We start from the raw sequence: 242666 nt of genomic DNA, 5'->3' as shown, positions 1-242666 counted from the left end.
CTCCCCTGTTTTTTCCCCCAAAAGCTCAAAGTAATTTAATTTGGCATTTGTGTAAGCTCTAACACATTTTATATTAAATCTAAAAGCATGATTTACTCAGATGCTTTGATAAAATTTGTTGCTAAATATTATGGATTTTTATAATCAAATGTATTATCAGCTGTTGAGCTATGAAAGCTGAGCATACGGCTTTTACCATTTTGAGTATGCAGAAACATTCAGAAGGATTGTAAGAACTGAATCTCTAGCCAGGTGGTGGTGGCTGTGGCAGTGGTGGCGAATGCCTTTTATCCCAGCACTCAGGAGGCAGAGGCAGGCGGATCTTGTAGTTTGAGGCCAGCCTGGTCTACAGAGCAAGCTCCAGGACAGCCAATGCTACACCAAGAAACCCTGTCTTGAAAAACAAACAGAATCTCTGGAACTCTTCTCTCTCTCTCTCTCTCTCTCTCTCTCTCTCTCTCTCTCTCTCTCTCTCTCTCTCTCCCTCTCTCTCCCTCTCTCTCCCTCCCTCCCTCCCTCCCTCCCTCCCTTTAAAGATTTATTTATTATGTGTTGTGTCTGTGTGTATCCCTGCAGGCTAGAAGAGGGCACCAGATCTCTTTACAGATGGTTGTAAGCCACCATGTGGATACTGGGAATTGAACTCAGGACCTCTGGAAGAGCAGCCAGTGCTCTAAACCTCTGAGCCATCTCTCCAGCCCCTCTTTCTTGTCCTAGAATCCCTTTTCCCAGCCTGTTGCTAACCTACTGAGGCCAAAGTGGTGAAAGGCCACTGAACTGGGGTTTCCAGGGACCCAGGGCATCCTTGGCCCTGCTCTGCTGGAGGAAACATGAGTACCTGGCCATAGTTCAGGAATGATGTAAGCCCTGGCCAGTATTCTGAGCTCTCTTTCTTCCCTTCTCAAGTTCAAGGTCACCTGCTGGTGATGTCAAGACCATTTTAATCTTGAGAGTGTACTCATATTAAGGCAGAGCATTTCCCCAGGCTTGATGACCTCTGAGATGACCAACCTTGAAGGCAGCTTCAAAACTGCTAAGGTCGGAGCCAACTTGGGCTGTGGTGGAGGTTTGATCAGCTTTGGATAGGCCCAAGTTGTGTCAAGGGAGGGAGTGCCATGCCAAGATGGAGAAAAGGGAGACGACTGGTGACATGCAGACTGAAGAAGAGTCACCAAGGCCTAGTACCTGACTTAGGAAGAATAGAGTGGGGGAAGATGTGATGGGCAAGTTCTTGATGGCCAGAATTAGCTGAAAGGGCTACTAGGAAGCTGATGTAGGTGAACTTCAAGTTTGTATTTGTGAGCAACCTCCACAGTTCCAGGTTTTCACTGTAAGGGATGACTCCAAGGATCTGAGTCCTCCTTAGTGGCTCCTTCTGGATTCTGGAACAGGATGCCCTTTGGAATAACCCAGGTGTTCCAAACTGGAGGCTTGGGATCCTGTTCATCTTCATTGTAAGGTTATGTGTCCATTTCTGCCAAGAATTCAAAGATATATCTGAGGTGCCTTTCCAGGGTGCTCTCATGGGGTGGGGTGGATATGGTCTGTTCAGCCTGGGGCTGGATGCAGAGCCTTGAGCTGACGTTTCAGCTGAGCTTGGGGTAAGGCATCCGTGAGAATGGCCAGGATGACCAGTCATAGCCAGGTGATAAAGTACTCTCACCTTGCAGGAATTGGATACAAGTGTTTGTGGGGTGTGGGCAGTGCCCCAGGAGCAGAGCCTGGGCAGCTCTATGTGTTGAGAAGGAAGGCTGTCCCTGCTCTTCAGGCCTGGTCTCACAGCTTCAGTTCTCTGTCAGTCTGTCTCAAGTCCAGGCCAGGAGGACATGTCAGGTGAGAAGGGACCCAACCTAGCACTGTGTCACCAACTCAGTGGACAGTGTTCCCTGCCCTCTCTGTTAGAGACTGCTGGATATGTCTTGAGATTTGGGTTCCTGTGTATGTGTGTAGATGAATGTTTATGCTTTGGACAATGCCAGATACATGGTGAGTGATGTCCTGAAGGTGCTGAAAGTTTGGGGTCAAGGGAGTGTGCCTTCTTCTGAACTCCTCCCCATTTCCTGCAGATTCTAGACCAGGGGAGGTAATTCTGCAGATTCTAGACCAGGGGAGGTAAGTAAGAGAGGGAGGCCATCACTGGAATGGCAGACATGGTGAATGGATGGAGCCTGGCCCGAGATCCTGAGGGTGACAGCTGTGCACTGCCTTCTCCACGTTTTATGAATGGCTAAAAATAAACTTCTGTTTTAAGCCAGTGGTCTGTAATTTCTGATACTTGTAACCATGATGTGTAGGATGGGGACAGTTCCTCCTGTTTATGATCTATTATCTGTTTTAGACAGGCTCTTACTATGTAGCCCTTGCTGTTGTGACATTCACCATGTAGCCAAGGCTGGCTTCAGATTTCTGGGAATCCCCCTGCCTCTGCTTCCCCAGTGGTGCGATTCCAGGTGTGTGTCACCATACCTAGCAGCCCTTTCCCTTCAAACCCAGAAAAGCAGTGAGGGGCTTGGCTGCAGTCTTGCCCACATTGGGGCTTCCTCTCCTCTTACATCTTACCCAACACGTCCTACATGCAGCGACAGCTGAGCCACCCTGTTGGGCATAGGGGACTAAATGAGGAAACATGGCGGCCGTCCCACAGGACCTGCTCTTGGACGGGGGACCCTGAGTCAGGCCATGGGGAGCAGAGGAAACAGCCTTGTCTCCTGGGTCCCCAGGAAGAGCTAGGCAGCCAAGTACAGCAGCCACCTGAAAACAGCTTGGGCCTTACTGGTCTGGGAGGAAATGGACGTGAAAGGGACAGGCTAGACCCCTGTCTGCGACCTCCACAGCTCCATTCTTTGCTATTCCTCACAACTGCATAGCTCAAAACAAGCCAATGGAGACAGGTTCCTGAGGCCTGCTCTAGGCGCTGCTGTTGAGAACCCAGCCCTGTCCCCAGTGGGGTCATGCAAACCCTTCCTGCTGCTCTTAGTCTTGCTTTCTCCTGGCTGTCCTGAAACCCACTGTTTAGGCCAGGCTGGTCTTGAACTCACAGAGATCCACTTGCCGGAGGTGGGACTAAAGGCACCACCACCTGGCTCACCTAAGGTCTTTTTTTTTTTTTTTAGGCTGGCCTCAAACTCACAGAGATCCTCCTGCCCCGTCTCCTGAGTGCTGGGATTAAAGGTGTGCACCTGGTTTACACATACCTTCTTTACATAGCTGTGGATCATCTTTATCTGGTTAACCTTAATTGTCAACTTGACACAGTCTAGAGTTATCTGAGAAGCCTCAGTTGAGTTATTGCCTAGATCAGGCTGATCTGTGGACATGTTGGTGAGGGATTGTCTTGTTACAGGAGGGCCCAGTCTGCTGTGGGCAGCACCATTCCTCAGGTAGGTCATCCTGGGCTGTGTTAAAAATCTAGCTAAGTACTGGGCAGTGATGGTGCCCACCTTTAGTCCCAGCACTTGGGAGGCAGAGGCAAGTGAATCTCTGAGTTTGAGGCCAGCCTGGTCTACAGAGTGAGTTCTAGAATAGCCAGGGCTACACAGAGAAACCCTGGGGGGGAAATATAAGCATGAGCCGATGAGTAAACTGTAAAGTAAGCCAACAAGCAATCCTCTATGGTTTCTAGAGTTCCTGCTCTCACTCCCTTAATGATGGGTTGTGACTTTGAAGTGTAAAGCCAGAGAAATCCCATCTCTTAAATGATTTTTAGTCAGAGTATTTTATCAGCAATGGAAAAGAAACTAGGTTCACAAAAGCATTGTGGTTGCTACAGTCCTCACATAAGCCCTCTGCTGGAAGCTTTACCCTGTCTTTGAGAGGACAGATGTCTCCATGTGTATTGAAGCAGGCCTATTTCACAGGTGGACATATATATAGTATCTTCATCCAGGCCTATCTAGGCCTAAACACCTTTCTGCATACTTTAAAAAATGGGGGGGGGGCGTGGAGATGAAAGAGAAAGAAAATCACTAAAACACTTCCTTTTTAAACTGACAGCACATGCCTTTAATCCCAGCACTTGGGAGGCAGAGGCAGGGTGATCTCTGTGAGTTCGAAGACAGCCTGGACTACAAAGCAAGTTCTAGACAGTTAAGACTACACAGAGAAACTCTGTCTTGAAAAACCAAAAAAGAAAAAAAAAAAAGATTTGCCATGGTCATGGTGTCTCTTGACAGCATTAGAAACCCTAACTAAGACACTCTCAGTTGTCAACTGGTGATGAGTACATCACCTGGGAGATGGACTTCTGGGCATAACTACAGAGGGTTTTCTTAATTAGGTTAGCTGAGGTGGGGAAGGCCTACCCAGGTGGGTGCACCATTACCTACGGCTGGATCCTGGACTAATTTTAAAAAACACAAAGGGGCGGCAGTGGCATATGCCTTTAATCCAAGCACTCGGGAGGCAGAGACAGGCAGATCTCTGTGAATTCGAGGCCAGCCTGGTCTACAGAGCGAGATCCAGGACAGCCAGGACTACACAGAGAAACCCTGTCTCAAAAAACCAAAAAATCCAAAACGACAACAACAAAACACAAAGGTGAGCTGAGCACAAGCAGTGGCCGCTCTCTGCGTTTCCTTTCCGACTGCAGAGGCAACGAGACCAACTCCTAGCTCCTGGGCCGTGACCTCCTTGACCTGAGGGATTGGAGCCTGGAGCTGTGAGCTGACAGGAGCTGTTCCTCCTTTTGTAGCTTTTGTCAGCATGGTTTACCACAGCAATGAGAAACGTAATGAAGACAGACAGCGATCAAGCTCCACGGCTCCCCACTGCCTGTGGCACTCAGACTGGCCGTCCGTCCGTCCATGTCCCCGCAGTTCTTTTCTGGATAGCCATGATGTTTACCCAAGAGATGGCCATTCAGTGCTACAGTGGTTCCCGACTGTCCTGCGGCCATGACTTCGGAAAAGCACAGTCTTTCTAAAACATTCCAGAAGGATGTAAAATGCAGAAGTGTTGACTCAATATTTTAGAAAACTGTAAGAAGCAATAGCACATAAATAAAAAGGGACTTGTGTTGAAGAAACTTCTGGAATTTTTCTTTTTGATGTTGGAACTGGAGATGTCTTACACCAGCCCATATTGTTTTCTTGGATGTAGATGGGACCCACTTTTCTTTTTTCTTTTTCTTTTTTTTTTTTTTTTTTGGTTTTTTTCGAGACAGGGTTTCTCTGTGTAGCTTTGCGCCTTTCCTGGAACTTAGTCCAGGCTGGCCTCGAACTCACAGAGATCTGCCTGGCTCTGCCTCCCAAGTGCTGGGATTAAAGGCGTGCGCCACCACCGCCGGCTTGGGACCCACTTTTTATTTGCCTTTGTCCATTGTGATGGCTGATGATTACCAAGTTGATGGGATTTAGAATGACCACAGTAACAAGTGTTTGGGCATGTGAGGGAGTTTCTAGATTGTGTTAATTGAGGTGGAAAGACTGACCTCGCCTGCAGTTTACCTTTCTCATCTACCCCCGTTGCCTGCCCATGCCTTGGCAGACTGAGCTACAAGAAATGTGGGTGGTGGCATTCCATGGGCTAGGGTCCTGGACTGAAGAGTGGCGAGCACCAACCAGCTTTCCTGCCTGCAGATATGGCATGGCCTGCCATCACTCCAAGCCCAGCACCACGACTTCCTCCCTGTGATCCTGTACCCTTGAGCCAGGAGCCAGAATACACCCTCCTCAAACTGCTTTTGCCAAGTGTTTTATCCCAAGGCAAGTCAGTGATGCATGCCTCTCCCTTTACCTCAGAGCAGCGGATCCTGTAGGCTTCCTCTCTGTCAGGAAAAGCTAAGTCCTGCTCTTGTTTGAAACTTGATATGAGAGCCACATTTGAATATGGGATCCTGGTGTAGTGATCTAGTCCCATGACCCCTCCTTATACCATATTTATGACTCAAAGACTGATCATGTCCCCTTAGCCTTTATTTTCTATAGAATCACAATATGCTTAAGTGTATCCTCAAGAGATGACACCACTCAGCCCTGTAGTGGTCCCTGACTGTCCTGTGGCGGGTAACTTCTGTTGAAGGCACAGAGCTGGGAACAAAGAACTGTGCTTCAAGTCTGGCCACACCTCTTGTGCTGCAGATGCTCTGTGGGATGACATCTGGTTCAGGATCAGTTCAGCCTGGTGCAGTGTCCATACCCCAAGGAACATTGACACCCAAGGGTGCCTCCACAGCTGCGCTGGGAGCCAAGGTCTCAGCACCTGGTCACAGCCAGCATCTTCCCTTCATGAAGTTATCTGCAACGATTCTGCTCATTCACAGCAGCCTGGAAGTCCTTGTTGCTGCTCAAACCTGTTGGCTTTCTTTTTCCTCCCTGGGGAGCTTACAGTCATATGTAAACATGGACAGGTCCCTGGGGGCTTTCTGGACAAGCACTGGGAAGAAGTCCCGCCCCCAGGTTAGCTGCAGCGCCACCTGGGACGGCTCTCCACACATAGACCAAGGCCTAGCTGTGTGCACTGTGGAGTGGGCTCTGGGTCTGGGACTGTGCGGTCCAGAGTCTGCCTTCAGGAGTGGAAATCTGCGTGCTGATTCCTGCCTGCAGGTCCTGACAGACACACTCGGTCTGTTTTGTGCATATCGCCTTGATTTTTTTCATGTCCATCATAGAAAAGAGTGATTAAAAATTAAAGAAAAGAGAAACTAGGAGGGAGAGGATGCACAGCTGAGCACTGACTCGCCCCTCCATGCCTGGTGCTCTGAAGGCAGCAGCAAGCTCCTCATCGCCCATCCTCAGTGGTGGGGGGCTGCAGGTGGGCAAAGCTCAGAAAGACTTGCTCCAGTGAGATCTGGCTCACAGAGTAATCGTCCACTCCATACTTCTCCTTGGCTTTCTCCAGGATACCAAACACCTTTTGAAACAGAAAAGCTACTGGTAAGAGAGCCCAGGGCCCTGATAGTGAGTCCTCTGGTAATGGGAGGTAATGGGAGGTTAGACTTCACCCCACCATTCCCCAGTGTTGTCCTAGAGCCCCTGGAGAGGTCACTCCCACAAGGTCAGCAATGCTGGGGAGACAACGATGGCTGTGCAGGGCAACGAGGTGGGAGCCAAGGCTTCGCTGTCATCTCAGAGCATGGCCTTGGGCAAACTGTGTCCCATCTCTGGGGCCAGTTTCCTTTCATGCAAACACTTCTTTCTTCAACCCCAAGTATTTTACATATAAAAACTGAAGCCCATCAGATGTAAAGGTGAGTGGTAGAAGAAAATTAGACAGTGACTCTACCCAGGAAAGAGCCTGGAATTACCATAGAGCGGGGAGTCCTACAAGGTCCCCCTTAGTCGCTATTAGCACCCTGTAGGATTCTAGGGCCTGCACTCACCTTGGCCCAGCTGAGGTCACAGCCAGGCAAATGATAGTGGACCATGTCTTGGTGCTCATCTTCTAGGATGCTGCCTGTACAGAAGAGAGCATATTCTCATGTAGGTCAGGCTAGAGAGGATGGCCTGGGGTCCTTGTCAAGGGGTCAGGCATGTAGGATAAATTCTGTGCAGCAGCTAACATGCCCAGACGGGCCCAGGCCCCATCCTGCACCTGAATCACACACCTGGGAAGGTCAGGTCCACAAATGCCTTGAACTCCTCTAGTACTTCTTGCTTCCCTTCACTCCGGACCTTGGCCTGCAGGGAGTAGCCACTGCCAAACTTGCTCTTGAGGTGTTGTGGGCTGCCCAGGCACTTGAACTGGCCCTGAACCATGATGGCCAGCCGGGTACATAAGGCTTCACACTCCTCCATACTGGGGAAAAGGAGAAAGCCTGAGACGGTGCTGGAGGAGGCTGATGCTCACCCTGAATGTCAAAGGCTTGTGCAGACAGGAGGGTACCTATGCCCAGACCAGGCCATTCCTGATTCCCCATGCTGGATGCACCCACAGGCAGAGCCTGGGAAATGTCCTGGCTGACCTTGCACTAGCTGCTGCCATATCTTCTACTCACCTGGTCCCACCCCAGCCACCTCTTCCAGCTCTGCCCCTGACCCACAGATGCCCAAGCTCTACCTGTGGGAGGTGATGACAATGGCCTTGCCAGACTCCCGGGCCCGGGCCACAGTGTCCCACAGCAGGCGCCGGGCCACAGGGTCCATGCCAGTGGATGGTTCATCTAAGAAGATGACTGCAGGCTCTCCGATGAGGGCAATGCCGGTGCTCAGCTTGCGTTTGTTACCGCCACTGGAGGTGGATGGGTGACAGGTGGGAGGCAAGATCAGTAATTAACATGAATACTCTGGCTTCCAGCAAAGGCCCACACTCAGTGACTCTAGAGCATCCTAGGTGAGAGGAAAGGGGTGAGTAGTACTAGAAAGCCCACTGCATAGGGGAGACCCTGGAGGGAACTGTGCCCAGGGGTCCTTGACATGGCCAGTCAGCTTGTCTCGGCAGGAAAGGACAGGAAAGTCCTCTCATATGGTAAGGTCTAAGTCGTGCTATCAAATCCAGTCTGATTCTGAAGTCATTGGCCTTGAGCTCTATGATAAGGAGACCCTAAACTACTTTGAAAAGAGCCAGGGCTGATCTCATAGGAACAGAGACTAAGTTTAGGTCGTACCTGTAAGTCTTGACTAGTTTGTTGGCATGCGGCTCTAGGAGCAGACCCCGCAGAGTATTCTCCACACAGGCACTGATGAGGCGCTCTGGGATGCCTCGGAGCCGTGCATACATGACCAGCATCTCCCTGCCAGTCATGTGATCTAGCAGTGCATCAAACTGGGGGCAGTAGCCCATCCGCTGCCGTACCTAGATTGGAATATGGTGTGGGAGGGAAAGGTTAGAGAGGTCCTCTCCTCTGCCTTGGTGCCTGCTTCTATGCCTGGTCTTCGTCTACTGCCCAACTGAGTCTGTCCAGGGTTGTCCAAGGAGTAGTGATTAGGCCCTGGTGGCTGACTACAGCTGAAGCTCTCCAGGAAGGGCTGGCTGTCATAGGGAGGCTCCCAAAGGACCCAGACAGGCCAGCAAGTGGTCTAGCTGGGAGCCCAGTGACAGACAACTGTGGGGGCAGTTAGCTAAGAATGGTTTGATTAGCTGGGCATGGTAGCACATGCCTTTAAAACCAGCACTCAGGAAACAGAGACAGGTGTTTCTCTGTGAGTTCAAGGCCAGCCTGGTCTACAAAGTGGGTTCCAGGACAGCCAGGGTAACAGAGAAACACTGTCTCGAAAAACCAAAAAAGAAAAAAAAAAGAGGAGGAGGGAGAATGGTTTCATTATTATACAAATGGTCACCACATAAAACTTTATAGACAATTGTGATCACATACTCCCTCATTCATCAGGTAGTAACAAGCATCTAATGTTCTAGAGTCTTTCTTCTCCTAATAAGAAGTGCTCATTGGTAATACTCTTGTAGTGGGGATCACTTCTCAGAGGTGTCTCAGCAAGTGCCCCGATGCAGAAAAGCCAGGATGCAACAGGTCTCTCCAGGCTCTGGTGTGAGTGAGCTGGGTGCCATTTGTGTCCCCCCCCCCACCTTCCACTGGCTGGGGCCGGTGTGCCTAGACTTGAAGACTCCAGAGAGTCTCCTCCTTGGAAGTCCAGTCTGCTTTTACTGGATTTGGAACAACTCTTAGCTTTTGGCTTAGCCCCTCCACACTGCTCCTTTCCTGCTGGACCTCGGGTGTTTCTAGCACCACCTCTCATCCTTCCCTTTATTTTCAGATCAGATGTGGATCACCGCAAGATCACTCGTGTATACATTTCTAATCCATTTTTTAAATTTTTTGATTTTTTTGAGACGGTCTCTCTATGTAGCTGTGATTGTCCTGGAACTCACTATGTAGACCAGGCTGGTCTCAAATTCACAGAGATCCACCTGCCTCTGTCTCCTGAGTGCTGGGATCGAAGGTATGCGCCACTGTGTCCAGCAATTTCTAATCCTTAAAATATTAAGTTATTATTATAATCTTGGCCAGGTAACTGAAAATCTTAAATCTGAGTTTGGGTGCTGGAGAGAGAGCCTAGTGGTTAAGAACACTTGTTGCCCTTCTAGAGTGGTGGATTTGGTTCCCAGCACCCACACAGTGGTTAATAAACATCTGTGACTCCAGTTCCAGAGGGTCCAACACCCTTTTCTGACCTCCATGGGGCCTGGCATATGCACATAGTATACACAAATACAGGCAAAACACTCATACACATAAAATAAATAAATCTAGGGGAAAAAAAGAAATCTGAATTTGTTCATTCCTTGAGTGCTGTGCCTGCAAATTCTGGTCATGCCTGGTTGCTTGCTCTGCTCGTACACCTGGACACAGTATTCAGCTCTCAGAATCCTGGGATGAGCCCTTCTTCCAGTCCAGCATTCCCTGCCAGCAGCTCAGAAGAGGAGTCCACCACCAGGCTTACATCAGCCCTTTTCTGTCTTCTGCTCTGCTTGACACACAGGGCCTTTTATACTATCTCCAGGCATTAGGGAACATGTGGGCTGTACCTGGTCCAGCCTCACTGTGGCTTCAGCCTGATGAGTAAGAAGCTGGATGGGCCCTGGGCCTTCCCGGCCTCCTTCCATTTCTCTGGACTTTCAAACCATATGTCTGTGTCCTAGACACAGACGTGTTGGGTGGACAGACAGCTGAGTTACGTTCCTTTGACCAGCATTTCTTTCCTCTGTCACCTGTTTAAGCCTGGTCCTGATGTCCACAAATACTGCCCTGCCTACTGTGAGCCAGAGACAAGTCTATCCAGCCTCTTGGGTAGTCCTTGTCTTGCCTGCTTCAGACCAGTAGGGCATCCCTGCTGCACCCACCTTCCCGATATCGGAACTGATGCTGTAACCCCCAACAAAGGCATCCCCTGAGGTGATGGTCTCCTCCCCAGTCAGCATTTTGAACGTTGTGGTTTTTCCAGCTCCATTGAAACCTAACAGGCCAAAGCACTCCCCTTTCTGGACCGCAAGGGAGATCCTGTCCACGGCAAGGAGCGGTGCTCGCTGGTCATACACCTGCAAGATGCCAGCAAGAAAGCCCCGGGTGAGGAGCTGAAGATAAGCCAGGTCCCTGGCCTCTAGCCCCTGCTAGCGTCTGGGGCACTGGGGCCAGCTGGGTGGAGGGCAGAGCTTGTGTTACCTTGGAGAGCTCATTGATGATGAGTGGTGTGTCAAGCATGGAGTCCAAGCTGGGGACCAGGACGCGGCTCCTCTCGTCAGCTACATCTTGGTCCTCAGGAAGCACTGATGTCCGGTTCTGCAATTCTGCCTGATTATTTAAGATGAATACTACACATGTGAATTCCAGCCCCATGGAAGGAAGGATGGGAGCCAATGTCCACATGGGAAATGAGGGGACTTTTCACCTCTGCCCTCACATAGACATTCTTTCACAAGAGGCAGGAGGGCTTAGAGGCTCAGATCTACACAAGAACTGTGTGGAACTCAGGGAGAAAACCATAATCAGAGTGATGTGAAGAAGAGGGTTTTTTTTTTTTTTTTTCCAATTTACTTTTATTATGTGTATGGTTGTTTGTCTGCATGTGTGTCTGTGTACCTCACGCATGCCTAGTGTCTGTGGAGGCCAGAAGAGGGCACCGAATCCCATGGAACTGGAGTTACAGCTATTTTTTTTTTTTGAAACAATTTTTTTTTTTCGAGACAGGGTTTCTCTGTGTAGTTTTGGAACCTGTCCTGGATCTCGCTCTGTAGACCAGACTGGGCTTGAACTCACAGAGATCTGCCTGGCTCTGCCTCCCAAGTGTTGGGATTAAAGGTGTACGCCACCACCGCCTGGCCTAAACAATTTTTAAAAATGTATTTTACATGTATGGTTCTGTTTTGCTCGCATGTATATCCCTGCACCACATGACAGCAGTGCCTGCGTCAGCGCTGCGGTTCTTGGGAATGAAGTGACAGCTGCGGGCCACCACACAGATGCTGCTAACTGAAGCTGGGTCCTCCAGGAGAGCAGCAAGTGCTCAGCGCCACTGAGCCATCCCCAGCCCTTTTCTGTTTTAAAATTACAATTGTAATTGTGTGTGTGTGTGTGTGTGTGTGTGTGTGTGTGTGTGTGTGTGTGTGCGCACACGAGTGAAGTGCCCCAGAGGTCTGAGGTGTCAGATACCCTGGAGCTACAGTTCTGGGTAGCTGATTGTTAGACATCTAACTAACGTGGGTGCCAGAAATGAACTGGGGTTCGTTGCAAGGGCAGTCAGTATGTTTGTTTTTTTTTGTTTTTTTTTTTTTTTTAAGATTTATTTATTTATTATGTATACAGCATGTATGACTGCAGGCCAGAAGAGGGCACCAGATGTCATTACAGATGGTTGTGAGCCACCATGTGGTTGCTGGAAATTGAACTCAGGACCTCTGGAAGATCAGTCAGTGCTCTTAACCACTGAGCCATCTCTCCAGCCCGCAGTATGTGTTCTTAATTGCTAAGCCATTTTCCAGCCCAAAGGACTTGGTTCTCTCTTCTAGCATGAGTTCCAGGGGTCAAATTCAAGCTGTCAGGCTTATGTGGCAAGCACTCTTACCCTCTGAAACACCTTGTCAGCTGGTTGTTTCATTTTCTTTAAAGAGATGTGTGTTGCTATGTTGTCCATGCTAGCCTCAACCACTGAGCTCAAGTAATCCTCTTGCTCTGCCTTCCTGAGTAGCCAAGACTATGGGCATGCACCACTGCATCTGTCTGGGAAGACTGGAACCTGTGGGGAGAACTCATTGGGGAGAAGTTGTAATGTTTCTGAGAAGTCAGTTCAATTCAGGTTCATCTGGATGCCCAATGAGATCTGAATAGACTTTGTTCTTGTTCATGTGAGGGAGGGAATGAAGCCTTGGAGTCCATCTAAAACACTGACTGTAGGGTCATCTGAGACACTGACTGTAGGGTCCATCTGAGACACTGACTGTAGGGTCATCTGAGACACTGACTGTAGGGTCATCTGAAACACTGACTGTAGGGTCATCTGAAACACTGACTGTAGGGTCATCTGAGACACTGACTGTAGGGTCATCTGAGACACTGACTGTAGGGTCCATCATCTGAAACACTGACTGTAGGGACCATCTGAAACACTGACTGTAGGGTCATCTGAAACACTGACTGTAGGGTCATCTGAAACACTGACTGTAGGGTCATCTGAAACACTGACTGTAGGGTCATCTGAGACACTGACTGTAGGGTCCATCATCTGAAACACTGACTGTAGGGACCATCTGAAACACTGACTGTGGAGGGTCTGTGAGGTCGCTCAGTGGGTAGAGACGCCTGCTGTTAAGCCTGACAGCCAAGTTCCAGCCCTGGGAGCCACATGGCAGAAGGACAGAATCAATTCCCACAAGCTGTCTTCTAATCTCCACACTCACACACCTACATACTGATTAATTAATTAATTAATTAATTAATTAATGAAAAATGAATATTTGAGCTGGGCGGCGGTGGTGCACGCCTTTAATCCCAGCACTCGGGAGGCAGAGTCAGGCAGATCTCTGAGTTTGAGGCCAGCTTAGTCTACAGAGTGAGTTCCAGGACATCCAGGGCTACACAGAGAAACCCTGTTTCAAAAGTGTATGTGTGTGTGTGTGTGTGTGTGTGTGTGTGTGTGTGTGTGATAACAAGTGGAGCAGACGCCGTCCAGCTGGGCACCTCAAATGGCTCAGGTACTGATTCTGCTAGGCTGCCACAGCATCAGGATCCCAGGTTTTACGGCAGACCTTGAATAATGAGTGCTGAGTCCCCTCCCCGAGCTGTGACCGTGTACGTGGATCTGGCCTCGCCAGGCAGCCAACACTGTGTTGGCCAGGAGGCAGTGTGACAAATGGGAGGGATGTTCAAGGCACATAAGCTCCAAGGTTGGGCTCACAGGGCGGTCCTTCACTGTCTTGGGTCCATGGCAGATGTGGGGCTCATCTATCAGCATTCCTGAGCTTCCAGGAGCCACTCACCAGAGTCCACCTCCTCTGGAAGGCACAGATGAAGGTCCTCAGTCTCCACAGCAGGTTGGTCTCAATGAGGAAGAGCAGGGTGAGGTAGATGCACCCTGAGGCAGCCATGGAGGTCACAAACTTGCCAACTCCTGGGGTGCTCCAGGCATAGAAGTTCTCCTGGTACTGGATGTCTGTGCAGGGCAAGGAGCAAGGCTGGGCCACCTGCTGAGTACCCTCTCCTTTCCCAGACCCTGGCCCTGTCCTTAGCCCCCCAAGCCACACAGATGCCCACACCCTCTATCAAGGCTCTATGCTCCAATTCTTGAGGGCATGCCTTGTGTTTGTCAATGTCAAACAAGAGTCTAGGTACTTTCTGGGTAAAATTTCTGGAAGAATTTTGCCATGTGAGGTGTCCCTTGCACACCTGTGACAAGGGCCCAATCGCAAATTACAACTTTGTCTGCTAATCACATTACCTTGAGTTGAGACTGGGCAGAGATGTTAAGATGCCCTAATCATATCCAGGCATTCAAGTTTAGAGATGGGGCAGGCATTCACAAGCCCTGTCCTAGGGTAATGCTCAGCAAGGGAGGGAAGAGACCGCACTTTTGCCTGAGGGTGTGTAGGGCTCTGTCCATATGACTGCTGAGCATAAGGAGATGATGTATAATGGAGACCGGTCCAGGTACAAAAGCCTCTACCCCGAATAGGTCTAACTCTTAATCTGTAAATGTGACTTTGTTAAGAAATGATACATTTGAAGAGATCACTAGTTAAGACCTAAGGGGGAGATGCTGGATTTAGGGTTAGCCCACATCCAGTGACATGTCCTTGTAAGAGAAAGACAGGGAATGTGAAACCCAGAGACACAGGGAGGAGGCTGGGCATAGACAGAGATGAAAGCCACAGCCCAGGAACCTGTGGGATCATGGAGAGCGGACAGAGAAGGATAGATCCTCCTCAGCCTCTGGAGGGGCATGGCATTGCCTGCACCTTAACTATGGACTTATGGCTTCCAGCCTCATGAGAAGACATGCGTCTATTGATCACACTATAGGCTGTGGTGCTCTGTTCTAGAAGCTGCAAGGCACCAGGACACGTGGGAAAATCGATGCCCAGAGTCAGGCCCAGAACATGTAAGCAGGAGTAAGGGGCAGGCAATGTGGATAGAGTCTGATGACTCAGAATATGGAGCCCTGTTATGGCTGGAATGCAATCCCTCTTGGGAGGTATTGGGAAGGAGGAAATCTGGGGCTGGAGAGACAGTGTAGCAGGTAAGAGCACTGGCTTCTCCTCCAGAAGAGGATTCAATCCCAGGTTCAATTCCCAGTACCAACATGGTGGTTCATAACCAACTTTTCTGCCTCTGGGTACCAAGCATGAAAGTGGTACACAGGCAATGCATGTGGGCAGAACACTCATACATATAATTTTTTTAAAGGTGGAAATATAATCCAACTGTGGCATTCAAAAGTGGGGCCTCTGAAAGGTGATTAGCATTAAATAAATTCTACAGGGCAAAGCCTCATAACTGAACCCTGGTGGCTTTCTAAGAGACCAGAGGACACATAAGAGCCAACTCATCTCAGGTCACGTTTGGGATTCTGTGAGCAAGATGACCATTGCCAGAAGTGGGCCTTTGTCCTTGGAGGGTCGCAGGACAGTAAGAACCTCTTTGATCTATAACTTACTCGGCCTCTGATACGGTGTTAGTGGGAGCAGAAAAAGGGTTACGACAAGCCCCTTAGCTGGGCGAGTCCCGGGGAAGCTCTGGCTGTACAGGGTGAGACTGGAAGGAGGACCCATCTGGACACTCACTGTACTTCTTGCAGTATTGGCTAGCAACCCTCGAGGAAGTGCAGTACCGATGAGTCTCATAGTTCTCGTAGAAGCTACTGACTGCCATGCCCAGGCAGTGGTTTGGCAGCACCAAGAACACATGATCCAAGGTTCTGGAAAGTTCTACTAATTTCACAGCTGTGAAGAGGTAGAGACAAGTTAGTGGTGGCGGACACAATACACTTGCCTGAGGACAGCGCCAGGAAAGGAAGGTCAGGCCTCAGCTATCCCTGGATCAGGCACTGGCAGATAGCATTTAGCCTAGGCTGGGCCAAGGAAAGTGGTCCCTCCTTGTGTGGCCCTGGGAGAATGCTCCAGACACCCTCCCACCACTGTGGCTGGCTAAGCAGGGTCTCCTGGTACAGAGTGGTTAAGTGGGGGGCCTGTGGCTTAGGGTGCCATTCGGTCTCCCACCTGGGATGCGCATGATAGTGACGATGATGAAGGTGGCAATGCCCGACAGGATGTTGAATATGGTCAGCCTGGCGTAAGCCGTGGACGCAGCCGAGAAGAAGAAGCTCATGAGGTACATGAGGGGGATGATGGCCCAGCCGTACAGCATGAGCAGCAGCAGCAAGTCACCCAGGTGGCCGTCCCTCGTGAAGGCGTGCACGTCGAAGGCTTGGAACACCACCTGCAGCAGCAGAGAGGAGGCAGGCCAGTGAACAGGCCAGTGGGAAGCTCCCCCGGGTCAGGGAAAGGGATGATGGGATCATGCAGTGGTCCTGAGGCTCTGACTGGCTATGCCAGACCTAATGGCTCCACTGTGGCTGTCACCCTGGGACCTCTGCAAGAAGTAGTTTCCTGGTTACCGGAGCTAGAACCAGGATAGCTAGCCCAGTCCCTGCCTATCAAAGGGTAGGGAAGAAAACACCTGGTATTTCCAACTGTCCTCTGGATCAGAACTCAGCTGCTAGATGGCCTTCTCTGCTGGTCCTGGCTTTGTAAGGGGACCCCAGGTGTGCTCCCTGGGTGTGCAGGGCAGGGTGTGCAGGGCAGGGTGTGGCACACCCAGCACTCACCAGAAGTAGTAGACTGGGAATGAAGAAGGAGATGAGGTCCCACAGCAGAGCAGAAAGCCAGAAAGTAGCCACGCGGACACCGCTCACAAACTGAACGTGCTTGGCTCGGACAGCTCTCTCACTGACTGCCAGGATAGAAAACGTGCTGGCCAGAAATGCCATGGCGATGAGCAAATTCAGGGCGATGTCAAATCCCTTCCGGCCCCTGGGGAGGGCAGAGCACAGTGCGTCTGGGTAGTGGGAAAGATCGAGCCCTTGGTCATGACCATCCAAATCCATGGACAGTGGCCAAACCACTCAAGGGGGATAGGAAGAACCCCACTCCCTGAGGACGGCTCCTCCTGGTGTCCTGAATGAGCAAGGACAGCATTCTCTCCCAGGCTTCTTCTGTAAGTTTCTAAAGCACTGTCTCTGTGCACTCAGGGACACTTGCACTTGCGTTTGTCATTTTGTCTGCTGGGAACTCCTGCCCTGCTCTCTGGTCACCTCTAGCCAGACCTCACTGTTAAGTTCCTGGGCGTCCGTGGTAGATACATTCCCCTTCCTATTACATCCTGTGTTTTACAGCCAGTTGGCAGCAATATCTTCTAGAAACAAACTCTGAAAGCTTTCCTTCAGGGCTTAAAATCTTCAGATCATCTCAACAAATGGCATTGGGATAAAGAGTAGTATTAAGCTGGGTGTGATAGCGCACACTTTTAATCCCCACACTGGGGAGGCAGAAGCAGCAGATCTCTGAGTTTGAGGCCAGCCTGGGCTACATAGTGAGTTTCAGGACAGCCAGAACTACATAGTGACACCCTGTCTCAAAAAAACAAAAACCTGCCAGGCGTGTTGGCACTAGCCTTTAATTCCAGCATTTGGGAGGCAAAGGCGGGTGGATGTCTGTGAGTTCAAGGCCAGCCTGGTCTACAGAGTGAGTTCCAAGACAGCTAGGGCTGATGTATAGAGAAACCCTGCCTTGAAAAAACAAAACAAAACAAAAAACAAACAAACAAACAAAACCCAAACCAAAAGTGTTTGACAAGGAAAAGAAAGGAAGGGCAGGGGAAGAGGGAACAGAAAGGCCAGACCATGGACAGACCCTAGACACACGTGCTGACAGGTCATGTGCCATACACGTCTATTTCATGACAACCACAACAGGAAGCTCTATGGAGACAGCAGCTGAGCAGTTTTACGGGCTGAGAGTCAGGAGAAAGAGTGACAGCCGGAGAGTTCAGGACTGCTCTGAGGACAAGGAGGGTTAACAAAATGACACTGAGGTGAAGGGGCCACCTCTGGCCACACAAACCAGCATCTGACTGTATGGTGTGTGCTGTGGGTGACATTTCCATGAACAACTGGTATCCTCATAATAGTCTGTGCCCCTTAGCCTGCTCTTTGGGCCTTCCAGCCTGTAGCCCAATGGGTACGATTGCCTTTCTTGAGCTCTAAGCGCAGCCCCTGCCCTACTGCCAAGGACCCTGCCAGGAAGAGAAGCAAAAATGCCCACCAGCTCTGCAGACCACAGCCCCTGTTGGACAGGTGTTTGGGTTCTGATTTGCTGACATGGGAAAGACTGAGGGGCTGAGGTGACCTTGACCAAGAGACACCAGCACCTAAGAGTAAATACACCACCACTCTGCCATCTACAAAGCCTTAGTTCTGCCACTGTCCCAATGGCAGTCCTGGTGAGGTACACCTGAATGGTGTGTGAGCTGCACACGTACTCGTTGAACTGGTCCTTGGCAACTTGCAGGGTGCTCCGGGGCTGGGGATAGTTGGAGATCTCAATGGAGGCCCGAGGGCCACACAGCAGCTTGAACAGAAGATTGTCCACGATGGCCAGGGCGGTGGCTGGGGAGTGGTAGGCCTGGTTGTTGAACAAGGCGGTGACCACTGTCCGCTCTCCCGTATCTTTGAAGGATGTTGCTACCAGGCACCTCTCATTAAAGCCGCCCCCTTCCACTGAGGCCCTAAAAACCAGGAACTCCTCTAGGTCACCTGTGGAGTAATGCAGTGTCAGGGTACTGGGTGGGACAAACAGGAGCATCATCATCATCCCAATGACCCTCAGGGATTCAGCACAGGCACAGTTGAGATGGGACCCTGGGCTCCTGGGACCTCCACTGGGCCAGCAGTGTCCACCATGGTGCTGACAGCTTCCCAACTGCTGATATAATCACCCATTTACCAAGAAGAAACTCGGTCATTTTTGTCATCAATCTGTTCACAGAACCTCAGCGTTGCTGGTCACAATGTGGGAGGGAGCAATAAAGGGAGAAAACCTTCCAGGACACTCCATTTAACCAGAACACAGCAGTTCTAAGCCTGGGGCAATACTGATCTATGGCTACCAGAGACTCAAGGCAGTTTTAAATTTCAAGGTGTTGGATGGAAGCACCCCATGACATGAAGGCCACTATCAGCAGCCTAGCCTATAAACAAAGACAAGTTATACGAAGATCACTGGGCTTCCGCATTTTGTTTTGTCTGCATGTGTGCCTGTGTGAGGGTGTCAGATCCCCTGGAACTGGAGTTATAGACAGGTGTGAGCTGCCATGTGGGTGCTGGGAATTGAACCCGGGTCCTCTAGAAGAGCAGCCAGTGCTCTTAACTGCTGAGCCATCTCTCCAGCCCCTGCATTTTGTTTATAAAAGGTCCTGAAGAATGGGTGTGTCCGAGCCTTAACCATGTAATGTGCCTATGCCTCTGGTGTCCCGGGAATATTTCCCCCGACTTAGTATCATGACCAAAGGCAAATTTGGTTGTCATGATACGAGGTGGGCCACACCAGGGATGCTGCTAATGTGTTACGAAGGCAAAGGACAGTACAGGACGATCCACCCGAGAGACAGCATTGCCACTGTCAGCGCCACTGGGCCCCGGGCCCCAGCCCCTGCTTACCCAGCACTTCCCGATGCTCCTGCCCCTCAGCCTGCAGCATGTCTGTTAGATGCTCGGACAACTGACGATCCAGCTGAGAGGTGCCTGAGACTGAGAAGGGCACCACTGTTCTACCATACTCATTGAGGCTTAGCTTCAGGAGAGGGTCATCGAGGATCTCTGAGGTGTAGTTGATGGCCAGGAGAGCCAGGGTGATGCAGGTCACGGGGACCAGGACCTGAGCCGCTACCATCTTCCATTCCCGCCAGCTGTATGCAGCCTTCTTCAGGAACATGGCCCAGAACTGCTGGCAGTGGAGGGCGAGCTGCGGCAGAGGTGAGGCAGAGGAGAGGCTGTCCGTGGGGGCTGGCAGCAGACCAAGTGCTGACCCAAGGAACACCCCTCGGGGGACTCTGGCTGACATTCAGGCAGCCATACCAAGAACAATTTGTGGTGACGTGGGGCCACGGGTGGAGTTCAAGAACCTACATGGGTTTGTGAGGTCTCACTATAGCCACAGAAGCTTGGCAGACACTTTTATCAGAGTAGAGTTTCTGGCTGGGCCCCTGCCTCTCTTCACTTCATAGAGAAGGCTCTGGCCTAGTTCATGCACAGCAGACTCCCTAGACTCCTCTGCGCTATATCTCTCCTTCTTGACCTACTAAGTGCAGAGTCTCAGGACCTAGGGACCAAGCTCTCAGACCCAGGCTGCGCACATGTTGGCATTTTGAATTTGGGGTACACCTTGGTATTCTGGCTATAAAATGGGAGCCGGGTCCTCCCTGCTGCCCTCTTACCTCCTTAGGTGGCTATCAGGGCAGGCTAGCACAGGCAGCCCCCAGGGGCAATTTCATTGTTAAAAGCAAACACAGTTTTCTGTAAGTGCCCAAGTTAGGACATCAAGACATTTCAGGCGGGTGTGGCAGAGCACACCTGTAATCCCAGCACTTGGAAGCAGAGCCAGGATGATCACAAGTTTGAGGCCAGCCTGGCCTACATACCGAGTTCTAGGTAAGCCTGCACAACAGAGTGAGAGCTCTTTTCTCAAAGATATCAAATAAAAAAGCCATGTGAATTCTTTCTCCCCCTCTGGCCCATGCAGCACAAGCTGCGGTCTGCCCTCAGTCTTCTCCTGAGATTCTTGCTGTGTGGACTGCCCCCCCCCCTGCCTCCCCTAAGATGAGGGCTTCAGAGGACGATAACCTTCCCAAGCCAGCCTTGTGTGGTCCCAGCTTGAGGTGCTCACCCCTGTGTTGAGCTTGAGTATAGCTTCTTCTTCCTCTATGAGGGCTCCAATGCCATTCGTGGGGTCCATCACCCCACACAAGTTACCATCCAAAGCCCAGTCACTTGCCCGCCTCTCATGCTGGTACTGCAGAGCAGGAAGCTGGATGGCTTGAATGTCCATGCTGGTGTCCACCAGCTTACCAACCCTGCACCAGAATACAGTCACCAGTCACACTCAGCTCGTTGTAGGTGAGGGAAGTTATTGTTCCACCAAGCAACAGACACGGAAAGAGGACTTTTAAAGAGGCTCTGAAGCAGAAAATGCCGTCAGCTTGTGCACTCACTCACTCACTCACTCACTCACTCACTCATCAATACATAGCTCCAGAACATCATCTCTGTGTAGCCAGATGTAATGCCCACAGGAAAGAGACAACCAGCTGGGGCTCCAGTGCATAAGGCTCTATTCCCAAAGGGAACTGCCAGAGCCAGCATTTATAACCAGGGTGGTCAAGGAGGAAAGAAGAGAAGTACAGCACCAGGGCTTCACCATGTGTGAAGAAGGCTCATCACATAAGCTGTGCTGGGTCCCAGGAAGACAAAGGCCAGGGGTACTGCCTGACAAAGCCAAGCCTGGGAGGCGGCAACCATGCTTCAGGAGGGCAGGGCAGGACAGACACAGCAGAGGGGGGAGGTGGAGGGCTGGCAAGTCCTGCAGCAGGTGCCTGGGCTCAGGATGGTTCTGGCTGCACTGTAACCTGCTCCAGGCGGCCACAATTGCTGGAGTTAATATTTTCCCAGGCACCATTCTCTTCAGGCTCTGGTCAGGAATAGGAACTTTACTCAGTCTCCCTGCACACCTGGGAAGTTCTCAGAGGCAGTGCCCTCCCTGGTTCTTTCTCTGCTGGCATTTGCTTGGCTGTGCCCATGGTGTCCCTAGCTAGTCACTGAGTAGAGAGATGACAGGAGAAATGAATGAGTAAAAAAGTGAGTGAACGTGAACAAATGAACAAACAAGCAAGCAAGGAAGCCAACGACATTCTTTTCTGTTGGAGTGCTTCTGACAGAGACCTCTGAATGACAGGTAGGTGTCACTAATGGATGACAAGAGTTGCTGTATGATCCACGCCTGGGCATTTATTTATCCAAGAGGAATAAATGCCTGTAACCACACAGAAACGTGTATATAAACTGTTCACAGAAACATGATCTATAAAAGTGAAAAAGAAAAAAGTAAGAAGAGAAGCAGCATCCGTGTCCTTCCACTGAAATGAATAAACCAAATGAGGTCTCTCCAAATGAGGCAATGCTGTTCGGCCATGGCACGGAAGGAATGTTGTTCAGACACACGTTACAGCCTGGGTGGACCTCAAAGGCCTCGGGCTAAGCCGAAGATGAGACAAAGTACCACATGTTGTACTATTAAATGTCTGTCAAATGTTCATGACAGGAAAGCGTTAGTGACAGAAGCAGGTATATGGCTGCAATTGGAGGTGAGAGGAAGGACAGTGACTGCTAGTGTGTGGGGTTTTGGAGGGCTGGTGCGGAGAATGATTACAACACCTTAAATTTAGTATGGCGAAGACTGAAAAACTGTGAGTACACCAAAACCACCGAACTGTACACATCAAAAAGGTGACTCTTAAACGTTATATAAATCATAGTTTAGCAAAGCCGCGCCGCTATTTAAAAACAAATGCAGCACTGGGGTGTAGCTTACTGCACAGCGGCAGGCTAGCATGTGCCGGTGCCTGGGTGGGACTCTCAACCCTGCAAGAACCCAACCCACGCCAACCCTCCAAGCAGTCCTTGATCAGGAAACACAGCCGGAGCCACAGAGCAGCCACGGGGCTTTCTGATCCAGCCCAAGCAAGCTCCTCTCGGCCTGGCCGGAAGACTGTCCACCTGCCCCACCTGCTCTGCTCTCTGAAGCTGGCTTCAGGCCTTGCTCTGCTGGCTCCTTCCCAGGCCCCTCCTTCACGGATTTTCCCAAGCCCATTTATCTTTTTTCATTTTGATACAAGATGTTACTATGTAGCCCTAGCTGGCCTGGTAGACAAGGCTGGCCTTGAACTCTGTTCCTTTAGTGCTAGGAATAAAGGTGTGCACCACAATGCCTGACCTTTTTGAAAATGTGTGTGTGTGTGTATGTGTCTGTGTGTGTGTGTGTGTGTCTGTGTGTGTGTGTGTGGGCACACACCATGCATGTGTGAAAGTCAGAGCACAACTCTGGGGAGTTGTTTCTCCTCTTCCGCCATTATGTGGGCCTTAGGGGCCAAGCTCAGGCTGACAGACTTGTGCTGAGCCATCCCGGGTCCCAGACCCATTTATCTTTCAGAGTCAAATCACAGATTCAAGTCAGAGACACCAAGTGTCACCATCTCACCAGTATTTCTTTGGATTAAAAACCAGCTACCCGCCATCGGAGTGTCTGCCATGGTGCCTGTCCTTACTGCTGACAGGATCCTTGGCAGGCTGCAGAGACTCCTGAGATCAGTTACTTATATAAACCACTGGCCTGGAGCTGAGGTAAAAGGACAAGGTCAGAGGCTGGTGGGGCCGTGTGCTGAATGTAGATGGGGCAACCAAGTGGACCAGGGGCTAGACAGGCCCTAAATCCCAGGACACACAGGGGTGCAGAGGCTCACAGCTTCTGAGAGCAATCTAGAATTGAGCCCTCAGGTGCAGCTGACAGCAGGTTGGCATGCAGCTTTTTTATTCAACTAAGATGCACAAAAGCCACTCTGGGCCAGCTTTGGTAAGCATTAACATAAGCCTAGGAACTGCAGCCAGGCTTTTGGATTCTCCAGAAGAGCTGCCAGCCTAAGTCGTGCTGGGATCAAGAAAAATGGGCCTTGGTGGTTCGTGTTCTTGAAGTTGTATCCATGCCAGTGGATGTCCATACGCTCCAGAAGAGAATTTGACATTGCTGCTGCCGTTTTTTGCTGTTATAGCAGTGGCGGCCACTGCTGCTACTGTTTCTGGGATTACTGTTTCATAATTGTTTACTACAGCTAGCACAGTGGAGACCCTGGCAACAAAAGTAGCTACCACAGTTAGTTAATCTTTCATTCTATTGGGCATGATAAATTTAATTCAAACATCTCGACTGGCTTTGAAAATTATAAATTTATAAACTCAAGTTCCATTTGCCTTTGGGATACCATCTTTCAAGGACTCCAATTTGCAGTAAGGCTTGTAAAGGAAGGGAATAATTCAGTTGCCTTTAGCCTACTGGCTATGGGTGTGATAGGACCTCTGTTGGTTTTTTCTGTGTTGAACACACAGATTGCAAGCCCAGTGCCACTTTGAGATCTTAGGCAGCAGTTAACTCTGCAGCTCACACACCATTGAGCCTGTATGATGAGTATTCAGAGATGGGTAATGCCCGGGAGGCGCTCACCAACCTAAGACAGAGCGCCTGTGTGGCCTGGGCAGGCATCTCCATGATGGGTAAGGTGACCTGCTGACGTCCCATGCAACCTAAGTCAGAAACTCATTTATTAGTAAAAGGGGGACCTGTAGGGACCTGGCCCCCCAATCCCCATATGGGTAACTGTTGCCTTGCTTGTTAACTTGACCTTAATATCCTCCCTATGCTAATTCCCTGCCGGGTTCCACCCTCCTAAATGCTTAAGGGAAGTTCCTTGTCTGTGTATCCTGCATAATGGGCATTAACAGCTTAGATGCAAGATTGTAAAACATCGGTAGCGAACTTCTGCCCTCCGGGGTTCTCCCATTGTGCTGTAAGCCTGTATTTAAGACCTCTTCCCTCCTTCAATAAACAGCAGTCAGCATTAAATAAATAAATAAATAAATAAATAAATAAATAAATAAATAAATAAATAAATAGAAGTACATTATAAGATGGCAGCCACAACTTGAAAAAAAATCTTATATTAAATGATTGTATCACCTCAAAAAAAAAAAAAAAAAGCCACTCTGATTTTCCCTTCCTCCCTCCCCTGGCTGTTCTGCTTCAAGATGCACAGACTCTCTCTGTGCCAGCTGTACCCACTGGTCTCCCTGCAGTAGTGCTGGCCTTCCCTGTTGGTCCCCACAGCCCCTGAGGTAGATGCCTTTGAGCACATAGCACAAGATCTTATAATTTACGGTCAGTTATGCTGCCTCCTCTGACCATGCTTTCCTCAAGAAGAAACATTATTTCATAATATAGCAATGGTCTGGCACTCTAAGGATCTGAGAGCTAACCTTCACCCTTCTGATGTAGAAGCACAAACCCTGTGGAGTGACCCATGCCTGAGAGAACTTACTAACTTCGTGCTGTTGTGGAATAATCTTTTTGTACACCATGAAGATGTGTCACTCTGAATGGTTTAATAAAAAGCTGAACAGCCAATAGCTAGGCAGGATTTTTGGAGCAGAGAGTATTCTGGGAAGAAGGCAGAGTCACCAGCCAGACATGGAGGAAGCAGGAAAGCAGCATGGGCAGTACAAAGTAAAGGTAATAAAGCCATGAGGCAGAAAGTAAATTGATAGAAATGGGTTAATTTAAGTTATAAGAGCTAGTCAGAAACAAGCCTGAGCTATACACTGAGATTTCATACTTAATAAGAAGTCTCTGTGTCATTTATTTGGGAGCTGGCTGGTGGAGCTGAGAAAGACTCACTGTGGTGCTGACCTGTGGGTGAGGGGGTTGTCTCAGCAAGGATCTTGGGTTGCTCAGGCACATTCCCCCACAGAGGCTGGGGTTTCATGAGTATGCAGGTATCTGTGAACTCACATCTGAGCTCTGGCTCGGAGCACCTGCCCTGTCCTGCTAGATCTCCACCATCACCAGTGCCCCAGGGCATAACCCTTTAACAAAGCCATCCCCAGGAAGGTCTGGGACAGAGGGAAGCCCACACCTACTGACCGAAGGAAGACTTCCTCCATGGTGGTGACAGAGGCTCCGAAGCTGGCAATGCCCAATTCCTTCTGCTTCTTTTCCAGTTTAGCAAACAGACTTTCAAACCTGAAAAAGGTACAAGGTTTTGACAGACACTTTCTAAATAGTTTATTTCTAGATAATTGCCCCTATAGACAATGAGGAAGAGACAGGGTGGAATCATATCCTGCAACGACATTTTTCCTTCTTTAAAAATGAATTAGCCGCTGGCCGGGCGGTGGTGGCCCACGCCTTTAATCCCAGCACTCGGGAGGCAGAGGCAGGTGGATCTCTGTGAGTTCGAGGCCAGCCTGGGCTATCAAGTGAGTCCCAGGAAAGGCGCAAAGCTACACAGAGAAACCCTGTCTCGAAAAACCAAAAAAAAAAAAAAAAAAAAAAAAAAAAGAATTAGCCGGGCGGTGGTGATGAAGGCCTTTAATCCCAGCACTCGGGAGGCAGAGGCAGGAGGATCTCTGTGAGTTCGAAGCCAGCTTGGTCTACAGAGCAAGTTTCAGGACAGCCAGGGCTCACAAAGAAACCCTGTCTTGAAAAACAAACAAAGAATTAAAAACGTATTTGGTGGTTAAAACTGAGGCCTTCCCTGTGCTATGCAAGTGTTCTACACTTCCCAGGCCAAGTTCTTATTTTTCTTAGAGTAGTTTTAGGTTCCTTGAAAATTTAGAGGAGGGGATAGAGATTTATTATGTCATCCTACTCATTTTTTTTCTTCTGAGCGCTTGGACTTGGGCCCTGAGACCACAAAGTAACCACAAAACAACCTGAAAAACAAACAAATGGATCCCTTTTGATGGCTAGTACTTGGTTGTAGGGCAGGGGAACACTTTGAGAATAAATTTGGAAGAATCACAACAGAACAGATGTGATGCACAAACAGAATCTTATGAAAAACAAAATCCCACAAAATCAAACATACACATAAACCATGTAACCATATAAAAAGTTGCAACAAAATGGTTGCTATAATGGTTCGGGGGCTCAAATCCAGCTAGACATGAACATCTCAAAGTGACCCATAACAGACCTAAAGATACTACCCAGAGGTAACACTCCTAAAGCCAAAAGATGTGAAACCATGCTGATCCTGGCTGGCAGAATGGAGAAAGGTGATAATCAAGTATTTGTGCACTCTCCCCATTCAATAAATACTGAAAAAACAAACAAACAAATAAAACCTTACTCAAAGCAAGCAACCATGAAAAAGGTACATGCTCTCAGCTGGGTGTGATAGGCACACCCTTTAATCTCAGCACTTGGGAGGCCAGGTTGATCTACACAGTGAGTTCCAGGTCAGCCAGAGCTACACAGTAAGACCCTGTCTCACCCCCTGCCCCCCCCCACACTAAAAAATATGGTGCATGCTCTCTTATCCTGATGATGGAGAAGTGAAGCAAGCTCCTTTTTCCAGAAGGAGATCTGGTAATGACTGCTTTGCTATTGGGGATCTGTCCAGAGTCAGTCACTGATATCAGAGACAAGGAGTTTCCTAAAAAGATATTTATTAACACAGCTTTTGTAAAAATGTAAAATGAGTGCAGGATAGTAAAGTTTTTAAACTATGGTACACTTGAATCATGGAATATCATGTTACTATAAAACTGCATTACTAGGCTGGAGAGATGGCTCAGAAGAGCAATTATTGCTCTCGCAGAGGACCTGAGTTTAGTTCCCAGCACCCTCTTCTGGCCTTTGTGGGGAATGACGACATGGAATGCTTAGACACACATACAGGCAAATTACCCGCACACAAAATAAAAATAAACCCACATTACATGGGCTGTGGGTTATAGCTTAGTGGTAGAGCAGTTGTCTAGCATGCATTAGGCTCAGGGTTTGGACCCCTGTTACAAAAATGACCATTAGAAAGTCTCTTCAAAACCTTACATAATTATACCTGATGTCCTGGCTAGTTTTATGTCAACTTGACACAAGCTATAGACATCTGAGAGGAGGGAACCTCAATTAAGAAGAAGCCTCCATAAGATCAGGCTTCAGGCAAGCCTATAGGATATTTTCGTAATCAGGGATTGATGAGAGAGGGCCCAGTCATTGTGCCTGGCTGGTGGCCCTGGGTTCTATAAGAAAGCAGGCTGAGCAAGCCATGAGGAGCAAACCAGTAAGCAGCACCCCTCCATGGCCTCTGCATCAGCTCCTGCCTCCGGGTTCCTCCCCTGTTAAGAGTTCCCGTCCTGACTTCCTTCAGTGATGAACAGTGATCCGGAGGTGTAAGTCAATCAACCCTTTCCTCCCCAACTTGCTTTTGGCCACGGTGTTTCATCACAGCAATAGAAACCCTAAGTGAGACAGACATTGGCACCAGGACCGACTGTGGGGTATTGATGAGAGTGGCCTGACCATGTGCTTTTCTGAGGATTGTTGAAGGTCTTTGGAACTTTGGGTTGGAAAAGCCATTAAATGTTCAAATCTTAGTAAGCTGTTCTGTGGGAGCTGGAAGATAAGTGTTGGGAGAAATGTAGATGAAGGAGGTTTGATTTGTGAAGTTCCAGAGGGAAGTTTGAGTCACTAAAAGACTCTATTGAGGCCACTGCATATTTTGAATTCATCTGTGGTTCTGGTCACTGGGGATGAAGAATCATCCGTGATTAACAAGATACTAGAACCACTGACATGAACACTTTGCTTTGTTGGGACAATGGATGCTGGTCAGCTGGAGCTGAAAAATTAGCTATGAATAAGAAGTGACCATGCCGGGCAGTGGTGGTGCAAGCCTTTAATCCCAGTACTCGGGAGGGCAGAGGCAGGTGGATCTCTGTGAGTTCGAGGCCAGCCTGGGCTACAGAGTGAGTTCCAGGACAGGCTCCAAAGCTACACAGAGAAACCCTGTCTCGAAAAAAACCAAAAAGAGAAGAAGAAGAAGAAGAAGAAGAAGAAGAAGAAGAAGAAGAAGAAGAAGAAGAAGAAGAAGAAGAAGAAGAAGAAGAAGAAGAAGAAGAAGAAGTGACCATCGTCATTGAGGGGAAATCTTCTGGGAAGTGTTTCCTCAGAGTCAGCACATAGAAGCCATGTTCCAGAGGTGGCCAGAGTTGTACCTCAGGCTGACAGCCAAACTTGGACATGTGTAAGGTTTACCAAGTGGTACTGGTACTGAAGGCATAAGGGGTCATGGAGAGCAGCTGAGGCTTGGCACTGTGTGGCAGGGCTGGAATTCTTGAAGAGAGCCCAGGAGAAGCTGATGGTAAAAGTGCAGCCCACTTGCAGCAGAGACCCCAGCATTTTGGAGATGCCAGTACCAAGGGCAACCACCAAAGACAGCAGTAGCTATGGTGTGGAGGCAGCCTGACCCGGGAGACAACCTCTGTGTGCTGCAGAGGGTGGAGTCAGAGAAGTGGCCCAAGTCCTTTTGAGGAGTGAATTCCAGACTTTGGATATTGCCTTACTTACACAGTTGGGATTTGGATTTGACTGTGACTGTACCCTGGTTCTTCCTTCTTAAAGAAAGTATTAAACTTATTTTTATTTTACAAGAGGTTCTGGAATTTTATAGAGACTTTGGATTTTTTTTTTTTTTTTTTTTTTTTTTTTGAGACAGGGCTTCTTTGCATAGCCCTGGCTGCCTGGAACTCACTCTGTAGACCAGGCTGGCCTTGAACTCAGAGAGCCACCTGCCTCTGCCTCCTGAGTGCTGGGATTAAAGGTATGAGTCACCACTGCCAGCTGAGATTGAATTTTGAAAGCATTAGAGTTTTAAGCCTGTGGGACCTTTTTTTTTTTTTTTTTTTAAATTTATTTATTTATTATGTATACAGTGTTCTGTCTACATGTATGCCTGCAGGCCAGAAGAGGGCGCCAGATCTTACTACAGATGGTTGTGAGCCACCATGTAGGTGCTGAGAACTGAATTCAGGTCCTCTGGAAGAACAGCCAGTGCTCATAACCACTGAGCCATCTCTCCAGCCCCTCCCTGTGGGACTTTTTAAGTTTGTAAAATGTTTTATAATGTTGATGAATGAAAAAAAAAAAGAAAAAGGAAAGAAACATGAGCGACTGATCTCAGGTTTTGGCACCAAATGAATGAAAAATAAATAAATAAATAAATAAATAAAAGGAAAAGAACATGACAACTCCTAGATATGGTAGAGGAGGAAATTTACTGTAGATATGTGGGAGAGCACAACCAGAGGCAGGGACACCTGGGAGAGTCCAGAGTGGACGTGACCAGACTGAGCTGGGCCATGTGGGGAGGGGGAGGGACGACCAGGTGTAGCATCCAGGAGAGGCCCAAAGGTACAAAGAGAGTGGGTGACCAAAATGGCAGGATTATATAGGGAAGAGCAGCCAAGCCCCCTGGGCTGGAGAGTTCAGGGTGGGGGCTGGATATGACAGGCAGGAGGATCGTGTAACAGGTAGGGACTGAGAGATGCAGGGGAAGCCTGGAAGCCAGTGTCCGCTTTGTTAAACAGGCACCTCAGCCATTTGTCCCAGGTTTGAAACCTAACAACTGTTATGTCTATATTAATGTGTGATCTTGGGGATAAACAAGAAAGGAAAAGGTTGTGGCTTAACCGTGATGTGTCTGTGTCAAGTTGGCAAGGGGTCAATTGTTTATGTCAACTTGACACAAACTAGAGTCATCTGAGAGGAGGGAGCCTCAGTTGAGAGAATGCTTCCCTAAGATCAGGCTGCAGGCAAGCTTGTGAGGCATTTTCTCAATTAGTGTTTGATACGAGAGGGCCAAGTCCATTATTGGTGGAGCTACCCCTGGGCTAGTAGTCCTGGGTTCAATAAGAATGGAGGCTGAGCAAACCAGGAAGCCGCACTCCTACACGGCCTCTGCATCAGCTCCTGCCTCCAGATTCTTGCCTTGTTTGAATTCCTGTCCTGACTTCCTTCAGTGATGGACAACAATGTGGAAATGTAAACCAAATAAACCCTTTCCTACCCAACTTGCTTGTTTGGTCTTGGTGTTTCATCACAGCAATGATAACCCTAAGACACATGACTAAATGTACTGTAATTGTTTATTTCATTTGTCTGTTGATGTACGTGCATGTGTGTGATTATGTGTGACAGTCAGAGGACAACTGTGGGAGATGGTTCTCTTCCATGTGGGTCCTGGGATCACACTGAGGTCACGAGGCTTGGTAACAAGTGCCAAAGTGATCTGGAAGATGGGCAGCTAGTGCTCCACCTTTCCATCCCCTCAGCGACCTACACTTTGATATACACTTCAGGCAGGACAGACGGCTCAGCAGCTGAGAGTGTGTAGTGCTCTTGCAGAGGACCAGACTTCAGTGCCCAGCACCCATGGCGGGTGGCTCCCAACTGCCTGGAACTCCAGCTCTAGGGTGATCTGACACTGTTGGCCTCTGCCTGCACTCAAATGCACATACCCCCACACAGACACATACACACACACACACACATACATACATACATACATACAGACAGACAGACAGACAAACAGACAGACAGACACACACACACACACACTACGGTTTCCAAATATAATCAAGAGCTGTGTTTCTTGTGCCTTCCGGTGTAGGTAGCTCAGTGATGTGAGTGACTGAATTGACTATGTCTCTAGTTCTGAGAAGTTAAGAACACTCACAATCTGTCTGCAAATGCATGGCAGCTCCACAGATGATTGTGGGGGTTCCTGCTACATATGTTTATTTACTTATTTTTGGAGGGAGGTTGACACAGGGTCTCATGTAGCCTAGGCTGGCTTTGAACTCACTATGTAGTTGAGGGTACTCTTGAAATGAATCTCTTGCCTTTATCTCCCAAGTACTGGGGTTACAGGCATGCACCACCATGCTTGGCAATACTCTTATATGTGCAAGCTGGTGTTAGAAGAGTCCTGTGTGGGTATGGATGCAGACAAGAAGGGAACACGTTTTAACCTGACTGGTGTGTGTATGTCCTACTCAGGCAAAAGCATTCTCTCTCTCTCTCTCTCTCTCTCTCTCTCTCTCTGCAGAAATAAGTAGTGACAAGTAAGAAATACCAGATTAGTGGATGCTTCAGAACCTCCATCCCTGGCCCAAAGGATGAGAGATGCCCAAGCAGCCATAACAGAGGGCATAGAGCCTTCACAGCCACGGACTGTCCTGAGTCTGAATCTGTGCACTCTCTAGGACGCATACCTGTGTGTGCTTTCCTTGGGAAGAATGAAGGACAGCTCAGCCCCAGCATGGCTCTCCAGCATGGCATTGGGGACGTGATGGTGTACTAGCTGAGAGATACCTTCAGGATTGCAGTGTGGCTCTTTCACCAGGGTCATATGGTAGCCAGCTCCTGGAACATATGGACCAAGCGTTAGGCCCTTTGGTGGCCCCACTTCTGCCATGCCACGCCTCTGTGGCTCAAATCAGGCAGGATCATGGGAAAGCATCTGCACACTGGGTACAACTGGTCCAGAAGAGGTGCATCTCAGGCTCTGCATCAGTGCAGTGTCACCTCCCACACCTATCTACCGGGAGCCAGGGCCCTCCTGAGGATAAAGCACCAGCAATCATCTGGGCATGTGAGTGTGTCTGTACAGCAGGACGCATGCTGATCATGACTGCAAGGAAGAGGCACGCAGGAGCCGTGGGGCTACACTGTACACACTGAGCTCTCTCTGGTTTCCTGTCCAATAATGCTTTTCAGGAAATGGCCCTTTCTTGTTCCCTTCAGAGACAAGGATGCTGGACCCAGGACAATCAATGGCTTGGCTAACTGGGCAGACAGGCAGGAAGTAACAAGCAAAACTCTGGAGGCCTCAGTAGAGGTGGACAGAAGACACTCTTTCTTGGTAAAGGAACCTCAGGATCTTCACTAGGTACATGGCCACTTAGGATGGCAGGGCCCCTCTCTAGCCTACTCTGGCTATAATGGGGACTCTCTAGGGGTATGTGCTTGGCACAGGAAAGGTAAGGTGAGAACCTTGGGGCATTTTGTGGGGAGGAGCACTCTGGTATGAGGGTAGGAGACAGGTATATGATGTTAGATCAGGAGGTGACAATAGAAAGCCAGGCATTCAGCAAGGTGCCTGAATCCTGGCTTATGACTCCATTGGCTGGACTGGGTTGTGCAATGAATAGTGCTCTTAGGGAGAGCAACATGTAGAAAAGCACTGGGGACCACTCACAGGACTTGTGCCCACTCCCATAGATTCCTGATCTGGGTAGCCCTGCCACTCAAGATACTCTGCTTTACTATTCCCACCTCTGTCTGCATGGACAAGAGAAGAGAAAGTTTAAAGATGGCCTTGCCCAGCTACCATCTGGACCCTTCACAGAGGGGAGTAGCCTCTTATGAGATGGAGGCTGACTTGGACTCCTCCTCCACATTCTCACCATATTTCTGCTTGAGGAACAGTGATGACCCACAACACTGTAGCTCCCCCTTGGCCAGGATGGCGATGCGGTCTCCCAGTAGGTCAGCTTCATCCATGAAGTGGGTGGTCAGCAGAATAGTACGGTCATTCTTCTGCTGCTGGAGAAGGTCCCAAACGGCCCTCCTGGACACTGCATCCATGCCTGTGGTGGGCTCATCTAACATCAGTACCTGGAGGGCAGAGGTGAAGCCTTGTGACAATGGCAGAGCCATGTCCCAGGCTCAGGATGGCGGTGCTGTGTGGCCGTCTGCAGCTTGATTTGGGGGTTGTAAGATGTCCTCACCACCCCTGGGTTTGTCCTTGTGGGGAGCCTGACTTGGCTGCATCATGAGGCCAGGCCCCTGCCCTATACCTTGGACCCAGCTATGAGGGCGATGCCAATGGAGAGCTTGCGCTTCATCCCCCCACTCAGGAACTTGGACCGCAAGTCCCGCTTGTCCTCCAGGCCGAGGATGTGCAGCATCTGCTTGACTTCTTCAGGACACTTCTGGAGAGACAGGCCTTTCAACTGAAAGGCAGAGGATGAGGAGATATGAGGCAGGTGGTGCTATAGGAGCTGAACCTTCCAGCAAGTTCCCCGGCCTGAGATGTCTTCCTTGGCATTGCTGGACTCTGCTTATCCTTCCACAATTACCCTTGCTTTTATGAAATAGCTCCTCGGAACAGACTGCTGTGAGGCTAATGGAATGCTGGGATGGCTGCAGAATCCTTGTTATATTAGCAAGAGAACAGCCACCACCCACACGTCCCTGTCACCCAGACGCACCTGTGCATAGAAGTAAAGATGTTCCGCAACTGTCAGGTTGTCAAATAGGACATCATGCTGGGGACACAGGCCCAAACTCTTTCGGATTTGAACCATGTCTTGGGAGATTTCATACCCATGAATATATGCATGTCCACTTGTAGGGGGAAAGAGACCTGCAGCCAAATCAAAGACCCCCAAATTCATCACAAAAATCTTGTTCACTTGTGGAAGGTACAATGACCCTGACTCACTTAACCCATTGTCCTTATTTTACTGAGGCTCCTATCCATAAGAGCGCACCGGGACCCCCGCACTTTTCCACGTCAGGTTCTGTCCAGCAGAGCAGGAGGAGACAGAAGGAGGGGCCTCAGCTCTGTTACAGGGCACACCACTTTGTCATAAACAAAAAGCTCATCCTTGCTGGCTCCGTGTCTCTCTTTCACACGAGGGTGTGTCAATACTGAGTCCACTACTATCAGAAGCCACACTCTCAATGTCACGGTGTGTGCTACTGACAAGCACCTTAGTGTTTCAGGAAGTTTCAAGTGGGTGAGGCAGAGCAGGGACAAGGAGCCCCTCAGTTCCTCCTCTATCCCCCCTTCCGCTTTCCCATGGGTGCTGGGACTGAACACAGCACTCAATGAATGCCAGACTCCACCACTGATTCACAGCCCTAGCCCAGAACAGCTCTCCGCAGTGGGGTTGGGGTGGCTCTGTTCCTCTGTGGCTGGAGAATTAGCCCTATTTGTCCTGACTGATCCCACCAGGTTTGGGCATTCATAGACAGAGGCTGAAAGGGTGGGAGCCATTCAAAGGCTCCTCATATGTTCGCCTGAGCCGTGGGGCTAGAACTCCACTGGGTATAAACATCTCACTTCTCACAGGGAAGGACTGAAAGACACACGAAAAAATAAATCCACGGCAGATGTAAAGCAGCCAGAGGGGAAGGGCCTGTCAGTCAGACAGACATGGAGCTACCTCTCACCTGTCAGCATGGACATAGTCGTGGTCTTCCCAGCACCGTTGTGGCCCAGTAGGACTGTTATTTGCCCTTCATACAGGTTCAGGTTCAGGTCTCTGATGCCCACCTTGTCCTTATTGCCCACTTGGAATACCTGTAGATAAGGCAGAGGGTTGCCTGGACTTCCTGTGGCCCTCAGGGCCTTCCTTTTCCTTTGGAACATGACCCTAGCATCTCAGGACACTAAACCAGGCACCATGAATCAACCCAGAGCAGAATTGTGGGGCAGAGGCTACATCCCTCTGTTAGTCCCTACGTAACCTTTGTTACTGTGCATTCAGGGAAGCATGTACTGAGAAGCTAGTGAGAGGCGCGCCCAGGACTCACCTTGGACAGATGCTTGATTTTGATCCCAGCTACCAGGTCATCTGGCTCAGCTTCAAAGTACTCGGTTCTGAGAGCTTTTTCTGGGTCACTGTCTTCTTCCTTCTTCCCGACGACAGTTCTTGTGTTCCCACACCAGTAGGAGGGCTGGGATGGAGGCACACGGATACCAGGGTCGTCAGTGTCAGCTCATTTTATTTGTGATCAACAAAGTCACTACCACTGACACACTAAACATGTATAACAACATGGCCTGAGCCTTCACCACTGGGTGTATGACTGAGGAGACAGCATCGTCTTAGACTGAGTTCCACCGTGTTTCCTGATTTGATTATACCTAGGAAAGCTCTATTTCTTGCCTTCCTAATCTGGTAAATGGGCACAAGAGTGGACTGTTGTGAAATTCAGATTTAAAGGAGAAGAGCGAATTTGTCAATGTTATGAAGAGACATCACTGAACGCCCCCATCCAGAGCACTATCAGAGCCTAAGAGGAGAGGAAAGGGGTTGTATCTCTGCCCTTTCTGTTCGCCACAGTGACAGGCCCTGTGAATGGGTGGGGGTGGGGACCTGTTACTTCTGTCCTCAGTACTGATGGGCACACTGCGCTTGTATTATTGCACACATCTCACATTTAAAATGACTGTGAAGTCAGAATGGATTTCACATAACAAAAGGCCATAGTTTAATGGTGGCTTTTGCCCTCCATAGATATAGACAAGAGTAATGTCTGTCTTCTCTAACAATAGGTGTCACTTTGCATTTAATGAAATACAACAGCTGACACTTGACAAAAATTGCTGAATCAAAAAAAATTAAATAAAGTACTGGACCAATTATCAACTGGAAATTGCTAGTGTATGATGGAGAAACCTGACAAGAGGATGCTATATTGTCATTACAAGTGAAATTCACTCATAAAAAAAGCTATATATTTAAGTAGAAATACATTTCTAAATTAACAATACATTTATAAATATGGCTAGATAAAAGTCTAAAAAACTGTAAACAGACGCACAGGCATATGTACTTAAAATAACAGAAACACTATTAGAATAATAAAACAAGTTTCAGGTCTGGTTTATAGTGTAGTCCACTTTCACCAAGCAAACTGATAAAAGGCCAGGCAGGACGTGCACAGGACAAGTGTGAAAAGGCTATGAAGATCAGTGCTGTCAACCTGACGGACAGCATTGCTATGAAGATCAGTACTGTCAACCTGACGGACAGCATCTAGAGTCACAGAGCAGACAAACCTCTGGGGGTATCTGTGAGTGAGTTTCTAGGTTGGGTACTGGGGTGGGAAGACTCACATTCAATAAAGGTTGTATCATTCATTTCATGACTGAAGAAGAAGGAGAAAATGATTGAGCACCAGCACTCAGGATATCTCTGAATAGAGACGCTCTGCGACAGTACATTCCTGTCGCTATGCCTTCTCTGCCCTAACAGAGTGTATCCCTCCCGAACTGTGAGCCAGAAGTAAACGGTCTTTCCTTTTTTTTTTTTTGTTTTTTGTTTTTTGTTTTGGTTTTTCGAGACAGGGTTTCTCTGTGTAGCTTTGCGCCTTTCCTGGAGCTCACTTGGTAGCCCAGGCTGGCCTCGAACTCACAAAGATCCGCCTGGCTCTGCCTCCCGAGTGCTGGGATTAAAGGCGTGCGCCACCAACGCCCAGCAACGGTCTTTCCTTAAGACACTTTTGTGAGGTGTCTGTCAATGAGGAAAGTATTACAAAGGCACAACCAGGTGTCAACAGCGTTTCCTTCTGGCACTGGGAAGTGCTATCTATTTCAAAAGTGTGGTTCCTACCCCCGTAAGAAAAGGCTTCATTGCTCTGTAGGAAGAAAATCCAGTAAGCTATTTGTTTTTATGCTGGGGAATATAGCTTAGTGTTAGAGTGCTTGTCTAGTACATGCAATGCCCTGGGCTTAAACCTCGGTATTATTTTTAAAAATTAAAAGATTTTTCATGAACAAAGAAATGAGTTTGGGGACAGCAGAGGTTCTGTGCATCAATCTCTGTGTCCCTTCCTCTCAGACCCTGAGAATAAGGCAGGGACACACATGCACAGGTCAATTTCCAAAGCCACACCTAACACAGGTGTCATTCACCGGGACTTAAAGTGGTCCCATGTGAGTGCTGGGGACACCTCTGTCCCCCAAAGTAGTGGACTGCTTGAAGAACAGGGACATCAGCACTCACCATAAGGAAGAAGTACCAGGGCTGGGGCACGCCAAACTGGCCTGGGAAGACGGCCTCCACATACCAGGTCACCAGGCCGTAGAGTACCGAGTCCAGCAGCAGCATCCCCAGCACTTGTCCAAAGCAGAAGTCATCATCCACATTGACAGGGTTCAGGAGGTCACGCCACTGGATGCCAGTGCCTGAAGGATGTATCAGGAAAACAATCCGGAACTGTCTGGGCTGGGTAAGAGGGGCGAGACCCTGAAGCCCTAGATGACACGTGTATTCATACTTGTACATATATTTGCCCTGGGCTGTCACCATGAAGTCAGCATGACTGTTTTCTTTCTGGGCCTTGTAACAAAGTTGACAACTTTCAAGCCTTTTTTTCTGGAACAGGGTCGCATGTATTCCGGGCTGACCTCAAACTCCCTGAGTTGCTTAGAATGATCTTGATCTTCTAATCCTTTGGGCGCCACCTCCCACGTGCTGATACTACAAGCATGTACCGGCACACTCAGCTTTTGCTGAGTTAGGGATTGAGCCCCAGGTAAACACTACCAGTTGAACTACATCTCACCCCTAGCCAACTTTCTTCAAGCCTTGAAGACAACAGTAAGTTAAAAAAAAATAGTAAATTGCAGTTCTACCCAAAGCTCATGAACTAGAGCTGAGTGGTTGAGCAATGGCACTTCTTCCAGAGGACCTAGGTTTGATGCCTAGCACCATCGTGGTGACTAACAACCCTCTGTAACTCTAGTTCCAGGGAATCCGACTCCTTCTGGCCTTTGCAGGTAGTGCATGCATGTGGTACATAGAAACAAATGCAGGCAATACACACACACACACACACACACACACACACACACACACACACACACACATTCCTAAGTACATCTTTGTTGTAGAATATTATTTTAAGATGTGTTACGTTTGTTTATTCTGTGGAACATTGGTTAATGATGCAAAGATGTGTTGCTTTTGTTTATGTTGCATTTGTTTAACTCTGTGAAGCTGTGTTACTGTGCCCGTCTAAAACACCTGATGGTCTAATAATTAGCTGAATGGCCAATAGCAAGGCAAGAGAACAGATAGGCAGGTCTGGCAGGCAGAGAGAATAAATAGAAGGAGAAATCTGGAAGAAAAAGAAGGAACAAGAGAGATGGAGAGGAGGATGCAAGGGGCCTGCCCCCCAACCCCCTAGCCCCCCAGCCAGCCATGAAGTAAGAGTGAATGTAAGATATACAGAAGTAAGAAAAGGAAATAGCTCAGAGGCAAAAGGTAGAGGAGATAATTTAAAGTTAAGAAAAGCTGGCTAGCAATAAGCCAAGCTAAGGCCAGGTGTTCATAAGTAAGAAAAAGACTCCATGTGATTTATTTGGGAGCTGGGTGGTGCCTCCCTCAAAAGAGCAAAAACAACCAACAACACATCATTAATTTTGTTGTTGTTGTTGTTGTTTTGAGACAGGGTTTCTCTGTGTAGCTTTGTGCCTTTCCTGGAACTTACTTGGTAGGCCTCGAATTCAGAGAGATCCGCCTGGCTCTGCCTCCCGAGTGCTGGGATTAAAGGCATGCACCACCACCACCCGGCCACATCTTTAATTTTTTAAATTTATTTTATTTTATTTTTTTAGATTTTTTGAGACAGGGTTTCTCTGTGTAGCCCTGGCTGTCCTGGAACTCCCTCTGTAGATCAGGCTGGCCTTGAACTCAAGAGATTCACCTCTGCCTCTGGAATGCTGGGATTAAAGGCATGCATTGCTATCTTTAAATTTTTTAAAAGCTCATAAACTGACTAGATGGGCTTGCATTTCATTGGTTATAGTATACATACACATACATATATGCATATGTATATACATATGTACACAAATGCACACACACATGAGATTTGATGTTATGTCAATATGAATCGATAAAACTGAGAGAACTCAAAACCAATATGAAGTTCTACAAAAGTCATCAATGATGAGCCACAAAGGCACTGATAGCCCATGATCTAAGTATCTAACAGTCTTCTGTTGGCAGGAGACCCTGGAGGAAATGTCTGCTCTATAGCCTTGGCGAATACTTACCCTCAAACAGCTAGAGACTTGTCTACTTTAAGAAAAGTCACCTGTATGTATGCCACAGTTGTGTAGCTTGGTCTTCTTATGGGACTCCTAATAGTGGGAGCAGGGGCTGTCTCCAACCCTTTTACTGGTTTTTGGGACCTTTTTCCTCATACTGGGTCGCCTTGCTCAGCCTTAATACAGGGGAGGTGCTTAGTCTTACTGCAACTTGACATTGCCATGTTTTGTTGATATTCATGGGAGGCCTGCCCTTCCTGAATAGAAATGGAGGAGGAGTGGATGGGGTGGCAGAGGGGAGGTGGAGGAGAGGGACTGGGAGGAGATGAGGGAGGGGAAACTGCAACCAGGATGTAAAATAAATAAATCAATTAATTTTAAAAGTCACTATGCAACTTTGAAATAAAAGAGGTGTCATATATTGAGATTCCTCTTTGGAAATGGCCTTTTAGTTTTTAAAAAGATTTATTTTTTATTATTTTAAAATTATGTGTAAGTAGATATGTGTGTCTGCATGTGGGTGTGTGCATGTGAGTTCAGGTGCCCGAGGAGGCCAGAGGCTTCAGATCTCCCTGTAGTTGTGAGCTGCCTGATGTGGGTGCTAGGAACTGACTCAGGTCTTCTGAAAGACCAGCAAGTGATGAGCCATCTCTTCTACCCTGGAAAAGGCCTTTAGAAAGAGGCCTTGGAAGTGTCTGCTAGTTTACAAAGTCTACGCTCTACCAATAGGTTACTAATGCTATAAACATATAAACCTATCTTGACTTCTTGATCTGCCTGCCCCACCTCCTTGGTGCTGGGATTACAGACATAATTGCACCACGACGTCTGCTTTTATGCAGTGCTAGGCAACAAACCCAGGCCTTCATAAGTGTCAGCTGTTTTGCTGAAGCTTGTTTGCTTGTTTTTGTTATGTTTTATAAGACAGAGTTTCACTCTAGCCCAGGTGTGGACTCACTATGTGTCCTCCCAACAATCCTGCTTTGACTGTCTTAGTGCTAGGATCCTCCTCTGTGGTACAGTTTGAATGCATGGCCTTGAATTCATTTGTTCCCAGTTAGCAGTGTAGGAGATAGCCCTCATACCTGGACCAAGGCCGCTGAGCTGTGGTGGCTCTTGCCTTTACTCCCAGCACTCAGGAGGCAGAGGCAGAGGCAGGCAGATTTCTTTCTATGAGTTCAAGGCCAGCCTGGTCTAAAGAGTGAGTTCCAGGACAGCCAGGACTATACAGAGAAACCCTGTCTTGAAAAACAAAAACAAAAACACCCCCAAACAAAACAAAACCAAAACCAAAAGGACCAAAGCCACCATAAAAAAAGGTCCTACAGGAACAGTGTTTCTCTTCCAGTCTCTTGCTCTGTGAGGAACAACATTCACGATGGTATCTTGGAAGCAGCCACTGGGCTCTTACCAGGTATCACATCTTAAGACTTCCCAGCTTCCAGCACTGTGAGAAATAAAATCCCTTTCTTCCCCAATTTCCTAGTCTCAGGTACTTCTGTGATAGCAATACAGACAGACAAGACATCCGACTAGAAGGAACGCACGCAGAAAGGGAAGACTGACTCCCGCACTTGTCTGCTGACCACCCACGTGCTCTGTGGCACATGTGTGCTCCTGTGCGCATATCCATGTTCGCAAGAAAAAGTGTAATAAAGTCGTTTTTAAAGGGGATGTCGAGACGGGTTAAGAGCGTTTGCTGCCCTCCCAGAGGACTGGATTCTCAGCACCGACATCAGGTGATTCACAATCACTTGTAACTCTAGCTCTAGGGGATCTGATACCTTTCTCTTGACTCTGTGGCACCTTCACTCACATGTGCACACACCCTGAGCATGCCCGCGCCACACACATACACACACTGAGTTGAAAATACAAATACATTTAGAAAACTCTAAAACAGAAGTAGGAAGAAACTCAAGCCAATTGGTAAAATCTGGTCATTGGACAGAACAGTGAGGTGACCAACACCTCTGGGCATTTTAACACTTAGCTATGTTTGGCTCCTAGTGGCCATATCTGAGCTACTTCCCCATCAGGCTAGGGTCAAGCCAGCTCTCTTTACACACTCAGTGCTCATCTGCTGAGGAAGCTCTAGTTCAGGTGTTCCAATCAGCTTGCTTTCTACCTGAGGTGAGTCTAACTGCTGGAAACACTTTTGGCAAGATGCTCCCTAAGCTGCATGAATCAGCAAGTCATGATTTGAGGACTTACTGAGGATGAGACTCACCTTTGGCTTCAAATTTTCCTATGAGCTGGGCTCCCATTGCCATGGCAACATTAGATAGAAGACAAGATAGGAGCTTTTGGCTCAGTGTCATCCAGTTGTACCGAGGAGCCACGAAATAGTAGGGGCTGAAGGTGAAGTAGTACAGGAAGCCACCCACGGCGGCCGCTATGTTGGCTGTGGGGAGAAGGAACATGGTTGCTATGAGCTTGCCAGGAGACCTGCACGAGTTACAGTGGTTAGAGAGAAGCCCACCCCACCCAAACCCCAGCACTGGGGACTACAGCTTCTTCTGACATTATCAGGCCCCTCAAGCCGATCTTCTGCCCACCCGAAGCAGTACACACATAAATATGTGTACGTATAAAACGGGCTGGCAGCAGCTTGGATGTGAAATAGCAACTAAGCTACGATTGTGCATTTTAAAAAAACAATAAAATGACTTAGTAGGGAGCTTGGGAATTCAAAGTGTGGTATACTCATTTTTAGGAAAAAAATTAGGAGCATTTAAAACTAAGGATAATTACTAAGAGAAATGTAGTTTGTACAAGCCATCAGAAGTCCAAAACTATTATAAACTTTTTCTGACCAACAGAGGGCAGCGAGGAAGAAAACATAAGCACAAAATGACAATAAGCTGAATTCAGAGAGCAGAAACAACTTTGAAAAGAGAAGGGTCGAGGAAGAGGAAGATAGGAAGCTAGGAATGATATAGGAATAAGACAGGAATATGAGAAGAAAAAAAGCTATGAGCTTGAGAGATGGAAGCTGACAGCCACCAGCTCTGCCAGCAAATGGGAATTAGCCTTTAACTAGGCCTATCTCTGTTTTACCATGGACAGCTCTGTCAGCAACCCAAATGGTGTTTCTTTGCGATGCCTCTCTGCAGTTTGGGGTAGCCATTCTTGACAACCCCTACCACTTACAACTGCCTCAGACCAAAGTTAACTTTTTCTTTCTTTCTTTCTTTTCTTTTCTTTTTCTTTTTTTCTTTCTTTTTTTTTTTTTTTTTTTTTTTTTTGGTTTTTTGAGACAGGGTTTCTCTGTGTAGCCCTGGCTGTCCTGGATCTCGCTCTGTAGACCAGGCTGGCCTCAAACTCACAGAGATCCGCCTGGCTCTGCCTCCCGAGTTCTGGGATTAAAGGAGTGTGCTACCACCACCTGGCCCAAAGTTAACTTTTAATAGTTGTTTCTGCGTGACTCCCAGCATGCATCCCATGCCTGATGCTCACTTTTGCTATAAAAAGGGGCTTGAAACCCGGCCCCTTTGTCATAGTCACAGAAGCCCGAACCCTGGCTATGGCCTCAGTTAACTGGTAAGCTTCTTCTCCCCATGGTGATTTATTTTTTCTGGAATAAAGTTTGCTTCTGGTTTCATAGACTTTGGTGGTCTGTCCCCCATTTTTTGCCTGCCCTTGGCCCTAACAGTACCAGCAATCACAGCAGAGCAGGCAGGTAAAGCTTTTGTTTCTAGTATTCTTAGCAGTACACAGTTACACTTGCCTTCTGCCGACTCCCTTTCCCCTAAAACATCCTGCCTCTCCTCCTTGGCCTGCAGCATGTGCTCTCTGCCCTCTCCTCATCATCTAGCTCCTTCCTGGGGGAATTCTAAGAGGCTCTGTCATGGGCTTTACTGTATTCCTTTCTGCCTTCTCCTCAAACCAGTTACGTTAAGCCACGGCCTCTCCAGAGTCCTCCCTTCCAACAACTCAGCCTCTGGGTGATCAAAATGCATACCTTTTGACCCTGTAACCATGCACAAATCCCCTTCATTTCCCTAGACAAGTATCACCCCAGTCCTCTGGCTTGAGGGGAACAACAGGACTCACCTTTACTGAAGAAGGTGCTGACCATGAAGCTGAAGGAGATGGAGGAGATTGCAAAACACAGCAAGAAGGCCAGCACCAGGGAGGGGTCGCTGTTCGACAGGACCGCTACGTCCTTCTTCACCTGCAGGACAGGCCGCCCCAGGGGCAGGGTGAGGCAGGGAGGGCGGAGGAACAAGGCCAGGCCTAAAGGTCCCAGGGACACTGCTGGATGGGAAGGGATCCTTGCCTCAGCCAGAGGGAAGCCCTGCTTACTTTCTCCAGCAGGGGAAAGACTTGTCCTGAGGTCAGTGGCCACGAATGTTCTTTGGCCTAAGTGAGGGGATCTCCGCGCCCTCTCCTTGCCAACGCCCTTACGGAAGCGACACTTACTTTGACACAGAACAGCAGGGTCATGAAGGCGACCATGATGAGGAAGAACAGGAAAAACATGAGGAACCAAGCACTCCAGTGCAGCCAGCTACTGAGCCCCATCATGCGCATGTACTCCTATGACAGGGAGAAGGCATCCCACAGTCAGGCTGCTGTCCTGTCTGCAACACGCTGCTACCATGTGTGCCAGGTGCTTACAAAATACAGAGGCATCTCTAGCACAGGAGGGCACAGGCAGGAATTATCCAGCACACGTGAGGGGAAAGAGAAGGCTGTGGTCTGCCATGCTAGTTCTTGTCCAGCAGCTCTTAGCCCTGTGGTGTAAGAATCTAGCCCTTTCCCACCATTCATCGGTGTCCAAAGCTACCCTATCTGGGAGACTATCCCTGATGGTCAGTCAGCACTAATTGCCCTCTATTCCTAAGTCATGATGGTCTGCCTCACTCCGCCCGCAGCCCACTACTCAGCACGGCCTGGTCTGCTCTGTGTCTGAGAGCTGTCCACTGGAAGCTCTCATGCCAGGAAACCCCTTCTCTGCTTGTGCCTCATTCAGGCCTGCTACAGGAACCCAGTAGATGTTAAGCTGTGAATTCTCTGAGTCCTTCAGGGATGCCTTGTGTGCTGTGGAGCAATTCCAAACTCCCAAGGTACACTCCCAAGTCTTCACATTACTTGAGCTGATTCCGAGAGGCCAGGAGTGTCAGCTGGCATTAAAGTCCAGAGGCACCCAGCCTGGCCCCTCCTAAGGTTGGCAGGAAGACCTTGCAGGCTACCAACCACACTGACAGCAGCCTGCTGGGCTGTGAGCCTTCACCAGTGTGTGGTGGTGGACACACATTAAGAGACTTGGGCATCTGTTCATTTGCCTTCCCACTTTGAAGGAGAAGCCCAAAACCCTTTTAGGGAAAGGTCCAGCCTGTCTCTGTGGAAAAATAGAGTAAAGTGATCTGATCACACCTTCCTTTCTGGCTTGTTCACCAAGCGGCTAGGATCAGCTCCTCCAATGACCAATGCTGCCTATGGGTTCTGGGAATCTAAAGCTGCACAGCCAGTGGCGGAGTAAACTAAGAATCCAGTTCTTTGCTCGAAGTGTGGCTCAGTGATAGAGTGCTTACATTCTTGAGACCCTGAGTTCCACTTCTAACATTGAAAACAGAAACAAAATATCAGGGGAGGGGTAAAACAATCAAAATATATTATATGAAAAGAACTTTTTGAAAGAAAGAAACAAACAAAAAGTTATAAAGATAATATAAAAAAGAAAAGAGGAAAAACAAGTTGAGAGGTGGTGGCACACACCTTTAATCCCAGCACTCAGTAGGCAGAGGAAGGCGGGTCTCTGAGTTCGAGGCCAATCTTTTTGGTCTACAGAGTGAGTTCTAGCCTTTTTGGTCTATAGAATGAGTTCCAGGACAGCCAGAGAAACCCTACCTCAAAAACAAAAACAAAAACAAAACACCAAACCAAACCAAACCAACAAAAACTCAAAACAAACAAAAATAAAACAAAATTCAGGTCCTCAAGTGCTGCCTGGAGATCTCAGGTAGAGAACATGCTCATTATCACAATCTAGGCAAAGCAGACTGATTTCAAAGAGCCTGTGCCATGGTGGGTGTCTATACTACATCCTGGCTCTAATGGTTCCAGCACACAGGAAGGAGCCCTGGCTGATGGCAGCAGCCTAGAGACAGACCAGTTCTTTTGAGGAGTCCCAGGACCCACTACTGTGGCTAGGCCATTCCCACACTGACTTGCCAATATATTGCAAAGCCACACACAGAGGGTTACCTTTAGTTTTTTCTCTTTCTCCTGCACCACGGCCCGGATGATGCTGAGGGAGGTATAGGTGAAGCTTAGCATGAGCAGGAGAGGCAACTGGTACTGGATGGCAATGAGGAATGGATCTGAGATGTATGGTGGGAACGGGAACCTCTTGGTGATCACCACAAGCTTCTGGAACAGCTGGTGTGCAGAGGCGTTGGCATGGTAATGCATGATGGCTTTGTCTACAGCATGCTGCACTGCCAGGAAGCCTTCACGGATGTACCCTGAGTCCAAAAACAGAGGACAGCTGTGTCATGGTGCTGCTCACTAGAGAGGGATGTGCTTGGAACAGACAGGACTTTCCTGGGTCCACAGAGGCAGGGCCAGAGGAGGCAAAGGGTGACTTCATCTGACACCCCACTCTGTGGACCACTAATAGCATCTGACACCGTTCAGTGATTCCCAAGGAAAAAAGAATGCTTGCCACACACTGCCAGGTGATAATTGTACTTCATAATTAACACAACCCACATAAAACCACAAACATGGTCATATTTAAAAAATAGATTGAGATAGGACTGGGGGATAGTTCACTGGGTGAGAGTACTTGGGTTTGGATCCCCAGAACCTTCATAAAATCCTACCATGAGCATGCCTGTATACCCTAGCATTTCAGGGTGGAATCAGGCAGATCCTGGGAATTTACTGGATAGCCAGCTTAGCCAAAATGGTGAGCTACAGGTTCAGTGAGAGACATTGTATCAAAGGTGCCAAGTGACAAAGCAGGACATTCAACACTGGCCTACCCATGAGCATGGCTGTACACACACACACACACACACACACACACACACACACACACACACACACACACACACCACATTAAACACACCCAACGTGATATAAACTTGGTGGGAGAGAGACCCTTTATGCATGCCTCAAATGGACTGACTGAAAATTCTCAACAGATAAAACTTAGGCTAAACAGCTACCAGGAAAGAGAACATTAAGAGTGAAGACAGGAGAGGCAGGGATAACTGGAAGGTGTGAGGAACAGGAAAGCACTTTCTGTACTTGCTGAGAGGGCCAGGTCTTGAGCGATGTCCCAGTTGTCTAAGAGTCAAGAGAAAAGCTGGTGGCCCTGGTGCCTAATTGTGACTCTAGGTGGAAAGTGACTGAACAGAGATAGAAGCCGAGGCCTTTGCCCAAGTGGAGCGGAGAGAAGTTGGTGAGAGGCAGCCTGACACAGCAGCAGTCATCTTTGTGTGTTTTGAGCAGCTCTGATGGGTGGGAATCCGACACAGGCCTAACTAACTGAGAATTAGTGTCTACTGCCTGTGTCCTCCTGGGGGTCAGGGAAAATCTGCTCCTCCCCTTTTCCAGTTTGGAGTGATCATGGATCACTCCATTCCCTGGCTCATGGTCCCTTCCTCCATTTCAAGACCAGCAGGGCAGTTCCTCGAGTTAATCTTTGCAGACACTTGTGCAGCCTGTGTGTACTTTTCAGGGCCCGGCAATCACACAGGCTCCCGCAGAGTAACTGAAAACCATTTTGCTATCTTTTTTTTTTTTTTTTTTTTCTTCAAGACAGGGTTTCTCTGTGGAGCCCTGGCTGTCCTGGAACTCACTCTGTAGACCAGGCTGGCCTTGAACTCAGAGATCTGCCTTCCTCTGTCTCCCAAGTACCACCACATCCTGCTTAATTTTGCTATCTGGAATCAGCTGACTAGCAGATTTATTTCCCTTTGCCTCAAACAGGCAAAGGTTCTGAATGATTAGGAAGGGGAATTTAGGGATCATAATTTGATCTACTTTAGGTGGTTCTTCTGGACTCCCCAAAGGGGTCTGAAATAGAAAGCACAAAGGGAGAGGGGCCTGTGGGAGTAGCAAGCACAGCACCCTAAGGTATACAAGGTCCGAGAGAGATGAACCCAAGGAAGAAGTGGATTTAAGATTAGCAGATAAAAGGCAGCCTGAGGTTCCACGCTCTCAGCCTCAGGACAGACTGGGGAACAGGCCACTGGCATGAGTGATTAGAATACAAATATCCTGAGACACACAAGTGTCTGGCCACTTGTTCCAGCCTCTAGAACAGAGAAAAGCAGTCTGCTAGTCACACCCATTAACAAGCGCTGCCATTCTTTTGTCTCGGGTTTTATGACTGTAATGTCACTGATGTGTGCCAAGGCCAGTGCTGGTGGAGCAATAATTCTCATCTTTACAAGGTCACTTCACAGCAGCTAATGCTATCCTCATTGGACAGACAGACAGGCCCAAGGAGCCACATGGCTGGTGAGGGGTTCAGCTGAGCATGGAACACCAGAAACTTTGTCTTCGAAGTCATGCCTACTCACCACGACGACGACATCACTTTCCCCCCACACCTATCTGCCTGCTGCTGCTGCATACTGTCTTCTCAGGAGACTATGGAGTGGCATGGCGACTCTCATCATTGCAGCTTTGTGATGACCTGACAATCTGGGCAGTGGTCTTTTTTTTTTTTTTTTTTTTTTTTTGGTTCTTTTTGTTTGTTTGTTTGTTTTTTTTTTGTTTTTTTGTTTTTTGTTTTTTGTTTTTGTTTTTCGAGACAGGGTTTCTCCGTGTAGTTTTGGTGCCTGTCCTGGATCTCACTCTATACATCAGGCTGGCCTCAAACTCACAGAGATCCACCTGGTTCTTCCTCTCGAGTGCTGAGATTAAAGGCGTATACCACCACTGCCCAGCTAAGGCAGTGGTGCTTAACCGGTGGGTGGGTCACAACTCCTTTGGGGGTCGCATATCAGATATCTACATTATGATTCATAACAGTAACAAAAGTACAGTTAAGAAGTAGCAACAGAATAATTTTATGGTTGGGGGTCACAACCTGAGGAATTGTACTAAAGGGTTGCGGCATTAGGAAGGTTGAGAACCACTGGTCTAAAGCATAATGTCATCATCAATGTTTGTGATGATAAGTCAAACCATGGAAAATATTGCTGTTGTGGGTTATCTTGTTCTTTCAGAGTACTCTGTGGGATGTTCTTTTTAGAATTTTTTTTTATATGAATGGGTGTTTTGCGGCATATATGTCTATGTATCACGTATGTGCCTGGTCAACCGAAATAGGAGTTACATAAGGCTGTTAGCTGCCCGGTACTGGGAATCAAACCTGGGTCTTCTGGATGAGCAGTCAGTGCTCTTAACTTATCCATTTCATCATCCCTGGGGGTCATACTTATCAGGATATTGTTAGTAAGCCTGAGGCATGGGCGTCTCGTCTGGGACACAGGTGGGATGAGAACTGCCCCGCCACTGCTGGTGCTGTGGCCCCCATCTACTTCTGCAGGCTCTCACAGACTTCTAAACAACCTGGGGTTGTCTTTCACAGGTTTGGACAACCATGCCTGGTTTATGAAATCTTCCCTTTGTCAACTGCTGCAAATGTTTTTCCTAGTCTCCTCTATTGGTCATAGGGCTTTTCTTTTGGGGCAATTTTTTTTTTTTTTTTTTTTTTTTTTTTTTTTTTTTTTTTTTTTTTTTTGGTTTTTTCGAGACAGGGTTTCTCTGTGTAGCTTTGCGCCTTTCCTGGAGCTCACTTGGTAGCCCAGGCTGGCCTCGAACTCACAGAGATCCGCCTGGCTCTGCCTCCCGAGTGCTGGGATTAAAGGCGTGCGCCACCACGCCCGGCTTGGGGCAATTTTTTGAGTTTGCACATACTGGCCAGTATCTGCCAGTCTTTTCCTCTAAGATTTCATTTTTTTCTTAAAAATTACTTTATGTATGTGGGTGTTTTGCCTGCATGTATGTCTGTGCATCACATGATTGCTCAGTATCTGCAGAGGCCAGAGGACATTGAATCCCATGGAACTGGAGCTACAGATAGTTATCAGACACCATGTGGGTGCTGGGTATTTACCCCAGTCCTCCGGAAGACTAACCAGTGTTCTTCACCTCTGAGCCATCTCTCCAGCCCCAGGCTTTCTGTTTGTTTGTTTTTGAGACAGGATCTCTTTGCTGTCCTGGAACTTACTATGTCGAGCAGGCTGACCTCTGACTCAAATATCTGCCTGTTTCTGCCTCCCAAGTACGGGGATTCAAGGTATGTACCACCATTCCTGGCTTAGGAGATATTTTTCTATTGCTTTCAAGAAACAAGATGGCTTGAGGAACTGCATCGCAGCATCTGTCAGTCAGCACGTCCAGCTGGGTGACGTGGGTAACTGGTACAACAGCTGCTGCAGCTCTCCTGAGCTCCAGGTCTACTCACTTGTGTGGAGCCTCTCCTATCCCACACCTCTCCTTGTTCATTTTAGTTCTTTTTCCAGATTTAAAACCCCAACCTAGAGCATTAGCCTTAGGATGGGTCCTAGAACCAGTGGCAGGCATCTCCAAATGCTGCTGGTTAGAGCCTTCTGCCTGCCAGCTGTACATTCTGAGTCTTGCTCCACAGAGAGACTGTAGAAGACAGTGTTCTCCAGAACTTCTGGATTTCTACCAGTCTTAGTTGGACTAGGCTATATCTCACCCCGGATCACTGGCCCTAGCCACACCTTATCTCTCTTTAGCTTGTGTCCAAGATGTGCCCTTGCTTCAAAACAGACAGACATGAACTGCAGTGACAGCTACCATACAGACCATAGTATGCCTAGACAGGGAACTGGAATAGCAACAAAGACTTCTGTGCACGTTACTGAGTTCAATCAAGAATCTGCAGACTTTCAAAATGTGAGAAAACCAAGCACAGAGAAGGCCAGGGAAGGGAGCATAAAAACAAGCCTGAAAGGGTTGATCAGAATGAGGCTTTTGAAAACCTGAGTGATGAATGTTTCATTCAAGGGCACATGTCCTCTGAAGTACAGGGAGGGAAGCTAGTCTTTCTAAGGCTTACACCTACCCTTTAGGAGCCAGCTTTATTAAAGGGTGTTTGTTTTTTCCTTCACAATTGATAAATTTATAAAAAAGAATTTCTAGGCCAAGCAGTGGTAGTGCACACTTTTAATCCCAGCACTCAGGAGGCAGATGCAGGTGGATCTCTGTGAGTTTGAGGCCAGCCTGGTCTACAAAGTGAGCTCCAGGATAGGCAGGGCTACACAAGGAAACCCTGTCTCAACCACTTCCTCCCCCAACAATTTTTTTTCTATAGACAAAGCAAGGTGGTTTTGACTCCCACCATCACCAGAAGTTAGCAATCTGGGGCTAGGAATATGGCCCCTAAGAGTATTTCTCACCTGGCTCACCACCATCAGCTGATAAAGGCTCTCTTGGTCCTGGGCTTGGGAAAAGTGGAAAAAGAGAAGTGGTGTGCCAGCCTTCGGTCTCTCTTAGAAAAATATTTCCTGTTTGGGTCCACATGTAATTTCTTCGTGTGTAACTGAAGCGTAGGTGGTATTTCACCTGTGGAAACAGAAAAGAAAACCAATAGTTCTGAAGGGTTCAGACTGAAGAGTAGATGTCCGAGTGCCATGATGGGGCATTTCCTTACCAGGATGGTGTCACCAAACGCTTACCATGTCCTGCCCCGAAATTACCCCAGTGGCCTCAAAACATCAGAGGGAGACATTTTTTTTTTTTTTTTTTTTTGGTTTTTCGAGACAGGGTTTCTCTGTGTAGCTTTGTGCCTTTCCTGGAACTCACTTGTAGACCAGGCTGGCCTCGAACTCACAAGAGATCTGCCTGCCTCTGCCTCCGAGTGTGGGGATTAAAGGTGTGCGCTTCCACCACCCGGCTTTTTTTTTTTTAATGATTTATTCATTTTTATGTAATATGCATCGGTGTTTTGCGTGAATGTATGTCTGTGTGAGGGTGTCAGGTTCCCTGGAACTGTAGTTACAGACAGTTGTGAGCTGTCATGTGGGTGCTGGGAATTGAATCTGGGTGCTCCAGAAGAGCAGCCAGTGCTCTTAACTGCTGAGCCACCTCTCCAAACCCAGAGGGAGTTATTTCTCCCAGCAGCAACAGAGAGACACAAGGGGTACTTTTGGAATGTTTCAGCCACTTCTCTTTGTTACCTAGCAACATGAATACTTTTTTTTGAGACAGGGTCTCACTGTATATCTTTGGCTTGCCTAAAGCTTGCTATGTTGAACAGGATGGTCTTGAACTCACAGAGATCCATCTGCCTCTGTCTCTCAAGTGCTGGGATTAAAGGCACACACCACCATGCCCAGCAATATCATATTTTCAACGCCACATATGCAGGATCAATGGAAGGCAACCATCAACATGTGAGACAGTTGTGCAATCCCCCTCCTCCAGACAGGGTTTCTCTGTGTAGCTCTGGTTGTCCTAGAACCTGCTTGGTAGACCAGGCTGGCCTTGAACTCACAGAGATCCACCTGCCTCTGTCTCTCAAGTGCTGGGACTAAAGCTGTGCGCCACCACCGTCCCACCAGTTGCTCAGTTTTAAAACCATCTAGAAAGCAAAGAACTTCCTCTATTTATTTTTTAGACATATTTAAATCCCAAACACCTACTATTTTCTTCCTTATCCTAGTTGATTTTATCTAAAGAGGCCCAGAGAACTTATAAAATCCAGAAATTAAGTGATTGTTCATGGGTTGGTAGGTTTTTAAAAACTGTTCTGGACTGACAGGTTAACATCACCAAGCTCCCTCTGTAGGGACTGATTGGCATACTGGTCCCAAGGGACAGTTTAATGTTTACTCTTAGGCAGGTGGAGGTTAAGGACAAGCATCCATATTTGCAAGTGTATGGAGCTGTGAGGGACACTGAGGGCCAGCACAGTGTGCACGTGTGTGTAGGGGGCGGGGTCACCGTCTCACCGCCAGTGGCAGGGGGTCCTTGCTGTGGTTGAAGGTGTGCTCAAATACCACAGCTGCCAGCACGTTGGAGGAGCGGTTGTCATACCGAATGTAGTCCTCGAAGTCCTTCTCAGAGGAAAAGCCATGCACTGTGGACAAAGCAGCAAACCACACATTGCCCAATCGTCCCTGATCCTTGAAAAGCCTGGGGACGCCAGGACGCTTCCCGATAAAAGACAGCATACTGACAAGGCTGTTGAGAGCTCGGAAACCCTCAAGACTGGAGTGGGCCAACAGCAGAACTGCTCAGTCAGAGCTAAGCCCTGGATAGCACCTAGTCTTCCCGCTGCAATCTGAAGCAGGCTGAGATACCAGGCCAGCAGCAGGGCCAGGGGCTGCAGTCAGAGGCAGCGGGGCTCTGTTCTCCCCATCCCCACTCTCTCCCCTGATCGTGGCAAGTCTTACTTTTATTTTATTTATTTTTTAAAACAGGGTTTCTCTGTGTATCCCTGGCTGACCTGGAACTCACTCTGTAGACCAGGCTGGCCTCGAACTCACAGAGATTCACCTGCCTCTGCCTCCCAAGTGTTGGGATTAAAGGTGTGCGCCATCACTGCCCAGCATGGCAAGCTTTAAAAATTGGAGTTCCTCCAAGGACCTCTGTCCCCTGGCCTCCTTTTACATACAGGGCTTTACTGTAATCACTTGGTGGGGTAAAACAAGCTAGAGGAGTCTGTGCCATCAGCAAGAGGCAATAGTTTTATCTTGAAGCAAAGACATAGAAAAGAAGGCTAGCACACGCTGCCTCCTCCACAGGCCTCCTGTGGCTTTATTCAGAACTGCCCCTGAAACCCATCCCAGGAAGACTGTTTGTACTATGTACTCAAACTGTGCTCTGCTCCCAGAATTAAATGGCTTCCCTGGACTGAGTCCACCCAGCTGCCCCTGTTATCACTAGGTGTGACTGTGGAGCCTGCTATGACCAAGACTGCCACACGTTTCTTCATTGGTCCCCCAGCATTGGACAGATGGGCAGTCAGGCTCTTGAGCCTCATTTTGTACTGAGATAAGGCAGCCCAGAGGTTGATAAAGACATATAGCCAACATGATGGGTTGCTGAGTGTGGACCCAGCTTTCCCTGCGTCCTGGAGTCTGAATTCTCTGCACAACATTGTCCCGGAGAACTAAACCACAAGAACCCCGCTAACCCCTGGGTCTCTCACCTCTCATGTTGATCACTAGCTCCCTTTTCACCGTCTCTGTGATGGTCCTGGCAGCATCGCTGTGGGAAGGGATGTAGGCGAGCTCCCAGCTATCCCCAGGTGGCGGGAAGGAAAAGAACAGGGGCAGCTGCTGGATGGACTGGCCCTGGTAAACTGTGGCATTGGGCACATTCTCTGACTGGATCTTCAAGCGGAGCCAAATCAGGATCCCAGAAAACAGCAGGGGCAGGAGGAGTTCCAGGGCTGTCACTAAGACCTTCCGTTTCTACAAGAGAAACAACCACGCTGTTGACAGCGACAATGCACCCTCCTTGAGGGCTTTCCCTGGGCGTCGACTGGACGACGGCCGCCCTCCTTGGGCCTGGACTCACCTTCAGAGTGTAGTTCTTCCAGAGCAGGAGCGCCAGCTGCCGGAGCACTGCCATCTTCCTGTGGGCACAGTGCCAACACCACCCAGAGACCAGAGGATGGAAAACTAAAGTGCCCTGAAAACACAGACCACGGTTGCCTCGGGGACTGCTGCGAGCTCTTTCCCTCCGTATTTCCCACCTTCCTTTCGGCCACTCTAACCCTAAACACTCCCTTAGGGGAAGCATGCCACCCTGATGCTGCAGACACCACCATGTCCAGGGAGAATGCACACGCTTTGGGGCAGCTGCCATGTTCTTCAACAACACATCTTATTATTTATTTTTGTGTGTACGCATGTGTGCACATTTGAGTGCCCCTGTGCACGTGTGAGGTCAGAGGACAGCTTTTTGGAGTTTGTTTTCTCCTTTCCACCATGTGGGTTTGGAGGATCAAACTCCGGTCATGAGGCTTGGAGGCAAACGCCTTTACCCACTGAGCTCTCCTGCCGTCCCCACAGTAAGCTTTTTATGTGCTCTGCAACTGTTGTGGTGGTATTTATTATTATTCAGATGCTTTAGTTGTTATGCACGTCCCATTTAATCGCAAAACATTGCTTTTTACTTAACCAATACAGAACTAGTAAAAGAAAATTCAAGGCTGGAGAGGTAGTTTAGCAGGTAAAAGTGCTTGCAGCCAGCCAAGCTGGACACCAGAGTTTGCTTCCTGGGACACAGGTAAAGGTGAAAGGAGGGAACTGACTCCTGAAAATTACCCTGACTCCCACACATGACCATGACGTGTGTACACATACACTAAATTAACCAACCAAAAAAAAAAAAAAACCTCAACTTAGTGTCCTGGCTAGAGGTCATTTTAAGAGTTGAGAGGACTGTGGGGAGGAAGAGAAAAGCAGAGGCCTAGGACTGGGCCTTCGGTGGCCTTGCTGACCTGGGAGCCAGTGGGTCAGAAGCTGTGTAAGTCACCAGTCATTCTCTCTTGAATCTAAAGGCCACTTTTTCCTGTTGCTATACAAATACTGGAACCCAAGTCTTCCCTACACATGACCAGCCCCTCCTCTCTCCCTCACACCCCCCTTATTGAGACAAGGTCTTGCTATGGAGCTCAGGCTGGTCTCAAGCTCACTAGGTAGACCCAGGCTGCTCTTGACTCCTAGTGATCCTCTGCCTCAGCCTCCTGACAGAATTGTAGGCACATGCCATCATACTGGGCATAAGAACACACATCCTAAAAGTATCTCTCCTATAGTACACATAAATGTAACATTTAATTCTGGCATCCAAAACCAGAGGGAAAATCTGCAAAGAGTTTATCAAACACAAGGAATAGCAAAAACAACATTTATGAAGGCTGTCGATTTAGACAAATGTTACTGAATTTCAACTATTAGAAGCAGAAACATTGAGCTGCTAACCTGGAGAAGTAGGTGGTCAGAGGTAAAGCCGGCAACACCCAAGTCCGGAGGATCCCATTCAGCAAACTGAAGGCTTGGCGGTCCAGAGGTGAAGACCCACAAGTGAGGAAGGGAGAGAGCAGCAGGCTCCTGAGAGCTGCAGGCAGAGAGAAGCACTTCCCAGCTCAGAGACTCCAAGTGGGGAAAAGCCTTGGTGACTCACAGGGGGAGTTTAGCTCAGTTAATCAGCTCTATGTTCATGGCTAGTACTAATCAAACACCAATTCTTAGTCAGATGAAGGCAAAACAGGGTATATAGATAATTCCTGAATCACTCATTAATGAGCAAAAGCTAACATGCCTCTAACATGAGTAGCTGGAGATTAGAGTCTATGGGATAAAGAGGGTTTCTGTTTGTTTGTTTGTTCTAAAGGAACCCTAGCTGGGCAGTGGTGGCGCACGCTTTTAATCCCAGCACTCAGGAGGCAGAGGCAGGTGGATCTCTGAGTTCCAGGCCAGCCTAGTCTACAGAGCAAGTTCCAAAACTGCCAAGGCTACACAGAGAAATTCTGTCTTGAAACAAACAAACAAACAAACAAAAAACCAAACCCGCCGGGTGGTGGTGGCGCACGTCTTTAATCCCAGCACTCGGGAGGCAGAGGCAGGCGGATCTCTGTGAGTTCGAGGCCAGCCTGGGCTACCAAGTGAGTTCCAGGAAAGGCACAAAGCTACACGGAGAAACCCTGTCTCGAACAACAACAAAACAAAACAAAACAAAACAAAACAAAAAACCAAAAAAATCCCTGTTTTTACTTTTACAGTTAAAAGTAATTTCCATAAAGAATCTTTTTAGGGCTGGAGAGATGGCTTGGAGGTTAGGACTGCATACTGCTCTTGGAGAGGACTGAGGTCGATCCCCAGCATGTACATCAGGCAGCTTACAACTGCCTGGACTCCAGGTACAGGGGTCTAACACCTGGGGCCTCTGTGGGCGCTTGCACTCAAGTACGCACACTCTCACAGACACAGACGCACAATTTAAAGAAGAGAGAGAGAAATCTAAAAAAAAATTATTTTAAAAACTAAACATCTTGCTGGGCAGTGGTGGCACATGCCTTTAATCTCAGCACTCAGGAGGCAGAGACAGGTGGATCTCTGTGAGTTCGAGGCCAGCCTGGGCTACTGAGTGAGTTCTGGAAAAGGCGCAAAGCTACACAGAGAAACCCTGTCTTGAACACCCCCCCCCCGCCAAAATTAAAAACTAAACATCTTGCCTTCTTAAAACATAAACTCAAAATTTATGTAGTGAGGGTGGTAGAGAAATCTCACAAATTAACTTAAAATATGGATTGTTTTTGAGACAGAGTCTTGCATTTAGCTCAGGTTGGCCTCAAAATTGTGGTATCAGCCTTCTGAGTGAGGCATGAGCCATCACACCCACTTTTAAAATGTGACTTTTAATGACAGGAAGGACTAACAAGTGAAAAAAACTATGACAACACAAAGTGTCATTAATTGGCAACTTAATAAATCTGAAAACTTTTATAATTTTAATTTGTAAGGGCTGCAGGCAGCAGTTTGTCTGTGTAGCTTGTATGAGTTGGAGTTCTACCCACAAAAACAAATGGATGAATGAGTATACATGTATATATATATATATATATATATATATATATATATATATATATAATAAATTAATTTAGAATAAGTATATTTTTAAAACACCAAAGCCGAGCATAGTGGCACATACCTTTAACTCAGCACTTGGGAGGCAGAGGCAGGCGGATTTCTCTGAGTTTGGGGCCAGCCTGGTCTACAGAGTGAGTTCCAGGATGGCCAGGGCTACACAGAGAAATCCTTACTCAAAACACCAAAAATAAATAAATAAATAAATAAATAAATAAATAAATAAATAAATAAATACTCTACCAGGCCAGGGTTAGTAATGCATGCCTTTAATTTCAGCACTTAAGAGATTGAGACAGAAGCACATAGATCTCTGAATTCCAGGCCAGCCAGGGCTACATAGTGAGACCTTGTCTAAACAAACAAACAAACAAATAAAACAAAACAAAAACAAAAGAAACCTACCACTACCAACCACCAAAACCCAAACAACAGCAACTAAAAACGCCTACCAATAAAGTCTTAAAAACAATTATAGAAGATCGATAAAGGAGCAGTGATTTAATGGCATCTGTTAAGGCCGGTGGTTGTTTTTAAATTTTTTAATGTTAATACATTTTTAGCTATTTATTCTATGTGTGTGTTGCTTGTGTGTGTAGATCAAAGACAACTTAGGGAGTCGATCATTTCCTTCTATGCTGGATCCCGAGATCAAACTCAGGTCATCGTGTTTAACAGCAGTGCCTTTACCCACTGAGAGATTTCACCGTCCCAGGGCTCCACAAACAGTCCACTGAAAGGGGGACCAGGTGGCTCTGGTCAAAGCCAGTCCAGACTGGCAACTAGTTTGACTGAGAGGAACTTTCTCCCTCCACCAGAAAGGGATATGAAAAGGCTACAGTTCAGAAAGGCTTTGGGGCTCAGGATGTAGCTCGGCTAGCGAGCATGCAGAGCACTCAGGGCTTAACCCCAAGCACTGTATAAACTGAGCATGACGGCAAATGCCTGCAATCTCAAGTTCAACCTCCTCCACCACACTGTAATTTCAAAGCCAGCCTGAGCTACATAAGACCTCCTTTCAAAAAGGAAATAAAATCATCTGTTTAAAGAAGTAGATGGTTTTGGTTTTTGGCTATTGTCCAAGAATATAAACACTCTCTTGCTTATTTCCATTCCTCTCAGGCCCAGAGCAGTAAAGGACACACAGTTTACACAGCTCGGCCGACTGCAGAGGCAGCACCAGAAACTGACCTTAGTCCCCGACGGCAAGGTTGGCTGCAGGTGTTCCTCCAAGGTTCTGGGGGAAGTGGCCTGGCGGCAGCAGTACTACACAAATGACTTTGGGGTGGAGGCTGTGGGCCCCTGGAGAGAAGCAGCAGCCCTAGGGAGCAGGAATGCTGAAATCTCGAGGGACATCTGGAGGGACCTGGAGCTCACAGGCATGACTCTCTGGCACCTTTGGGTAGATGAAGGGTGCTTAAGCCTAATTTGAAAAATGACCACAAAACACTTTTTACCAAATTAGAAAGTAAGAGAGCAAAATGTGTTCCGAGTATGTCTCTTAGGGACTAGGGAATGTAGATCAGTGGTAGAGCACCTGCCCAATATTCACAGGAGCCTGGTGTAATCCCCCCAGCAACACACAAAAGAGGATACTACTAAAACAGAGCAGCTCTGACAATGGGGAGGCACAGATTTACAGTATGCATATTTACAGTGGTGCCTGGCACTTTATCATGATGGGCCCTAACATGGCTCAGGTTCCTAGTATTATCACCCTTGACAGATGGAGACCAAAAGGAGGTACCAGCCAAGACCCAACTGCAGGTAAGCTGCGTCAGCGCTCGAACCCTGGCCTGTCTTAGCCTCTAAATCTGAGCTCTGAGCCCCTGCATACCTTCATCTTTTATATACAGGATATATAGTATGTATACATTACATATTTATATACAAAGATATATCCATTTTTATATTCCAGACACCGTGAACAGCCTTCTAACACCTCCTGTATCACTCCTAGAAGGCAATGTTGGAGTCAGCCCCGCCACCTCTTCAGTAATTTGTTCCCGTCCCCCACTACCCTGCTTACTGCTTTGTCCTTGCTAAGCCTCATCTGAAGTCTCAGCGAAGGCTACAGTCGCACTTGTGCGTGCCGTGTTTGAGCAAAGCCATTTAAAGGAGGAGATCCTGGAATTACAAAATCTGGAACACTTTCTGGTTACGAAAGCCAGTGTACGCAAGGGCAGGAAGTTAGGTTCCTTCACACACTTAACACTTCAGTGGCACTGAAGAGTACTCAGGAGTGATGATGGCTGAGATCTGAGACTAACCTCAGGGGAGCTAACAACTGCCAGCTACTCTAAGGCAAATACCAGCACTTGGCCACTTTAGAACCCTCTGAGAATGTCCCACTGAAGAGGGCTCAGTTTGCTCCTGAGGAAACCATCAGAAAGAGAAGGCTGCCCCCCCACCCCCAAAGGCTTGTTTGCTTCCAGTTAAAATATCAAACATTGCACAAGGCAATAAGTATTTCAATGTTTGTATTCGAAGTGAACAATCAAATGGTTATGTATAAAGCAAGTGCTGGTTTCTGAGAACTTGTTGGCAGATCGCAGGAGTCCTGTCAAATGGTCTTTCTCACAACGGCTCTTAGCTGAGGGACTATGGGTTCTGCCAGTCCAGGAGCACTATGGTGCCTCTGCTCAGCAGCAAGCTAGAAGAGTCCCAATCAGTGCCAGGACTGAAACTAGTGCCTCATTCACACCAGGCGAGGACTCTGCCACCAAGCTACCATGGTAGCTACACTGAGCCCTGTCATGCGATTTCTTTGTGCCATATAAATATCTGCAAGTATGGAGCAAAGCAGTGTCAATGCTTTGGAGAGGGTGCTTTGGAGCCTTCAAAACTAGTAAAACTTGCTGGGCGGTGGTGGAAAAGGCTTTTAATCCCAGCATTCCGGAGGCAGAGGCAGGCGGATTTCTGTGAGTTCCAGGCCAGCCTGGACTACAGATAGAGTTCCAGGACAGGCACCGAAGCTACACAGAGAATCCCTGTCTTGGTGTGGGGGCGGGGGTGGGGGGAACTAGTAAAACTCAGCAGGGACCTGGTGTCGAGCAGAAAACCCTTTGTGCCATGTGTCTGTCATGTCCCTAGCACTGGTGCATCTCCCTCAGGGAGTCACAGGCCTGGAGAAGAAAGGAACCTTCATAAAGCCATCAATAGGCCTGCTGAGGTTGCTCAAAGAGAGCTGATGGTCACGGTGCTTCACATCCTATATAGGTGTGTGACACAAGGGTGTCCTGGTGGGCAGCGCTGGCCACACTTAGGGCTCTTCCTTCAGTTCCTACTGCTTTGTCCTACTTGAGATGCTTTTAGGAAAGCATTTTTTTTTTTTTTTTTTTTTTTTTTTTTTTTTTTTTTTTTACCAATCTGGAGAATTCTCAGCAGCTGGCCAGGACCAAAGGTCTACGTATGTGCATACTGAATGAACTTAATAAATATTTGCTGACAGAATCTGTGGCTTTTTAGGATACACAAACCAGAAAGCATTGATTCATTCAACAAACATTCCAAATGCTTACTGTGATGGGTATTTGTACAACATGCTAAGGATTTACTAATGGACACAATAATGCTCTTACAGCTTACAGTCTGTAAATGCTAATCTCTTTTATAACTTGGAAACTAAGCTAAGACAGTTTAGTCAGGGTTTCCATTGCTGTGAAGAGACACCATGACATGGCAACTCTTATAAAGGAAAACATTTAATTGGGACTGGCTTACGGTTCAGAGGTTTAGTCTATTATCTTCACGGTGGCACGCAGGCAGACATGGTGCCAGAGAAGGGGCCAAGAAGAGCTCTACATCTGCATCAGCAGGCAGTAGAAGACAGAGTGACCCACTGGACCTGGCTTGAGCTTCCAAAACCTCAGCGCCCACCCACTTCCTCCAACAAGGCCACACCCACTCCATTAAGGCTGTGCATCCTAATCCGTTCAAATAATGCCACTCCCTATGAACCTATGGGGCCGTTCTCATTCACATCACCACAGATAGTCTCCCCAAATCCTGGAGTAGACAGGGATTAACTGTATGTATGTAGACAGCCAGCACGTAAGACAGACAGAGGGCTGGGTGACCGTGGTGCTCAAGTTGCTTCATCGCTGAGGTGTTACTGGATGACCACCGGGAAATGAAAGCATGTTTGGGAAAAACAGCTACCCTGAAGTCTGAACACGGACACGAGCCTGGTAGCAGCAAACAACGTGACGGAGATGAAAGCAGACCCCAAGGCTTATTTTTTTTTTAATGTTTTTCAAAGACAGGGTCTGTCTAATATGTAGCCCTGGTTGGTAGAACTCACTATGTAGATAGACCAGGTTAGCCTCAAACTCACTGATGCCAGACCCCGAGGAATGAGAGCAGAATCCTAACATCCACCTGCCTCTGCCTTCCAAGCACCAGCATTAAATCATGTGCCACCATGCCCAGCCGACACAAGGCTTTGGACTCTGCCTAAGAGAGAGTTAAAGGGTACATTCCAGCTGCTGGAGCACATGTGGCTTACTTCTACTCTGATTTTGTTCATGGTCTTTTTCTGAGGCTATTTAAACACTGGAAAATGTCAAATGCAATGGCTTCTGCAGATGGAATACGTATTACGAAATAAAATGGAGAATAACAGGCACATTTTTAGGGTATGGCCCTCATCTGTGAACCTTACAAGTTGTTTTCAAGTGGGGTCAACAAGACAGTACATGACGGTAGAGGAATAGTGAGCAACTTTTTTGTATTCTCTAAAATAAGAAAATCTTCATGAATATTTAATACATTGTAGACTCTGGTTTTGCCAGTGGCTGTGGATCCTGATGAAGAGCTTATAACATGGGTGGTGGTGGGGCCTCTCTCAGGAGTTATTTAAGCATCTCAGACATAAAGTTCATATGTTTCAAGATATCATTTTTTAAAATTATTATCTATATGGTATTTTTGTCTGCATGTATGCCTGCATTGCAGAAGACGGTACCAGATCTCATTACAGATGGTTGTGAGCCACCATGTGGGTGTGGGAATTGAACTCAGAACCTCTGGAAGAACAGCCAGTGCTCTTAACCTCTCAGCCATCTTTCCAGTCCTCAAGGTATATATATATTAAAAAGGTAACATGAGGGCCAGGCAGCTATGGCACACATGCGTTTAATCTCAGCACTCGGGAGGCAGAGCCAGGTGGATCTCTGTGAGTTTGAGGCCAGCCTGGTCTACAGAGTGAGATCCAGGACAGGCACCAAAACTACACAGAGAAACCCTGTCTCGAAAAACCAAAAAGGAAAAAAACAAAAACAAAACAAAAAGGTATGGTGGATGTGGTTTTTAAAAAGAGACAGGACCAGTGAGATGGCACAGTATGTAAAGACACTTGCTGCCACCCCTGGTGACCTGCTCAATTCCTAGAAACCACAAGGTAGATGGAGAGAATCGACTCTCATAAGTTGTCCTTTGATCTCTCCCCACATATGTGCACAGGCACACACACACACACACACACACACACACACACACACACACACACGTGTGTACATACATATACACACAATAAACAAACAAGTATAATAAAAAGTTTAACAGAGACTAACCAAAGCTTTACAAAGTTTTGTAGTTATCTGGGAAGTGATGACAAGCACCTTCAGAGTTCACTGGTTAGCGCAGGAGTTACTGGGGGGATTTAAAGAGAACTATGGATTTCTTTCCTGAAATTTCCAATCCTAGGGATCTTTAAAAATTCTTAAATAGGCCGGGCGGTGGTGGCGCATGCCTTTAATCCCAGCACTCGGGAGGCAGAGCCAGGCGGATCGCTGTGAGTTCGAGGCCAGCCTGGGCTACCAAGTGAGCTCCAGGAAAGGCGCAAAACTACGCAGAGAAACCCTGTCTCGAAAAACCAAAAAAAAAAAAAAAAAAAAAAAAAAAAAAAAAAAAAAAAAAAAAAAAAAAAATCTTAAATAACAAATAACTGCGACAGCGTGTGAAATTGCCTTAAAAGAGGTGGGGGCAGTGAGATGGTTCAGCAGTTAAGAGTAGTGACTGCTGGTGCAGAGGACCAGGTTTGGTTCCTGGCACCCATGTGGCAGCTCACAATGTTCTGTGACTCTGGTTCTGGGGGGTCTGATGCCTGTTCCTGGCTTCCATGTGAAAAGCCAGGCATGGGAATGTGTGTCTGCAACCCCAGTGCTGGAGTGGGAGCCAGTGCAGAAGACAGGGTGCAGAGGCAGGAAACTGCTGGAGCTTGCTGGCCAGCCAACCCAGCCAAACTAATGTGCTCCAGGTTCCGTGAAAGAGCCTGTCTCAAAAACTAATGTGGAGAGCAAAAGAGGAAGCCACTAATGCTGACCTCTGGCCTACACACACACACACACACACACACACACACACACACACACACACACACACATCTATAGGTATACCCCCATTGAAAAAAACCCTCTGCCACACAAAACCCCCACACGTGAACCTGTCCTTTCAAGGAAAAGGCAACAAGGTACAAGAATTACAATTTTCAAGCAATTCATACAAAGAATAGAGTCCTAGTGAACATGTGTGTCTGAACATAGATGTGCTGTGGTTTGGACTCTGTGTCCCCGGAAGGCCCATATGTGAAAAGCAGAGTCCCTAGCTCAATACTATTGTCAGGAACTTTAATGGGTGGGGCCTGGTAGGAGGTCTCACACCACTGGGACACCTTTGAGAACTCTTTTGGGACCCAGTCATGTCTGCAGCTTTCATGTGTGCCACCTGCTCCCCACCTTACTATAGGCCTCGGAGCTACGGGCCAATTGATCATGGGCCAAAACCTCTAAAACCATGAGTCAAGATAAGCCTGTATAAAAACAGTTGCCTCAAGTATTTGTAAGAGCAATAAAAAGCTGACGAGCATAAGACAGTTAATTATTACATTATACTGCCACAGCTGCTATCTGAGTGCCACAAATAAAGATCCATGCCAAAAAACATCCAAGACCAGAATTTGCATCTTTTTTACCTGCAAACACACACCAACCCAAATCCATCCAGAACATTTGCAATGGCAGGTAAATGAGCTCAGACCCAGAAGCACAGCATCTGTGCCTACACAATGTGTATCATGTTTATTTGTAAGTTCTACTGAAATGAACAGACTGAGAACCGGCATGTCCACATGCCAGGACTTAGGTTTCACCTGAGCGACTTGAGCCTGATCTTGTGGCTTTCATTTTACAAGGCATGCTTATACTATAATTTTTGTTCTATTAATATGTTGGAAGTTTTTTCATCATATTAACTTTACCTCTTATCCTGTTTGTTTGTTTGTTTGTTTGAGATACAGTTTCTCTGTGTAACCCTGGCTGTCCTGGAACTCACTCTGTAGACCAGGCTGGCCTCAAACTCAAGAGATCCCCCTGCCTCTGCCTCCCAAGTGCTGAGATTAAAGGCATGCACAACCACCACCTGGCCTCACCTTGTATCTTTTTAAAAGGTCCATATTTATCTATATTTCTAGATTCATTTGTTGGGATTTATTATTCAATTATAGTCAATTATATATGGACACTCTCAAATTCTCTTCTATAGAGCAGCACACAAGGAAAGTGTATGTGGATGACTTGCTTACATAGTGGCCCTTATGTGGATGAGGTGATCAGGGCCTACAAGCCAGAGCCTCTGTCTTAGAGCCCTAGGAAGCCAAGTCTGAGATTGGGTGATTTGTTCTGTAGGCCCAGGTAGATAGAGAACTGTAGTTTCTGGAACATACACTCACGGTTACTTGCTCTATCTAGACTTGGTGGCAGTGGTCTCCCTAGAACAGGAAGCTCTTGGTGAGAATCTTGGCAGACTATATTTAGGCCAAATATGTGGCCCAAAGAATGCTCTATGAAGAGAATTCCACAAAACTTATGCTGCTGCTTACTTTCCTGACTAATTCCCATGCTACGGCCTTTGTCCCACCTGGATAACTAGCTTTTCTGCCTTCTTAGGCATGGGGAATGAGGTAATGAAGAAACACGAGTCCCCAGAGAGGTAACCATGGATCTTCCATAACAAGCAAAGCAGCAAGGAGTGCATTATGGCTTCTGCAAAGGTGACTACTGCCCTGTTGACTCCAGGCCTTGTGCCATTCAAGGGGAATGGGCATCAGTGCAGGCATGGCCCTCAGGCCCTTCTCTCCACACAGTATGGGCCTTCAGCACTCTAGGCTGCTTACTATCACCCAGCATATTGCTGTACCTGGTGAAACCCTACGTTTCCTGGCCTACTTTGCTGCCAGGCCCCTCTCTAATGCTGTCTCTGGTTAGCAGGAGTTCTTCCTTAGCTGTAAAGCAGAGTCTTCTAGGGGTGTTTTCTGACAGAGACTGATGTTGAGGCCTACCCATGAAGACTGTGGGCTTTGGTCTGGGCAATTCTAACACACAGCCTCAGTCTAGAGCTCCTGCTCCGAATGGAAACCACTCCTCGGGACACCTGTGGCAGATCTTCTGGAGGTGCCACCGGCCACTCATCTCATTCTTTAACGAAAACTACAGTGTTTAATTCTTTCTTTGTGCTGTGGCGGGGGCATGCTTACACCATGGTGTCTATACGGAGGGCAAGGGCAACCTGAAGGAGTTGGCGCTCTCCTTCTACCACATGGGCACAGGGCTCTAAGTCAACCTGTCCAGTTTTCTAGTCAAACACCTTCACCACCGACCCATTCTGCCAGTCCTGTTGCTGCGTTCTGCCAGCTTCGTGTGAGTAGTGCCATCCTAAGATCTCTAAGACCATCGCTAGTGACTGGGAACCACGCCTGGAGCCTTGCCCACTAGAAGAGTGACAGGCACACCTAAGAGCTCTAGGATGGAGCTCCCGACAGACTCCATAGCAAAGGAGCCTCCTGCCAACTGCCAGGAGCAAGGTTGGAGGAGAAACCACAAACTCCATAAGGCCAAGTTAAGCCTTCTCAGTTAAGACTAAGTCAAAACAGTTTCCATGAGACTACCTGGTCAAGATAATATGAGAAGTTAGTGGCTTGTTAAAACAGCTACAACTACCTTGTCATGCTCCAAAAGGCTGTCTGGCCAGATTGTTGGCACAGCACCTTAGAGGAAGATGTTAGCTGTTTTCAAGGGCTCAGTTCAAACCAATGTGGTGAGGGAGATTCCTATGGCATCCGCTTTTATCATCTTTCCCTCTCCCTACCCCCCTCTCTCATTTCCCATGAGGCAAGCTTCCTAAAATGGTCTCAGTCTTTCAAGCTTAATAACAGCAACACCAAAACTTTCTGCACGAAATAAGGCTGCTTAGAAGACAAGGGTGGAACTCATTTTCTTGAACTTTGCCTGGGTCTCCACAGTGTTACTACAGAGCCTCGCCCCTCATTCTGGGAGCATTTCCCGAGTGCTCCTGATGTGCAAACACCAAGTCCCTATCCATGATTCAAGAATCTGCCGGGTCTGGAGCAAAGGGGCAGACAGAAATACCTTCCGAGACAAGGCCCGGCTGGGCCACACACAGGGCAAGCAGGGGCTCTCAAGCATGCAGCACCAGGACCATCTGCCCTGGACCCAGACTTAGAAGGCGACGCTATCCCTCCGGGGCTGGCTGAAGTTCGGACACCTGACCCTGGGCACAGATGCTGCAGGACCATAGCCCACGCCGGTGGTTCCCCCTTCCCTGTCTTGTCCTGTCCTGCACACCAGGGGCTTTGCCAACTTCAACCCCTACCAAAGCACCCTTTGAACCCTACCCTGAAGTTCATGAGAATGAAGAGGGTGGAGCTGGAAGGACTCTGATGCTGGGAGGAATACCATCCCGCACCAACACCGACCCGGTGGTGCGCCGGGAGCACTCGGCCGGCCTGCTACCCCGCAGCCAGGAATGCGCCGGAGGGCGGCGGCTGTCTGTCCATCTGCCGGGCCCGCACAATGGACCCCCTCACGACCCTGGCTGTCTGAGCTGGTTCCTGCGCTCCCAGCGGCCCCGCTATAGCGGGGACACACCCAGGCTCGAGGACGCCGCGAAAGCAACACCTGCGGCAACACGCGCGGACGGTCCCGGTGCGAGGCCCCGGGCTGGGGCGCTGCCCGCTGGCAGAGTGGAGACACCGGCAAGGACTGCAAACCTCAGACCCCGGAGCTAGCGCGCGAGTGACGGGTCCTAGCGGCACTCACCGACCCTCAGCGCCAGGGCGGCGGCGGCCGGAGGAGCTGTCTCGCCAGGTTCCCTCCCTTAGATGCCCGGTTCCGCTCCAGCCTAGCAGGGGCGGCTGCGGCCGGCGCTGACAGCTGAGGCCGCCCTGCGGGGAGGAAGCACCGGAGACAGGCGCGGGTGGAAGCACGCACCAGGAAGCTCCGACTCCTACAGGGGGCGCGTCGGCCCGCGCGTGCGCAGTGGGCCGCCCCTGCAGGTGCCCTGGGTTTGCTCCCGGCCGGCTTGGCCTCGCCTAAGCTTTGGATTCGGCGCCTGCGCAGTGCCTGGCACATGTTGCCCAGCTCCGACAGAGGGCGCTCCACGTCGCGCTACGCCGGCTCCGAGTTCACCATTCCGGATCCTGCGTCTGCGCAGTACTCCCCGGAGGGCGCGCCTCCCGCAGGCGCGCGCGCGCGCGCGGGCGGGCGGGGAGGGGCGGGGCGGGGCCGCACGGCGCGTGCGTGATGGCTCGCCCCTGCGGGTTTGGGTCCGCACGCGCGCGCGCGCCTGAGCCTGCAGCGCGCCCCTGTCCGTGTCCAGCAGGGGGCTCTGTCCGGGGCTCTGCTTCCGAGACTGAGCGCGCGACGCCGGGAGATGGAGCCCCGGGGCTGTGGGCCTGAAGCTCGCGTCAGGACGACTGTGTTTCCAAGCCGTTGAGGCTGTAACATCAGGAATTTCACTTTCGCGGCGGGTTTTACTCTTTGAAGTTCCTCTTTCTCCTCGGGGCCCTCGCTCCACCGTGTCACCAAGGGAAGGTGCTACTTTCTGCTCCTGTCTGAGCAGAAGAAACCCAGGTCCTAGTGAGGTTAGGTTGAGGAACCTGGCCGGCGACAGCTGGCAGCGAGTAAAGCGGGAGTCCCGACCCAGCCCAGCAGCACCGCTAGGAGAACGGAATCGGAGTGGGGTGGGGCTGGGAGGAGGGTATTAGGGTTCAGGCTCCCCTCAGGCAGAAGGGTGGGGCGTTAGGGTTCCCTCAGGCAGGAGACTGGGGCGTTGGGACCTCGTCAGGCGGTAGACTGAGGCACGGAGGCAGTCTGAGGCGAGAGGGTCGGAGGTCGTGGTTCTTCAGACCGGAGGGTGCGAGCATCCGCGTGCCCTCTGGTCGGCTCAGGCCGGAGGGAATGGCGCTGGAATCAATCACAGGTTCCTGGATCCATGGCTGTGCAGCCGCGCGGCCGGCCCGGGAGAAGTGGGTCACCGGGTGGAGCGTGGGCGACGCCGTCGCGGGGCCAACAGTCGCAGTGGGTCCCTGAGCGCCCGCGGCCACCGGCTCGGTGCGGGCGGTGAGTGGGGCGCAGCCTTTCCCAGCTTCTGGGCTGCGGGGGCCGGCCGCGGCAGGTGCTGTAAGGTAACCCCGGGATCGTGACTTCCGAGTCAATGTCAGTTTCACTGTGGTCGGAACCCCTCACTCTCTGGGGTCCAATATGGTTAACCCAGAAGGTGGGCTCCCTGGCACATGGTCATCCCTGGGGTCCTAGAACACCTTGCACAGAGACCGCTCTAGCCCAGTTTGCTGAATAAAGCAGTCATAAAGACCTGGCTTCAGGTCTTGAGTCCTTCACTAGTGTATTCAAGTCATTTCACTTTTCAGAAACTTTATTTCCTATTCCTAAGATTGAAATGGTAACAATAGAAAATTCAAGAGTTGTTGTTCCCTCCCACCCACCGTCTTTTTTGAAAGTGAAATGAAAAAAAAATGCGTGTTTAAGGGATTATAATGCCTAGCACTTAAATGCCAATTAAATGGTAGCATGATGCATGTCTGTAATGAGCTGGGGGGGGGGCAATTGAAGAAAGGTAGGGATTTGGATTATTAGCGTGCTGCGAACATCTCCAAAGGACTTTCCATCATTCCTCCAAACAGAATGTTTTTCTCATTCTCTACCTCACGCTGGCTAACTAGTATAGTACTTTAGCCTGCGTCTTCCTTAATTGCTTTTCTTTCAAACCGGGACTTGTCCTTGCTAGCTTAAACTGATTAGAGCTGGCAACCCCGCAGTCCTTTCCAAACCGAATCCTTGTTCTGCAGAAGTAAATCTAGGAACAGAGCTGAGTGACTTAGAATTTCCCTTAAATATAAGATGGGACTGGGAGTTTGATGAAGAATGTTCCTCAGCATCTCACAAAATAGGTGCTTGTGTTAAATTCACATTTTTATTGTATATTGACTGTACAGATGAAACTTGAAATGTGAAATGTAAGTATTAAAACACCTGTTTAACACAATTCAGAGTCCTCAACAATGTATCGTTAGACTAGTGAAGATATTGTAATTTTAAAAGTATATAAACGCGGGCTGGAGAGATGGCTCAGAGGTTAAGAGCACTGACTGCTCTTCCAGAGGTCCTGAGTTCAATTCCCAGCAACCACATGGTGGCTCACAACCATCTGTAATGAGATCTAGTGCCCTCTTCTAGCCTGCAGTCACATATGCTGTATACATAATAAATAAATAAATAAATCTTTAAAAAAATTATATAAACAGAATTGCATGGAATGTGCATAAATTCATTGAATGTGTCAGTGAATTATTTAGACTTGTACTATTAAATATCCAAGTAGTGCAGAAACTATAATAACATTGCCACAGCTGTGCTTGAGTAAATCACTAAATGCTTAAAATATAATTTGCATAGCTTTTAATCATTTAAAAAATGTAGGTGATTCATATGGATGGATCAGTACATTCCCAAATTTAAAATTTAACAAGTATATTATATGAATATATTCTTGTTGAAAAATTAAAACACCTATTAATGGGGGTTCAGGTAAACCAGCCAGAGAATATGAGCATGGGAGATGCAGTTTGTGCCCAAAGGGGTAAGTGGTGATGTTGAGGTGATAGAGTCTTTATTTAAGTTGGGGCCTGGTGATTAAGCCTTAGGTCATTGGAAGACCCTTGAGAAAGAGTAACCTCAGCTGGTTTAGTCACTCTTTGGCGTCCTGCCTTATGATGTAAGTTTTCATTTCTATGTGTTTCTCACCCGTGTGGTACAATCTGCCCTGAGTTGATGAAGCCGCAAGGGCCACTACCAGAGCTTGGTGCTATGTTGCGCTTTCAGCCTTCAAAACTGTAAACCTCTTTTTTTTTCTTTCATAAATACTTATTCTCATGTAGTTCATTAAAGTAAGAGAAAATCAATATAATGATTTTTTAAAATTTTAGGTATAGCTGGTTATGGTGGCACCGAAGTACTGCATCATATTTTAAAATATTTTATTATTTATTGTGTATTTGTGTGTCTGTCTGTCTGTCTGTCTCTGTACCCTCTACGACACCCCCCCAGTGTGTGTGTGTGTGTGTGTGTGTGTGTGTGTGTGTGTGTGTGTGTGCCTGCCTGTGGAGGCCAGAAGAGCACATTAGATCTTCTGGAGCTGAAATTACAGGCAATTGTCAGCTGCCCCGTGTGGATGCAGGGAACTGAACTTGGATCCTCTGGATGGACTCTTAAGCCAGCTCTACAGTCCACGCACCTTAATTTTTAAGGCAGGGTCTGTCACTGAACTTGTTTCATCTAAACTATCTGGCTAGTGAGCCCCCAAGATCTGCCTGCCTCTGCTCAGCTAGTGCTGGGGTTATAGGCATGTGCTAACTTTCACATGGGTGTTGGGGACTGAACTCAGGTCCTGCAAGCATTTTGTGCAGCAAAGATTTTACCCACTGAGCCATTTCTTGAGCCATATCCCCAGTCCTGAAATAAAAAAACATTTCTCTGCTTAAATATGCTAAGAAGAAAAATAAACATGAAAAATAGATATGGATGTTTCAAGTGATTGAAATTTTATTTAGAATGGTCAATGAAAACCTCACTGAGATGGTAACTTCCGAAAAAAGAAACTGTAGAATTCTCCATATAAAGACATGAAGGAATTGTGTACTTGGCACGAGAACTCCAAATGTTGGTGCAGTGGTGTTTGTTGTGTTTTGGAACAGTAGCTAGGCCTGTGATGTCGTAGCAGGAACAGTAAAGTACCTGGGTGAAGGATGAAATAATAGAAACTGTATACTGCAGAACTTTGTAAGTCATTGTAAGGCAAGGCTTTTTCTTGGAGAGAGATGGGAGCCAGCAGAGTTTGTGGTGGAAGAGCAGAGGTGGTCTGACTTGAACTTTATTGTTCTTGTCATTGCATAGAAAATTAGTTGCAAGATGACTAGATCAGGTGCAGCGATTGCCCTCCTGGAGCTCCTGCAAGAACTCAGGCAAGGCAAGGGGTGATAAGAATCGGGTGGTGAAAGGCGCCAGTGAGTATTTCAAAGGCTGGACCAACAACAGTTTGTGACAATCTGCATTTAGGCTTCAAAAGAGATGGCAGTAACAACCGTTAATGGAAGAATAGAACTGATATGAATTTGTGGTGATATGTGCATGCTAATAATTGTGCCTGAGGATCAGAGGACAGAGCCAGCCACTAGATTAGACATAGAGGTCAGACAGTGATGGCTCACACCCTTAGCCCTGTCACTGGAGAGGCAAAGATCCACCTGGATCTCTGTGAGTTCAAGGCCACACTGAAAACAGAGCCAGGCAGTGGTGGCACACACCTTTAATCCTAGTACTGGGAAGTGTACACGCCTTTAATCCCAGGAAGTGATGGCTGGCCAGAAAAAGGTATGTAAGGCATGAGGAAACAGGAACTCACTCTCTTTAGGCTGAGAACTTAGTAGAGGTAAGAACTAGTGGCTGGCTGCTCCGCTTCTCTGATCTTTCAGCTTTCACCCCAATATCTGGCTCAGGGTTTTTTATTATTATTTTTATTATAAGACCATCTAGATTCGAACAACATGAACTGAGGTGAAGAAGACTGTGGGATGACTTGTTTTAGGGTGACCATGGTCAGGTCAGTTTTGAGATAAAACACAGTCGGGCAGGGACAGATATCCTACAGCTGACTATTTGGGAAAAGAGCTTGAGGCAAAGTCCAGGCTAGAGAAATCAAAGTAGACATTGTCTGAATGTACGTGGATACTATCATGGCTACGTGAGGTCACATGTTGGCATGAAAAGGAGTCCAGTGACTGAGCCCTGTAGCTCCTTAATGTTTACAGGCTTCGGAGAGGAGGAAGAATCAGCCCAAAAAGATGGAGAAGGATTAAGAATAGAAAAGAAGAAAAGTAATTTGAAAATGTTCTGAGTGCCCACAAGAACAAAGTTATCCAAGGATGCAAAGAATACTTCTTCTTCTTCTTTTTTTTTTTTTTCAGGACAGGGTCTCACTATGTAGCCCTAGCTGTCCTGCAACTCACTCTGTAGACCAGGCTGGCATTTAACTCACAGAGATCTGCCTGCCTCTGCCTCCTGAGTGCTGGAATCAAAGGTGTGCGCCACTATACCTGGATGAAAGAATACTTCTTAACATTTTTGTGTTATACATAATATTGTCTCAATTTGTTTCCTGACTAGTGGTGAGCACCTTCAGCTGGGGGTACAATGGCAGTGTTCAAGAAGTTAAAACTTCTTCTCTGGAAGAATTTCATCTTAAAGGTACGGGTATGCTTGTCATCTTTGGGGAAGATGTAGATCCTCAGGAGCACTGCATGTTTAAGTTAAATAAGTTACAGTCTTAGTTTCTCTTCCTGTTGCTGTGATAAAACACCCTGACAAAAGCCACTTAAGGGAGAGAGGGTTTGTTCTAGCTCCCAGCTTAAAGGTACAGTTATTGTGATGCAGAAGTCATTGTGTCAGCTTGAAGCAGGTGGTCATATCACACTCAGAGTCAGGGAGCAGAGGACAGTGAATGCATACTGCTCCGTCCTCCTTTTCCATGTACATAGTCTGAGATCCTAGCTATGGAATGGTGCCACACAAGCTAAACAAATCTTCTCACCTCAGTTAATAAAAATTAATCACCACAGGCACGCCCAGAGGCCTATCTCCCAAGTGATTTTAGATTCCATCAAGTTGACATCACAGTCACTAATAATGAGTTGAAGAACAGTTAAGAACTTCATTTCTAAAAATTCACGCTCCCACAGTAATTCTGTTAGCTCTCATTGTTAAATGCAGCCCTTGCCATTGATTTCTAGCCATTGATGGTTTAGAACAGGTATTGAATGGAGATGCTTAGCTGGCTCTCATTCTGTTTTTCCCCTTTCTTGTGTGCGTTTTGTGTAGGAAGGCTAGAAGAAATGAAATAGGTTTTTCGTTTGTTATTTTCGATTTGTTTGTTTGTTTTGAGACAGGGTCTCTAAGGTATATTAAAGGATGGGCTTGAACTTCCTAAGTCGCCAAGAATGACCTTGAATTTCTGATCTGTCTGTCTTCAAACCTCTTGAGTGCTAGGATTACAGATGTGAATAACCACATTTGGTTTTTTCAATACTGGGGATCATGCTTCATGTATGCTAAGACAGTACTTAGAAGGTCTCTCTCCAGCCTCAGGGTTTTAAATAGAAGAGTTTTAGCTAGAGAGAAAAGCAGGGGCAGAGTTTAGATAGAGTCTCTGTGTATTGGGAAGCTATAGAAGGGTGTAAGTAGGGTGCTTGCCACGTAGAAATGGACACTTGAATTTTGTCTGGGATTAACACACAGCTGTTGTTTCTGTTTTAGAAGCGGAAGACTCTGATAACACTTCTGGAACTCTTGATGCCGTTACTATTTTCTACAATTGTATTGTATCTTCGTTTCAACAGTATGCCAAAACACGTATCAACTACTAACTACCAACCAATTGATATCAGTTTACTGCCAATATATTTCAATAAGTATCCTCTGAAAAATAAATTTCAGTTGGTTTATATCCCTTCCAAAAGCGAGACTTTGAAAGCTGTCACTGAAATGGTGGAACAAACCTTTGCTGTTGACTTTGAAGGTCAGATATAAGATGGAATAGGGAGGGCATTTCACTTTTTTATTGCACTAAATGTTTTATTACATTTATTTATTGTGTGTATGTGTACATACCATGGCATACAAGTGGAAGTCAGAGGACAACTTGCCAGTCATTTCTCTCCTACCTGTGGGTTCTGGGGACTGAACTCAGGCTGTCAGGCTTGCTGGAGTCATATTACCATCCTGGGAAGGCATTTTTATAGTGAAGCTTTTTCCTGAGAGTTCTTACAAAAGTGATCCAAAATTTGGAATCTACAAATTATAGTGTTTGAGGTGGTAATTGAAGGAAAACTGTCCTTGATGCATTTTTATTATTTTACAGACCACACTGGAGGCTTGTATACTTGTATTACAAGGTTTAAATACTAATCAAATTTTTTTTCTTTTTTTTTTTTTTTTTTTTTGGTTTTTCGAGACAGAGTTTCTCTGTGAAGTTTTGGTGCCTGTTCTGGATCTTGCACTGTAGCCCAGGCTGGCCTCGAACTCACAGAGATCTGCCTGGCTCTGCCTCCAGAGTGCTGGGATTAAAGGCATGCACCACCACTGCCCTACCATTTAGCTTTTTATTAAACCAATCAAAATGACATATCTTCACAGTATAAAATGATTATTCCACAACACACTCACAGAGTCTAACAGGTTTCTCTGCTTCTCTTTTCTTATTGTAACTCAGTCTCCAAAAAGAGGCAGAAAGATACTCACGGGGTCACTAGGAAATTTTCCCATCCCCTACTTACACCCTTCTATGGCTTCCCATTACACACAGACTCTCTCTCTCTAGCTTCCTCTGGTACTCTTCGTCTCTGTGCTTTCTTCAGCACCGGCTTTATGTGGGTCACTTTGTACCAGCCATTCCTATGCCAGTCTCTCTGTCGTATGATATGTTGTTTGTGTTCTGACAAATAAAGCTTGCCTGGAGATCAGAGGGTGAAACTAGCTACTAGTTAGCCATAGAGGCCAGGCAGTGGCACACACCTTTAATCCTAGCACGTGGGAGGAGGAAGCAGCAAGATCAGGAGTTCAAGGCCACCCTGGGCTACATGAGATTACAGAGCCCAGCAGTGGTTCACACCTTTAATCCTAGCACGATCATCAGGTGGAGACAGGAATATAAGGTGAGTGGAGACAGAATCTCCCCCACCCCCAATTTGGTCTGAGATTTCGTAGAGGTGAGAAGTCTGGTGACTGGTTGTTCTGCTTCTCTGATCTTTCAGCTTTCACTATTGATATCTGACTCCTGAGTGCACCACCATGCCTGGCTTTAAGAATATTCTAATTTCTTAAAGACAGAATTCAAATTTAAAGGAAAGGTTGCTTTACTCCCAGCTCTATTGCCATTCAATGTGGACAGTTCTTTTTTTCCCCCTTTTATTGCAAATAGATTTTTTTAAAATTCTCATATAATATATCCTGATTATGGTTTCCCCTCCTACTCCTTCCAGTTCCTCCCTACCTCCTTTTCCATCTAGATCCACCTCCTTTTTGTCTCTCATTAGAAAACAACCAGGCTTCTAAGGGATAATAATAAACTATAATATAATACAATAAAACAAAAACCAATACATTGGAATAGGACAAAACAAACAAACAGAAAGAAAAGAACCCAAGAAAATACATAAGAAAAGGATATAGATGCAGAGACCCATTCTTTCACACACTCTGGAACCCCATAAAAACAAGAAACTGGAAGCCATAATATAAATGCAAGGACCTGAAGGGTAAAAAGAGGAAAAAGCAAACTACATATAAAAAAATAAAAGATACAACACAACATTATGAGACAAGGAACCTCCAAAGATGTCACTGATTTTGTTTTCTGTTGATCATCGAGTGCTGGGCATACACCCTACCCTTAAGAGTAGTTGTTTCAGTCTGGGCAGTGGTGGCGCACCCCTTTAATACCTGCACGTGGGAGGCAGAGGCAGGCGGATCTCTATGAGTTCCAGGCCAGCCTGGTCTACAGAGTGAGTTCCAGGACAGCCAATAAACAGAGAAACCCTGTCTTGAGAAACAGAACCAAACAACAACACCAAGAGTGGTTTGTTTCCTCAATGAGACTCCCTTAGAGAAAACTAAATTTGCATTTGCAAGTGGTTATCAATTGGAGATAGCTTCTGGATTAGGATTAGGGATGGGAGCATGTGTCCACTTCTCTTTTCAGCTCTAGGACCCCATCTGGTGCAGCCTGGTGCTGGCCCTGTGCATGTTGTTTCAGTCTCTGTGAGTTCATATGTGCATTGATACTGTTGATGTAGAGGATTTTGTTTCTGTGCTGTCCTCCATCCCCTCTGGCTCTTCTTTATGCCTCCTCTTCCTCAGAGTTCTCTGAGCCCTGAGGTGAGGGTTTTGATGGAGACATCTGTTTAAGGTGTATTTTGTCTGGCTGTGGGGCTCTGTATTTGTTCCATTCTGCTGCAGGATGAAGCTTTACTGATGATGGCTGAGCAAGGCACCGGTCTGTAAGTATAGCAGAATGTCATTAGGAATCATTTTATTGCCATACTCTTTTAGTGGAACAGTAGTATTTGGTTTTACCCTAGGTTCTTGGACTATCTAGTCTCAGGTTCTTGGTCATCCAAGTAGTGTTGGGTATGGGTTCCATCTTGTGGAGTTAAGTCAAATCAGATATTAGTTGGTGTGTTAGTCAAGGTCCTCTAGAGTCACAGAATTTAGGGAATGAATCTCTCTCTCTCTGTCTCTCTGTCTCTCTGTCTCTCTGTCTCTCTCTCTCTCTCTCTCTCTCTGTGTGTGTGTGTGTGTGTGTGTGTGTGTGTGTGTGTGTGTGTAAGGAAATTTTTTGGAATGACTTACAGTCTGCAGTCCAACAATAGCTAGTTGTGAATGGAAAATCCAAGAATCTAGTAGTTGCTCAGTCCCACAAGGCTGAGTATCTCAGCTGGTCTTCTGTATATGCTGGAATCCTGAAGAAGTAGGCTCCAATGCCAGTGAAGAAATAGATATGCTGACAAGGTCAGGGCAAGTAGGTGAAGAATGAACACACACTCTTCCTTCTTCCCTCGTCCTTATCTAGGCTTCCAGCAGAAGGTGTGGCTCAGATTAAAGGTGTGTCTTCCAGTCTCAAGATCCAGATCATAAGTATACCCTCCATTTCTATATTATAGTTCATTCCAGATATTGTCAAATTGACAGCCAAGAATAGCCATCACAGTTGATCGCTCCCACAAGCTTTGAGCCACCATTGCCCTAGCATATCTTGCAGTTGGGATACCATTGTAGATCAAAGGGTTTGTGGTTGAGTTGGTGTTTACATTTCTCCTTTGGTAGCTTGTAGAGTACTTTCCTGTACCAAAGACACTAGCATGAAGGGATGAAGGCTCTATATAGGCACCAGCTCAACTTCTCCATGTTCAATGAGTTGTGTGGGTGTTGTCTTCAGCAATAGGACCTTGCTGTTAGTCTGTAGAGAGAAACCTGTAAATCTTGGCAACAGTCTGCGTTTGAGTGTTCCCATGGGATTCCTTTGGCCAATAACTCCATGAGATGTAACCCATTCCTGGTACTGGAAGTTTCATTTGTTAAAAAGAGATTTCTAGCCAAGTGTTGATAGTGCACACGTTTAATCCCAGCACTTTCAAGACAGAAGCAGGTGCATTTCTATGGGTTCAAGGCCAGCCTGGTCTACAGAGGGAGTTCAAGAGAGCCAGAGCTACACAAAGAAACCCTGTCTTGGAGAGAGAGAGAGAGAGAGAGAGAGAGAGAGAGAGAGAGAGAGAGAGAGAGAGAGAGAGAGAGAGACCAGTTGGGGTTCTATCTCCTTCATTATTTGGCAATTTCATTTAGGTCACCTTCATATATGAGTATATTTAAGGAGGCTTCTACTGTATTAGGATTCCATACTACCCCTCAAATGGCCCTTAATTTTAGCTGTCTCTCCTCATATTCCCTCCCTTATTCCCTCTTCCCTCCTCCTTCCCACTTAATCTTCCCTTTCCAGCATCCTCCCCTGCCATCATCCCTTTCCTAGAGATATCTGTTTGTCCCCCTAGTCCCTTACCTAACCTCTGTGAGTCAATAGATTGTAGCTTATTTATCATTGATTTAACAGCTAATATCCACAGATAAACGAATACATACCATATTTGTCTTTCTAGGTCTGGGTTACCTCACTCAGGATGATTTTTTTTCTAGTTCCGTCCATTTATCTGTGAGTTTCATGATTTAATTTTTTTAAACAGCTGAGTAATATTCCATTTTTTTATTCATTCATTTCTTGAGAGACTTCTAGGTTGTTTCCAATATAATTTCTGGCTACTATAAATAGAGCAGCAATGAATATGGTTGAGCAAGTGTCTCTGTGATAGGATGAATTGTCCTTTGGTTATATGCTCAAACTGGCATAGCTGGATCTTGAGGTAGATGGAGTCCCATCCTGAGGAACACCACCACACTGATTTCCAATGATGGATGAGTGTTCCCCTTACTCTACCTCCTTGCCAGAATGAACTATCATTTGTATTATTGACCTTAGGCATTCTGACATATGTAAGATGAAATCCCCAAGTAATTTTGATTTGTATTTCCTGATGATTACGGATGTTGAACATTTCTTTAAATGTTTCTCAGTCATTTGAATTTTCCTCTTTTGGAAATTTTGTTTAGATCTGCACCCCACTTTTAACTGGGTTATTTATTTTCTTACTATCTAGTTTTTTGAGTTATTTATCTATTTGGATATTAGTCCTCTATCAAATGTGTAGTTGTTTAAAATATTTTCCGATTCTGTAGGCTGCCACTTTGTCCAAATGACAGTGTCCTTTGCCTTAAGGAAACTTTTCTGTTTCTTAAGGTCCCATTTATTAATTGTTGATCTTATTGATGTTGAATAGCAAGTCTTTTCCTGTGCTGATGAGTTTAAGGCTGTCCCCCACTTTCTCTTCTATCAGGTTCAGTGGATCTGGTTTTATGTTGAGGTCTTTGATCCATTTGAAGTTGAGTTTTGTGCAAGGTGATAAGTATGTATCTATTTGGATTCTTTAGCTGTTCGGTTTCACCAGCACCATTTGTTGAAAATGCTCTCTTTTTTCCAGTGTGCATTTCTGGCTTCTTTATAAAAAATCAGTTGTCCACTAGTGTGTGGATTTATTTCTGGGCATTCAATTCGATTCCCTTGATCATCATTTCTGTTTTTGTGCTGATACCATGCTGGTTTTATGCCTATAGCTTAGTACTACAATTTGTGATTGAGGATAGTGATACTTTCAGCATTTTTCTTATTATTCAGGATTGTTTTAGCTATCTTTTTGTGTGTGTGTGTGTATGTTTCCATATGAAGCTGAAAATTGTCCTTTTAATATTTGTGAAGAATTGTGTTGGAATATTGATAGGGATTGCACTGAATAAGTAGATTGCTTTTGGTAGGATGGCTGTTTTTACTATTAATCCTACCAACCCATGATCATGGAAGATCTTTCCATCTTCTGATATCTTCAGTTTCTTTCTTCAGTGTCTTAAGGTTTTATCATATAAGTCTTTCACTTGCTTGGTTAGAGTTACCTTGAGATATTTTATATTATTTGAGGGTATTGTGAAAGGAAGAAACCTAAGTGTGCTAAGTAAAGAATAATAACCTTATAATAATAATGAAACACATTATTTAATATGTACACCTTTCCTATCCCTTTTTCTAATTATGTCAATATATAAAATAGCATTTACTATATGGTCAACAACATGGCTCCATGCATAATGGTGCTTGCCACATAAATCTGGCAGCAGAGTTCAATCTTTGGAACCTACATAAAGGTAGAAGAAGAGAACTGACTCTAAAAAAATTATACCATGACCCCCACATGCACTTGCATTCACATATCATACACGATAATTAGTGAGTAAGAGCTATCTCTCTTCCTTCCTCAGCATTACTTTCTTGATATCTAAAGGCAGTTGCTGGCTGTGCTGTAAGTTCTGAACTGAATAATAACAACAAAAACAAAAGTCAGGGGTTCTCTGTGTAGCCTTGGCTGTCCTGGAACTCGCTCTGTAGACCAGGCTGGACCCGAACTCAGAGATCTACCTGCCTCTGCCTCCCGAGTGCTGGAATTAAAGGTGTGTGCCACTACCACCTGGCTAAAAATCATGCCTTTTAACTAATCTTATTTTTTGTGTTTCTCTCTTTCTCTGCTCATATGTTTACAGAATGACTGAGTGAGTGAATGGAGAAGTAAGCTGGAATCTTAAATTTCCTTAGATAGATAATTGATGGCATTACTTGCTTTCATGCCCAGTTATTCACTGACTGGATTTTTCTTTTTGTAGTTCTAGGCTTTCCTTCGGTGCCTTTATTTGAAAACTACATAATTAAGGATCCCAGGTCTTTCTACATACTGGTGGGAATTGTTTTTGACCATACCTTCAATAGCAGCAGTGAACCTTTGCCACTCGTGGTAAGAAAGTCTTCCCTATAGCAGTCTTACTATGTGACTACATAGCGTGGGTTAATCAGGCATCTATCCCTCCGCTTTCTTCTATGGTAGCTTTGTCATCTTATTTCCAGAGGAAACGAGTGGAGATTCCAAATTCATACCTTACAGCCCACACCGTTGCTGTTTTCAGACTGTTTAAGCAAGTCTCTGTCCTCAGCACAGGATGGAGTGTGTTTGGCTGTTTGGTTACAGAAGCTGACTCGACCACTTGGCAGAAGAAACTTGAACCCCAGCTTTGTCCCTTATCAGCTGTATAACTTTGGGAAATTTGTTCACATTTCAGTGTGGTTGAGTTAGTGTCTGGATTATGAGTTGGTTTTCAGGTTTATGCATGTGAAGTGCTTAGAACAGAGCAGTTGGGTAGATGGGGAGCAAGAATTTTCTGGTTGCATTAGTTAATTATCATTACTACTAATCATCAGATTTAGATATGGTAGCTCTGCATGTGTGTTTAAAGAAAAACAATATGTTAAACAAGAACATTTGATTTATGTTTTGCAATGGGTAAAACACTTACGTGTAGCTTCTGTGGTATATAGGCTGTTTAATGACCTTTAGAACTTGCACTGTGATTAATAAAAATTAAGCATGTGTTAATGTCATATACATGTCAGATAGCACATTGTGTGACCCTCTAGGCAGCTAATGGATGAGGTTGTTGTTATCATCCCCCTTTCACTGTGAGGACATTGAGGCATAATGATTAAGTGAGGCTAAGTAACTTGCCCAGGGTGACAGCAGTTCAATAAGAAATTTGGGGCGGAGGTCTAGGTGACCTGGTTCCAGCGTACTCTACAGCCCATGGCTCCCCAGGTTGGTCACAGGGATAATTTGTAGAGAAATACAGGGAAGACCACTGTGTAGTTCCAGGAGGGACACCTGCCTGTGTGGGCCTTAAAGAGTTAAAGCCAAATAGTTTGCCCTGTCCTGTACCGTTGCTGAGTCCCAAGATCTGGAGGCCAATGTTTTCTCCTTGTTTTTCACAGGTTAAGTATGACTTGCGTTTCAGTTATGTTCAGAGGAACTTTGCACCATCACTGAACTATTTATATTTTCAAGAGGAGCTAGAAGGCTGGTGCACAGCCTTTCTTTATCCTCCCAATCCAAGCCAAGAACCCCGGGAATTTGTATATGCTGATGGGGGAAACCCTGGTGAGGAAACTCTGAAGTCTGTAACATTACCATGAGCACAGCCACATTTTCCCTGTACCACATATTTGTGATACTGTTTTGCTAACCGAATGCACATCTAAGATTAATATTTCAGTAGAGGTCCAAGGAGCTACCTTTGAAAATGTGGCATTCAATAAAATGCTTATATTCCAGTATAAGTTAAAACAGCAGGTATGTATTTTAATTGTTTATAATGACGTTGAATTGCTTGAAAGAATGAAAGCATTTTACAAGAACAAAGGGTGTGAGTTTCTATATTTGTAACATTTTACTTTTAAAGTACATTTTCTACTGTTCTCTACAAACTATGACTAAAGTGACTTTCCTTAATTTGTTGAAATTCCTATAAAATAATGACTTCTCTACCTTTTCCTTTTCATTTTAGGAAAGTTACTACCAGGCTGGGGTGTACCTCAGTGGTACTTGCCTAGCATGCAGAAAACCACATGGTCAGTCTCTAGTACTGCTCAAACTGCTGACTGTTAGGAATGTTGTGTGGGAATTCACCTTGGTATAATGGTAGCTTCCAAGGTTACTGACAGGAAAGGCATCCCAGAGGCTAGTGAACACAACATGCACAGGTTCTGCTTTCCGACACACTAGCCTGATTGTGTTGTTAAGGACCAGAACTAAGCCAGGGAATTTGGCAGGCACCAGTGCATTTACCTTGAGCACAGCCACTTGATACCTGTAGCTCTCAAATAGCCTGTTGAGAACTGGTGGGCATTGTCTATGTTTCTTGGGCAGCACACATGCAGGACCAGAGTGAAACTATAATAATTATAACAAGAATGGCCCGTTATTTAGGGGAGACGTAGCCTTCATCATGAAAGAAACGTGACTTAACATCTTGTGAATATGTAATGTTTACATGACCTCCCTTTTCCACCTGTAAGTAGCACTCTCGTTTTTTCTGCCCCTTCCCCAAACCCTATAGTTTTTGGGATCAGACCTAGCGCTTTCCACATAACAGGCCAGCACTCTACTACAGAGCTCTGCCTCTAGCCCTGTGCTGCCCTTTGTCTCCTGTTACAGCACTGGGACAGAGCTCAGCCTCTCACATGTACTAGTACTCTATCACTAGTATCTATCGAGCTGCCTCCCGAGACCTGTCTGTTGGTCTAGCTTTCCTCCCTCCCTCCCTCCCTCCCTCCCTCCCTTCCTTCCCTTTCTTTCTTCCTTTCCTCCCTCCCTTCCTTCATCCCTCCCTCTTTTCTTCATCCCTCCCTCCTTTCCTCCATTCCTTCCTTCCCTCCCTCTCTCCTTTCCTCCCTCCCTTTTTTCTCTCCCTCTCTCCCTTCCTTCCTCCATTCCTCCTCTCTCTCTCTCTCTCTCTCTCTCTCTCTCTCTCTCTCTCTCTCTCTCTCTCTCTCTCTCTCTGACAGGGTCTCATGGAGCCCAAACTGACCTCAAACTCATTTTGAAGCCAAAGGTAACCTTGAATTATTGATGCTCCTGCCACCACCTTCTCAGTACTGGGATTACAAGATTGTGTCATCACAGCCAGTGTGTGATGTTGTTTTGAACGCCCATCCTGTTCAACATGTATGTTTCATGTATCCGTGTTTAACATGCCTCGTTCACTAACCACTGAAAATACTTCTTGTATTATCTGTTTTCCCTTTAACTTGATAAAGGAGGGACAGACAACTATCTGCACTGCTGCAGGACTCCCTGCCTGCCTGCCTGTGTTGTTTTAAAGATTCTGCTCCTGCTTTGAAAGACATCTCCAAGCTCTGGTTCCAGAACTCCTGAATTTGGGGCTAAAGAGATAGTTTAGTTGGTATAGTGCTGCTGCACAAACTGAAAACCTGAGTTTCACTCTCCAGGACTCATGTAAAAAGCTGGGTGTGACAGCACATGTTTATAACCTCAGTGCTGGGAAGTAGAGACGGGAGGATTCCTAGGGCTCACTGGTCAGCCTAGCCTAGTTAGCAAACCCCAGGTCCCAGCAAGAGACCCTGTGTGAAAAAACAAGGTTGATGGCACATCAGGAACAACACCCAAGGTTGGCCTCATCCTCTACACATAAGTCATATGCACACACAGGGGTGGGGTGGGTTCTGAACACATGACCTCTGCATTGGCCAGTACTTCATTTGAATTTACTTGCTCTTTCTGAATCTTTAGATCTCTCTTTGGTTCTTATTCCATCCACCCTGCCCACCCACAACTAGCCGGAGAATACTAGCTTCCTCTTTTTCCAGATCTCATGGTCTTAGCTGGCTATGCCAAGCTCCACTCTTTTGTTTCCCACTCTGGAATCATACTCTGAGAAAGTACCCTTCTTCTCACTCTTTTGCTGAGGTTAAGCAGGTAACATTAAAATCAGAAGGTGAGGCGTTCCTAGGAGCTCCTATGTCCTAAGGCGTAACATGTGGCTCCGAAGCTGGGTACCATAATCTTTCTCTGCAGGAAGCACTGCTGACTTTCTGCTCTGGAACTTTCCAGTAAGAGTAGAGGAGAGTTTTCTTAGTGTCTGCTTTCTGCCATCTTGTTCTCTGCTATGGAAAGGAACATAACTGTATATAACAGTGCAGACAACCCTACTTGGCACCCTGTTTCCCTGGACCTGCCCATTCCATGACAGCTCCCAGTTTCCTCTCTGGCAATTCCAGACTTATGCAGAAGTGATGGCACATAACTGAGATGCTCTTTCCTTCCCATGAAGCAACATATTCCCGAGCAAGGGCCTGGGAGCCACTTCTCACATGAAGGGACATGCTTTCCAATTCATTTTAGGTTTCTTGGTTTCCCTATTTGTGAGAGGCTGAACATGAACACCAATTAAGCAACTGTTCTTCCAGAATTGATCATCAACCCCTCATTATAGGATGGCCATACAATTGTCTTGCAGTCTAGGGCCTGCATGCCCACCAACTGGAATCTAAGCCTAAGCACCCAAGTATTTACTCTGATTCTAGAAAATACCCTATAATTGTTTAGTGAAAACACTCCTACAAAACAAACAAACAAACAGGAATGCATAACAATATCCAGGACCAGTAACGTGCCCTTCCCTTTTCCAGTTTGACAGATCTGGAGGTCTGCCTATGTCTAGACAGTGGGACACAGTGGTCACCTTCACTACAGGGTTCTGTACTACACCTCTACTACCCCTCCATGGAGGCTGATTACCCTTGCTTGGAACTAGAAAGCACTCAGGGGATCCTTACCTTGCAATCTGTGTTTATTGAAAGTTGATCCTGGCACACCCACTACATTGCTGAAATGAGGGTTGCTTATGATAAGGACAGTGTTTGTGCCTGCCAGCAAAATACAGAAACTTAACCCTTGAGCTGTGCAGCAGTCACAACACAGTCAGGAAGTCTGTGTCTTTCAAGGGCTTTGAGTTTAACTATCCTCTATTTACTGTATAATCAAAACTACAGAACAGGTGCTCTATCCACAGAGGCTGAGAATGAAGGGAGAAAAATCCTTGTATAGAACATGCCTTTTTTTTTTTTTTCTGCCAGAACTCATTTTCTGATCGTTGCTTCATTTCCATGGCTCTCCAAAGTGGCTCCTCCCTGTCCTCTGTTGTATCATGAGGCTTCTAAGAATACCTTCTGGCTGTTGTCTGTCTTAATGCCTAGCCAGGATCCACCTGAATTTTTAGTCATTTGGATCTTTACTTTCTTATGCTCGATATTCTGGTTTCTTGTAGGATACAACAAAGAAGGCTTCCTGGCAATACAGCATGCAGTAGACAAAGCCATTATGTGGCACCATGATCCCAACGCAACACTCAACATGTTCAAGAATCTCCACGTACTGCTGCAGAGATTCCCATTTGGGCCCCATATCAAGGACCCATTCTTAGTGATCCTTCAGAATGAGTTCCCTCTGCTCCTCATGCTCAGCTACATTTGTGTTGAGCTCATAATCATCAATTCCATTTTACTGGAGAAGGAGAAGAAACTGAAGGTAGCTCTATCTACTCAGATGGGAAGTACAGGGCTGTGGGGAGGCTGCTAATGAAATGTCTACTGTGAGACTGAGGCCCAAGCAGGCAGGAGGATTTGTCAGCCTCTCAGGTGAAATGGAAATCAGAAGTGCTTTCATATTTTTATCCTGCTTGCAGGAAGCCTCATCTCTTGTTATCACACATATCCCTACTTTTAGATTGCCCAGCCTAGTAGGTCCTCCAGGTTAGTACTCCATCACTAATAGGGCAGGTGTTCAGACAATGTCCACATAGAGGGGATTTCTATCCACAATTAACTCACTCCCATTTTGTGGGAAGATGATTGAGAAGCATCTTCTAGGAAAATATAACCGAAGGCAAGGTTTGTTTCCTCTGAGTTGGTCCCGAAACTGGTTTCACTACTCACTTTCTGTGCTCTTCTGTTTATATAACCTCTACTACTTCTTTTCTCACTTTCTTCCCTTTAAATAATAATCTTGTATTACTTAAGTTTTTATTTCTCAGACATGATCTCATTCTGTAGCCAATAGTGACCTGGAAGCCACTGTGTTATCCAGGCTGACCATGAACTCATGATCTATTTGCTTCACCCCACCCCCCACCCCCAGCTCTAGAGGCACAACTGGCTAAAATCTTCTCACTTTAAATTTTTTTCTCTTTTTAAAATAAATTTTAAATTTATGTATTTTATGTATAGGATGTTTTCATCTGCACGTACATCTGCACACCAGAGGGCACTGGATCCCATGGGACTGCAGTTAGAGATGGTTGTGAGTCACGGTATGGGTGCTGGGAATTGATGGAGATGATGTTACCCACAGTATGGGTGCTGGGAATTGATAGAGATGATGTGACCCACAGTGTGGGTGCTGGGAATTGATAGAGATGATGAGGCTGTCTATGAGATGGGAGACAGTGGGTCAATGGCTGATAGGTGGATGCTCTATCCAGCTTTATACTCACTGAAAACCCCAGGAAACAAGGAGCTTCTGACACTGGCTAGGGTACCCATTTAGTTTCTGCTTGTGGATGAAATTCCACCTTCCTTAGTTTTTACTTCAACAGCAAACTTGTATAGAAGCTGGTTGGCATAGAATGTCCACACTTTGGTCATGCTTTTGTTCTTTATACTTGAGTCTTGTTTTCAGATGAATTTAACACTATAGAAGTTAGGCATGATGGCACATTCTTAAAACCCCAATGGTAAATATGCTGTTGGTTCATTTACTGAATGTCTCCTCTAAGTAAATGGCCCTGAGCAAAAAGTCTAAACTATTTTTTTTTTAGACAAAGTCTTAATATAGAACCCCTGGCTGGCCTGGCACATGCTCTGTAGACTAGACTGGCCTTGTGCTTCTGACATATTTTACTGCCTCTGTCTCGCAAATGCTGGGATCGGAGGCATGGACTACTATACTCTGCTTTAACATCTAAACTCCTTATGTGTCCTACTTTTAAATTCTCCTAGCAGTTGTTTTTAAATTTAAAGTCAATTTATACAATGCCTACACTGCCATGGTTAAACCGAGTACCACTCCGTTTTATTCTTGCCTTGTAGCTCTGTCCCTCTCCATCAGCCCCAGCAGCTGTCTCCCCCCAGTCCACACAACCTGTCATCCTAACCCACTGAGTTTCAGCAACAGCCTCCCCGACTGTGCCTGAGACACTTAGCCAGGCTCTAACACTTGGCTCTTTCGCTTTTTCTAGGAATATATGTGTATGATGGGACTGGAGAGCTGGCTGCACTGGGTTGCTTGGTTCATTACATTCTTCATTTCTGTCTTAATTGTCGTTTCTGTTATGACCATTCTCTTTTGTGCAAAGGTATGCTTTGTTCTTTAGAATATAGTGAGCTATGAACGGGTAGTAAAGAATCTGGTATGGTATGGGTGGTACAGTTATTGATGACCATTTGGGAAAACTCTGATGGATATTCAGTGGTATTTGCTGAAATTCTGGGGAAGTAAACATTCTTCCTCCTCTTCTCCCCTCCCCCTTTTTCTCTTTCTTTTTGAGGCAGAGGCTCATTATGGAGCTCTGGATGGCCTAGAATTCACTGTATAGACCAGTCTGATCTGGTTTAATTTGTGTTAATCCTCAACCTTATCCCTAAAGTGCTAGGATTTCAGTCTTGTGCTATCATACCTAATCTAGTATTTAGAAACCTGAGGATCACAAAATACATTTTTACAAACTTTAAAAGACAGGGCTGGAGAGGTGGCTCAGTGGTTAAGAGCACTGGCTGCTCTTCCAGAGGACCCAAGTTCAATTCCCAGCACCCACATGGTGGCTCACAACTGTCTGTAATTCCAGGTCCAGGGGACTAAACACCCATGGTAAAACACCAATGCACATAAAGTAAAAATAAATTAATTAAAAAGAAAAAAAGATAAATTTCATACTGCACAATAGTTGAAAATAGTTACTATAAAACATTATTTTACTTCCATGTTATCATGTTTTTCTTTTATGCTGCCAATGGGGTTTGATATTAACTTTGGTCTGCTTGCATTTAATAACTCACTACTTGGATATATAAAAACTTACCTTTTAAGTTGTTAGTATTGTGTCAGTGTGGTAAAAGGAAGAAAGAAAACCCAGGCTAAATAGGAAAATAGTTCAAGCAAAAGAAATAACCAGAAAGCATTAAAACAGAAGGCACAAGATAACAAAAGAAATACCAAATGTACGTCAGACTAATAATGTGACAAATGAACTGAACTTGTGCAGGGGGTGTAGCTCATTGACAGAACACATGCCATGTATTTAAGGCCCTTAATTCAATACCCAAGATAACCGCCCCCCCAAAAAAAGAAAAAAAAATATCCACATTAGGTAAAAAATTGAATGCAAACTTATTTTTCCCCTGAAAAATACTCATAGCATAACTTATAAATGATAACAGATGGCAGATCAGATGTCTGCCTTAAAAAAAATCTATGTATAATTCTAAATTAAAAAATATTTTCTATAGTGTTTTATGAGTACTTCATACTTTGTTCACATCTGTGGTTGTTTTATAGGTAGACAGTGTAGCTGTGTTCACCAACAGTAACCCTAGCTTGATATTTATTTTTCTAATGTGTTTTGCCACTGCCACAATTTTCTTTGCATTCATGATGAGCACGTTTTTTCAAAGAGGTGAGTACTGCTGTTATTTTCTGTTGGGGGATGTTAATGACTTTTCCTTCTAAGAGCATTGTCATTCCCATTACTTAGAGAATTTAGTATATTCCTCCACAGCTAAGTTTCCAGTCTTATGGTTATTTCAGTAGTGGGAAAGTTCTACTCCCTATTAAAGGCTTGTTGAAACACATGAAATATACATTCTTTGCTATATTTAAGTCCTTAAAACAGTGTCAAAGTGAGGTAGATAATAAGTCTCATTTTATTTATTTTTATTTATGTTTCTCACTGTGTGTATGCAGTGTGTGTGCTGGTGCTCTGGAGGCCAGAAGAGACCCTTGGATCCCCTGAAGCTGAAGTTACAGGCAGTTGTGAGCCACCTGACGTGGGTGCTGGGAACCAAACTCAGGTCCTCCAGAAGAGCAGCATCCACTTCTAACTCCTGGGCCATCTCTCCAGCCCCAACAAGTCTCAGTTTAGAAGAAAATAGAAGGGTAAGACATTTCAGGCAGAAAGTCCTCCAGATCATGATTGTGAAGTTGGGACCCAATAGTAAAGTGGTTTCTAAGATACCACAAAGGACTTCCTGTGAATTTGGTCCTGTTGGAAGTCTTAGATCTAAAACTATTTACATATGAATTGATGAATCATAGAGAATAGAAATGATAGGAGGTACAGTCAAATCAGAGCACAGGAGCATTGAAGTGTGAGTTACCCTATAAAAGTAAAAGCAGTTAGAGAAAATGAGCTCAGCAGTTGTTCCCCGAAAAGACAGTGTTTACAAGAACCAGGAAAGAGAGATGTGTTATTACTATTTGTGAATGTTTTATATCAAATGGCATGCTCTAATTTGTGGTTCCTAGAAAAATACTGACCCTGCCAAGATGGAGAAGGATTCAAACTTTGAATTCTACCTCTCCTCCATAGCTTTTGCCTCTGCCTCCCAAGTGCTGGAGTTAAAGGCATGCACCACCACACCCAGCTACTTGAATTTTTTTTTAAAGTGCTGTAAATGTTTTCATCCTTCACTAGTAAGAATGCAAATACAAAAACAGATTGCTTCCTTTCTGAAATGCTGAAACAATCACAGAGACGCTTTCCTTCATGGCAGAGAAACAAGGTTTGTATCATAGCAACTTGCATGTTACTGATGAAATACTTCATCTTTTCCCCTCTGAATCTGCAGCGCATGTAGGAACTGTGATAGGTGGAATCGTCTTCTTCTTCACATACCTTCCCTACATATACATCACTTTCAGTTATCACCAGAGGACCTATGTTCAAAAGATAGCCTCTTGCCTCTTCTCAAATGTTGCCATGGCAATAGGAGTCCGATTCATCTCTCTGTTTGAAGCAGAAGGTAAGATTTATCTTTCTCAGACTCTTATTTAGGCTGCCTACATGCTCTGAGCTGGGCGTGGCTGTCCTCCATTCCCAAACTTACATTACTGACATTAGTGTTCTGAGCATCACATTATGATAGGCACTTTGTGGGTTGCTAAAGAGATATATAATGTGCTTCACAAATCCTACAGCATAAGCCGCTGGGTGGTGGTGTCACATGTCTTTAATCCCAACACGTGGGAGTTTGAGGCCAGCCTGCCCCGTGACTTCCAGGATAGTCCTGCCTTAAAAACAAAAACAAAAACAAACAAACAAAAAAACATACAGCACAGCCATGGATATGCGAAGGAAAACTAGAGCATAGTAAAGAAAGGACACTGAAGACAAACATGCATGCCTGTAGTCCCAGCTACTTGGAAGGTTGAGGTAGGAAGATTACTGGAGCCCAGGAGTTCCATCCAGGCTAACTTGGGCAGCAGAGTAACTTTGCTTGAAAAAAAAAAAAGATTAGTAATTATATACTTATATAATTCTATTGATATGAAGTATAAAATTTTATGATTAGAAGCTCAGAAAATCCTGAACATCACTAATAATGTAGTAGTTTTCACATACCTTAGTCTCATTGCTTTTGGTGTCCCCTCTTTTGCAAGTTTTTCTGGGGGATTGTATTAATCAGCCTTATCTTTTTATAAAGAAATACTTGAAATAATTAACTTGTAAAGAGAAAGACTTATTTTGATTTACAAATCTGTAGAGTCAAAGATTAGGCGGCCTCCCTCTGTTGGACCTCGGGTGTCCAGCCCTTCATGAGAGACGTACACAGCAAAGCAACCTACCAGGGAATGAACAAGGAAGCAAAGGAATCCAAGTCTCACATTCTCTTAGAATAATCCCTCAATACTCCTGCCTACTAAGCCCCACCTCCTGCGATGCCACACCTCCTGAAGTTTCTACCATGCCCAGTAGCATCACCCTGGTGACCAAACCTTTTAACATAGTCTGTTAGTCAACTTTCCATCACTGTAGCAGATACCTGAGATGATCAGCACTGAAAGATCCCAGCCTTAATTTGCTTTAAAAGTTTTTAAGGTTTCAGCCTGTGGTTTGTTAGTCCACTGGGGGAAAAAAATAACAAAATATCGACATTGAAGTTAAGATAAGACTGACCCTGGTTTAGCTGGCTTTAGGGAACTTGATCCCCATGCTGGATGACCTTGCCCAGCCTTGATGCAAGGGGAGGAGCTCAGTCCTGCCTCAACTTGATGTGCCATGCTGTGTTCAAGCCCATGGGAGGGCTGTCCCTTCTGAATGGAGACAGAAGGGGAGGGGAGTTAGATGGAAAAGTGTGTGTGTGGGAGTCCGGGAATAGAGAAAGGAGGGGAAACTGTGGTCCATATGTAAAATAAATGAAAAAATTGTTATTTAAATAAAATAATATGTATATATATAAATTAAGATACATGAGAAAAAGGAAAAGACATGCTAGAATAAGAGAAGACACATATGATACATTTAGCTAGCAAGTGGCTTATGTTTAGAACGTTTAGAGAACTCATTCATGTCATTAGAAATTTGCTCTTGTAATTTAAAATAATGAAGCAAAACAACTTGTCACTTTATGGGGAAAGGGATATTCAGAAGGCTAATAAACATATAGGTGCTAGGAATCAAACCTAGGTCCTCTGGAAAAGCAACCAGTGCTCTTAACTGCTGAGCCATCTCTTCAGCCCCATTGCATTTTTTTAAAAGGTACTAATAAATCAAAAGTGGAAATAAAATGGAGCCATAAAATGGCTGTGAGATGGCTTAGTGGTTGAAGCTGCTTCCCTTCCAGCCTGCTGACCAGAGTCTCATCTTCAGAACCTACATGGTAGAAGAAGGAGAGAACTGACCTCCTCTCCTTTGTCTTCTGACCTCCACACATGTACCATGGTACACATGCATACATGCACACACACACACCACATATATACAAATGAATAAATGGATGAAAAACAGAAATCAAAAAATTCTCCATTAACTGGGCATGGTGACAGTAATTCCAGCTACTAGAGAGGCTGAGGCAGGAAGAATTAGAGCTCATGGTCAACTTGGGAAACTTAGAGACCTTGTCTATTAAACAAAAAAAGTAAAAGACTGGGAATACAGTTCAGGGGTCCTATGCAAGATCGGAGGTCCAGTCCCTAGTACTATCACAATAGATATCTGAAAAATCTCTGTGATGGTTAGTATTGCTTATAAACTTCATTGGAGCTGGCATCAACTAAGAGACATGTCTTTGGACGTATTCGTGAGGATGTTTTCTGTGAGGATTAGCTGCAGGAGAAAGGACCTCTAACCCCAGGGTGGGAGCACACTCTAGCAGTGGCCCAAGTTGAAAGACATTCGAGGGAAAATCAATGCCTTCCCACCCTGTTGGAAAGTGAATTGTTGCTGCTGCCATCCTTTGCTAACCTCAGAACCCAACTTCATTGCTTTTCCGATGTGGAATGGAGACCAGCACTCCAGGAATCCCCCAGGTACTTATCTCTAGATTAGGACAGCGGAGTCTTGTGGACTGAGCAGACTTTCCAACATGCAGACAGCCACTGTCCTCCTTCCTTGCAACAGGAACAGGCATCCAATGGAGGAACATAGGCAGTATCCAAGGAGACTTTAGCTTCATTCAGGTGCTGCTGATGCTCCTGCTGGACTCACTCTTGTACTGTCTGATAGCCTTTTTGGCGGAGTCTCTCTTCTCAGGAAAGTTTGGAATACCTACGTCTTGGTACTTCTTTGCCAAGGTAAGTTCTGATTCTATTTTAGAGATAAATGTTAAGGTTTTTGTTTGTTTGTTTGTTTTGTGGTTTTTGTTTTTTTGTTTTTCTCCCCCAAGACAGAGTTTCTCTGTGTAACAGTCTTGGCTGTCCTGGAATTTGACTTGTAGACCAGCCTGGCCTCGAACTCACTGAGATCTGCCTGCCTCTGCCTACCAAGTGCTGGGATTAAAGGCGTGCGCCACCACCACCTGGCCAGATGTTAAGATTTTTATATTTGTCATCTGTGTTCCTCCATCTCCCAATAATGTACTAACGTCCATGGGAGGCCTTACCCTTTCTGAGGAGTGGATGGGGGGGTTGGGTAGAAAGCAGGTGGGGGGAGGTAACAGGAGGAGAGGAGGGAAGGGAAACTGGTTGGTATATAAAATAAATTAAAAAATTAAAAAAAAGAAGTCAGACACTGCTCATAGGCACCCACTACAGCAAGGATTTGGTTATTAATGGAAACTCTCATTTCACATGGTTCTTCTTTCTATTAAAATTGAGTATTTAAATACATTATAAATATTATACTGGGGAAAAAAAAGATCCCAAACCGCAGTAAGTCTTTACCCTGGATTAACCTCCTAACTATCAGCCTGTGGTTGGCAGTGGAGCATAATTAACAGAGAATCTCAGTCTCTGAACTTGCTCCACAGCTGATGCAATGGACTTGAGGATGAGACAGGGGAATAACTTCATACAGTGTACCTGGCAGTGCCTTCAGATTCTGTTATGCCTGTGTCATGACCCCCCCCCCCAGATCACCAGGAGTCTGAGTTCATATGCAAAAGCAAAGAGCCTTTATTGCAAGCTCGAGCTTGGGCTTCCCATCCATTCCCACACAGCGGTTGGATCAGGGAAGCATTGAGCTCAGTTATGGCAGGGATTTTAAGGCGTAGAGGAAGGAGGGTAGGGAAATTCCGGATTCAGATGGGGGTTGAACTCCTGATTGGGCAGGAGTGAAGTAACAGAAGTCTTGTCAAACAGGGATTGGTACTGGTGTTGCTGCAAGGAAATTGGCAACCTATATACAAATGATGTAAGCTATCCTTTATGCCTTGGAGCATCTAGTACTTATTTGTCTCAATTCTGATTGGTCTCCCGAAAGGTACAGTTTGTAGCTTTTCCTGGTTATTGTAATGGTGAGGCCTGGTCCCAGTATTGTTAGTCTGCAGCCTGTCATGGCTAGGCCTCTTCATTCCTGTATATGCCTGTTTATACCAGGTCCTTCATTTTCCCACAGAACTCACTCCCCAACATGCTAGAGTTCTCACACACCCTTTCTCCATTGAGCTGCATTTGTAGAGGGCCCTTTGGAACCCTTTGATCACCACAGTGTGCCAATAATAGTATCACAATCCTAGAAATTCAGACTACATTTTTTGTTACAAATGAGCCTTTGGTGCTTAACTCAGCCTCTCACAGTAATCTGTGGTGGCCTGCCCAGTGGCCAGGACCTCTGCAGCATGTACTCTGCCTTCCTTCTGGGGATGTGGAGAAACAGGTACACTGTAACACCAGCAACCTCATCCAGGTCTCACCCCCTCCTTCTCCCCTCCCGAGAACATGGTAAAGCGGCTTTGCTAGGACAGTCAGAGGCCGGAGACAAGGCCACTTCCTTAGAGCTTCTCTTAGTGCTGGAGATTATAGGCTGAAATGTAGTTGAATTGTGATGAAGCCATCAATGAGCTGATTAACCTCTCCAGATGCCATGAAATATTTGATTCAACAAGTAACTGCCTGTGGGGCAGGCATCCAATTTGCCAAAATTTATCTTCCATAAGAGAAATACACACAAACGGTTAGTGCATAAGTTGACTTCTCATGCAGTGCCTGTTCTGTGTCAAGAAGCCTGTTCCAGTAATACTGCCACTTCTGGACATTGGGAATCCTGAGAAACCTGCAAGGAGAGACTTCATGCAGGACGAGCCAGCTGACCAAATGAAAGCAATTGAAATCCAGCATCTATATAAGGTATTGGCTTTCAGACTTCCTTACAGGGGCTTGAGAAACAACCCTTTTAGGACTGTTTTATTCTAACAGTGCTTACAGGCTACTCTTTGGAATCAAGAGTTGTAATTTCCTATGTGATCCTACTCTCAAAAATTGGAAACACAGCTTGAAATACCCTGTTTCCCATTATGAAGTTAAATGGAAGGCCTATTGATCTGGGGTTTTTTGTTTTGTTTTGTTTTGTTTTGTTTCTTTTTGAAACAGTGTTCTCTCAATCTCCAGGCCAAGCATCTCCATTGGAGATAGGCCAGAATGCAGCCATTTGGTGGATGATATATCCACCAAATCAAAATGTAAACCAGATCTCACTGTTAGTTTCTAAATATAGGAACAGGCAGTTGTTCTCCCATAGGTGCTTGATTTCTGTAACACGGTATAATCTCAGTGCACTGGTCTTCGAATCTAAAAGAAAGCAGTGGGACCTTCTCTACTTATCTGGCATTGTCACCTTAAGACTCTAACTCAGCTGGGTGTGGTGGCCAAGCCTTTAATCCCAGTGCTTAGTAGGCAGAGGCACATGGGTCTGAGATCTGCCTGGTCTGCAGAGGGGGTTGTCGGTCAGTCAGGGATGTGTGGTTAAAACTGTCTCAAAACAAACACAAACTACTCAGCCTTGTGTTACCTTCTGCCGGGGATCAAGTGGCTCATATCCCAGCCCAGGACACTTGTGACATGTGTCCAGCTCTCTGTAATAGTAATTAGGAGTCTCCCTAACTTTCTGTGGGGATTCTCTCATTTTCCCTCACTCTCCCCTTCTAGCTCTAGCTCTGTTCATAATAAACAGTCTTGGGGCAGATGGTTCTGTATGATTTCAGCTGATCCACAGAGCCAGCTCACAGCTCCTTCTGGCTGAGTGACATAGAATAGTTGCTTCCCCCCCCCATCCATAACATGAGCTTTCATGATTGCAAGAGGGCTGGAGTAAGTAGCTCGTTTGTGGTGAAGACCAGGTCAGAGGAAGGTGATCTGGATACGAAGCTTGCCATACTCTTCAGCAATGCCTGTGTGGGCTACCCTGCCAGCCGCACCCTGACTTTCCCACAGGTCTTTTACAGGGGACGGCGTAAATGCATAGCCGTCAAGGATCTGAGTGTGAACCTGTACAAGGGGCAGATCACCGTTCTCCTGGGACACAACGGGGCAGGGAAAACCACCGTCTGCTCCATTCTTACAGGTACCTGTGTGGGTCCGCTCTGCAGAGTAGGCCCTTAAATCGCTGCACAGACCTAGATTTGGGACTTCTCCATTAAAATTTGTTGTCATTTTACTGCTAAGCATGGTTTGTTGCTAATTGTGCCATCTTTGCAGGATCTGGTTTGAATATAGTTCAGTAACTGTACCAAGAAAAGGGAATCTGTGCCTCTTCCAGTCAGTCTGCATTCACCATGACAAGACATGAACTTCCTTCTAGATAGAACGTTCTTGTTGGCCGGGCGGTGGTGGCGCACGCCTTTAATTCCAGCACTCAGGAGGCAGAGCCAGGCGGATCTCTGTGAGTTCAAGGCCAGCCTGGGCTACCAAGTGAGTTCCAGGAAAGGCACAAAGCTACACAGAGAAACCCTGTCTAAGAATGTTCTTGTTCACTGTGAGACACTGTTAATCTCTCAACATCTCAAATCTCTCAACAAAAACATCTTTGAATTTTGATTACCAGAGGTACTTTTAGAATAATACTTGTGAGTTATTCTAAAATACCCATCCAGAATAATTTTTATGCTTAAATAATTATTTTACATCCTGTCAACTAAAATGATATTCTATGAAATTTGAAACCTCACCCAAGAAACATTTATTGGAGGTTTAACATGTATAAAACTCTGGACAAAATCAAAGGGTGCACATCCAGCTTTGAAGGAGCTCCAAAAGACAAGCTGTTCTTACACACAGAATACTACAGGGCTGGGAAGCTGTCGGCACCTCAGTCAGCCAGCTATAAGTCTCTTCACATGTGAGACAAGTGTCTTTTGCCTTCTGTTGAAGACACTTGAAGAACAGCAAGATTTAGTGACATTTGGTGGCAGGTGCTCTTGGCCACACCAAGAGTTGCTATCAGGATTTTGAAAGCCAAGTCTCAACTCACATATATACAGTGGTTGTGTGTTTTGTATGTCAGACTGGGCCTGAGCCCCACAATTTCCTGTATAGAGGTACAGTGGCATTTCTGAGAGCAGGTAGACCTCTTCAGACACAGGGCGTTCGGAACATGTTAGGCTGAGGAAGCTGTCTGTCCCAGTAGAAGTGTATAAAGTTCTCACTGCTGGAGAAGAAGTTCTCTGTACCCCAAGCTAAGTGTCCAGAAAGGCCATGAGTCTTCTTTTTTACCTCGCACAGTCTTGCCTATTACAACCCCTTCTGTTTGTGGTCAGGATTCCTCAAAGTCCATATTTCGTTTGCCTGTGTGTTTATGTGTATGCGATTTCTCTGTCTCATTCCGTAACAAACCTCTCTGTTTACTTCTGGACCCACAATGCCAGAACAATGTGTTTACACAGAATACACACTCAATTTCATTGACTAAAAGGCTGAATTGCAAATACTGTCAAAGTGCCAGCTATGAATGCAGTATTATAGAAGCTCTATCACAGATTTCTAATAAAATGACACAGCTCAATAAAATTAACTCTGGCCTGGTGCAAGTGATGCCACTAGGGGACATACAATAGTATTCATGAGCTCTGGAGATACTCAATGGAGAAGCGAAGTCTGGCTGCTTCCCCAGGACATTGGCTGGCAAAGAGCTTCCACCATAATTTTTTTCAGATAAGATCTATTGTGTAGCCCAGGCTGGCCTCAAGTGCTAAGTGTTAGGATTATAGGTATATGCCAACTCCATATTGTATTTTTTTTTTTTTTTTGGCCAGGAAAACCCCAAACTTCATGTATTATAGACTTTGTTTCTCTACTTAGTGAAGTTTTGGTTTTTCTCTGAAGTTATTTAGTTCTTCTGTTATTACAAATTTACATAAAGACTTTCTTCCCCTTTTTTGCCCCCCTGGGGGGGGAGATTTTGGAGACAGAGTTTCTCTTGCCTCTCATATGACCTACCAAATCTAGCTGTATTGTCTTAGAATAAAAAAAAAATATGGCATACATTTAAAATTTTCTTAAGTTTTATGTTTATATTTATAGGAAATCACACACTACCTAGATATCCACCACTTAGGGTCGAATAACTCAATAGGGTATGCTTCATGACAATGAAATATTTTTAGCAAAATGCTACAAATCTGGACTGGTAAAAGCACTGGCCATCAAGACTGAAGAACTCCAGAACCTATGTGGTAGAGGGAGAGAACAGACCCAAGTCTTTCTCTAGCCTCCACATGTAGTATGCACCCCTACAACAGAGATATGTACATAAATGAAAGTGTCTTTACGAACAGTGCATTTCTAGCCATGCACGGTGACACATGCTCATAAAGCTGGCAGTTTGGCCTACACGATCAAACTTCATCTCAAAAAAAAAAAAAAAAAAAAAAAAGATACAGTTTTTATGTAGACAAATAGCCTGAATACATTGTTATACTAAAAACAAACAGACAACAACCGCAAGCAAATGCAAAACAGTTAAACGGAGCTTCTTAATGCATGCCCAGAGGGCCAGCCTGGTCTGTAAGAGACAGTTTAGGCCAGTTTGTGTTGTACAGAAAAACAAGGGGCAGCCTGGCATGCACAGAGACTTTGTCTCAAACAACTAGAAACCCACAAAACAAAAAAAAAAAAGTTATTTAAAAACAAAAACAGAATAGGCCAGTCAGTGGTGGCACATGCCTTTAATCTCAGCACCGGGGAAGCAGAAGGCAGGCAGATCTCTGTGAGTACGAGGCCAGCTTGGTCTACAGAATGAGTTCCAGGACACCCAGAGCTACACAGAGAAACCCTCTCTTGAAAGACCAAATAAAAACAAAATACTCCCATAATTTGTATTTTCTTATTTTAGTATAAAAACAATACATGGGGTTAGGAGTCTAGCTCATTGGTAAAACTCTTGCCTAGCCTGTGTGAGACCCTTAGATTCAATCTATCGCTACCACAACAAATCTAAATAAACAAAATGTATATAAAATTATGTAAGGCAATATATCAAAATGGTAACTGTAACTATCTTTTCATGGTGGAACTTATTAAACAACATTTGTTTCTTTTTTTAAAGTAAATTTTGTTGTTGATTGCTTGTTTGTTTAAGACAGGGTTTTTCTGTGTAGCCTTGGCTGTCCTGTAACTCGCTCTGTAGACCAGCCTGGCCTAGAGCTCACAGAGATCTGCCTGCTCTCTGCTTCCCGAGTGCTGAGATTAAAGGAACGTGCCTCCACTGCCGCTGCCACCACCACCTAGTTTAAGATTGTTTTTCTATGTATGTGAGTGTTTTGCCTTCATGCCTGTATGTATGTGCCTGGCGCCTGCGGAGGCCAGAAGAGAGTGCCAGATCTCCTGCAACTGGAGTTACCAACACTGTAAACCACCATGTGAGTTCTGGGGACTGAACCCCAGTTCTTCAGTAACAAGTGATCTTAACCACTAGACCATCATCTCTCCAGCCTCTGTTTCTTTGGTTATACATTTTCCTCCTTTTTGTGAAACTTTAGTGATAAGAATGTATCGTTCTTGTCATTCTAACAAGAATGAAGATAAAGATAATATGTAGTCCGGTTGCCATGTTGCATACTGGCATGCATTTGTCAGTAACTTCACTCATTCATGGAACAGATATTTATGGCAATAAGAATAAAGTCAGACCTTGCCTTTGAGGATCACATTTCAAAACTATTAGATTCCCAAAGTGCTTTTTTCTTTACCATATTTACTAAGCATACAAATTTATGATAACCCCTGTAGTCATGTGATTTACTTTACAAATGCCCATATTATTAAATTCATTTAACCAGATTGGAATTGCTCAAAAGCAGGAGAGTTTTCCTGTTTCTGATCTTTCCTGCATGTCCTCAAGCACTGTCACACATAGAACATATGTTCCTGGGCTGCCATTGACCGATGGCGGCAAAGGAGAGTAAGACTGTCTATGGGAGAACAAAGAGATCAAGGGGGATGGTTTGGCCTATACGCTTGCAGCGTCTGCCTGAAAATGACTGTAGGGTGTCTTTTCTGTTTGGTTCTAGGTCTTATTTCCCCTTCAAAGGGACAGGCATATGTCCTTGGGTGTGAAGTTTCAAAAGACTTGGCTCAAGTTAGGAAGAGCCTGGGCTGGTGCCCACAACATGACATTTTATTTGATAACTTTACAGTAACCGACCATCTTTCTTTCTATGGTCAGGTGAGTTGGTAATAATGGGTCTGTGTCCATTCCCGAAAATGGTAGGATAGACTATAACTCTCTGATTCATTTTGGGGGAGTGCTTTTAAGGAAACATGCATAAGTTTCTCAGTATTCTGACACAAATGTGGACACAATGAACACTCAGTTGAAGCAAATAGAGCACGGTCTTTGGGAAGGAGAGCCTCCCCGCTCCTTAGGAGCACAAACCCTTCCAGCTCTCCAGTGCATTTACCAACCCAGAAACTCCAAGCTTAGCAGCTTAGAGATTTTTATCCAAGATTTATGATGTAGGCATGATGGATTATTTATCCAGTGTCCCTGGAGGATGGAGAGTAGAGCTTTGGATCGTGGCTTGGTCTTTCTGATGACCAGCCCCAATTCATAAAGCTATCTAGTAGCATGCTGAGAGTCACTTCAGTAGAACAAGAGATACACCCTTTCATTAAGATAATTCTAGGGAATTAAGGTTCTCTTTGTAGCAAGGAAAATCAAGTATCAAATTAAAAATCAAATATTAGGACAAAAGGACTTCTAGAATCCTTATCAATTTTTGTATTCAAGTTTTAATTTTTTATTGAGATAAAATGCACATCACATAAATTTTGACATTGTTTGTTTTGAAACAGAGTCTCACTATGTAGAACTTGTCTGGCCTGGAACTTGCTGTGTACACCAGGCTGGACTCAAACTCACAGAGATCCACTTGCCTCTGCCTCCTGAGTGCTAAGATTAATGGTATTTACTGCTATGCCTAGAAATATTCCTATTAAGTCTTTGAGATTTTTATACAACATATTTTGATCATATTCACTAAGCATTCCCTCCTCTCATATCCCCCCCTTCCCTCCTAGAGTCCAGTTGGTGCTTCCCTACTACTCTTGTGAGCAGGGTCCCCCCTGGAGCAGGACAGTTGCACATACAAACTCATAGCACTATGTCTAAGACCAATGCCAGCACAGGAGGGGGGGGGCACGAAATCCCACTACTTGGCCTTTCTGACATCCTGACTATGCTGCGTCATGGAGATGTTCTTCTCTGGTTGTGTCTGTTTGAAGTTGTGTGTACCCTTTGTGGTTGGATGTCTACTCTGTTTGGAAAGTTTTCTGCTATAATTTCATTAAATAGTCTGTTTATTACATTTGATTTACCACTGTTCTTTCTTCAATACCATGAATTATTATGGCTGACTTTTTGAATGTATCCCAGATTGCTTGGAAATTTCATTTATGCTCCTTAGTTCCCACCCCCTTATCTGTCTGCTAGTATTTTTGTCTCTACTTGGTACTCCATCACTGAAATTCATCCTTCTGTGTGGTCTTGTATGTTAATGATGGTGTGTGTTGTGACTTTTATTTGATTGACTATCTCCTTCATTTCAGGTATCTCTATTTGGCTTTTCTTTAAGGTTTCAATCTCTTTACTGAGTTTTCCTCTATATTTTGGACTTTTCCTCCAGTTCAATGACTGTCTCATTCACTTTGAAGACTGTTTTGTTAAGGTCTTGGATAGATTTTTCTTAGCTCATGCATCTATTTGAATCTTCTGTATGCTCATTAATTCTTTTAAAAAGTAAGGCTTTGAATTCTTTCTCATTCATTTCAGTTATGCCTATAGTTTGGGGTTCCCTTATAGGGGAGCCGGGTGATTGGGAATGGGTTATGGCTAGTGGTTATGTTATAGTCTTTGTTTTGTTTTATACATCTATTGGAGTAGGACTATCTCTAAGTTTTGTTTTCTTCCTGAGTTTCCCTTTCTTCCAAGTTTATCTGGATGTTTTATTTTCTGTGACTCTTCCTAGAGGGATATCCACACGGAACTTGCTGTTGATTGTTGGATGGAGTTGCTGAGGCAATTTCATCTTGGCTGTGTGCCAACAGGACCAAAGGTAGGGCTGTACACTAAGCCATAGGACAACCAGATGGAGTCAGAACCTTGGCCAGCCCTTGAGTTCTGTGAACCCACTGGATGCAGGATACCAAACATCAGGCTCACTGGAGCCTAGGTTCTGTTTGGAGGCTGAGGTTAAGCCACAGGCCTGAAGTAACTCTTAGAACCACAGCATTAAAGACTGCCCCAGTCCTGCGGTGAGCACTGGGGCCTCAGAAGTCAAAACCACACATCACACTGACCATAGGGGCCACTGGAACCAAAGCCCCAGTGTTTCAGGAAACCCTGAGCACCCTGGAGCTGAAGCTCACACCCTGCACAGGCCTCTAAGGTCCCCGTGCTAGAGCTGGGCATTGAGCCTCAAGGTGCTCTCCGGGCCCCTGGAGAAGAAATCCTGTTCCTTTAGTGCCCTTGGGTCCCACTGAAACCAGAGGCCCAGATACAAGTGCTCTCTGGTCCCAAAGAAACCAGACGCCTGATCCCTTAGAGTGGAGAGGCTATTTGTATTCTTTGGAGAAATCTTTCTCCATACCCTTTTTCATTTTTCAGCTGAGTTGTTTATCCTCTAGTAATTTAGTTATGAGAAATTTTTATTAGATGTAGGATACTAAACCTCTATCAAATAGATACGGTCTGTGGAAACTTTCCCCAATATTATCAATTGTCTTTATTTCCCATTTATTGATAGTGAATTTTTTGATACACAAAGGTTTTTTTTTTTTAATTGTTTACTTACTTCTTTAGAGACAGGATCTTACTATATGTAGCCCAGGCTGACTGAAACTTATAATCCTACTGCTTTAGCCTCCTGGGGGCTAGGTTTACAGACATGTGTCACCATGTTCTACTAGAGCTTAAAGTCTTGTTTGTCTAATTCTAAAACTGGTTTCCTGGGCATAGGAAAACCACCTAGGCTTTACACCTGTGTTTCTGTCTAACATTTCATGGCTTTAAATTTAGGTGTTAAATTTACCTCTGGCCCAGTCAGACAGCTCAGTGGGAAAGCAAATGCCACCATGCCTGACAGCCTGAGTTCAGTGCCCCAGGCCTCACACGGGAGAGGGGAGAACTACTTCACAAAAGTTGTCCTCTTATTACCACACATGCACCCCTGCACACACACACACACACACACACACACACACACACACACACACACACACTGAAATGACTCTTTAGGAGCTCAAGTGGTGGCTCAATGATTAAGAGCACTTGTTGCCCCTGAGGAGGACCCAAGTTCGGTTCCCAGCACCCCCATAGTGGTTCACAACCATCCATAGCTCCAGTTCTGGAGATCTGACTCCCTCTTCTGACCTCTGTAGTTACCAAATACGCACATGGTCTACATATACACATGCAGGCAAAACACTCACACATAAAAAATATAAATCTAATTTTTTTTTTTTTGTTTTTTCGAGACAGGGTTTCTCTGTGTAGCTTTGTGCCTTTCCTGGGACTCACTTGGTAGCCCAGGCTAGCCTCGAACTCACAGAGATCCGCCTGGCTCTGCCTCCCGAGTGCTGGGATTAAAGGTGTGCGCCACCACCGCCCGGCCCTAATTTTTAAAAGAGAAAGAAAAGACTCTTTTTTAGCTGAGTATGGTGGCACATGCCTGTCATCCCAGCACTGAGGAGGCAGAAGGATCACTGCAAGCCTGAGACCAACCTAGTTGTCTGCATAGATAAGACCAGGCTGCCAAAGCTATACAGAAAGAATTATCCTAAAAAAAAGTCTCAGTACGCCACTGTACTCAGAATCTCAGTTCTATTCCATTTTTCTGTCTGTCTGTCTGTCTGTCTGTCTGTCTTTATGCAACCACCTTACTGTCATATCACCATGGCTTTACAGTGAGTCTTCCAACTTGTCTCTTGTCTTCAAGACTATTTTGATTATTTTGACTTCATTGCATTTACATATGTGTTTATGAACATGAGTTTTATCCATTTCTAAAAAAATTAATATGTTAAGGGCTATTAGAAGTTTGATAGGAATTGAATTTGTATTGTTCTTGGAATAGTAATAACATCTTAACATTATTAATAATATTAAAGTTTCCACTCCTTGAATATAAAATGTTTCTATTTATTTGGTTTTCTTTTAATTTCTTTCAATAATGTTTTATAGTTTTCCATGTACAATTTTGCTTTTACATGGTTAAATTTATTTTAGTGATGCTAATGTAAACAGAACGTTTTTAGGTTGTTTATTGCTAGTGTAAAAAGACGCAAACCTGTGGGTGAGGGATGTAGCTTACTTAGTAGAGAGCTTGCCTAGCATGCATGACACCCTGCGTTCAATCCCCAGCACCTCAGGAAATCAAGTGTGTTGGTACAAACCTGTAATCTCAGCACTCTGAGAGGTAGAGGCAGGAGGATCAGTAATGCAGGGTCATTCGTGACACAGTCTACGAAAGGTCAGCCTGAACTAATGCCTCAAAAAAAACAAAGCATGGGCTGGGAGATAGCTCAGTTGGAAAAGTACCAGTGGCACAAGCCACCCACATAAAAGCTGAGCAGTCTGTCACCCCAGGCCTGGGGTGAGGTGGGTGAGGGAGGTTTTGTAAGTGAAATGGGATAGGTAGATCCCTGGTGCTCACTGGTTTGCTAATCTAGCCAATGGGCTCTAGATTTAGTGAGAGACTGTCTCACAAGATAAGATGGAAAACAAAGCAGAAAAAGAACAAAACACAAGGAAGATAAGGTAGAGGGCAATAGTGGAAGACACCGACCTCTAGCCTACATGTACACAAGCACAGGTATACGTGCATACATACACGTACATGCACACACACTAACCTCTAGCCTACATGCATACATGTGTACATGCAATCATTTGCATATATGTACATATGTTAAACACATGTACAAGTACATTTGCACGAACACACAGATACAAGCTTACAGATACACACACAGATGGACACAGACAGACAGATAGACAGGCAGACACACACACACACACACACACACACACACACTCCAAAAAATGATAGAAATACAAACTTGCACAAAGCTGGATCTTCAGACCCGACCACCTCCTTTGTGTGACCTCTAATATGACCTGAGGACCTAGTGGTAACAAAGATGCTCCTGTCACTTAGAAAGTTCCAAGATTCAGAAAGTCCTTGCCAGGAACCAGGGACAAAGGCTGTATAAATTCTTTACTATAAACAGTGATTTTTTTTTTTTTTTAAGTCAGGCAGTGGTGACACATGCCTTTAATCCGAGCACTCAAGAGGCAGAGGCTGGTGGAGCTCTGAGTTTGAGGCCAGCCTGGTCTACAAAGTGAGTTCCAGGACATCCAGAGATACACAGAGAAACCCTGTCTCAAAAAAAAAAAACAAAAAAAAAAACCCAGTAATTTTTAAAAACATTTGTTGAAAAATCCTACTTAGTTGGGGCTGGAGAAATGGCTTAGAGGTTAAGAGCACCGACTGCTCTTCCAGAGGTCCTGAGTTCAATTCCCAGCAACCAAATGATGGCTCACAACCATCTGTAATAAGGTCTGGTGCCCTCTTCTGGTCATACATGCTGTATACATAATAAATAAATAAATCTTTTTTTTTAAAAGAAAATCCTACTTAGTCATAATGTGGGTTTTTTGTTTGTTTGTTTGTTTTTGGAGTTTTGTTTGTTTTAAGACAGGGTTTCTCTGTGTAGCTCTGGCTGTCCTGGAACTTGATCAGACCAGGCTGGCCTTGAACTCAGAGATTTGCCTGCCTGTGTCTCCCAAGCTCTGGAATTAAAGGTATGCACCACCACTAACTGGCTTATAATGTGTCTTTTTTATATGCTGATGTATTTATTTTTAAGTCATTTACTGTTGTAAATGGATCTACGGGCTCAAGGCCATTACCACACAACCCAGAGTATTTCAACAAGGCAAATAGTTTTGATTCCATAGAAGGGTAGGTAGCCATATCAAACCAAGTAAGCAAACATACACAGCAGCCTGAGTGGTCAGAAGCTGGCCTCACATTCATTTTGTTTTGTTTTGTTTTGTTTTGTTTTGTTTTGTTTTGTTTTGTTTTGTTTTGTTTTGTTTTGTTTTGTTTTGTTTTGTTTTGTTTTGTGACAGGGTTCCTCTGTGTAGCTTTGGAGCCTTTCCTGGAACTCACAGAGATCCGCCTGCCTCTGCATTCCAAGTGCTGGGATTAAAGGCATGTGCCACCACTGCCCACCTGGCTTCACATTCTTATATAGTTGGCTAATTAAAAAAGACACCACTGGTAATCAAGTGCAGGATATGTTTTTGATCCTAGAAAAGTATTGATTTTCTGGGCATGGTGGCACATGCCTTTGCTCCCAGCATTCGAGAGGCAGAGGCAGCCCTGTGAGTTTGAGGCCAGCCTGGTGTACATAGTGAATTCCTGGCCACCAGAGCTATATCGTGAGACTCCGTCTGAAAATAGGTATGTGGTGGGGGGGTGTTGATTCTTCGGAGGAATTTTTGCCAGATGGTATCTTTGTAGTTTTCTTTAAATATGGGATTTCCTTTGTCTCATTCAACCCTTTGATAGAAAAGTGTGCATTCCATTTACATTTCCCACATTTATTTATTCACTTAAATAGTTCAAATCGTCCTTTGTCCCTTTCCCTGAAAATAATGTTTCTTACATATTTTTCTTGTCCATATGTTATGTGTATCCAAGCAAAATGTTGATTAGACATCTCAGCTCCCATCAGTATCACTTGCTCCATAGCCTCTCATTTCCTGCCTTTCAGTTGAAAGGCCTGTCTCGCCAGAACTGTCATGAAGAAATAGAAGAGATGCTTCCCCTCCTCGGTCTGAAGGACAAGTGGAACTCGCGGTGCAAGTTCCTGAGTTGGGGAATGAAGCGCAAGCTCTCACTTGGCATCGCCCTCATAGCTGATTCCAAGGTATAGGGCAGGTGCCTGGCTTTGTAATGCAGACAACTCAGGCTCCCTACATGGACAAACCCAGGGTGGTGAGGACATCTCGTCAACCTCCAAGCTGCAGCTTCAGCTACACAGGGTCCTGCAACATGGCCAGCCTAGGCCTGGGATGTGGTTCTATCAGAGTCGAAAGGCTTTACCCCTGCTCTTCCAGGTACTGATTCTGGACGAACCTACCTCGGGCATGGACTCCACCTCCAGGAGGGCCATCTGGGACATTCTTCAGCAGCAGAAGAGTGACCGCATGATCCTACTGACCACCCATTTCATGGATGAAGCTGACCTGCTAGGGGACCGCGTGGCCATCATGGCCAAGGGGGAGCTGCAGTGTTGTGGGTCGCCACCATTCCTCAAGCAAAAATATGGTGAGTAGTGGGCAGCGGGAGTCCAGTTCAGCGTCTGTCCTATGACAGGTCAGTGCCTCGCTCCACTGCCCTTGTGAAGGGCCCTGACCCTGGCTAGGCACAGCCTTCCCTAGACTTCCTGTTCTGTTGGTCCAGTGGAAGATCTTGTGAGAATGAGGAAGAAATGAAGTAAAAGCATCTTTGAGACTTAGAATCAGAAGACCCATGTTTATATTTCAGTTTGTCAATGTATTGCCTCTTCATCCAGGCACTAGGTTAGTTTATCCTTTCTTAGAATTTGTTTTTAGGATTTATTGATTTATTATGTATACAGTATGTATCCCTGTAGGCCAGAAGAGAGCACCAGATCTCATTACAGATGGTTGTGAGCCACCATGTGGTTGCTGGGAATTGAACTCAGGACCTTTGGAAGAGCAGTCAGTGCTCTTAACCTCTGAGCCATCTCTCCAGCCCGAATTTTTTTATTCTAATCTATAAAAGAAAGACAAGCAAAGCCAAAGGCTCTCTGGTCCCCATTTCTCTCACAGCCCGTGTCTGACCCATCTGCAAATGTTGTTGGTCTTAATTTCAAAATATATATAGTAGCTGGGGGGTAGTGGCACACACCTTTAATCTAGCACTCGAGAGGCAGAAGCAGGCAGATCTCTGTGAGTTCGAGGTCAGCCTGGTCTACAAAGTGAGTTCCAGGACAGTCAGGGCTCTTAAACAGAGAAGCCCTGTCTCAAAAAGAAACCAAAACAAAACAAATAAAACAAAACCAAAAAATATATTAAGTTCTATCCATTTCTCTCAAATTTCTGGCCACATTCTGGCATTCTGGTCTGGATCACTATCTCCTCCTACTTGGATTATTACAGATGCCTCATAGCCTATCTCTCTGTCTCTAATCTTACATCTTCTCACTCTGTTGTCAACCCAGTTGTCCAGGTGAGTACCTGACAATGCACAGCGTTCTTATGTTCAGAATTCCACCCTTACTCTAGTCCTTTATCACTGCATAGCACTTAGATTTGCCACTGTTCCATCTCCTGAAATAGAAGAAAAGACTCTAGAAAAGCATTGCAGAGCTTCTGAAGCCAGGTCATTATGTTTTAAACTGACCTCGTAAGATTTCCTTCTCTTTGCCCTAAATATGTTTATTCTGAGATACAGGAAACTAAATATGGCCTAAGAAGAATAGTATAAAGAATAAGATGATTTCAATAGTCTTTTACATGGTATTTCAGGTGCAGGATATTATATGACTTTAATAAAAACACCTCTCTGTGACACAACGAAGCTTTCTAGTGTGATTTATTATCACATACCAGATGCAATCTTGGAGTCCAGAATTGGAGAAGAAGTGATATTCATACTTCCTAAGGAGACCATGCCCAGGTATGGACCAAGATGCTAGTACAGTCCACCATGGCCACAAAAATCCACATCCTTCACACATGCTCACATGCAAAGTACAGTCTCTCCTGTTGCAGGATCAGCATAGGATTCAGGCTCCCATTATCTGAATTATGTCTATCGTGGAACTTGGGTTCATTGGCTATGGCTCTTCTTGAAGACTTGTGAAATAGAGAGGTTATCTGATCCACACACACCCAATGAGCTGAGCATATAATGGTGATCATAGAGACATCATTCAAAAACAAACATAAAGGCAAATAGCACACATTAGACCTCAGCAATTCTAAATTTGAGTGGACATGTGTCTCAAATTTCTGCTTTTTCTGAAACAGGGAATGCATATTGATGGTTCTGCTCCATAAGAGTAGTTTTAATCAGCCTTTGACTTCATCCACTGGCTGTTCACTCTATCTTTTTTTTTTTTGTTGTTTTTTTGTTTTTTTGTTTTTCGAGACAGGGTTTCTCTGCGTAGCTTTGCGCCTTTCCTGGAGCTCACTTGGTAGCCCAGGCTGGCCTCGAACTCACAGAGATCCACCTGGCTCTGCCTCCCGAGTGCTGGGATTAAAGGCGTGCGCCACCACCGCCCGGCTTTCACTCTATCTTTTGAATAATCATTTCTTCCTAAAAACTGGCTGATACAGATGAATAGCTAGCTTCGTTTGCCAGATCCTTGACTATAGAAGAGTGTCCAAGCTGGTATAATATAAGCACTTTGTAGGTGTCCTCTCAAATTATGAAACACACCTTTTTTAGACTAAAGCCACACTCAGTCTTCAAAACATGTCGTGCCATGTCACACTTACACACAAATATGGTCTTTCCTGTAACTACAACTGAAAATGTTGCCAAACCTTCTGCCACTAAATAACAACCTCCTCCCTGTCCTTCCAGTCTCTGTCTGGACTTCTCTTAAAGCCCCTCTTGCCTTCACCTCACTGTCTTGTCCCCAAAACATGGCACGTGTTCTAGAATCCAAAGGGTTTTACAGAGTTATAGTGCTTTTGTTTCAAAGTCTGAATCAGTTGTGTATTACTGAATAACAATGTAACTCAAAAATTTCTGGCTTAAAGTGGCAACTATTTTAGTGTTTTTCGTGTCTCCCAGCCCCGAGTACTGGAGATTCAGTTCAGGGCCTTGCACATAAAAGGCAGGGTCTATAACTCTTGCCTATCCCTGCCCCAGAAGTTTCTGTCTGTTGGATGCACTGAGCTGGATAGTTTTTATGCTCCACATTAATTTTTTTCTGGGCCTAGAATGATCTGGAATATCCAGGGTGGCTTCTTCTCACATGTGGGAAAACAGTGCTGGCTAACAACAGGGTTCTTACTGGAGCCGCTAAGTGTAGCTTCCAATGCTCCTCAGGTGAATCTCAGATGACCTGGGCTTCTTTTTGCATGGCAGGTAGAATCCAAGAAAACGCATCCCGGGGCTGGAGAGTTGGCTCAGGGGTTAAGAGCACCGACTGCTCTTCCAGAGGTCCTGAGTTCAATTCCCAGCACCCACATGGTGGCTCACAACCATCTGTAATGAGATCTTCTGTATACATAATAAATAAATAAATCTTAAAAAAAAAAAAAAAAAAAGAAAGAAAACACATCCCAAGAGGGACTGAAAAAAGAGGGGGGCAGGCACTCCTCTTTAGGCCTAGGCTTGGAAATACCAAAACCTTACTTTTGAACTAGATATATTTTAGATTTAGCCCCATAGGAACCTTCTAAAGCAAATACTATTACAAGTTTACAATCTAGTTATGAAACAAAGTGATAAAACTGAGATCTGAACAGATGTCTTGACAGCAGACCCCATGTCTTCTCTGCTATAGAGAGCTCAGGCTGATAAATGATTTGCCTTCCGTCTTTCAGAAATAAAACTTTTTTCCCTGCTAGGTTTGAAGCTCTATTTACTGACTTGGAACAGAAACAGACAGAGCTGGGAATCTCTGCTTTGGGAGTCTCTGTCACCACTATGGAGGAAGTGTTCATACGGTAAGCAAAAATAAAACAACTGGAAGGCTGGGGGGTGGGTGGCTGAAGCAGGTAAGGGCACTTGTTGCGCAAGCATGAAGATGGGCTTGCTGGCTGACCAGCCTCGCAAAGAAACAGTAATCATCAGGCTCAGTGAGAGACCCTGTCTCAAGGGGCAAGATAGGAAGCAATAGAGGAAGACACCAGATGTCTTTCTCTGTCATTGACACACACTCACTCACACAAAACTGACAGCTTCGAAGATCTTAGGCTTGGAAGGGATCTTAAGCATCATTCATCTAAACGTTACCCAATGCTTGTTGAATGGCTCTAGCCTCTGAATAGTACTTTTGATCTAATAGGATATTAGATAATAAGAGATTGTGCTAAATGTATTATCATGCAACAAACGTGTTTTTGGGGGTCTCTATGTATGACTGTCCTAGACCTCACTATTTAGACCAGATTGGCCTCGAGCTTACAAAGAACCACCTGCCTCTGCCTCCTGAGTGCTGGGATTAAAGGTATGCGCCACCCACCTGGCCAATTTTTTTTTTTTTTTTTACTTTTTTGAGACAGGATCTCACTATATAGTTTTAATTAGGTCTGAAAATCCCTATATGTATCAAGGTGGCCTCAAACTTGGGGTGGTCCTCCTGCCTCTGCTTCTTGAGCACTGGGATTGTAAGTGTATGTTACCAACCTGGCAACAACCATTTTATCAATTGAGATGCTTTTGCCTACAAGTAACATAATCTTGACTTAGCTGTTTTTAACAATGTGGAGAACTTATTACTTCTTTTACAAAGAATCCCCGCGATTGAGCAGTTGTTGGACTAACTGGTTTATCTACCAACCAATTTGTACAGCCTGAATCGGGAATGCAGGCTCAGTTTTAGGAAGACCTTGGTGGAATGCTGCTATCTAGGGAGCTATACCAGGCCAGAGCTTGGCAAGGAGTACAGGTGTGATTTTATTCAGTCTGGCAATGTTTGTATTTTGATTTGAATGCTTAGCTGGTTATGGTTATTCATAAAATATTCAAATGTATTTTACTTGATGTGTTTTACTATTGTTGTATATGATTTTTTCCCTCCCATTTTTTGTTTCTTCCTTATTCTGTTTTCAACCACCCATACACACTTGTTGGAAATTAGGTACCACAATTGTGCTATTTTAATAGATCAGCCTAGATGTTGAGATACAATATCTTTGTCAAAGACTCAAAGAAATTGGAATTGTTAACCTGCTCTTGGAAAATACCAGGACCTTTAAGTCACATGTCCCACCACTGTCAACTTATATATTATTGAGCATTTAAATTCTGAATCTTTTTAGCCTTCACAAAACATTATTATTGTTGTCTGAGATACAAAATGATTTCGATTCTTATACATTTATCAGTGTTGTTCCTTTGCCTTCTGAGCTGCACCACTGATCTGCACACCTGCAAACTATATTCCTGTAGTCGTTTTATTCTGGTGCCAAGCACTAGGTGTTTTGTTCTGGTTTTTCAAGATAGGAAACTTTTTTTTTTTTTGAGACAGGGGCTCACTATGCTGCCCTGGCCGGCCTGGAGTTCATATAAGCAGACCAGAATGGCCTTACATTCACAGAGATCACTTGCCTCTACCATTGGAGTGCTGGAATGAAAGCCATGTGCTACCATGCACAGCAGAAAATATTTTTGAAATAAATAGTTTTATCTCTTTCCCCTTTTTGTGGTACTAGGCAGGGACTGCCTAGGATCTCTCCTATGTTAGGTGAGTACAAATCACTGAGCCACATCTCTAGCTGTTTCTTCATATTTTTATGCCCAGGTGTGTGTGTGTGTGTGTGTATGTGTGTGTGTGTGTGTGTGTGTGTGTGTGTGTTCACTGGGTATTGAACTTAGGGTGTCATGAATATTAGGCAAGCATTATACCACTATATATTCTCAGTCCTCTCTCTATTTTAGTTTGAGGTAGAGTTTCACTAAATTGAGTGGGCTGGCCTTGGAATAAATTTGAATGTATGATCCCCTTCTCAAGATTCCCAAGCAGCTGGGATTACACCCATTCCTGCCTCACTAGCAGTTTTTTGTTTTGTTTTGTTTTTGTTTGATTTTCGTTTTTGGTTTTTAGGGTTTCTCTGTGTAGCCCTGGTCATCCTGGAACTAACTCTAAGTAAGTAGACCAGGCTGGCCTCAGAGATCCACCTGCCTCTGCCTCCTGAGTGCTGGGATTAATGAATTGCACCACCACCACCCAGCCTTACTAGCAGTTTGTAATGAAAACATTTCCATTTTTATGAAAGTTAATTTATACATTTCTGTCTTTCATGGACTTTTAAAATCTATCCTATTTTTTAAAAAATATTTACCTTAGGGGATCACAAATATTTCCCCTATCTTTACTTCCGTGAACTTTATTATTTTAGTTTTAAATTAAGAATATAATTCAACTAGTGATTATTTTGGGGTGTGACTTGATATGAAGTTGTCCATGTTCATTTTTTTTCTACATGGCTATCTAGTAGGGATACAAATATTTGTTGAAAAGATTTTTCTTTCCACATTGAATAATTTGGATCTCATCACCAAAAGTCAATTGACTTTAATTTTTCTACATTCCTAGTTCTGCTTCAAGGATTTATTCTGTCCTAGATGCCAGTACCAAATTGTTGGGATTGCTGTAGCTTTGCAGTGTGTTTTAGAGGCAGGTAGTCTGTAGAGTCTCCAGCCTTGTTCTAATTTTTAAGATTGTTTTAGTTGCTATAGGTACTTTAATATAAACTTGCCAATTTCTGTTTTTTTTTAATTAATTAATTATTTATTTATTTAGTATTTTGCCTGCATGTATGTCTGTGTAAAGGTGTCAGATCTTGGAGTTAGAGACAGTTGTTAGCTGCCATGGGGGTGCTGGGAACTGAACCTGGGTCCTCTGGAAGAGCAGTCAATGTTCTTAACCACTGAGCAATCTCTCCATCCCCCACCCTCCCAATTTCTGTTTTTTTAAGAACCTGTTGGAATACTAGTCCATAATTTTTAACAGTGTACTATACTAATATAAGATGTTAATTATAGGGGAAGAGGAGGATTTGAAAAGCTCTCTGTACCTCCTGCTTTTAGAAGGACCCAACAGCCCTGCTCTCACCTCCAGGTGCCTGCAACCCTTGCCAATAGCAAGAGAACATGCAGCCTCATGCAGTGCCTAAGGCAAAAACAATACAATTAATTCACTCTCCATTTCTTCACCCACAGAAACTGTGAGATAATAAGTGTTTACAGTTGTTTTAAGCTGCCCAACTTTGATGATAATCTGTGTTGCAGTAATAAATAACAAATGTAGCACTTTTATAAAACTGCTGAAGGAAAAATTAGCCACAACTAATTATGTCTTTTGTTAGGACAAATTCCCAGGAATAGAAAAATGACTCAAGGGTTATGAACAGAAATACATTACCTGGCAATGAACACTTTACTCTGTGAATGGGCTCATCTTTTTGCTTAGAGCAGGGGTCAGCAAACTATTCTTAAAAAGCTGCACTTGGGAGTCAGAGGCAGAGGATCTCTGTGAGTTCGAGGCCAGCTTGTCTACAGAGCAAGTTCCAGTTCCAGGGCTACACAGAGAACCCCTGTCTCAAGAAACGCCAGATAGCATTTTATACTACGTAAGCTTAAACAATCAGGATAGCATGTGCGTCTTTATGTAACTACCCAACATGTAACCATTTCAAAATGCAAAACCAGTCTAAGTTCAGGATCAGGAGAAAAGTAGGCTGCTCTGAACCACTAACCGGAGCTTATTAAGCTCCTGATCTGTGATTTTTTTTTTTTTTTTTTTTTTTTTTTGGTATCTAGCTTTTGGTTTTTGGGAACAGAGGGTTTCTCTGTGTAGCCCTGGCTGTCCTGGAACTACTCACTTTGTAGACCAGGCTGGCCTCCAGCTCACAGAGATCCACCTGCCTCTGTCTCCCAAGTGCTGTGATTAAAGGCGCGTATAACATGAATCTTAAAAGGTCTTATTAATAAAAGACAAAAAAAAAAAAAAAAAAAAAAAACAGGTGCCAGATATTGGGGTGAAAGCTGAAAGATCAGAGGAACAGAACAAGCCACAGCCAACCTCACCTCAACAGCTCCTCACCTGATCCTGTTTCCTCAGACTTAAAGCCTCTGAGTCCTCACCCAAATGGATCTAAGCTTTACCCACTAGCTTACCTCTACAAAATCCTCAGTCTAAAGAGTGGGAATTCCTGTTTCCTCACACCTTATATACCTTTTTCTGCCCTACATCTTACTTCTTGGGATCAAAGATGTGTGCTTCCCAAACAAAGGCTGAGATTTCAAGTGTTGGGATTCAAGGTGTGGGCCACTACTGTCTGGCCTTTATGTCTAATCTAGTGGCTGTCTCTGTCTTCTGATCCCCAGATAAGTTTATTAGGGTGCACAATATATTGGGATACACAATATATCAGGCATGCCTGGCCCATGGTCTGTAATCTTAATGGTGAAATGTTTTTAAATTTTAAGTTTTGATTATAAGTTTAACTAATATATTATTTTGTTTTAATTTTCATATAGTACTTTTCAAAACAAAGTAACAAAAATCTGGGTTGGGAATTTAGCTCAGTGGTAGAGAGCTTGCCTAGCAAGCGCAAGGCCCTGGGTTTGGTCCTCAGCTGGGGGGGGGGTGTAACAAAAATCTAATCATGATAGTGTTGCTTGATATCTTTGGAAGACAGTGGTGAGTTAATGCAATGCTCAGTGCTTATAGAGGACCATGCTGCCCATTACACAACTTAGACAGAGTTCCTTTCCTCATCATTTTTCTTATTCCAGCTTATCATTTTTTCTAAATATTATATGAATTTCATTGTTTAAACACAAACAAAATGAAATGTATTGTGATTTTGAGACTGTATTTGCTTATGTTTTTGCTTTGGTTTAGAGTTTGTAAGTTGGCTGATTCTAGCACAAATATCCTAACTGAGAAGCGACCCTCTATTCAGCCTCATCCCCGAGTTCACAGAGTTCCTGTTGACAGAATTAAATATCTTCACTCAAGGATCTTTTCAATGCAGACTGGCCTGTCAATCAAACTAAATACTGGAGTAAGCAGTATATTTCAAATACATGCAAAAAAGTGTGGTTGAATTGATGGAATCATACTATCATTCAAGAGGTGGGTTTAGTCTGGGTGTGGTGGTACATGTCTTTGATCCCAGCACTCAGGAGACAAAGGCAGACAGATCTCTGTGAGTTTGAGACTAGCCTGGTCTACATAGTGAGTTTCAGGATAGCCAGGGCTATGTAGAGAAACCCTGTCTCAAAAAATAAAAATAATAAAAGAGCTGGGTTTAGTAACACATCCCTATAATCCCAGTGCTTGAGAGGCTAAAGCAGGAAGATTATGAGTTCATGGCCAGCCTAGGCTACCTGTAGAGATCCTGTGTCAATAAAATAAGGTAAAGAATGGGTCTATGAGGCTTCAGCAGTGTTACACAGCCTGCTCTAGTTCAAAGGCAGAAAATGTCTTAGGGTTACTATTGCTGTGATGAAACACCATGGCCAAGGCAGCTTATAAAAGAAAGCATTTAACTCACAGGAGATCTTCCCATTCCTCGATGGAGACAGAAGAGGAGGGGATTGGAGGGGGGAGAAGGAGTGGAACTGGGAGGGGAGGAGTGGGGAGAGGCTTTGCTGGGATGTAAAATACATAGATGAATAAAAAAACAGAAGGCATTTAATTACAGGCTTGCATACAGTTTCAGAAGAGCAGGCAGGCATGGCCCTGGAATAGTAGCAGAGAGCTTACATCACGATCTGTAGGCAGGAGGCAGAGACACACAGACAGACAGACAGACAGACAGACTAGGCCTGGTATAGACTTTTGAAACCTCAAAACCCATCCTCATTGACACACACCCTCTGACAAGGCCACACCTCCTAGTCTTTCCTAAACAGTCCACCAACTGGGAACCAAACATTCAAATATATGGAGCCTATGGAGGCCATTCTCATTCAAACCACCACAAGTGGTAATTAACCCAATAGAAGAATAGTATCCAAAAACATCCTAGCAGGGGTCTGGCCATTCTTCATCAGGTAAGATATTGAAAGAACTACTTGTACAGGCTAGAATCCATAATCTTTGCACTGTGCAGTAAGTCATGTGTTGTACCACCTAGAATTCAGATTTTAGAAAGTGTATTTATAATCCCAACTTGTGTGAGGATGACAGAGAAAGATTCTAAGATTGAGACTAGCCTAGGCTTTCTAGAGAGACCTTTTGTAAAAAAAAAATTACATGTATATGTACACATATCCTTATGAAATACATGAGAAATCTATGTATTTTCTTTTTTTTTTTGTTTTTGTTTTTTGTTTTTTTTGTTTTTTGTTTTTTCGAGACAGGGTTTCTCTGTGTAGCTTTGCGCCTTTCCTGGGACTCACTTGGTAGCCCAGGCTGGTGTATTTTCTTAATATTGGAAAATAATATTAATATACATTTTATAATGTAGTTTACATTTAGCTGTCAACAGTATTAGTATAATACAGAATTATGGGTTAGAGATAACCTGGTTTCACAGTCTTGACCACATGGTAATGGGGAAGTTATCATCCATAAAGCCAGTGTCTGGGGTTGGGGTCAACCATCTGCCTCTTAAAATCCTTAGCAAGGTGTCATCTGGTGCCATGTGGTGTGTCTTTGAAGGTACCTCCCCTGAGCTTCTTATAAAGTACTTCTATGTCTGCCCTCAGATCAGTTTTAACAGACCTTTGGAGAATGTTGAAGGTAAATGTCCATCACATCAAGGGTAGAAAACTCAGATAATGTTTGATTGAGACCTCTAGTGACTTGTTGATATTTTTGGCCAGGAATTTGGAATGCCTGATTTAAACTTGAGGCCTCTTTTCCCAGGGGCTCCTAGGCAGAGGGCTGCATATATAAGCACTGGAACCTGGTTTTGAAGGCCCTTTCACACATCCTCAGTCATGCTCCCCATGGAGAAGCCAAGTGAGCACCTGCAGCGCTAACCCAGGAGGCTTCCCACTCCAGGCTCGGTGTCCTCTCCTTGGACCTCGGGGCATATAACTATATATTTTGATTTTGACTATCATTGCCACAGGGACATGCTTATGGGTCCTCCCTATTTATACAAATTATCTGACTAGAAATAGAACATGTAAGTTAAAGATTACTTCAAAATTAAGTTGTATTTATCTTGAGGTTTTTTTTTTGTTTGTTTGTTTGTTTGTTTTTTTGGTTTTTTTGAGACGAGGTTCCACTACGTAGCCCTGGCTGGCCTGGAATTCACTATGCAGACCAGGATGGCCTTGAACTCATAGAGATATTCCTGCCCTTGCCTCCTAAATGCTGGAATTAAAGATGTGTATCACCCTGCAAGAAATTTTTAAAGAGTTATTTATTTATTTTTATGTGTATGATGCTTTGCCTGCATGTATGTCTGTACACCACATGTGTGCCTGGTATTCATGGAGGTCAGAAGAAGGTATCAGATTTCCTGGAACTGGAATTACAGATGATTGTGAGCCACCCATGTGGGTACTGGGAAGTGAACCTGGATCCTCTGGAAGAGCAGCCAATGCTCTTAACTAATGAGCCATCTCTCCAGTGCCCCCCCCCAAATTTTTAAGTTGTAACAAATGAAACATCCACCAATGAAATGTAACAAGTGAAAATCCACAAATCCACCATATTTTCATCAAATTTAAATTTTTACAAGTTAGGAAAAAAATGCTATCGTTTATATATGGTATCTAAAGTACTGTAAGTTCTACCTCCAGAAGTGTTCTAATTGGTACTTCCTCTTGCTGCTAGTTAGCAGGATGGACTCATAAAGCATCTTAACCTGAAGCACATCTGAACACAACTGGAAAGTGGGATGTAAAGTGAAGGGCTGTAAGGTGTGAGCAGAAGGCTCCTCGGTGCTTCCAGCTTCTGCCACTCTGCTGATGCAGCATCTACTTTCTCTTTTAATTGTAGCTCTGTCTTCTCTGCCAACAATTCTATGCCATGCTCCTGAAAAAGGTCACATATTCGCTACGCAACTGGAGGTTGATGCTGTTTGTGCAGATTCTGCTGCCTCTGCTGATCATTGTGTTAAGTCTCACTTTTTTTGACTTCAAATCAAAGAAAATGGAAAACGTGCCCTTGGAGCTGACGTTAAAAACATATGGCCAGACAATTGTTCCATTTTTTGTTTCTGACAATTCCCTCTTGGGTCCTCAACTTTCGGATAAATTTATAAAGATGCTTGTGGCTGCAGGACAGATTCCTTTGTATGTTCAAGGTAAGCACCAGGACGAGGGAGCTGCACAGCAAGTAGGCCTGTTTTTCTTTCTTGACCACATAGTGCTCTTTGAAGTCAGACTGAAAAGCCAGAAAGTGAGAAAAACATCATGTAGACTCTGGATAACAAGAAGTGGAGGACTTCTAGAGATGAGACGGTTGTGTCTTCAGAGCTTATGGAGTCTTTTCTGTTTGTCTGTTTGTTTGTTTGTTCAGGACAGGGTTTCTGTGTGTGTAGCTCTGACTGTCCTGAAAATCACTCTGTAGACCAGGCTAGACTCGAACTCAGAGATCCTCCTGCCTCTGCCTCCTGAGGGCTGGGATTAAAGGTGTATGCTTTACACTTTTACCTCTGCCTGGCAAAGGTTGTGGAGTCTTAAGAAATTGTTCATAGTGGAAGGTCTTCAGGACATTGATAAGCACATTCCTGAAAGGAATGGAGTTATCCCAGACCCTTCCTCATCCTTCTCCACTTTTCACCCATGAGGAGACCAGTTTGCACCTCCACACACTCCTTTCATGATATTCTACCACAGGCCTCAATGCAACAGGGCCGACTAATCATGAATTGAACCATTAGCCCAAACAAACCTTTCTCTTAGGTATTTGTTATGGTGACAGAAAGCTGGCTTAACATACTATGCTTCTCAAAGCTTCAGTTTCTTCATTCATGAACTTGGGAGAACCCTTTTGTGCAGTATCACTGGGAAGGTTTTATAATGAACATTTTGTATAGTTGGTGTCCAATGTAATAATGTCATTATTTTTTTAAGATTACTAAAGGTCTTTTTCAGCTTTAAAAGTATAGGTAGGTTGTATATGAGATGTGGCACTATGAATTGAGAATATAGTCGTGAACAGAATTAGTGCCAGCCCTCAAGGAACTTCTAAGCAAGAGGCCTCGTTCTGCTATGTAGTTCCAGAACTAGTAGCAATGACTATGATAGACACATCTCAGCTTGGGAGGATCCAAGGAAACCCCACAGTCAGAGCCTGCCATGTGATTGGTATGGCTAGTGGGAAGGGAAGATAACCAAAGACACTCCAAACAACATGAACCTGCATGCTTAAGGGACTCATTGGTGTAGAGAGAATCTAAAGACACAAGGCCAAGAGTCTGGACAGTGATTACATAGTTTTATCTTATTCTGTCAGAATGCAACAGAAAAGAAAATAGAGGTTTATTCTGGCACATGGTTCCAAAAGTTAAGAAGTTCAAGAGTGAGGTATCATCTGTCGGCTTCTGAGGAGAGCTTCACATTGTGTGTTGGAACATGGTGGACAGGAGGAAGGAATTTCATGGTAGGAAGAAGAAGCTGAATCCACTGACATAATAGCACACTCTTGCCATTATCCAACCATCTCCAGAGAAGTAACCCACTCCTGCTAGAGCAGGAATAACCCCAATGGTGAAGCATCCAACCCACACGTCATCCACGTCAAAGTACTCACCACCTTCTTGTTCCCTTACACTGGGACTGACTTTCTATGTAACTCATAGGGAACAAACTCCATCTAAAACCTAACATAGAAAATGGGTTCTAAGCTAGGCATGGTAGCACACGCTGTTAGTCTCAGCACTCAGGAGGCAGAGGCAGGCCAATCTCTGTGAGATCTTGTCTCAAAAACAAACAAAAACAAAACATAAAGTGCACTTTATAGTATGTGGATGCGTGGCTTTGCCTAGAGGTCAGAGTCACTGCAAGTGGGTAGGTCTGAGTGTACTATTATTAGGTGTGTCCTTTTGCACCAAGTACAGAGATATTATATAGACATTGAAGAGCTTTGTTTAGGATCACATGCTCCAGAAGACATTATGGGACTAGACGTATTGAGATGGTAGTAAGGAAAAAAGTAGTTGGAATTCAAAAGGACTTAAAAGATGGAAATTTGGAGATCATCTGGATAAGGCCAGCCTTTGGATGTATGTGAGGTTGGTGGTGGGGAACCCAAAAGGAACAGAAGACTGGGGCGGGAGGGGGGGGCTCATGACAGATGCACTGTGTGGCTGCTGTGATTCTCAGCAATTCTTACTGCCCAATGTACCTTTGGCTCCCTTCTAGGTTCTGTAGAGGACTTCCTACTGAAAAAGGCAAAAGAGGACCCTGAGGACTTTGATAAGCTCTATGTGGTGGCAGCTTCTTTTGAGGATGTGAATAACCGCACCGTAGTGAAGACACTGTTCAACAACCAGGCATACCATTCCCCGGGCCTGGCTCTGACTCTGGTGGACAATTTCCTCTTCAAGCTGATTTCTGGTGCCAATGCTTCCATTACCACAACCAACTACCCTCAGCCTCTGACAGCCGAAGAGCTCTCAGAGAGTGTCTTGTACCAGTACGTGCGACTTCCCCCATCCTCAAGCCCACACATCTGTAGGGACTCTCGCTTCCCCACTATTTCTTTCTTTGTTTCATTTTAATTCCAAATGATTGTTTTGGAAGAAGGCTGCAATTCACAGTTTTACTTAAACTTCTGTCTCATCTTCTGTCTTTTACAGGGGCCCTAAAGGACATTACCTTGTTACCAACTTTCTTTTTGGAATAGCTTTCCTGTCAAGCTCTTTCTCCATCTTGACAGTCACAGAGAAAAACATTAAGTCTAAGAACATCCAGTTTATAAGCGGTGTCAGTGCGGTTGCGTTCTGGCTCTCTGCTCTGCTGTGGGATCTCATTTCTTTCCTTGTCCCCACTCTCCTGCTAGTGGTGAGTACTGGGTGGCACTGGGGTCATTCCCTGTGGACCAGGGACTCCCCTTAAAGCCCCATATACAGAACCAGCTGGGAAGTTCAAGTGGGAGCCAGCCCTGACTAGAAAGGTGGATACGAAAGCTCTTTGATCACCAACCCTGGTACGAGTTCATTTAGCTTTGATGTCTTCAGGAGTGGGGTACCTTGCTCTGTGGTGTTTCTGTGGCACCCACAGAGCTGCTGCCTCAGTCAATGTTTTGGAGACGTGTATGCATTTGGTTGTGATGGAATCAAGTAGTCCGAGGGCTCCCTGAGTATTTTGTGCAGAGTGGGTCATCCCCTGCTTTGTTCTCTGTGTTTCATAAGCATCTCCTTCATCCTACTTCACTGCTTCACTGACACTCCGGGCAGCTCCTGAGAGCCCATCTCAGAGTCTGCGCTTTAGTTCACGAGTGAATGCCTGGAAGTATTGTTAACGGCTTGCTTTAAAACCTGAGATTATAGCCGGGCGTTGGTGGCGCACGCCTTTAATCCCAGCACTCGGGAGGCAGAGCCAGGCGGATCTCTGTGAGTTCGAGGCCAGCCTGGGCTACCAAGTGAGCTCCAGGAAAGGCACAAAACTACGCAGAGAAACCCTGTCTCGAAAAACCAAAAAAAAAAAAAAAAAAAAAAAAAAAAAAAACCTGAGATTATGGGCCTGGGAGACGGCTTGGTGAGTAAAAGTGTTTGCTCACAGGCCTTATGACCTGAGTTTAGTCTCTAGATCATACAAGATGGCAGGAAGAACCAGCTCTAGAGCGTTGCCCTCTGTCCTCCACACACACATCCCTGGCTCACAAGCAGTAACTCCACCCCATCCCCACAGATACATGAATTAAGTAAAGCTGAATGACTGTGTTACTAGCACTTAGAATGAACACTCACTGATGTTTCCAATTTTTCCCCCCCCCCTTTCTTTAGTTGGTGTTTTTCTGGTATAAGGAAGAAGCTTTTGCCCATCCTGAGAGCACCCCAGCGGTGGTCTTGATAATGATGCTCTACGGCTGGGCTGTCATCCCTTTCATCTACACAGTCAGCTTCTCTTTTAAAACTCCTGGGAATGCGTGTGCTAAGCTTGTGGTAATGCTCACCTTCTTGAGCATCGGCCCCTTTGTGCTTGTCACGGTCACAAGTGATAAAGGTGAGATCACATCTACGTTTTGCACGCAAACCTCTCCTCTAACAGCCCCGGTGATTACACCCTCAAAGATGTGTGTCTACCAAAGACTGGTGAGAAAACGTTCACAGCTGCCGTGGGCTGAAGATCCCCAGCTGGAGTGTGCCAAACACATCGCCACAGTGGACGGACAAACAGTTCAATCAAATTCACTCAGTAGATTATCGCTCAGCTTTAAAAGGGGACCACATGGCGCTAAAGAGTCTGCTATGTGTTGTGTGAAGTCCACAAACAGACAGAGTTAATCTTGGAAACAGAATCAGGAAAGGGGCTGCCCCTGGGTTGTGGGGAAAGGGCTGACTAAAGGAACCACACACCAGGGAACTCTGGGAATGAAGAGGTCTTCTTGATCTGGAACTGGGCACCACTTTACCTGGCTGTACACACACTAATCATCGTTCACCTGGGATCCATGCACTTCACTAAATGTAATGTTCTTTACTTCTAAAGGAAGGTAATGAGTCAATAAGTCAACATTGGAGGAGGGCTTCCTGGTAAGCAAAAGAAACTAAGATTGAGTCATTATTTACAACATCCACCTGAAACTGGCATCTTCATGTTTATGCTACCATCTCTGCATCAGGGTTGGACAAAAATGACTGACATGTTACCTCTACAATGCTCTTTTTATTAAGATTTATTTTATTATCATGTGTATGTGTCTGTGTTTTTCTGTGTGAATGTGCACAAAATTGGGGGTTCACATGGAGGTCAGAAGAGGGCCCCAGATCCTCTGGAACTATGGTGACAAGTGATTGTCAGCTGTCTGACATAGCTGCTGAGAACCAGACTCCAGTCGTCTGTAAGAGCGGAAAGTTCTTAACTGCTGGCTCTCTCTCGATGCTCCAGGTTGACTTTTCTTCCCTTCCTCTTTTTTATTTTGTTTTGTTTTTCAAAACAAGGTTTCTCTGTGTAACAGCCCTGGCTGTCCTGGAACTTGCTTTATAGACCAGGCTAGCCCCGAACTCACAGAGATCCGCCTGCCTCTGCCTCCCAAGTGCTGGGATTAAAGGCATGTGCCTCCACAGCCTGTCTTTTTTATTTTTAAAAGTAATTTTTATTTGGGGGCTTGTTAAGATGGATCAGCAGTTAACAATATTGGTTGCTCCTCTAGAGAACCCAGGTTTTATTTCCAGTACCCACATGGTGGTTCACAAATGTCTATAACTCCAGTCCCAGGAGGTCAAGGGTACTGAAAATATGTGCAGGCAAATCACTCATACACATAAAAATTAAGAAGAATTATTTTATGTGCATAAATGTTTGCCTGAATGTCTGTATGTACATCACTTGTGTGAGTGGTACCCACAGTGGCCATCAAGGCATGTCAGATTCCTTGGAACTGGAGTTAGAGTGCTGTGAGCTGCCATGTGGGTGCTGGGAACCAAATCCAGATCCCCTGTAAGAGCAGCAAGTGCCCTAACCACTGAGCTGTCTCTCCAGTCCTCATCCTTATATTTTACTTAAAATTTGGTTTACAATTTACCTTTTATTTGGGGAGTTTTCCTCTTTCCAAAGGGACCCTTCATGGCAGTTTAGTCTCCATAAACTATGGAGGAAGGGACCATATACCCCTTCTGACTGCAAGATGACACTCCAGAGCTGGGAACATTGGGAACATGGTAGAGTATTTGCAGGGCATGTATGAGGCCCTGGGTTCCATCCTCAGTACGGGGGGGGGGGGGGGGGGGGGCACGCCCGGATAAGACACTAGAGCGGCTCCAGACTGGCTCCTATGCCCTGGTCCATCTGTCTCAGCTCACCTCCAACCTGTCCCCTCTGCCTTTCCTCCTCTGTTCACCCAGCCCTCCTGTAGCCATGCCCCCTCGGATTTTCTCAGACAACGTGCTCTTCAGGTTCACCTACCAGAACAAGGGTGTGGAAATAAAGTGACAGAGCGAAGGAACTAAGCAACGAATAGTTCTGGTGACCTAGAGGCTGAATGACTAGAGGGAGAGTCGACACCAGGAGTCAGGGAAACCGGATTTCTGGTGGAGACATGAGAGTAGCATGGTCTGGACTAAAGAAGTGAGTGAGGAGGGACGGCGAAGTGGGCACTTGACTCATGCAAGTAAAACCCACACTTCTGTTCTCTTTGCAGACCTTGGCTATGCAGAACTCTCAGACTCCTTGGATTATATTTTCCTAATATTTCCTGGACATTGCCTGGGAATGGCTTTTTCCAACTTGTACTATAACTTTGAACTAAAAAAGCTTTGCAATACTAAGAACTTGAGTGATATTGACTGCAATGATGTTTGTAAGTATTATAAATGAAATTTGCTGGTAACAGTTTTATTTATTTTTATTTCATGTGTATAGGTGTTTTGCCTGCAAATATGTCTGTATAAGGGTGTGGGATGCCCTGGAACTGGAGCTACAGACAGTTGTGAGCTGCCATGTGGGTGCTGGGAATTGAACCCAGGTCCTCTGGAAGAGCAGCCAGTGCTCTTAACCACTGAGCAATCTTTCCAGCCTCCATGTTGATAACATTTTTATACTGGTATTATGTATATAATATGATTTTTTTTTTTGCTGGTTTTTTTTTTTGCTTTTTTTTTTTTTTTTTTTTTTTGAGACAGGGTTTCTCTGTGTAGCCCTGGCTGTCCTGGAACTCCCTCTGTAGAGCAGGCTGGCCTCAAACTCACAGAGATCCATCTGCTTCTGCCTCCTGAGGGCTGGTGTTAAAGGTGTGCGCAACCACTACCCAAATGATTTGTCTTTTTTGAGACCAAGTCTCTCTATGTATCCCTGCCTGTCCAGGAACTCACTATTTAAGACCAGGCAAGCCTTGAACTTGGAAAGATTTACCTAATTACAGGCATGTACCAACCCACCAAGCTATAATTCATTGTAACATTCACCTTTTATATGAAATGACATAGTATTTGCATATCTGAACACCCCCTCCGTGTGTGTGTGTGTGTGTGTGTGTGTGTGTGTGTGTGTGTTGCTCAGAATCTAACACAGAGCCTTGTGCGTAGCAGGCAAGTGTTCTGCCACTGAGCTATATTCAAGTCTGCTCCCACATACTTTAAATTATCTTTAAATTTCTTAAAACAGTTAATATAGTGTAAGTGCTATGTAAATAGTAGTTACTCTATATTTAAGAATAATGACAAGGAGAAAAAAACTATAGATATTTAGTACAGATACAGTTTTTATTTTCTGAAAAGTTTTGACACCCCCAATTTCTCATTGGTTGAACCCATGGATACAGAACCTAGGAATACAGAAAGATAACTGTACTTTGCCATTTTGTATAGGACTCAAGAATGTGTAGATTTTTGTGTGGATATGAACCACTGCCATGCTAAGGGAAGGCAATAACCTAAAGGTATACCAAAAGGAGACTAGTTAACAAATTGTGGTACACCTAGACAAAAGAAAATGATATAAGTATCAAAAGTGATTTTATCTGTGTATTCTGTTTTTTCTTTTTCTTTTTTTTTTCTTTTTGGTTTTTCAAGACAGGGTTTCTCTGTGTAGTTTTGGTGCCTGTCCTGAATCTCATTCTGTAGACCAGGTTAACCTCAAACTCACAGAGATCCGCCTGGCTCTGCCTCCCAAGTGCTTGGATTAAAGGTGTGTGACACCACCGCCCGGCTTAGCTGTATATTCTTATGTGGTCAATGTCCATTATATATTAAGTGAAGCAAGTACATTGGAGAAGAAAATGCATAGTATTATTCCATTTTTATTTTAGAAGATAATACCTGGGCCAGTGAGATGGCTCAGTGCTTGCTGCCAAGTCTGACGACCTAAGTTTGACCCCTGGGACTCCGCTGGTGGGAGGAGAGGATGGACCCCCACAAGCTGTCTAACCTCCAAACTTGCTGTAGCATATGTGCCCCCTGCCCTATGCATACACACATTGCACACAAATAAGTAAATAAACAAACGTAATTTTACAAATTAAGGGCTAAAGAGATGGCTCAGCTGTTAAGAGCACTTGTTGCTCTTCCAGAAGCTCTGAGTTCAATTCCCAGCACCCTCATAGTGACTAAGAACTATTTGTAATTCCAATTCTAGGGAATGTTTTCTTTGGGTCTCTGTGGGCACCAGGCATGCACATGATGATATACAGACACACATGCAGGCAAAACACCTATACACATAAAATGTGGATGTTGTTTTGCTTGTTTGTTTGTTGTTGTTTTAAGACAGTCTCTCACATATATCTCAGGAGTCCCTGGAATTGCTAAAAAAGTCCAGAAAATCTCATGTTTATGACATCTTCCCACCTTAGACTCCTAAGTACTGCGATTACAGGTGTGACCCACCATGCTCAGCAAATTGCATTGTTTTCATAGAGCATTGGTTACAGAAAGGAAAAAATATTCTTGCTTACCATTTGCTAGGATGTGGTGATAAGCAGTGATGATGCTTCTTTTAGTAATATTTGTTACTATGTAAATTTACTTGCTATCTATAAAGATGTGGAATACTTTGAAAATCTCCAAAAAGGTGTGCAAACATCTGTTTCTTTCTTATCAGCAGAAGGATATGTGGTCCAAAAGAACATCTATGCCTGGGAATCTCTGGGGATAGGGAAGTACCTGACAGCTCTGGCTTTCTTGGGACTTTTGTACATTATCCTGATTTTCCTCATTGAAGCCAATACATTCTCTGTACTGAAATCCAGGCTTTCTGGCTTTTCTAGGGAAAAAAAATTGGTGAGTAAATAGAGGTGAAAGTCATGTAAAAACAGGTCAAGGCCTGGCAGTGGTTCTCAACCTTCCCAATGCTGTGACCCTTTGATACAGTTCCTTATGTTGTAGTGACTCCCAAACATAAAATTACTTTCATTCCTATTTTATAACTGTGATCTTGCTACTGTTATGAGTCCTAATGTAAATATCTGACATGCAGGACATCTGATATGCAACCCCTGTGAAAGGGTTGTTTGACCTTCAAAGGGATCGCAACCCACAGGTTGAGAAACACTGCTCTGGAGCTTCCTTCCTGTGTTCTTTAGCTGTCTTGATTTTCCATATCAGAGGGATCCCAGAGCCCATCTGTTTAATCCCAGGGCAGAGAGGTGACAGCCTGTCCCCAGAGACCTCCAGAGGAGGAGAAGAACCTGACCAGGCCCCTGAGACCCTGGTCCACATATGGCCCCCTGGGGTGTTTTAAGGGCCGGCTCCTCAGCTGAATAGAAACAAGACCCTGGCTTGCTAGATCAACTCCCCTTGTGAAACACCTCCTCTGCAGTCAGCTATGAGCACACTAGGAAAGGCAACTGAGGGATATGGGCTTTTGTGACATCTTCACCTTCCTGGGCTTGAAATTTGTTTTCTTCAGCCAGGCAGTGGTGGCACACACCTTTAATCCCAGCACTCGGGCAGAGCCAGGCTGATCTCTGTGAGTTCCAGGCCAGCCTGGTCTACAGAGTGAGATCCAGGACAGGCACCAAAGCTAAACAGAGAAACCCTGTCTGGAAAAACCAACAACAACAACAATTGTTTTCTTCAAAAGCTGATGCTTTGTGATTTGCAAGCCTGCCTCCTCCTGGTCTCAGTTCCTTCCTTCGGGGTGTACCCGAGAGACCCAATCCCTTCTGACTCCAGTCAAGTTCTACCTTCTACCCTTGTAAATGTTACATGTCTACCCTTGTCTCGGGAACACAGGGAACATTCCTCAATGTAACAGAGCCAGAAGACGAAGATGTACTAGATGAGGCAGAAACCATCAAGTTTTATTTGGAAACATTACTAAAGAAAAATCCACTTATTGTTAAAGACGTGTCAAAGGTAAAGTTAGATTCAGCTTTTCTCCTTTATCTGTTTGTTTGATTTGGGACAGGGTCCTGTTAGGCAGCCTACACAGACCTTGAAGTCATGATCCTCCTACCCCTGCTTCCTGAATACTCTGATTGCAATCTTATAGTTGACTTTAGAAAGCAAGATACTTTTCTTTTTTTGGCGGGGGTGGTTTCAAGACAGGGTTTTTCTGTGTAGCTTTGGCACCTGTCCTGGATCTCACTCTGTAGACCAGGCTGGCCTTGAACTCACAGAGATCTGCCTGGCTCTGCCTCCCGAGTGCCAGGATTCAAGGTGTGCACTACTACCGGCCAGCAAAACGTCTTTATTTTATGTTTGAGTGTTTTGCCTGCATGTCTGTGCACTATGTGCACACCTGGTGCCCGCAGAGGCCAGAATAGGGCATCACATCCCCTGGAACTGGACTATGGATGATCGTGAGCCACCATGTAGGTGCTGGGAATTGAACCCAGGTCCTCTGGAAGAGCAGTCAGTGTTCCTAACTGCTAAGCCATTGGTTTCTCCCAAAAGATACTTTTCTTTTGGGCATTTTACACACAGAATCAGCCTTCTCCTGGGCTTGTGGCCTGTCCACAGTGGCAGATGGGCTTCCAGGGAAGACAGACTTAGTGAGGTTTCTCTGCCTGAGAAGAAAGCACACCTGAGTTCATGTTATGCCCAGGGACAGAGCCTGTTGTATCTTTATTGTCCCTTCTGTGGTTACCTGGATAAAGAGAGGCCTGAGATAGTAGGGAATGAGAGCCATGCTTGCTAAAACCTGAGAAAGAAGAGGAGAGACATAGCCGGGTGGTGGTGGTACACACCTTTGATCCCAGCACTCAGGAGGCAGAGGCAGGTGGCTCTCTGTGAGTTCGAGGCCAGCCTGGTCTACAGAGCAAGTTCCAGGACAGCCAGGGCTACACAGAGAAGCCCTGTCTCGAAAAACCAAAAACAGGAAAAAAAGAACAGGAGAGCTGCAAGAGGCTTGACCTCTTGTACCCAGATGACAACCGTAGAGGCGCCAGGTGGGCTAAGGGTTCTGGAAACTAAGTAGAGCCCCCAGGTTTCTCTGAGATTCCTAGGAAACAATTCAAAATATCTTTCAAATGTCCAGGTGTTTTATAGCATTTCCCCCCAGGTTTGTCAATCATATTGTTTTCCTTCGGTATCTAGTGGTTAAAAAACAAAAAACAGCAGTGGTGGTGCATGCCTTTGATCCCAGCACTGGGGTGCCACGGACTAGTCTTTGTACACTATAAATATGTGTTTCTCTCATTGTTAATAAAAAGCTGATTGGCCGATGGCTAGGCAGGATTTGGGGGGCAGAGAGAATGCTGGGGGGAAGGGTAGAGTCAGGGGAGTCGCCAAACAGATGGGAAAGAAAGATGACATGCAGGAGAGGTAAATGCCACGGAGCCTCAGGGCAGCACATAGATTAATAGAAATGGGTTAATTTAAGTTGTAAGAGCTAGTTAGTAATAAGCCTGAGCTATTATTAGTCTAGTATTTATGAAAAATACTAAGTCTCTGAGTGGTTGTTTGGGAAGCAACTGGCAGAACAGAGCTGATCACGCTGCGGTCCTGAACGACAAAAACTCTGCCTACACTAGGGAGACAGAGGCAGGTAGATTTCTGAATTTGAAGCCAGCCTGGTCTACAGAGCAAGTTCTAGGACAGCTGGGGCTATATAGAGAAACCCTGTCTTAGGAAAAAAAACCCAAAAAACAAAAACAAAAAACCAAGCCAAACAAACAAAAAAACCCTTCAGCAACATTAAAGGGTTTTATTTGCTCAGGTGCAAAGGGAAATGGCTTACCTCCAAACACTAAGTTCACAATGTTCAGGGGCTGTAGGAAGAAAGGGAACTTTACGGGACAGTGGCTGGAAGGAGACGATAGTCTGAGCTTGGGTCATAAGAAGCTGCTTACACCTGCTAGGTTGAGTGTGTAGTGGCTGCTGGATGCCAGCCTCCTCTCTGCATCTCTGCCTTGTGTCTCTCAGGTCTATAAAGAGAAGGTAACTGTGCTGGCTGTAAACAAGGTGTCCTTCACCGTTAATGAAAGAGAATGCTTTGGCCTTCTGGGCCTCAATGGAGCTGGGAAGACTTCCATTTTCAACATGCTGACTGGGGAGCAGCCCATCACTTCAGGAAATGCCTTTGTCAAGGGTTTCAATGTCAAGTCTGACCTAGTGAAGGTGGGTGTGGCCTGCAACAAATCTTGGGGACTGATACAGGATTCAGGGTCATGAAGCTTAGAACTTGATCTCTAAAACGTCCATGTGTCTCTTTCATTTGTAACCCCCAAATCTAGATGCATCTTAGATGCTTCTCTGAACTCTAGGTCAGATGTCGGGCTGCTTACATAGCACTATCTCTCAAGTGCCTGCAGGAACCACAGTGAGCCCCCACAGCATCTCCACTCCCTTGTCTTCCCTCCTCCTCCTTCTGTCCTTCCATAGCAGTGAGAGAATACACACCCACCTGTCATTCAAGGTACCATCCAAGTTATCCAGTTGGCAACCATGGTGCGTGGAAGCTTGTAGCTTGAGTCTTCCTGCCTTGCCCACAGTCAGGACAAATCTTTGTCACCCGCCAGTCCCACAGCCATTCAGACCTAATCAAGTAAACACAGAGACTTCTATTGCTTACAAACTGTATGGCCGTGGCAGGCTTCTTGCTAACTGTTCTTATAGCTTAAATTAATCCATTTCCACAAATCTATACCCTGCCACGCAGCTCGTGGCTTACCGGCATTTTCACATGCTTCTTATCCTGGCGGCAGCTGGCAGGCAGTCCCCTTCTGCCTTCCTGTTCTTTTATTTCTCCTCTCTGTTAGTCCCGCCTATACTTCCTGCCTAGCCACAACCGATCAGGTTTTATTTATTGACCAATCAAAGCAATTTGACATACAGACCATCCCCCAGCTCAGCCAAGTGCAGACCATCTCAAACACCTGCACTCAGGCTTGTGGTCCTAATCATCCTCTATGGGGACCTGCTAGGTAAAGCCACGAGGAACCCAAGAACGGGCTCCCACAGGACATACAGAACATCCCACAGCACTTCCCCCCCCTTTTTTTTTTAAAAAAGGAAAGTTTTAACCTTAACAAAGTAAAATTACATATAATATTTTACTATAAAAATAAATAAATAAATAAATAAATAAATAAATAAATAAATAAATAAATAGTGGGTTACCTTAAGAACAGCATTTAGGTTGGCATCAGGCTTCTGAACCCAGACCAGAAGGCAGAGGACACCCCCAGTATAGGTAATAACCCACTCCAGGGTAGCAATGTGCTGCATGAAACTGTACTTGAAGAAAAAGCCACTTTGGAGAAGTAGCTCAAACTCCATGCCAACATGCATCAAGTCCTTGATTCCACCTCCATCATCACACATGCAGAATTTGTTTTTTATTGCCATGAGATGTGTTTTATTTTCATTAATCCTATGAATAAGTTTCTATAACATCCCAGGGCAAACCAGTGAAATCTGACAGTCTGATTGGTGGAGGTTTCCCTTCCAGAGACACCCGGCGGTTGCATTGGTATGGAGTGTCTGGGTTTACAGTGTAGTTTGTGGCTGGGGTCTATCTTGTAGGTGAATCTTCCTACACATCATGAGGGAGTCTTGCAGATGACAGGGTGACATGGGCGAATCCTCCAGTCTGGGCTTTTACGAAAATTACTGCCTTTCCTGATCAGTGGTTTTTTTTTTTTTTTTTTTTTTTTTTTTTTTTTTTTTTTTTTTTTTTTTTTGGTTTTTTCGAGACAGGGTTTCTCTGTGTAGCTTTGCGCCTTTCCTGGAACTCACTTGGTAGCCCAGGCTGGCCTCGAACTCACAGAGATCCGCCTGGCTCTGCCTCCCGAGTGTTGGGATTAAAGGTGTTCGCCGCAGCCGCAGCCGCCGCCACCACCACCACCACCACCACCACCACCACCCCCAGCGGGGTACATATTCTTATCCTAATAGTGAAATGTTTCACTAAAGCTTGCCCAGTGATTGGGCAAAACCAAAACTTATTATAAGCCACAGTCATCCTAGGGTCCCCCCTGCTAGGTAGCCTCCCTGGATCTGTGGGTTGCAGTCTGCTTGTCCTTTGCTTTATATCTAGTATCCACTTATGAGTGAGTACATACCATGTTTATCCTTCTGGGTTTGGGTTACCTCACTCAGGATGATATTTTCTAGTTCCATTCATTTGCCTGCAAATTTCATGATGTCATTGTCTTTCTCTGCTGAGAAAAACATTGTGTGTATGTACCACATTTTCTTGATCCATTCTCCATTGTGTGTATGTACCACATTTTCTTGATCCATTCTTCAGTTGACAGGCATCTAGGTTGTTTCCAGGTTCTGGCTATTACAATAATGCTGCTGTGAACATAGTTGAGCATGTGTCCTTGTAGTATGATTGAGTATTCCTTGGGTATATGCCCAAGAGTGGTATGGCTGGGTCTTGAGGTAGATCAATTCCCAATTTTTTGAGATACCGCCATACTGATTTCCACAGTGGTTGTACAAGTTTGCACTCCCACCAACAGTGGAGGAGTGTTCCCCTGGCTCCACATCCTCTCCAACATAGACTGTCATTGGTGTTTTTGATCATAGCCATTCTGACAGGTTTAGTAAGGTGGTATCTGAGTCGTTTTGATTTGCATTTCTCTGATGACTAAGGATGTTGAGCATTTCTTTAAATGTCTTTCAGCCATTTGAGATTCTTCTTTTGAGAATTCTCTGTTTAGCTCTTTAGCCCATTTTTTAATTGGACTGTTCAGTATTTTGATGTCTAGTTTTTTAGTTCTTTATTTACTTTGGAGATCAATCCTCTTTCAGATGTGGGGTTGGTGAAGGTCTTTTCCCATTCTGTAGGCTGTCGTTTTGTCTTGTTGACCGTGTCCTTTGCCCTACAAAAGCTTCTTAGTTTCAAGAGGTCCCATTTATTAATTCTTGCTCTCAGTGTCTGTGCTACTAGTGTTATATTTAGGAAGTGATCTCCTGTGCCAATGTGTTCAAGAGTACTTCCTACTTTCTCTTCTATCAAGTTTGGTTTAACTGGATCTATGTTGAGGTCTTTGATCCACTTGGACTTCAGTTTTGTACATGATGACAGATATGGATCTATTTACAATCTTTTACATGTTGACATCCAGTTATGCCAGCACCATTTGTTGAAGATACTTTCTTTTTTCCATTGTATAGTTTTGGCTTCTTTGTGAAAAATCAGGTGTTCATGTGTGTGTGGATTAATGTCAGGGTCTTCAATTCGATTCCATTGGTCTGTATGTTGGTTTTTATGCCAATACCAAGCTGTTTTTATTACTATAGCTCTATAGTAGAGCTTGCGGTCAGGGAAGAACTTACTACATTTCTAAGCCTTCTAGCCCAAAATTGCTTCAAGAAATGTAAACATGTATAGACTAAAATGGGATGTAAAAATCTAAATGATAGCCAAGATAGCTGTTGGGCTGAAAGGGACCAGTAGATAAGCCCACCAACCTTCACAGAACAGATCATTTCCCTCTTGTAAACATGGGAGAAGCTGAGATACATCCAACTCATGGATGAGTGAAAGCATGGAGGGAGGACACCCAGGAGGAGTCCAGGGCAGCTTCACTCAGGAACACATTATTCTGAATGTTAACAGACAAATGTAGCAGGTATTAAAAGGATAAAATAGAAAATCAACTCAGGTTTAACTCATACATATAATTAAGGCCCAACAGTTCCACTGACACAGATCATTCATTGCCTTAATAAATAAAGGACAGCGCATATTCAAAGGTATCCGAAGGGACTTAAACGTTGCACTTACCAGAAACTTAACACTCATGATGGGAAAACTTCTCAGCATGGGGTTAGCCTGGTATTTCGTGCCTGTAATCCAGCACTCAGGACATAGAAATGAGAAATTCATAAATTCAAGGCTAATCTGAGCCACATGGTAAGTTCCAGGCCAGCATGGAATACACAATGAGCTGTTTCAAAAAGCCAAAACTTGGCCATTTTCTGGGAAACCAGAGATGGATCTGGCCAGAGAGTCCATCAACCTGGTCAGTATTTAATTAAAGCTTGCTTCAAATTAGACTTTAAAAAAAAAAAAAAAGCAAAGCCGGGCGGTGGTGGCGCACGCCTTTAATCCCAGCACTCGGGAGGCAGAGGCAGGCGGATCTCTGTGAGTTCAAGGCCAGCCTGGTCTCCAAAGCGAGTTCCAGGAAAGGCACAAAGCTACACAGAGAAACCCTGTCTCAAAAAACCAAAAAAAAAAAAAAAAAAATCAAAAACAAAACTCATAACATCTGTGCTACCTTATTTTAGTGTCTACTACAGAACAGTGCTTGAACATGGGCACAAAGCAGGGCGGTGAGCTCTACGTGTATAATAACAAAAGACAGAAGTAACTCAAATATGTCTAAAAATCCCAAGTTAGTTATTTTCTAAATGAAATCTAAGAAGCTTCCCTGGCCTTACCCATCCCTGCTGAACTATTTACTATTGATACATTCTGGGAGAGGGGAAGTCATTGTCTTCAGCCATACAGGTATTAGGGAGTCCACCAAGCTCCGTGGGTAGTTCCAAACCCATGTTTACACAGGCAGCCCTGGTTAAACTCAGTGTGTCACAAAACAAAACAGAGAGGCATGAATGTGGAAAGGGTATCTGTAGGAAAGAGATGAGAGAATTAGAATGCATTATATAGCACATGCACATGGAATTAACAAAGAACAAATTTAATTAATCTTAAAAGAATATTTTAAAAACCTCTGGATGTATAGCAGCTAAACTGAGTTGGGAGTGGGCTGTATGCAGCAACGTAAGATCTGTAGAATGTGGTATTCAGTCAGAAAGGCACGTTAAGCAATGGTAAATATGGGATGGTGTTATCTGACAAACTTTATACAAACAGTCTTGTAGGAGAGCATGTCTGAGTGGGACTCTGTAGTAGCACAGAAGGCTGGAGGATACACACCAACCAGACCACACACCCTGGCAGAGAGTCCAGTGGTCTTTATGTAAATGTTTCATGAAGAAAATCTACTTATAGATTACGTGTCTAATAGAAAATATTTCTAAAGAGGAAATGAAAGGGCCAATGAGATGGGCCAGCGGGTAAAGGCATGCTGCAAAAGCCTGAGTTCCCTCTGAAACCCATCTAAAGGTATAAAGAGAGATCCAACTCCACAGAGTTGGCCTCTGGTCTCCAGTTATGAACCCCAGCATTCTTGCACCCATTCCTCCCTCTACACATACACACATCATATAATAATAATAGTAATAATAAGAAGTAACCTTTTAAAAAAAAAAAAAAGAGGAAAAGTAAAAACCAAGATGCTTCTCCTGACTCCTAATACTGGGGGCACTGAGTGCTTCTGTTTTCAGGGCATATGGACAGGAGGAGGAACTAAGCCGCACCCCTCCTCCTCCATCCTTTAGCCTGTTCACCAACACTACCAGCAAAGGCTACAACAGCATTGCCATCATCCCACTCATGGCTCCCTCATGCTGTGTGTCTGTTCCTAGAGTAGACATGGACATTAACAAGAGCTAAAGTGGCACACCAGGGCAAGGGAGTGTCCTGGAACTGCTGAGTTGTTGCCAGGGGGAAACTAGCCAGAAGAGGCTTCACTTTGATGCGTCTCCCTCCCTCCCTCAGGTGCGGCAGTGGATTGGTTACTGTCCTGAATTTGATGCCCTGCTAAACTTCATGACAGGAAGAGAGATACTTGCCATGTATGCCCGTATCCGGGGCATCCCTGAGTGCCACATTAAAACCTGTGTAGACCAGATTCTGGAGGACTTACTCATGCGTGTGTATGCAGACAAGCTGGTAAAGACCTATAGGTAAGATCTGGGGATTGCCTCACCCCCCCACACACACACACCTCCATTTGCAAGATAATCCCAGTTCTCAGTCCTGGAGTGAAGTAAAGCCCCAGGCACTGAGGAGCTGTGCAGTCCATGCCCTGAAGATGAGGGTTGGGGGGAGCTGGCCTCTATCCCAAGCCAGAGGCAATTTTTGTGCTGAGAACAGGTATATGTTCTCATGTGCGATTGTAACAATAGGGTAGGCAGATCTTTGTGTCTGCTACTTCATGTCAAGCTTCCTATTTTTGGTAGGTTTTCCTATTAGACCCATAATTACCTCATCCTGATATGCCTTCCAAGAAGTCTGAGGTGGTTTATCACCACTGCCAGTAACAGAACCCTAACTCAGATTAACTTAACAAAGCAAGGCACTGACTGGCCACATTCACAGTCTCTCCTCCCCTCAAGTTGTACACCTTGTGGGCAGGTGTCTGGCAGTACTCCCTGTTTGGAACTGGAAAGTGGAGAGGTGCCTCTGACTGGCCAGATGGACCCAAGGTGTCAGATCAAGAGTCCGTGCCCCTTCCTCAGTCTGTTGGCTTGAGTCTTGCCCAGCTTTTCATAACCCCTTGCATATTCTGAAGATCAACCAAGTTTACATTTAAAAGTTTAGAAACCAGGCGGTGGTGGTGCACGCCTTTAATCCCAGCACTCAGGAGGCAGAGGCAGGTGGATCTCTGTGAGTTCGAGGCCAGCCTGGTCTACAGAGTGAGTTCCAGGACAGCCAGGGCTACACAGAGAAACCCTGTTTTGGGGGAGAAAAAAAAGGGTTAGACTGGAGCTTCGCACACAGTAAATGCTGTGTGAGTTTAATGTGTGTGTGTGTGGGGGGGGTGCTGCAAAGATGGCTCGGCAGTTAAGAGTGCTCACTGCTCTTGCAGAGGACCCTGGTTTAGTTCCCAGCACCCACAAAGCAGCTCAGAACGACTTGTAACTCCCGTTCTAGAGGGTCTGATGCCCTCTGGCCATCATGGGTATCTGCATGCAGGCGCACACACACATATGCATAAATTTTAAAAATTAAGAAAAATAAATAAAGTCAGTATGGTGGTGTGCACCTGTGGTCCCTGTGCTTCTTGAGAGACTGAGTCAGGAGGATGGGGAAGTCGAGGCCAGGCGGGACTGCATAGTGAGCGTCTTAAGAAAAACAGTTAACTAAAATGACCCTATACCTTTACTCTCAGATGGGTAGTGCCCTACCCCCAGCACTCATAGAGACCCTTGAAAAGTCCCATGACCACATGCTCAACCTGGACATCTAGGTCCATCTAGACCCTCAGTGAAGGTCAACCTGAGTGAAGACAATGGGGCTGTCTTTGAAAGCCCCACCAGAGTAGAATCACCTCAGAAAAGGAAAGAGTTGGGTGCTGAACAAGTGGACTTCAACACTGGAGACTACAATTACCATTCTCCATGACCCCACCTGTCACCCATCCACCTCCAGTGGCGGTAACAAACGCATGCTGAGCACCGGCATTGCCTTCATCGGAGAGCCTGAAGTCATCTTCCTAGATGAACCATCCACTGGCATGGACCCTGTGGCCCGGCGCCTGCTGTGGGACACTGTGGCCCGGGCCCGGGAGTCTGGCAAGGCCATTGTCATCTCCTCCCACAGGTAGAGCTTGGGCATCTGTGGGTCAGGGGCAGAGCCAGAACGGGTGGCTGGGGTGGGACCAGGTGAGTAGAAGATATGGTAGCAGTTAGTGCAGGGTCAGCCAGGACATTTCCCAGGCTCTGCCTGTGGGTGCATCCAGCATGGGGAATCAGGAATGGCCTGGTCTGGGCATAGGTACCCTCCTGTCTGCACAAGCCTTTGACATTCAGGGTGAGCATCAGCCTCCTCCAGCACCGTCTCAGGCTTTCTCCCTTTCCCCAGTATGGAGGAGTGTGAAGCCTTATGTACCCGGCTGGCCATCATGGTTCAGGGCCAGTTCAAGTGCCTGGGCAGCCCACAACACCTCAAGAGCAAGTTTGGCAGCGGCTACTCCCTGCAGGCCAAGGTCCAGAGGGAATGGCAACAGGAGGCGCTAACGAAGTTTAAGGCATTCGTGGAACTGACCTTCCCAGGTGTGTGATGGTGCTGGATGTTCTGCCTGGACCTGTTAGCTGTCACACAGGCTGTCTAGGGATTCTGGGCACTCAGGCTGCCCTTTCTGGCCCTCCAGTCCAGCCTTCACAGAAGCGGTCTCTTTTGTACAGGCAGCAGTCTGGAAGATGAGCACCGGGGCATGGTCCAGTACTACCTGCCTGGCCACAACCTCAGCTGGGCAAAGGTGAGGGCGCCTCTCATTTCACCTGCTCTCTAGAGGTGGCATTCACATGTCCTCTGCCAACACCGTGGAAGTGTTTGTGCGGAAGTCATAGAGCATAAGGTAGGAGCTGGAAGGAGCCTCACAAGTCAGCTCTTCCCACCCCCAGATTTCCGAGAGCAGGGAGCAGGCCTAGAGAGGAGTCTCATGCCCAGCGTCACATAGCAGGCAGAGACACAGAGGGAAACCTCCTTCTTGCCACCATTCCCATCCCAAGAGCAGACAGCCAGTTCCACAGGTTTGACTCCTTTGGAGATTCTGTATAGTAGCTGAGCAAGACCAGCACTCGGTGCCTTGTCACAAGCTTCCAGAGGGTGGTCCTCTCTGCACTTTCCCAAATCACCTGTCCCTATGTCTGCCACATCACCTACGGGCAGACTTATCTACAGCAACTGGCTTCCCTCTTCTATAGGTGTTTGGCATTATGGAACAAGCCAAGAAGGATTACATGTTGGAAGACTACTCTATCAACCAGGTCTCTCTGGAGGACATCTTCATGAGTTTCACCAGCACAGTGTCCTCCACTAACAGAAAATTCCACCACGGGCAAGCTCTCCTAGACAGTGCCTTATCACCCTCTCACTCTGAGCCTATCTTACTTCCTCCCTCAGGTCCTTCCTCTCAGCCTGCCACACCACCTCCAACTCCATCTCCCTCAGAGCCTGTCCTACTGTAATAAAGATCCTGGTGCAGGGTAGCCTTGGTGTGCATAGCCTACTGTGTTAGTCATGGTCTGCCGCTGTGACCGATTCCCTAACAAAAGCAGCGTAAGGGTCAAGGGGTTTATTGTGGCCCATAGTTCAGTGATACAGTCCATCATGGCATGGGAGTCAAAGTACAGGAGCTTGAAGCAGCTGATCACATGACATCCACAGTCATGAAACACAGAGCAGTGAGTACTCGTGCGTGGTTCACTTTTCCCTTTCTGTACATTCCAGGACCCCACCCAGGGAATGCTGCCTCCCACAGTGGGTGAGTCTTCCCACCTCAACCTAATTGAGACAGTCCCCTATAGGATACTCAGAGGCCTGTCTGTCAAGTGATTCTAGATCTCATGAAGTTGACAATTGAGATAAACCATCAAAATCCCACCCCTTGTCATCTTGACACCAAAGTGTATCATTTAAATCATAGCCTTCACTCTTTGTCCTAAGATCTCATGCTTATCTCATAGTGCAAGACACAAAACAACTTCAAAAGTCCCCCTAGTCTTTAACAATCTCAACAGCTGAAAAGTCCAAAGCTCACATCTCATCTGAGACTCAAGGCAACCTCTTAACTGTTAAATTCTATAAAGCAACATACAATGGCACAGAACAAACTTTCTCTTCCAAAACTGGAAGGAATAGAGCATGGTAAGGAATGATCAGGCTAGAGCAACACTAAAATTCATAGGTTAAACACCAAATCCTGTAGCTGGCTCCATGCCCGGCATCTGGAGCTCATGATATAATTTTCTGGGCACCAAAGGACTTAGGTAGCCCCACTTCTCCAGCTCTGCTGCCTGTGACACATATAGCCTGTTTTGTTCTTTTTTTTTTTTTGGTAGGGTTTCTTTGTGTACCAGCCCTGGCTATCCTCACTATGTAGATCAGGGTGGGTTTGAGGGTGACCTCGAACTCAGGGATCCACCTACCTCTGCTTTCATGACTAAAAAACAACGCTGCCAAGTTCTGCGTGGGCTCAAGCTGCAGCCAACCCCTCTTGGACCACAGCAGTGTGAGCTTCTGTATTCTGACCCTGGGGCACTTTCCTAGGCAGGCGGTACTTTTGAGGAGCCAGGAATCCCTTCAGTTCATTTGTTATGCCCAGATAGGGGGGACCCCCAAAAGACTACCCTGAAGACAGAATTCCATATGTAAAAGCAAAGAGCCTTTATTTTTTCAAGCTCCGAGCTTGGTCTCTCTGTCTATGCGACCCAGTGGTGAGAGCAGACAGCCCTGAGCTCAGGTGGAGTAGAGTTTTTATCATAGCAGGGGTTGGGGTGTGGGTATTTCCAGGGTTCAGGACCCTGATTGGTTGACATTTGTCTTGAGATATCTATAAAACAAAATAGGTATATGCTAGACTCAGGGACATCTGGCCACCTCATCTAATGGTTGGAATGTTTGGAATGTCAGGTCCTTCCCCTTAGATGTAGGCCCTCCCTGGGTGAGGTCAGCTTATGGGTGTTTCTGGGATGTTGCCTGCCAGTAAGCCTGCCACAGAAGCTGTGTCTGGGCCTCTAAGCCTGTCATGGCAGCTGTGTGGTCAAGCTGTTTTGGGGCCCCTCTACACATTCACCTTCAAATAAATTTGGATCTTGACGGGACAGATGGGGGATACCTCAAAACAACTCCCTCACTGTCTCAGTACAGTGCAGGAGGTCTCTCTTCAGTGGTGCTGACCTTTTAACAGTTACATCTGTTTTCTCTGAACCAGCCTGAATGCTCTCCTGTCTTGAAATTCCCTCTTCCTAACAAATTAATCCATTGCCTTTAAATTCTCCTTCACTCTAATTCTCAGGATGTGGGCAGAATGAAACTAGATTCTTAGTGAAAATATCACATGAAGAGCCCCTATTCCAGTTCCTGATAGTCCTTGTTCACCTCTGAAACTGCATCTACTGAGTCTCTACAGTCCACAGAGGCCAGTTCCCTTGGCATCCTTGCCTTCCAAGCTCATACAGAATGGCTCATTAAGCGCTGCTTACAGCATTCAAGAGCTTTTCTGGCCCAAAGTTTCAAACTCTTCTATACTTCCCCCACAAATCACTTCCAGAGGTCGGGTTTATCACAGCAACAGCAGCCCCTCTCATCTGTACAAATTTTCTTAGTTATTTTCCTTTTGCTGTGATAAAATATCTCGACAAGAGCGGCTTCAGAGTTGACTCAGGCCACAGTTTCAGGTCACTGTCTGCTATGGTGGAAAAGCCAAAGTGGCAAGAGTTTGAAGCAGCTAGTCTCACTGCACTCACAGTCAGGAAGCAGAGATCACAATGCCTGTGCTCAGCTCACTTCTTCTTCAACATTCCAAGACTCCCAAGGGAATGGTGCCTCCCACGGTGGGTGTGTTTTCCCATCTCAGCCGAGATAAACAATCCTCCATAAGCATGTTCTCAAGCTGACAAGTGAGATTAACCATCACACCTGCCACGGTTGCAAGGCCAGCTCACAGCCCAGTAAACTAAATACAGGGATCACCCCAAAATGCGTTCACAGGACAGAGTGGTACAAGGGCTTCAGAGGCCTGGTGCAGAGCCAAGATGCGTTTCAGTGGAAATGAAAGCCCCAGAGTTCCAATCTGATGGCCTGTGATCTCATCAAGACCTGGCTGTGGTGATTCACTAAGCTAGGGGAGATCCCTGCAGGAAAGCAGGTGGAAGAACTGAGAATTAGACCCCACGTTGGAGCCCTCTGGACTGACACTGCACTGGCCAAGTCAAGCTGTCTGGAAGACAGCAGTAGAGCTGTGGGTTGGGTGGGTGTATATTTATTTCCCAATTTCATCCCATCTCCTAAATGATTTTAGAGTTAGATCTTCAGAGGGGGAGAAATGTAGTTATATTGAAGGTTCATTAAGGGGAAGCTATTACCTCCTAGCCAATGATTGGAATCTATTTCTGGGTGGAGACGTGCCATTGTCTCCTCCCTAAGAGTTAATTCTAGTGAGCACAACGGCACATGCCTTTAATCCTAGCTCTTGGGAGGCAGAGACAAGCTGATCTCTGAGTTTCGAGACCAGCCTGGTTTACAGAATGAGTTCCATGGCAGCCAGGGCTCCACAGTGAAACCTTGTCTCGAAATAAAACAAAATGAGAAGTTAATTAAGTTGGACAGGTCAGTCACCTGACCAATGCATGACCAACCACTCAGAAAGGTAGGTTCACCTGACGCCATGCTAAAGAGATGGGAAGTATCTTAGTTACTTTTCTTTTTTTATTAATATTTTTATTATTTTTATGTGCATTGGTGTTTTGCCATGGGTGTCAGATCCCCTGGAACTGGAATTACAGACAGTTGTGAACTGCCATGTGGGTGCTGGACATTGAACCTGGGTCCTCTGGAAGAGCAATCAGTGCTCTTAACCACTGAGCCATCTCTCCAGCCCCTTAGTTACTTTCCTATTGTCATGAAACAATATGACCAAGGCAACTTATAAAACACGTAACTGGGGCTTTACAAATTAACATTTCAGAGGGCAAGTCCATGACCAACATGGCGAGGAAGAGCAAGGCAGTAAGCAGGTAGGCATGGGGCTGGAGCAGCCACGAAAGCTCACCACAAACCACAACCACCAGAGAGCCCAGTGACACACCTTCCAATAAGGCCATACCTCCTAATGCTTACCAGTTCCACCCACTGGAGACCAGGCATTCAGACTTATGAGACTATGGGGGCCATTCTCATGCAAACCACCGCTCATCGTTAGTGAGATGAGATACTTCTCATTCTCAGAATATCAGTCCTCTTTGAAATGCTTCCAGAACCACAACCAGGCAGCTTTGTAAGCCTGCCTGACGCTCTCAGTTACTCAGAGAAGTATATCCTTCCTTTTTTTCTGTCTCTTTTTCTAAGTGTGCTTTCCCTAACACTTTGAACTTCCTCACTTTGCCTCTAAAGCCCCACGGCCCCACTTTTTGCCCTGTGGCTGCTTCCTGTGATGTGGCTGCCTGCTAGTCAAACTTCCATGCCTAACTCAGAGGGCCATGGCTTTCTGTCTTCTCCATCTCCTTCCTCTGGGAAACTTCAGATATTTAAGGTTTGCCTACTCTGCGGTTTTTCTTTTAAACTCCAATAAAATTGTTTGTGAGCTTCCAAAAGAAAAAGGAACTTTAAGGGAAGTGCTGCTCCTCCTCACATACCCTGGACCTGCAGGACTAGAACAGACCTCAAGAGGATGCAGGGTCAAGGGAACTGCCGGAACCCGGGCTGCAGAGACAAACGGCTCCCACTCAGCTCTCCCACACACGACGCTGGAGTCTGCAGGAACAGGAGGCCATCTGAGAAGGCCGTCTCCTGACTCAGCGCAGATGAGTATGCTGTCTATTCCTTCCTTTCTATTATTTAACCTCCACTCTGCATGTATGTGTCATAATGGCTTTTCTTTAGTTTGTATATTGCTCAGTTAGATTTTAAGATTATTCTGTATGTTTCTCCAGCCAGTCTCCTATAAGTCATTCTTTAGTAAACATTTTTTCCCCCTGACAAGGTCTTTTCACACAGCCCTGGCTGTCCTGGAACTTGCTATGTTGACCAGGTCAGCCTCAAACTCAGAGGATCTGCCTGCCTCTGCCTCCTGAGTGCTTTTACTATACTTTTCATCCACGGCTCATATACTTTCTTATTTCTATGTCTGTTCCTCTTCCAGCCTTTTCCTTTCATAGCTTTTACTTTTGAATTGTAACTTTCTATAGCTTTTTTTTTTTTTTTTTTTTTTTTTTTGGTTTTTCGAGACAGGGTTTCTCTGCGTAGCTTTGCGCCTTTCCTGGAGCTAACTTGGTAGCCCAGGCTGGCCTCGAACTCACAGAGATCCACCTGGCTCTGCCTCCCGAGTGCTGGGATTAAAGGCGTGCGCCACCACCGCCCGGCCAACTTTCTATAGCTTTAACAGTCCCTAGAATCTGTGGACTCTAACAGCATCCCGACACCCCATACCTTACTTCCTCAATTTTTTGTTTCTTTTCAAAAATCAATCTAAGCTGGCAATGGTGGCGCATGCCTTTAATCCCAGCACTCGGGAGGCAGAGGCTGGCGGATCTCTGTGAGTTCGAGGCCAGCCTGGTCTCCAAAGGGAGTTCCATGATAGCCAGAGCTGTTACACAGAGAAACCCTGTCTCGAAAACAAAACAAAACAAACAAACAAACAATAAATCTAATATCTACCCCATCCTCACCCACCATATATTCCTCCTATGCCTAATCTTATTAATTAAAATACCATTATACTCTGTACTGTCCTTGGTTGCTTACCCTCCAATAGTTACAGAAATCACATGGGCTATTGCTGCTAGTTAGCTAGTACACTCGCACAGTGGTGGTATTCTTCATCATGGTTGCTGTCACAATTACTATTCTCCTCAGAGAGTAACATAGGGATGACACCAGGCACCCTGAGCTGCTGGCTAAGGAACTGATTTCTGAATTTCTACCACATCTAGGACCTCTCAACTGAAAGAATACAGCTGGTTTTCAAAAGGCAACAAAATAACCCTGGTAAAGAAACACCAAATGTAGTCACACAACAAACATGAAAAACAAAAGCAACACAACTCACCCAAAACTTACTAATCCTACAGTAACAGTATCCAGTAATGGTATTCTTTGAACACACTCTTCAAAGAAATCAGAGAAGAAAATAGGCTCACATGGGTCCAGCAAGGTTAGGCACATAAAAACGTTTGCCGCACAAGCATGATGATCTGAGTTGGATATATAGTAAAAAATACAGAATTAATTCTTGAAAGTTATACTCTGACTTCCACATGCTATGCTGTGCACACATTTGCACTCATATACATCCATTATCCCACTCACACACATACACACACACACACACACACACACACTAAAAAAATATTTTTTAAAGTAAGAAATAAGCTCCCAATTGGAAACAAAAATTAACGAAATAAAGTGTTTCTTTTCAAAAATCAATCTAATCTAAATTGCACCAATAAAGTGGTGCAAGTTATCAAATAGGAATTCAATAAAAAGAAATATTGAAAAAAACCTGAAATGCTGGAGGTAAAAACATAAGTCAAATAAAAAGCTCTGTGAAGAAAATTAAATAAAAAAAAGGTTAGCTAGCTAGTTTCTGTCAGCTGGGGTCATCTGGGAAGAAAAACTTCAATGGAAAAAATATCTCCATCAGCTCTGTCTGGCATTTTCTGGATTAATGATTGTTGTGGGAGGGTCCAGCCCACTGGGGGCCATGTCTCTGCAGGGGTAGGTAGCCCTGAATTGTGTAAGAAAGCAGGCTGAGCAGGGTTATGGGGACACATTCCTTTAATCCCAGCACTCAGGAGGCAGAGGCAGGCAGATCTTTGAGTTCGAGGCCAGCCTGGTCTACAAAGTGAGATCCAGGACAGTCAGGGCTACACAGAGAACCCTGTCTTGGAAAACAAATCAAACCAAAAGAAAGAAGAAAGCAGGCTGAGGAAGCTATGGAGAGCAAGCCAATAAGCAGCATCCCACCGTGGTCCCGCTTCAGTTCCTGCCTCCAGGGGCGTGGCTTGCGCTCCTCCCCCGACTTCCCTTCATGCTGACCTGTAACCTGTAAGCCGAGTATACAAACCCGTTCCCTCACGAGTTGCTTTTGGTCACTGTCCTTATCACAGCAATACATAGCAAACCGAGACATTACACAAGCCCCCAGAACGCTCTATGGGAAGTCTCAACAGCAGGGCAGATCAAAGAGAGGACAAAATATGTGAGTTTGAAAACAAGATCAAGTCCAACAAGATCAAAGATAAAATAACAAGACGGTATGCGTAGGAATTCCAAGATACACAAAACACTGTGAAAAGACGACATAGAAGGAGGAGAAGAATCTCGTTCTCAGGGCACTAAAAGCATTTTCAAAAGAATCATGACAAAATTTCTCAGAGTTAAAGAAAGAGACACCAATCCAGATACAGAAGGCATTTAGAACACCAAACCATCAAGACCTCCCTCCCCCAAAAAGAGCCCCATCATCATATTAAAACATTAAACATACCGTACAAAGAAAGTTTACAAAAGCAAGCCCATCATCGTTGTTTTCAAGTTAACAGCAGACTTACTGCCATAGATACTGGAGTTCTGTCCATGAAATCAGACTTGGAGTCTGCAGTGTGAACTTTCACAGAAGGGGCTGGGGACCAAAGAGAGCTCTAAGGATCCAGAGTGCCTCTTTTTTTTTTTTTTTTTTTTTTTTTTGTTTTGTTTTGTTTTGTTTTTCGAGACAGGGTTTCTCTGCGTAGCTTTACGCCTTTCCTGGAGCTCACTTGGTAGCCCAGGCTGGCCTCGAACTCACAGAGATCCGCCTGGCTCTGCCTCCCGAGTGCTGGGATTAAAGGCGTGCGCCACCAACGCCCGGCAAGAGTGCCTCTTACATCGAGTTTTTATTAAGATTAACTACATGTGCCGGGCGTTGGTGGCGCACGCCTTTAATCCCAGCACTCGGGAGGCAGAGCCAGGCGGATCTCTGTGAGTTCGAGGCCAGCCTGGGCTACCAAGTGAGCTTCAGGAAAGGCACAAAGCTACACAGAGAAACCCTGTCTCAAAAAACAAAAAAACAAAAAAAAAAAAAAAGATTAACTACATGCAAAGATAATCATAATGCAAAAAACAGAAAGAGAAGAAAAAGAAAATCATTAAACCATGTTTACAAGGAGCAGATGTTTTGCTTAAAAGATCACCAGGGAGAACAAAGCAAAAAGGACAAGGAAGTAGGGATAAAAAAACATGGGAACTCGCAAGCCCACATGTCTGAAGAAACCGCACATTCCCGGATCCCTGAGGCAGAAACTTGTGTTGTGTAGATCTTTCCCCCTGACTCAGTGTGTCAAGGGTCAGAGCACGCTTAGACACAGAATGTGTTTCTTTCTCAGACAAGGCTGTTGGCAACAACTTACTACTCAAACTTGAGAACACAGGAAGGCCTGGAAGGATGTATTTTAAGTTCTGAAAGACAAGAACCGATAATCCACAATATACCTAGCTATATTCAACATAGCAATTTGTCATAATTGAAGAAAAAACAAAAACCTTCCCTGATTTAAAAAGAAAAAAGGGTCAAGGACTTTATGATCACTAAGCCATTACAAAGATAGCTGAAGGAATTCTTAGTCTACCAGGGGAAAAAAATCATCCCAAGGCTGCAAAAAGGATAAACTGGGCCTGGAGAGATGGCTCAGCAGTTAAAAGCACTAGTTCTTGCAGAGGACCTGGTTTTGGTTCCCAGAACCCACATGTTGGTCACAACCATCCATAACTCCAGTTCCGGGGATCCGACCCTCTTCTGACCTCAGAGGGCACCAGGCACACATGTGGTGCATATGCACACATGTAGACAAAGCACTCATCATACACATGAAAATAAGATACTTTTCAAAGAAATAATAAACCATGGTATAGTACTAATTAAAAGTAAGAGAAGAGTAGGAAAACCCAAACATTGCAAACTCAGCCAAATGACAGACATCAACACACAGCTTTCAGTAACAACTCTAAGTATCAAACATGCAGACAGTAGATAGGGTCGGAAAATAGGAACCCTCTCTTTGTTGCCTCTGAGAAACTCACCTCGCCATAGGAGCTAGACGTTACTTCACAGTGAGAGGATAGAAAGGGTGCTCCAAATGCGTGTTTCTAGGGAGCCAGCAGGGGTTGCTGTCCTAACACCTCACAGAATAGACTTCAAACCAGAACCAATGGGAGAAGTAAGAAAGGTCACTTCTTACTGACTGGAGGCTGTCAGAAGCACTTTACAGCCCTAAACATGTGTCCCACAGGCACACCCGATTAAACAAACACTATTAATGTAAGTCACAGACTAGCCCCAGGATCGCGGTAGTGGGTGAATTATATGCCCTCTTACACCAACTGAAAGGCCATATTGACAAAATAAATTAATAGAGAAATACCCGACCTAAATAACATCAAGATAAAATGGACTTGACAGACCTCTATAGAACATTCAAACACTGCAGAGTAGACATTCTCCTCAGCAGCCTATGCAACTGTCTCTAAACAATGTAGGGAAGGTGAAGTAATTCCTTGTATTCTATCTGATCACAACAGAACACGAAGAAGCTCTAGAATATACACAAACTAAGGGAGATTAAACAACCCGCTACTGAATGGGTCCTTAAAGAATTCTTAGAATTGAACAAAAATGAAAACATGACATATCAAAGTAGTCCTAAGAGGGAGGTTTATAGCTCTAAGTGCCTACATTAAGAAATAAGAGAACTGGGTGGTGATGGCGGCGGCGGCGGCGGCGGCGGCGGCGGCGGCGGCGGCGGCGGCGGCGGCGGCGGCGGCGGCGGCGCACGCCTTTAATCCCAGCACATGGGAGGCAGAGGCAGGCTGATCTCTGTGAGTTCGAGGCTAGCCTGGTCTACAGAGTGAGTTCCAGGACAGCCAGGGCTACATAGAGAAACCCTGTATTGAAAAAAAAAAAAACAAAAAAACAAAACAAAACGGGGTGGGGTGGGGTGCGGTGGGGCTGGAGAGGCGGCTAAACGGTTGAGAGCACTTATTTGTCTGTGTGTATTAATGTGGGGCAGGAGTCGCATGTGAGTACAGATGCTCAAAGAAGCCAGAAGAGGGCATTGGATACCATGGGACTGGAATTACAGGTGGTTGTGAGCTGCCCTGCCAGGTTGCTGGACACTGAACTCAGTCCAGGGCAGTTATGCACTCCTAAGTGCCGAGCCACTTCCTGGTCCCGTGATCACCTTTCCTCTAGTGATTTGGAATTTGGCTTGTTCTTTTTTCAGAGCTCTAAAATATATCATTAAATTATTTATCTGAGGTTTCTCCTCTTCCTCCTCCTCTTCCCTCTTCTAAGACAGTCTCACTTTGCAGCCCTGGAGAGCTTGGAGCACCCACTGTGTAGTTTGTGATGGCCACAAATGCAGAGATCCACCCTCCCAGGTAAAGGCATGTGCCACCATGTCTGGCCTCTCTGAGTTCTTCTAAAAAAAATTATTTATGTGTGTGGATGTTCTGCCTGCATGTATGCCTCGGCACCACTCGTGTGGTACCCGCAGAGGTCAGAAGAGGGCACTGGATTCCAGAACTGGAGTTAGAGGACAGTTGTGAGACATCATGGAGTGGCTGGGACCTGGGCCCAGGTCTTCTACAAAAGCAGCATGTTCTCTTAGCTGCTGAGCCAACTCCCACACATACAATTTTAATAAATAACATAGATTAAAAAAAATCATGGCAGAAATTAATGGCAAGGAAACAATTTAAAGACTCGATGAAAGAAATACTTTTTTTTGGAAAATAAACAAGATGGACAAACTCTTAGCCAAATTAACTGAAAAACACTAAGAAGAGCTAAATTAATTAGAGATTATTATAATATTATAACAAACCAATGTAATTCAGAAAATCATTAGATCTATCCTTTAAGCTGAGGCTGGAGAGATGACTGTCATTAAGAATTTGGATCCAAATCCCAGCAACCAAACTCTTTCCATGGAGTGGGAGGGCAAACGAACACTACCCCAGCTGTTAATGACTGCTGGGGGGCAGGGGAATTATTTTTCTTCAGGGGTGTAGACAGACGTGAAAGTAGGAGGGGGATCTACTGGGGCAAAGATGTTCCAGGGGAGTAGGAAGGGAGGGAGGGGGTAAACATGCATGTATGAAATTTTTTTATTAAGAAAATTTTTTCATTCATTTTACATACCAATCAAAGATCCCCTCTTCCCTCCTCCCACACCCCCCAGCTTCTCCCTCCCAACCCACAAGGAGGCAAGGCCTCCATGGAGAGGCACATTCAGTAGAGGCAAGTCCAGCCCCTTCCCCCTGCCTCAAGGCTGCATGAGGTGTCCCATCATAGGAAGTGGGCTCCACAAAGCCCGCTCATGCACCAGAGATGGATTCTGATCCGACCACCAGGGGGCCTCCCAAGTAGATCAAGCTACACAACTGTCTCACATGCAAAGGCCTAGTCCAGTCCCATGCAGGCTCCACAGTCATTGATCCACCTTTCATGAGTTCCCTCTAGTTTGGTTTGGTCATCCCTGCATGTTTCCCATCATGGTCCTGATGCACTTGCTCATAGAATCCCTCTTCTCTCTCTTTGACTGGACTCCTGGAGCTCTGTCTAGTGATCTGCTTCCATCAGTCATTGGAGAAAAGTTCTGTGATGACAGTTAGGGTATTCACCGGTCTGATCTCTGGGGCAAGCCAGTTCAGTTCAGACACCCTCTCCACTATTGCTAGTAGCCCAGGCTGGGGTCATCCCTGGGGATTCCTGGCAACTTCCCTAGCACCAGGTTTCTCTCTATCCCCATGATGTCTCTCTCTATCATGGTATCTTTTTCATTGCATTCCCCTCCCTCCCTGCTCCAGCTCAACCATCCCATTCCCTTATGTTCTCATCCCGTATCCCCTACCCTCCATTGCCCACCCCTCATCCCCAGTTTACTCATGGAGATCTCATCTATTTCCCCTTCCCAGGGCAGTCCATGTGTCCCTCTTTGGGTCTTCCCTGTTAGTTAGCTTCTCTGGAGTTGTGGGTTGTTGATTACTCTTTGTTTTATATCTAGTATCCACTTATGAGTGGTTACATACCATGTTTGTCCTTCTAAGTCTGGGTTACCTCACTCAGGATGATATTTTCTAGTTCCATCCATTTGCCTGCACATTTCATGATATCATTGTTTTTCTCTGCTGAGTAGTACTCCATTGTGTATATGTACCACATTTTCTTAATCCATTCTTCATTTGACAGGCATCTAGATTGTTTCCAGGTTCTGGCTATTAAGAATAGTGCTGCTATGAACATAGTTGAGCATATGTCCTTGTGGTATCATTGAGTATTCCTTGGGTATATGCCCAAGAGTGGTATAGCTGAGTCTTGAGGTAGATCGATTCCCAATTTTCTGAGATACCGCCATACTGATTTCCAAAGTGACTGTACCAGTTTGCACTCCCATCAGGGCATTTTTACTATATTAATCCTTCCTAACCATGAGCATCTGACATCTTCTTCAATTTCTTTCTTCAGAGACTTAAATTTCTTGTCATACAGGTCTTTCACTTTCTTAGTTAGAGTTACCCCAAGTTATTTTATATTATTTGTGGCTATTGTAAAGGGTGATGTTTCTCTGATTTCTTTCTCAGCCCATTTATCGTTTGTATATAGGAGGGCTACTGGTTTGTTTGTTTGTTTTTGTTTTATTTTGTTTTGTTTTTGAGTTAATCTTGTATCCTGCTACATTACTGAAGGCGTTTATCAGCTGTAGGAGTTCCCTGGTAGAATTCTTGGGGTCACTTATGTATACTATCATATCATCTGCAAATAGTGAAAGTTTGACTTCTTTTCCAATTTGTATCCCCTTGGTCTCCTTTTGTTGTCTTATTGGTCTAGCTAGAACTTCAAGTACTATATTGAATAAATATGGGGAGATCGGACAGCCTTGTCTTGTTCCTGATTTTAGCGGAATCGCTTTGAGTTTCTCTCCATTTAATTTGATGTTGGCTCTTGGCTTGCTGTAGATTGCCTTTATTATGTTTAGGTATGTTCCCTGTATTCCTGATCTCTCCAAGACCTTTATCATGAAGGGGTGTTGGACTTTGTCAAAGGTCTTTTCAGCATCTAATGAAACAATCATGTTTTTTTTTTCTTTCAGTTTGTTTATATGGTGTATTACATTGACAGACTTTTGTATGTTGAACCATCCTTGCATCTCTGGGATAAAGCCTACTTGATCATGGTGGATAATGTTTTTGATGTGTTCTTGGAGTCAGTTTGCCAATATTTTATTGAGTATTTGTGCATCAATGTTCATGAGGGAGATTGGTCTGTAGTTCTCTTTCTTTGTTGCATCTTTGTGTGGCTTGGGAATCAATGTAACTGTAGCCTCATAAAAGGAGTTTGGTAACATTCCTTCTGTTTCTATTGTGTGGAACAATTTGAAGAGTATTGGTATTAACTCTGCTTTGAAAATCTAGTAGAATTCTGCATTGAAACCATCTGGTCCTAGGTTTTTTTTTGGTTGGGAGACTTTTAATGACTGTTTCTATTTCCTTAGGGGTTATTGGTCTATTTAAATTGTTTATCTGGTCTTGTTTTAACTTTGGTATGTGGTACCTATCCAGAAAATTGTCCATTTCTTTTAGATTTTCCAGTTTTGTGGAGTACAGGTTTTTGAAGTATGACCAGATGATTCTCTGGATTTCCTCATTGTTAGTTGTTATATCTCCATTTTCATTTCTGATTTTGTTAATTTGGATGCTCTCTGCCTTTTGGTTAGTTTGGATAAGGGCTTGTCTATCTTGTTGATTTTCTCAAAGAACCAACTCTTTGTTTCATTGATTCTTTGTATTGTTCTCTTTGTTTCTATTTTATTGATTTCTGCTCTCAATTTGATTATTTACTAGCTTCTATTCCTCTTGGGTGACTTTGCTTCTTCTTGTTCTAGAACTTTCAGGTGTGCTGTTAAGTCACTAGTGTGAGATTTCTCTGATTTTTTTGTATCTGTTGAGATTTGCTTTGTGACCGAGTATGTGGTCAATTTTAGAGGGAGTTCCATGGGGTGCTGAGAAGAAGGTATATTCTTTTTTGTTATGGTAGAATGTTCTGTAGATATTGATTAAGTCTATTTGAGTCATAATATCAGTTAAGTCCCTTACTTCTCTGTTAAGTTTCGATCTGGCTGATCTTTCCAGTGGTGAGAGTGGAGTGTTGAAGTTTCCCACTATTATTGTGTGGGGTTTGATGTGTAATTTAAGCTTTAGTAATGTTTCTTTCACATATGTGGATGCCCTTGTATTTGGGGCATAAATGTTCAGAATTGAAACTTCATCTTTGTGAAGATTTCCTGTGATAAATATGTGATGTCCTTCTCAATCTCTTTTGATTGATTTTAGTTTGAAGTCTATTTTGTTAGATATTAGGATTGCTACACCAGCTTGCTTCTTAAGTCCATTTGACTGGAAGGACTTTTCCCAGCCTTTTACTCTGAGGTAGTGTCTGTCTTTGGTGTTGAGGTGGCTTTCGTATTCATTCTGTGAGCCTGAGTCTTTTTTTAATTTTATTTTATTTTGAGCTGAGGACCGAACCCAGGGCCTTGAACTTGCTAGGCAAGCACTCTACCACTGAGCTAAATCCCCAACCCCTAGCCTGTGTCTTTTTATAGGTGAATTAAGTCCATTGATATTAATGGATATTAATGACCAGTGATTGTTAATTCCTGTTATCTTTTGGTGGTAGTGTGTGTGTATTTCTCTTCTTTGGGGTTTACTGCTGTGGTGTTATCTATTGCCTGTGTTTTTGTGGGTGTATCTGACTTCCTTAGGTTGGAATTTTCCTTCTAGTGCTTTCTGTAGGCCTGGATTTGTGAATAGGTATTGTTTAAATCTGGTTTTGTCTTGGAATGTCTTGTTCACTCTGTCTATGATGATTGAAAGTTTGCTGGGTATATTAGTCTGTGCTGGCATCCATGGTCTCTTAGTGTCTGCATTACATCTGTCCAGGCTTTCTGGCTTTCAAAGTATCCACTGAGAAGTCGGGTGTTGTTCTGATGGGTCTGCCTTTATAGGTCACTTGGCCTTTTTCTTTGCTGCTCTTAATATTCTTTCTTTATTCTGTATGTTTATTGGTTTAATTATTATGTGGCAAGGGGACATTTTGGGGGGGTCTAGTCTATTTGGTGTTCTATAAGCTTCTTGTATCTTCATAGATATTTCCTTCTTTAAGTTGGGAAAGTTTTCTTCTATGATTTTGTTGAATATATTTTCTGTGCCTTTGAGTTGGTATTCTCCTTCTTCTATCTCTATTATTCTTAGATTTGGACTTTTCATGGTGTCCCAGATTTCCTGGACATTTTGTGTTAGGACTTTTTTGGCTTTGGTGTTTTCTATTTCCTCTCTTGTATCCTCTACACTAGAGATTCTCTCTTCCATCTCTTGTATTCTGTTGGTTATGCTTGCATCTGTGTTTCCTGTTCATTCAGATTTTCTATTTCCAGCACTCCCTCTGTTTGTATCTTCTTCATTGTTTCTATTTCAATTTTCAGATCTCGAACTGTTTCCTTCACATGTTTAATTGCTTTTTCATGGTTTTCTTGGCTTTCTTTAAGGGATTTATTGATTTCTTCCAATTTTTTGTTTGTCTTTTCCTCAATTTCTTTATTGACTTCTTCCAATTATTTGTTTGTCTTTTCCTCCATTTCTTTAAGGGAATTTTTCATTTTTTCTTTAAGGCCTCTAGCATCTTCATGAAGCTATTTTTAAGGTCACTTTTTTCTGCTTCTTCTACATTGTGATGTTCAAGTCTTGCTGTTGGAGGAGGGCTAGGTTCTGGTGATGCCATATTGCTCCTTATGTTGTTGTATGTATTTTTGCATTGATGTCTGCCCATCTCTTCCTCTAATAGGTGCAAGAGGTGCCTGTGTCTGAGCGAGCTGCTATTGGTCCACTCTGTGCTTATTGTGTCTGTGTCTCAGGGGGCCCCTTTGGGTCCAATCTTAGCTCTTGGTCTAATTGGAGCTGGCAGATTCTGTATCTCAGGGAGCTGCTCTTGGCCCAGTGCAAACTAGCTGATTATATGACTCAGCGAGTTGCCCTTGATCTTATCAGGGCTCTTGGTCCAGTCAGAGCTAGTGGATTCTGTGTCTCAGGAAGCCTCTCTTGGTCCAATGAGAGCTGGCGGACTCCTTGTCTCAGGAAGTTACTGGGGTCAAAAGCAGATGGGTATTGAGGTAGGGCAGGGGTCTTGTGGATTGCAGGGTCCAGTGGAAGGTTTTGGTGGGAGACCCTGGCCGCTGGGAGTTTTCCCTGCTGGCCAGCAACTGGGGCAGAGTTGGGTGGGGGTTCCCAGGGATTGCACATGTATGAAATTGTCCAAGAATAAAATTTATCTTTTAAAAAGACCAGATGGTGGCTAACACAGTAGCATTCATAACCCTGCCTAATGCTGGCTCTGTGCTTGGGGTTTCATATGCTCCCTGTCATTTGATCATTCTGCACATAGGTCCACTTTCTAGGGACATATCCTGGACCTTCAGCTGTAGAGGGCCATATCATGTCCACATCTTGACAAGATAGTCTTCGGGCCTGAAGAGTTTTGTTTTGGTTTTGGTTTGTTTTTGTAGACAGGTTTCCTCTGTGTAACCTTGGCTGCCTTAGAACTCTCCCTGTAGACCAGGCTGACCTCGAACTCACAGAGATCTACCTACCCCTGCCTCCCAAGTGCTGGGATCAAAGGTGTGTGCTACCACTGCCAGGTTTGAGATTGCTCAACTTTTTGTCCTCCCTTGTCCAGAGTCAGGAGGCCAATCCACTATACTTCCTCCCAGATACACCATGCCACTGTATCCTGAGGTCCACGGTACATAAGGCTGGCTTCTCTCTGCAGAATGATGGGCAGGATTTGGGTAGATATATAAATGGGTTAATAACATAGGTGCACCCAGACCCCTCTGGCAAGGAAAATGATGCTAGAAATGGGAGAAAGTGGGTGACTTCAGAAGAGGACTGGAGCTGGCTTCCCATGTTACATCACACTGAATTTTTTTTTTTTGTTTGTTTTTGTTTTTGTTTTTCGAGACAGGGTTTCTCTGTGTAGCTTTGCGCCTTTCCTGGAGCTCACTTGGTAGCCCAGGCTGGCCTCGAACTCACAGAGATCCGCCTGGCTCTGCCTCCCGAGTGCTGGGATTAAAGGCGTGTGCCACCAACGCCCGGCCTCACACTGAATTCTTAATTCAAACCTGGACCAATATTGGGATGATATTCTTCTTCCAAAGGTAGGAAGAACATATTAACCCATTTGCTAACCTAAGTCACAGTTTTCAATATTTAAATGTTGTAGTATATGGGCATTTATTTATTCTTTTCCCTGCTTCCTACATGCTAAGGATGAGCCAGTGTGTGACTTCCATCAGCCTACGAAGTGGACAAGTCATGGTCTCATTTCCCAGTTGTGTAAGCTGAGACCTAGAGATAGCTAGCTTTTCAGTGTGCTATGTCAAGATTAAACTCAGGCAGAATTTTCAAAGTGGGATCCCCAACTAGTAACAAGAGCAGTGGTGCCTTCTGGAAACTTGATAGAAATTTAGATTTCCTAGGGTTAAAGTCTTTGCTCAGTGGCACACCATATGTTTAATATGTGAAGGATCTGGGTTAAATTTCTAATACCCTCCCTGCAAAAAAAGGAAAAAGTAATGAAGATTCTTGGGTACTGTCTTAGTTATTTTTCTGTTGTTATGATAAGACAACTTATAAAAGAAAATGTTTAATTTGAAGCTCACAGTTTTGGGGGTTGGGGATTTAGCTCAGTGGTAGAGTGCTTGCCTAGCAGGCTCAAGGCCCTGGGTTCGATCCTCAGCTCAAAAAAAAAAAAAAAAAAAAAAAAAAGGAGCTCACAGTTTCAAGGATTAAAATCTATGACCATCATGATGGAGAGCATGATAGCTAGCAGGCAGGCATGGCATTGGAGCCAGATTTTTCTTTGGGCAACCAGCTCACAAATAATGACACGGAGACTTATTATTAGCCTGTGTCTTTTTATTGGTGAGTTGAGACCACTGATATTGATGGATATTAATGACCAGTGATTGTTAATTCCTGTTATTTTTTGTGGTTGTGTTGTGTTTCCTTCTTTGATATTTGTTGGTGTGGGATTATCTATTGCCTGAGTTTTCATGGGTGTGTTTAATTTACTTAGGTTGGATTTTTCCTTCTAGTGTTTCCTGTAGGGCTGGATTTGTGGATAGCTATAGTTTAAATCTGGTTTTTTCTTGGAATATTTTGTTTAATCCATCTATGGTGATTGAAAGTTTTGCTGGGTATAATAGTCTGGGTTGGCATCTGTGGTCTCTTAGTGTCTACATAACTTTTGTGCAGGACCTTCTAGTTTTCATAGTCTCTGTTGAGAAGTTGGTCATTATTCTGATGGGTCTGCCTTTATATGTTACTTGGCCTTTTTCCTTTGCAGCTCTTAATATTTTTTCTTTGTTGTGTATGTTTAGTGTTTTGATTATTATGTGGCGAGGGGACTTTTTTTTTGGATCTAGCCTATATGGTGTTCTGTAAGCTTTTTGTATCTTCATAGGTATTTCATTCTTTAGGTTGGGAAAGTTTTCTTCTATGATTTTGTTGAATATATTTTCTGTGCCTTTGAGTTGGTATTCTCCTTCTTCTATCCCTATTATTCTTAGGTTTGGTCTTTTCATGGTGTCCCAAATTTCTTGGACGTTTTGTGTTACGACTTTTTTGGCTTTAGTGTTTTCTTTGACTGACGAATCTATTTTCTCTATCGTGTCTTCAGTGTCAGAGATTCTCTGTTCCATCTCTTGCATTCAGTTGGTTATGCTTACATCTATAGTTCCTGTTTGTTTAGTCAGATTTTCTATTCCTAGCATTCCATCAGTTTGTGTCTTATTTATTGTCTTGATTTCAATTTTCAAATATTGAACTGTTTCCTCCATCTGTTTAATTACTTTTTCTTGGCTTTCTTTGACTTCTTCCAGTTTTTTGTTTGTTTTTTTTTTCTTCCATTTCTTTAAGGGAATTTTTAATTTCCTCTTTAAGGGAGTTTTTCATTTCCTCTTTAAGGGCATCTATCATCTTTTTTTTTTTTTTTTCCAAGACAGGGTTCCTCTGTGTAGCTTTGTGCCTTTCCTGGAACTCACTTGGTAGCCCAGGCTGGCCTCGAACTCACAGAGATCCACCAGGCTCTGCCTCCTGAGTCCTGGGATTAAAGGCGTGGGTCTATCATCTTCTTAAAGTCATTTTTAGGACTGATTTCTTCTGTTTCTTCTGTCTTGGTATGTTCAGGTCTTGTAGGTGTAGAGTCACTGGGTTCTGATGTTGTCATATAGGTCTTTATGTTGTTGCCTGTGTTTTCGCACTGGCGTCTACTCATCTCTTTCTCTGCTTGGTGCAGGCAGTGTCTGTGTCTGAAGGTGCCTCTCTTGTTCTAATTGTTAGTCTTGGTCCACTAGGAGTTCTTGGTCGAATCGGTTCTGTTGGGCTCTGTTTCTCCAGGAGCAGCTTAGTTCAATCAGTGTTAGTGGGTTCTGTCTCAGGGAGCAGTTGTTCCCAATTGGTGCAGGGTGTGCTTATGGTTTCAGTGGTTGCTGGGTTCGCAGGGGCTGGGTTTTTTTTGTTTGTTCTTTTTGTTTTTTGTTTTTTTGTGAGGAAGCAGGGAAAGGTAGCTGCCTGGTCCCTGGGGCTCCGATGGCTGGGACCTAGGGGCTAGAGATCTGGTCTACCAGTCCAGAGATGGGACCTTACCTGTCCCCAGTCAGTGTAGGGTGGGCTTACGATTCTGGTGATCTAGGTGGCTGGATGGCTCCTTCTCTTGCATTCTCAGTTTGAGTTTTGCTCATTCATCAACTCCTCAGCTGACCTTATTTCAGACTGAAGGCTGCAGGCTTCTGAAACCTCTCCTGAATGGATCCCAGCTGAACAGGTTGATCAGTAGGGCAATCTCACCAACACCTCCAAGTTGTTGGGCTTTGCAGCATCAGCAGCTGGGCCCCGGGTTGGCCTCAGGCAGTGTGTTCAGGTCGTTCTGGTCACATCTCACGGAGATGGCTCCTTCCCCAAGTACTGAGACTTATTATTATGAACACTCAGTCTTATCTTATGCTTGTCCCACTAGCTCTTATAACTTAACTCATTTCTATTCATCTACATGTTGCCCAGTGACTCATGGCTTTTACCTCTCCTCCTGCATGTCTTGTTTCCTCTGTGTCAGGCTGGCAACTTCCCCTTTCTTCTTCCCAGAGCTCTCTCTGTCCAGAAGTCTTGCCTATACCTCCAGCCTACCTAATTGGCCATTTAGCTCTTTATTAAACCGATCACAGTGACACATCTTCACACATCATAAAAGAATATTCCACAACATGGCATAGCACTGGAGCCGCAGCTGAGCACTTATGTCTTAATCCATAAGCATGAAAACAGAGAGCAAACCGGGAATGGCACGTGCTTTTGAAACCTCAGAGCTCACCCCCAGTGACACACCTCTTCCAACAAGACCACACCTCCTAACCCTGCCCAAACAGTTCCACCAACTGGGGATGACATATTCAAACATGAGACTTTGGGGGGCTATTCTCATTCAAACCACTACAGCCCGCTCTGGGCCTTCTGAGTCGGCAGCTAGTGGCCTCTGGATTGGGGCCCAATAAAGCTGTGGTGTTAAGAGCACTGTCTCAGATGTTCAGGCACAGCTAAGACAATTGCTGTGGCCATGCTCATGGGTGGGTGCATGTGTGTACATCTGTCATGTGGAGGATGTCGTCTTTCTGAGAACTCTGTCAAAGATCCTGGCTGTGGAAGGCATCCTGGCCCTTAGCTCCCCTACCCCTAATGCAGAAGTTCATCCTTAGCCATGCTTACCTTTATCACAGTCCCTACAGCTCCTTTCCCCAAGCAAGAGCATCAGCATAGCCCCGGCTGCCATGTTAGATGGTTTCTTATCTATTTTCAGGTGACTCTTCTGTAGAACATCACAATATTCCTGATCCTTCATAATGGAAACCTCCTTAGGCTTCACCACACTTCATGCTCCCTCCAGCCTCCTCTCAGGGCTCCTCTTCCTCTTTCTGCTTGGTGAGCTTCCTCGGGGTCTCATTATTTTTTTTTTTTTTTTTTTTTTCGAGACAGGGTTTCTCTGTGTTGTTTTGGTGCCTGTCCTGGAACTCACTCTGTAGATCAGGCTGGCCTTGAACTCACAGAGATCTGCCTGGCTCTGCCTCCTGAGTGCTGGGACTAAAGGTGTGCGCCACCCCCACCCCCCCAGCAGATCCCATAATTCTTAACTTTTGCTCTTGTAGCCTGCCATCCTTGAGTCTTTCCTCATCCACCCCCTAGGCCTTCAACTAAAATTTAATTAAGCCAAGGGCAATCATGACGCAGGCAGGTTTTGCCCTTTCTCCTTTCCTCTGCCTTGCTAAACCATTAGGTTACATTCCTAAAGCTAGCCCCAAGGTCCATTCCCTTATTTGGCCACTGACTAATTCCTGAGACTGATCACTAAGGTCTAACTATCAAAACACCAAGGTCCAGCAATCAAAATTCATTATTTTGACTAGCCTAATTAAAATGCCCAATCAGAACTTACATTTGTCTTAGCTCTTCTAACACAGACATCCCCCTTTTCGCTCTTAAAATTAACAGTTATTTGCCACAGTTTCTGCCCAATTCAGATTCAGTCAACATATTTCTTTGCCTTGCTTAATAAAGAATCTCTTTATGTTTGGTTTGTGTTTGGAAATTGGTGTTTGGGTGTGGTCTGTGCCTAATCCCGGGTCCAGAGGGGAGCACCCTGCAGTACATGGGTCCTTCAATCTTCAGCTCCCAAGAGCAGACTTTCCTGAACTCTCTCATCCCTCAAAGCCCAATGTGGGTGGGTATACCTCATACTCTGGAGGAGTAGCCCTTAGCCTAGGTTACCCCTAGTGGGCCAGCATGATCAATCAGATCTACAGCAAAGAAAACATCTGGTTCCTAAAGCATAAAAAGATTTGGCCAGGTGAAGTGGTGCACAGCTGTAATCCAACATTCAGGAAGCTGGAGCAGGACAGACCTCAAGTTGTAGGTGCTCTAGTTTGCTTTCTGATGCTGTGACAAACACCATGACCAAAAACAATTTATTTGTCTTACACTTCTAGGTCACAGTCCATCATTGAAGGAAGTCAGAGCAGGAGCTCAAGGCAGGATCATGCTCAGCTAGCTTTCTTATATAGCCTAGGTCCATCTACCTATGGATCATACTACCCATCGTGGGCTGAACCCTCTCACCCATCAATCACACCAGTCCCCCACAGACATGTTCTGATAGTTAGACCTTAGTGATCAGTCTCAGGAATTAGTCAGTGGCCAAATAAGGGAACGGACCTTGGGGCTAGCTTTAGGAATGTTATCTAATGGTTTAGCAAGGCAGAGGAAAGGAGAACAGGCAGGACCTGCCTGCGTCATGATTGCCTTGCTCCGGCCTGCTAGATCTGGGCAATCCTGCCATTTAGTCTCCCTCACATGATTCTAAGCAGTGTCAGGTTGACAGCTGAAGCTAATTAAGACATGAGGCAACGCTTTATCAAAACTAACAAAAAACGACCTCAGAATAAATAAGAGAAACTGAGTAGGATACAAAGAACAAGGTAGAGCTAAAAAGCCAATTGATGACTTTGTAACTATGAGTAACCAGGGGACAGAGATATTGTTAGGGAATCTCTGAGATATGACTAACAGCTGACTTGCTTATTGTTGAATTTAATTTTTTGTTTGTTTGTTTTTGTTTTCGAGACAGGGTTTCTCCATGTAGTTTTGGTGTCTGTCCTGGACCTTGCTCTGTAGACCAGGCTGGCCTCGAACTCACAGAGATCCGCCTGGCTCTGTCCCCCGGTGCTGGGATTAAAGGCATGAGCCACCACTGCCCGGCTGAATTTAATTTTTTTATCCTGTCCAATTACTACCAAAAGCATATTGGCTGGCGCTTCTGCCCCAGGGACAGGTAACAGAGTAACAAAATTCAAAGGGAGAAGACAAAAAGTAACGAAGTGAGAAACAGTAATCTCTCCTGGAAAAGAGACAGGAGTTAAGTGTGAGGATTCTGCATGTGAATCAGCAGCCAAGGGAAGCAGACCCCAAATCTTGCCCTAGAGTTCTCTAATATTCTATGCTGTGAACAGCAATTCCCTATTTACTGCCTCAGATCGACAAGAGGTCTTGACATGCAGCTTCCAGCACAGGCCAGGTACCCCAAGGGGTCCAGTAATCATGTGGGGCTGTGGGGAGAGGGTATGAAGGCTGGTGCAAGCTGTGTGGAGAAGCATGGGCCAATTCCTTGCTCTGGCCTCCCCACCCTCAATACTCATTTCTTTTCCCGGCAGGCCATCTCATGAAGAGGTGGAACATGATACTGCTCACTACTCAATACACGAGTGAATAGACGGTTCAGCAGAACGTGACTGTAGCTGCCCCGCACAACGCGAACCCCGATTCACAGGATGTAGGGTAGAACATTTTGCGGGAGATCGGAGCCCGGCATCCGCAATCTCCACATCAGCACTTGAATTGGCGTCTCCAAATCCAGTCTCCTTGGCCGGAAGTTCGTATGGGAGAGACAGGTAATACCGCCGGGTGGACGGACCCGTGACCGGTTCCCAGAGGATCGGACAAGTCCAGGAGGGAGAAGATTTCTGTCTGCGTCCGGGCGGGCTTTTTGGGATAGCCCGCCGGCGCCAGCTGCGCTTCTCCCTGTCCCCCGCCCAGCGGAGAAGGCGGGCTAGCCACGAGCGATAAGCCAATAGACAATCAGCGTTTGAATTTGCGTCCTGGAGAAGCCAATCACAAGGGCCCAGAGTCTGCGGGGCGGGAGAGGCTGGCGACCCGGGGGGCGTAACTCCGTGGTCCTACCAGTAGGAGCTCCGGGCGCGTTTGAAAACGGGGCGGGGTGGGGTCCGCGCCTGCGTACGGCGCTCGGCGCACTTGCCCCAGGCGCGGGCGCGCTCGCGAGCGGTCTGGAGCGGCAGTGGCGTGAGCTCGGCGATGGGGAGCGGCGGTGGTGAGTGCTGGCGGGAGCCGGGCAGGCGATGGGTCCTGACTCGGGCTCCTCTGACCCGGGAGGGCGCGTCGTATTCCCCCAAAGCAGGGAGTAGGCACGGATCCCCCACTGTGAGCCCGCCCGCGCGGTTTAAATGCCCGCCCGGCGCCTACGCCTCCTGTTACCCCGGGGCGATTTAGGTTCTCTGCCCAGCAAACTCGATTTCACTTTTCTGTGAAATCAAGAGCGATCCCCACAATATAGATCGATTTCACGTCTTGTCCAGGCTCTTGCGGGCAGTTCGATCACCTGTGTGTCGCGCCCGCAGCTTGGATCCGCGGAGGCAACAGGATCTGTCCTGTGATAAACGTCTCACGACCTGGGGGTGCGATTTCACTTGTTACAGTGGTTAAACACTTCAGATGTGTATTCTAGAGCAGGTGAATCAGGAAACTGTTATAATAATATTCGTAGAATATTTGGGAATTATAGCTCTGGGTATGCGTTTGGCTTTTGCAGTACATTTCGTTTCCGATAAAACTCAGGTCAAGAGTTTGAGAGTGGGCAGTCTCTAAAGACCTCCAGGTGGGGAGCTTTACCAAGGCCCGGGGAACAGCCACTTTGCCTCAGTGTGAGGAGGAAAATGGGTAGAAAGACGGACGCATTTATAGACAGGGATGCAGGACCTTAAGATTCCTAAAGGGGAGGGAGGCTTGTGAAATAAAGAGAAAAGCCATCAGCTCTGGATGAAGATTGGATTGCTGAAATAAACATTGGAATAACTCACTGTGAGGAATTGGGTAGAGAGAGCCTCGAAGAGCATGACTGGGTCCAGGGGCTGTGCATCTAGACCAGCGGTCCTCAACATGTGTGTCGCGACCCCTTTGGAGGCAAACGATCCTTTCACAGGAGTTGCATATCAGATATTTACATTACGATTCATAACAGTAGCAAAATTGCAGTTATGAAGTAGCAACGAAATAATTTTATTTTATGAAGAACTGCATTAAAGGGTCACAGCCTTAGGAAGGTTGAGAACCGCTGAGCTGGATCTTATGTTGCAATTTTCACTGTAAGCTGAGTGTAGCAAACCCCTGGGTTCGGGGACTGGGCAACACTGACATCTGCCAAGCCGAGACCTGCTCTAGGACTGACTGGCTTCTATGTTCTAAGAGCTGCTTCATTAATTTGAGTTCCCGATCTATGCTATTGAACTTCCTAAGTCCATACTGAACGTTATGCCTTTTAGTCACATGTGCAAATATAAGCAAAGTAGCCTGGGCATGGTGACTAACACTTGTAATTCAGTATTTGGTAGGTAGAGGCAGGGAGGATCAGGAGTTCAAGGGCAGCCTCAACTATATGAGTGAATTTGAGGTCAGCCTGGGCTACAGAGAACAAACAAGAAGCAAAAATATACAGCAAAAGTCCAAGGGACCCTGTTGACTGGTTTGAGCCTTGCATTAACTGCTGAGCCATTTCTCAGGCCCCCAAAGTACTTGGTTGAGTTTTCACTCAAACGTTCATCAGTATTGGCTGCTTTCCCCTCCTTCTGGTTCCTGAATCAGAAAGTTTCCAATATTCAATTACATGCTATCTGATATTCACCATGAGTTATTGGTGAATATTGAAGGATATTGAAGGAACGGTGGTATCTTAAGTAATCCATAGAGGACACTTCATTTAATTTTAGGACTTGTTCTTTCTGTGAATAAAGGACAGTAACTATTAAACCATCTTTCCGTACGTACAACTTTTCATCTCACCAAGGCTTGTGGATTTTTTCCCTTAAGTGATCCATTGTAGGTGTGCCAAGTGTTTCTGCTATCCTACCAAGCGAAGAATCAAAAGAAGACCCCGTAACTTAACCATCTTGAGTCTCCCAGAAGATGTACTCCTTCATATCCTGAAATGGCTTTCTGTTGGGGACATCCTTGCTGTCCGAGCTGTAAGTCACCATATGGAAACAATACTAGCCCGAATATTGTTGGTTAAACTGTAACAGTCGCACCTTCTTAAATGTTAGTATAAAACTGACTCAAAAGGAAACCCAAGGAAAAGAGTGGTTTTATTTTTATCTTTTTATTTTTTTTGGTTTTTCGATACAGGGTTTCTCTCTGTGTAGCTTTGTGCCTTCCTGTAACTCACTTGGTAGTCCAGGCTGGCCTCGAACTCACAGAGATCCGCCTGGCTCTGCCTCCCGAGTGCTGGGATTAAAGGTGTGCGCCACCACTGCCCTGCTGAGTGGTTTTATTTATTTTTTTTTATTTATTTTTATTTTATTTTATTTTTATTTTTTTATTTTTTTTTTTTTCGAGACAGGGTTTCTCTGTGTAGCTTTGCGCCTTTCCTAGAACTCACTTGGTAGCCCAGGCTGGCCTCGAACTCACAGAGATCCGCCTGCCTCTGCCTCCCGAGTGCTGGGATTAAAGGCATGCGCCACCACCGCCCGGCTGTTTTTATTTTATTTTTTTACCTTTAAGGTTTGTTTTGTTTTTTTTTTTTTTTTGATTTTACGTATAGGGGGCATTCTGCCTGCATATCTGTGTAGCATGAATCTTAAAAGTTCTCGCCGGATCCTCAGCTGGTCTTATCTCCTCAGACTGGAGGCCTCTGAGTCCTCATCCAGAATGGGTCTCTGCTGAATTGCTGCTCAAAAGCCTGAATGCTTAACCAGCTAAAAGCTTAACCAGCCAAATGCTTCTAGTTTCTGGTCCTCGAGCCTTATATATCTTTCTGTCTTCTACCACCACTCCCTGGGATTAAAGGCTTGCTTTCTGGGCAAACCAAAAAAAGGCATGATGAGTCACCATGCCTGGCTGTGTCCTTGAACACATGGATTTCTGCCTCTGGAATGCTAGGATTAATGGCGTGTACTACCACTGCCCATCCTTTATGTTTAATATTGTGGCTGCTCTGTCTCTGACCCCAGATAAGTTTATTAGCATGCACAATATTTGGGGGAATACAATACCACATATCTGTCTGCACCACGCGCCTGCAGAGGCCAGGAGAGGGCATCTGATCCCCTGGGAGTTATAGAGGGTGATCAGCTAGCTGCCTGTGGGTGCTAGGAATTGAACCCCAGGTCCTCTGGAACAGGGAGTGCTTTTAACTGCTGAGATAGCTCTCCAGCCCCAAGAGTAGTTTTATTAATTGGTTGGTTGAAATAGAGTCTTAAGTAGTCAAGACTACTACTCTTGAAATCTCCTGATCCTCCAACCTCTACCTCTAGAATGTTGGGGTTACCTATAGGTACCACTTTACCCAGCTCTTCCTGGGGAAGTGACAGTGTCTCACTTAGCTCAGGATGGTCACAAAGTACCTGTGTAGCCAAGAATGACCTTGAACCCCTGATCCTCCTGTTTGTACCTCTCTGGTAGGATTACAGGCCTTCAGCATTGTGCCTATCAAAAAAGGGTAATATTAGGCCAGGCAGTGGTGGCGCACACCTTTGATCCTAGCACTTGGGAGGCAGAGGCAGATAGCCTCTGTGAGTTCGAGGCCAGTCTGGTCTACAGAGCGAGTTTCAGGACAGCCCTGTCTCGGAAAAAAAAAAAAAAAAAAAAAAAACAAAAAGGTGGTCTTGTTAATAGGTGTTTGAAGATGATTCAGTTATAGGGACTACATACTGGGATTTGACTTGACTCATTGCAATGTTTATTTCAAGAGAAAAAAGACCCTTTTTTTTTTGGTTTTTCGAGACAGGGTTTCTCTGTGTAGCTTTGCGCCTTTCCTGGATCTCGCTCTGTAGACCAGGCTGGCCTCGAACTAACAAAGATCCACCTGCCTCTGCCTCTGCCTCTGCTGGGATTAAAGGCGTGCGCCACCACCACCCGGCTAAAAAGACCCTTTTCTGGCAGTAAAATTTGCATCTTGAGAAGACAGTGGGCTGTAGAGGGGGCTCAGCAGTTAAGGGCACTGCCCATTTTTTTCAGAAGACCAGGGTTCAGTTTCCAGAACCCACATAGAGGCTAATAGCCATATAACTGCAGTTCCAGGGGATCTAATACTTCTTCTGATCTCCTCAGGCACACATACATGCAGGTAAAATACCCATATATATAAAATAAAACCAAAAATTTCAAAAAGAAAAAAAAAAAGATTATGAACTGGACATGGTGATTCATACCTGTAACCCCAGCAACAGAATAAACCAACTCCTGAAAGTTGTCCCGAGATTTCCACACACATGTCCATACCACATGCACACATATGCCATATACATAATAAATAAAACTAAACAAATAGGAGTAAGATAGTGTTAATAAGAATTTTTAAATGGCGGAAATAGAGCTGAGCATGGTGATGCACGCCTTTAATCTCAGCACTTGGAGACAGAAGGCAGGAGGATCTCAGTTGGTTTGAGGCTAGCCTAGTCTACACAGCAAGTTCTAGGACAGACAGGACTATATAGAGAGACCTGTCTCTAAAAGCCGGGGTGGGGGCTCCAGCAAAAATTTGTTTAGGGCCCTTTCAGGGGTTTGTTTTGTTTTGTTTTGTTTAGAAATTCTCTCTTAAGACAAAATTTAGCAATTTAAATACCAATTAAGTGTGTGTGTGTGTGTGTGTGTGTGTACATATGTAATTTTATTTTATGTATCTATTTTGCTGGCATGTCTGTATATGTACCACATGCATAGCTCCTGCCCGAGGAGGTCTCATTGAGACCTCTGGAACTTGAGTTAGGAGTGACTTTGAACCACCATATCGGTGCTGAGAACTGAACCCAGGTCCTCTGCTAGAGAAGCAAGTGCTCTTAACCACTGAGCCACCTCTCCTGTCCCTTCATTTAGGGATTTTTGTTTTATAAAACTGGACTCAGCAACCTCAAGACCATTTTTCTGTTGTTTTGTTTTGTCTTTTTTCAAGACAGGGTTTTATTGGTGAAATTATTAAGGCCACTCCACATAGTTAAAAGGAAGATTTATTTAGTGGGTAACTTACAAAAAAGGGAAGGGTAGGTAGTGGGGTCTGGGGAAGGTGTATTGAAGTCCAGTGGTGTTCTCTGGAGCTCTGCTCCGTCAACCTCCATCGTCTAGGGTCCAGGAACAGAGAGAGCCCGCTGGCCCATCCAGATCTCGGGTCTCCCGGCGCTTCCCTTGGCCCCGCCTTGTAAGCGTGACAGTTGCCGAAGCCTCAGTGGGGGTTGGAACTTCCAGATCAAAGCTGGAATGGCTGCCCACTACAAGGTTTCTCTGTGTAGCCCTGGCTGTCCTGGAACTCACTCTGTAGACCAGGCTGTTGTCAAACTCACAGAGGTCCAAGTACCTCTGCCTCCCGAGTGCTGGCATTAAAGGAGTGCACCACCACTGCCCAGCTTCCAGAGCAATTTTAAAAACCAAATATTCCAAGACTACAATCCAAAGAGATACTCGTTTGATAATTATATGCTGAGGAAATGGTATTAGGTAACTATGAAAAGTCTTTGTATATCAGAATCCAATGGTTATATTTCTATCAGAGCAGAAAACTGCACAAGGTATTTCAGGCAGCATGTATTGGCAACAGCCTACATGATACACCTGCAAGTGTTGTGTGTTCAGAACCAATTCTGCAGTGAAGTCATGTGATACCACATGTCAGAAACACCGCAGTTCAATTAAATTTTGGTTTTTGCATGTTCAGAAATCTTTGAATACTGCAAGTTTTTTGCACCTCTATGTTCAGTTATATGACCCACAATTTAAGTTGTGCTCTAGGCAAGATAGTGAGACTACTTAAAAAAAAAAAAAAGGCAAAATAAAACAAACAAAAAGCCCTTTAAGACAAATCCCATGTAACCTGCAATGGGGGGAGTGGACTTGAGTTACTTTGTAGCCATAGCTTCACGTTAAATGATTCACCCTAGAGTATACAGTAAACTGGCTGTAAACACCAGCCAGGAGGCCATTGTAGGACTCCTCTACTCATGTTCACTGTTGGCATAATACCTACAGAAGCACCGGGTGCTAAATTCCCAACTGCAGTGGAAACATTAGGATGTAAAATGCTTGCCTGTGCTGCTCTTGACTTGGCTTTATCTGCCTGGGATAAAGGCTCTTAGGACTCAGTCTTTTTCCTTTGAGTTCCTGTAACTTCCATGCCCCAGACTGCTCCACCACCAGGGTACCAGGCAGAGAAATAGAAGATAAATTTATTTTTTTCTTTCTTCTTTTTTTGTTTTTTTGAGACAGGGTTTCTCTGTGTAACCCTGGCTGTCCTGGATCTCACTCTGTAGACCAGGCTGGCCTCGAACTCAGAGATCTGCCTGTCTCTACCTCCTGAGTGCTGGGATTAAATATGTGGTGCCACCTCCCAGCACAAGACAGATTTCTGTCCTGCCTGGCACCAACCTGTTTCTCTAGTTCTTTGCGAAAGTGTCTTTCCTTCTTGCCCTCCGTCCCTCCCTTTGACAGTCACCATACTGTATCCCTTGGCTGGCCTGGAACTCACGAAGATGTACCTGTGTTTGCCTCCTGAATGCTGAGATTACAGGTGTACACTAGCATGCTGAGTTCTCTTTCTTAACCTTGGTGCTTGTTCTTTGGACTGGTGCCGATATTCTTCCCCCGCCTCAGAACATCAGAGAAGCTCACTTCTGGCTTCTCCTCCCTATGGAGAACAGTGCTGTTTTCATACATAGAAACTGGGTTCTTTACCCTTCTGAGACTGTGTCTGTGTATGTCCCATCTTCAGGAGCAGGGATCTGGGGAGTCCCTTGGTGATTCACACACGGCTGTCATTGCTCTGCAGGTTCACTCCCACCTGAAGTACCTGGTGGACAACCATGCCAGTGTGTGGGCATCTGCCAGCTTCCAAGAGCTATGGCCTTCTCCGAAGAACCTGAAGCTCTTTGAAAGGTATCCCGGTGCTCTGAGAAGTGCCTTGATTTCCCTTTGCTGTTGGTATTCTTGGTGTGCTGGCTAATGTCCCCATACCTGAGTCAGGACTTGTTTTCCTGTTGCTCTCATCCCGGGGAAGAGACCCCAGACTGAAGAAACCTGTCTCTCGGGTCACACTGCTTCCAGCAAGCCATGTCATTGCCTGTCCTCTGTGCCTGAGCTGCTTCCAGAGGGTCCTGCCTGACTCGAGTGTGAGTCACCTGCTCATGGAAGCCTTATTCAGCTTTCTTTTCCTTTCCTGTTATATTTCAGTCACTGGATGACTCACCCCCTCACTCTAGTCGTGACTGAGAGAAAGGACTGGGGGTGGGGGAGGCAGCAAGCCTAGGTCTGTGACCCTGGGTGCCAGTGACCAGGCCCACTAATGGAGGTTAAAGACAGAGCATGTCCCTGGGACAGGGGTCTAAGCTTGAGCCTTTTCACATCTGAGAAACTAACTCAGGACAGGATTTTCCTCATGAGCATTTATTTCCCAGGCTTGAGCTGCCAGAGAAGTGCAGGAAGAGAACTCCAGTTACAGGATGCCATGCTTGGGTTGCTGCTGGATAAAATTTGTGTATTTCTTATTCTTTTAAAGATTTATTTGGGGACTGGAGAGATGACTCAGCAGTTAAGAGCAGTGCCTGTTCTTATCGAGGACCCAGGTTCAATTCCCAGCACCCACATGGCAGCTCACAACTGTCTGTAACTCCGGTTCCTGGGGACCCGACACCCTCATGCAGATATACATGCAAGCAAAACACCAATGCTCATAAATCAATTTTTTAAGTTTGTTTATTTTTATGCATGTGTGTGTGAGGGCTTGCATGTGTATATTTGTACTATCTGTGTGCAGTGCCCACAGATGCCAGAAGAGGGGGCTGGATGCCCTGGAATTGGAGTTACAGGTGGAACTTGTTGGGTTTTAGTGTACTCACAGTTCTGCAAACTTAGCACTGTTCACCTTAGGTTATTTTTTTCATCCTACAAAGAAATCATGTACTCTTTAGCAGGCATTGTCTCCCCCCACCCCCCACTCCCCAACCACAGAAGCCCTAGGCAATCCATTATCTATTTTCTGTCTCTGGGTTTGCTAATTGTAGACATCTCTTGTAAACAGAATCATGGGATACTTGACCTTTTGTGATTGGCATAGGGTTGTGTTCATCCACATTGTAGCATGCAATCAATAAGCAGTATTTGATTATATTTCATGAAAAAATATTCAATTAGGAAATAAGCATTTCAGCGTCAAGCACTGTGGTGGTACGTAATCTTTGTGACCTAAAATAGTGTGGTATTTATGCTCTTATTGCTCCAGGGCTGCTGAAAAGGGAAATTTTGAAGCTGCTGTGAAGTTGGGAATCGCCTACCTCTATAATGAAGGCTGTAAGTCCCTGGGCCCTGACGTGTGGTGGCGGCATTTGAGATAAGCACAAGCCTCTTTCAAGATTTAGCAGCTTAGTTCTTGCTGATGGTCGGCCCATGTCTGCCCTTGACAGTTTGACATAGGTTCTAGAAGGTCACCTCTTTCCCTTGTTTGGGTCAGCAAGGGGTATCTCCAGGTGCCCTGCCTTCAGTACAGGTAACACCAAGGCCTATGAAGGGATGTAAACAGCGTCTTTCTTTGGCCATCCTGTGGATCTTGGAAAGAAATCAGCATGCCTCATTCTGCAGGGGATCACTGACACAGGCAGCCGTGGTTACATGTGGCAGGCAGCGGAGCTTTCCTGGAGCCTGAGTCCTTTTGCCCAAGGCTAACTGCTCCTTAAAAGGCTTTTGGCTTGCTCCTCTGCTCAGCACCAGAGGAAGGAGCCTCGGCTGTGCTGTCCCAGTCTCCAAAATGTGTAACGTTTAGAGTATAGAATCACCTTTTCCTACATCTTAAAGCTCGGGTGTCTTGCTGGTAGTCCCTGTCCTTGGCCAGCTAACAGGACTGTTAGGACTGAGAGTAACCTGTGAGTAACCTGCTCTTCCTGAGGTTGAACTGAGGTTCTGCCCCTCCCCTCCTATCAGTTAGCCATTCCCAGAGGTCATTCAGCTGCCTACAGTGTGCAAGTTCATGGTTGGTGGTGGTTTGTTTTGTTTGTTTTTGTATTTTCCTAGGGTTGTGTAACCATTGCTGATCTCATTTTAGAACAGTCTCGTCCTTAAGAGAACCTTTTCCCTTCCAGGACAGCCAGAGCTGTTACACAGAGAAACTCTGTCTCAAAAAAACCAAAAAAGAGAGAGAGAACCTTTTCCCAGCCTGGTCCACATGATGAGTTCTAGGACAGTTCTACACAGAGAAACCCTATGTTGAGAGAGAGAGAGAGAGAGAGAGAGAGAGAGAGAGAGAGAGAGAGAGAGAGAGAGAGAGAGAGAGCCCTTCCTTGCAGCCATTTGCAGGGAGGGTCATTTCCCTCCAGGAGGAAGGTTGAGGCTGTGTGTTGGAGCACCATCCCCTAAGGGTCACAATCCAGGCTTCCTGAAGGACTCCAGGAGGGCCTGTGTATGGAGGATTACCTGAGCAAAGCGGGGAGAATTTGGAGCCTATCCCACAGAGCTCTTCTGTTTAAAGCTTTGCACTGTGTCAGGCTTTGCTAAAAGACTGGAGATCTTTGCTCTTTCCATGCTCCAGAGACATCATGGTTTGTCCTGTTTCTCCCACAGTGTCTGTGTCAGACGAGGCCTGTGCTGAAGTGAATGGCCTGAAGGCCTCTCGCTTCTTCAGTATGGCTGAGAAGTTGAATATGGGTTCTGAGCCCTTCATCTGGCTCTTCATCCGCCCACCATGGTCAGCATCTGGAAGTTGCTGCAAGGCCGTGGTCCACGACAGCCTCAGGGCAGAGTGCCAATTACAAAGAGTAAGTCCTGGCAAAGTCCACAGGGCATAGAGTCCCAGAGCAAAGGGAAACCTGAAGTAGGTTCCGTGGGCCATGTAAAGACAAGTGGAGGGACACACAGCAGAGTGCAGGGCTGGGATGTCAGCTCAGAGGTAGAGCTTCCGCCGAGCATGCTGGACCTACTTCCAAGGAGACGGCGGTGCAGATGTAGGAGACGCCTCGAACGGAGGCGGTGGAAGGGCTTAGGGTCTGGGATGAGGACCAAGATCTTGGTGAACATGTTGGTAGGTGGGAACTAAAGATTTAGGCTGAATAAAACATCCTTAGCTGAAAACTGAAATCAGGGAGTGGTAGCGTAGGGATCTGGACAGCAGGACAGGGGAGAGTTCTGTCTGCTGAGAATCATACTTACCTTTTTTTTTTTTTTTAAGACTCATAAAGCTTCCATACTACACTGCTTGGGAAGAGTGCTAAATCTTTTTGAGGTAAGTTAACTTTTTCTCTCTGCTCAGGCTTTGCCTTATTTCACCTTTCAGTGTCCTAGATCCACAAGGTACTTGAAAAGCTGCAAAAGGGAATGTCCAAGGTCAATACAAGCACCAGGCCCTGCCCTGAGTGGTCCTTGGCATAGAGCTCCTGGCTCCCCCCACGCTGCTTTTGAGGGAGGTGAATGGGGCCTTGTAAATAAGAGCCCAGAGAGTAGACGACCAGGAACTGGGCGGCCAGTGCTGCTCGGACCCTCACATGGCTCTTCTGTTGGTGGGCCTTGCAGAATTCTCGCCTCTTGAGGTTTTTAACGGGCTTTGTGATCTGTGGGCCCCTTTTGCGGGGTTAGTAGCTTCCAGTGAACACATCAAAAGCATGTGGAAGACAAGTGAGGCAGATGAACACTGAGAGTTTCCTGTGGCAGCAAGGGTGAGTGCAGGCTCTGTGTCCCGGAGCTGCCCCCACACTAATGGGGACGCAGAGCCCCCAGGGCCATACAACATAGGTTAGTTGCTGAGCACTGTATGCTCAGTGGCATCCTTTCTTGCTCAGATGTAGTTAATCCATCCGCTATTGCTCTGAATGTGATTGCTTAGAGGTATAGAAATGGAAGAGGACAGCTCTCAGAATGATTTGGCATTGTGCAGAAGGTGAGAAAGAACCCTCTGTGCGGGGCTGGAGAGATGGCTCAAAGGTTAAGAGCACTGCTTACTCTTCCAAAGGTCCTGAGTTCAATTCCCAGCAACCACATGGTGGCTCACAACCATGTGCAATGAGATCTGGTGCCCTCTTCTGGCCTTCAGGGATACATGCAGGCAGAATACTGTATACATAATAAATAAATAAATCCTTTAAAAATAAAAAAAGAACCCTCTGTGCTTGGTCTTACTCTAGGACGAAGAGAAAAGGAAGCAGGCTCACACCCTTTTTGAAGAGTCCGCTCATCAGGGATGCTTGGCCAGCTCATACCTCCTTTGGGAAAGTGAGAGAAAGATGGATGTAAGTGGAGCCTCATCTATTGGGGGATAGACCTCATAGGAGCAGTTTTGTGTGGTCCTGGGATGAAATTTGGTTAACAAGAGGGAGGATGCTTTCTCAGCTCCTGGGCTCTCAGGCCTTTGGGCTCATCTGAGCATCGAGCTGTTTACTATCAAATGTCCCCCAAAGACTACCATTATTGGGGGTAAATGTTGGGGAAGCCAATGAAGTTGAAGAATGAGGGTGAAAATGTTTAGGAAGCCGTGGGGCAGGTCTGTGTCCCTCACAGGACACAGCCATGTAAGGGTGACTCTCTTGTTGGCAGATGTCTGATCCTGGACGATATCTCCACAACTTCCGGAAACTCAGGGACTATGCTGCCAAAGGCTGCTGGGAAGCACAGGTGACGTGGAGATCTGGATTCTTCCTTTCAGCGTCGGGGCGGGACTATCTAGATTCTCAGCAGCAGACTTAGGAAAGCAATACGGAAGATTGGTCCAGGACTAGAGCTGAGTCTTTTGTTCTGTTTTAATTATTTATTTGTGTGTGTGTGTGCTTGTCTGTATGTGTTCCATGTATATGCAATGCCTGTGGAGACCAGAAAAGGGCATTGGATCTCCTGGAATTGAAGTTACAGGCAGTTGTGAGCTACCTGATGTGGGTGCTGGGAATTGAACCTGAGTCCTCTGTCAGATCAGTAAGCGCTCTTAAACCTCTGCACCATCTCTTCAGCCCTGTAGCTGGAGTCTTAAAGTTTAGCTCTTGAGTGTTTAGGAAGACCCCAGCCATGCTTTGTTTATTGTTAGCCATCTCCACCCTTGCTTATTTTTGGTTTTTTCGAGACAGGGTTTCTCTATGTAGTTTTTGTACCTGTCTCTGTAGACCAGGCTGGCCTCGAACTCCCAGAGATCCACCTGGCTCTGTCTCCCAAGTGCGGGGACCAAAGGGGTGCGCTGCCCCCACCTGGCTCACCCTTGCCTGTTGACCGGCTAGTCTCTTCATTCTAAATGTTGCTGTCACAGTTCCTGCCACACTCTTTGTGGAAGGTTGTTCTGTAGGTCATGTTTATTGTGAGGACAAATGTTAGGCCACCTAAGAGTAGAGGGTGTGGAGTTCCTGTTAGCACCTGGCCTCACTCATCCAGCCAGATATTCCAGAATGTATAACTTGCCCTCAGCAGACCCTGCCCTGCCGACTGTAGAGAGCCTGCAGGCTAGGCTCCTGATTTCATCTTGAACAGTGTTGGGAGAGGGGGCTGTTTGAGAGCAAATCAAAGAACTTCATAGCTTGCCAGGAAGGAGAAAGCTTGTTCTTACTGCCCCACTACATGGATGATAGATATCCAACAACTGAAATACTAGGAAAGAGATTATAAGTCAACAGATAGAACAGACTGCGCTTTGTCATAACATTGTATTCATGTCTAAAATGATTGTCAAAGATTTATAAAAAAAAAAAAAATGTCATAGTAAAATGACTCATCATTTGCTATCAAACCCAAGGACCGGAGTTTGATCTCTAGTGGACGTGGCTGTCCCAAAAGCCGTCCTCTGACTGCTACATGCACACCATAGCACATGTGCACGCACACACACACACACACACACACACTGTCTTAGTTAGGGTGACCATTGCTGTGATGAAACACCATGATTAAAAGCAAGCTGGAGAGGAAAGGGTTTATTTGGCTTCTGTGTTGTAGTCCATCATTGAAGGAAGTCAAGACAGGAGCTCAAACAGGGCAGGAAAACAGGCAGGAGCTGATCCAGAAGCCATGGAGGAGTGCTGCTTACTGGCTTGCTTCCCATGGCTTCTTCATGCTGCTACAAGAACCCAGAACCACTAGCCCAGGGATGGCATCATCCACAGTGGCTGGGCCCTCCCCCATCAATCACTAATTAAGAAAATGCCCCAGAGCAGTAGTTCTCAACCTGTGGGTCAACCTCTTTGGCAAACCTCTATCTCCAAAAATATTTACATTATGATTCATAACAGTAGCAAAATTACAGTTATGAAGTAGCAACAAAAATAATTTTATGGTTGTGAGTCACCACAGCATGAGAATTGTGTTAAACGGTCACAGCACTAGGAAGGTTGAGAACCACTGCCCTGGTTGGCTTGTCTATGGCCTGATCTTTTTTTTTTTAAAGTTTATTTATTTATTTATTTTGGTTTTCCGAGACAGGGTTTCTTTGTGTAGCTTTGCGCCTTTCCTGGATCTCGCTTTGTAGACCAGGCTGGCCTCGAACTCACAGAGATCCACCTGCCTCTGTCTCCCAGAGTGCTGGGATTAAAGGCGTGCACCACCGCCATGCCTATGGCCTCATCTTATGGAGGCATTTTCTTAATTGAGGTTCTCAGATGACTTTAGCTTGTGTCAAGCTGACATGAAACTATCCAGCACACATACATGTAATATACACAACAAATAATAACTTAATAAATTTTCAGAGACCCAGTATAATTAGAGTAGTAAGGTCCTGAGAGATGTTCAGACAGCTTCAGATTCTCAGGAAAGAAGGAAAAATACAGCAGGTTAAAAAGGGGGCTTAAAGCCTCGTTCTCGAGAGACTGAGGCAGGAGGGTTATAAATTTGGAGATATTTGGGGCTTGTCTCATTAATGTGTTATGTTTAATTTTTTTCTCAGTTTTTGAGTCAATAGCTAGTAATGCATGCAAGGTTGGTTGGTTTGTTTGTATTTTATGATGTATATGGGTGTTTTGCCTGCGTGTATTTCCTTGTGTCTTCTTGGTGTTTGAAAAGGCCAGAAGAGGGTGTCAGATACCCTGGAACTAGGGTTACAGTTCTGAGCCACAATGTGGGTGCTGGTAATTGAATCTGGGTCCCCTGGAAAAGCAACCAGTGCTCTTCCCTACTGAGCCGTCTCTCTAATCTAAGATAATTTTAATGATGGTGGTTTCTGCCAATGAAGGTAAAATCAATGAGATATTTGCTATGAGTGATATGAAGTCAGCAATCAGCGTGGGCCTTTGGGAGGGTACTTGAATAAGAATAGACAAAACCCCACAGCTGTTCTGTGAACTCAGCAGGTAGGGAATTGGGTGGGCCACAATACAGTCAACAGAAACACTCTAAATGGAAGAACAGGTAAGGACGCCTATGTCAGATAACTTGGAAAAACTAACAGTATTGATAGGTGGAAAAAAGAAAGATGCATATAAACTGTGGTCATAAATACATATATATACACCAGGCTATAATTACCTGGGAAGACAGATGAAAATGTGTCACAGTTGTCAACAGTGGCCATCTGGAGTCGTTGTAGGTGCTAGGCAGTGTATCCTAAGTTCTGACACATCTCAGTCCGTCCTCATCTGTTGATTCCAGCACCATCAATGTACCATTTCATTAAAGAGGAAATTGCTGGGGCTGGAGAGATGCTCTCCAAGAGGACCTTGGTTGTTTCCCAGTACCCCCTCAAAAATCACCTACTCCAGTTCTAGGGGATCTGACACTTTCTGGCCTCCTTGGGCACCAGGCATGCACATGGAGACATACATGTAGGCAAAACACCCGTGTGTGTGTGTGTGTGTGTGTGTGTGTGTGTGTGTGTATATTATTTATGTATTTATCAGTTTAGTTTTTAAAAAATTAAAAGGACTCATAGATTGGTGCCTACCTCAATTGTCATCAGAGAGGCTTCGTTAGTAACTGATGTACAGACACCCACAGATAAACATTAGGCTGAGCTCAGGGAATCCTGCTGAAGAGAGGGAGGAAGGATTGTACAAGCCAGAGGCGTCAAGGACACCACAAGAAAACCCAGCTCATAGGAGCTCCCAGAATCTGAACTAACAACCAGGGAGCCTGCATGGGACTGACATAAGCCCTCTCCATGTATGTGACAGTTGTGTAGTTTCGTCTCCTTGCAGGACTCCGTACAGTGGGAGCATGGGCTGTCCCTAAAGCTTTGGTTGGCTTTTGGGAAGCTATTCCTCATACTGGGTTGCCTTTCCCAGCCTTAGTACAAGGGGAGGTGTTTGGTCTTATACAACTTGATATGTCGTGTTTTATTGATAAGCCGTGAGAGTCCTGTCCCTTTCTGAACAGAAATAGAGGAGTAGATTGGGGGCTATGGGGGAGGGATGGGAGGAGAGGAGGGAGGGGAACCTGCGGTCGGGATGTATTAATTAAAATACATTTAATTAATAAAATAAAAAGGGAAACTGGTGTAGAGAGGTCCCATCCCGGAGACCTTAGCTGTGCCGCTGTAGCAGGTTGGGAGACTGGGACAGGCAGATGTGCCCTGTGCTGTCTGCCGCGGAGGGCTCGGGAGTGGAGGACCTGGCTCACCCTGCACCTGTCTGTCCCACAGCTGGCTCTGGCCAAAGCCTGTGCAGGTGGAAGCCAGCTTGGACTGGAGTGGAAAGCCTGCAGTGAAACGGTCTGCCAGCTCTTCCAGGCCTCCCAGGCTGTCAACAAGCAGCGAGTCTTCTCTGTGCAGAAGGGGCTCAGCGACACGATGAGGTGAGGCCGGCGGGAGCGCGTTTGCTCCAACGGGAGAGCAATAGCATTTTCATGTTTCGTGGGTGTGAGTGTGCGTATGCGTTCACGTGTGCACACGAGACCCAAAGTTGATGTCGCGAATCTTCCGTTGCTCTTCTACCTTATTCAACAAGGCAGGGTCTCTCTCCCCCGTCCCTCTAACTAACTAGTTATTCTAGCTAACTAACTAACCCCCGTCTAGCTAACTGTGTTATTCTGAAGGTCCCATCTCAGCTTCCAAAGCTGGAATTAACAGCTGGTCCATACACACCTGGCATTTTCATGGGTTCTGGGGATCCAAACACTAATCGGCAAGCACTTCACAATCTCCCCAGCCCTGCTGTAGCCCAGGCTAACCCTGAACTTCTGGTTATCCTGCTTTGGCCTCCTGAGTACTTGAAGTATAGGTATGAGCCACTACAGCCTTCTCTAAAGTTGAGAGCATGTGAAACTGTTCTAAATATTTTTCTAAAACGATGAGACTCAGACTACCAGTTTCTAAAGCCAAAATATAACTTTTTTTTTTTTTTAAATCATCAGTGTATTTTGTGGTACTCAGTGACTAGAAGTCGGACTTTGGGAGCTGTTGTTCCCCCACAATCCCATCCCTGCCGCCCCCTCCCTGAGGCAGCTACTGTGACACCCAGCACAACTGCCTTTCTTCCAGGCTCCAAACATTAGTGATAACAAAATTGCAGAATGTTAGAGGGGAAAATGGAAAATGGAGTGATTTTTTTTTTTAAGCTTTTATCTGAAATTTCATGTAAAGTTTGGATTTATGATTGGAAACTTCTGGCTCCTTGTAGGTACTGCTTGGAACATGATATATGCTCAGTAAAGGTTTTTTAAAAAGTGATTGTCCAGAGGCCAGGGAGATGGTCTCATTGAGTGATTTGCTTGCTCCACAAGCATGTGGACTTGAGTTTGATACCCAGCACTTGGAGAGGAGTGGGGAATAAAAATAGTGGCATGTGCTCATAGTCCTGGCACTGAGGAAGTGGGGATGGGTGGCTCCCTGAGATTCTGTGCCCAGCCACCCTAGTCTAATTTGGAGGTCCTGGGTACCAGTAAAAGATCCTGTCTCACGTTGATGCATGCCTTGAGTCTCAGCACGCTTTTGGTTTTTCCAGGCAGGATTTCTCAGTGTAGCACTGGCTGTCCTGGATCTTGCCCTGTAGACCAGGCTGGCCTGGAAATCACAGAGACTGGCCTGCCTCAGACTCCTGAGTGCTGGGATTAAAGGTGTGTGCCACCACCGATTGGCCCCGGCACTCTTGATAGCTCAATAATCTGACTTCTAAAACAGATCACTGGGGCCAGCAGGATGGCTCATCAGGCAGAGGCACTTGCTGCCAAAACTAAAAATGCAAGTTCAGTTCCTAGGCCCCACTCAGTGGAAGGAGAGAACCAATTCCTAAAAGTTGTCCTCAGTCTTCCAATACCACCTGTGATTATTTATGGTCTTGGTCTCCAGGTTTTAACTCCCTGGTAGAGAGGGACATTTCTGTCAGCCTTCTAGTGTCTGTGCGTCCATCCAGGGTGCTGAAGTAGGAGACTTCAGTGTGGGGACCGAGTGGCTCTGGCTTTAAGTGGCATTTCTGGCTCTTTGATCTTCTGCAGAGCATTGTTATAAGGGCCCAGACAGGAGAGCCTGATGGTCCAGGGTGACAGGAGAGCCTGTTGGTCCAGGGTGACTGGAGAGCCTGATGGTCCAGGGTGACAGGAGAGCCTGATGGTCCAGGGTGACTGGAGAGCCTGATGGTCCAGGGTGACAGGAGAGCCTGATGGTCCAGGGTGACAGGAGAGCCTGATGGTCCAGGGTGACTGGAGAGCCTGATGGTCCAGGGTGACTGGAGAGCCTGATGGTCCAGGGTGACAGGAGAGCCTGATGGTCCAGGGTGACAGGAGAGCCTGATGGTCCAGGGTGACAGGAGAGCCTGGTGGTCCAGGGTGCCTGACCCGTTTCTACTCCCAGGAGCTGTGCTCCATCCCCAGCCCTGCTGTGCAGCCCATTTGGTACCCACTGCCTATTTGCACTAAGATTGGGCTCAGCCAGTGCTTTGGTGGCTGAGGGCTGACTTGGATTTGTGAACACTGGGAATGTGCATGCTGAGTGGAGGGGGACGCAGGGTGCAGAGATGTGTGGCCTCACCGGCCTCCCAGGAGTAGCTCTGGGCCTCCCCAACTCCCCGGGACATGGAGTCTCTAGGTTGGTAAGTCGGTGACTCCAAAGTGATCAGTTCATTTGTTTAGACTGAACAGACTTGAGCAGAAATTGAAGATGTGACATTTGTTGTCCTAGTTTTCACAGGGGGCCCCCCTCTCTCCACAGATACATTCTAATCGACTGGTTGGTAGAAGTTGCCACAATGAAGGACTTCACAAGCCTGTGTCTCCACCTGACAGTGGAGTGTGTAGACCGGTACTTGCGGAGGAGGCTGGTACCCCGCTACAAGCTCCAGCTTCTGGGCATTGCCTGCATGGTCATCTGTACCCGGTGAGAAGCCCCTTGGCCAGGCTGGCAGGGTTGTGTGCATATGTGCTGGTCCCTCCTAGGCAGGGGCCACCACCCTCCCCTTTCTAGTAGCTGGTTTTTAAGGGAAACGAGTCTCAAGGGTCCCTGGTTCAGTTGTTATCCAATCCCAGTGTCCTTTGTAAGGGAGGATGGCCGAGTTGACCCTTTGTAGGTTGACTGTACCTCTGCTGGGAGCCTGTATCCCCACACCGTCTCAGGACCCAGAGCATGGACCACACTTTCCCAGGATCCAAAGAGTGACAGTTACAAGAAGGTTGATATTGTTCCACTCTTAGCCGCCTCCTCAGTCCTCGGATTTTTCAGAGCTGTGCCACTGGGTTGAATTCTGACATCTCTCTCATCAGTTTCCCATAGTCCTGGGCAGGGGTGTCTCAAGGCCACCACTAAGCCCCATCAGAACCATTCCCCCACACGGAGGTCACTCAGAGGAGGGATGCTCTAGAGGACTCTGACGTGTGTCCCTTTGTATTTTGTCCCAAACTGCCTGTCCTCATCCAGTGCTTCCTTTACCCTGGTTTTGCCTCTGGAAGTGATGTGGAAAGAGTTTTCAGAATGGTTTGCATTTTCTCATTCTCCTAAACCGAATGTCCCCAGCGTGGTCTGCCATTTCCCCTAGGACGTGCGTTCCAGACCCTTTCTTTCCTCGTCTCCTGGGCCGCTGAGCACCAGTAGCGTGGCTGCACTGGCAGCTCACCACTTCCTGTGCTCTGTCGAGAACTCCCTGGGTCTCTATTGCTGTGACAAAACACATGACCAAAAGCAACTGGGTGGGAAAGGGTTATTTCAGCTTACACTTCCAGGTAACAGTTCATCACTGAGGGAAGTCAGGGCAGGTGAGGACCGGCGCAGAGAGGCCAGGCATGGTGACATGGCACATCTTTAATCCCAGCACTCGGGAGGCAGAGGCAGGTGGATCTCTGTGAGTTCGAGGCCAGCCTGATCTACAAAGCAAGTTCTAGGACAACCATGGCTATACACACACACTCACACAAAGACCTGATACAGAGGCCATGGAGGAGTCCTGCTTACTAGCTTGCTTGTCATGACTTGGCTCGGCCTGCTTTCTTTTTTTGTTTTGTTTTGGTTTGGTTTGGTTTTTTGTTTTGATTTGTTTTGTTTTTTTTCTGGAGCTAAGGACGGAACCCAGGGCCTTGTGCTTGCTAGGCAAGTACTCTGCCACTGAGCTAAATCCCCAACCCCTCGGCCTGCTTTTTTATAGCACCCAGGGACACTGGCCCAGGGGCCTCACCACTACAGTGAGCTGGGTCCTCCCATATCAATTATCAATCAAGAAATGCCCTACAGACATGCCTGTAAACCAGTCTCCAGGAAGAGTCCTCCTTCCCAGATGACCCTGGCTTGTGTCAAGTTGACACGTATCTGAACCTGCAGGCAGATTGCCCAAGGCTTCTGGGATGAGCTTTTGCTCTATGAAGACATGAAGGAGCCTTGGCTCACACCTTGTTCTCTTCTGAGCTCCATGAGTTATCCTTGTTTCTGTGGCCACCAAAGCTGCCAAGCTCACTTTCCATACCAGGTTAGTCATATGGACATACCTAACCACAGTGGACACTCTAGTACCTTTGGGTGTCCATATGCCAGCTAGAAGAAGCATGATCATACTACCACAGAAGGAGGACTCATGGACTTCAGGGATAGCAAACCGACCCTACCATACTCCAAACCCCTTTCAAATAGGCTCCTTGACCTAAATCTCACACCCCAGGTCTTCTGACCAGTCACCAAAAGGTGGGGCTGCTGTCTGCATGTCCCTGACAGCATAGTTACATCTTCATAGCCCTAGGACCATAGGCAAGCAGATAACTACTTTAAAATGTCTTAAACTGGGGACTAGGCATGGTGGTACACACCTTTAATCCCAGCACTTGGAAGTTAGGGGCAGGCGTGTCTGGAACATGTGAAACCTTGGTCTAACCCCCTCCTGCCAGCAGGCTGAGGGGCCCTGGCTTAGCTCTCAGAGCCTCTGTTACCTCTGCTCCCCACTAGTCACCCTCAGGGTCCAGTGCAGGGCTCGCATTAGCCCATTTACATCCCTCTTTTTAGTGCCTGTGGCCTTCTGCCTCCTGACCCCTCTGTTAGGCCACATGGCAATGACTCACACTGCAGAGTGCCATAATTGAGCAACAACCCGAATTTGCTGGGGAGGTGCTTGTGGGACCACTGGAGCAGAGTGTTCTGGTAGTTAGCTTCCGTGGCCAGTAGAGAACAGGGTGCCCACTTGCCTCAGGGACAGTCAGGATTCCTGTGGCCAAACACTGGGCTGTGTGTAGACCTTCAAACAACCTCGAGGCTCTTTGCTTCCAGTTCCTGCTCCCACTAGCTCACCTGCTTTTGCTTTTACATTGTTTATACTCAGATACTGTTAAAAGATAAGACAGGAGCTGAAGATGGCGTTTAGGGCTCAAGCGTTTGTTTAGTGTCTGCGTTTGAACCACAGCATGACCAAACCAAACAAAAAAGCTCTCATCCATAAGGTGGTAAAGAGAACTAGAGATCTGAATTATAGTGTCAGTCACGGGTGAATGGAAATGGGATAACCACTCCTGAGTATGGTGGAGAAGGTTTGTATTGTAGGGAGAGGGAGAGAGAGAGAGAACACCAAGATGTGTAGCCAAAATGGCTGAGTTATGGAAGGATCAGAAGCTGGTGAGGGAGTGGGCTGTGGAGTGCTGGGAGGAACCATGAGTACTCAGTGAGACTTGTCCCCGGTTTCCTGTCTTGCTTTGACTCCCTCTTTGTGACACTTGTAATGCTTCTCCTTAGTCAAAGGCAACTGAGTTCATTGAGCGTCACCCAAGTTGGGAGCAGTCCCAAGGCGCCCTTACTTGAGGCCTCCCAGGGGCTTCCTGAGCTGTAGCCCCTCAGCTCAGGGCTGAGACCCCATCTCTCCATTCCAGGTTCATCAGCAAAGAGATTCTGACCATTCGAGAGGCTGTGTGGCTCACAGACAACACATACAAGTATGAGGACTTGGTGCGAATGATGGGAGAGATCACCTCTGCCCTGGAAGGGAAGATCCGAGTAAGTCGGGGTTTGGTCCTTCCTTTGAACAAGATTGTCTTCCTGTTGGAGGTCACGGGGGTAGGTGGCGGGGAGCTGCAGCCATCAGCTGCGGAGAGAACACCTAGAAGCACGGCTGTGGTGTGTCATCGTGTGCACTGAAATCCTGAGCTTGGGCTCTGCCTCCGTGAGACATTGACGGATGAGACACGATATTTACCTCCCTCTTCTGTCTAGGTCCCTACCGTGGTTGATTACAAAGAGGTCCTGCTGACACTGGTCCCAGTTGCAGCCAGAACCCAACACCTGTGCAGCTTTCTCTGTGAGCTCTCCCTGCTGCACACCAGCCTGTCGATCTACGCCCCAGCCCGCCTGGCCTCTGCAGCCCTGCTCCTGGCCAGACTGATGCATGGACAGAGTAAGGAGAAGCTCTCCTGGGGCCTGGGGGGCAGATTTTCCTGGTGTCTGGGAAAGTTCTCAGATAGGAGAGGTTGGAAGGGCAGAAATAGACACCTCCTCATCCATCCTGGAGAAAGAACAGCAGAATGGCCCCAAAACATTTTGGGGGGGGAGGGATAAGATGGCTCTAGCTGTTTAAAAAGAAATTTTGTAATCTGTGACAACATGGATGAACTGGAAATTATGTTCAAGTAACCAGGCACAGAAAGATGTCACAAATTTTCACGTGTGGAATCTAAAGCAAGCCAGTTCTGGGAGGCAGATAATAGAGCAGTGGTTTCTAGGGGATGCGTCATAAGTAAGAAGACCAGGGAGATAGCATATATTGTACATTTCCAAATTTCTACAAGGGTGAACTCTTGTTCTGTTGAGACACAGTCTTAATATGTGGTGCATTCTGGCCTTGAACTCTCAATCCTCCTGAGTGCTGGGATTATAGACATGAGTTCTCACAGTTGGCCAAGAGTAATTTTCAGATTTCCCATAGAGGTGATAAATAAATTAACTTGTTGATTTATTCATATTATTTATTCATAAATAATAACATTACTGTATACCTATAATGTATATAACCATAATTTGTTATTTTATAATAAAAATAAAATTAAGACTGTTTAAAAATAAAAAAGATGGCTCTAGCTGGAGCAGTATATAGTTTTCAACAGTTTGTGGACCTTATATGGAACTTTTCAAGGATGTTTTAGTTGAGTTGTTTGGCGTTTCACATTTATATTTAACATATTGCATATGTGTGCACACACAATGGCATGGCATGAGTGTGGCTGTCAGAGGATGCACGGCTTGCAGGAATTGGTTATCTCCTTCTACCATGTCATTAGGTCCAGGTCCTTAGGTTTGATGGCAAGTACCTTTGCCCACTGAGCCATTTTACTGGCCCTTAAAGGGTGTTTTGAAGGAACTGAAAGCCTGAGTCTGGGAATGTGTTATAAAAGTAGCAGAGTTGTGGAACTGTGGGGCCTGTCACGATTCTGGCCTGCTTTCTTCTCCAGTACAGCCCTGGACCTCTCACCTATGGGACCTCACTGGGTTCTCTTACAACGACCTCACGCCCTGCGTCTTGAGCCTTTATAAAAAATGGTGAGCCCAAGTCTACACTCGTTGTCTCTCAGCGCTGGAGAGAACTAAGTGGGAATGTTGTGAGTCATGGTTAACCTGAGCTACTTGTCAGAGTTCCAGCTATTGTTGTTGTTGCTATTATTACAGGATGTGTGAGCACATGTGCCACAGTGGAGATCAAAGAACAACTTTCTCTTTCCACCCTTTTGTGGGCTCTAGGACTTGAACTCAGCTCATCGGCTTGCACAGCAAGCATCTTCACCCTCTGAGCTGTCTTGTGAGCCCCAGGTTGGCGTTTTAAATCCCAGGCCCTGACTTATTTCTGTGTTCACATAGCACCTGTCTTCTTGAGGAAGAGGAAGCCAGCAGACAAGGAGCGCCCCCCCCCATCAGTCCTTGCCTGTGCCTGTCCGCTGTACCCACACATCTCAGCTAGACCCCACTGCTCTGCAGCCTCCCATCTGCATCTTCACCCTGTGAATGGGCCTTTACTCACCTCACAGGACCCTATCTGGGTACTTAGAATAGGGCCAGAATAGGAAAAAAAGGTTTCTTGAATGGAATCTCAGTGTATACAAACCACACTTAAGCTTAGGCCCTGTGCCCACAGTAGAGGCCAACACAAAATGAGCTTCATGGGTTTTTTGTTTTGGTTTGGTTTTTTCTCATATTGCTTGGGGAATTTTTTGTCTTACTGGTCTTTTGCTTATGTATTGTGGCTCTCAATTTTATGTTTTTATGGGTTTCGTTGTTTGTGTGTGTTTAGGTTTGTTTTTTAAGTTTTTTTTTAACATGTCTGTTTGTTTTCTAAAGAGAGAGAGAAAGAAGGCTTGGAGTTGGATGAGTGGGGGAGTGGGGAGAAGATGGGAAGGTCATGGGGAACCATGATCAGAGTATATTGTATGTAAGAAAGAAGGACAAAGGCCAGACTAGAGTAGCGCAGTCTACGCAGGGTGTCAGCTAGGGACAATGTGTAGAAAAGAGGGACTGGGCGGGAAGTGGAGCTAGAGAGGTGGCTCAGTGGTTAAGAACATCGGATAATCTTCCAGAGGACCTAGGTTCAGTTCCTAGCACCCACTTGGAGGCTCATAACTATCTGTAACTCCATTTCTACAGGCCTCCCATGCCATCTTCTGGCGTGGTGCATAGACATGCGTACATGCAGGCGAAACACCCGTACATATACTCTAAGAGTAAATAAATCATTTTAAAGAATGAAACAGGGTGGGGAGAATGGATGGGGGGTGTGGAACTGGTACATGGCTAAGGCCAGGGTGCCTTTAAGGAAGCACATCCATGTTCCAGGTTGAGGACATCTGTGCCAGGGCAGGTGCAGACAGACATTTGGGCTGCTGGCTGGAAGTGGAGTGTCGCGGGACATTGGGCTGGGTCTGCATCTGCCTATGGCTGCTTCTCTGTCTTTTCCCAGCGTCACTTGCAGACCTGCCCCTCCCACTTCTTGCTTGCTTTCTGCTTCCTTCCTCCGGGTCTTTTCTCGGGGCTGCACTGCTCTCTGGCTCTCTGTCCTCATCGCCTCCACCCCAGGCTCCAGGCAGTTCTGGCTTTCTTTAACGGCTCACAGTCCCTCCCTCAGGCATTTAACCACTTCAGTATTCACAGCTCACCCCAGCCCAGGCTACCTTGCTTGCATGTCTGAGCTGCTGCCCTCTGCTCTGACTGCGTGTTCCTCCCGTAGGTAGTATGGACTGCTTTTCCATACAACCTAGTGGTTTCTGGTCCAGTGCTCTTTCCTTGAGATCTGGCTTTCATGGTGACCTTGGTCACGCCTTGGGCTGCCTCCTTACAGCGTGTTTTTTCTGTTTGCCTCAGCCCAGAGCATCATTCTTGGCTTCCGGGGTAAGGTCAGAGAGAGCCCTCTAGAATAATCCACAATGCCTCTGACCAGCAATTCTCTGTCCTCCTGCCTCCCCATTGGGTTCCACTGACTGGGACCTGACAGTGTTATACTTTTGCCTACCCTGATTTTTTCTGTAGTGCCCAGACCATGTAGCTGGTAGCTGAGGAAGCAGGGTGACTGTTACAGACAGGGTCAGTGGCTTGGCCCTCCACCTTTTCTTTTTTTCTTTTTCTTTTTCTTTTTCTTTTTCTTTTTGAGACAGGGTTTCTCTGTGTAGGTTTGCGCCTTTCCTAGAACTCACTCTGTAGACAAGGCTGACCTCGAACTCACAGAGATCTGCCTGCCTCTGCCTCCCGAGTGCTGGGATTAAAGGCGTGCACCACCATCACCCAGCTTTTTTTCTTTTGTTTTGTTTTTGTTTTTTACCTTTTCTTGTATTGGTTGTTACCTGATGCTGGCAACCAGAAGTTATTGCTAAGGATTGTTTATTTGCCCGCCCCCCCCTCAAAAAAAAGTGTTTGTATATGCTAAACTTATATCCCCGATTTTTTTGTGGTTGTTGTTTTTAAACTGCTTAAGTTGGAAGCATTTATTTATAAACTAAGTTTTTTGTTTGTTTGGTTGGTTGGTTGGTTGGTTGGTTTTTGAGACAGGTTTTCTCTTTATACTCTTAGCTGTCCTGGAACTAGCTCTGTAGACAAGGCTGACCTTGAATTCACAGAGATCACCTGCCTCTGCCTCCAAAATGCTGGGGGCAAGTTTTTAAAAAGTTGTATAACTTGAAAAGGCTTTTAGTATATTCCGAATTGTACAACCCATTTTAGAACATTTTCACTCACCCTCAACAGAAACCCCACTCAGCCAGGTGGTAGTGGCGCATGTCATTAACCCTAGCACTGGGGAGGCAGAAGCAGGTGGATCTCTGAATTCAGGGCCAGCCTGAATTCATTGCCTTTCATCTGCGGCTTTGCCCATTCCAGACCTTGCATGTAGGGGTCACATTAATATGTCACTTTGTGAGTCTGCCTTCTCCCTCTGAGCATCCTGATTGAGGTTCATATTGTGATGTGTGTTGGTGCTTGAGTGAGTTTCACTGTTGAATGGACCTTTGTCTGTCTGACCATTGTTGGATATGTGGGTTGTTTCTACCGCTGACTTCAATAGATATTCTTGTGCAAGTTCTTGGGGTGTTTCTCTTTTTCGGGAAACGAACCCCTGAGGAGCTTCCAATCTTCACGGTTGTGTGTCCTCATGGATGGGACTGGTCCTGAAAACTTGCTGTCCTCTCTGGTGGGAGAGTTAGACTGGGTCAGTGAGGTTCACATGTCCGTCTCTCTCTCCGTTTGCAGTTTCCATGATGATGCACCCAAGGACTACAGACAGGTCTCTCTGACTGCTGTGAAGCAGCGCTTTGAGGATAAGTGCTATGAAGAAATCAGCAGGGAAGTGGTATGTCCTCCTCTGCCACTGAGGCTCCGGGGGAGTGCCTGAGTGGGTTTGCTGTTTTTAAACTACTTAAAAGTAGTTTAAAATGTTTAAAAGTACTTAAAATGAATGGAAGTTGGGCTCAGAGAAGTTGGGAAATGTTAAGTGATGGCTAAAGAGTGGGGTTTCTTTTATTTTCTTTATAAAGACAGGGTTTCTCTGTGTAGCCCTGGCTGTCATAGAACTCACTGTGTAGATCAGGCCGGCCTTGAATTCAGAGATCCGCCTGCCTCTGCCTCCCCAGTGCTGGGGTTTCTGTTGAGGGTGAGTGAAAATGTTCTAAAATGGGTTGTACAATTCTGGATATGCTAAAAGCCTTTTTACTTCCCTCTGGCCTCCCTACAGGTACTGAGCTATGCAGAGTTGTGCGCTGCACTCGGAGTGAGACAAGAAAGCCCAGAGCCCCCATCTTTCCCTAGCACAGGGGAGATCCACACCTTCCTCACCTCGCCCTCTGGGAGGAGAAGCAAACGGTGAGTCTGCCCTGTCCATCTGCAGCCATGCCATGGCATGCTCTCGTGTGTCAGGTCTGAGTCTCCTCCCTGACACCCCAACCATTTGTCCAAGGCTTGTGCCAGGGAGCAGCAGATCCCGAGTTTAACCAGGGGTTTCTGGCCTTGGCCTGTTCCTGAATATCTGTGTCCCAGCCCACCTCTCCTCTCTCAGAAGGCACTGTCTGTCTTCCTTTGTCCCTAGGGCTCCCTTTGAGGGAAGATGTCCTGAACACAGTAGATCCTGTTCAGGGTCTCTCCTTGCCTACGCCATCATTCACCTGGTCCCCTCTGCTCCGTGCTGTGGCCCAGCTGGAGTTGGGTTGTAGCCTGAGTAGTGTCTTTGTTGCCCGCCCCCTCTCCTCATTCCTTTGCTCTGTGTAGTGCTGTTGTTCCTCAGCGCACATACCAGCGCTCTGGCTCTGCCTCCTGGAGTAACTCCGCCTCAGCCCCTGAGCTGTTAATCTGGAAAGCTCCGGGGCAGGGTTCCCTCTGTGCCAGCCCTGCCTTTGACTCCCCAACACTCTGTGTGCTCCTGAGCAACCTCGGGTCAGGCGCTGGGTGGCTGCTTGGTACAGATCATATGAGCCGTGAGTGTTCCATGGTGGGGTGGGGTGGGGACCCTGGCTTCAGACCTTGGTCTCTTGGGGGGCCTGAGGAGGCAGCAGCGTCAGGGGTTAACTTTTCATACCTGCTACATAAGAAACACCACAGCCTCTTCCACCGTGTGCAGTGAGGGAGAACTGGGTCCTCCTGAGAGGGCCACTGTGCACTTGGCACCCTTGACGATCCGGGTTATCAGGGGTGGGTCACTGGCTCCTCTAAAGACTTGTTCTCCAGAAAACCCTTCATAGCCCCTTCAGACTTCCAGAAAAGACCTCCAGGGTAACATGGGGACAGCCACCCTCACCCTAAAGTCAGCAGCAGAAAGGCCTGGTGGGTGTGGCAGCTTCTCCCAGAGGCAGACCTTCCTGTGGTTCTCCAGCCCTGACCCCAGGTGGACAGGTTTGCTGGCCTTGCCGGAAGAGAGACTGTGTGTGCAATCAGGCCCAGCACTGCCCTATCTGGTGCATCTAGTACCCTAGTAGAGTCTTCCTGCCAGGTACCAGAGGGGCCCCGGACCCCCAGCTGACCAGAGTAAGCCAGGACTCACTCCTAGACTAGGGGCCTGGTCTTACCCAGTTCTTCCTACAGTTGATCCCCTGCCCTTCAGGGCTCAGACCTATGCTAGTGTCGTGGGTGTTTTCCAGAACACACGGTGAGAGCCAGGGGCATACAGGCATTAAGGACCAGACTGGTTCCCCAGGTGCTGCAGCCTGTGACCCGGGCCTCATGGACTCTTCCCTACCTTGCAGGAAGCGGGAGAACAGCCTTCAGGAGGACAGGGACAGCTTTGTCACCACGCCCACCGCGGAGCTGTCTAGCCAGGAGGAGACGCTCCTGGGCAGCCTTCTGGACTGGAGCCTGGACTGCTACTCTGGCTATGAAGGAGACCAGGAGAGTGAAGGAGAGAAGGAGGGGGACGGTGAGTGGTGTGGAGGGATGAATCCTGCAGGTGGCATGGGATCTGAGGGCCACCCGGCACCGTGCTGCGGGGAAGCATATGAACCTGGTGCCCTGGGGTCAAGGGTTTTCACCACCCCACAGAGGGAGAGGGTGTGGTCTAAACCTGTACCCGTCTCTCTGGGTCGTGGTTGGTTGAAGGGCCTCACTTAGGCAGACTGTAGAACACTGAGTGTGTCGCACGTGTGTACGTAAACTGGCCAGGAAGACTGACACAGACAAGTTTCAGCTGCTTTTCTAATTGGCTTGCTTTTGGGTCCACTCCGATTAAGTGAGTTAGGTGACCGACCAGTCACCTTCTGCCGCCCTTCGAGTTGTCCGACACCCCTCCCAGTTTGAGAGAAGCCAGGTCACTCATGGCTGTCACCTAAGCAATACCGGGGCCACCCAGTCCTGAGCAGGTGTAGGGTCACTTCTGATAACTTGAGCTGTACCGTAAAGACACCCCCCTCCCCCAATTTTTCAGTCACATCTCCCAGTGGACTCCTTGATGTCACTGTGGTCTTCCTGAAACCAGAGCAACACTGCTGCCAGGAATCCAGTGATGAGGAGGCCTGGCCAGAGGACAGGAGCCACCAAACGCCAGGCACCCAGGCACCTCCAGCCCCAGCTCCCAGGCCTCTTCTCTGCCACAGGGGAGAGCTGGGCAAGGACATCACCACCTCTGGGTACTCGTCCGTCTGCAGTGCGAGTCCCGTAAGTTCCCTGGATGGTGGCATGGGGGGCTCTCCCCGATCTACCTCAGTGCTGTCTGTGGGCAGCTACTCAAACACAGAGCCTTGCCACCACCAGGCCAAGAAGTCATGTTTACAGTGTCGTACCCCAAGCCCCCCAGAGAGCGGGGTTCACCATCAACGGGTAAAGCGCCAAAACCTATCAGTGCACGGGGATGAGGACACGAACTTGGGGTTCCTGAAGCTCTGAACATGTCAGTGTTTGCCAGGGTGAATGTTTACTGGGGAGGGCTGCTGTATCTCTAGGACACTGAAGGCAGGTGCTGTGTGGACCCCAGAAGGGAGTTCAGTGTGAGCCGTCAGAATACCGGACCGTGAAAGCTCAGCCTCGTCTCGGACAAGAGCCTCACAGCCGCCAGGCCACACCTGTGGAAGCCATCTCCCTGCCCTCTGTGTCCTGCTGTCTCTGGGAGCATGTGTTGGCGTTCACAATCCCAGGCCAGGGGCTGACGGCTTCCTTGGAATGCTAGTGGCCCAGGGAGCCTAACACAGTTCAAAGCCCTGCTGCGTGTCTTATTTTAGGCCAGTGGGGAGCTGCCATCTGAACACATCACTGCCTGCTTCAGCCTGTGTCCCTGCATATCAGTGTTGACTACAGCCTAATGGTCAGGTGTGAGGACCTTGAAGCTGGGGCTAAAGGTTCCTCCCTTTAAAGGTTCCTCCCTTTGGCACTTTGAGCTCAGTTTCAAAATCTGTCCTGTCAGAGTGGTTTGTCTGTGCCCCATTGTACTATGTGACCGTCTGTCTGCACTGAATTTCTAGGCCATTCTTTCCTCATCTTTATTTCTAGGTTTCATCTTAAAAAAAAAAAAAAAAGGAACCATTTGAAATAGAGGCTATCCAACCAATAAAAAGATAACAGATTCCCAATATTGCTGAGCTTTAACTGAAAAGAAAATCTAGTTGCACATGGTGACTCATCATGGCAATCTCAGCAGCCAGAAATGTGTGGTAAGAGGACCAGAAGCCCCAGGTCAGGCTGGGCTGGGTCATATGACCTTAGAAAAAGGAAACTGGTACCAGCCTCTTGGTTCTAGCCTTGTGTTCTTTCCTTATGAAAAATGAATCTTTCTAGAGGATAGCCATAAACAATCATTGTAATATCCAAATTAACAAAGACGCTGGAATCCACGGGAAGAAAGCAGATCACTGGACTTGCTAGGTTTATGGCCAGATTCCACAAGAAGAAAGCAGATCACCGGATTCGCTCGTTTATGGCCAGATTCCACGTGAAGAAAGTAGGTCACCGGTCCTTTTGTGCTGGTCAGAGACCTCAGGAATGTCTGCTTCCCATGTAAGGCAGCAGGCCTCGACACCTGGGGATCCTGCTGAAGGCCGAGTAGATAGGCTGACCCTGCGTGTATACTTCTGTTTCCTCTTGAAAAAAGTATCAGGAGGAGAAGGGGCGAGGTCAGTGTTTATCTTCTGTGCTATCTGCAGTGGCAGCTCTCTCTTTTTATACTCTTCGCAGAATCCTAACCACTCTGGCTGGGGCATGATGGTAGAAGAGCCCAAGCCTTTGGATTGTAGTCCGACACCATTGTGTTCGCCCGTGTGTGAGCCTGTTTCCTCGGCTGTAAGGGACAGTGATACCTACCTCACAGGAAGGTTGTGAGGATTAAATGTGAAGAGACTCGTGATATAAGCAATCTGCCTCCCATCTTGTCCATGATGTCCCTGGTCAAAATCCCAACTCACTGGGGCTGTAGAAATGGTTCCCTGTAAGAGCACCTGTTACTCATGGAGAGGACCTGGTTTTGGTTCCTAGCCCCCACATGGTGGTTTACAACCACCCTAAATTCCAGTTCCAGGATATCTGACCTCTGTACCACCATGTGTACATGTGGTAAACATACATACATACTGGCCACACACATGCAATAAAAATCAATCTAAGAATTTTCAAAGTCTCCACTCACTACCAGCTGAACCAGGTACACACCTGGCCCCCTCTGATTTCTATGAAGTCTAAATCTCAAGTTTCTCTGGGCTGCTGGAGTCCCCGTGGGAAGTAGTAGTTCCTGTGCCTCGTCCCGTGGCCCTTCTTTGCTTGACACAGGGACTCACAACTTTGTTGTGTTCCCTGTACCTTCACACCTAAACCAGGGCTACCTTACCTCTCGGGCTCTAGGATTAATTTATTAACTCCAGTTCTACCAGGCACTGCGCCTGTCCTTGCTTCTTCCAGCAACCAACCACATTTTTAACTTTAGAATCAAATCTAGGGCCTGGAGAGATGACTCACTGGTTAAGAGCACTGGCTGCTGCTGTTCCAGAGGTCCCGAGTTCAGTTCCCAGAACTCACATGGCAGCTTATGACTGTCTGATGCCCTCTTCTGGTGTACGTGCAGACCAAGTACCCATATACATAAAATATATAAATAAATATTTTTTAAAAAGATCTAAATGTTCTGTCTAGTGGCATGTTTCTATAATTCTAGCACTTAAGAGATGAGCGGGGAGGGCTGGAGCAATGGCTCACTGATCAGGAGCATTTGCTGCTCTTCTAGAAGGAGGACTTGGATTCAAATTCTCACTCTCACATGGTGGCTCTCAACTGCCTATAACCCTAGTTCCAGGAGATCCAGTTCCCTCTTCTGGTCTCCATTGCACTAGGCATGCAGACTGTACACAGACATCCGTGGAGGCAAAACACCCATACACATAAAAAGGGTTTTGTTGCTTTGTTTTTCAAGACAAGGTTTCTCTGTAACAGCCCTTGCTGACCTCGAACTCAGGAGATCCACCTGCCTCTGCATCCTGAGTGCTGGGATTAAAGGCGTGCGCCGCCACTGCCTGGCTCATAAAAAGTTTTTTAAAAAAATGGAAGCAGGAAGATCATGAGTTGAGTTCAAGGTCTTCCTCAGCTACATAGTGAATTTTAGGCTACATGAGATCCTGCTTCACATACATTCTGACTCAATTGAGAATATAGAATAGTGTACTGATGTAGATGTATGTATATATATATATACACATATATATGTATATATATATTTTTTTTTTAAAGAAATAAGCAACATTTGGGAATCAGATCTCTATAAGTTCAAGACCAGCCTAGTCTACATTGCGAGTTTTAAAATGAAATATACTAATGCAGTAGATAGTACAGAAAGAGCTTTCAATATGAAACACGAAGTGAAAGTTGACCTGACTTCGCAAATCTGTGGACACAGACCATTGTTGGGCCTTAGCTGCAGTGTGTGATGTGGTCTTCTGCCTGCTGTTCCTAACAGCTCCGCCATTGTCTGGGCCTCAGCCTCCCCTCCAATTATCCCTCACTCATCTGTCCCTGTCTCAACCTGCCATGACTTAGGCCAGATTGGCAGACCCATCTAGGTGCCACATGCTCCAGATTTCCTGGGCTTCGTTGCTCTGTTCTGGTACCTATCTGACATTCATTCCCATGCTTCCTGTCCTTTGACCCACTTCTAAAACATCATCTTTCATCCATGTGCTTGACGGCTAAGTGACCCGGGAGTCAGCAAGACAGTTGATCTCTGCTTTCAAAATAGGTTCGACAAAAACTGGTTAAGACAGAAAACCAAACATAAGAGGGTCATGGATGCCCCACCAGAAGACAATGATCTCAAACCAGAAGCAAGCGAGCCTTTATCTACCCCGGCTTCCTTATCGAGATTCCAACAGAGCCTCCGGGGGGCGGGATTAGGGCGGAGCCTGTTTGACGAGGTGGTTCGCACTATGGAGCAAGTCTTGCTCGCTGCGCTCAAGATTGGGTAGCCTAGCCGGAAGTGGGCGGCCTTCTACCCGGAAGGTACGGGATTCCGTGGCGGCGGCAAAAATGCTTGGTGCTAGAGCAGACTGCCTACTACCCACCGACTGCTCGCGCCGGTGGGTCTCGTGCGACTAGAGGAAAAGGGGCGGGCGGGCGCCGGGTTCCGACGCTCACATGGTGCTTGTCCTCAGGCTAGTGGCGGAGGTGCAGGGCGCCCTGGATTCCTGCGCCGAGAGGCAGCGGCAGTTAGAGCGGAGCCTACGCGTTTCCAGGCGGCTGCTGCAAGTCTGGTACGCGGACCTTGGGACCTCCTGGCCAGACCCTTCTCGGACCATCGGAATTATGCAGAGCCCCAGGGGCTGGGAGGCCAAGTGCAACGGCACACTTCGGAGGCCGGTTGCCATTGCTATCCCTTCCCCTTATCCTGCAGGGACTGAGGCTGGGGATCTGCTTAGGGGTAGGATCTGTTCGGGCCACGCCATGGCTGCCCTGTCTTTGCAGGGAACCAGCCAGGACCCCAGCTCCAGAACCAGAAACCAAGGAAGAGGTCCCAGCTCCAGGTAAACCCCAGCTGCTTTTTCCGCGTGCTGCCCCTGGCCTTTCTCTGGCATGTTGTCATGGGGGATCCATCCTGGGACAGTGACGAGGAACCCTTGCATGGTTCTTGACTTTTACAGCATGCACGAGTGCTCAAGACCTCAAGGAACTGGAGCTTCTGACCCAGGCACTGGAGAAGGCTGTAAGAGTGAGGAAAGGCGTGTCTAAGGCTGGACAAAGAGACAGAACCCCCAGCCTGACATCTGCATCTAATGCAGCCACTTCTGGTGCCGCTGCCCCTGCCCATTCCCAGGCCCCCAGCCAGGCTGGCAGCCGTGCATCAGGTACAAGATCCACCAGCGGCATACAACGGGCCACAGCCCCTGCCAAGGACTACCCTGAGTGTAGACTTCTGTCGAGGGGAGATAGGACCCACGTGAGAACAGGAACCCAAGCTGCCCGGTCTGGACCAGGCCTCAGGGACCAACAGATGGCCCCATCAGCTGTTCCTGCCACAGAACTCTTCACACTAAAAGAGAAGGGGTAAGCTTCCCAGACCCTCACTGGAGAAATTGCCTTCTCTATCTGTTCAGATCTTAGCAGAGCATTGAGCTGGATGGGGAAACCCTGGGTACCATCCCTTAAGGGTCACGCAGTGAAGCAGGCAGGGTAGAGCAGCTGGTTGTCATGAGCCTGACCAGACCAGGGGCTTTAGATGGGCTCTGCAGGCTTGGAGATATGCGCTTGGTGCTTGAAGCCATCTCTTCTCTCTGGACGGGTCAGCGCCCATGCTGCTCCAGAAGCCCTGTTCAAGACGCTTGTCTGACAATAGGCTGTTAAAGGAGGGGGGTTGAGGAGGGCCACTGTAGCTAGAGTTTTCCTGCCTGGCCCACAGTCAGGACAAATCTCTGTCACCCGCCAGTCCCACAGCCGCTAAGACCCAACCCAGTAAACACAGAGACTTATATTGCTTACAAACTGTATGGCCGTGGCAGGCTTCTTGCTAACTGTTCTTATATCTTAAATTAATCCATTTCCACAAATCTATACCTTGCCACTTGGCTCGTGGCTTACTTACCTGTACTTTACATCTTCCTTGACCTGGCGGTGGCTCCAGGCAGTCTCCTTCTGCCTTCCTGTTCTTTTATTTCTCCTCTCTGTTAGTCCCGCCTATACTTCCTGCCTAGCCACGGCCGATCAGGTTTTATTTATTGACCAATCATAGCAACTTGACATACAGACCATCCCCCAGCACAGCCAAGTGCAGACCATCTCAGACACCTGCACTCAGGCCCATGGTCCTGATCATCCTCTATGCGGACCTGCTGGGTAAAGCCACGAGGAACCCCAGAACGAGCTCCCTCCCACAGGACATACAGAACATCCCACAGCAGTTCACCCTAATGGGTTCTGAGCCAGGAGTAAGAATGACAGCCCTAGACTGAGAAGAGGCTGCTCTGAACATTGTCTTCTCTCTGACAGGACCCTCCTGCAACTACCTGTGGCCTTCAGGAAGGCAGCTTCCCAGAATTCCCGGTACGGCTGAGTGGGCACTGAGAGACAGGGAAAATATCACTTACATTGGGACTTGCAAACAAACCCTCCAGCAGGTCTCTGCTTTTGCCTTATTGGGTCCCTGTGCATGCTGAGAATATGCTTCATTTGAGCTGTAGAGTCAACTCAGGCTCTGCAGCTTTGAAGGTCCCCGTTCAACCACTCAGGTGTTTTGTTGGTTGGTTGGTTTGGTTTTTTGAGACAGAGTTTCTCTGTGTAGCCCTGGCTGTCCTGGAACTCACTCTGTAGATCAGATTAGCCTCAAATTCACAGAGATCTGCCTGCCTCTGCCTCCTGAGTACTGGGATTAAAGGCGTATGTCACTGCTGCCCAGCTTATTTTTAGTTTTTATGTGTACCTGTATGTGTTTCTGTGAGTATACCACCAGGAGAGGGTGTCAGATCCCTTGGAGCTGAAGTTACAGATTGTTATGAGCCGCCTACGGTGAGTGCTGGAGTGAACTCATGGCCTTTATAAGAGTAGCAAATTCTCTTAACCATGGAGTCATCTTGCCAAACCACAACCATTCAAATATTAAGGGCTGAACACGACACCTGGTCTCTGAATCCCCGGCTGTCTTCCTTCTGTAATGACAGTGACGGCCCTGTCTCACAGAGGTGCTGTGAGGGTCAGACAGGTGGCACTTCTCAGGCATTTACACTGTTCCTGGCACAGATCTGCCTGGCCCACTTGTCTTGGTCAGTGTCTCTAGGTTCCCTGAGGCCTCTGATATCCTTACTGCATTTAGCAAAGCCATACATCCAGGGATATATGCCCCTGTCCATCACTTCCCCTTCCTTTTAAGGTCCACTCTCGTTAATTAAAATAACCTTGTTTCTCCTCCGTGGCTGTTTCAGTCTGTGGGCGCAGCTCAGCTCTGTAGAAGCCAGTGACTCCACAGATGCCACCAGAGCCGCCAAAACTCAGTTCCTCCACAAACTCCAGGTGGCTGTATCCTTACTGGCAGGGAAGGACCGGGGACTTCTGGCTCTAAACCTGACAGGTTTGGGGGGAGGGACGTTGTGGCATGGCAGTGGTACCTCTCCAAACCCATCTTTGGTGGGAGGGTAGGGTCTGGCCACAGGACGGTTTCCCTGACTAGTGTGCAGTCGGGCTGGTCCAGCCACAGACCTGGTGCTGCAGAAGTGGAGGCACATGCCCGGAGCCTGAGGAAGGCCTGTACACTGCTGAGACTTCATATGCAGAAGGAGCTTTCAACAGGTCACTGGTCCTGCCTGGGACTTGGGTGAGGGTAGAAGGCAGGGGTCGCAAGGAGGGTTGGGAGACCATCATGGACCCCCGCTTGCCCTCCTTAAATCGTGTAGCCCCCACTGACTGGATGCAGGAGTACCGATGCCTGCTCGTCCTGGAAGGACTGCGGACCATGGTTGGGCAGTGTCTCCACAGGATACAGGCGCTGCAAGCAGGTGAGGTTCTGCCCCACCACCACCTGTGCTGAGGTCGGAACCAGGGTCAAGGCTCTTCAACCTGCCTTGCCTATGAGTGGAGTCACCAGCCAGGGCCCAGAGGTGACCATCACACCAAACATACCATAGCCTGCCACACGCTAGGTTGGCTTTTTTGTTTTGTTTTTGTTTGTTTGTTTTATGTTTTTTGTTTTATTATTTTATTTATTTATTTTGTTTTTTTTTTTGAGACAAAGTTTCTTTGTGTAGCTTTGGCTGTCCTGAAACTCACTCAGTTGACCAGGCTGGCCTGGCCAAGATCCACCTGCCTCTGTCTCTGAGTGCTGGATCAAAGGTGTGCGCCGCCGCCACCGCCGCCGCCGCCGCCACCCACCACCACCACCACCACCACCACCACTACCACTACCATCATCTGATCACTACCCGGCTCAAGATTGTTTTTATATTTATTTATTTATTGGTTTTTTTGAGACAGGGTTTCTCTGTGTAGCTTTGCGCCTTTCCTGGATCTCGCTCTGTAGACCAGGCTGGCCTTGAACTCACAAAGATCCACCTACCTCTGCCTCTGAGTGCTGGATCAAAGGCATGTGCTACCACCACCCGGCTCAAGAATGTTTTAAAAGCTTGGCTTTGTATCCCTTAAAGCTAAGGTCAATTGAGAGTAGGGAAGAGGTACCTAGAAAGCTAAGTACTGGTCTGTAAGAAAAGGGAAATTCTAGTGATGGCTGCCACCCCATGAGACCACAATCGGCTGTTCTCTTAGCTGCGACAGAAGGGCTGCCAGAACTCAGCCTTGTGGAGAAGCCCACTCAGGCCTCGTCACTTTGTGGAGGAGAGACAGACTCTTCCTGGAGCCCTGAGCTGCTTCTCTACTCTGACACCAAGGAGCTGCAGACCTTGGCAACCTTGAAGCTCCGAGTGGCCATGCTGGACCAGCAGATCCATCTAGAAAAGGTATTTCCAGAGCAGGAGGTGGTGATGGGTACCTGGGTTCCTGGGGGCCAGTGGCCTTACTGAGGTCCCCTGAGCATTAGTCTCAAGAGGAGAAGGACCTGGGATAGGCTGAAACTGTGCCTCTGGGCCTGTGTGTAAGCTGGAACTTTCTCCAAGTACATTGCATGCCCAGGATGCATAGAATCTCAGAAAGGAATGCTGGAGGGTGGAAGCTTGTCCCAGGATTGCCCACACGGGGATCCCTGGGCCAACTCCCTGGGATAAGGTCCCACTGAGGCTGGCCCTGTACTGTTCCCAGGTTCTGATGGCTGAACTCCTCCCTCTGATAAACACCCAGGAGCCAGGAGGGCCACCTTGCCTGGCACTGTGTCGGGCTGCATACAGTCTGCTCTGTGAAGGAGGTGAGCACTTCCTCACAGTCCTTCGAGATGACCCCGCCGACTAAGCAGGCTGGGCAGACAAGCCTCTCTGGGAGAGTCCTCTCCTCTCAGCTGGAGTGTAGCGAACAGGGATCGAGGGGAAATTTCCTGTTTGGAGGAGCTGAGCGCACAGAGATACCTGTAACTTCACTGGGAAAGCTGGGTTCTCCCTCAGCTCTACTTAGTACCAAACTTCCTGGTCAGGGCTCAGCTTTCTGCCTTCCTGGGGAAGCCCTTCTTGGCTCCCTCTACCTTCTCTCACTGTAGGCTCTCAGACTACTCATATGATACCAGAACTGTTTCAGGAAGTGTGTGTATTTATATTATTATATCAAAGTAGGGCTCGGTAAGGAGCTTTTCGTGTTCTTGTTTCTTTCTTTGTGGTTTTAAGGATTTTATCAATTAAGGGGCTTGGTGCACACCTGTAATCCCACCACTGGGGAGGCTGAGGCAAGAGGATCCCAAGTTTAAGGCCAGCCTGAAACCCTGTCTAAATAATAAAATAAGAAACGAACATCTCAAGTAGAATTTTCAGAGACAGGGCTGTCTCTTCTGCATGAGGGAGGGGGCGTTAACGTCGGAAGTCTCTTCCCCAGGTGCTGCCCAGGTGCTGCCCTGAGCCTGTTAAAGACAGGAAGCCACCAGGCACGTGAGGACAGGCTTGACTGCCCACAGCCACCCCAGCTCCACCCCCGTTATCACCTGGTACCAGTTTTGTAGCAGCCTGTGGGGTCGCTGCTTCCTGCTGACTGTGTCCGCCAGTGTCACTGTCACCTCATAGTCTCCACCCACTATTGTAAGGGACTGTCACTTACCTCGGAACACGGCCGGCCAGGGGTCAGGGTTGCAGCCTCTGCAGTCCTGGGCTTGGGTTTACATCCGGGAGTTCTTGCTTGGGACTTCCTGCGAGACTTTTTTTTTCTTTTTTTTTTAAGATTTATTCATTTATTATATAGTGTTCTGCTTGCATGTATGCCTGCAGGTCAGAAGAGGGCACCAGATCTCATTATAGATGGTTGTGAGCCACCATGTGGTTGCTGGGAATGAACTCATGGCCTCTGGATGAGCAACTGGTACTCTTAACCTCTGAGCCATCTCTCCAGCCCTTCCTGTGAGATTCTTTTTTTTTTTTTTTTTTGGTTTTTCAAGACAGGGTTTCTCTGTGTAGCTTTGCGCCTTTCCTGGGACTCACTTGGTAGCCCAGGCTGGCCTCGAACTCACAGAGATCCGCCTGCCTCTGCCTCCCGAGTGCTGGGATTAAAGGTGTGCGCCACCACCGCCCAGCTCCTGTGAGATTCTTAAGGACTCCCAGCCTCGGTTCCCTAGAGTTTTAAAAAATGTTTTATTTTGGGGGCTGGTGGGATAACTCAGTGGTTAAGAGCACCCACATTATGGCTTACGGCTTCCTATGACTCCAGTTCCAAGAGATCTGGGGGCCTCTTCTGGCTCAGTAAGCACTGCACATATGTGATATACATGCATACATGTAGGCAGAACACCCATATGTATAAAATAATACATTTAAATATGTTTTTATGTATATGTGGGTGCCTATATGTATAAATGTGCACCTTGTATGTATCTGATGCCTGCAGAGGCCAGAAGCCTCAGATCCCCAAGACTGAAGTTACAGTTGGTTGTGAGCTGCCATAAGGATGTTGGGAACCAAACCAGGGTCCCTTGGTACAAGGGTACCAAGTGCTTTTAACTCCTGAGCCATCTTTCCAGTCCCTAGACTTTTTTTTAATGGTCTTTTCCTTTTTTCTCTGTTTTTTTTTAAATTTAACATAATTTCTTTATTGAATCTTCAGGAATGTCACATTATGCACCTCAATTCCACTCACCTCCCAGTCTCCATATTGCTCCTCCCTGCAGCAACCCCACCAAACGAAAATTTAAAAAAAAAAACAATCAAAACAAGCCAGCAGACAAACAAAAAGAAAAACAAGTCAAAGGGAAACCTCTTTGCCCCTTCGTCTTTCCCGCCTCTCTAACACCATCCTGGGAGCCGCAGTGGGTCACACAGCGCACCCTTTTGTCCCATCAGCCCTGCTTGCAGATGTTCATTACAGTGAGTCACTGGTCTGGTTCAAGGCCTCCGGTTTCTGGTACACCATCATTACTGGATCCTCACTGAAACTCCTCTCAGATGTCCCACAGCTGCCACGAGTCATGGAAAGCCTGTGGTTATGGTTCCATAGGACCAGTCCCTTCACTAGCTCCAGCAGGACTTAGAGTAGTTGTTAGCTCAGGCCAACCCCAGGTCTGGATGTGGGCCTGGGAGGTAGTTGAGCTTGTTAGTCTAAGCCACTGGGGCCGCCCCCCTCAGGCAAGGGGTGGAGCCAGCTCCCCCACATCCATTCCATCAGGGTCAGCCACCCCCCACCACCACCAAAGGTTACATGGAAGCCTGGGGTCAGGGGCCGAAACCTATGGATTTTTTTAGGATTATTTTTAGCTGGCCACTGTGGCCCACACCTTTAATCCAAGCACTCAGGAAACTGAGGCAGGTATATCTCTGAGTTTGAGGCCAACCTGGTGTATATATTAAGACCCTGTTTGAAAAAGGAAAAGATAGTTTATTTTTAATTGTATATGTATGACACCTGTGTGTGGATTCCCTCGGAGGCAAAAAGAGGGCATCAGATCCCCTGGAGCTGGAGCTACAGGCGTTGTGAGCTGCCAGGCGTGTGTTCTGGGAGCTGGTCCTCCGGAAGGTCAGCAGGTGCTCTTTTTTGTTTTCTTAGACAATCTTTCTATGTAGTCTTCACTGACCTGGAACTCACTCAGTAGACAGGTTGGACTCGGACTCACAGAGATCCGCCTGCCTCTCCCTTCGGAGCACTGGGAGTGAAGGCCAGCACCACCATGCCTGAAAGCAACTGTTCTGAATCACTAAGCCATCTCTTCAGCCCGGGTTCCCCAGACCTTTGTCCTGTTGAGGAGGATCTCACTGTGTAGCTTGTGTAGCTGGACTGGTCTCCAACTCACAGGCCTCCTGCCTCTGCTTCACAAGTGCTGGAATTTTCAGTATGTCTTAAGAGCACTTAACACATCCCAAGCACTTCTTTGAGTGGGCCACTAGCATCTTGCGTAGACATCTCCGGAGCCTCACCAAACTAGGGAGAGGACAGGGCCCTTCCACACGGGCTACTTGGGGGGCAGGGAGGAGGGTCTGATAGGAAGTGGTCTGTGGAGAGCCAGGTAGTCTCTAGGTGAGGGAGTGGGCTGGGTAATGGTTAAGCAGCTTGCTCTGGTTACCAGCAGGTGGCCCTCCTTATAAAAGAGTTTTTACAAAAGTTAGGCCAGCCGACACAAATCAGTCAAGACACAGCCTGAGTTGAGGGCTTCGAGGGAATGAGAGACAGTAGAATGTGAAAAACTATGGACAAACTTGACTGAGAAGTGTCTCCTGGACCAGAACCCAGGAGTCTCTGAGCCGAGAGAGGAGGCTGCCGCACCCTGTCCAGCTGGCACCCAGCCCCAGGAGAATGCCCCTGGCCTGAACTGTCCATTAAACTGAGCAAGCCACTTTTGGTAACTCTGCTGCTGCCTGGAAAGCTGTGCCCTAGTGCTCTGAATCAGAGGAGGCCTCAACCCTGCCAGCCAGTCATTTCCGGCCGCAGGACCCCTTCTATAACAGGCTACCCAAAATTACTCCATTGATTGGTTCACATGGTTTATTATTGTTCCTGCCGTCTCATTGTCCTGCCTCGGGTTCTGGATTATAAATCCTAGAAGGGAAGGGCACTGTCTGTCTCTGCCCCTGGCCAACCTCTGGAGAGCCGAGTAGTCCTTGACTTCATGACCTTCCTACCTTGACGCCACTCCAGGCCCTGGTAGTAGCCAGCCGGTTGTTCCAGGTGCTCAAAGCCTGAGAGGTAACCTGGGTGGAGGTAGGGTATTTGTGAAGGGTTCCATGAAGATAGGGAAGCACTTTAGATATTACCTCACACATGCCCACGCCCACCCAATTCCTTGCCAAAGCCAGGAGGAGGCAGTGAAACTCCCAGGCATCCTGGTGTCGTCACCACGGCAGGGACCAGTTGACTCTGACGTGGCAAACCAGGATGTAACCTAAGACTGGTGGGCATCCTTACCATCGCCACCCACATTCCCACCCCGGATCACGGCCACCTCGTCGGAAACATGGGAACACCAGAGTCCTTGGCTCAGCCCGCCCTGCCAGACCTGGTGTCCCCAGAGACCCCCGGAGCCCTGCACACCCTTTTCTTGGCCACCGGCGGTGCAGGGGGCTCCTGGGCGCGCTGCATCCTGCCCTTCGGCGCCCTGGCGGTGCTGGCCGGGGCAGCTGGCACCGGCATCACCTTCTCGCTGTGCGGGCCCTGCCTGGATCTGGCTCAGAGCATGTCGTTAGCTGCTCTTGGCGCGGGCCTCGGGCTCCTGACCGCCACCTTTCTGTGCTGGCGCTCCCGGCGGCGGCGGAGGGCTGGGCTTGTGGAGCGGCGAGAGCCCGGGGCACCCTAAGCCTGTGTGCGGGGCCACCTCCCAGCAAGGTCTGGGCGAGGAAGGTCCTGCATTTCCGTGTAGGCGGGACACAGAAGACCCCTCCCTAAACTTGATTTCCAAACCCTCATGAGGTAGGGAGGGCTACGAGCCTTTGCCCTTCCTCCTCCCGCTCTGCCCTTTCCTCTCACACCCTCCCTCCACCAGCCGGTGCTTCTGAGCACAGAGAGCTGACGGCTGTGGTGGAGCTGGTCTGACAGTGTGGAAGGGAGGGGGTTCGCCAAAAGGTCTGTGCGGGGAGTGTGGGGTGCAAGGAGAGTGGAGCTGGCTGCCTCCCTCACCGGCTGGGCCCCTGGAGGCATGAATAGGCACTCAATACATGTTTGTACACGGCGAGAACAAGCGAGGGCAAGTGTCTGAAGGGGACAGTAGGTCCCGGGCTGGGCAGGGGGGTATTGGAGAGGTCAGCAGCTCCCTGCGGCCTGAAACTGTCAAGCTCTATCATCCATCCCCTGTCCCCTCAAAGCCAGCTGCTGTGACTGAATTGGGGTGAGGGTGCAGGGCTTGAGCACTCGCAGGTGTGAGGCAGGGGCGTGGAACCTCTTTGTTGCAGAAAGTGCCTGGAGGGGGTGGGGACCAGTGAGATGAGAGGCCTAAGAGGCCTCAGTCAGGGGCTGGGACAGGTGGCTGGGTCCACAGAGAGTTATAAGCCTCTCTTGGAGACTGGAGAAAGCTGTTCCAATGCCCAGCACACCATCTGCAGGAGTAGCCCCGGGGCCAGAGAGTATGTGCAGAGGGCAATTCTAGAGATGAAGCCCACAGCCTCCTCCCTGAAGAGCTGGTGATGCAATGGCCATTTGAGCCCCTGTCCTGGCCCCTCCCCATCCCCCAGGACCTGATCAAAGCTGAGCCCAACATCAGCTTCCACCCACATCATCAGAATCCATCACATGGTCTGCACACCCCAGCAGCCACAACTCACAGGGAGGCTGGGCAGGAGACAAAGCTCACTTCACTGTTAGGGTGAAAGACTGCCACCCTGTCCTACCTCTACAGTTGGCTGACAGTCTGGGGACTCTAGCAGGGGTCTTGAAGTTCACAGGGCAGCCGGGGTTTCCCTTGAGGCTTTTCTCAAGCATAAGCTACTCTCCATTTCTCCCATCCCCCACCAGGGCTCCTCCCATCCCTAGGGGGAGGGAGTGTAGAAGGACCTAGAACAGACCCCCTCTTCAAGGGGTCACCTAAGACCAAAAGGGAAAACATTATTTACATTGAAATTCGTAACAGTAGCAAAATTAGTTATGAAGTAGTAATGAAAATAATTTTATGGTTGGGGTCACCACAACCTGAGGAGCTGTATTAAAGGGTCGCAGCGTAAGGAAGGTTGAGAACCGCTGCTCTAGGAGAAGGTGGTAGGAAAGGGCTAATTCTGAACTTGAACTGCCGAAGAGCATAGCTTCGGCCCCTGACTCCTTGTTGTGAAGGACACATCTGGTTCACTTTAGGAAGCGGAGAGGTAGGGCTCTGTGGCTGTCCAGTGAAGAGAGAGTCCAGTAGCCCCTCTTGGACGTCTGTCCCTCCACTACCCATTCCTGCATGCATGGACAGCAGACCCGGGAGACAGCCTAGGGTCCGAGTCCGTTGTTCTACAGGGCAAATCACGTGTCCCTCAAACTGTCCTCTTGCTTCTTCACGTGTCTACCTTGGCTGCAGCCTTGGGTTGTCCTGGGAGGGCTCAGCATCCTTGCTTCACTGTCCTTTCCTGAAAAGCAGAGTGCTTCTGTCTCTCTCCTTTTCTCTGGTCAGGAACACTCAGTCCACGGTGGTAGCTCTGAGTACGTGGACATCCCCCATATGGCCTCTTCTACCGGCTGCAGAGACTGGCCTGTGGTCAGCCTCCCTTCCGAAACTAGGTCTTTGGGCGTCAGGACTGCCCCCAAGATGGGACACTATTCCTGCCCACTCTTCGTGGAGTCAACCCCAGCTCTGCCCGGTCTGTCGAGGACAAAGGCAGTAAAGAATCTCTGGTTCCTCTTGGCAAGAACCTCGCAGCTATAACTGCTCCTCTCCAGCTTGTGCCCTGGCAACTCATCTGGGGCATAGGCCTGTTTCCTCATCCAGATTTGCTAGGATGTAGACTGTCAGGCTCAGGGATTCTGACTCTGATTTATTTGTGACCAGCCCTTCTCCTTACCTTTCCATGGGGGACCTCAACAGGTGGCCGGACCCTGAACCTCAAGGGGCCATCAAATAGGCTGTACTCTGCCCACTTTCCAAACTTTCAAGTCCTTCTGGACAGTGGGTTCATATGGCACAACTATTCACTGAGACTTAGGAATGCTTTAGGTTAAGAGACTGGCCTGATCCCACTGAGGAACAGTGACCTCAGCACTTAGCAGAACCCAGGTGCTCCCTAGTGGAACTTCTAGTTTAGAATGATTTCTATGTTGGCTCATCAAATTGTCCCAGCAACTCCACCAAGCATGGCGAACAATAGGCATTTTGGTTGATGAGGAAACTGAGAAACGCAGGCCTCACAGCCAGAAATCCAAACAGCTTGGATTTAAAGTCAGACCTGCGTTTCTTTCTGCTAGAACAGACTACTTACTGCCTTGGGGATACCCTACAACTACGCCAGCCCCAACTGCGTTCCCCTATTCTGGGTAGCATCCAAGACTTCAAGCTTCAGACCTAAGGTTGTGCCTGCATGATGGGCCTCTGGGAGGAGTGGCCCAGACCCCGGCCCAGCACGTGGCACCATCCCAGGAGCAGCCAAAGCCTGGCTTCAGGCCGAGGACCCTGCTGGGTGGTCCCTCACGGGCTGCAAGGCTGGGCTGCCCCCCTCCCGTCGGCGCATTCCTGGCTCTCCAGCCCCTCCCCCGGCTCTCGGGCCTCCCAGCCCCCTCCCGCGCTGGCCCAGCCTGTGTCTGAATCTGCTTCTGATTCTGGCTGTCGGGACAGGGCCCCCTCCCCTCCTTCCTTCCCGGCCCGAGCAGCTCCGCCCCCGGCTAGGACCAGGCTCGCGCCTGCTGAGCCCCCCACCCACTTCTGGCACAGCTTCCTCCGCCCTTGCAGCAGCCAGGAGGAGGCGGCAGCCCCGGCGCCCCAGGCCCCGCCCGCCCAGGGCCCTTCCCGGGAGGCCGGGAGACCTGCTCCTCCTGGCCCTCCGTGGGTGAGTGCTGGCGGCCGGCGGCGGGTGGGGCCTCCGCGGGCGGAGGTACCGGGAGCGGGGGCGACGCCTGTCAACGCTCCAGGCCTAGCAGGAGGACTCGCCAACATCCCTGCTGCTGTGCTCGGCCCCGGGCGTGCCCGTGGCTGCTCCCACTTCTGGGCCTGTGCTGGGGCCGCCCGGGGGCTCTGCTATCTTGGCACTGCAGACCCGGCAGGCAGAGTCTCGGACTAGGCTCTCCGTCCTCGAGGGCAGAATCGTGGGGCGGGAGCTGGCTGGTTGACCCACCGCGGCCACGGCCATGCCCACCTGGCCCTGGGGGCTGCTGCTGACCGCGGGCACGCTCTCCGCTGTACTGAGCCCAGGGCTGCCGGCCACCGCCGACCCCTGCTATGATGAGGCGGGGGAGCCCCGCTGTTGCACACCAGGCCTAGTGAACGCTGCTCTGGGCCGAGAGGTGCTGGCGTCCAGCACGTGCGGGAGTCCGGCCAATCGCGTCTGCGATTCCTCGGACCCGCAGCGGGCACACTCTGCAGACCTCCTGACCTCTGCTCCGGGCACTGCAAGTCCTCTCTGTTGGCGCTCCGATTTGCTGCAACGGGCACCCTTCAACGTGACCCTCACGGTGCCCCTGGGGAAGGCTTTTGAGCTGGTCTTCGTGAGCCTTCGCTTCTGCTCAGCTCCCCCTACCTCCGTGGCTCTGCTTAAGTCGCAGGACCATGGCCGCAGCTGGGTCCCCCTGGGCTTCTTCTCCTCCAGCTGTAGCCTGGACTACGGCCGTCCGCCCGCTCCTGCTGATGGCCCTGCTGGTCCAGGGCCAGAAGCCCTCTGCTTCCCAGCCCCCCAGGCCCAGTCTGACGGTGGAGGTCTTCTGGCCTTCAGTGTGCAGGATGGCAGCCCACCAGGCCTGGATCTGGACAACAGTCCCGTGCTCCAAGACTGGGTGACTGCCACAGATATTCGAATATTACTCACAAGGCCTGCCACACTGGGGGACATGAGGGACCGGGAAGTCACAGTCCCTTACTCCTACTCAGCCACTGAGCTCCAGGTGGGAGGTCGATGCAAGTGCAATGGGCATGCCTCACGGTGTCTGTTGGATAGCCACGGCCACCTGATCTGCGACTGCCAGCATGGTACAGAGGGCCCCGATTGCAGCCGCTGCAAGCCCTTCTACTGCGACAGGCCATGGCAGCGGGCTACGGGGCAGGAAGCCCACGCTTGCCTTGGTGAGGCCTTGGAGGGTAGCCTGGGGACTTCTGACCAGGCAGGGCTGCCCCTGACTGATCCCTCCCTGCAGCTTGCTCCTGCAATGGCCATGCCCGAAGATGCCGCTTCAACATGGAGCTGTACCGACTGTCCGGCCGCCGCAGTGGGGGGGTGTGCCTCAATTGCCGGCACAATACTGCTGGTCGCCACTGCCACTACTGCCGGGAGGGCTTCTATCGTGACCCAGGCCGTGTCCTGAGTGACCGTCGAGCTTGCAGAGGTGAGCCTACCCCTGCATGCCTTCGTGTCCTACTTCCCCCCAGAACCCCGGCGCTCCTCTGAACGAGCCCCTCCCTTCCGTTCTCAGCCTGTGACTGCCATCCAGTTGGTGCTGCTGGCAAAACCTGTAACCAGACCACAGGCCAGTGTCCCTGTAAGGATGGTGTCACTGGCCTCACCTGTAACCGCTGTGCCCCAGGCTTTCAGCAGAGCCGTTCTCCTGTGGCGCCCTGTGTTAGTGAGTGACCCTGCCCTGTCTCAGTCGCCTCAGCCAAAGACATCAGCTACTACTGTTGTCTGTCTGTCCCCTGAGCCCTCCAGATAACCCTGCCTCCCCATCATAGACTGTTCTCCCACACTCCTTAGAGACCCCTGTCCCTGGACCCACTGAAGAAAGCAGTCCTGTGGAGCCACGGGGTGAGTGGACACCGGAGTCTCAGACTGGTATGACCCTGGAGACGGGGGCTATAGCTAAAACAGACCAGTGGGGCCGGGGGGGAGGCATGGGACTCTGCTAGCCTCCACTCTTCCCCCCTAGACTGTGAGTCACATTGCAGACCTGCGCGTGGCAACTACCGAATCAGCCTGAAGAAGTTCTGCCGGAAGGACTATGGTAGGCTGCCTCACCCCAGCCCTTCCATCTCACCCCCAACGCCTTTGAATACCTTGACCTTGGCTGTACTTCAAGCCTCATCCTCTCCTGGGGTTGCCCACTGATGCTGGCTCCGCCCATTCAGCAGCTAGGTCTTCAGTGTACCTCCCTCTAGTGGGTGGCCTCTTTTTGTCCTTCCTAAGCCGGGTGGGCACTCCGTGCTTCTCCACACAGCCCCTTCCGGTCCTGCCCCTCCTGGCCCGATCGCTTTCTCACACCCTCCCTCCCCCGCAGCGGTGCAGGTGTCAGTGGGTGCGCGGGGCGAGGCCCGCGGCGCGTGGACACGCTTTCCGGTAGCCGTGCTTGCTGTGTTCCGCAGCGGCGAGGAGCGCGCTCGGCGCGGGAGCAACGCGCTGTGGGTACCAACCCTAGACGCGGCCTGCGGTTGCCCGCGCCTCCTTCCCGGCCGGCGTTACTTGCTGCTGGGGGGCGGGCCCGGGGCTGCAGCTGGAAGCACAGCGGGCCGGGGGCCCGGGCTCAGCGCTGCCCGGGGGAGCCTCGTGCTGCCTTGGAGAGACGCCTGGACTCGGCGCCTGCGGAGGCTGCAGCGGCGCGAGCGGCGGGGCCGCTGCGGGACCGCATGAACCTGCGAGCTGGGCGTGGACTGGGCGGGCACTGCTCTTATCACTGGGCGTGTCCATCAGTGCCTTAAGCCTGCTGGAAGTGTCACGTGCGCCGCCATCTAATTTCCCCCTTCCTCCCCATCCTTGCTTTTAACTTCGTTGGCGACACCCCACCCCCAACAACGGAGGAGTGTGAAGGCCCCTAAGAGCTACCTGGAGGCTCCGAGGGTAGTCGTCACCCTCAGAGCACCCTGATCTCATCACCCTGGCTGCCTACTACAAGGGGTATCCTGATAGCCAACATCTCTTAATGGTTGTGAACCGCCCCACTCCATGGGGATGCTAGGATCCTTCTGGGGTTTGAGCACATCCCACGGGTCACTGATTCATTAACTCTCCGATGCTGTGATACCTTAGAGGCCTCCGACCTCCCCAAAGTCACCGTTGCCACCATAGACGCCTGTACACCGCTGTGGGGGTCGGGGCCCAACCGCACAGCCAGGACAGCGACTTCTCCGCCTCCAACCAGGATCTGCAAAGAGTACTGTGGGCTCCTCCCGTATAAGGACGGCTGCCTCTGTCCAACACCGTGGATCTTGTCCCCTGTCCATTCAGCCTGCCCCAGTCGGTCGCGTGTTTGTGCCCCCATCCTCAGCTGCATCTCTGCCTGTTTCCCACCTCTTTCTGGTCCCGTAGTCCCCATCTCTGGGGTCCATCCAGATGTCACTCTGCATCATTTCCTAGTCTTGGCCTCTAAGCTCCTTGGCACAGGTCCCGCCCCTAGCTGGGAGCCCTACGTTCTACCCGCTCAAGACTGGACGTCACGAACGGGCAGTTCGGGTCCACGTGTAACCGGGTCAGATGGCGACTTCCACGGGCAGCCATCGGGGTTCCAGATGACCACGACTTTGCCTTACACCGGGCGCTAGGGCCCCCACGTCTTTAAAGCGAGCCCCCCCGCCCCCGAGCGCGGGAACCGCTGTTTGGCTAGTCATGCTTCCGACTGGGCGGCCGCCCGGCGCGAGCGCGCATGCCCAGAGCCGGCAGCGCCGAGACGCGGGGCGCTCGGGGTGGGCAGCCCGCAAGCGCGTGCTTGTGGGGCGGGGCCGCCTACGCGCGTGCGCAGAAAGGTCAGCGCGGTCCAGCGCAGAGCTGAAGGGAGCGGTGCGGTGCGGGGCGCCGAGGTGGGTGCGCGGCAGGGGCGTGGCGGCTGGATGCGGGGTGGGGGGGGTGTCGCCGCCACCGTGCGCTGACCGGCGGCACGGACATACTGAGAGAGGGGACGCGGGCGGTGCTTGGTGTCTTGGTCGCAGCAGGTTAGGGGGCTCCGGAGGCTGGTGCTCCGGAGGCTGGTGCGTGACGCGGGCCCGGGTGTCAGATCCCTTTGGGCAGGCCGGGCCTTCTTCGGCCGTCGCTGCCTCCTCTCGGCTTTTGTCGTGGGAAAGAACTGCCTCTGTGTCAACCTCCCCTTGGGGCACTTTCCGTCTCTGCGGAATAGGAAATCCTCTTTCTGTATTTGCTCAAAATTGCAGCAGTGTTCATATACCTTTGCCCTCGGAGACCTGCAACAGTTCGAGCCCTTCACTTGCCAAAGATGACACAGCTGCCCACCTGGCGCTAAGGTACCTTCCCAGCCAGAGAGCCCTGTCCAGCTAGTGTCCCTGACCTGTCGGGGTCACCTGTGCCTTAGCTTGGCCCTATGCTTCTGGAGTCTTGAATAACGAAGCCGGAGGGCAGAGCTGGCACCATATGGGGTGGGCTCCACGTGACAGAAGTCAGTCTATCAGGGATGCTGGCAGCCTGGCCACAGTTCCTTGACAAACCTGGCTCAGTTCAGAACAGTTGTGCTCAGGTCTTGGATTAAGGCTCACTGAGCTAACTTTAAGCGCCAAAGGTTGCCTTAACCAACTGGCTCATATGCAGGTATAGGTTGGCTTTTTTTTTTTTTTTTTTTTTTTTTTGGTTTTTCGAGACAGGGTTTCTCTGCATAGTTTTGCGCCTTTCCTGGAGCTCACTTGGTAGCCCAGGCTGGCCTCGAACTCACAGAGATCCGCCTGGCTCTGCCTCCCGAGTGCTGGGATTAAAGGCGTGCGCCACCACCGCCCGGCCTAGGTTGGCTTTTATGGCATTAGTGTTACCGTCTTTCCAAAGTGGGTAGAGGCTCAAAATGATTTTCCTCATTTCACCGTGTTCTGCTGGAAGACCAGCAGGTGACTTCCAGGCAATTTGTACAGCTGCTCCATAATTTGACACATTTGCCATTTCATCTACTTGGGGTCAAGGACTCCATTCTCATTTTTACCCCCCACCCCACCATAGGCACCTGTAAATGGTCACTGAGTTGTAGAAATGAGTGTGCTCATGCTCTCTCAAGCTCTCGCTCCGCTGGTGTGTAGCCCAGGTTGGTGTCAAGACCAACCCAGATGTGATCAAGACATTTTAGATGTTTGTTAGTGGCCATTCCTGTTGAGTGCTGTGACCCCGACAAGTGCTTCCTTTAATTCTGAGGATTAATCCTCACCTAATCTCCTCAGCGCTCAGATAAAGACTTTATGGGATGTACTGAGGAGTGACAGGTGTATTTAGAATCTGGTCTTTATGTGAATGGGCCACATTGGTTCCACTGGTGGCTCCCCCATGGCCTGGCATTCAGTGAGCCAGGCACTCTCTTAAGTGGTTGTTGGAGGGAATAAAGATGCCATTTTCTGAGTGATAGATGTCAACTAGTGAACTGGCCATGTAATGGCTTTCAACTGGATTAAGGGTGACCTTTCGGGTTACAGAAGTAATCTAGTGATCTAGCCAGGGTTTTCATAACAACAATCAAATTCACCTCCCTGGGACTGCAAGTTCACCTGCATGTGTACCTTACTAGCTCTGACTAACCACACTTGCCAGGACTGTCCAGCAAGTCTCAGTGACCTTGGGTACACAGTGTTGCTCCTAATCCTTATTAGAGACTGAGCCAACCTCAGAAGACATAGTAAAGTGTTTGCCTTTGCATGGTTTCTAGTTTAAAGTACACAGGATGGTGAAATGGGTTGTAAAAAACAGTTAACATTTGCCCCGTTCAATGTTTTACCTGTTTAAGCATACCTTTTCTGTTTTGACAACTCTAAATAGAAGGAAAAAAAAAAAAAACCTTTACAAACAGCTGTTTCAGTGGCTGTTTGCAGCCATCACCTTCTAAATGCAGATAATAGTTTTTTTTAAAAGCCCTCAGGCCTTTTACTGAGAACAAGCTTTCATTATATGGGAATTTTCACTACCCTTTCAACATGTGTTTATTGAATTCATACTTCAACAGTGCTTACCAAGTATATGTGAGGTCCTGTGTTCAATGCCCAGGACCTGGGGGTGGGGTGGGAATGAGCTGGCTGTGGTTGCATGCAATTATAATCTCAGTAGGGAGACTGAGGCAAAAGGACCAAATTTTAGGCCAGCCTGGGCTACAGAGCAGGACTGTTTCAAAACAACGACAGGAAGGGCTGTTAACACACTCAGTAATAGGATTCTTATCTAGAGTGCACAAGGCCCTAGGCTCAATCCCCAGTGCTAAAGGGAAAAAGAAAGAAAATGCTCTGTGTGTGTGTGTGTGTGTGTGTGTGTGTGTGTGTGTGTGCGCGCGCGCGCGCGCGCTGTGGACAGTGTTGAGTGATATTTGGAACCTTCTGAGAGAGTGTGGCTTGTGAGGGACTTGGTCAGATGAATGTGTTCTAAAGCTGTAGGGGTCCCTGTGCTGAGTGTGGGGACTGGTGAGGTACCATCAGACCTCATAAAACAGAAGGGCAGGACTGAGACAAGCAGCGGCCAGGGTGGCAGGAACCAGGGCGGAAGGGGGATATTAGGGGTGACTGGCAGCCAGAGGCCACATTGCGTGGAGTGCAGAAAGAGACAGGCTGGGGGAGGAATCAGGCTTTGAGTTTGGAGAGGTGCCAGGCAGTGGGTAAAGTGTCTCCTGATCTGGAGCCAAAGAGTGTCCATGGGGCTCGAGAGTGGGGAACGTTCCTGTGTGGCATTTAATCTGGGGAGTGAGTGGGCTATACATACAGACTCCTGATACTGTGTCCTTAAGTCACTAAATAAGGGAGAAGACTGGTTTGGAGCCTGCTGCTTTGTAGGTGGAGTAGAATAAGGGATGAGCTTGGTGTTTCTGTCAGACCCAGGCTTTCTATGGAGTAAAAGGGGGTGCTAAAGACCAAAGGTACAACCTTCCCTGGCCTTGTTGCCTTCCAGGGACTTTTCCTGTCTGCCTTTTGGGGAACCTCTAGACTGGGTGCTACTTATCTCAAACGATCCCATTTTCCTCCATGGGTTGGACCTCTCAGTGTATTCTCACAGTTAGAACTCACAGTTAGATCATGCCTTGCCTTCCTTCCAGGCCTCCATCTTCTGTGTGGTCAGCCTTAGAGACAGGCAGGACTTAGGGAAGAACTGAGTGAGGCCAGGCATGTGGTGTCCACTCCATAGTCTTTCTTCCACATTGTGGGGGCCACATGGATAAGGGAAAACTGGTTCTGTCCCAGGAGCCCCTGTCTGCCACAGCCTCCGAGCACTTGTCTGTGGGCTGTGAAAGCTGCACTGTCCCCTCCAGCCTGGCATGTTTCCTGCAAGTGACGGACCACCACACTGTGTCTGCAACTCTGTCCTGCCTGATTTTTCACCTGTTTGTTTTGTGAACCTAGGACTTCTGCCTGGTGGGAGGCAAGTGTTCTAACCACCAAACTCTATCTCCAGACTTGGTTTTTATTTTTAAAACAGGCTCTCACTGTGTAGCCCAGGCTGACCTCAAACTCATGATCCTCCTGTGTCGGCCTTCTGAGTGCTGGGATCACAGGTACGTGACTGTCTCCCAGCTTGTTACACAGTTTAATTGGTTTCTACCCACTCTCAGAGACTCTGGTGAGTCCATTATGAATAAAAACTGGTTTGCTGCTCTAAGTGTAACTCATTGTCTGGGTCTCAACGAAGGCCGCCCTTCCCTTCACCAGCCTGGCCTAGAATCACTTTGTTCCTGCTCTGTAGCTGCCTTCCATCTCTCCCAGCAAAGCCCTTCAGGCATTCCTGTCTTGGAAGCTTGTGGACTCTGAGAAGGATTGAGTTATGGGACATATTCCTGCCCTGGAGTATTTTTCTCTCTTCCTAGGTTCCATCAGCCTTTCCTAGCACAACACACAGGGACACGTTGCTTTGTTAGCAGCTCAGTAAATCCCAGGCTTTTAGGCTTCTTGGAACCTGTGAACTGGACTATAAATGTCTTTGTTTTCCCCCTTTGTGGGTGTGTGTGTGTGGGTGTGTGTGTGTGTGTATATGTGTATGTGAGTTCCTGTGTGTGTGTGTGTGTGGAGGCCAGAGGTCGACTTTGATGTCTCACTAATTGCTCTCCACCTTATCTTTTGAGATAGTCTCTCTCCAGGGGACCTGGGGCTTGCCAATTCAGCTAAACTGGCCAGCGAGCCCCACTGACCTCCTGTCTCCGCCTCCCCAGTGTTGGTATTATAGGTATGTACCTGCCACATCCAGCCTCGTATGTGGTGGATTCTGGGGGGTTGGACACTTACAGCCTCATGCTTCCATAACAAGCACTTTACCAACTGAGTCATTCCCCACCCTTAGATTGCCTTTTGATCTGAACCATAAAGATACTCACTGGCCTATGCCCTCGTTCCAGACAGTACCTAGACTCAGAAGGATCCCTGTGCTCGGCGGCTTTGTCCTTTGCTCATGTTTTCTGTGCCGCTGCCTGGGGCTAAGGCTTCCTCACCCTTCAGGACCCAGCTGAGGCAGACACTCCAGGAAGCCATTTCTGAGTCCTGTTTCCTTGTGGGCAGAGGGCTCTGATGCCCTGTGTTTCCAGTCGTAGTGCCTGTACCTTCAAGTGCTTGGTCAGTATTCTGTCCTGATCATGGCTTCCTGAGAGGAGGGCTGAGGAATGCCTCACGTCTTTGTCCTCCGGCAGTTGGCACCTTGGCATGCAGGAAGCATGTCTTGAATGCCTATTAAAATGATTAAGCCTTCATGACTCCCAAGCAGCTGTCTTACTTGGTCTGAAGATGTTTGCTGAGAACCTGCCATGTGCCTAGCCTTGTAAGGCACACACTTGGAACTCAGATCTGGAAATTCTACTGCTGCTGTCATTTGGCTGAATTTTTTTCCCTCAGATTCTCATTCTGTACAAACTGAGGGGCTCTTTTCCTGACTTACTGTGGGAAGAAACAAGCCCTATAGAGATCCAGCCCCTGCCTGTGTCTAGAATGGCTAGCCAAGCTTGGGTCTCAGAGTCCCACATATGATCTTAGGCACCTCTAAGAAGACCTGCATTTGAACTTCCAGCCAGCAAGCAGTCCAGCTGGCCCGTGGTGCTGTGACTCAAGCCTCATTACTGGTTACATCCCTTTTGTACCTGGCACGTGCCTGCCATTGTGTGCCACCAGCAAAAGGCCCACTATCAAGTTCCCTGTAACCAGCTTCTCAGGGAGTCAACTGTGAGCGTCAGTCACTATTAATACCTGAGGAATCCCTATGCTGTGCTTCAGGGCTGAGGCAGCATACAGCTTGCCTTCTGGGGTCACTGCATAGGACAAGTTTGTTAAGGCTTCCTACTGCTCTTCAGCCTTCAAAATTAACCTGTCTCCTTCTCTGGTTTCTTCCTTCCCAGGCACACAGAGTGTAATGTGACATTTGGGTACAGAAGCTGTAATCTAGTAGAAGAATAGGACAATGCCTCAGTGTGCTGAAGGGGGTGGAAACTGACTTGGATAAGGGGGCACTGGCCTGGAAGGTCACTGGAGGGACCCTGAAGGAGATTTGATTAGAATGAGCTAAGAAAGGAAGGGGGGACAAATATGTCCTGCCTCTCCTCCTTCATGTCCCTTTAGAAGGAACATGCCTTCTGACTGTATCATGGGAACTGTAGTTTGTACTGTGTGACCAGTGCTCCTGAAGCTGCTGTGGGAGGGGCAGGAAGGGTGGGGGACAAGAAGGATCTCAGGTTAGATGTTGTGACAAGCCAATCCCTGGACGTGAGCTGAGTTGCAGTGGAGCATGAAGGTCATGAGATGTGGGGGATGCCTAGGAAGCAGCTGGAGGTAAGGGACCAGAGCTCACACGAGTGGGTTGAGAAGAAGCTAGTGTCTACAGCGGTGACATTGAGGAGCCATCCACTAGAGAGCAGCCCAGGGAGTGACATCAGCCACGAGTGCTTTAGGGAGATAAGGGCCTGGAGAATCTGTTATGTATAGCAGCTGGGTAGTGATGTCCTGAAGGACAGAGTCAGATGCAGCCTGCTGTCACCAACTCCTTGATGCTGAAGGAATTTAAAAGAAGAGGCAGGGCTAGAATAGGACCTTAGTGAGGGTCGAGGGAAATGAGATCAGAACCTTGGAGGGGGCCTGTACTTGGGCCATGACACCAAGTGTGGATCCAGAATAAAGACGCTCCTGCCTGACAGCCTGCCCTTCTCAGAGGGCAGGGCGAGGCTGTGAGCCAACGCCTGGGAACAGGAGAGGTGCTGGAGGCAAGCTGAGAAGGCCTGCCAGGCAGCACCCAGAGCCCACCGTGATCGAGGCCTGTGAACAGATGGTTTGGTCCCCTCTCCAGCTCTGACGTGGGTGTAGAGAAGCGTGCTTCAGCTTGGCTGCCTCCCACCTGGCGCTGAGACAAGGGGACGAGACGAGTGGAGCTGAGGTTTGGTGTGGCTGGTCTAGGCCTAGCTGCAAGGGAGCAGAGTGAAGGGGCTGGCAGATGGGGACCAGCGCTCCAGGGGAGAAGGAGCACTGTGGATGCTAAGGCACTAAGAAACGGGTTCTAGGCCTGGCGTGGTGGCACACACCTTTAATCCCAGAACTAGAGAGACAGAGACAGGCAGATCTCTGTAAGCTTGAGGCTAGCTGGTCTACAGGTGAGTTGCAGCTCTACATGGTGAGAACCTATCTGGGGGTCGGGGAGAGGAGACAAAGACAGACAGACAGACAGACACTGTTTATGAATATTTGGCCTCTGGGTGGAATGAGGTTGGATGACCTGGGTATATATAATGAAGTAGAAATGTAAAGGTTTGTAGTGCTGTGTGTGTGTGTGTGTGTGTGTGTGTGTGTGTGTGTGTAGCAGTACCGGGGGCCTGAGGCAGGGCTGCTCAACCCACCCTTCTAGTGATAACAGCACAAAGAACAAGGATATGGGCTGGAGGCAGGTGGCCAGAGACCTAGAGAAACGAGGTGGCAGGGATTCCTCCAGAGAGGGGAGGTGTGTGTGGTGATGATGGGGGTGCCATAGGCTAGTTCAGAAACAAGAAGAGAGAGGAGGGTCCTGAGGGAGGAAGGTAAGAAGAAGGAGTAGGGGCTGAACAGCCTGAAGCCCAGAGTGAGTCTCATTACCCTGGCTATTGGCACCACTCTACCCTTGAGATTCTCTTAGGCAGTGGGGCTCAGAGGAGGCTAGGTCTCTAAGGGAGTAGTCCGGAAGCATGTCTGTGTGGAACCTCTCCCATCATGAATTCTGCCTGTGAAGGCCCAGGGTGGCTTGTACCCTTAAATGAAACACACCCTGGGTGGTCAACCTGCCTTCAGGCATTCTAACAGTGATCCTGATGGTGGCGGCTGCTTCTGTACCCACTTTCCTGGCAACAGACAGACCTCTTGAGAATGAAAGCCCATACTTCCTCATCTCGGTGCCCTGGTGGCATCTGTTCCTAACAGGGTGGGGATGGACCCTCATGGAGGCCACTGTGATATGCCTCCCACTCCAGGGGAAGTTAGTCTTTCACGTCTCCTGAACACAGAAAGCTTTCCCTACTGCCGTGTGTTCTGGTCCTTTCCATGGAATGCCACTGTACCTTATCTGCTCTCCCATTGGAGTCTCCAAGAAGGGTTCTACCACCCTAAGAATGTCCTAATTATCAGTGTGTCTACAAATCCACTTCCTGCTGGTGCTGCAGATATCTTGTCTCTGTATCTGCTATACCCAACTAGGTACAAGAGACCTGGGAGGTATTTGAAAGAAAGTTCTGAAAAGACTGGATGTGGGCTGGGTGGATTAAGCTAGTGGCCCCTTACTGTCAAAGTTTCTTCTGTGCTATCCTGTGCCAGGGCTGAGGTCTAAGGAGACGATGGGCATCCAGTACCCCAGTGCCCAGGATTCCTGACAACTCCCTGAGGTCTTGTATGTCTCTGGAATGTCCAGCAGGTTCTTAAGAGAATGGCACATCCTTGGAGATATGTCCCTGGTGGGTAGGAGGAAAGCTCATGTACCAAGAGGGTGTAATTGTCACTTGCTCTTGCCTGCTAGTTGTTACCTCTGTCCTTGTCTCTGCCCTGGTCCAGAACTGCCCAGCACCCCTGCCCTGGCCCCGGCCGCTGTCTATGTGTTCCTCTGGCCCTCCCCTCCTCCCTGTCTCAGTAGAATACCTCTGGATTACCCACACACACCTCTCCCAGTATCTGCCCCGTGCTTGCCATCTCAGATGCCCTTTCAGGTTCCCTACATGCTGGCATCTCTGTTCTGAGCCACTAAACACCCCTCCCACACATCCACCACTGGGCCAGGTGCTCAGGGCATGTTGGCACTCTGAGCATCTTATCAGACAGCAAGCATCACCATCACAATAGTCATAGCCGTGCCTCCCCCGCCCCGGACAGCATAGCCTATGGCCCTTCCCTGGCCCAGGCGTGGCCAATGCCAAGTAGATGTCGAGGTCTGCTGTGTTCTTTAGTGGTATGCGTATTGCACCTCCCCTGAACTGATGGGCTCTTTCCCGCCCCCCCCCCACCCGTGTCCCTGTTGTTAAGATTGAAGGTCAAGCATGGACATGCCTTGAATTATACTAGTGTGACCTGTGTGGGAGGGACGTGTGCTTGTCTGTCACATGGAAATGCCCACAGTGCCTCACTGTCCCCTTCTGTTATTCAGTGTTATCTATGATGCCTACTAGGCATCAGGTTTCCCATATGCTCAGCCTTGGGGTCCAGCTTCTCCATTCTTTAATTCTGTCCAGTGTCCGGCTTCCGGTCTCCAGGAAAGCATGTGGGGATTGCTAAGACTGGGGAGGAAAAGCTGAGCCCTGCCCAGCGTGTGGCATGGTGACTAAGGTTCAGTCAGGCAGGGCCCTGGGTCATAGTCAGCTTGTTCCCGTGGCTGGAGAAGCATTGTCAGGCTAAGACTGCACAGGGGCATGGACTCCCTTAGGACAGTCTGTCTTTGTTTGGTAGCTATGTGTGGATGTGGGTGTGGATACCTTCCCTGTACCACCAGCATTGGAGGAAACTCATGGGTCCGCTGGACTCTGCCCCTAAGCTGTTTCTGGGGGCCACTCCATTTGGACCTTCCATGGCCCACCCACTGTCCCTTTTCTCTGCTTTCTCCACTGGACTAGACGCTCCTTTCTCCCTGACTCTTCTATCGAAGACATCGGGGTGGCCTCTGACTGGAGATCTGGGATGTCACATGTTAACTTTTCCTGCTTCTCATCTCACACCAGTTTCTCAGTACTGCCCACCGAAGACCCCCAACTTAGTGGAGTCTCCCCCACCTTCCTTCCTTCAATGCTGTCCCTCAGTACCCTGCTTCACCCACCCCCACCAGCTCCCCATGTCTGTAGACTTGAGGTAACATCGCTGTGTGCATTTATAGTTGTGGGTCTCTTCTGGAGCCCTGTACTGTTTTATCCCCAGGGTCCAGCCTGAGGCAGGCAGGGAGGAGTAACTAAGAGTTTGTGGAATGAATAAAAGTTTGGAGCAAAGAGGAGCTGTTGTTGTTGTTGGCTGTTCCATTCCCTGTGACAAGGACAAGTAGCTCGGAAGGGAGGCCCAGTGTCCAGGTGTTACAATGTAAACCTCAGGGCCCAGTCTGTATGTCACATGCTAAGGAGTTTGGTGTCCCGGTGTTACAATGTAAACCTCGGGCCCAGTCTGTATGTCACATGCTAAGGAGTTTGGTGTCCAGGTGTTACAATGTAAACCTCGGGCCCAGTCTGTATGTCACATGCTAAGGAGTTTGTTTTCAAATCCGCCTGTCTGGGAAAAGAGGTGAGAAATCAGTCTCATGACTAAAGCAGTGTTTTGGGACAGCCTCATGGTGTTGAAAAGGGAGTCCTGACCTTGCTGAGGAAGGAGCTAGGGCAGCGCTGACTGTGAAGAGGCCTGTACCTCAGGGAGGGCAGTGACAGCGTGGAAGGCTCACGGGCTTAGGATTTCAGCAGACTGGGTGTTCCTCCTGTGCAGGGCACTCTCCAGCACCTCTCCTCTCCCACTGCCTTCATCCCTAAAGTGCAGTAAATCCTGGGCCGTCAGGCTAGCCTTGGGACTGAGCAGTGGATCGTGCAGCCACATCTTCGGCAGCCAGCCTCTGTGGTAGTCAAACGTGAGTTTATAGGGCCTCTTCTTACTCACACCACCACCCAGCCCTACCTCCTGGCCAGAGACCCGCCTGAAGGGATGATGGAACAGTCAAGCCAGTGTCAGTGACCCTGGTTTCCTATCAGCCCAGTCCCGGCCACCTTCTTCCTCTGTGGACAAAGGGCAAAACAAAGGCTTACTATAGATGGAAGGTGTTGACTCCTGAGTTTCCCTGGGGCATTTGTGGTAGAAATATCTTACAGGAGCCGGGCAGCAGTGGCGCACACCTTAAATCCCAGCACTCAGGAGGCAGAGCCCAGCGGATCTCTGTGAGTTTGAGGCCAGCCTGGTCTACAGAGTGAGATCCAGGACAGCCACCAAAACTACACAGAGAAACCCTGTCTCTAAAACCAAAAAAAAAAAAGAAAAGAAAAGAAAAAGAAAAAAAAAGGAAGGAGGGAGGGAGGGAGGGAGGGAGGGAGGGAGGGAGAGAGAGAGAGAGAGAGAGAGAGAGAGAGAGAGAGAGAGAGAGAAAGAAAGAAAGAAAGAAAGAAAGAAAGAAAGAAAGAAAGAAAGAAAGAAAGAAAGAAAGAAAGAAAGAAAGGAAAATATCTTACAGGAATGCCTCTCCCCAGAGACGACTGGCCTTGCCATATGGCTGAGCCTGCAGCCATCTATGGCTCCCCTGAGCCTTTGGTCTTGTCTTTGGCAAACCCAGGGCAACACTGTGGGGAGAGGACACATTGCTATGACAGGCTGCAGGTATCCCCTGTAACATGTCATCCAATCCAGCAACATAACATTTGGGGGAACTAGAAAGCATTTCTTTCCATATACATTTTTTGTTTTCTCTAAAAGACATACTCTTCCTGTCTTCAGTACCTTGAACTTTCAAATAGTCACCATACTGGTAGAGAAAAGGCTGTAAAAGTTAGGGGAAGCCTGTGAAGTGGAGAAAGACGAAGCTCAGGGCAGGGAAGTAAAACTGTTGAAAGGGGCAGTGGGGGGCTACCACCAGAACTCAAGCTCTGGACTCACTGCCCGTGGGGTGGCCACTGCGACAGTCCTCCCAGAGGCTCCTGAGTCTCGAGTGCAGCCTCAAACGAAAAATGCCGGGACATCTGAGCTGTCCTGGCATGTCATGCTGATGGAGTACTGTCTCTAAACAGTCTCGGTTTAACCCTTGCACCAGAAAACTCTATCAGTTCACCCCCTTCTCCATTTCCCACTGTTGTTAGCGTAAAACCCAGGCAGGCAGGCAGGCACTCCTGCGTGTGCATGTTTTGGCTCCTGCCCTGCTGGCCTCGCTGCTCCTGGTGTTGAGTGTGCATTCTGGCCACACCGCTTGCTCTTCTGAGGGTCTCTGTCCCCTTCTCACATTGTCTCCAACACTGCTGAGCTCTTCTCCCAGCTGTGGCAATTTCATTACTCCAAGTCACATGCCATCTCGTGGGAGATGTCCCACCATGGACCCTCAGTAAAATATCCATCACCCTACAGACCCACTGTGTGGAGTCCCTGCTGTCTGAAACATCACCAGCTCTTGCTCCATGGTCCGATGGGGGTCAAGTGGCATTTTTCCTGCTTCCTTGCAATTACTGGTGAGGCCCAGAGCTGAGGGCACAAGCTATAGAGTGTTTCCCATCCAAGCACATGGAACTGTAGGAGAGGGGCCAGCCGAAGATGCCACTGAGAGAACCAGCTGAGGCTGCAGAGAGGCACTTTGGGACAATGCAGTGTTTGTGGTGACAAATCACAACCCTCAACCCTCAGGCTGAGGGAAAGTGGCTTCTTGAGCACTGCTCACCGTGCAGGGTCTATGCTACTGTGTGGCCAGTCCACATTGCCTAAGCAGGAGACTAAGATGTCCTGTGTGTGTGCTGTGTCACCCTACATAGTGACATGGGGCTATGCCAGGGCTACATAGAGAGGCCCTGTCCCAAAACACCAGAGAGAGAGAGAGAGAGAGAGAGAATGACTTTAATCCCAACACTCAGGAGGTAGAGGCAGGCGGGTTTTTGAGTTCAAAGCCAGCCTGGTCTATAGAGCGAGTTCCAGGACAGCCAGGGCTACACAGAGAAACCCTGTCTCGGAAACAAAACAAAAAGAAAGAGTGAATAAATAAACAATTTAATTCTCCAAAGTGTGAGTATAGAAGCCTGGTTTATTTTATGTTTTTAATGTATTTCCTGCCTTCCTTACTTCCCCATCTCAATGACCAGTCTATAAAAGATATGGCTCAATTGTACCATGTGTGCAAATGTAATCAAAGGTTTTGAGGGCCACACACCAGAGCAACTGTGGCAGAGATCTTTCAGGTGAAGAGAGCTAGGACTCAAGCGATGGTCTGAGCAGTACTCACAAGTTTTGTTCTGTAATTTGTTCTTATCTGACCTTTTGTGATTAGGCCTTCTTTTTTAATTGATGTAGTTTTAATTTTTTGTGTGTATGAGTGTTTTGCCTGCATATATATCTGTGAACCACCCATGGCTTCTGATGCCCTGGAACTGGAGTTACAGATGGCTATGAGCGGCGCCATGTGGGTGCTGGGAATCAAACCCCAGTCCTCTAGAACAGCCAGTCCTCCCAACCTCTAAGCCATCTCTCCAGCCTGGCAGTGGTGGCGCACGCCTTTAATCCCAGCACTTGGGAGGCAGAGCCAGGTGGATCCCTGTGAGTTCGAGGCCAGCCTGGGCTACCAAGTGAGTTCCAGGAATGGCACAAAGCTACACAGAGAAACCCTGTCTCAAAAAACCAATTAAAAAAAAAAGAAAAGAAAAAAAAAAGCCATCTTTCTAGCCCGATTATGTATTCCTTTATCACATGATAAAAGCATCCCGAGCCCATCTTTTAAAAGATTTTTGAATTTTGCTTTATTTTATAATTATGAGTGTTTTGCCTGCATGTACATATATGCACCACATGCATGCCTATTTTCCTTAGAGGTTAAAAGAAGGCGTCAGACCCTCTGAAATTACAAAGTAGCTGAGCTTATTTTACAAATGCCTGGAGAAAGCCTCATATGCCTAGCCCCAGTAACATATGGTTCCCTTTGAGTATAATGTGAGGAGGAGAGACCACTGGGGTGCATTGCCTCAGTGTTCCTCCAGCTCCAGCTCATATCCTGACCTCTGAGTAAGCAGCACTCAGTGCCTATTCCTTCCTGAAGGAGTTCTTTGAACAGTAGCTCCATCACTTTTGGAGGCTTCAGTTTAATGTTCAACCTGGAACAGGTTGGTGTGCTCTGCTCAACTCCTGTTCTATTTATAAATGTTTTTATTCCACTCAGGGGAAACAGGTCCTTGTCACCAGAAAGAATGGGCCTGTGGTGGCTCTGTAGGTGGGAAACTGTGCAGCATGGCCTGGGTAGGCATGGCTAAGGGGAAGCAGGCAGGCGGGCCTACTGCTTTCTGAGACATGCAAGAGGGATTCCCACCCCAGTCAGCAGCAGGGCTGGTCCTGCTCTGAGCAAGGCTGTCCCACTGGACACATTAACATCAATCTAAATGGTTACAGTGCTGGCAGCAATTTTGGGTTTTGTGTGTACAGGCGCCAGACACTAAACTCCAGGCCTCAGTCGTGGCTAAGTACTGTACCACTTAGCTACACCCTCAGCCCCAGAAAACCTTGTTTTGATTAATGATTAATTGAAGGAAGCCCCTAAGACTTATCAGTAGGGGCTGAAGAGATGGCTTAGTGATTAAGAGGATGTGGTTTCAGACTCAGCACCCACATGGTGCCTCAAGGCTGGCTGCTATTCCAGTTGCAGGGGATCCAATGCCTTTTTCTGGCATGCATGTGAACACTCATGCACATGAAATAAAAAAGAATCAAAGAATCAACTCCTTTTCTTCTTATTTATTTATTTATTTATTTATTTATTTTAGGTAGTGTCTCACTGTGTAGCTCTGACTGTCCTGGAATTCCCTATGTAGACCAGGCTGGCCATGAACTCACTGAGATCTGCCTGCCTCTGCTTCTCAAATGCTGGGATTAAAGGCGTGCGCCACCACACCTGGCCCTTTTTCTTTTTTTAAGTGGAAGGAATTCTGGACCAGGGTATGGTGATGCACAGCTGTAATTTCACAACTTAGGAGGCCATGGCAGTATGATCACAGCTTCAAGGTTAGTGTGTGATACATAGTAAGACTATCATTTTAAGAAAACAAAATGTGCTGGGCGGTGGTGGTGGTGGTCGTGGTGGCGCACACCTTTAATCCTAAGCACTCAGGAGGCAGAGGCAGGCAGATCTCTGTGAGGCCAGCCTGGTCTACAGAGTGAGTTCTAGGACAGCCAAGGCTACACAAAAGAAACCTGTCTGGAAAGAAACAAATCACAAATAAAATTCTTTTTAACTCAGTAGCATTGTCTTTCTCTGTTCATTTTCTACTTGAATTTTCTAGATACAGGAGACATCAGAGTGGTGTGGATATTTACCTAAACTCACTGAAGACAACAACCCTTGTGACGGTGTTGGATGCTCTACCATCCAGATCAGGAAGGTCAGCCCAGTGTGCATGAGTGACTGTTGGGCATGTGTGCCCGGGACAGCAGTCTTTGGTGGGAGCTTTAGAACCCACACCAATGGGCTGTTATAGCTCACTGTGCATGGCCTTGTAGTATATCTCACCCTTTGCCTTTCCTCTCCACTGTCCTCCCCTCTCCCTTCCCCTCCCCTCCCCTTCCTCCCCTCCCCTCCCCTCCACTGCCCTCTCTCCTCCTCTCCCTTCTTCTCTCTCTTGTTTTCTGGGCAAGAGGCGAAACCTTAGGCCTCACACACATTAGACAGATACTCTACAGCTGAGCGCCATCCCAGCCCTTCCTTTTTTTTTTTTTTTAATTTTATGTGTATGAATGTTTTACCTCCACATATATATTTGCACCACATACATACCTTTATTTTAGGTTTATTTTTTATAATAATTTTCTCATTCTTGAAATTATAATGTAATTGCATCATTTCCTCTTGGCCTCTTTTTCTTTGTTACACACACACACTTCTAAATATGTAGATATTATAACCAGTTTTTTCCGTATAATGTTTACTTGTATATATATAATTTCAAGACCGACCACTTGGCCTTGAATGACCGACTGGGGGCTCTTCCACAGGAGGACTATTTCTCCCACTTCCAGTGCTCCTTAGTTGCATGTACTGCTCTGTCTAAGGCTAAGATGTTTGTTTAGACAGGGTCTCACTGGGTAGCCCTGTCTGGCTCAGAACTCACTGTTAGGTGAGCAGATTAGCCTTGAACTCACAAAGATTCCCTGTCTGCCAAGCACTGGGATTAAAGGCATGTAATCTTGCTCTGCAAGATTTATTTTTACTTTCTTTCTTTATTTTTTATTGGTTTTTAGAGACAGGGTTCCTCTGTGTAATAGACCTGGTTGTCCTGGAACTCACTCTGTAGACCAGACTGGCCTCGAACTCACAGAGATCCACCTGCCTCTGACTCCCAAATGCTGGGAATAAAGGTGTGCATAATTTTTGTAATGTATTTTATTTTATGTGTATGAGTGCTTGGCCTGTATGTATATATGTGCACTGTGTGGTGTCTGGTGCCCATGGAAGCCAGAAGAGGGTGTCAGACCTCCTGGAACTGGAGTTACAAACAGTTGTTAGCCACCATTGTTGTGAAAATATTTCTTTACACTGTGTGAAGACGTGTCACTGTGATTGGTTTAATAGAAAGCTAAACAGCCAGTAGCTATGCAGGAGGTGTAGGTGGGACTTTCGGACAGAGAGAGCTCTGGGAAGAAGAAAGGCAGAGTCGCCAGCCAGATGCAGAATAGCCATTCACACAATGGTACGCAGATACACGCGTACATGTAGGCAAAACACCCATACAGGTAAATAAAATTAATTTTAAATGTGTTTTGTTTTTGTTTTTGGAGACAGGGTTTCTTTTTGTAACAGCCCTAGCTGTCCTGGAACTCACTTTGTAGACCAGGCTGGCCTCAAACTCCCAGAGAACCGCCTACCTCTGCCTCCCGAGTGCGAGGATTAAAAGTGTGCATCGCCACCACTTGGCTTAAATTTTAAACTTTTTCTATAATTTATTTGTTTTTATTTTATGTGCATTGGTGTTTTGCTTGCATATATTTCTGTGTGAGGATGCCAGATCCCCTTGGAACTGGAGTTACAGACAGTTGTAAGCCACCATGTGAGTGCTGGGAATTGAACCCCAGTCCTCTGGAAGAGTAGCCAGTGCTCTTTACCACTGAGCCATCTCTTCAGCCCCCCTTAAATGTTTTTTATTTGTTTTTTGTTTTTGTTTTTTTTTTCGAGACAGGGGTTCTCTGTGTAGCTTTGCGCCTTTCCTGGAACTCACTTGGTAGCCCAGGTTGGCCTGTAACTCACAGAGATCTGCCTGTCTCTGCCTCCTGAGTGCTGGGATTAAAGGCGTGTGCCACCACTGCCAAAAATGTTTTTTAAAAAGAAGATTTATGCCTGGCAGTGGTGGCCCACATCTTTAATCCCAGCACTCTGGAGGCAGAACTCTATGAGATCAACCTGGTCTACAGAGCGAGTTCCAGGACAGCCAAGGCTACACAGAGAAACCCTGTCTTGAAAATCCAAAAAAAAAAAAAAAAGGAAGATTTATTTTGTTGTTTTATGTATGAGCATTTATCTGCATTTGTTTATATGCCCCACATGTATGCTTTGCCTGCAGAGACCAGAAGAGGATGTTGGATCCCTTAGAACTGGAGTTACAGACAGTTTTAAACTCAATGAACCGGTTGCTGGGAATTGAACCCAGGTCCTCTGGAAGAGAAGTAAGCACTCTTAACCATGCAGCCATCTCTCGGGCCCACAGAGTCAGGTTTTCAAAGCATTACTGGGAACCGGTCCCTAGCTTTGCGTTACTCGGAACCCATGGCCTGTTCTGGTAACAAATAAATTCTGTGAAAAGAAGTTGTTCTCCAGAGTTAGTGATGACTTTTCAGAGCACTTATTTATCTTCCTGGTCCTTTTTAGACAAATAAAAACAAAGCCAAGTTCTTTAAAATGTGAACTTCCAGTGCTTGTACTGAAACTGCTTTCCATCCTGCAGGCTGTGTGGGATGACTGACTGGCTGACGGAAAGCCCCCAAGGACGGGGCCGCAAGATCTAGCTGCCATTAGTTCCCTTCCTGGCAGCCTGGGAACTGCCTCTCAGGCACCTCGGGCGCCATGGACTCCCCAGGGTACAACTGCTTTGTGGACAGGGACAAGATGGACGCATCCATCCAGGACCTGGGGCCAAAGGAACTGAACTGCACGGAGCTGCCGGAGTTGAAGCAGCTGGCACGGCAGGGCTACTGGGCCCAGAGCCACGCCCTGCGGGGCAAAGTGTACCAGCGCCTGATCCGGGACATCCCCTGCCGCACCGTCACGCCTGACGCCAGCGTGTACAGCGATATCGTGGGCAAGATTGTGGGCAAGCACAGCAGCAGCAGCTTGCCCTTGCCTGAGTTTGTGGACAACACTCAGGTGCCCACCTACTGCCTGAACACGCGGGGTGAGGGGGCTGTGCGCAAGATTCTCCTGTGTATCGCCAATCAGTTCCCCGACATCTCCTTCTGCCCCGCCCTGCCCGCCGTGGTGGCCCTGCTGCTGCACTACAGCATCGACGAGGCCGAGTGTTTCGAAAAGGCCTGCCGCATCCTAGCTTGCAATGACCCCAGCAAGAAGCTCATTGACCAGAGCTTCCTGGCCTTCGAGTCCTCCTGCATGACATTTGGGGACCTGGTGAACAAGTACTGCCAGGCGGCCCACAAACTGATGGTGGCTGTGTCAGAGGACGTCCTGCAGGTCTACTCTGACTGGCAGCGATGGCTGTTTGGGGAGCTGCCCCTCAATTACTTTGCTCGTGTTTTTGATGTCTTCCTTGTAGAAGGCTACAAGGTATTGTACCGCGTCGCTCTGGCCATCCTCAAGTTCTTCCACAAGGTGAGAGCAGGACAGCCCCTCGAGTCAGACAATGTAAAGCAGGACATCCGCATATTTGTCAAGGACATTGCCAAGACAGTGTCCCCTGAGAAACTACTAGAGAAGGCTTTTGCCATCCGCCTGTTTTCCCGAAAGGAGATCCAGCTCTTGCAAATGGCCAATGAGAAAGCACTAAAGCAGAAGGGCATTACTGTCAAACAGAAGAGGTAGGCGGGCCCCAGGATCATGTGCATGCGTGCTCATGCCTCTGGGGTGGGGGGTGGAGGCGGGGGTGTGTGGTAAGCACATTGCATCTGTGGAATGGGAGCTTTAGTGGAATGCATCCCCGAGGTCTGAGCATGAGCTTGTCCTGCCAGCCGTTGGTCTGCTTCTAGTCTTCTGTCTGTCTACCTGCTCACATGTGGACAGAAAGACACTAGAAACCAGGAAGCTTTGCAGTTACGGCCTTAAGACAAGGAAGCTGGGTGCTGCCAGGTGGTCAGAAGGTCCAGCCGTTGCCAGGCTGGCCTCCTAGGAGGTCACATCAGAACAGCTCCTGCTCTGCCCTTCTAGCTCCAAGCTTCATGACTGGCATTCCTCTGAGTGCTGATTGTGGGCTCCCTGTCCTTGGGTACAGGGTTGGGAGAGTCATGGTGTTGGACACTATAGACGGCTGTAGGCATGGCAGCTGGCGTGGAGTTCACTTTCTCCTGGGCCCAAAGGAAGGCATCCTGGGATCGGTGCCCACCACTAACCTCACCTTGTCTGTTTTATTTTTCTTCTTCTCCGTGTCCGTTGCTTCCTCCTGTCTCTCAGTGTCTCACTTTCTAAAAGGTAGGTCTGAAACCACACCTCGAACGAAGCTTGGCCTCTCTGCCTCTCTTCAGCCAGCTCTGGCTTGGCTGCTCACTGTCTCCCAAGCCCACCTGGCTCTCCTGGGTGGCTTCTGCTTGCTGCTTTAGCCTGATTGATACAGGCCCTATCTGTCTGTCTGTCTGTCCGTCTTTCTGCCTCACTTGTGAGATCTGCTGGTGCTTGGCTGGCTCTGCATCCTCCTTGCTGGAGGCTTGCTTCATTTGTCCTGGTTTCTTAAAGAAAAGGGCTTTTGTCCCCCATACCCCCGGGCTGGGCACTGTCCCATCTATCAGGTGGGGGGTGGGGCTTCTAGGAACCATTTCACCCCATTTCCAGCTGGCACCTAGAGCCAGACTGCAAACCTGGCTGAGTAGGTGAGATAGCCTTTCCAGACTGTGTACCACATGGAGCTGTGGTGCCTCAGGGTAGGGGTACAGTCAGGACTGTCACTGAGGGCTCTCACCCCTGCCCACTTTTCCAGGCAGTTTGTGCACTTGGCTGTCCATGCAGAAAACTTCCGCTCAGAGATCGTCAGCGTGAAGGAGATGAGAGACATCTGGTCCTGGATCCCCGAGCGTTTTGCCCTCTGCCAGCCCCTCCTACTCTTCTCCTCGCTGCAGCACGGGTACAGCCTAACCAGGTGAGGCGCCCCAAGACTTTGAGATCACATCCGGTACTCCACGAAGTCATAGGGTATCTGGAAGTGAGCCTTTGAACCTAAGATCCTGATAAGGTCTTGCCTTATCCTGAGGCCTGAGACTCAGGAGCCTCTTCTCCTGGCCTCCATCATTCCCAGGCTTCGGAGACTCTGGAAGTCCTTGCTGTGTGCACCACACCTTGAGGGCACTATGTGGGCATCGTAAAGATACAGAAATCAAAGTTCCCATCTTAGGAGCTCAGAATTACTAGGGAGATGTCACCTGAACAGCTGGCCCTGGCCTCCCTGCTACCCCCACCCACTGTGTCCATCACAAGCCTGGGCCGGGCACCCTTTCTGGGGCTCTGACTGTCTGTGTAAGCGCCTGTACTCTAGTAGGGACGCACTGCCCTCCAAGCTAGATCGGTTGGTCCAGTTAGTAGTCAGATCTCAAGTGACAGTTCACAAACTCTGGACCACCCTCCCCCAGCCCCAAGTCCCCTGCCTGCAACCACACAAGCATTTCAGCTTAGTGAAGAGTCACTTCTCGACAGGCGGTGGTGGCACACGCCTTTAATCCCAGATCTCGGAGGCAGAGGCAGGCAGCCTCTGAGTTCAAAGCCAGCCTGGTCTACAAAGTGAGTTCCAGGACAGCTAGGGCTACACAGAGGAAACCCCCCTCATCCCCATTCTCCCCCCACCCCCATCTTCTCCCAGCCCCCAGGGACACCTGAGCATCACAGTGGCAAGCCTCTCACCTTCCTCACATGTCCAGGGCTGAGCTTTCCTGTTTCTCTGGTTCCTGCTTCCCTGTTGCTTTCAGCACTCAGATTCGCCTGAGGGGGAATGCACTGTGACTCTCCTTTGTCATACCAGGGCAGCCTGGCCTGGCCAAAATGACATGGCAAGGTCCCTAGCTACTGTGGACAGAGGTGAAGGGTAAAGAGCATAGTGCCTAGGCCTCTCTGCCCTAGACCTGGGGACTAACAGTTGGCGGTGCTAAGAGGAGGTGCCAGGGAAGACATGCGTGTGGTCTCTGCCCCCAGGTTCTATTTCCAGTGTGAAGGACACGAGCCCACCCTCCTGCTCATCAAGACCACACAAAAGGAGGTGAGGAGCCTGCTTTCCAGGGCTGATGCCAAGACCTGAGTGTGAGATATGGTCCCAGCATGGAGCTTGTTCTCACGCTTGAGAGCCACGGGGGAGACAAAACGACCCGAGGGTGCACCTCCCTGAACTCAGTCCGCTCCCACAGCCTTTGGCCCTCAGTGGTGGGAAAATGCAATACACGGCACCCCGGAGCTGGGACTCAGTCACTCAGCATACCTGAAGAGAGGACACTGCTGAGGACAGGAAGCCACCCCAGAAAGTCTCACCCCAGCCTTCCTCCCTAGGTTTGTGGCGCTTACCTGTCAACAGACTGGAGCGAAAGAAATAAGTTTGGAGGCAAACTGAGCTTCTTTGGAACCGGAGAGTGCTTTGTTTTTAGGGTGAGTTGGGCTGACTGTGGGGTCCCTCTGCCTCCTCCTTCCTTCCCCAGCTATTCCTGTCTCTTCAGACATTCTGAGCACTTAATTGGCCCTCCAAGACTGAGAGTAGGTCTAGCATCTGTCCTGGGCCAGGGTATTGTCCTACCCCTGGCTATCACAGTGGCTGTCTGGAGGGCTTCAGAAACCACCAGGCCATGGACCTGGGCACCCCAGCACAAGAGCCTTGGTTCATTTTCATTGTAGCGAATATCCTAAAACATGCTCTTTTTTTACTTCTGGGTTTTGCTGGGTAGACCATGAGCACCCCAAGAGCTAGCAGGGCCTCATCTGCTAACGTGCGCCATTGCCACAGTCCCTCACTTAGGGGCTCACCTCACAGCAGATTCTCCACCCACAGGATGGAGATGGGCTGTAGCTTTGGAGCAGGAAGGCCCAGTCAGGTGCCTTCCTGACATGCCAGCTACTCTGACTGCCACCCGTTCGTCCCCAGCTGCAGCCAGAGGTGCAGCGTTACGAGTGGGTGGTCATCAAGCATCCAGAGCTGACTAGGCCGGCATCCTTCAAGTCCCCAGAGGCTGCAGCCGCTCCTTCCCTCCTCAGCCACTCCGTCTCTTCAGACCCTGCTGATCGGCTCTCACCTTTCCTGGCTGCCCGGCACTTCAACCTGCCCTCCAAGACTGAATCCATGTTCATGGCTGGGGGCAATGACTGCCTCATCATTGGTAGGCACCTGTTCCCTTCGGTCTGGGGGAGGACATGGGGGATGGAGGGCAGCTGAAGATGGGAGGTGAGGGCAGCAAACAAGCATGAGCCAGGCCAGCCAGGCCCAGGCAAGCTTGTGGTCCAAAGATCTCTGTCCTGAGATTGCTGTTTAACAGGCCCTTCAGGGACAGAGATGATGGGTGTCTAGGGATGGGGTGGTTGTTAGAGCTGAAGGACATCTGTCTCCTTTTATACCCCACAGGGGGAGGAGGTGGCCAAGCACTCTACATTGACGGGGATCTGAACCGCGGCCGCACTGGACACTGCGACACCTTCAACAACCAGCCCCTCTGCTCTGAGAACTTCCTCATCTCAGCTGTGGAGGCCTGGGGCTTCCAAGACCCTGACACCCAGTGATGGGTCTGCGTTGATGGTGACTGAGCCCTATCATGGAGTGATGGGGCGGAGGCCAAGCTGCCTCTTGAGGGGGCAGGGAGTGAGTGAGACACCACCCCTATGAAGCAGTCAGGCTTGGTGCGCAGTGGGGACGTCACTGTCACCAGCCAAGCCTGGCTGCTGCTTGGATTGGCTGCCCCTCTGCCTTGGACCTGTTAGGCTAGGACCCCTGAACCCTCCTGCTTCTGAGCTCGAGGGGCTCTTATGCTCCCAACGCTGTCCAGTGTCTGCCCTCACCCTGGGTCCTGGCTCTGCGTGGAGGTGTCCTGTGCCCAAGATTGTCCAGGGCTCCGTTGCTCTGCCCCTGGGCCTCAGCCCTTTGTAGGGAAAGGGCAAATGAATCCTCTTGCCAAATGTGGGTCTGTGGTGCCCCCTGCTGGTTCTTTGGCTCTGTAGCGCCTCAGGCCTCTGACCCTCTGAGGCTTCTCTGAGCTGCATTTGCTGCTGCAGGATAGGATGGGGAGGGCAGTATTGTGCAGGGCTCTGCAGCTTCTTGAAGGATGAAGGCCGGAGAGCTGTCTTTTGTCTTTGTGTTTCTGCAGAGCCCGAAGCTCCTGCTGCACCTCACTGCAAGTCCACACCTGAAGGTGGCCTCTGGAGAGACTTCCTTTGACCAACCTGGCCAGTCAGCTCCCTTTCCAGGGTTCTCCTGATTCTCCTCAGAGATGGCGGGGCGCAGTGAGGCTGTTGCCCTCCTCTGTCCACCCCTGCCGCCTCCTTGAACTCCTGTAGTCATGGTGACTCCTGTGTTTCCTTTCCTTGTCACCGTAGTGACTGAGGCCCAGGGTCACCCGAACCCTAGCATGGCATGCTTGTCTTAGTTCAGCCTTCTGCCTTCTCCTGGGGCCTGTGGTTCCCTGTTCACACAGCATTTGATAAACCAGTGTGACTTTCAGACCCCTGTGCTGTCCCGATGGCTGGTCACATGCCGTGTTTTCTGTGTGCTCCCCCTTCTCCCTTCCGGTCTCCGGATGTCTGTGCTCCTTGAGCCCTGTACTGGCCTGGCACACAGTAGATGCCGAGGGAAGTACCACCTCCGAGAGGACTGCAGCAAGCTCCATTTCCCCATGACCTCCCTCCTACCCTGTGACCTCCCTCAGCTGGTCCTGAGGGTCTAGGCACCACAGAGGAAGAAAGAAAAAGCAGTGGCCCAAATGGCTGTGCTGGGGCCATAGAAGTCTGGATCATAAGGACAGTTGCCTGGTTCCCCCATGACTGTGTCTGGCATGCCTCAGTCAGCATGTGTCACACCAATGCTCGTCTCTGTGATGATACTCTTGCTGTGGGAGGTTTATCCTTCCCTGTTCCATCTATTCACATCAGCTCCTAGCAAGACCACAGTGGCACAAGAGGCAGGGCAGGGAGGAGCCCTCTGAACCTTTGGGCCATCTGGTAAACCTGAATAGAACTGTGGACTCTGCACAGTGGACCAGTTCTCCCGCCATGCTGGCTTCTGGGGCAGGTCGACTTGACTCTAGAGGGAAGCATACTGGGGAGCTGTTGCCGCTCACCTCCTCGGAGTGTTGTAGCCCCTCCCACCCACTGCTCTGAGCCCATGGTCCCTGCCTGTACTCCCTCCCAACTTTGGTGTTCACTTAACACCATCTTGGTTTTTGTTATTGTTGTTTCTGGCAAGATCTTACTAGGTAACCTATTTGGTCTGGAACTCCCTATGTAGCCCAGGCTAACCTACAAACTCCCTATGTAGCCTAGGTTGGCCTCAAAATCATGACCTGCCTCAGCCTCCTAAGTGCCAGGCTCAGAGGCATTAAGCTCAGCACTTTCCTCTTGCATTAACTCTGAGGCCCCCAGGACTTTCCCAGGCTGTGCCATCATGATGCATGAGTCCCATGCATTGCCACTGGGACTCAGACGCCTGTCAGAAGCAGATTAAGTTAACTGGGCAGTGTGTGCAGGGCCCTGCAAGGTTCCTGACTGGGTAGTAGATTTCTTGTTTTGTGTGGCCCCCACTGGCCTTCCTGGGGGTCCAGCCCAAGAAGACTGGTCGATACTTAGTCACGATTACATCATAAGCAAAGTTCTTAGCTTTTACCCACAGCATACTCAGTTCTTTAAATTTAATATCTCCTTTTTTCTGACTTTTCTACCAAAAGGCGTGTGGCATTCTCTTTATATTTTTATTCTTATCTGATACTGAGTGTTTCTACTTAGTATTTATTAATATTTTCTATTATTTATTAGCTTTTGATGTTAAAAACAAGCCAAAACTTGATGGCATTGTATAAGAAGTTATATTTTATCAGCATTTAAATATTTGTTTTTAAAACAAATATTGAACTTACTATAAGCCAGTTCGTTAAACTAAATAACTTTGTTACTATAAACCATATGCCTTTGGGGACCTCAGAAAATCAGTTTGTACTTTGGTTTTGTTTGCGACAAGAGCAGTTTCACGTAGCTTGGGCTAGCCTTGGACTCTCTTTTTGCTTCCACACCCCACATGTTCGGATCACAGGTGTGCCACTTTGCGTGGTAATAATCAGCTCATTTTAAAAATAATTTATGATACAACAGTGGGTGTTTGCATTTTAAGAATTTCTCTATTGTAATTATTGAACTTAATTACTATTTTAGTTTTTCTTATGTCTGTGAGCTGCCACCTGGGTGCTGGGCATTGAACCGGGGTCTCTGCAAGAGCAGCCAAAGCTCCTAACCGCTGAGCCGTCTCTCCAGCCCCACAGTTTTTCCTATTTTTGTCAGCTGCTTGCTTTTATTTTTCCAGTTTTTCAGAGCACTTTGTTTTAGAGCACTCTGGATTTCACATTTTCAGGTTTCTCTTACTCATTTCCTGAGTCATTTCCTAGAGCTTTTCTGGTCTCCTTAAATATTTTATATTTAATAATTTAGGTTTGTACTCATTTTTTTTAAAGATGCTGAGGATTGAACCTAGGACCCTATACATGCTAGGCAAATTCTCTACCGCTGAACTATGTCCTCAGCCCTATATTTGTGTCTTGAACTGGTTTTCAGTTTACATCAGAATTGCTGAGATGGAAGTTTTTGTAGACCCTCATCCACTTGTCCACTGTAAATATCAAAACAGTTGACCAAGTGACACGCCTCAATCCCAGCACTCAGAAGGTAGAGGCAGGTGGATCTCTGTGAGTTTGAGGCCAGCCTGTTCCAGACCAGCCAAGACTACATAATGAGACCTTGTCTTAAAAAATACTGGAGGGAGGGGTTGTTTGGAGGGAAGGCTTAGCACTAACTGCTCTTCCACAAGATCCGGGTTCGATTCCCAGCACCTACATGGCAGCTCACAATCATCTATAAATCCAGTTCCCAGGGATCCAGGCCCTTTCTGGCCTCTGTGGGCATTGTACCAATGTAGTACATAGACATATATAGACAAACCACTCATAAAATAAAAGTAAAGGAAAAATAAAACAGAAGTTAGCACAAACCACAAGCCTGTTCTTCCTCTTGACAGGAATAAATGCAGTTTCTACAGATACCTGCTTTCTCACATTTTCACTGAGTCTACAAAATTGTCCACCTCAAAAGACTGTACTAGGTTTTGGGGTTGTTTTGTTTGTTTGTTTTGTTTTTTAAGCCACCAATCAGGATGTAGTTCTCTATAGAACTATGTACTACCTCCACGGTAGCTAGCTCCTCAGTCGCTCTCCAGGTTTTTGTGGCAAAATTATTATGTCAAGCATGAATGTCAAGCAGGCCTTAGAGTTCTTTCCCACAGTATTTACATCAGGCCAGAAAACATGTGAAGTGGAAAGATATTTTGGTGTAAAGATTCTTACCTGGGCCTGGTGTGTGTCAAACCCCAGCACATGGAAAGTGGAGACAGGTAGAGCAGGTCATCCTTAGTTACATACTGAGTTCAAGGCTAGCTTTGGCTACAAGAGACCTTGTCTCAAACAAAACAAAACAAACAAAAAAAGCGTTTCGTATGACTTCCCTCATTACCTCAATTTCTGATTGTGCTGTTGGTATTGGGTGCAGTCATGTGGTACATTACTACAGACAAAATGATTGCTGTTTGCAGGCTCAGTCATTTTCTTAAATTGCATGGAATTTGTGAACATTGTATCTAGGACTAAGGGAGCAGTCAGTAGACATATGGACCCATTGACCTGTGACATGGCAGGAAGCAGCCAACCAAAACAGTTCCATGTAGACTGGTATCCGCTGGTGTACCACTTGGTTGCTCCGCAGCTGCTGCCTGGCTGTTGTCCTACATGAAGAGCCTGGAGCACCTCTGCTGTGTATTGTATCACAGCATTTGACGTGGTCAGAAGCTTGCAAGCTGGAGTGGAGAGATGGCTTATCCATTAAGACGCCAGCTGGGCGAGGTGGTGCCTGCCTTTAGTCCCAGCACTCAGGAGGCAGAGGCGGGTGGATCTCTGAGTTCGAGGTCAACCGGGGCTACACAGAGGAACCCTGTCTTGGGGCAGGGGGAGCATTGTTGTTCTTCCAGAGAACCCAGGTCTCTGGGCACTGCATACATGTGATGCACAGACATACGTGTAGGCAAAAACAACCATGCACATAAAAATAAAGCTTAAAAAGTTTGTAAGCTGAGGACTGAAGGGGAAGAATTTCCAAGCATAATTTTACCTCTTGAATCTTGTCATTATGGGCTTTGACAAGGGGTCACCAATTAGGGGTCATGGTGCACACCTATAATCTCAGCACTCATGAGACTGAGGCCGGAGGATTGCAAGCGTGAAGCTAATCTGATTTAACTGAGTTTCAGGCCAGCCTAGCTTACATAGTAAGACCTTATCTTAAAACAAACAACAAAAACCACGTGGTCCCTGACGGACCCTGTGGAGCATCTGAATGAGTGTACTGCACATACTCATACTTACAGAACAAAAGTGTGGATTTGCAGCAAATATAATTTTGTAATGTGAAAATAAGTGATTTGGTGATGTTTGGTTAGTGTTAATAAAAGTCCTGAATAAAACTAATAACTGATGAAGAGGCATCTGTGTGTGTGCCCTGAGAGTACAGGATGGAAGTCCCTGGCACTGTTCTCCCTGGATATACTGTCCATCTCTTGAGGAGAAAGCATAGACTAAGGATCCGTTGCCCTCTTCAAGTAGAGGGGAAGCCTGCGCCAGCCCATCACAGCCGTGACAAGGAGACCCCACAGAGACAGGTGCATATTCTGCCATGTTTGCCATGGCCAGCAGTGGTGACCTGCTTCCTGACCTTGCTGCTTCTGCCTTTTGGCCCTCAGGGTTTGGCATTTGGAGTAAAGGAAGAATGGAGAAGAACCACTGTGAGGATTATCAGATGTCTCCAGTCATCTTGGTTCCGGTGAAACGTAAAATTCAACATCAAAAGCAAACTCATGGCTGGAGAGATGGCCCAGCAGTTAAGAGCACTGGCTGCTCTTCCAGAGAACCCTGGTTCAATTCCCAGCACCCACATGGCAGCTTACAGCTGTCTGTAACTCCAGTTCCAGTGGATCTGACACCCTCACACTAGTGCACATAAAAGAAATCATTTTTTTTTTTAAAGCAGCAGGGTGGTGGTACATACACCTTTAATCCCAGCACTTGGGAGGCAGAGGCAGGCAGATCTCTGTGAGTTGGAACCTAGCCTAGTCTACAGAGTGAGTTCCAGGACATCCAGGACTGTTGCACAGAGAAACCTTGTCTCAAATTTAAAAAAAAAAAAAACTCAAACTCACATTTCTCATTCAAAATGAGACTGTTACTTGGACATTTGCATAAGTTAATATTAACATCTTTCCTAATGCCTTCTACTTTTTTTATGTCGTGATACTGAGAATTTTTTTGTTTTTTGAGACAGGGTTTCTCTGTGTAGTTTTGGTGCCGGTCCTGGAACTCACTCTGTAGACCAGGCTGGCCTCGAGCTCACCGATATTGGCCTGGCTCTGCTTCCCAAGTGCTGGGACTAAAGGCGTGCACCACCACCGCCCGGCCAATACTGAGAATTTGATGTAGTGTCTTACACATACCACTGAGATATCACCAGACTTTTTTTTTTTTTAACTTTTTTGCTTGAGACATGGTGTCCTAAGGTGACCAGGCTATCCTTCAACTCACTCTGTAGCCTGGACAGGCCTTGAACTTGTGATCTTCTTCCTCAGCCTCCCAGGTAGGTGAGATTACAGGCCTGCACCACCAGGCCTCCCAGAACATTTTCCTTTGAACGGCGCAGAAATGCTCACTGCCCTGTCTAGTTCCTTGCTGTGAGGCTTCTGGGCACGGTTCCTGCCCTGTGCCCAAAGCCTGAAGCTGCTCCGGGACCCTGTTTGCTTCTCCGTGAATAGCGACTGTCCTCCTCTACCCTAGTTCTCTTTCCCATGTTGGCTACGAGGGTGGGTATGGCCTGTGGTCTTCCCCTCTGCTGCCTCTTAACTCAAGGATCTCCTGCTGCATCGAAATTTTCTCCAGAGGATGCTGGGAGGCCTGACTCACTTAGAGAAGCCCCTGTCTGCTAGGCCAGGAGGTCCTTGATCCCAGGGCTACCCCAGCATAGCTACAGTGAGCACTGGTTTTCTGCAGTTCCTCAGATGGATCCAGAACCTCTGTTAGGAAGCTTTCTAGCTCCTAAGAAAACGCTGCTGTTCTGATGTCCACCGTGGACTGTCAGCCCTCCAGGGCAGGAGTGCAGCTGACTGCAGAATCAACAACTGCTGCATGGCTGGTGCAGGGCCGTTCCCAAGGTTTGTCCTGCACCCCCAGAATCCCCTAAAACAGCTCTTTCCTCTTACTGCCAGGCTCAGAACCACGATTGGCACCAGAGCACAGACGGATGAACCACACCTGTAATCTCAAGATTTGAGAGTTAAAAGCCAGAGGATTGGTTTCAAGACCACCCTAGGGGGGCTGGAGAGATGACTCAGAGGTTAAGAGCACTGATTGCTCTTCCAGAGGTCCTGAGTTCATTTCCCAGCAACCACATGGTGGCTGACAACCATCCGTAATGAGATCTGGTGCCCTCTTCTGGCCTGCAGGCATACATGCAGGCAGAACACTGTATACATAATAAATAAATACATCTTAAAAACAATAACAACAACAACAACAAAAAAAAACCACCCTAGGTCACATAAGGTCCCCCCCCCTACATAAACAATAAAAACTGGATTTGTCTTCTTCCTGTCCTAAAGCCTTTTCATATTTTAAGACTTAATTTAGAGACCAGCTTTTCCTAGGACCCCAGGATGGAGCCCCCAGCCACTCCTCTCTCTGTACTCACCCCTACATCTAGCAGCTCCATTTCTGGCTTAGTTTTAGAGATTTGTCCAGGGATATGTTCCAGATACTCAGTGTGTTCCAGTTATCAAGTGGGGAGACATAGGGTCAAAGGCAGACGGGGGAGGGATGGGGGTGCACAAACACTGAGTCTTTATTCAGCACCTGACAGGCTGCTTCCAGGGCCAAGCTTACAGTAAACTGGCTTTATTCTGAGAGCCTCACACTGCCCCCTGGTGGCAGAGCTTCCTCTGCCGGCCTGATCGCCTTCAGAGAGGAAGAACCAGTCAGGCCCCTTGTACCAACTCTTGAAGTTCGGAATTTTTGCTAGAAATGAGAGGTTGCCCGTCTTTGGGACCGTTCTAGCTGCCTGCCTTGTAAATACGTTTCTATTGTCTCTCTTGTGGTCTTATATGCAAATTTGCAAACCACCCTTGCTGTTCAAATTGTGCGGGAGCCAAGCAGCAAGAGGCAGATCCTGTGTTTATAGGACTTTATTTATTTGTTTGTTTTTTGTTTGTTTGTTTTTAGACAAGGTCCCCATATGTAGCTTTGGTTGTCCTGGAACTGGCTATGTAGACCAGGCTGGCCTTGAACTCATAGAGATCCTCTTGCCTCTGCTTCCCAAGTGCTGGGGTTAAATGAGTGTGCCATGAGTAGCAGGGGTCTTATTTTGCTGTTTGTTTTTTTTTTTTTAATTTGTGTGGGCGTTTTGCCTGCATGCATGCATGAGCACCACGAGACCAGAAGATGATGTCGGAGGATCCCTTAGAACAGGAGTTAGAACTGCAAGGTGTCTTGTGGATACTTGGCACGGCACCCCAGCACTCTGCTAGAGCAAGTGCTCTTAACCACTGAGCCATCTCTCCAGCCCTGTTTTTATTTCTTTGATCCTTATTCTGTAAGGTATTTATTTCTCGTGCTCAGGATTAAATTCAGGACCCCATGCATGCCAAACCCGCACACTACCATCAAGTCACACCCCTCCCCCACCAGCCTTATTTAATGTTTTTGGATAAGATCTGCCTATATAGCACAGGGGTTACAGATGTGCACTACCATGCATGGCTCAACTATTTCTGAGTTTAAAAAAAAATAGCTGCCTTGAATCATGTTCCATTCCCTAAAATAGTGCAATTATCTATGGTTTTTTTTGTTTCCACCAGCTATGTCCGGGCCACACGTGGTTCTGTCTCACCAGGGTCAGGGAGCATGGTGCCATGGTGCCATCTCTTTATAGTCTGTCCCATGTCCTTGTATTCCTCTCTCCCCAGCCCCAGGCCTCCA

At 47.1% G+C, this 242666-nt stretch overlaps 7 protein-coding genes across 18 annotated transcripts; 6 read left to right on the top strand and 1 right to left on the bottom strand.

Moving 5' to 3' along the window:
* Positions 1-5891: 5891 nt before the first annotated feature.
* Positions 5892-67331, bottom strand: Abca3 (ATP binding cassette subfamily A member 3). 3 transcript variants are annotated; one of them, XM_028853871.2, is made up of 33 exons: positions 67113-67331; positions 58189-58420; positions 55333-55468; positions 53921-54034; positions 53550-53814; positions 52348-52475; positions 50794-50959; positions 45608-45867; positions 43820-43936; positions 43451-43571; positions 41625-41798; positions 37344-37525; positions 35146-35289; positions 34783-34912; positions 33816-33970; positions 33402-33557; positions 33009-33219; positions 31815-31965; positions 25678-25776; positions 20821-21007; positions 19596-19899; positions 18419-18692; positions 16707-16911; positions 16099-16318; positions 15664-15822; positions 13864-14036; positions 11054-11182; positions 10735-10929; positions 8543-8730; positions 7996-8166; positions 7544-7734; positions 7319-7392; positions 5892-6849 (listed from the first exon to the last, which is right to left on the bottom strand). In XM_028853871.2, exons 4-33 carry the CDS (start codon positions 53972-53974, stop codon positions 6718-6720), a joined length of 5115 nt encoding a protein of 1704 aa, XP_028709704.1. In that variant the 5' UTR covers positions 53975-54034; positions 55333-55468; positions 58189-58420; positions 67113-67331; the 3' UTR covers positions 5892-6717. The 3 variants fall into 3 exon arrangements, with proteins under 3 accessions (XP_028709704.1, XP_037057322.1, XP_037057323.1); XM_037201427.1 differs by having other exon boundaries at positions 58189-58393; XM_037201428.1 differs by lacking the exon at positions 58189-58420.
* A 351-nt stretch (positions 67332-67682) lies between these two features.
* On the top strand, positions 67683-139433 carry LOC114680755 (ATP-binding cassette sub-family A member 17-like). Of its 5 annotated transcripts, XM_037200631.1 has the most exons (31): positions 67683-68479; positions 72534-72614; positions 73680-73941; positions 80238-80365; positions 81391-81556; positions 85245-85504; positions 87213-87329; positions 88529-88646; positions 89818-89991; positions 92589-92761; positions 94610-94753; positions 95837-95966; positions 99910-100064; positions 106679-106834; positions 107025-107235; positions 108462-108612; positions 110520-110618; positions 115526-115688; positions 118586-118892; positions 120955-121228; positions 121392-121596; positions 122541-122760; positions 124898-125056; positions 127294-127472; positions 128427-128549; positions 130560-130754; positions 136216-136403; positions 137872-138042; positions 138304-138494; positions 138627-138700; positions 139149-139433. In XM_037200631.1, exons 2-31 carry the CDS (start codon positions 72561-72563, stop codon positions 139410-139412), a joined length of 5211 nt encoding a protein of 1736 aa, XP_037056526.1. In that variant the 5' UTR covers positions 67683-68479; positions 72534-72560; the 3' UTR covers positions 139413-139433. The 5 variants fall into 5 exon arrangements, 4 of the variants coding, with proteins under 4 accessions (XP_037056526.1, XP_037056527.1, XP_028709721.1 ...); XR_005090304.1 differs by lacking the exon at positions 67683-68479 and having other exon boundaries at positions 72402-72614; positions 138627-138799; positions 139149-139237; XM_037200632.1 differs by lacking the exon at positions 67683-68479 and having other exon boundaries at positions 72402-72614; positions 94631-94753.
* A 22830-nt stretch (positions 139434-162263) lies between these two features.
* On the top strand, positions 162264-193469 carry Ccnf (cyclin F). Of its 2 annotated transcripts, none has more exons than XM_028853949.2 (17): positions 162264-162521; positions 164731-164885; positions 169673-169779; positions 171122-171189; positions 172453-172646; positions 173057-173110; positions 174006-174110; positions 174415-174492; positions 178427-178578; positions 180929-181093; positions 184051-184174; positions 184391-184571; positions 185623-185710; positions 188897-188996; positions 189378-189505; positions 190879-191048; positions 191553-193469. In XM_028853949.2, the coding sequence occupies exons 1-17, from the start codon at positions 162509-162511 to the stop codon at positions 192008-192010; spliced, it is 2340 nt and encodes a 779-aa protein (XP_028709782.1). In that variant the 5' UTR covers positions 162264-162508; the 3' UTR covers positions 192011-193469. The 2 variants fall into 2 exon arrangements, with proteins under 2 accessions (XP_028709782.1, XP_028709781.1); XM_028853948.2 differs by lacking the exon at positions 162264-162521 and adding an exon at positions 162857-162958.
* A 2111-nt stretch (positions 193470-195580) lies between these two features.
* Positions 195581-200800, top strand: Tedc2 (tubulin epsilon and delta complex 2). The gene is made up of 10 exons (XM_028853983.2): positions 195581-195672; positions 195748-195846; positions 196058-196116; positions 196234-196636; positions 197576-197629; positions 198505-198598; positions 198757-198868; positions 198973-199074; positions 199838-200028; positions 200327-200800. The coding sequence occupies exons 1-10, from the start codon at positions 195623-195625 to the stop codon at positions 200471-200473; spliced, it is 1311 nt and encodes a 436-aa protein (XP_028709816.1). The 5' UTR covers positions 195581-195622; the 3' UTR covers positions 200474-200800.
* A 3796-nt stretch (positions 200801-204596) lies between these two features.
* LOC114680770 (transmembrane protein 100-like) lies at positions 204597-204935 on the top strand. Its single transcript, XM_028853928.1, has one exon. The coding sequence runs from the start codon at positions 204597-204599 to the stop codon at positions 204933-204935; it is 339 nt and encodes a 112-aa protein (XP_028709761.1).
* Positions 204936-207835: 2900 nt separating this feature from the next.
* Positions 207836-228830, top strand: Ntn3 (netrin 3). Of its 3 annotated transcripts, XM_037200775.1 has the most exons (9): positions 207836-209312; positions 209384-209572; positions 209660-209809; positions 209938-209988; positions 210110-210184; positions 210458-211970; positions 226155-226241; positions 226520-226618; positions 228791-228830. In XM_037200775.1, exons 1-6 carry the CDS (start codon positions 208385-208387, stop codon positions 210805-210807), a joined length of 1743 nt encoding a protein of 580 aa, XP_037056670.1. In that variant the 5' UTR covers positions 207836-208384; the 3' UTR covers positions 210808-211970; positions 226155-226241; positions 226520-226618; positions 228791-228830. The 3 variants fall into 3 exon arrangements, with proteins under 3 accessions (XP_037056670.1, XP_037056671.1, XP_028709768.1); XM_037200776.1 differs by lacking the exon at positions 226155-226241 and having other exon boundaries at positions 226526-226618; XM_028853935.2 differs by lacking the exon at positions 226155-226241.
* Positions 228831-228853: 23 nt separating this feature from the next.
* Positions 228854-236830, top strand: Tbc1d24 (TBC1 domain family member 24). Of its 3 annotated transcripts, XM_028853881.1 has the most exons (9): positions 228854-228893; positions 229172-230255; positions 230845-230862; positions 231365-231523; positions 232567-232630; positions 232915-233010; positions 233501-233732; positions 233975-234145; positions 234711-236830. In XM_028853881.1, the coding sequence occupies exons 2-8, from the start codon at positions 229291-229293 to the stop codon at positions 234127-234129; spliced, it is 1689 nt and encodes a 562-aa protein (XP_028709714.1). In that variant the 5' UTR covers positions 228854-228893; positions 229172-229290; the 3' UTR covers positions 234130-234145; positions 234711-236830. The 3 variants fall into 3 exon arrangements, with proteins under 3 accessions (XP_028709714.1, XP_028709713.1, XP_028709715.1); XM_028853880.1 differs by having other exon boundaries at positions 233975-236830; XM_028853882.1 differs by lacking the exon at positions 230845-230862 and having other exon boundaries at positions 233975-236830.
* The last annotated feature ends 5836 nt before the right edge of the window (positions 236831-242666 follow it).

Source organism: Peromyscus leucopus, chromosome 8b, assembly GCF_004664715.2.
Source record: "Peromyscus leucopus breed LL Stock chromosome 8b, UCI_PerLeu_2.1, whole genome shotgun sequence".
NCBI classification, from domain to species: Eukaryota; Metazoa; Chordata; class Mammalia; order Rodentia; family Cricetidae; genus Peromyscus; species Peromyscus leucopus.
This window is presented reverse-complemented; position numbering and strand designations above follow the sequence as displayed.

What these genes read in the sequence shown, in the direction of transcription:
- Tedc2 (XM_028853983.2), top strand. Translation starts at nt 195,623, where the DNA reads ATGCTTGGTGCTAGAGCAGACTGCCTACTACCCACCGACTGCTCGCGC. An exon ending in AGGCGGCTGCTGCAAGTCTG is followed by an intron (nt 195,847 to 196,057) that starts GTACGCGGACCT and finishes CTGTCTTTGCAG; the next exon opens with GGAACCAGCCAGGACCCCAG. An exon ending in GGAAGAGGTCCCAGCTCCAG is followed by an intron (nt 196,117 to 196,233) that starts GTAAACCCCAGC and finishes TGACTTTTACAG; the next exon opens with CATGCACGAGTGCTCAAGAC.
- LOC114680755 (XM_037200631.1), top strand. Translation starts at nt 72,561, where the DNA reads ATGGCAGTGTTCAAGAAGTTAAAACTTCTTCTCTGGAAGAATTTCATC. An exon ending in ATTCCTCAAGCAAAAATATG is followed by an intron (nt 107,236 to 108,461) that starts GTGAGTAGTGGG and finishes ATGGTATTTCAG; the next exon opens with GTGCAGGATATTATATGACT. An exon ending in AAGCTGGTAAAGACCTATAG is followed by an intron (nt 136,404 to 137,871) that starts GTAAGATCTGGG and finishes ATCCACCTCCAG; the next exon opens with TGGCGGTAACAAACGCATGC.
- Ccnf (XM_028853948.2), top strand. An exon ending in AACCTGAAGCTCTTTGAAAG is followed by an intron (nt 169,780 to 171,121) that starts GTATCCCGGTGC and finishes TTATTGCTCCAG; the next exon opens with GGCTGCTGAAAAGGGAAATT. An exon ending in CAGAGTGCCAATTACAAAGA is followed by an intron (nt 172,647 to 173,056) that starts GTAAGTCCTGGC and finishes TTTTTTTTTAAG; the next exon opens with ACTCATAAAGCTTCCATACT.
- Abca3 (XM_028853871.2), bottom strand. Translation starts at nt 53,974, where the DNA reads ATGGCAGTGCTCCGGCAGCTGGCGCTCCTGCTCTGGAAGAACTACACT. An exon ending in GCTAGTGATCAACATGAGAG is followed by an intron (nt 52,476 to 53,549) that starts GTGAGAGACCCA and finishes CTTTGTCCACAG; the next exon opens with TGCATGGCTTTTCCTCTGAG. An exon ending in GGAGCATCGGGAAGTGCTGG is followed by an intron (nt 18,693 to 19,595) that starts GTAAGCAGGGGC and finishes ATTACTCCACAG; the next exon opens with GTGACCTAGAGGAGTTCCTG.
- Tbc1d24 (XM_028853881.1), top strand. Translation starts at nt 229,291, where the DNA reads ATGGACTCCCCAGGGTACAACTGCTTTGTGGACAGGGACAAGATGGAC. An exon ending in CACGGGTACAGCCTAACCAG is followed by an intron (nt 231,524 to 232,566) that starts GTGAGGCGCCCC and finishes CTCTGCCCCCAG; the next exon opens with GTTCTATTTCCAGTGTGAAG. An exon ending in GAGAGTGCTTTGTTTTTAGG is followed by an intron (nt 233,011 to 233,500) that starts GTGAGTTGGGCT and finishes GTTCGTCCCCAG; the next exon opens with CTGCAGCCAGAGGTGCAGCG.
- Ntn3 (XM_037200776.1), top strand. Translation starts at nt 208,385, where the DNA reads ATGCCCACCTGGCCCTGGGGGCTGCTGCTGACCGCGGGCACGCTCTCC. An exon ending in GGAAGCCCACGCTTGCCTTG is followed by an intron (nt 209,313 to 209,383) that starts GTGAGGCCTTGG and finishes CCCTCCCTGCAG; the next exon opens with CTTGCTCCTGCAATGGCCAT. An exon ending in TGACCGTCGAGCTTGCAGAG is followed by an intron (nt 209,573 to 209,659) that starts GTGAGCCTACCC and finishes TTCCGTTCTCAG; the next exon opens with CCTGTGACTGCCATCCAGTT.
- LOC114680770 (XM_028853928.1), top strand. Translation starts at nt 204,597, where the DNA reads ATGGGAACACCAGAGTCCTTGGCTCAGCCCGCCCTGCCAGACCTGGTG.